Here is a 288,358-nt window from a genome sequence, read left to right on the forward strand (position 1 = left end):
CTTTTTTCAGATACTTCTGATGAAAACCTAAGAGGTTGTAGTGGCTGCCATGTTATACATACGCCCTCCTCAGGTCATGCAAGGGGATTACATTCAGAAGGGCGTGCCACAGATGTACAGTATACTGTAATAAAATAGAATTATGGTACAGAAAATAAATTCATATATGCTGTATATAGATAGCAGAGGAAGCTGGTGGGAGGAGCTATAGATAGATACTTAATTTGTATTTCTTTCACTTTATGATACATCAACCAAGCATAGAGCTTCGTTCCTGAGAGGGCAGAGCTTATGAGTAAAGAGGATGTGTTGTGTGTGTGTTGTGTGTGTGTGTGTAATAGTACTGTGGGGGTTGTGTGGCGTTGCTGTCGTCATGATATTGCCCAATGGTTCAGAAGTGTGTGGTGGGGGGTGAACAGCGTAGCCACGGCAACAGGTGGGTCTATTGTTACATGCTTTGTTAAACTGCGGTAGCTAAGGTGTACTATAGCAGACTAATCCTGCTGGGAGTATATTGAGACAGACCCACTACAACATCTTGGCTGAAAGACAGGGAGTGAGTCAGTGTCAAAATATCCCAAACCTTATGTTAGCAATGGCCTTCATGTTCAGGACTGATGAGTCTGTGTAGCTCAGTTGGTAGAGCATGGCATTTGCAACGCCAGGGTTGTGGATTCGTTTCCCACGGGGGACCAGTATAAAATATATATATATATATGCACTGGATAAGAGCGTCTGCTAAATGACTAAAATGTAAATGAGTCAAGTGTTCAAGCGCCTCATATTGTCTGCACATGTAGCTGTATATCTGTAGCTCAGGTTGTCAGTTGATGTTTTATGTTGTATCACACAAAGACAGACATGCACATGCAGATTTAGTAACAGTGTTCAGTAATAACATCAAACAGGAGACAGGCTTACGGACAGAGATAGACAGAGAGAGAGACAGACAGACAGGAGTACCATCAGGACTGGCTCCAGGCATAAGCGATATAAGCGGGCGCTTAGGGCCCCTGGTCGCTTTTTTTAGGAACTCAGTTGGGGTCTAAACTTACTGTTGAAAGTTAGAATAGTCGGTTCGAAATGTGGTTGTGCATTAGCAGTTTTTCTCTTGTTTTGTCACTGACAGTCACTTAATTAGCCATGTCAGCTAAGATTTTTTACATTGGCAAGTTAGTCTAGCTAGTCACTCTCACTCAGATATCATTAACATGACATAAGTCATGGCAAAATGTGTAGAATTATAGGAAATTTGCTTTAAAACAAAAAATGTATCTCCACCCCATGGCAAAACTGGTAGCATTGCAGGGAATTAGCTTTAAAAATGCAAAAATGTATCTCTGCCCCAAGGTAAAATTAGTAGAATTAGATCTCCACTAGTCGTCTCAGGCTATGCATTGAGTAGTTAGTGTACTTCAGCAGATGCACAATACTAAGCCAATAAGGAACCAGTATAGAGACTCTTCTACCATCAGTCCTAGTAATGGACTTTCCTACAGATCTCCCAACTAAACCCCAACCTCCACACACACTCCAGTGACCTCAGCTCCCCTACACACACTCCAGTGACCTCAGCTCCCCTACACACACTCCAGTGACCTCAGCTCCCCTACACACACTCCAGTGACCTCAGCTCCCCTACACACACTCCAGTGACCTCAGCTCCCCTACACACACTCCAGTGACCTCAGCTCCCCTACACACACTCCAGTGACCTCAGCTCCCCTACACACACTCCAGTGACCTCAGCTCCCCTACACACACTCCAGTGACCTCAGCTCCCCTACACACACTCCAGTGACCTCAGCTCCCCTACACACACCCCAGTGACCTCAGCTCCCCTACACACACCCCAGTGACCTCAGCTCCCCTACACACACTCCAGTGACCTCAGCTCCCCTACACACACTCCAGTGACCTCAGCTCCCCTACACACACTCCAGTGACCTCAGCTCCCCTACATACACTCCAGTGACCTCAGCTCCCCTACACACACCCCAGTGACCTCAGCTCCCCTACACACACCCCAGTGACCTCAGCTCCCCTACACACACTCCAGTGACCTCAGCTCCACTACACACACCCCCACAGCTCCCCAAATACATTATCAACACTAGACGTCACAACCAATAACAAGAAATGACCAAATTAGTTGTTTAAAACACCAGACAAACAGAGCGGTAATGAGAGGTAGCGTTGATGGCACATACATAATCTACAGGGGTATGGAGGGGAGATAGAGATAGATAGAGTATCTGTGCCATTATAGCGTCTATGACAGCATGGGCAGCGACATTGAGGTACTAAGGTAGTAAATGTTATTCTTCATTGGCTGATCGCTCCCAACTCATAGGAATCCCCACCCAGTTGACTACTTTAAATGGTGGAAGCCCTCAATGGCAATGTCCATGTTAAAATGGGTTATATCAATGATGAGTCATCTATCTTTCTCTATGGGCTGTCCAGAGACCTGAGTGGACTCTCAGGCCATGCTGGAAACATGCTTGTATTTACATTACATCTGTGTGCAAATATAGGAAACTCAAATAGCCCTGTGAGTGGGCCCAAACTCCCCAAGTTTCAGTTGGAGCTGATGTATATTACGCAACAGTGTGTGCGTGTGTGTGTGATGCATCCTTGTGTGTGTGCGTGCATGTATGTGTGTGACACATATACTCAGTGTGCTCTGAGAATGAAATGAGAGCCATTCTGCTTGGAGTTTAGTGTGTACAGAGTCAGACTTATTATACTAATGATTGAAATGTCCCTTAGCAACAAATCCGATGATGTTGTCAATAATAACAACAAATTCTTCATTTAAGTTTCTCTTTTTCGGCAGAGGGTGGATTCAATGAAAGAAATACTGTTGATAAACCATTCACAATAATAAAATAACTAAACAAAAATAAAAACAATACAACTAAATGACTTCATACCGGTTGTGGAGAGTGCTCTTCAAAAATCTTTGTTAGAATTATGACCAAATGAAAATACATGCTTGAATTGAATGACATTTCTTTCTTTTTTTCATACAATATTGTAACAGTCATTTTTTGCACTTATAACTAGTCTGTTTTACATATACGTACAGAGACAAACTGAAAAAAGGTAACTGACATGCAGTTTGCATGCTAAAAACAAAAAACAAAAAAACAATCACAACCATTATTAACATTTCACATTATAGCTATCTGAAATAAAACAGGAGGAAATGAATGGAATTAAACCATCAGAAATGTCAAAAGGGGCGGCGTTCTTTTGTTGGTGTCGGGGTTAGAGATTGAGGGTCACGACTGCTGGCCGCTCCATTGGCTCTCCATCGGTCGCCGCAGCAGCTCCTCAACGTGTCGCGCCACGTCCATGGTGTCATCCAAGTCAAAGTCACCGTCCGCATCTAACATGGAGTCACTCCTGCCACAACACAGGGACCAGTTAGTAACACAGGCCATCAGACCTCACACACACACACACATATGTAATCTATACTCACATAGGTGGGTATATGCCGTAGGTTTGAGGGTGACTGACAGTAGGGGAGGCTCCGTGATCCATGTAGGTGGGGTTTGCTGCTGGGTCAAGATTGGCCGTGGTGAACCTGCAGGTCCAGACAAACAGACAGACAGACACGCACACGAGTCAGAGAACATCACTCCAAACGCTAGCTTTGTGGGTTACCAGGGCAACCTTCATCATCATCCCTCACCATCACCCCCTCCTCCTGCTCCTCCTCTGCTTCATTAATTACCAGTCCCTTTGAGCAGCAGTAGCAGGTTAGGCAGGGTGCTGGGCAGCATCCCCTGGAGCCCTCCCACTGAGAGGCCCACAGCCCCTTGGTAACAATAGGGACCCTGCTAACTCATTACCCAGACTAACATTACTAAGTGTAGTGATGAGAGGGACAGAGGCACCCTCAGGCCCGCGGATACTTGGCTCTAATTGGTTCCTCCATCTGGAGTGAAGACCTAATGGTTGATCTGCATTCAGGCCCCATTGTTAGGTGATTAAATCAGCCCTGTTGCCACAGAGAGAGAGAAGGAGAGAGAGAGAGACTTACTCTGGTACCACTTGTTTGATCTGCGGTTTCACGTATCCATCCACTGCTTTGGCTGTAAGAGAGAAAGGCAAGTGAAGGAGAGACAGCGAGAATCGTTATGTTCAGACTGCAGATATGGTCCACATTCACAGGTTCCTCAGTGTGGTTGTACAGCCTCAATCGGACCAAATTGCAACAGATATAGAAGAGATAATTATATGTCATCAATTATTTTTATAGAGATTAATAGAGGTTAGGTACATACACAGGGGTGGTGTGTAGTATTTGGAAAAGACCTCATCCTTGGGTCTGTCTGGGTAGAGGAACAGGAGGTGGTTGAGGTCACTGATGCGGTCAGCCAGAGAGCGGATGGAGAAGTCTTTGGTTGTGTAGGGCATGAGGTTCCACACCATCCTCTCCCCTGGAAACATAGACACACTTATTATAGTTCCACTTGGCTATTATTACAGACCTTCTCCGTCAAATATTAATTTATTGACTAACTGACTAACTGACAAAATAATGAATTGATTGATCGATTGATTGGTTGGTTGATTGATTGTCAGTACCTGGTTTGTTGGGATTCTCAGCCACCCAGGCGATGGTGATCCCTCCGATCTCAGAGTCGCTGAAGCGGAGCAGGAAGGTCCCGTTGGGTTTGGACATCAACATGTCCTGGGCCTGCTGCTTGTTCACAAAGCCCAGTATTGCCCTGCACATAGAGAATGGAGGAAGGAAGAGAGAGCGAGAGAAGGGGAGAGACAGAGAGAGGAAAGACACAGACAGACATATGCACAGAGAATAAAAAGCCCAGGAGAAGGAGGACATAAGGAGGACATAAGGAGGACAGAAGGAGGACAGAAGGAGGACAGAAGGAGGACAGAAGGAGGACAGAATGAGGACAGAAGGAGGACAGAAGGAGGACAGAAGGAGAGAGATAGACAAAGATACATTGTTACATACATTGTCATGCCGCCCCCTTCACTTACAATCCTTTTATCCTCTTGACCCATTACAGGTATGGATACATATCTCCAGCCCCTGTGGTTGCTATGGTAAAGCCATGTCCATGGTGGGGAGGGCCTTTTGGTAGGCTCGTTGAGATTTAAAAAGCAATCAAAATGTAAGGCTGCAACGGCAGGGGGTCTTAAGAGGAAAATATACCAAGTGCACTCTATCAAGACTCACTAAAGAAAGCACATTACAGCTGACATTCAAACGACAACAAAAAGGAGCCTTTAGTTTAGTTGAGACATTTTCTCTGTCCATTTCCCTGTCTACTTGGGTAGTATGTGTACGCAGCAGGCATCTGATGTAGCACTAATACACAATCCAAGTCAAACCTCATTTCCACAGGTTATTATGGAGTAGACATTCTAGGATTATAGACATTTCAAAAAATAATTTTTACCCATCATTCCAGTGTGGTTTGAGATGTTTTTTCGTGAGTTCCATGACCCCATCAAACCACTGCCAGAACGTGAAATTCCTGCCAGGCAGACTCTCCTGTAGGGTAGAGGGATTGGGTTTGATACAGTCAATAAACAATTTGTTTTCTGTCTTTAATCGCACTAACCTCCCCTCACACATACAGAGTAGAGTAGAGCAGCAAACACAATAGACAGTCAGTCAGTGAGATATGTTCCCCAGAGTTCAGCTGACCCCCTTACATCCATCCATCCATCCATCCATCCAGTTCAGATCAGTATAACTGTTGCAGCAATGCAGAGAGTACACTGGGTTATTGTGTTTATGTGTGTGTGCTCGTGTGTGTGTGTGTGTGTGTGTGTGTGTGTGTGTGTGTGTGTGTGTGTGTGTGTGTGTGTGGGAGAGAGTTTGTAAGTATGTGTGTGTGTGTGTGTGTGTGTGTGTGTGCGTGTGTGTGTGTGTGCATGTGTGTGTGTGTGTGTGTGTGTGTGTGTGTGTGTGTGTGTGTGTGTGTGTGTGTGTGTGTGTGTGCATACGCGCGTGTGCACACACGTGTGCAAGTGTGTGTGTATCAGTGAGTGAGTTCTGAGGTGCATGTTCCTGTTCCTGTTTCTAGGCCCTCTCTCTCTCTAATGAGGCTGATGCTCTGTGGTGAATGAGGTCTGAATGTGAGTGTGCTCTCTGTCATCAGTGGCTGGTTAGAGGGAGCCAATGAGGCTTGGGGCTGAATTAGCCCTTCCTGTCTGGACAAACAGGCCCATTAACCAGACCTGAGGACCTCACGGCCAGCCGACTAGAGCTAATCAGACTAAATGGCACCATATTCCCTACATAGTGCACTACTTTTGACCAAGGCCTAGTGAACTATGTAGGGAATATGGTGCCATTTGGGACGCAGCCTCCAAGAGAAACACATAACACTAGATACTCGCTCAGCCCGAGGAGAGCAGATCTGAATGCAGATATAGAGGAATCATTACTCTGAACACGTGAAGGAACACCAAAGATGTAAACTATGTCTGCAGTGGCAAATACTCACATCTAAATAATATACACACAAACCAGGGATGGTAAAAACTCTACAATAGATTCCCTCTGAGTATCAAAGAGATGATATCACCACTCTGCAAGCACTTTTTCCTAATGCAGAGGTCAGGTTTTGTAGTCCACTGGTCACTAGTCATGGGGTGTGTCCCACATGGCACCCTATTCTCTACATAGTGCACTAATTTTGATCAGGGCCCATAAGGTTCTTGTCAAAAGATGGGCCCTGGTCAAAAGTAGTGCACTACATAGGGAATATAGTGACATTTGAGATGCAGCCATGGTCTTACCCTGTTGAACTGGGACCAGGTCATGGTCATGCCGCGGTAGTCATCAGGGTTGATGCTGGAGCTACTGAAGGCTTTCTGGGCCAGGAAGACCAGGTTCTCCTCTGAGAGTCCACGGTTACTCTGCACCTCCGCCTTGTACTTCATGTTGAGGGTCTCACACAGCTGGGGCCACAGCACCTTGTCAGGCACTATGAAGGGCACCCGACCCTGGGGAGGAGGAGAGAAGACCAGGGAAACGCCAGAATGTCCATCAAGACAAAAACAAAACAATGTAATGTATTAAAGACATCATCACACACACACACACGATGTGATGATCAAACTGAATTTACCGGTTCGGCAAAAGCGTTGTCCCATAGCACCGTTGCTGTGGCGTTATTGTCTTGGCTACCGTGGACGATCACTACCACAGGAAGTGATAACGTCTGACAGAGAGAGAGAGAGAGCGAGAGCGAGAGAAGAAAAAGGTCAGGGGTCATTACAAAGACAATGATGTGCATGTGTATCACATATCGTCTGAAGGCAACTCATGTAAAACCTATTTTCACTTTAACCTACTGTACAGCGCTTTGTGTTCCAACTAAACAATCCATATAATTCGGAGAGATACATGAACAAATGTGTTTTGGGAGTAGGGGAGCATACAGCGCATTCGGAAAGCATTCAGACCACTTGACTTCTTCCACATTTTGTTACGTTACAGCCTTATTATAAAATTGATTAAATCGTTTTTCCCCCTCATTAATCTACACACAATACCCCATAATGATAAAGCAAAAACAGGTTCTTAGAAATGTGAGCAAATTTACATAAGTATTCAGACCCTTTACTCAGTACTTTTGGCAGCGATTACAGCCTTGAGTCTTATTGGGTATGACGCTACAAGGTTGTCACACCTGTATTAGGGGAGTTTCTCCCATTCTTCTCTGCAGATCCTCTCAAGCTCTGTCAGGTTGGATGGGAAGCGTCGCTGCACAGCTATTTTCAGGTCTCTCCAGAGATGTTCAAATCGGGTTCAGGTCCGGGCTCTGTCTGGGCCACTCAAGGACATTCAGAGACTTGTCCCGAAGCCACTCCTGCATTGTCTTGGCTGTGTGCTTAGGGTCATTGTCCTGTTGGAAGGTGAACCTTAGCCCCAGTCTGAGGTCCTGAGCGCTCTGGAGCAGGTTTTCATCAAGGATCTCTCTGTACTTTGCTCCGTTCTCCCAGTCCCTGCCGCTGAAAAACATCCCCACAGCATGATGCTGCCACCACCATGCTTCACCGTAGGGATGGTGCCAGGTTTCCTCCAGACGTGACGCTTGCCATTCAGGCCAAAGAGTTCAATCTTGGTTTCATCAGACCAGAGAATCTTGTTTCTCATGGTCTGAGAATCCTTTAGTTGCCTTTTGGCAAACTCCAAGCAGGCTGTCATGTGCCTTTTACTGAGGAGTGGCTTCCGTCTGGCCACTCTACCATAAAGGCCTGATTGGTGGAGTGCTGCAGAGATGGTTGTCCTTCTGGAAGGTTCTCCCATCTCCACAGAGGAACTCTAGAGCTCTGTCAGAGTGACCATCGGGTTCTTGGTCACCTCCCTGACCAAGGCCCTTCTCCCCCGATTGCTCAGTTTGGCCGGGCGGCCAGCTCTAGGAAGAGTCTTGGTGGTTCCAAACTGCTTCCATTTAAGAATGATGGAGGCCACTGTGTTCTTGGGGACCTTCAATGCTGGATACACCTTTTGTTACCCTTCCCCAGATCTGTGCCTCGACACAATCCTGTCTCGGAGCTCTACGGACAATTCCTTTGACCTCGTGGCTTGGTTTTTGCTCTGACATGCACTGATAACTGTGGGACCTTATATAGACAGGTGTGTGCCTTTCCAAATCATGTCCAATCAATTTAATTTACCACAGGTGGACTCCAATTAAGTTGTAGATACATCAAGGATGATCAATGGAAACAGGATGCACTTGAGCTCAATTTCGAGTCTCATAGCAAAGGGTCTGAATACTTATGTAAATAAGGTATTTGTAAAAACCAGTTTTCACTTTGTCATTATGGGGTATTGTGTGTAGATTGATGAGGATTTGTATTTATTTAATCATTTTTAGAATAAATCTGTAACGTAACAAAATGTGGAAAAAGTCAAGGGGTCTGAATACTTTCCGAATGCACTGTATATGTTTCCTGTACCATTGACAATGTGTGTAGGAGTAAGGTCAAGGTCATTTTTCATGTGTGACATAGCTTTCAGAATGATTACTACTCATAATATGTTCACTGAAGGAGCAGGGTAAGGAATAGGTGTAGTGACTGGAGCCACCCTCTGCGGGTCGACGACAACTGGATGCATCTAGTTTTCTGGGGAAATGGAAAGAGAGCTTGTGACGTGACTTCCCCTTTTGGACATTAACAAGGCGACACTCCATCTTAACTCCTCCTCCACATTTACTGTATTGGTTCAACAGTACAGAAGATAACCTCCCCCGACATTTGACATTTCTCGTCAGGACCACAAAGAAAGAAAAGCCGCTGAGGCGTTAGGTTGGACTAGAGCCAACAGCTCATCTTGGGATAGTCCACCACTCTGCTCATCTCTTCTTAAGTCTTATCAATACCGCACAAACAGATCTGGGACCAGGTTATCAGTTCTTACCTTAACCTGAAAGACCAGCTCATTACCCCCGACGCTGAACTGGGACTCAAACAGAATGGTAAACTTCTCCTCTGTCACAGACTCTGCCCCTCGCCGGTCCGAGCGCTTGATCCTCTTCAAAGACTACAGGAGGAGGCGGGGTCGGAGAGGAGGATCATGAGGGTTGAGGAGAGCAGCACAGCACACAAACATATTCTAGTCTATTCACTTTGAGGAGCTGTTCTCTGATCACACACACATACATGATTCCCTTTGATTCCATGAGCAGATTTAAAGGGATACTTTGGGATTTTGGCAATGAGGCCCTTTGTCTACTTCCCCAGAGTCAGCTGAACTCATGGATACCATTTTTATGTCTCTGTGTCCAGTATGAAGGAAGTTAGAGGTAGTTTCGCAAGCCAATGCGTATTTACTAGCATTCTACCTTTAACTTTCTTCATACTGGACACAGAGACATAAAAATGGTATCCACAAGTTCATTGCCAAATCCCGAAGTATCCATTTAAGCCAGAATTTACATGTAAATGATCCATGGAGGACCCAAGGGAACTCAAAACAGCGTGTGGGCTGAGTAACATGCTATCTGTATGGGTATGAACACAGAATGAGCATGCAGAATCTCCAAAAGCTTCTTGGACTCCAGTTAAGCTGGGGTTTGTCTCTGAAGAGAATCTTCTCTAGGTGTGGTATTACAGATTGAGACTCCCTGGTCCCATCTATCCTCTGCCCTGGTCCCATCCATCCTCTGCCCTGGTCCCATCCATCCTCTGCCCTGGTCCCATCCATCCTCTGCCCTGGTCCCATCCATCCTCTGCCCTCGTCCCATCCATCCTCTAACCTGGTCCCATCCATCCTCACCATGTTCCTGAAGTTGGCGCTGAGTGTTCCTGTGGCCTGGTGGTACTCCATCACACAGTTGTTGTTAAGGATCTCTCCACTGCTGTCACTGGGAGAGGGGGAAGGGAGGAGGAGGAGGAGGAGGACGACGAGAAAGAGGGAGGAGGAGGTTAGATGCTTCAGCAGATTTATTAATCATAGAGTCATGAAACTTTCACAGAACATGAAGAGGAATTACTAATTTCAATTTATGTGAGACAAGTTTTTTTCAGGATGCCAACGCTGACAATCTTGCAATATGCCACCCAGATTTGCCCCTGGGCAAGGGATAGGCTAACACTGCTATTATTTTAGTACTAGGAAGGAAATGGTGATTGAGATAACATTTATACACTAACTACTTTAGGGTTCTATTAGGTGTGTGGAATGTGGGACGCTCGAAAGTATCATCTAAATGTGGAATCTCCACTTGCTCCATGGATTCCACTGTGGCATTGATTGAGTTCCAGCCATGTGTCTGGCCTGTACTGTAGTAAGCGCTACAGAGTTTACAGTAGGTCATGAGTGGGGTTTGTAAAGCTCTGGCTGAAGAAGTGTTCTGGAGACCCAGAGGGTGTGCACATCTTTCTTCTATCCCAGCATTAACACACCTGACCAACTAATCATCAAGCCCTTGAGCTGAATCCCATGGACTAGGTTTGAAGAAAACAGGGCTAAGTCTTGTGTTATGCTTAAGGTTGCAGTAAAGCTACAGTAGATATCGGTGATGAGGGGGCTCTACGCTGTGACTTACTTCCTGGTGTTCTCGTTCTTGAGCAGGGCCTTGGCCTGCTGTTCACTAATGATGGTGGCCTTGACCTGCGGGGGGTTCATGTGCACATTGAGCTTCCCGCCCACTAGGAGGCGCACTGTGGCGGCAAACTTGGTCTGGGTCTTCAGCACCTGGGGAGGCTGCTTCTCTATGATAAAGGTGCTAGAGAGAGAGAGAGAGAGAGAGAGAGAGAGAGAGAGAGAGAGAGAGAGAGAGAGAGAGAGAGAGAGGGGGGGGGGGGGGGCAGGACAAACAGATTAGAGTCCGATGAAAGTGTAGAGGGTTGCTTTAAAGGAATAGTGCAACATTTTAGCTTACCCAGAGTCAATGTAATGACTCCAGAAACTAACTTCAACTTCCTTCAAACTGCACGCAGAGACATAAAAATGGTATCCATGATTTCATCTGACTCTTGGTTAGTAGAAAAAAAGGGTTTAATTGAAAACATTTAGCGCTATCCCTTTAACCAACAGATCACCACAGGGAATTCTGTCCATCACACACTACTGCCTATTAAGTCTATTTGACCTGCTTTTGAAAAGTACACAGTATGCAAGCTGTCAGCTCTCGATGCTCCCACACATAAACACACACAGACAGACGAACGCTAAACACACACAGACAGCATGACACTCATTCATTCAGGCACAGAGGGCTTTTGAGTAGAGAACGCCGCTTGTGTTTTAGGATTGGCTGACAATACTAAATATTCTCAACTCTGTGAGCAGGCAGTGATGAGATACTCTCCCTCCCCCCTAGCCTCCCTCCCAGGCGCCTGCTAGAAGTTTAGGGGGAACAGTAGAGAGGATGTGGGTGTGGTTTCGCTGGAGAGCAGGAAAGAGCGAGTTTAGAGGAGAGGAAACACCAGCGCAGTAGTATGGACTTTAAAAGGAGTGTTACGCTCTCAACGCTCCCCCATCTGTGGCCTAACAGACATCATTCTGACAATGACACAGCTTCTCAGTGCATTATCGGTCTCTGTGGGGACCACAGCTGGGATAGGGAGAGAGCAGAGGGTTCTGGGAGCACTCAGAAGACTTCCTGATCCAGTCAGTGAGGCTGGCGGACTGATACGGGCTGACAGACAGTGCTCCCAGGGCTACAACACTCTTCCATGGAACTCAAGCTAACTTTCTGAGCCGGTGTGACTTTCTCCCCCTCTCCCCATCATTGTAGACTCTTCATCTCTAGTCTCAAACACTTTTTGTCACTTTAGCTCTCGTATCGACCCACTTTAATCTCCCTTTTGCCTCCATCGCTGAAACCCTTCTTTCTTTCATTTAATGTCTTTGAAACTCTGTTCTCTACTCCTCCTCCTCGTACTGTATGTTCCTCTCCTTTTTGAAACCGTTCACTCTCCCTCCTGTTTTCCTTCTCCTCTCAGATCTATAGCAGGCCTCCCTCTCTCCTCCCTCCATCTCTCCCTCCTTGTAGGGTTGAGGGTAAATGCAGGCTGACTGGGGTTGTGTTTGTGTGTTCATTGGCAGGTTCAGCAGGGGTTGGGAGCAGAGCTGGGCTGGGCTGGTGGAGGAACTATCAGCAGCTTGCTCCCCCTGCCCCGGAACAACCCAGCTTGGGCTCAGCACAGAGTCAAATACACACGCGCTTTGCTGTTCCACAGAGTCACATAACCGGGCTCCTGTGATGTGCGGTGGTGAGTCATTTCTAATGTAATTCTGGTAATAAATGTAATCTCGCGCTCGATTGACCACATAAGGAGTCAGGGGTTGTGTCAGTAGGATAGGGCTTATATAAGGGTTCATGCTGAATAACAGTTCAGTTGTTCTCCATTCAGTCAGAGAAGATGGGGGGTGTAAACATGACTACAGAGTAGCACTCACACTGAAGATAAGTGACTCCATAAGAGGTTCACATTTACACACACCCACATTCCAGCTCAAAGCCACACACTCACACTCACACACACACACACAAATGAATGCAAATGCGCTCACACCTGGTGACCAGTGCTGAGATGATGTCTGTGATGGTGCTGTTGAGGTCGTTCAGTAGCTCTTCGATGGGGCCAGGGATGGGCAGCTGTTGTCTCAGGTGTTCTGCTCTCCTGATCTGCTGCCTGTTCTGCCAGATAGTCTCTGCCAACTTCTCACACCTGAGTCACACACACACACGAGTGAGCACGCACGCACACACACGCACACACACACACACACAGAGAGAGAGACACGCACACAGAGGGAAACATACACACACACACAGAGACACATAAAACATTTTACACAATCATTGGACCGTTGCGGATTCTACAGGATTAGCATTGAAAACGTGACCAGCACTCAAGTAATAAAGTAGTTGTAGATCATTTGAAAAACGTTTAAATGAATAGAATGACAGGAAAACAGTCATGCTATGTGTTTGCTGAGTAGTTAGCTGAAATTCACTACGATTGTGTTTATTTTCCACTTTGATGGCAAACTTTCTGTACTGCTAACATTCACTTTTAGTCATTTCCGCTCACATTGCTAGTCCTATTATTTAGAACTCTTCCCCATTGTTGCAAAGAGTTATGGGATATTATAATCCCGTTGTCTTAACCTAGACTACAGCAATCTTCCCAACTACACCCCATGTAAAACCAGCAGTATCCAATAGCCAGCTTGTTAACTTGGTGGCCCCTGCCCTTTGATCAATAATAGACATATACGATCTCTGTGAGGGATAGAGGGGGTCTCACCAGGACTGCAGGATGTCCAGCCCCCCCTCCGGAGGACCCCCGTTGCCGGCCAGCTGTTGCCGTCTCTTCCAGTGGATCAGCTCGTCATCCAGGATGATGGTCTGCTGCTTCCTCAGCAGCTGTAGGCTCTTCTGGTGCTTCTCTGCCAGGTCCTAGGGACACAGGTATGTAGGCACACACACACACACACACACACACAGTCAGGCAGGTAAACACACACATACGTACGCACGCACACACACCGATAAGAATGTACCCATATATTAGCATGTTATTCATATTCTCCAATCAATATACATCCCCAGCTTTTATATCCTGAAGGCATGAGTTCCCTCCAGATATCTGAGCCTACTTTCCTCTCCTGTCTTCATAGCTTTAAATAATTACAAATATAATTCTACTGCAGTTCACTACCAATAATATAATAATAATAATAATAATAATACCAGTTTGTAATCATGTAGTGTGTGTGTGTGTGTGTGTGTGTACGTGTGTGTGTTTCAGTATGTGTGTGTATGCAGTATAAAAAGTAGTGTACCAGTCTGTATTTCTGTAGTGTGTTGGCCTCCCGGGTGAGCCAGGCCTCCACGGTGGCTCTCTTGCTCAGTAAGGTGGGCTCCCTCAGCTGTCTGTCAGCAGGGGGCAGTGTGGCCAGGCTGGTCAACTGGGCTGCATGGGGGCGAAGAGAGGGAGAGGGAGAGTGATTGGAGAAGGACAGGACAGGAGAGACGGGGATGTCAGCAAACTTCACATAAACACACCTGTCTTTTACTTTGCAGACCACACACACACACACACACACACACAGACACCCACCTACAAACCCACACGTCATTCTGCCCTATAAAGCTGAGGGCAGCTGGGGTTGATGACCCAGGGTGTTGTGGCTAGGAGGGGGACCAGGGCAAGGCTGACTCACCCTGGATGCGGAGGCTCTCCTGGTACTGGATGATGAAGTACTCCTGGTTGTGCTGGAGCTTTCTCAGGTCGTTCTCTGTGTCCTGGGTCAGCAGACGCAGCTCCTCGAACACCTGGTTGATCTGCTGGTACTTCTGGGACATGCTGTCCATTATCCCGCCCACTGGGGAGCTCGACTGCCAATCAGAGAGAGGAGAGAGAGGTGAGAGGGCTGTGCCGGTAAACAATGCAGGCTTTGATGATTTGCAGGAACTAGCTAGTATGGTGTTGAGCATTTCATCATCATTACATGGAGCAGAAAGACTCAAACTGACAGAACCTGAAATCACCCTGTGCCTCTTTAACACAAACTCAATGACCCCTGCTCGTGTTATTCAACAGTAATCTAATGACCATAACCAGCAGTGATCACCACTGACTGAACATGTGAGACCGTGGAGAGGGAAATGCATTTCCGTATCGTGGGCAGACACAGCCCATGGCTTGTTAAAGCTGGGGACGTGAGCACTGTGAAGACAGTCTGAATAAACAGGAGGGAATGCAATCATGTAGAATATGCAATCCTGTGATAGGAGAAGCCTGGCAGGACTGGAAATCAATTGAACACTGGGTTTATTGATATTCAGATGTTTTATGGACCACCGGCTTTATGGTTTTATAACCCTTGTTATAAAACATCACATTTCTTCACCTCCACACCAGGCCTACAGCATTGCTGGTTAATGAGAAATTCAAAGTTTAGGTTATCTGACTAGGTGTGTGTGTGAAGGTTTGTGCTATGTGTGTGTGTGTGTGCGTGTGCGTGTATTTGTGTGGTTGTTAACAGGTTTACGTATGTCTGAGGGAAAATTGAGAGTAAACAGCCTTTGATGTCGGCAGAGAGGCAGCAAAGTGGCCCCCAATGGCTGTGATATCCATAATGTCATGCAATTGGCCATTTTATGTTAAACATCTCTGTGTGGTGTTTACACAGTGTGGGTGTCTGCAATGTCTATAGAAGGTGTGTGGGTATTTCCATATTATTTTCTTATTATTTCTGTGTGTGTGTGTGTGTGTGTGTGTGTGTGTGTGTGTGTGTGTGTGTGCATAAGATGATTGTGATGATTGAGATTATTGTGGACTGCAGGAAAATGAAGAGGCACGCCCCCATTCTCATCGATGGGGCTGTAGTGGAGCAGGTTGAGAACTTCTATTTCCTTGATGTCCACATCACCAACAAACTAACATGGTCCAAGCACACCAAGACAATCGTGTAGAGGGCACGACAAAACCTATTCCCCCTAAGGAGGGGAATGGGTCCTCAGATCCTCAAAAGGTTCTACAACTGCACCAGAGAGCATCCTGACTGGTTGCATCACTGCCTGGTATGGCAACTGCTCGGCCTCCGACCGCAGGGCACTACAGAGGGCCAAGCTTCCTGCCATCCAGGACCTCTATACCAGGCGGTGTCAGAGGAAGGCCCTAAAAATGGTCAAAGACTCCAGCCACTCTAGTTATAGACTGTTCTCTCTGCTACCGCACGGCAAGCGGTACCAGAGCACTAAGTCTAGGTCCAAGAGGCTTCTAAACAGCTTCTACCGCCAAGCCATAACATCTAATCAAATGGCTACCCAGACTATTTGCATTGCCTCCCCCACTAACCGGTGCCCCCGCACATTGACTCGGTATTGTTATTTTTACTGCTGCTCTTTAATTATTTGTTATTTATTTCGTATTATTTTTGGGGTGATTTTTGGGGGTATTCTTTCTTATAACTGCATTGTTGGTTAATGGCTTGTAAGTAAGCATTTCACTGTAAGGTCTACAACTGTTGTATTTGGCACATGTGACTAATATAATTTGATTTGATAAGAGCAACATGTGTCTTTTATATGCATACCTGTGAAACAAGCTTCCCAGGTGTGTGGGAGTAGGAATGGATGTTGGAGAGTGTGCGATTCATACTCACATTAGAGGCCTCTCGAACTAGCCTCTGCTCCGTGTACAGGATGTGTTTGATGCATCTCACCAGCTCCAGAGGACAGCGGTCATACGTGCTCTGAAAGACAAGGACCACGTGCTGCCTTGTTAGGCCTGTTAACTGTGTTAGCCACTGACTGGCAGTACGGCCCTGCACACGACACTGACCAATTTAGCCCGCTCCCGCGCCGCGGCACGCTAACGCTCTAAAGCCCACTCCCTGAGCCTAGCTAAACCCAATTAGACTAATGAGATCCTTCTCTCAAGTGCAGACGACTTGGTCTCACATCCACTGGCTACATTTCCCTTCCTTTCTCTCTTTTCTCTCTCTCTAAACTCCGGTCCTCAAGTACTCCCAAAAGCACACATTTTGTTGTAGCCCCAGACAAAAACACCTTATTCAACTCATCGAAGGCTTGATGATTAATTGACAAGTTGAATTAGATGTGCTTGTCCAGGTCTACAACAAACATTTGTGCTGTTGGGGGTACTGGAGGACTGGAGTTGGGAAACAGTGCTCTAAATCCCTCTCTCATGCACGCATACACACACCAAGGCACCATGCGGGGTTGAAAGACTGCATTGTATGCCTACAGAGTGTTATGTTGACAAGATGCCTCCTTCTCCCACTGTGGAAGGTGATAGGAGACAGCTTGTTCCTCTGAACCCTGTCCATAAGGGTGAATACAAACACACTGAGATCCCTGAGTGAAAAGCTCAATCATAAAAGGCAACACTGCCTGTTTACCGTAGCCCAGTATTGTCCACCCTTTGTTTTTCTTCATATAGACACACTGACCAGAGCAGGCTGTTCTCACATACTGTTTTTTTTTTATTTCTAAGTACTTTGGGTTGGGGTTTATGGATATGACCCTGTTGCCAATGAGGCTGTGATAACTAACATTTAGCTGAGTTTGGTATCAGTATAATTGAAATAATAATCACCACGATTCGGTTGGTACAGTTGGCTATAAGGTTATCATAACGTTGTGAGTTTATTGGGTTTATACTGGCTTTATTAACACTGTTCAGCTAGCTAGTTAGGTGTGGAGGTTTTTGTGAGGGCACTGGCTCTGTGCTCTGCTCACATACACTGGGTATCTGTGCACAGTATCTCTCACCTTCATACCGGTACTGCCCATCTGTCTCACCTTTCTCTAGCTAGCTTTCTGTGGAGGTTCGTGAGGGCCCTTGGTCTACTGGTTCAATGTGTCTCACCTTGAGCTGGCTGGCATAGTGTCCCAGTTTAATCTTGAGCAGGAAGCCGTCCTCTCCCACCTGATGCTCAGCCTTGTTCTGCAGCTCCTGGATCAGGCTGTCCAGCAGACGCTTGGCCTTAAACTCCTCCTGGGGGTTCTCTAGATCGATCACATCCCTGGCACAGGGACATATAAAATGCTTAGCGATATCCTATATGTACATACATGCAGAACAGAGCAGCCACACCTTCACTCAAGCACATACACAGGGACAGTGACTTTACACACTTGCTACCACATTGCTCTCAGGCTACGACACCTCGATGGCCCCTGCTACTACTGTGACTGTGATTGAACCGAATGTGAGGGTTATCGGGTGAGACATGTCTTTCTGTCAGGTAGAGTGGTGTGCTTTGTGCTGCACTCACCAGAGTTGGCCCTCAAGCCACTGGGACAGGTAGTGGCGCACCTCGATGGGGAAGTGCTGTCCATAGAGAGACTGCATCTGGTGCAGCGCATCCCCCTGGAGCTGCTGGGCCTGGATCCACACTGCCATCTTGCACAACCTGGGGGAGGCAGGGTGGGGGAGGGAGAGAGAGAGAGAGAGAGAGAGAGAGAGAGAGAGAGAGAGAGAGAGAGAGAGAGAGAGAGAGAGAGAGAGAGAGAGAGAGAGAGAGAGAGAGAGAGAGAGAGAGAGAGAGAGAGAGAGAGAGAGAGAGAGAGAGAGAGAGAGAGAGAGAGAGAGAGAGAGAGAGAGAGAGAGAGAGAGAGAGAGAGAGATGAGAAGAGAAGAGAAGAGAAGGGGGATGGGTGGAGCAGATTTGAAGAGAGAGGTGAAAGAGAGAAATGAGAGAGTAGGGTGAGCAGATCTGAAGTGACATGGAAAATGTACAGAAGGTTTTCAATCAAAAGAGGAGAGCATCAGTTTGAGTTGACTAAAAGTGAAAGAAGCTTCTTTGAGACAGATGATGTATCTGACTGACACGGCCACAGAGCAGTTGGACTGGTTGTGTTTGACAGCTGTAGTTGGGCAGTTTGTTTCGCTCTGGAGGAGTTGAGAGTCCAAACATTCTGCTTTGTGTTGAGTCAACAGCTGCATGAGGGAGCGGATCTGGGTCAAATACACATGTCAAATACCTTCTTCGCTTGGAGAAAAGTCAGCAGACTTCCTTGGGTTTGCACTATGTCATTGGTTCAATTGTACAAGGCCAAGTAGCCTAAATTATGTGCAGCTCAAATATTTGAACATATTGGACATATTTATTGGACTAAGGTCTGTGAGGTCAACAATAGACAATACAGGTCCCTTAGCTCTGAGAGAGAGAGAGAGTGTCAGTAATGTCTCTGTCTCAGTATGTTTTGTATACGAGGACACAATGTGTCGGGAGAAGGGAACGAAAGCTCTTTATATAGTGTCCTTAAGCTCCTCAATAAACTTCTACATACAGGTGTAGGATCTTAATTGAATCACTCTTTTGTTGCTGAGAATTTGAGCTTCATGATTTACATAAATTCACTGAAAACCTGCACTAACACACAGTTATTTTGACAGTATTGCACTTTTCATGTAACCTAATTTTGGCCAGCTAATAGCCTAACCACTGATCAAGCAACATTGTGTACTAAACGTTCAAATCCTGTTGCTGCACCATTATTTTGCTGCAAAAATACTGATCCTACATCTGTACATAGATAGACCATGAGACAGACAGAGACACATACAACAGAAAGGGGGAGACAATAAATTCTTATTTTTAAACGGCGAGATAGAGAGAGAGATAGAGATAGAGAGAGAGAGAGAGAGAGAGAGAGAGAGAGAGAGAGAGAGGCAGATAGAGAGAGAGCACCAGGTGAACAGAACACAACTCTGTGACCTGGTGGGTGCCTCTGGGCATGACGCTAATCTAATCAGCTTACACTCACACTCCTACAAAATCCACATCCGATTGGCTGCCATGCCCTGGCATGCCCTCCTCTCAACTTCAACCTTTAACCTTTTTCACCTAGCCATCCCCCAATCCATTTACTGCTACATCACCCGCCATTCACTACAACGACAAGCCTTTTAGTTGCTTCAGTGTCTTAGTATTAAATCGGTATGTTGTGGTAAAGATGTAGGTTCTTAATTTACTCTTTTGTTATTGAGAATTTTCCTGCACCGCAGGATATGCAGATGAGCTTCGTGATTTACATAAATCCACTGAAAACCCACACTAACACACGGTTATATTAACAGTATTGCACTTTTCATGTAACCTACTTTTGGCCAGCTAATAGTCTAACAACCAATCAAGCAACTTTAAACTAAACGTTCAAATCCTGTTGCTGCAGGATTATTTTGCTGTGGCAATATAGGTCAAATTAAGATCCTACACCTGTACGGTTGCTAAACAAAGAAGAAAACGATTGTGAAAGCATGACAGATGATTTGAGTGCGTTCTGAGCTGGAGTGGCATAAGCTAGGAGGTAGATTTAAATGTAACAGAATGACCTCCGTCAGTCATCTTGCTCTGTGTGTGGCCCAGCAGGTGGCTATGAGCTGACTACTGTCAGCCGATCGGAAGAGGAACCATACAGGAAGAGCTGTGAGCCTGTTCTACAGTGCTGTACCAGCCTCTTCCTGACATGCTCTCCTGTAGCGTAGGACTGCCAGTCTGTACCACCCCGTGCCCGCAACCACACACCCCTGACACATAAACACACACAATGACACACTACTGTACACACACACACACACGATGATCAGTCATCATTACATTTACATCATTTAGCAGACGCTCTTATCCAGAGCGACTTACAAATCATCAACACACTACTATATACACACACACACGTCAATCATCATAGGAGCTGCTCTGTATCTGTATCTGGCTGCTGGGTGTTGCCAGTAAGTGAACTCTGTCTAGCGGTGGGTGACTGACAGACAGACAGACTGACAGAATTCATCGGCCTCTGTGACCTTACCAGGCACCTGGTTCCCACCATTAGCACCTTTGTTGTCAACTCCACCAGAGGGTTGAGATAGTTCCCCTCGGTTTAGTACTTACCACAACAGCCAAACATAGTGGCACATTGAGACCTGAGGAGAAGTGAAAGTTGCTCCCTTTTGCTTTTTTCTTCATCTTCAGCATTCACTCTTTATCATTGAAGTGAATCTTGAGACTCTTTTGTGAGCCACCCACTTATAACGGCATTAACTGACACACATCACTAGATCGCAGATAGAGAGCACACTGCTAGTCGACCCAATGAGAGATCTACACAGTGTAAAAACTGAAAGGAGAAGGTCACACTGCTTACCTCTTGTCTTCAGGTCTTGCTACCATGTAATAGCAGGATATTATGAAGAGGAGCACTCCAAACCTGAGGGAGAGGGAGAGAGAAAGAGAAAGAGAAATAGGAAGTGAGTATAACCTTGCGTGCTACTGAGGAAGTCGTCTTTTTTCAAAGGGACCACAACATTGACAAAATCTGATCACAAAAGCACTTGATGATGCTGTTCACTAGTGGAGAGCTCCCACAAACCTTAGCACCTCAATGGCATTTCAAAAATCATAGCATACATATTAACTTTATTTTGAATGTTTAAAGGAGGATGGGAGCTCCGTCCCCCTCATGCATTTATCCGTTTTTGAAAGGAAATGGGACACAGTGAAATAATTGATGGAGGGGATGGGATTTGATCCCTAGCCGCTCCGGGCAATGTATGTTGGGAAACCACACAGCTGCCGCTGCGCCACACTGCCACACATATTGTCTATCTTGTCAAACACGTTGAATTTATATGCCACCAACAACAGTTAGTAGGCTAATGCTTCATATCAAGCTGTTTATGATCAACATCGTATCAGGTAAACCTGGGTGGCAGGACAAGAGTGATGTGCTTTAAACTGCATGGAGGTCATGAGGGAGTCATACCTGTCCAGCCCCATGTATACCCAGAGGCTACTGAGGGGCTGAGGGGTATGGGTTAGGAGAAGCCTGCTGATGGGCAGAAGGGTATGTGTTAAGAGGAGCCTGCTGAGGAGCTGAGAGGTATGGGTTAGGAGAAGCCTGCTGAGGCGTTAGGGTTAGGAGAAGAGGAGCAGAGGGTCAGACCATGATTGATTAGAGATAACTCTTTCCTCTGGTTGAACCAGGAACAAGCAGAACATCAGGACACCACATGCTGTTGCTGTGCAGAGGCTCCAAACAAAACATTCACATATTATCTTGATTTCTGTCTGGATCTCCTTCCACCGTCTCACGCTCTCCCTTCATGTCTCCCTCAAGTCTCCCTCCTTGTTTCTGCTCTCTAACTCTTCCTCTCTCTCCCTACAAATGACAGCCTGAAGATTTCACCAGTCGTCCTCCCACTACCCCCATCTCCCCCAAACAGACACACAACAACTGAGTCCAACGACATCCCAACCTAGTCTAGAATCAGTCAAGGTCCTGTGTTTAGTGCCTGGTGGACGTGGTGTTGGAGGAAGGCTGCAAACAGACATGTGACCACCATAACCTACACTGCCCCCTAACCTATTTCAGGCTCGCTGCACTGGCTCAGCCCTACTGTGCTCTGTTGTACACGTACTGCAGCTGCACTGGGTGCAGTCAGTCAGTCCACCCCCTATCTAAGTACCTTTTCTTTTTCCTGCCTCTCAGACCACAATACTACCCTGGCAGACAGTCTCATGACCCCAATTTAACAGGAAAAAAAATGGAGAAGGAGAGAGAAAAAATGAGCGAGTGACAGAAAGGGCAATAAATCAGCCAATTGGTCAATGAGGCGTGAAACAAGCTACATCCTGGTTCTTCACCTGTGACACATGAGGTCAGAGGTGAGACAGAGATCAGAGGTGACACCAAGGGAACCTACGTCATTGGTCTGGTCAACACACACATACAGTATATACAACACCTATCATATATGAGCTCAAAACATTACATATTAAGGATGTTAAATGTACAGTGACTTTAAAATTCAACCTCCAGGCTTATGTGTACATTCTTTAGATTCAATTAACCAGTACTGGAGCCATAAGTTAATAATGCTCAAGTAAGTACAATACTGGAAGTCTTTCCATCAAGTTCAAAACCATGTCAGTGGTCTATCAAGACAGCCTGGCCTCAGAGCCATACGAAGCATACTTTATGTATTTCTGAGCACCTCCAAGAAGTATGATACCTACTAATGGTCAAGTTACTTTAGACAGAAACAAAAGTAGGGAGGTTGGTCTGGGAGTATGGGTGGGCATAATCCGCAACCGTCAAGCAATCCAAAGGTTGCGGGTTCATGTCTCGTTGGGGACAACTGTATCATTTTAGCTAATCCTTCCCCTAACCCCTATTCTAAACTTAACCCAATTCACCTAACCTGCTACATAAATTCACCTAACCTTTGTCGTATTAGTTCTCCTAACCTTTTACGTAAATGATCTTAGTCATTTTAGCAGACGCTCTTATCCAGAGCGACTTACAGTTAGTGAGTGCATACATTTTTTCATACTGGCCCACCGTGGGAAACGAATCCACAACCCTGAGATTGCAAGCGCCATGCTCTACCAACTGAGCAACCATTGTCATTAGTTTCGCTAATCGCCAACGTAAATTATCCACATAATTCTACTTTGTTGTTATGGCGCAACAAGCAACCTGGTCTCAGAGAAAGAAGTATCATACTATACGTCCTCGAAGATGCATAGTAAGTTGTGTCATCCAATTCATATGTTATTGTACGACCAGGTAAGACGTATGATATTGTACGACCGCTATTCCATTCATAACGTAACCTAACGTAACGTAACATATCATACTAAATGGTATGTTACAGACTTACATACAAAATAATACGAATTGCCCTGAAACCACGTATATTATAATTATAGTATTATTGATCAAGAGCAACTATTAGCCTTTTACTGCAGTGGGCTAAATCAGGGTCACACAGTGTTTCTTGATAGTCTTAAACAAATCTACTTTGAAATAGAAGTATACACCTCACACACATGGTTATGGGCTTTTAAAAAAAAGAAGGCACCTGTACCATGTCAGATATAGAGTTGAAATGTATTCAATTTTGAGTTTGCATTCCAATATTACACTTTATATACATCACAGAAGACTGAAATATAACAAAACCGTTTAATTATTTGTTATTTTTTTAATTATCAATTTTTTTCTTAAAACTGCTTTGTTAGTTAAGGACTTGTAAGTAAGCATTTCACTGTAAGGTCTACACCTGTTGTATTCGGCACATTTGACAAGTAACATTTGATTTGATTTGACATAGAAACACCAGATTTTCACCGTAAAAAAATAAATACGTTTGATTAATTATGAAATTATGAAACATATGAATAACATTCCACCCATGAGGCCACTAGAGGGTGATTTGGTCATTTGACTGCAGGACTACAACAATAGGAAGCACTGGTTATGGAGGTTAAAGATAGCGTGGTGATGATGCATCATAGTTCAACCCCAGTGAACTCACTAATGGCCCCGAAAAGACCTCCATCTAATCTCAAACTGTACAATACTATCCTCTGTTATTCAAGAAAGTACATTACTGTCTGATAGAATAGACACATTGAGGGATATTACTGTTATCAGGTCATGTGTCCGGTTAGCAAAGGCTGACCAACACAGTAGCAAGAATTAAAACCAGATAGATATCTGCAGCACAGACACAGGGCCACACACACTTCCACAATCCACACCCTTGCAAACATGTACAGTTGAAGTCGGATGTTTACATACACTTAGGTTGGAGTCATTAAAACTCGTTTTTCAGCCACTCCACAAATTTCTTGTTAACAAACTATAGTTTTGGCAAGTCGGTTAGGACATCTACTTTGTGCATGACACAAGTAATTTTTCCAACAATTGTTTACAGACAGATTATTTCACTTAAAAATCACTGTATCACAACTCCAGTGGGTCAGAAGTTTACATACACTAAGTTGACGGTGCCTTTAAACAGCTTGGAAAATTCCAGAAAATGATGTCATGGCTTTAGAAGCTTCTGATAGGCTAATTGACATCATTTGAGTCAATTGGAGGTGTACCTGTGGATTTCTTTCAAGGCCTACCTTCAAACTCAGTACCTCTTTGCTTGACATCATGGGAAAATCAAAATAAATCAGCCAAGACCTCAGGAAAAAATTGTAGACCTCCACAAGTCTGGTTCATCCTTGGGAGCAATTTCCAAATGCCTGAAGGTACCACGTTCATCTGTACAAACAATAGTACGCAAGTATAAACCCCATGGGACCACGCAGCCGTCATACCGCTCAGAAAGGAGACACGTTCTGTCTCCTAGAGATGAACGTACTTTGGTGCGAAAAGTGCAAATCAATCCCAGAACAACAGCAAAGGACCTTGTGAAGATGCTGGAAGAAACAGGTACAAAAGTATCTATATTCACAGTAAAACGAGTCCTATATCGACATAACCTGAAAGGCTGCTCTGCAAGGAAGAAGCCACTGCTCCCAAACCGCCATAAAAAAGCCAGACTACGGTTTGCAACTGCACTTGGGGACAAAGATCGTACTTTTTGGAGACATGTCCTATGGTCTGATGAAACAAAAATAGAACTGTTTGCCCATAATGATCTTTGTTATGTTTGCCTTGAACGCCGAAGAACACCATCCCAACCGTGAAGCACGGGGTGGCCGCATCATGCTGTGGGGGTGCTTTGCTGCAGGAGGGACTGGTGCACTTCACAAAATAGATGACATCATGAGGAAGGAAAATTATGTGGATATATTGAAGCAACATCTCAAGACATCAGTCAGGAAGTTAAAGCTTGGTCGCAAATGGGTCTTCCAAATGGACAATGACCCCAAGCATACTTCCAAAGTTGTGGCAAAATGGCTTAAGGACAACAAAGTCAAAGTATTGGAGTGGCCATCACAAAGCACTGACCTCAATCCTATAGAAAATGTGTGGGCAGAACTGAAAAAGCGTGTGCGAGCAAGGAGGTCTACAAACCTGACTCAGTTACACCAGCTCTGTCAGGAGGAATGGGCCAAAATTCACCCAACTTATTGTGGGAAGCTTGTGGAAGGCTACCCAAAACGTCTGACCCAAGTTAAACAATTTAAAGGCAATGCTACCAAATACTAATTGAGTGTATGTAAACTTCTGACCCACTGGGAATGTGATGAAAGATATAAAAGCTGAAATAAATCATTCTCTCTACTATTATTCTGACATTTCACATTCTTAAAATAAAGTGGTGATCCAAACTGACCTAAAACTGAATGTTTACTAGGATTAAATGTCAGGAATTGTGAAAAACTGAGCATAAATGTATTTCGCTAAGGTGTATGTAAACTTCCGACTTCAACTGTACGTACACAAACACACACAGTAGCAGCCCTATGCTTTAGTCAAGTACAGGCCTCAGTTGTCTCATCTTTACCTTGGCCTTCTCTTCAAAGACCACCAAACCGCAACCCTCGTGTTTCATCTTTATTACTTCTCCTAAAGATGAAAAATACTTTGGCTACTTCACCCAAATCATTCTCACGCACAGGCACTCAGCCCAGTGCCATTCTGACTGGATTTATTATACACAGAGAGCAATACCAATGGATGTGGTCTGCAAAACAACAACAAAAAACTATACAAAGACACAAATATGTACAGAGACAAGCAAAGAAGCCCAATTGCAATTGCAGCAAAACGCAATAATGCATTCTCCACCCAGCTGGATGTGGTCCTTCACAACTAAGAGTACCGCCAGCCTTGGTTGGGTTTGTGTGTTGGAATATCAGTGTCCTGTATGCTAGAGCTGAGAGAAGGCACATAGAGAGTTTACTTTCATTATTTTAATTGTGTAAAACATGTCCAGGAATCAGACATTTCTACCTGAGATATACTTTGATAGAAGCACCTAGGAGACTTGGAGGGGGAAGGAGGACCACCTATTGAAGTGCCCCCAGGTCCAGGTCTGTCTTACAGCTCTTTGGCTTCCAATTCCTATACGAGGAGATCGTGTCCTTTCTGTTTGTGATATTCCAAGCTGTTCTCCCAGTGATTGATACAGAGGAAATCAATTCACTGTGAATTAGAAAGTCAAGACAGCTGGATTAGAAAAAACTATTTCCTGTTCAGAGAATGAGAACGGAGAGAGTCAGTCAGTCAGGGAGCTGGGACATCTGCCCTTACTTTACTAAACAGATGAAGAGAGACAAGGTGTTACATTACCATAGCTATTTACTGTTAATTTGCTGAGTGACCCCCCCCACTCATACAGAGGATTGTCTTCATTCATAAATAGATATAACTCTGAGATAGTAAATTAAAAGACATGATGGTCCAGTTACTGCTCGACTAAGCATATCCTCACCCTCTTGTTTTGACTCTAAATCTACAGCAGGATGGAGACAATTTCATTTCACTGACAAACCAGCACCTGGTCATTCCTGCTGCTATTTTTAAATGCTAACAGCCAGCCAGCCAGGCAGACTGAGCTTTAAAAAAAAAGAATTGAATACAGAAAAAAAAGACAGCCAGGCTTCTCACTCAACTGCTGTGTCTCAGATGTGTCAAAGCGCCCCCGGGGAGAAGAGAGGGAAAAAAGTCTCACTGAGCACAAGTGACCATCAGGGAGTCAACAAAGGGCAGAAAACATAATCTGTATTTGACAGAAAATGGGACTACACACTTGTCCTTTTCTTTGATGGCAGACACTGTGTGTCTTGAATACTGTCAGAAAGAAAAGGAGAGAAAAACACACAGTGTGATGCATCAACCATCACTCTTCCCGAGCTCAGTCTCAGTGACTCCACTGGAACCACTATGTCCCTCTGGTTCGTTGTGTATGGCCCACCCCCACCACAGGAGATAGAACCACAGTGGGTAGGCCTATCATCCTCTACAGTCTACAGCAGTGTGTTACTGTGTCCGTCTACAACCCTGTTGTGACATGATTATTAACAGAGACAGCGTAAGTATAGGCTACAGTTAAGAGCCAGTCCTTAACCCTGAAGGGTCGCTCTACTCCACTCTTTCCACTGGACACTCTGGGTGTGTGTCTGTGTGTGTGTGTGGACGTGTTTGACTATACTTGTGGGGACCAGAAGTCCCCACAAGAATAGTAAATGGAAAAAAATGTGACCAACTGGGGACATTTTGTAAGTCCCCACAAGGTCAAATGCTATATTTCTAGGGGGTTTAGGGTTAAGGTTAGAATTAGTGTTAGGGTTAGAATTAGGTTTAGGGTCAGGAACTAGGGTTTGTTTAAGGGTTAGGGTTAGGAGCTAGGGTTAGGTTTAGGGTTAGGATTACGGTTAGGTTTTTGGGTTAGGGTTAAGGTTAAGGTACGGGTTAGGGAAAATAGGATTTTGAATGGGACTGAATTGTGTGTCCCCACAAGGTTAGTTGTACAAGATTGTGTGTATGTGTGTGTGTGCCTTTGTGCATCTCCAAATTGCAACTCCAGGATGTCTAGCAAGATCTCCAGTAAATCTATAAATATCTCAAATAACATTACACATTGTATAGAATGAAAATGAAAACAAGGGTTGGGGCTCTTTTTACAAGAAGTCTGTCACCCACTCCTTCCTCTTAGGAGAAACAGCATTTCACTTACACAAGTACTTCCTGTTAGGATCTTATATGGCAAACTGCCGCGCCACCCACCACCACCACCACCACCCATGTGAAACTCACAGCTTGTTCATTCGCGATGACACCTACTACCCACCTAAACAACACACAAAATCAACCAATGGTGGACAAGTCATTGTAAAATATGTTGACAAAGAACATTATAAATTCAAGTGATTCATGTGACTGCAAATAGAAGCACATTTACTCTACTACAGAAAGCAGAAGACACGTCAATGATTTACCTCAAATATCCAAATCAACCCTACTACAGTACAAATAAAATAATGTATCATATTTAAATGCAATCTGATTGCAGTATTACCTTTAAGTCAGATGCGTGACACTGTGATATTTAAGGTTATAACGAGACAGGGGAAATGCCTGTGAGAACTCAGCACTGTACAAAGGCCAGGTATAGAGATATAATAGGGGGAACTTCTACTGATAAATGGTATACAGATATAGGATCTTAATTTGACCAGTGTCTCACTGCAGGAAAATAATCCTGCAGCAACAGGAAATATAAATTATTGTGTGGTTTATAATTAATGGACATTTTTGTAGGTGCTGACACATTTTAGTTAGGGCAAATCAAGTCTGTAATTTTAAAGTGGAAATTACAAGTTTGCATTAAAATGTCCTGCAACAACAGGGTGATCAAATTAACATCCTACACCTGTAGGGACTTGCTGTTCTTATTGACTGACTGTCTGGACTGACTGTACACACTACACAGCCTGGCTGGCTGTTAGGCAAATCTTCATGAACATCAAACAGGCTGTAGGACTGTGACAACAGTGCCCTGCCTGCCTCTGACAGTAGCCTCTGCACTGCGGCTGGCTATGTCAACCCCTCACCTCCCCCACTCACTCTCTCTCTCTCCCTCCCCACTCAATTAAATTAAATTAAATTAAATTAAATTAAATTCAATTCAATCCAATCCAATTCAAAGGACTCTCTCTCTCTCACTTCTCCCTCTCTCACAGTGTTTCTCCCCTCGTCCACTCCCCCCCAGTCTCTGTCTCCTCCCCCCACTCAATTCAAATCAAAGGGCTTTATTGGCATGAGAAACATATGTTTACATTGCCAAAGAAAGTTAAATAGATAAATAAAAGTGAAATAAACATTAAAAAAGGAATAGAGACATTTCAAATGTCATAGTATGGCTATGTACAGTGCTGTAACGATGTGCAAATAGTTAAAGCACAAAAGGGAAAATAAATAAATGTAAATATGAGTTGCTGTGATGGCACACTTTAGTATATCACCTAATAGATATGGGAGTTTATCAAAATTGGATTTGTTTTCGAATTCTTTGTGGGTCTGTGTAATTTCTCTCTCTCCCTTACTCTCTCTCTCCCCCCTACACTCTCTCTCTCCGCAACTTTCACGGTACCATGACTGGCTCTGTGCATTATCACAATGTCCCCTGCCAAGGTTTATAAATAACTTCTGAAGTAACAGCTGAGTGTAAAATTAAGCGCTTAACCTGCATCCAGTGTGTCTAGCCCACATAGCGGCATCCGTCTCTCTCCCCCTACCCAACCCAACCCCCAGGCGGATCCACACTCAGACGGGGGAGCACTGCAGTCCAAAGGGCACGTTTTTAAAACAGGCGCAGCAGCTCGAGGCGAGCCTGTGATAGCCAGGACCCAGAAGAATGGGAGTGGGTGGGGGTAGTTTCAGGATTTTGAGGTGGGGTGTTAAGGGAGGGTCCCAGACAGATTTAGGCAACTGTGAAACCTTGGACCGTCAAGAGAGTGCAATGGTTAGAATATAACACGGTAGAAATGTTGTGTTGACCTCTACTGTAACCCCTCACATCATTACATCACAGCAGACCACTCAGTCTAGTAGAGTCCTGCCTGGCTGGCTGCAAACATTAGGCATGGACAAAGTGCAGCTTGCTTGTTAACAAGTCAACTTGCCAGTAGATAGGAAGCAAAACACAGAATGTGAAACTCCCAGTAGAGACCAGACTGCGAGGATGGATTCCAGGCAAGGCCATCCAGCGGAGTGGACAGAGAGAGTAGCCTCCATAGAGACTGTGAACAGGCTCATGTCAGGGACACTGCATTGGACTTTACGGGTTGTATTGTGGTAGCTACAGTAGACATTCCGATCATCATCTCTGATATACCCCAGAGGATAACACATGACTGGGTCTGTGAGGTGTCAAGAGGGAAAGAGGAGGGAGGCGTCAGGAGAAAGGGACTAAAAGAAGCCCTTTGTGCCTCCCAGTTCCAGCCCAGAGGGGATGACACTACAGTCGTGACAGGAATAGCATCCTTCCATCACCCCAACCCTCCTCCCACCACCATATTTACTGTATACAGTAGACTCAACATGACATGGCTCATCAGTTCACTACCAAGGTCATGTAGGCTAGGCATTATGTGGGCTCTGTTGATGGGTGTTTGTGGGCATAATGTGTTTGTAGGGGTGTGTGTGGGTGTGTGTGTGTCTGCTCGTGTGTGTGTGTGTGTGTTCACACACGCTCATCCCTGCATGTGCACATTTGCTTCCGGCTGTGGGTTGGGTCGATTTAGAACTACTTATTCATCCTGTAGCAGGACATCACATCATGGTCTGGTCTCTCTGCCCTGTGGTTTATCCATCCTCTCCCATCAGCACCACTGTTGCCTGTCTGCCAGCTCTAGTGTGTTTCTCACAGCTCCACTGCACAGCAAGACCCTCCACTAACACATCCACACAACACATCCTAAGGGAAGCAACATTACAGTTGAGTAGAGCGTGGCTACTGTGTAAGTGTCATTTCTTTCATGAAAACTATTTATTTGGGTTTGTTTGTGTGTGCGTGTGTGTCTGTGTTAGCGTGCAAGTATGTGTGTGTGGGTTTGTGTATGTCTACAGACTGGTGATAGTTGAACTAAGGCTATGTTGGCACAGTCTGTCTGTCTGCCTGCAGGGGACATTGGTCTAAATGAGCATGGCTAAAGGGTCATCGGGGTCATATGTTTGTCATTAACTTCATGACAAACGTATGACCTCCATGCAGGCCCAGGGCTGGGCTGGGCTCCTCTTAAAGAACAGAGTGGTTACGAGACACACAAACATACACACACACAAAGCTTTTATTCATACTGAACATAACAACAGCTCTTCATAGAGAGGTCGATGTAACCATCAAAGCATTTGTCACCATCTGATGGGAGCAGGGATACTGAGGGGTACTGAGTAAAGCAGGAGAGAGGGCAGTGCTCTGTAAAGAGGGACAGTCACATGTTGACACGCTAATGAATCTCATAACGAAGCGTATTCAACAGGGGAGGTTCCAAGGCCTGTCTCGGGGCCCTTTACGGCCGGGGCCTGATATAATCATTACGCTGTTAGGAGCAGGAACAATGGAGGGACACAGAGGGCTTTGATCATGGGACAGACCCAAGGGAGGGGACGGAAGGAGATCGATGGGCAGCGTGGCTCAGAGGACCCCTCGTGAGCCGCCCTAGGGAGGGACGGGTATAGAGAGGAGGAAGGATGACGGATGACAAGGTGACTGGTTTACACAACACGACTGACATCCACTTCCCCAAACTTTTTAACCTTCTGAGCTGGAAAGGGGGAACTAAAGACGAAAACCTGTTATAAAAGGCAGCGTAACTGTGGTAACTAACTCAGAAGGTGAGTGCTCTGCACATGGGTCGACTGACTCCCACTACCACTTAGCCCCATCGATCAGGTATGTCACGCACACACGTTGCTAAGGAGAAGTCGGCCAAGCGAACCTTTTGCACTCCGCTGGCGAACACACGCTGCCAGATTGAAAAGCCCAATGCTACCTACTGAGAGAAGAAAAGAGAAAATACATGAGTGATGTCATTACCATCTATCCAGCTGTAGAATACTAATACTCCTGCAGTCGATAGTAGCCTTGGAGCTGAGAACACAATTACCTGCAAGCTGTGATTATGGTGCGCAGAGAAAGGAGGAAAGACAGACATTACACACACTAACACACAACAAACACACACAGAGTAGACAGGCTCTCACTGTGAATAAGCATCATTCTGACTGACATTTTCACACAGCAGCCAGGGACTCAAAATGTGTGGTATTATTTGGATCCTGAGAACCAGGTAGGCCAGACAGCACTCCACCTCTTTCTTCACCCACACCCCCTGTTACAGCTCCCTCAGTGGGATACAGAGAGAAGAGACTGTCTTGGATGTTTGAACAAAAGGAAGAGCACACATACAAAAGAAACACCCACCATACTGTATGTCAATATTGATGACAGTAAAAAATGAGAAACTGTGAAATGCTCATGGATGTTACTTGTGTATGTCAAAATGACTGCCATCTATTGTAGGCCACAGGACTATCTGTCTATCTCGCTCTGTCAGAGTCTAGCAGTAATAATGTATGTCCTCCTGACTGGTTCTATAGGGGAAAGGAAAGGAAAGGAAAGGAAAGGAAAGGAAAGGAAAGGAAAGGAAAGGAAAGGAAAGGAAAGGAAAGGAAAGGAAAGGAAAGGAAAGGAAAGGAAAGGAAAGGAAAGGAAAGGAAAGGAAAGGAAAGGAAAGGAAAGGAAAGGAAAGGAAAGGAAAGGGGGATATCTAGTCAGTTGTACAACTGAATGCATCTTCCACATTACAATTATTATTATTATTTTTTGTCATTTAGCAGACGCTCTTATCCAGAGCGACTTACAGTTAGTGAGTGCATACATTTTCATACTGGCCCCCCGTGGGAAACGAACCCACAACCCTAGCGTTGCAAGCGCCATGCTCTACCAACTGAGCTACAGGGGACATTACTCTGAATCAGAGAGGTGAGGGGGGCTGCCTTAATCAAAGTCATCGGTGCCCGGGGAGCAGTTGCTGTTGGGGGTTAACTGCCGTGGTCAAGGGCAGAACGGCAGATTTTTCCACCTTGCCAGATCAGGTATTCAAACCAGCGACCTTTTGGTTACTGGCCCAACACTCTTAACTGCTAGGCTACCTGCCGCAAAATGTATTTGAACTCACATATCACAATCTAAAATAATAGTAGGCAACATTTTAGGTTTTACATTAGAAATGTGACATTTTTCATGGTTATATGTCCATTTTTAAGCACTGTTGAACGAAGAGCTGTTTGGGAGGCAAATTAACGTCTCTTTTAGGTGAACGGAGCCAAAAGATCAATGTAATTTTGTTAGGTAAAAAGGAAAAGGAAAAATGGGATACCTAGTCAGTTGTACAACTGAATGCATTCAACTGAAATGTGTCTTCCACATTTAACCCAACCCGGGAATACTGAGTGGTGGGAAATGCCTGGGCTTTGTGCTATCTGGGAAATTGAGCTCCTTCTTCACAAGTTGGGCATTGTGGCTAAAACCAAAGACCAACTCACACAGCGTGGAAGAGAAGAGAGACATGTAAGTCCGAGAAAAAGGTGGTTGTAGTTTTAATAGTAAACAAAAAGCATCTCAACATCAGCACACATTCTTGACAAACCAACTGTTTGTTTCTGGGTCTACATTCATTACTGTCCTAGAAAGAGAAATAAACAGCTACCCTATTCTAAACCTAGGCTACCATCCCAACCAGGAGTGAAGACAGAACCCGACATAGCTCATTGGCAGGCCTTCTATTTCAAAACCAAAGGAGCTATTTCTATACTTTAACTCTGTACCGGGCGTGACGGGAGCAGCACGCATACATGGTAATTGAAAGGGATTATCTGACTACACAGATCCATGGACAGCCTGAGACTACGCGTCTCGACGCAACACAGAGGCCCCAGCTCTCTGAAGGAATATAAGCCTTCTCCTCCCCACCTCTTATACAGCACCAGAGGCTGGAAAGCCATTACTTCCATGTCAGTGGCTGGAACATTAAGAGACTGCAGAGTGATGGAAGGGGAGGGCAGGGCAACAAGAGAAATCAATCAGAGAGGTGGGCTAGGCAGGCAGTAGGGGACAGCCAACACACAGCTCCCAGCCTGCATGGGAAAAGACTGTGTCCACATGTATGGGTGATCAAACACAGTCCGCCATTGACAACTGCTCAATGCAATCATGCTGATGTGGTTACCTACTTAGGCTGCATTTACACAGGCAGCCCAATTCAGATATTTTGCCCAATTATTAGCAAAAGAGCTGATCTGATTGGTTAAAATACCAATTAGTGGGAAAATATCAGAATTGGGCTGCCTGTGTAAACGCAGCCATAGTGGCAAGAAGAATTCAGATTTGTGGCTTGTCTGTGAGTGCCTCTAGATGCAAGAACACAACACCGCATAAGGGATAGTCATACGCAGCTGTCATAATAAAAGGTTTCTTCTGCAAGACCATGTTCTAGAAGAATATTGCACCATAAACATGTCATTACTGTGGCTCTGCAGCTATGTCCGATGAATGATGCTTTAGCTCACAGTGAACGGACCAGCTGTTTCTGCTGAGTCTTGGCTTTGCAGCACAGGAGCCATAGTCCACTGGTGATGGCATAGAGAGAACGGGCCTGGCCTTTTGCAACGCTGTGGTCAAATATTTAAAGGGAAGAGTAGAGGGAGGGAGGGGGAGGGAGGGGGAGGGAGGTCAGCTTGAAAAACACGCTGGAGAAGCATGTGACAGCGAGGATCCGCCAATGAGAGCCAAGGTAGTGTAGCCAGGCCTGGCAAAGACCAAATGTCTGTCTGTAGAGTGAAGTGTAGTTTTATAACAATATTTTAATGGAGTACACTCCCAGTCTCATTAATGAAGGACATGGGTTTTTCAATAGTTTTTATCAAGAGTTAGTTCAGGTCACGTAGTCAGGAAAGACACCTGACCTTAGCCAATACATTTTAGTCATTTAGCAGATGCTCTTATCCAGAGCGACTTACAGTTAGTGAGTGCATACATTTTCATACTGGCGCCCCGTGGGAAACGAACCCACAACCCTGGTGTTGCAAGCGCCATGCTCTACCAACTGAGCTACAGGGGACTAATATAGCAGACTTACTGGAATAGCGAGTGTTTACAATGTCTAACCGTATTACATCTTACGTCACCGTTGGTTATGTCTGTTCATTTGTCCCTCCTTGGAACCCATTAAAGGAAGTGTCCAAGTATACACTAGAGACTTCAGGTAAGTCATAGTGGCTTCCTCTTTCTCTGAAGTAGGCTAGGCCACATTCCTGTTACTCTCACTATGTTGTGGAGAAGGGCTTTGGATCAGGCAGGTTGACGTTTATTGGGATGAGTCTTGTTCTGGAAGCAGAACTGAATGATTTCCACTAGATGGACCAGCCGCAAAGTCAAAATAGGCTATATTGTAAAAATCATGAAAACAAACATCTGCTTTTTGGTTGTAGCCCTTTACACTCGTACCTGTATATGTGTTGGAAATGGCAGATTTTGGCACCGATTAGCACCTAAATTGGAACACAGTAGCTGTACAGTAACATGCTATAAATGACGTCAGAGCTCTGGTTCTGCGCTTCACAGAGCTGTATGGGTTTTGACTGACAGCCGTGCTGAACTTGAGCACCGCGCGTGACAGGAAGTTGCCCCCATCCCTCCCATTAATTGGGAAACGTTTGTAAAAAAAAAATTGTCTGAGTGAGGGAAGTGCTGTAAAGTATGAGGACTATGTATTTTTGAAAGATGAGACGTTGAGGATTATAATAAATACCACTTTGATGTCATACAAGCAAGCCAAACACCTGTGAGTCCAAATGTGCACTTCACATTTCCATATCATAAAACTCATGTCATATACCGTGTCAACGTTCATGATCACTATGTTTGATGAACAGTCACAAGATGACATGGTGTCATGCCCTTGGCTGTTCAGAACAGAATGATTGTCCATTGTGAAGACAATTCGCAACGGAACACACAGCTGAACGCACGCATGACTCCTTTCTATGCGCACCAAATTACAATCCGTTTCTCTGAATTGCTATGTGAAAGCCTAGCACTGTAAGATCATATTTTATAACATAGCTAGTCATGTTGGCAATAGAACAAGCTTTCAAATGATGCCCACCTGACCCGTTTTTGGATTACGTAAACACCAACAATAATTGTGTGATTGCGGGGATGCAGGGTTGAATCCCCTCAAGATCGTTCAAAACCACTCAAATTATGTGACCCGTGCCTTCTGAGAGGTTCCAGTGTGTCTGACAGAACACAAGTGTTCCACTGTTTCAAGGCAGGTTATCGTTTTTGGTCGGGAGGCAGCTCTGCAGAGTGGTCACTAGCTGGCAAAGCCACAAAGTCATTAAATCCTAACCTTAACACTAACCTTAACCACACTGCTAACCCTAATGCCTAACCCTGACCTTTACCCTTTACACTCGTGGGTATTGCATAAGCATGGTAGCAATGTGGTGCAACATAAGACATCCTGACCTTTACCCTTTACACTCGTGGGTATTGCATAAGCATGGTAGCAATGTGGTGCAACATAAGACATAAAAATAATAAGGGTTTGAGTGAGAGGACTAACAGGTGTCTCCAAGTGGCCACACAACTCTCCAAAGTGTGCACAATTCCTAAGTAATTTCAATGCACTTTATGACTCAAAGAAGAGTCTTCAACTATAAAGGTGCTTTTTTGAGCTCTCCTAGCTGCGCCGTTGAGGAACTAGAGCACACTTGTAGTTGTTTTGTTTGGAACTCGATTTACACTAGATATACAAAAGTATGTGGACACCCCTTCAAATGAATGGATTCGGCTATTTCAGCCACACCCATTGCTGACAAGTGTATAAAATCGTGCACACAGCCATGCAATCTCCATAGACAATAATTGGCAGCAGAATGGCCTTACTGAAGAGCTCAGTGACATTCAACGTGGCACCGTCATAGGATGCCACTTCTCCAACAAGTCAGTTTGTCAAATTTCTGCCCTGCTACAGCTGCCCCGGTCAACTGTAAGTGCTGTTATTGTGAAGTGGAAACGTCTGGGACCAATAATGGCTCAGCCGCGAAGTGGTAGGCCACACAAGCTCCCAGAATGGGACCACCGGGTGCTGAAGCGTGTAGCGCGTAATAATCGTCTGTCCTCGGTTACAACACTCACCACGAGTTCCAAACTGCCTCTGGAAGCAACGTCAGCACAATAACTGTTCGTCGGGAGCATGAAATGGGTTTCCATGGCCAAGCAGCCGCACACAAGCCTAAGATCACCATGCGCAATGCCAAGCGTTGGCTGGAGTGGTGTAAAGCTTGCCGCCTTTGGACTCTGGAGCAGTAGAAAAGAGTTCTCTGGAGTGATGAATCATGCTTCACCATCTGGCAGCGCGAAGGACGAATCTGGGTTTGGCGGATGCCAGGAGAACGCTACCTGCCCGAATGCAAAGTGCCAACTGTAAAGTTTGGTGGAGGAGGAATAATGCTCTGGGGCTGTTTTTCATGGTTCAGGCCCCTTAGTTCCAGTGAAGGGAAAATATTAACGCTACAGCATACAATTACATTCTAGACGATTTTGTGCTTCCAACTTTGTGGCAACAGTTTGGGGAAGGCCCTTTCCTGTTTCAGCATGAAAATGCCCCCGTGCACAAAACGAGGTCCATACAGAAATGGTTTGTCGAGATCGGTGTGGAAGAACTTGACTGGCCTGCACAGAGCCCTGACCTCAACCCCATCGAACACCTTTGGGATGAATTGGAATGCCGACTGCAAGCCAAGCCTAATCGCCCAACATCAGTGCCCGTCCTCACTGATGCTCTTGTGGCTGAATGGAAGCAAGTCCCCGCAGCAATGTTCCAACATCTAGTGGAAAGCCTTACCAGAAGAGTGGAGGCTGTTATAGCAGCAAAGGGGGGACCAACTCCATATTAATGCGCAAGATTTTGGAATGAGATGTTCGACGAGCAGGTGTCCACATACCTTTGGTCATGTCGTATCCGTGAAAACATAGACAATGCTACAGTATGTTGTGTGATGCACCCGGCTAGGAGTCACTGTAAAAAAAAAAATAATAAGTGAATTGTGCTAGTTAAGTCCACTAGCAGACTTGTTTCGGTGCATTGAAGGGATGTTGAGTGAGATAATGATGCGTGATACAACAGTAGCCTATAGATTAAACAGCATGGAGCACCAAAGAGATTAGATTTAGATTTCTCTGCAAACCAACAGTGTGTGAGGAGAATGTACACACACACACACGTTGCAGAGATACTGTTCTTCCTGTCATGTCAGAAGCATGTCCATCAGTCACTACTTCAGAGGGAGAGCAGGAGGGAGGGAGAGAGACAGCTGCTGATTGAGCCCAGCGTTCTGTGCGCTCTCTCTCTCTCTGACAGTGTGGGGCCTTGCTCTGACCTCATTGTGCTCACTGTAAATCTCTCTCTCTCTCCTCTCCCCACCCACAGCCCTCTGTAGCCTGCTGTCTCGCTGCTCTGTGTTGGCTCATTCTCTCCAACCATCTGGTCAGGTTACAGTCCTGAGACATAAACAGCTAAACTAAAGGGCCCTGCACCCTACGCAAACAGAGCCACGGAGCATCGTATGTGGTCCGTTCCAAAATTTTAGCCACATAAAGGTACGTAGAACTACGCAGAAAATGACGCTCCGTCGCAGCATTTGCGTAGTTTGCGTAAAGTGTGTAGTGGCCTTAAGGTGAGATATCCTGAGTGCCTGCCTGACTGGTTGACTTGTTGACTGACTGTGGGTATCAGCAACACATTGCTCTACACACTGTGTCCACAGCGTCCACTTCTAGGGAATGATTTGGATACGTTCCGTGGATGTTCGGCACTAAGAGCCTGGTTCTCATGTCATGTTAACCTAATCCCAAATCCAGGACCGAAGGGTGACACGGGTTCCAATCCAAGGGGGGCGCTCGGAGGAGACACTAGGATACATTCCTTCAGTAGTATTTGGGTTGCTGTGTGTGTGTGTGTGTGTGTGCATGCGTGCGTGTGTGTGAGCGAGAGTTTCTGATTTGTTGTTTATAGTAGAGAACCAGGTGTGACAGGATGGTCATTACAGCAGCTGGGCTCTGTGTAGCCCTGGGAGCATGGCTTCACTCAGTCAGTAATGCACCTCTCTCACATACCAAATGTAACAGTTAATTCTGATTGGACATTACATCAAATAAGAATAAGTTCAACTTGATCTGCACTTCCAGATCTGTAGAGGGGTTTGGGTTAGTTAGAGCTGCATAACTCTAGTCCTGGAGGGCCAAAATGTCAGCTGGTTTTCATTCCTGCCTTTTAATCAGTGACTGACTCAGACCTGGAAAACCAGGTTTGAGCACTGAGTGACAGCAGTGACAGTGATGAATCAATTATCTGTTAGGAAGAAGAAAAAAACTCCAGCAGAACTATGACCCTCGAGGACTGGAGTTGAGCACTGCTGGTTGAGAGGGATTGCAGTGCCAATTGGACAGAGTGGAGTGTGTGTGTGTGTGTGTGTACAGAGTATCTGTGTGTGGATCCTGATAAAGTGAGCAGACGGGGCAGGGGGAGGAGCTGCGTTGACCAGAAAATGTTACCGTACCAGACCTCATCTTCTTCCTCTTTTTTTAACCACCCTCAAGTAAACCTTAATGTTCAGACAGGGGGAAAGGAAGAGAGGAACAGAGAGATTCAAGTAGAGAGGGAGAAGATAGCAAATAAATAGTGGAAATGTGAAAGGAAGTTGAGACCTTTACATGAAAAGTGAAGTACCTATTCTATTTTGAAGGCTGTCATTACTGTACGTCATGCTTGTCTGTGTCAGCAGAAACCACAACCGGCTAAGGCTGTGGGTCTGCTTGTATGTTTACTGGTCATGTGTGTGTGTGCGCATGTTTGTCTCTGTGTGTGTGTGGGTGTGTGTGTGCATGTTTGTCACTCTGTGTGTGTGTTTGTGTGTGTGTGTGTGCATGTTTGTCTCTGTCTGTGTGTGTGTGTGTGCGCATGTTTGTCTCTGTGTGTGTGTGTATGTTTGTCTCTGTGTGTGTGTGTGTGTCTTTCTGTGTGCATGTGTGTCAGACAGTCATTATATAATCATGGGGGGATGACATAAGGCTGGGGTCAGCAGGAGGAATGCCAGCTGGCAGGAGAGATGCCAGGCCACGGCCAGGTTGGGTTGGACCAGTGCCCTGCAGCCTCCTCCATCCACAGTGGGTGGGGAGAGAGAATGAGCCAAGCAGGAGGGAAGAAGGACCAACAATCCCTTGTTTACACTAACTGATGGTAGGCAGTCTACACCATTCCTCCAATATTAACACACCTAGCACCAAAACGTTCATATCCCTTACAACACAACCACCAGTAGAAGAGCAGGTCCAAATGACATAGAATGACTGTAAACAACAAGCGCGGGCCTGTCCTATCTGAACTACAAATCCTACTGTAGGATGGCAGCATGTGTGCTATGAGGTCTGGGCTTGTTGGCAGGGAGGGGGGACAAACAATTTCTAAAATAATCACCCATCACCAAGAAGCTTAACCTACATATGGATCAAAACAAGATCACAGATGAAATGACCCACTGAAAGACTCATCACTAGCGCCTGTCACAAACACTTATTTTCACTAATCTGTCCATAAGGACATGGGCCTATGACTAAGGCATGGCTATTAAGCCCCTTCTGCTGTGGCATTTGCATGTGTGTGTGTGTGTCTACCTGGTCTATTGGCAAAGACAAGGTTCACAACACCGTTTGACAATCCTCTTCAAGGAGAGTTTGTACACAAATTCAGCGGGAGACCGTCACCAAAATCACCCCAGAGAGAGTTCTTTCGAACAGGACAGTACCTGTATGTTGGTTTCTCCGTCCTGGTCTGCCCAGGCCACAGGCGATAGATAGATAGTGTTCGATACATGAACCAGGTTCTCGGTAGGTCCAGGTCCAACAGCCAACAGGTAAGTCCTGTTGAGGGCAAATTAGATGCCCTCAATCTCACACAAATGATCAAGGAACCTACCAGGTACAACCCTGAATCCATAAACATGGGCACCCTCATAGATATCATCCTGACTAACTTACCCTCTAAATACACCTCCGCTGTCTTCAACCAGGATCTCAGCGATCACTGCCTTATTGCCTGCGTCTGTAACGGGTCCGCGATCAAACGACCACCCCTCATCACTGTCAAACACTCCCTAAAATACTTTAGCGAGCAGGCCTTCCTAATTGACCTGTCCCAGGTATCCTGGATGGATATCGATCTCATTCCGTCAGTAGAGGATGCCTGGTTGTTCTTTAAAAGTGCTTTCCTCTCAATCTTAAATAAGCATGCCCCATTCAAAAAATTCAGAACTAAGAACAGATATAGCCCCTGGTTCTCCTCAGACTTGACTGCCCTTGACCAGCACAAAAACATCCTGTGGCGTACTGCATTAGCATCGAATAGCCCCCGCGATATGCAACTTTTCAGGGAAGTTAGGAACCAATATACACAAGCAGTTAGGAAAGCAAAGGCTAGCTTTTTCAAACAGAAATGTGCATCCTATAGCACTAACTCCAAATAGTTTTGGGACACTGTAAAGTCCATGGAGAATAAGAGCACCTCCTCCCAGCTGCCCACTGCACTGAGGCTAGGAAACACTATCACCACCGATAAATCTACAATAATCGAGAATTTCAACAAGCATTTTGCTACAGCTGGCCATGCTTTCCACCTGGCTACCACTACCCCGGCCACCAGCCCTGCACCCTCCGCTGCAACTTGTCCATGCCCCCCACGCTTCTCCTTCACACAAATTCAGACAGCTGATGTTCTGAAAGAGCTGCAAAATCTGGACCCCTACAAATCATCTGGGCTAGACAATCTGGACCCTTTCTTTCTAAAATTAGCAGCCGAAATTGTCGCAACCCCTATTACTAGCATGTTCAACCTCTCTTTCATAATGTCTGAGATTCCCAGAGATTGGAAAGCTGCCGCGGTCATCCCCCTCTTCAAAAGGTGGTGACACTCTAGATCCAAACTGTTACAGACCTGTATCCATCCTGCCCTGCCTTTCGAAAGTTTTTGAAAGCCAAGTTAACAAACAGATCGCCGACAATTTCAAATCCCACCGTACCTTCTCCGCTTTGCAATCCGGTTTCCGAGCTGGTCATGGGTGCACCTCAGCCACGCTCAAGGTCCTAAACTATATTATAATCGCGATCGATAGAAGACAGTACTGTGCAGCCGTCTTCATCGACCTGGCCAAGGCTTTCGACTCTGTCAACCACCGCATTCTTATTGGCAGACTAAATAGCCTTGGTTTCTCAAATGACTGCCTCGCCTGGTTCACCAACTACTTCTCAGATAGAGTTTTGCACACCTCAGGAGGGATTTTGTCCCACTCCTCTTTGCAGATCTTCTCCAAGTCATTAAGGTTTCGAGGCTGACTTGTGTCAACTTGAACCTTCAGCTCCCGCCACAGATGTTCTATGGGATTAAGGTCTGGAGACTGGCTAGGCCACTCCAGGACCTTAATGTGCTTCTTCTTGAGCCACTCCTTTGTTGCCTTCCCTGTGTTTTGGGTCATTGTTATGCTGGAATACCCATCCATGACCCATTTTCAATGCCCTGGCTGAGGGAAGGAGGTTCTCACCCAAGATTTGACGGTACATGGCCCTGTCCATCGTCCCTTTGATGCGGTGAAGTTGTCCTGTCCCCTTAGCAGAAAAACACCCCCAAAGCATAATGTTTCCACCTCCATGTTTAACGGTGGGGATGGTGTTCTTGGGGTCATAGGCAGCATTCTTCCTCCTCCAAACACGGCGAGTTGAGTTGATGCCAAAGAGTTTCATTTTTGTCTCATCTGACCACAACACTTTCACCCAGTTCTCCTCTGAATCATTCCGATCTTCATTGGTAAACTTCAGACGGGCATGTATATGTGTTTTCTTGAGCAGGGGGACCTTGCGGGCGCTGCAGGATTTCAGTCCTTCACGGCGTAGTGTGTTACCAATTGTTTTCTTGGTGACTATGGTCCCAGCTACCTTGAGATCATTGACAAGATCCTCCCGTGTAGTTCTGGGCTGATTCCTCACCGTTCTCATGATCATTGCAACTCCACGAGGTGAGATCTTGCATGGAGCCCCAGGCCGAGGGAGATTGACAGTTCTTTTGTGTTTCTTCCATTTGCGAATAATCGCACCAACTGTTGTCACCTTCTCACCAAGCTGCTTGGCGATGGTCTTGTAGCCCATTCCAGCCTTGTGTAGGTCTACAATCTTGTCCCTGACATCCTTGGAGAGCTCTTTGGTCTTGGCCATGGTGGAGAGTTTGGAATCTGATTGATTGATCGCTTCTGTGGACAGGTGTCTTTATACAGGTAACAAGCTGAGATTAGGAGCACTCCCTTTAAGAGTGTGCTCCTAATCTCAGCTCGTTACCTGTATAAAAGACACCTGGGAGCCAGAAATCTTTCTAATTGAGAGGGGGTCAAATACTTATTTCCCTCATTAAAATGCAAATCAATTTATAACATTTTTTACATGCGTCTTTCTGGATTTTGTTGTTGTTATTATGTCTCTCACTGTTCAAATAAACCTACCATTAAAATTATAGACTGATCATTTCTTTGTCAGTGGGCAAACGTACAAAATCAGCAGGGGATCAAATTCTTTTTTCTCTCACTGTACATCATACGTCATCTTCGGGACCACGCCGACCTCATAATCCAGGTCTGTAGGCCCACTGGTGGAAGCAATGTGCCCTCAAGGTATCGGTCACTCTCAGTCGTCAGAATCGCTCCCTTTAGTTGATCATAGACCTGTGAATCTTTCAACTCCAGGTCGAAATATGCTTTTTGAGTGTCCCCTGCCAGGTATGGTGCCAGAAGCCCTGCCCATTCTTCTTTAGCCCCTTCTCTCTCTCTGCAGTCCTTTCGAAGGTGGTGAGGTATGCTTCCACATCATCCTACTTTGTCATTTTCTGAAGAAAATGATTGGCCTGCCTCTGGGTATTTGTAGCTGGTAACTGAGCTCCAATTTGGGCCGAAGCCCCTGCAGGCCTTCTCTTAACTCCCGGGTGTTTCTCTCTTGCTCCTCTCTGAGCAGCTGGTTGGTGCGGTGCTGGACCTGCAGCGTGTCCTGATGCATTCGAATCGCATCCTGATGAGCTATTTGTTGAGCTCTAGTTGCCGATATATATTGTCACTTTTCTCTTTTTCCGTGGTTCACATATCCACAGCCCCATGCTCTCTCTCTCTCTCTCTCTCTCTCTCTCTCTTCCTGGTTTGTCTTGACCCCTTATTTGTGGGTCGGCCCCACCTTGTGAACGTTCCCCTTGCTTCTGGGGATTGTAGTTTTTGGTGGTCGGTCATTTTGTGATCTGTAGTTCTTGTCGGGGTGGCCATTTTAGTGAGCGGGCAGAGCCCGTTTATTAATTCTGCCTCACATATCTGCCATTTAACACTCTGCCCCCTTCTTTGCCACAGCAGACAAAGCAAACAGAGAGTGTAGAAGACCAATGCAGACCAATAATATTTGGGTCTCATTATCCAGCTCTAATTTGGCCTAAAAGCCTTGGCCTGGGCTCATGGGGCAGAACAAACACAGCTGACCACATGGAATGGATGCATTGTTCAGCCTCAGCCCCACTTACTGGACACTGGAGCCCCTGCCTCCATAGCATTGAATTCCCTTCCCTCCAGCAGCAGAGCCCAGACCTGGGGCCCCATGGAGGAGACCTGACCACATTAGTACCTGGTCACTGCCCACACTGCCCCCACCCTCATCAGAGACTTCAGCAATCCACTGACAACAGCAGTTATTCTCTCTCTGCAGTAAGTGAAAGTGTAAGAAGGCAGCTTCTCTACTTGTCCAACAGGGCTTGTTACGTGACAACAGTTACAACACAGAGAGAGAGAGACAACCAAATGCTCTACTTTGTCCAGGTCAGTATGTGTATAAAGTCCTAATCACATCAGTGAAAAATTTAATCACAGAAAACCAAGGCTCCCTCCCAGCTCTGTATAGCTACTGTGTTACCATGAATTGGCCTTCAGTGAGACTGGTCCAGGGCCAATCCCTGCCATCTGTCCTGGAGCCAAGGTCCACCAGAGGCCTGATCCCCCCTCACAGACAGCCTGAGTGGGCCTCTGCTACTTTGGTATCTGCCTCTGTACCAGTGGAACCACCATTAGCCAGGCTCTCTGATACACTAACCAGTCAGTCATAATCTCACATAACACCAAACCAGCCTTATTCCTGTGGCGTAGCCTTATAAACACAAGAGATCTTGCTTTGTGGCGCAGACCGGCCACCTCCAGGATTAGAGGTATTTTTTGATGACACAACAGCCTTCGCCAAGTGAACAGACAAACCATGGTCTCTGTCAATAGGGTCGTGGTGGAGTGGATCAGACAGGCCAGGCGGCCCGGTGTGGTGAGGTGCTGCTGTCTCAGACGGCTGGCTGCAGTAAAGCAGCTTTAGAGGAGGGATGAAGGGAGAGAAAGAGGAGATTAAGAGGCTGAGATTGACAGCTGGAGATGGTGTAATGAGGCCCCTCAACAAAAGGCCTAGGAGGACAAATGTGAGGGGAGACCATGTTTACGCATCCCTTGGAAGGTCGCTGATGGGGCCTCAGAGAGGCCTCCCTGCTGGGAGAGGAATTTCAGGGGCCACCATCCCAGCCCCAGTCCCAGCCCTGCCCCGCCCAACCTAGCCCCAGACCAGCCCCAGTCCCAGCCCTGCCCCAGTCCCAGTCCTGTCCCAGGAGGACTGGCGGTAAGTAGAGGAAATTGCTGCTGCTCAAATCTCATGAACTCTCTCTCTCTCCCAAGGTTTGGAGGATGTGACTTGCTGTAGACATGCCCACAAGGTTAGGATCTGTCTATTCAAACAGCTTACATAAGGTGGCCACCATCGAGACATCAGTGGAGGTAGAGTTGATCCTACAAAAAAGGGTCCTAGGAGCCCCATAGTAAATGAAGTTTAAAAAAGGCCAGCACTCAATAGAAGAAAAAGAAACCAGCTCTCACTAGATGTAGCAGCAGATCCTTTGCTTTTTCATCTTTTCAGAGAGGGAACATGTCCTAATAGTCAATGTCCTCATGTACAATAGTCATGCAAGAGTCAAGCCAGATTAGGGGAGGTCCCTACTGTATAGCATTTACACTATGATGATGATGATGATTGTAAAAAACGGCTAGCCATTTATACAACTATGTTTTATTGTCACATACACCGGATAGGTGTAGTGAAATGTGGTGTTTTACAGGGTCAGCCATAGTAGTATGGTGCCCCTGGAGCAAATTATGGTTAAGTGCTTTGCTCAAGGGCACAGACACATTTTTCACCTTGTCGTCTCAGGACATGCACTACCTGCTACCCTAGTAGCCTACCAATCTACTGACACTGGACAATCATGAACATCACAGAGTGTTATCATCACCAATTTAGAGTAGAGAGAAAGGGAGAAGTCCCAGAGAACCAGCCGGGGTGTAAAGAAAGATGGAGGGCAAAAGTCAAGAGATAATAGGAGCGAACCATTTCCTGCAGGGAAACTAGCTAGCTGGGAAACTAGCTAGCTAATAGGCTTAAACCAATCACAATGTTCACACATGCACATCAATCACTCAAACCAAACCATGCACTCAAACCATGACTGGACTGCTTTGACGTTAGTGTCTGTGTGGTTGGGACTGGGATAGGTTGACGAAGGCCATTAGTGGATTTGTCAATAGGTGGTGTGAACTACAACACTTCAGCACCCACTTCCAGTTCACTACACAATGATCCATTAATAGCAGTGAGATGATTAACTACTGTAGTCTTTTTAGACATCCGGGTTGCCTCCCACAATTTTCAAATGTTCCGGCTTAACACGTCTGTACGTAATTGAACGTCAGTTTGATATAGAGCAAGTATGTAACTGCCTACGTCACTACCTTATCCGCTTGAATAAAATACAAAATACTAGGTAATAAAGATGGAGATCACAGAGGTTATTTTTAATGAGTGCATTTCACAATTGGCTAGTTTGCATTAACTACCTTCACTAAAACCACTGCAAAGGGTAGTCGGGTGTTCTACCCTGTCTGGTCTCTATGTGGCAGACTGACTTGTATGAAGCAGGGGGGGAGAAGCCTGCAGCTTGAGCCTGCACCTCATCAAACTGTGGCATTTCATTTCTCTAACAGGCCCCTTTTATCAAGGCTGTGTTTATTGAATAATGCACTTACACCTCTGCCTCCTCTGTCTGTGAGAAGTCAACCTGATTAGGAAGAAGAAGAAAGGGCATGTTGACCCCTGTTGATTTATTAGCAGAGGTGCTACTATCCTACTGTCTGATGTTAGAGGTGCTACCATCCTACTGTCTGATGTTAGAGGTGCTACCATCCTACTGTCTGATGTTAGAGGTGCTACCATCCTACTGTCTGATGTTAGAGGTGCTACCATCCTACTGTCTGATGTTAGAGGTGCTACCATCCTACTGTCTGATGTTAGAGGTGCTACCATCCTACTGTCTGATGTTAGAGGTGCTACCATCCTACTGTCTGATGTTAGAGGTGCTACCATCCTACTGTCTGATGTTAGAGGTGCTACCATCCTACTGTCTGATGTTAGAGGTGCTACCATCCTACTGTCTGATGTTAGAGGTGCTACCATCCTACTGTCTGATGTTAGAGGTGCTAAAATCCTACTGTCTGATGTTAGAGGTGCTAATATCCTACTGTCTGATGTTAGAGGTGCTAATATCCTACTGTCTGGTCTGAAGGAGAACGACGAGATGCTAAACTGTAAAAGTAATGGTTTTCTATGGCTGAAAACATTTTACATTCAGATTCAGCTTGTTTATGTACAGGGTTGCAGGTGTGATTGCAGGGTACAGTGAAAAGCTTAGGCTCCGAGCTCCAACATGCAGGACTAAGTGAAATAAAAGAATGAAAATGGGCGGGTCCTGCCAAAAACTAAAATTAATGTGTAGGCTACACTGTCCTGCAAAATCCTTCCAAAATCATCCCTCAAAATCATCCCGTTGTCCCGCATTTGGGTATTAGTAGTGGAGAGTAAATTCCCCCCTCAGGACCAACCCATCTGACCCCATTAGGTTTTTTCCATTACAGTAATATTATGACACCCAGTCAGGCTAGCTACTGATCCTGTGACTCCACTTCCTGGATATGCTCCAGTGTAGCCAATCAGATCACATCAGACCTGCAGGCTTTTGTGCAAGTTAGCTGTAACATAAACCTAATGTAGCAGGTGTAAAATAAATGCCTGAAACTAGATCCCCTACATGTTGGTTTTGACAAGAATAAGAAAAACTGTCAGGGGAGGTTCTCATATCCACTGTTCATCCAATCCAGTAAATGTGGAGGAGGAGTTAAGACTGAGTATCGCTTTGTTAACGTCCAAAAGGGGAAGTCGAGTCACAGGCTTTCTTTCCATTTCCAATGGAAAACCGGAACATCTGGTTGTTGGGGACTCGGCAGAGGCTACTATAACATCTACATTCCACTTAACTGGCATCGGCAATAACTCCTCAAAAGTGTGCTACTTGTGCACACATACACAGTAGTCCAAAAGTGGAAAGTAAGAAAAGATGCTCCAATGGGCAGGAGGTAATGGCAATAGAAGAGAAACGGAGAGTGACCTTGCAAACAGAAAAACAAATAGAAAACAAAAAGAACACACATGAAATGTATTTTGGTTGTGTGTTTGTTTTTCTATTTCTGAAGATACGGTACAGTGAATGAAAAACATGTTGGTGACGTATACACTACCAGTCAAAAGTTTGGACACACCTATTCATTCAAGGGTTTTATTTTTACATTGTAGAATAATAGTAAAGACATTAAAACTATGAAGTAACATATATGGAATCATGTAGTAACCAATTTTTTTTTAAACAAATCAAAATATATTTTATATAAAAACACAAGCAATGGACATTAGACCGGTGGAAATGTGTCCTTTGGTCTGCAGTCCAAATTTGATATTTTTGGTTCCAACAGCCGTGTCTTTGTGAGACGTGATGTGGGTGAACGGATGATCTCCGCATGTGTATTTCCCAACATAAAGCATGGAGGAAGAGGTGTTATGGTGTGGGGTGCTTTGCTGGTGACACTGTCTGTGATTTATTTGTTATGAGGCATGTCTTACCTTGCTTCAAATTAGCCAAGGCGAAATTCAACCATAGAAATATTGAGGGAAATACGCTAGGTATACCAAACATTAGGAACACCTTCCTAGGATCATCTTGTGGTAAACCCTCTGTATTTACTCTGGTGAAGTCTTCTCTTGATTGTTGACTTTGACACAGATACACCTACCTCCTAGAGAGTGTTCTTGATCTGGCCAACTGTTGTGAAGGGGTTTTTCTTCACCGGGGAAATAATTATTCTGTCATCCACCACAGTTCTTTTCCGTGGTCTTCCGGGCCTTTTGGTGTTCCTGAGTTCACCAGTGCGTTCTTTCTTTTTAAGAATGTACCAAATAGTTGATTTGGCCACACCTAATGTTTTTTCTATCTCTCTGATGGGTTTCTTTAGATTTTTCAGCCTAATGATGGCTTGCTTCACTGGCAGTGACAGCTCATTGGACTTCATATTGAGGGTTAACAGCAACAGACTCCAAATGCAAATGCACACTTGAAATCAACTCTAGACCTTTTATCTGCTTCCTTGTAAATGAACTAATGAGGGAATAACACACACCTGGCCATGGAACAGCTGAGCAGCCAATTGTCCAATTACTTTTGGTCCCTTAAAAAGGGGGGGACCACATATAGAAAGTGCTGTAATTCCTACACCGTTCACCCGATTTGGATGTAAATACTCTCAAATTAAAGCTGAAAGTCTGCACTTTCAGCTAATATTCATTATTTATTTTCAACTCCAATATGCTGTGGTAGACAGCTAAAATAATAATAACTTGGTCAATGTCCAAATATTTATGGACCTGAATGTATATACTTGGCCATTTAACAAAATCGTGCTGGAGTGCTAGTGTAATTCTAAGTATGCCACCGACCAAGGCTGCCTACAACATTTAATACCTAGAGGCTGATGAGCTGATTACCACTTCAAACAACCAATCAGAGAGTCATTACACCCACTCACTGACGACCCTGGCCTGGACTCCGGACAATATCAACACTTCACGATGCACACAGAAACACATGCACGTACACGCACGCATGTGCGCACATATGCATGCACGGAAGGACGCACACACACACACACACACACACACACACACACACAGCACTTCACGACTCATCATAGTTTTGGACAGGCTGCTGTGAAAGACATAAAGAAAGTATTGAATGTAAATACTAACAATGTGATGAGAGAGAGGGTCCTGAGCCTGAGCCTGACACCAGGTCATTGTTTCACCATCACCTAGGTGTCAGATATACACTGGTTGCTGTTGAGATGGTTTGGGATGAGACGGACCGCATGGTGAAGGAAAAGCAGGCAACAAGTGCTCAGCATTTGTGGGAACTCCTTCAAGACTATTGGAAAAGCATTCCAGGTGAAGCTGGTTGAGAGAATGCCAAGAGTGTGCAAAGCTGTCATCAAGTCAAAGGGTGGCTATTTGAAGAATCTCAAATATAAAATATATTTTGATTTGTTTAAAACTTTTTTGGTTACTACATGATTCCATAAGTGTTATTTCAAAGTTATTATTCTACAATGTAGAAAATAGTAAAAATAAAGAAAAACCCTGGAATAAGTAGGTGTATATCAAAAGATTCATCTAAGCAAGATCCTTCACTTTTACTTCTACATACCACACACACACACACACACACACACACACACACACACACACACACACACACACACACACACACACACACACACACACGCCTGAGTAAACACCTCATGCAAGAGGTAAAGGTGGGTTTGAAGGTTGAATGAGTGTTAAAGTATTGTTTGAACTTCCTCGACCTGGTCAGACTGCATTAGTATCAATGTAGCATGTGCAGTAATAACCAAACGGATGGTTGTAGCCTACAGTAAACTGCTCTTATGGGCTGTATTGTACACTCTTAGAAAAAAGGGTTCCAAAAGGGTTCTTCGGCTGTCCCCATAGGAGAACCCTTTTTGGTTTCAGGTAGAACCCTTTTGGGTTCCATGTAGAACCCTCTGTAGAAAGGGTTCTATATGGAACCCAAAAGGGTTCTATCTGCAACCAAAAAGTGTTCTTCAAATGGTTCTCCTATGGGGACAGCCGAAGAACCTTTCAAGGTTCTAGATAGCACCTTTTTTTCTAAGAGTGTACCAAGTGTTGTATTGTGACACAGAGTCTGTCTGAATGTTGTTCACATGGATGGTTCTTCTTTTGTACTTTTCCTATGCAAGGTTAGTCTTTTGTCCAGCTAAAGGGTTTGTACGATTTTTAAAAAATGAACTGTATAAAGAATACAGTTTCTGCTGGCAAAAATGCAGGTTTGTCCTCCTCATCATTGATTTATATTTGAAAGCCCACTTCTTACTGACTAAGGCATTCAAAAGACTCTCGTCCTGATCTTTCTCCACCTCCTTCACTGAAACGGTTCCCATGCATCTAATGTCACTGTATCCATCTACACTCATCTCCCATTCCCTGTACTGTACCCTCCACCGTGCTCTTCTACCTCTCTCTCTCATGTCTTTCCCCTTGGTACGTTCCTCCCTCTCTCTCTCTTGCTCCACATCAACACCCCTGTAAACACCAAGGCAGGCAGCTTTTGAGAACCCTGTCCTTTGACCTTTCCAACTTGTCATGTGTCAGAGTTCAGATAGCTGCAGTTTCTCACATGTGGCGTCTAATGTGGTCACCAGAGCCATGCCCCCCCCCCCCCCCCCCACCCCTTCTCACTACTCCTCCAGCAACCCACCCCTCTCTTTCTCCCTCATGTGCACTTCGTAAAGGCCACCCTCTACCCAATCTCACCCTGCCCTCCCCTCAAATCCCAGTGGTCTGCTTAACCTTAACCTATGCTGGGGTTTTATTGCACTGTAAAAACAGTGGCTGACACCCTACTTCCAGTCCTGGTGTGAGTCCCAAATGGCACCCTAGTGTGGTAATCTGGTCAAAGGTTGTGCACTACAAAGGGAAAAGTGTGTGAATTAAAGTTGATTAAAGTCCAGAGATTTGAGACTCAGTCCTGGTCTCGGGGCAGAGTGGACCTGGGAGCTGAGCCACCCAGGATAGAGGAGACCATGACTCAGAACCTGGCTACAGTATGAAACAACAGGAGGCTGCAGTAGTACACAGTGGTACACAGCTGGGAGCAGTCATAATGGAATTGATGTGTGCTACTGTATCATGCCAAGTGGTGCTTGCTGCTGCCTGGGACTCTCTAGCATCCAGCTGTCCTTCTTGCATTAGCTGATTCGAAGTGGAGACTATGCTACTGCTAAAATAATTCAGAAGAATAAGAAAAAACACCACTCAACTATAGCTGTGTCTATTGAAGCATAACGGAAATAACAGAAAATACTGTTGCCATGGCGTTTCCGAACGAAAGCAGTTGCTTTGACCTTGAAGACTCACTGGGTTGTGACACATTTCATAAGAGCCCCACAAATACTACAAGGGCGTGCCTCCTGCGGCTGCATGTGACGCTCTGACATTCATTCAACAAGATATCCCTGAATCAAAGGTGCCACTTTGAATTTGTGCTTTGATTGCATTTCAGTTGAATGACGTTGCCACTGTGAGTTAGCGTGGGGTTCCCCCCAAGGCTGTGGGCTTTCCGCCTCATATGACCTACTAATAGCATAATGGGCAACACACATTGTCCTTTCACTGGGAAACCTTTTAGCTGAGACCTGAGGGACTCCAAATGTCACACTGTTGCTAGGCTTGTGGCAGAGGAGCAACTCACCGGAGAGCAGAGCAGAGCATAGCAGAGCAGAGCAGAGCATAGCAGAGAGAACATCCAGCCAAAGCCAATTGGGACGAGAGAAGCAAAGCTGTGGGATCATGGATGGTACTGGGACTGAGTCTGGGTATGGCAGAGGTGCTGGGACTGAGTCTGGGTATGGCAGTGGTACTGGTACTGAGGCTGGGTATGGCAGTGGTGCTGGGACTGAGGCTGGGTATGGCAGTGGTGCTGGGACTGAGGCTGGGTATGGCAGTGGTGCTGGGACTGAGGCTTGGTATGGCAGTGGTGCTGGGACTGAGGCTGGGTATGGCAGTGGTGCTGGGACTGAGGCTGGGTATGGCAGTGGTGCTAGAGTTGGCGCTGGGTTTGCAGCTGAGCCGTGGTGGTGGAGGTCCTTTTGGATCATCAGACACCTCCATGCCCTCCCAGGCAAAACAAAGGACATGACCTGATTTTCTCTGGGACATTTCCTATTACGATACTGGAATGATTACAGTAGTCCCTCAGTTTCCCTGGGATAATCTAGATAAGATGAAAGGGCAATGAGGCATGGCAGTTATTCCCCCCGGAGAGATGCTTTCCTAAATTACACTTCAGATCACCATTACTGTGTTGGTGTTTCCCTTTGTACTGTCCACGATGTCCACACAGTCCATGCTAATACAGGGAGGTGATGTTTCAACCGACAGCATCATATGACACCCTGAAATATCTGTTCTGAATATAAATCCCTCTACTCCTCCTCCTCTTCTTCCTCCCCCTCTCTCCTTCCTCCTCTTCCTCCTCCCCCTCTACTCCTCTTCCTCTTCTTCCTCCCCCTCTACTCTGCCTCCTCTTCTTCCTCCCCCTCTACTCTTCCTCCTCTTCTTCCTCCCCCTCTACTCTTCCTCTTCTTCTTCCTTCTCCTCCCCTGCCCGGACCGCGTTGTCCCATTAGGCTCGGTAAAACTCACCCAGAGAGTAGTTCATGCAGTTTGTGCATCAGCCCTGTCCTGTCACCAGTCTATATTGACTGGATAAAAGGCTGCTATTGACTTTGCCACTACACTGACTGAACAGGCATGAGAAGAGAGAGGTCCTCAGAAACAGGCTCCATTGTGGCCAGGACACTGAACAAAACCAGTACCATATCAAACCCATCCTGCATACACAGGTAAAGTGTAACACATACAGTATACTGATCTTTAACATACTACACTTTCAATTTCTGTATTAGCCAACAATTCATTTGCAAGGCTATTCTCTCTCTCAGTATCCATTCATTCATTCAGTTACCTTAGTGGATACGTCGCCTCTCTTATCTCGTCATTTGCATTTATGAGAGAGTGCATTCATGGGTATTTTAGTTTGCATGTCCACATATTTTTCATAATGTACGCCGCACAATAACACTATGGCAATGTTTTACAATTCAAAGCAGACAGCCATACTAATGTAACTAAAACTACCATGGGAATAAAGGCCATGATGAGGATAACATATCCAATTGCTATCCTATATCCTATTCATGTACAGAGCACATCCACTCAATCCATGTTGTGCGAGGCTCAGGGGTCTGGTGATGGGATGGATGATTGGGGAATAATGTGAGGGTGGAGAATGTACCTCATGAGGACCATGAACCGTGGTAATACTGTATCTTACACAGACTATTTACTCTCTCTCTCTCTCTCTCTCTCTCTCTCTCTCTCTCTCTCTCTCTCTCTCTCTCTCTCTCTCTCTCTTCTCTCTCTCTCTCTCTCTCTCTCTCTCTCTCTCTCTCTCTCTCTCTCTCTCTCTCTCTCTCTCTCTCTCTCTCTCTCTCTCTCTCTCTCTCTCTCTCTCTCTCTCTCTCTCTCTCTCTCTCTCTCTCTCTCTCTCTCTAACCCTCTCTCTAACCCTCTCTCTAACCCTCTCTCTAACCCTCTCTCTAACCCTCTCTCGCTGCATATTTTTAATAGCACATGAGATCATTTCATATGGTTGAATGCTACCCAGAGGAAGCGTGGGACCCTGTGCAACAGAAGGGGACTACACTGTACAGTACAGCAGTACCACAAATGGGACATGTTACCAGAGTCAGACTTACTTCACTGGTGTACCTTTGAGAAAGGTGGGAACTGGGAAGAAAAAACACTGATGTTTTAAAACTGCAAGGTTGCACTTATACAGTAAGTGTGATATGAACAAGGGTTCTGTTTGTTTATCAAACGTTGCACCCTGACCCCATGCACACACACACACACTCAAGCACGCACACACACACACTGTACACACAGACTCCCCCTGCACATGGAGTCCTTGTCTTCACCGGCCTGGGTTATCAGATACTTTTCTGTGTTTAATCATTGATATGTCCCAGGCTGTGCACAGAGGCAGCCACCAGTGTGGGGTAAAACCATACTCTATTCATGTTAATGAGAGTACTCCAGTCAATATTTAATTTTGTCCTTCAACTATACTTTGGAGATGTTACATGAGGTTCCTCCAGTGCAAGCTGAGCAGCAGGGTTGGGAGAGAGAGAGAGAGAGAGAGAGAGAGAGAGAGAGAGAGAGAGAGAGAGAGAGAGAGAGAGAGAGAGAGAGAGAGAGAGAGAGAGAGAGGGGTGGGTGGGAGATGTCGTGCAGAGTGAGCAGCAGCGAGCCACACTGGAGAGGAGAAGAGCCACCGGGGGCAATGATGAAGTAATTGAACCAATAGAACCACAGATCCACACTCTGACGGTCCACATTACACTAGCTCTGCACTAGATAGAGGCAGATGGAGAGGGATGAGAAGAAGAACAGACAGGCTAGGACAGAGGGGAAGACGGGGCCCAGAAATGAGACAATACTTTCTTATCCATTAGGATATTTATTTTCAATTTAAAGGGGAACCAATAGAGAGAGAAAGAGAGAGAGAGCGAAAGAGAGAAAGAGAAAGAGAGAGAGAGAGAGAGAGAGAGAGAGAGAGAGAGAGAGAGAGAGAGAGAGAGAGAGAGAGAGAGAGAGGGAGAGAGAGAAAGAGAGAAAGAGAGAGAGACATACGTGTGATTAAGACAGCCAGAACCACAGCTCCTACTGAGATGGAAAGAGATGGAGAGGGACAGGGGGGGCCTGAGGTTTGGCACCAGACAGACAGCCCGACCGACCAACCGACATGGCTTGACCGACCAACCGACATGGCTTTAGACTTGCTCAATCAGCTCGGCAGCCTGATCCTGTCAAACAACAGATTATAAAACACAACACCACTATGAAACAGCAACATTCATTTTTACAAAAGGCCTGTTCCATTCTGGATCATCATCATAATCATCATCCTCCGCTTCATTGTCTTAATCTGCTAAAGACATTTGGCCCATTCCCCAGAGGGAGCGCAGCCATGACCTAAATGTTGTTTTTTTTTTAACACTCTAGGATTAAGCGGGTTCGGGAATAATGGCAACATGATGTGTGTGTGTGTGTGTGTGTGAGTGTGTGTGTGTGCGGCATCTGATGAGATGTTCTTATTTCCCTATTTCTGTCTCACTCCTTCCCTTCTTCTTAGTTCTCTGCCACCCACATGCTTCATCATTCAGTCAGGGTTTTATATTTTATGAGGTGAGGATCTCCTGCTGTAACTAAACCATTAATAGGCTTGAACGTGGATGTGGTGATCGACTACCGGTTAGACCTCATCCTGCTTTAAGTAACACTACATTTAACAGCCAGATTCTCAAACTCCATTCAAACAGAGGGCTTGACCACTTTACTCTCTGCCAGGATCTTTAACCAAGAATAAAGTCCTCAGAAAGCCAAAAGGATACAGTTGAGTTCTCCAGAACACATTGTACAATTATACACCACAACCAGCCAGTGTCCAAACAAAACCATCTGCTGAAAAATACAGCCAATATAAACCCTAACCAGCCAACACAATCCTCAACAAAACCAAAACCAGGAAAGACAAGGCAAAATATAAACCAAACACCAGACCAAAATGACCCAATAGGAATAGAAACAGAAATCATCAGTGGAGGACCATATAAGAGTCTAGACGACATCACCTTCACTGAAGCACATAGAATAATCTTCAGTGTAGCAGCCAGCCATTGGTCAAGTCATGGGTGAGCTTATAAGGCTTGACCTTTCAGTGAACTAATGCAAGGCTGATGCCAGGCTGATTTATGGCAATAAGGGCAGAGCAGATGATCCCTGACCTCTAGTGCATTACTGGAGCCACTAGATTAGAGTCTCTCCTCCAGGTTATCTGGGGGGATATTACTGCCTCGCCTTATCCACTGAACAACAGGAACACTGGTCACACAGATGCATACAACATACTGTAGATAGTACAGCTAGCTACAGATGTAGGATCTTAATTTGATTACCCTGTTGCAGGAGAACTTTCCTGCAATGCAGGAAATGTAAAACTTGTAGTGTATTTGAGGTTTAAAAAGACTTCTGAAGTCTGTAATTTCCACCTTGAAATTTCGGACTTGATTTTCCCTTGCGAAAAATGTATCAACCCCTACAAAAATCACCATTCATTATAATCCACATAATAATTCACATTTCCTGTTACTGCAGGATTATTTTCGTGTTGTAGCAAACTGGCTCAAATTAAGATTCTACTTCTGTATACTCATCCAGTCCATTCTGTTAAGTCTTTCTCTTCATTTACAAATCTATGTTCTGTGCCCGTCTTGACAGGAGAGTGTAGCCAGAAGGTTGAAGAGTGAAGGGTGAGGAAGTCTGTATCTTTGGCATCGTGGCACCTGAAGACTAGGTGAACATTTGAGGCTAAAAATTGTGTGGAATGATGTGGTCGGTTGGGAATTCACCCTTAGTAGGCTCTACTGGTCTCTATCTCTAACAGACAGGTAAATCATTTCAACGTCGGGGCCCAAAGTGGTTAGCATGGTAGCTAAGGCTTGCTCTGAGCTGCATGTGAGTGATATTGATATTTGCTAACATATGAACGAATTCTGCAAATTGGACCTCCTGTAGAGTTGATCAAACATTAAAGTTCAAACGTCTTCTTACATGTCCACCGGTGCCAACCCAGCATGAGGTGAGCATGCCTTACGAAGCTTTGATAGCTTTTAATTAATTACTTTTAAAATAATATGTTCGGCTGGACGAAATGCACATCAGTCATATGATAGCACAATAATGTAAATTATTAGAATATATTGTAAATTCTATGAGAATGCAAATGAGCATCCCTGTTGGTTCAGCTTCAATGTGAACATGCCTGCTCCTGTTTAGAGCCTATTGAATGTAACTCTGGTGAAGTGGTTGTAGCATAGAACAGCATTTTGCTCATGTGTGTTGTTTACTTTACAGAAAATAACTGAGAATATGGTGAAAACTATTTGCATACAATTTTCACATTGCAACAAGGATAAATAACACCAGTTATCCCCCAGCCTTACCACAAAACAATGCAAATGGACATTTAAGAAGGTATTAACCAGAAATAAAAGTTAAGTAAGGTACATCCAAAGACCATCACATTTAACAAATATATCACATTTAACCCAGTCAGCTTAACTCAGTCAGCTTAACTCACACATTTCAGAAACTCAGAATCACAGCAAAAACAAAAACAGCCACAGGCGACGTTTGAGGAAAAACGTGATGCTCACAGCCACATGCCCCTCCCTAATTTGCATGCTACCTTCCCATGGCTGGCTGAGAGCGCGCTCTTCTTCGAGAGCGCTGGCTATTTCTGGTGTGTCACAAAGATAATATCCGGAGGCCTTATCACGCGTCTCAGTGTCTGGTGCACAACACAGAGGAAGAGAGAAATCTTTAAAATATATATATTTTTACATTCTATCAGAGAAATATAGTGAAAGAGAGAGAGCAAAAGTGAAAGAGGAAGAGAGAGAGAGAGACTGATGCATTGCACTGGCACATGAAGACCAGCAGGAGGGATTCAACTCTATGGGTGTTGATGACTATACTGACCATCCAACCATTTTAAAAGGAAGGATTTTGGTTGGATGATAAACTTCTTGTTAACAATGTAGCCCATTTAGTGTTAATAGATACAAACTTCAGAGTAATGTAATGTAGCTGTCAACAGTCACCCAAGCTTCATTATGTATTTGACAGACAGATCAGTCTTGCCTAGGCAAGGCTGAGAGCTCTGGAGGTCATGTGACTATCAGATTAGTTTGAGCCCAACTGAAAGGGGTGGGGTTAGTGGGGTTAGGGGAGGTAGGGGTTAGTGTGAGCCTTGCTTTCACCACCACATGCTTTCTCATTCACCCAGGGACTCCTCCCCTACTACAGTATATATTTCCCTTTAACTGTCTTTCTCCCTTCCTCCTCTCGCTGCTTGAAAACATTTTAAACCTGTTTCACGCTCACCCTAGTGAGGTTTAATCTCTGCTTGGACTGGGCAACCCACTGTTACTCAGCTAAAGGCAGAGAGAGAGACGAGAGACAGAATTTCAAAAGAAACCAACCAACACCATGGCCATATGAAAATGGCCACGCCACACACTGATGGACTCATTGGCTGTGTTGGAGATCATTAACACTGTATCATGGGTAAATCATGAATGACTGATCTAAAAATAAGATTGAGTCATTTTTTAGATGCAAGGTGATTTGTAGATCAGTCAGTCTCGACTCACCTTTAAAGTCGGCTGCAATGTCGAACGCGCCCACAGCCTTGTAGCCTACATGACACCGCACTCTGATTGGGCAACACTGGCTAGTCACTTCCTCATGCTCAAATTGGAACCCCCGCTTAGTCCTAATCTAAGATTTGATTATCCTACCCCAATAACAGCCTTTATGATTTTCAGTGGTCAAACATGGACAATTTCAACCTCCTATCAGCAACACCTCCTCCCCTTTTCCCTTTTCTTCCTCCTTCCCTCCCTCCTCCAGTGGCGTGTATTCATGGACGCCAAGAGAAGCCAGACTTCACCCAAAAACCAAAAGGCCCAGATTAAGGGTTGAGCAGGGGGGAAACGATGATCAGATCCATGGGGTTAACAAGTCAGAAGTCAGGTCACCTCTTGCCATCCCCAGTCGTAGACTCCTTGATAAACTCCTCCGAAAAACATGTAACACCCACCTGGGTGAATCCAAGCAACCACTAAGCTTGAAGCTCACTACAGTCAAAAGGGAAAGTCCACTTTGGAATAACTTTTGTGATCCTCTGCCATCTCTTGTTGTTTCAAATAAAAACTGTCAGCTATCTAGCTAAATAGCTTCTCAGTTCAGTTAGTAAAATAACTGACTTAACAGTCTTGCACTGCCGTGGATCAATATACAGTGCATTCGTAAAGTATTCAGACCCCTTCCTTTTTCCACATTTTGTTAAGTTACAGCCTTATTCTAAAATTGATTAAATACTTTTTTCCCATCATCAATCTACACACAATACCCCATAATGACAAAGTGAAAACAGGTTTTTAGAAATGTTAGCAAATTTATTAAAATAAAAAACAGAAATACCTTATTTACATAAGTATTCAGACCCTTTCCTATGAGACTCGAAATTGAGCTCAGGTGCAATCTGTTTCCATTGATCATCCTTGAGATGTTTCTACAACTTGATTGGATTCCACCTGTGGTAAATTCAATTGATTGGACATGATTTGGAAAGGCACACACCTGTCTATATCAGGTCCCACAGTTGACAGTGCATGTCAGAGCAAAAACAAAGCCATGAGGTCGAAGGATTGTGTCGAGGCACATATCTGGGGAAGGGTACCAAAAAATGTCTGCAGCATTGAAGGTCCCCAAGAACACAGTGGCCTCCATCATTCTTAAATGGAAGAAGTTTGTAACCACCAAGACTCTTTCTAGAGCTGGCCGCCCGGCCAAACTGAGCAATCGGGGGACAAGGGCCTTGGTCAGGGAGGTGACCAAGAACCCGATGGTCACGCTGACAGAGCTCCAGAGTTCCTCTGTGGAGATGGGAGAACCTTCCAGAAGGACAACCATCTCTGCAGCACTCCACCAATCAGGCCTTTATGGTAGAGTGGCCAGACGGAAGCCACTCCTCAGTAAAAGGCACATGACAGCCCGCTTGGAGTTTGTCAAAAGGCACCTAAAGGACTCTCAGACCATGAGAAAAAAGATGATCTGGTCTGATGAAACCAAGATTGAACACTTTGGCCTGAATGCCAAGCGTCACGTCTGGAGGAAACCTGACACCATCCCTATAGTGAAGCATGGTGGTGGCAGCATCATGCTGTGGGGATGTTTTTCAGCGGCAGGGACTGGGAGACTAGTCAGGATCGAGGTAAAGATTAACGTAGCAATGTACAGAGAGATCCCTGATGAAAACCTGCTCCAGAGCACTCAGGACCTCAGACTGGGGCGAAGGTTCACCTTCCAACTGGACAACGACCCTAAGCACACAGCAAAGACAACACAGGAGTGGCTTTGGGACAAGTCTCTGAATGTCCTTGAGTGGCCCAGCCAGAGCCCGGACTTGAACCCGATCGAACATCTCTGGAGAGACCTGGAAATAGCTGTGCAGCGACGCTCCCCATCCAGCCTGACAGAGCTTGAGAGGATCTGCAGAGAAGAATGGAAGAAACTCCCCAAATACAGGTGTGCCAAGCTTGTAGATTCATACCCAAGAAGACTTGAGGCTGTTATCGCTGCCAAAGGTGCTACAACAAAGTACTGAGTAAAAGGTCTGAATACTTATGTATATGTAATATTTCATGTATTTATTTATTTTACCTTTGCAAAGATTACTAAAAAACTGTTTTAGCTTTGTCATTATGGGAATTGTGTGTAGCTTGATGAGGAAAACAAAACATGTAATCAATTTTAGAATAAGGCTGTAATGTAACAAAATGTGGAAAAAGTCAAGGGGTCTGAATACTTTCCGAATGCACTGTCCATTGCATTTTAGTTACAATGTTTATACACACCCAGTGGTGTAGTGGTGCCTGGAGAAGTGGGTGTACTCAAATTTTGCCAAAACATTTTCCAAACAGACCAAAAAAAAAATCTATGTTCTAAGTCCATAACAATAATTAAACCACATCAGGAGACCACTTTTGAGGTCTGGGAAAAATCTAAGAAATTTAGAATTTTGAGAGTAGTTACCCTTTATTTCAAGTGTGCAGGCACCTAGCACTGCTGTTTGGTTAGTGGTGTTTCTGTAGCACATGAGATGGAGTTGGCCACTGGATTGACTCAAATAATCATAATATCATTCTGACAGGTAGGCATAGGCTACTTTGTAGCTAGTTAACATTTAATAGAGAAGGTTTTTGGGAAAGCCTTTCCATTTACCAAAAGACGGTTAGGCCTTTCATTAGCGTCGCTATATTTTTCCTGTTCCTTACTTGTTTGAAACCTGGTCATTTTACTTCATATTATGAAGCATGTCTTACCTTGCATCAAAGTAGCCTATAGACAAAATCCCACCATAGAAATGTGGAGGCAATAATTTTTTATAAAGACTATTTTCTTTCAACTTTCTTTCATTGTCTAGCAGCCAAAGGCATTATCCTAATCATATTAGCAACCCATGATAGTTGTTGCATCATTAAATCCCCCCTAACTGATATTTATTTCTCTGCCCATGTGCGGTGTGCATTTTAGAAAGGTGTTTTCCCGCAAATTGCATTTTGGAACATTCACACGTAGGCCTACTGCCGTGTGTACATTTCTGCTGCAAAAATTTGAACAAATAATAGTTCATCAACATTTTAAGCTAAACATTCTGATCTGTTCCATCAGCCGTATTCATTGATACGGTGTATACCTCCACTACACTACTTTTATACGTACAGTGGGGATTAAGAAGTGAGTATACGCAATGCCCACTGAAAAATAAGTGGGTATACAGAGTATACCTGCGTATACCCTCCACTACACCACTGTACACACCGCATATTTATTTATATTCTGGATTCTTGACATAGCTAACCCTAATATAGGCCTATCTACTGATGTACAGTCGTGGTTAAAAGTTTTGAGAATGACACAAATACTAATTTTCACAAAGTCTGCTGCCTCAGTTTTGATGATGGCAATTTGCATATACTCCAGAATGTCATGAAGAGTGATCAGATGAATTGCAATTAATTGCAAAGTCCCTCTTTGCCATGAAAATGAACTTAATCCCCAAAAAACATTTCCACTGCATTTCAGCCCTGCCACAAAAGGACCAGCTGCCATCATGTCAGTGATTCTCTCATTAACACAGGTGAGAGTGTTGATGAGGAAAAGGCTGGAGATCACTCTGTCATGCTGATTGATTTAGGATAACAGACTGGAAGCTTTAAAAGGAGGGTGGTGCTTGAAATCATTGTTCTTCCTCTGTTAACCATGGTTACCTGCAAGAAAACACGTGCCATCATTGCTTTGCACAAAAAGGGCTTCACAGGCAAGGATATTGCTGCTAGTAAGATTGCACCTAAAGCAACCATTTATCGGATCATCAAGAATTTCAAGGAGAGAGGTTCAATTGTTGTGAAGAAGGCTTCAGGGCGCCCAAGAAAGTCCAGCAAATGCCAGGACCGTCTCCTAAAGTTGATTCAGCTGGGCACCGGGGCACCATCGGGGCACCACCAGTGCAGAGCTTGCTCAGGAATGGCAGCAGGCAGGTGTGAGTGCATCTGCACGCACAGTGAGGCGAAGACTTTTGGAGGATGGCCTGGTGTCAAGAAGGGCAGCAAAGAAGACACTTCTCTCCAGGAAAAACATCAGGGACAGACTGATATTCTGCAAAAGGTACAGGGATTGGACTGCTGAGGACTGGGGTAGTCATTTTCTCTGATGAATCCCCTTTCCGATTGTTTGGGGCATCCGGAAAACATCTTGTCCGGAGAAGACAAGGTGAGCGCTACCATCAATCCTGTGTCATGCCAACAGTAAAGCATCCTGAGACCATTCATGTGTGGGGTTGCTTCTCAGCCAAGGGAGTGGGCTTCAGCCATGAATAAAGAATGGTACCAACACATCCTCAGAGAGCAACTTCTCCCATCCATCCAAGAACAGTTTGGTGACGACCAATGCCTTTTCCAGCATGATGGAGCACCTTGCCATAAGGCAAAAGTGATAACTAAGTGGCTCAGGGAACAAAACATCGACATGTTGGGTCCATGGCCAGGAAACTACCCAGACCTTAATCCCATTGAGAACTTGTGGTCGATCCTCAAGAGGCGGGTGGACAAACAAACACCCACAAATTCTGACAAACTCCAAGCATTGATTATGCAAGAATGGGCTGCCATCAGTCAGGATGTTGCCCAGAAGTTAATTGACAGCATGTCAGGGCGGATTGCAGAGGTCTTGAAAAAGAAGGGTCAACACTGCAAATATTGACTCTCTGTATAAACATAATATAATTGTCAATAAAATACTTTGACACTTATGGAATGCTTGTAATTATACTTCAGTATACCATAGTAACATCTGACAAAAATATCTCATAACACTGAAGCAGCGAACTTTGTGAAGACCAATACTTGTGTCATTCTCAAAACTTTTGACCACGACTGTACATATCATTCTTAGTATATATTGTGTAAATTCATCCGGTGTAGATACATATAGATTGTATTACTGTTAGAGTGCTATTTGGGTTGTTAATTGGATTTGTTCCGCCATTTTTTCGTTTTTTTTAATGTTGATTATTTGTGTACTTGTTTGACATTTTACTGCATTGTTAAGAGCTAGAAACATAAGCATTTTTGCTGCACCCACTATAACATCTGCTGAACTGTGTACACGAGTAACACGACAAATAAACTTTGATTTGATAACAAAATTAAAAGTGGATTTAAAACGATCGTCAAAAAACACCTACAACTATTAAAATTGGTTAGGGCTGTCCCCGACTAAAAAAAAATATTGGTTGACCGAGATTCGTCCTGCTCTTTCGACCAATTGTAAGTCTTTATTGCGCTGTCCGTGCTGAAGCTGCAACATCATTTCAGCCATTTAGTTTCCTACTTGTTTCTGACTGAAATGTTCTGTTACCGAAATGCTCACTTCATGTGAAACATGTAAGCATCGCATGCATGTGCCCAATAGGGCCTATCATAATCACATAAATTAATTGGTTATAATAAACTCCGAACACAGTAATGTCGACAGCAAAATGGATGCGGAGGAAATGAAAAAAAAACTCGAAACGGTTGAATGTTTACTGGTTGCTCAGGAGGGTAGGGGAAGTCAAAAAAGAGATCAAGAAAAAGGAGGGTATAGGAGCAAGCATTGTGTGAGTATTATGTGTGCCAAACAGTTGCTGTTAGATTACAATTTTATAATTATTTTTTAAAATTTGGAACAGTGTAAATAACACTAAATAAATAAGTGTACCAGAGAGTCTGTTCTAATGGGGAAAAAATATATATACAGCCTTTATTACAGCAGACTAAAAACAGTTGCATGCATTCGTGAATTGCGCTTTATTTCTTGTTTAGGCAAATTATTCAAAGCTCCCTTTATTATTTAATTTTAAAACTAAAATGCTTGATTGCATTTCAAAGCATGAATGTCTCGTATGCTGTGTGATGGCATGAACGTATGAATGATTGATTGATCGATACAGTAGCCTATATATTGAAATATAGGCCTAAGTAAGTTACGGTATTAAGACTAAACAGGATGCGCTCTTAGGCCTACAGCTCAATGGTGGTTATACAAGGCTACTATACAAAGCCTACTAATGATAACGACATTACTTATTATAATGATGATCATAATAATGATTGTAATAATAACAATAAGAAGGATATCAAGAAAAAGGAGGGTATAGGAGCAAGAGCTGCGTGCATATTATGTGTAACAAACAGGTGCTGTTAGATTACAATATAATTGTTCTGCCTATTTGGAACAGTGTAAACAGCACTAAATAAATGTGAAGTAATAACAGTCTGTTCTAACGAAAAAGAAATGTGTAAAGCCTTTATTACAGCATAGCAAAGATGAAAAACTGCCGAATCTGTGAAATTGCTTTATCTGACATTTTGCCGTTGCATGAGGCTTGGTGCTCAATGAATCAGTAGGCTATTAAACAAACACTCAAACAGGCAACAGAAGCTAAATCTGTCTTATTTCTGTAGATATATATGGATGATTTATAAAGCCTGTCAGGGCGTGCTGTAGGTGCAATGGTGGAATCAAACGCAGGACTCAGAACGATATTCCAATTACTTGTATTACTGCCCATACATAGGCAAAAAGGACAACTTGGCCCGAAGGCGAAAATTACGCACAACGGCGAAAAGAAACAGCGCACAAACAGGTGCGACAAAATGTAACCGCGCACAAACAGGTGCGATAATACTCCAGCGCAGTGGAGAGAAGCTCAACCGAGCAATACACACAACTGACGGAAAATAATTACACACAACACTAGACAAACACAACGAGAAACTTATAGGACACTAATCACACCAAAACAGAAACAGGTGTGGAAACAAACAGACAAAAGCAAACGAACATGAAACATACATCGGTGGCAGCTAGAATTCCGGAGACGACGAACGCCGAAACCTGCCCGAACAAGGGAGAGAGGCAGCCTCGGCCGAAACCGTGACAGTACCCCCCCCTTGACGCGCGGCTCCAGACGTGCGCCGACTCCGGCCTCGGGGACGACCAGGAGGACGCGGAGCAGGGCGCGTCGGATGCCCCCGATGGAATTCCGTCAGGAGCGACGGGTCCAAAATGTTTCTCCTCGGCACCCAGCACTGCTCCTCCGGACCGTACCCCTCCCACTCCACTAGATACTGGAGACCCCCCATCCGACGTCTCGAATCCAAAATGGACCTCACGGAGTACGCCGGTACCCCCTCGATGTCCAATGGGGGCGGAGGAGTCTCCAAGATCTCATTTTCTTGGAGTGGGCCCGCTACCACCGGCCTGAGAAGGGACACATGGAACGAGGGGTTAATACACTTATACTCCACAGGTAGCTGTAATCTATAACATACCTCGTTCAACCTTCTCAGGACTTTAAACGGCCCCACAAACCGCCGACCCAGTTTCCGACAGGGCAGGCGGAGGGGCAGGTTTCTGGTAGAGAGCCAGACTCGATCACCAGGTGCGTACACCGGTCCCTCACTGCGGTGGAGATCAGCGCTCGCCTTCTGACGTCGGAGGGCCCGCTGCAGGTGGACGTGTGCAGCGTTCCACGTCTCCTCCGAGCGCCGCGCCCACTCATCCACCGCAGGAGCCTCGATCTGGCTCTGCTGCCAGGGTGCCAGAACCGGCTGGTAACCCAACACACACTGAAATGGAGTTAGGTTAGTGGAGGAATGGCGTAGGGAATTCTGGGCCATCTCGGCCCAGGGTACGTACCTTGACCACTCCTCCGGCCGGTCCTGGCAGTATGTTCTGAGAAACCTACCCACATCCTGGTTTACGCGTTCCACCTGCCCATTACTCTCCGGGTGGTAACCCGAGGTGAGACTCACCGAGACCCCCAACCACTCCATAAACGCTCTCCAGACTCTGGAGGTGAATTGGGGACCCCGATCAGCCACAATGTCCTCGGGTACCCCGTAGTGCCGGAACACATGGGTAAACAGTGCCTCGGCAGTTTGTAGGGCAGTAGGAAGACCCGGCATGGGGAGCAAACGACAGGCCTTAGAGAACCGGTCCACAACGACCAGGATGGTAGTATTCCCTTGGGAGAGGGGAAGGTCTGTTATAAAGTCCACAGAGAGGTGGGACCATGGTCGTTGTGGAACGGGCAGGGGTAGCAACTTACCCCTAGGTAGATGTCTAGGCGCCTTACACTGGGCGCACACCGAGCAGGAGGAAACATAAACCCTCACATCCCTTGCCAACGTGGGCCACCAGTACTTGGCACTAAGACAGTGCACTGTCCAGCCGATACCCGGATGTCCAGAGGAGGGTGACGTGTGAGCCCAATAGATCAATCGATCCCGAACCTCGAGCGGAACGTACTTCCGACCCTCCGGGCACTGTGGTGGACTAGGGTCGGTGCGTAACGCCCGCTCGAGTTCAGCATCGACCTCCCACACTACCGGTGCCACCAGACACGACTCAGGCAGTATGGGAGTGGGCTCCACGGACCTCTCCTCCGTGTCATACCGCCGAGACAGCGCATCTGCCTTGCCATTCTGTGACCCAGGGATGTACGTGATCTTAAAAGTAAACCTGGTCAAGAACATACTCCATCTTGCCTGGCGAGGGTTCAGCCTCCTCGCCGCCCGGATGTACTCCAGGTTACGGTGGTCCGTCAAAATGAGGAAAGGGTGTTGAGCCCCCTCAAGCCAGTGCCTCCACACCTTTAGAGCCTGTACCACGGCTAACAGCTCCCTGTCCCCTACGTCATAGTTCCGCTCCGCCGGACTGAGCTTCTTAGAATAAAAAGCACAGGGGCGGAGTTTAGGTGGCGCGCCAGACCGTTGTGAAAGCACGGCTCCTAAACCGGCCTCCGACGCGTCCACCTCTACCTGGAACGGCAAAGAGGGATCCGGATGCGCCAGCACCGGAGCCGAGGTAAACAGGTCCTTCAGCCTCCCAAACGCCCTGTCCGCCTCGGCCGACCACTGCAGACGCACCGGACCCCCCTTCAACAGAGACGTGATGGGAGCTGCCACCTGTCCAAAACCCCGGATAAACCTCCTGTAGTAATTTGCAAACCCCAAAAACTGCTGCACCTCCTTCACAGTGGTTGGTGTTTGCCAATTACGCACGGCCGACACCCGGTCTACCTCCATCTTCACCCCTGACGCAGACAACTGATAACCCAAAAAGGAGACCGACTCCTGGAAAAACAGACACTTCTCTGCCTTCACATACAGGTCGTGCTCCACCAGCCTCCGCAACACTCTACGCACCAGGGCCACATGCTCGACACGGGTAGGTGAGTACACGAGAATGTCATCAATGTACACCACCACCCCCTGCCCCTGCATGTCCCTGAAGATCTCATCCACGAATGATTGGAAAACTGACGGAGCGTTCATCAACCCGTATGGCATGACCAGATACTCGTAATGGCCCGAGGTGGTACTAAAGGCTGTTTTCCATTCATCACCCTCCCTGATGCGCACCAAGTTGTACGCGCTCCTGAGATCTAATTTCGTGAAGAAACGCGCCCCATGCAACGACTCAGTCATGGTCGCAATCAGCGGGAGTGGATAACTATACTTCACCGTAATCTGATTGAGACCACGGTAATCGATGCACGGGCGCAAACCACCATCCTTTTTCTTCACAAAAAAGAAACTCGAGGACGCAGGGGAAGTGGAAGGCCGTATGTATCCTTGTCTCAGAGATTCGTCTATGTAAATCTCCATAGCTTTCTTCTCCTCCTGAGACAGAGGATACACATGGCTCCGTGGGAGCGCAGCTCCTGCCTGGAGGTCTATCGCACAATCTCCCTGCCTATGGGGTGGCAACCGCGTCGCCCTCGCCTTACTAAACGCAATAGCCAAATCCCCATACTCAGGTGGAACGTGCAATGCGGGCACCTGGTTTGGACTCTCCACCGAGGTAGCCCCTACGGAAACGCCCAAACATCTACCCACACACTGAGCAGACCACTCCATCAGAGCCCTCTCCTGCCACGAAATAGCTGGGTTATGGGTACTCAACCAGGGCATGCCCAGCACCACCGGATACGCAGGAGAGTCAATCAGGAACAGCTGAATCATCTCCTGATGATCCCCCTGCGCACACATCCTAAGTGGCGCCGTGACCTCCCTGATTAAGCCCGTACCCAACGGACGACTATCTAGGGCGTGAACGGGAAAAGGAACATCAACAGGAATGAGGGGAATCCCTAACGCTAAACAAAACTTTTTATCAATAAAATTCCCAGCCGCGCCTGAATCTACCAGCGCCTTATGCTGGGAATGAGGTGCTACCTGTGGAAAACTTACAGGCATACAAAAATGGGCAACAGTGAGCTCTGGGTGAGTGGGGCGCCTACTCACCTGGAGGGAATCCCCAGTGCGGGACCTGTCGTCATCTCCCCTAGGAGGCCATCCCCAGCACCTAGCCGCGGTGTGTCCTCCCCGACCACAGTTGGTGCAGTGGATGGACCCCCTAGCCTGCCGACTCCTCCTCTCTCTAGCGCCAGCGCCCCCGAGCTCCATAGGACACGGCTCGGAGGCGCTGGAGGGTGAAATGGACGGACCCTCCGCAGGACGTCCGCGGGTAGCCAGTAGGTTATCCAGCCTGATGGACATGTCGACCAGCTGGTCGAAAGAGAGGCTGGTGTCCCTACAAGCCAGCTCCCGACGGACGTCCTCTCGTAGGCTACATCTGTATAGATCGATGAGGGCCCGATCATTCCACCCTGCATCTGCCGCTAGAGTACGGAATTCGAGCGCGAATTCCTGGGCACTTCTCCTCCCCTGCCGGAGGAAGACCAGACGCTCCCCCGCCGCTTTCCCCTCCGGGGGATGGTCAAACACCGCCCTGAAGCGGCGGGAGAACTCGTTGTAAGTAATCGTCGTGGCGTCGATCTTCCTCCACTCCGCGTTGGCCCACTCCAACGCTTTTCCGGCCAGGCAGGAGATCAGGGCGGACACGCTCTCATGCCCTGAAGGTGCCGGGTGCACTGTGGCCAGGTATAGCTCCACCTGGAGTAGGAATCCCTGACACCCAGCCGCGGTTCCGTCGTAGGCCCTCGGGAGAGATAGTCGGACTCCTCGAGGTTCCGGCGCTGGAATGGGCGGGCTGGCCGATGGTGCTGGCAGGGCGGGAGGCGGTGGAGGCGTACCCCAGCCTCGGAGGGTGGAAATCACCTCCTGCAGGGCGGTCCCCATCTGCAGGATCTGATCTTGTTGGTCCCGAACCTGGGCCTCCAGTCTCGTCTGGGCTGCTTCGGCTCCTGCTGATTCCATAGATGGTGTGTAATTCTGTCAGGGCGTGCTGTAGGTGCAATGGTGGAATCAAACGCAGGACTCAGAACGATATTCCAATTACTTGTATTACTGCCCATACATAGGCAAAAAGGACAACTTGGCCCGAAGGCGAAAATTACGCACAACGGCGAAAAGAAACAGCGCACAAACAGGTGCGACAAAATGTAACCGCGCACAAACAGGTGCGACAAAATGTAACCGCGCACAAACAGGTGCGATAATACTCCAGCGCAGTGGAGAGAAGCTCAACCGAGCAATACACACAACTGACTGAAAATAATTACACACAACACTAGACAAACACAACGAGAAACTTATAGGACACTAATCACACCAAAACAGAAACAGGTGTGGAAACAAACAGACAAAAGCAAACGAACATGAAACATACATCGGTGGCAGCTAGAATTCCGGAGACGACGAACGCCGAAACCTGCCCGAACAAGGGAGAGAGGCAGCCTCGGCCGAAACCGTGACAAAGCCAGGCAGATTTAACAGTTAGGCTATTGATTATAGACCTAATTAAGTTGGGATTTCCTCTCTCCTCAATTTTCTTAGACAATTAGGCTAAGGCAAGGGCTGTTTTCTTGTCTCTGCTGCTGCTGCCTCTGCCACATTGTTCTCAATCCCAATATGCTGGTTAACTTTGCTATTATGCACATAGCAACATAGGGAAAGGAACCAATTCTACGGCGCACTGAAGATTATCTTTCAGAACCGCAGACAGCGACCGTACCCAACGCGGGAGAAAGAGCATTTGTTATAAAATAATATTAGATTTATTAGTGTTGCACCATTATTTTTAACATAGTATAACCATATACAATTTCAGCATCACATGTCTTAGAGTGATGGACTGTGCCATCCCCGTAGCTTCCGCATTGGATTAGTCCACTGAGACAGGCGCGAATCAGACAGGTGTCCTGTGCACCATAAAAATAAAAAAAAGTGCTCGACTAAAGAAATCTCGCTCGACCAACAGCCTATCGACCAAACAATCCACCAGTCGACTAAATGGGGTCAGCCCTAAAATATGTAGAGAGCTCTTTTGCTAGGCGACCTCACGGCGCCATGGAAACCACAGAATGAAAATGTCCAGGAATTAATCACAGGCATGCATGGAATACTTCAACTACCCATCCCTCTTAACCAGCATCAGAGCACCCCATCCATGCACCAAAACCTCTCATATTCCTCTTTCCTCCACCACTTCCAGTAAAGACCCATCAGGTCAGTATCCCTGCCATGGCTTGCCTGGTAGCAGGGAAAGAGATAAAGTGGGGGAACCCTGTCTAAGCACACGGGCATGCTGTGACCACATGGCCTGCCCTGCCTGTTGAGAGACTGGATCCTTAAGCATAGGGTTTCCCCTGTTCCCCTGCTGTTTCTGGGGCTGTGTCTCTGTGTCTGTTTCTGCTCCCTCCCTGCCTAGGATAGGCTGTGCTCATGCGTGCCCGGCATGCCAACTGTCCACGCCTGCCAGACCCAAACCGACCTCTGAAACTTTGCCTTGGCTGTGGAAATGGCCAGTTACATAGTCCAGTTGAATTAACTGTGTGGGCTCCCCAGGCAGCGCTTCACATAATGCCAAGTGGGTCAGGGTTAAGTGGTGCAAACAATCCTTTATGGTTTATCATAACGGTTTTCATTGATGTCTGACCTAGTGCTTATTTATTTTATAGAGTGAAAACACCCAAATTGTGCAGATGAAGCTGGGCAAACTATCCATTAAGAAAATAATCAACAGGATCTAGTACAACAAATATTTTGCAGGCATCAGGACAGAAAGCCCAATACAGTAATACAGCAGAGCTTATAAGCAGCCAAATAGCAAAGGGAACAGAGACAGAAACCGTTCAAAAATATAATCGAAGTAATAAAACAGAGCCAAAGTCGACAGTATATTCAGAAGTCCTCATCTACTAAAGAGCATGCAGGCCCAGAGAGAAGCAGTAGATAGTAGTGAACATTGTATGACAGGAGCACTCGGGTCAGGAACATCCTTACTGCAAGCATCCCTCTTTCAATCTTTACTTCTAATGAGAGGAAAGAAATCAATCCAAACAGGCAAGATTACCTGATGTTGGGTACCCAACTAGTCAAACTCCTGAGTGGCGCAGTGGTCTAAGGCACTGCATCGCAGTGCTAACTGTGCCACTAGAGATCCTGGTTCGAATCCAGGCTCTGACGCAGCCGACCGGGAGACTCATGGGCGGTGCACAATTGGTCCAGGGTAGGGGAGGGAATGGCCGGCAGGGATGTAGCTCAGTTGATAGAGCATGGCGTTTGCAACGCCAGGGTTGTGGGTTCGATTCCCACGGGGGGGCAGTATAAAAAAAGATGTATTCACTAACAGTAAGTCGCTCTGGATAAGAGCGTCTGCTAAATGACTAAAATGGGTGGAAGGGTGTTGGAGGAATAAGGAGGGGTTGTGGGTGGTGGATTGTCAGGGTAGGTATTATGCTGCAGAGGAGATATGGGATCAGCTAGATCAGGGGTATTCAACCGGGGATCCTTTTTTTACGAAAAAAAGTGGATTGTTTTTATGAATATCACTAGCAACAACAGAATAAACACATTTTAAATTGCATACATACAGTGGGAAAGAGGCCAATATCTTCTTTCCAACTATGCCAACTTGATTTCTGAACTCCTAATATTGAGCAAATTACAGTAATTGGAGCTAATTACACTCACTGGAGTATCTGACATAGACTTGAAAAAGCAGGTAAGGCTGCTGGTAAGCTTCCTTGACTTGGACATTAGTTTTTGCCAACACATGGCTAACCTTTGTTTAACCAGCTAAACAGCTTCTACTAGCAAAAATGTGTTTGGAGATACCTTTCTAGCTAATAGGCTATAGTAGAGTTTACATTTTCTCTTCCAATTATATCTAGCCTGACTACCCATCCACATCACTTCGGCCAAACACCACACCTACTACCATTTCTTCTCCACAATGAATGTATGGAGCGATCCATAGAGCAGCAGAGTTAAATTCAGAATGAGTCGTCAGGCAAAACTATAACTGCAGGAGGTCAAAATAATGAAAACATCTACCAAATCTATTAATTTTCAAGGGGTGGTGGGTGGGGTCAAGGAAGTCAGGTAGTGCACCTGACTGTTACCCCTGATTAGCAAAACACTCATCAAAGCATCCTGACCTGTGCTGCTGTCAGTTGGTGTGTGTATAATGTCATCATAACATGAAAGAGGCAGGCTACACAGGGACAAGGTGGGGTGCAATCACACTGCATCGCAGGAAGTAATGACTTTCTTTATCTGAGTTTCTTTATACAAACATCAATGTCCTTACTCTGTGCGTTTGTAACACACACACGCACGCACGCGCACACACACACACACACACAAATCTTATCAGCAATCAAAGCTTGCAGTGACATTGACATTTTAGTCATCAACACATCAACAATTTAGGGGTATTTCCTTTATACAGAGACCTGTCTGTGCTTGTAAGGTAGAGCCATATGACAGTTTAGTCATACACTTTAACATCAATGTATGTGGTTACAATTGCATTCCTTGACATGTGAGTCACACAGTGTACTATTATGGGACATGTCCATGTCTTAAGTGACAACAACCAAAACCATACAGCACTGCCTTCAGTGGAATTTTAATGCAAACACATCAGTGGCTTCTGTGACATTAATTAGGGAAAGGGAAAGGGGATACCTCGTCAGTTGTACAACTGAATGCATTCCAACGTAATGTGCCTTCCGCATTGAACCCAACCCCTCTGAATCAGAGAGGTGAGGGGGGCTGCCTTAATCGACGTCCACGTCATCGATTCTGTGATGGTGCTTCTCCTAACCCCAATACCACCAAATGTGATGAAAACAAGTGAATGAGCTCCCTTTATAACACAGTGTGAATAAATTAATCTCAGGTTAGTTGAAGCCCATTGCGTACAAAATATGTTGAGCTCATTTCTCACAGGAGAGGAATAAGACAGCAAACACAATGTCAGTTTTGGTACTAAAGGGCCAACAATTCTAATAAAATAACAAGTGGAATGTGATTAGATTCACCAGCTCAGAGCGATTACTCATACAGTACACGTTTGTTATTTGTTTTCATTGTTATGACGACTGACCACATTTGACACAGCATCCTGTGTGGCCATTTTGTTATAAAACAACTAAAACACTAACTGACACATGTCAATGAGGGATTGAGAGACTATTAGGCCAACTAAATGAAGTGGCTTGTTTATTCCAGATTAAATGTTGAATCATTGACATAAAGCCTCTTAAATTAAATCCATTGTTTGTGTTCCAAACACCCATGTTTACTCAGTTGTGGTAAGGAGGCTTGGAGAACAACTGGCATAAAGCACTCAAATAAACAGGAGCAGAGAGAATGTCACACCTTGACTGCATCACCTGGCCATTAGCCAGGCTGCATTGCTCTCCAGGTGCAATAAGATACACATTGGACTACTTTACCAGCATATAAACACCAAATAGAAAGTCTGCAGCCAATATAGCCTACAGTAGCACTTATGTGTCATTATGCACAGTTGTGTATTATCACATGATTGTTAACATTTTGTCAACTGATTCCGTTAATTTAAAAACAGTATGAGCCCATTTTCACCAGCAAACTTGGATAAAATAAAAAACATCTCAGAAAAATATTCTGAGCCATCATCTGCCATCTCCACAAACACTTTAGAGTGGATAATTACTCATAGTTTCTTTGTTGCACTGAAAGTCATTCCAATAATATATAGCGTATTTGTCTAAAATAATTAAAATAAAATACTAATAAAACTGTTTGTCCAGGATAAATAATAATACAACTGCTTATTTCTACATTGACAGGCTGACACACCATATTTTTTGCATCGGCATTGATCATTTATTTATCTAGTTCTTATCTAAATTCTAAAGTTACCTAACTAACACATATGTGCAATTCAAGTTCAACTTTCACCTGTTAGGCTACTACACAACTTCTTGAGAGGAGTTACATACGCACATTCATTACACCATAACATGCGCCTCGGCGCTGGCTAACGGTTTGATAGAATAAACTCACATTCCAATTTGCGTTTGACCTAGGCTACAAGCTATTTGAATAATCCGTATAACATGTGTTATAGCCTACATGTAAATAATGTTAATAATATAGCCTTTAAGATGTTATGTTAAAAACATTGTGCAATGTTGAAGAAAATCTAGTGCAGTCGAGTTCTCGCTTGACTCCCAGGAGGGAGTTGGACTCAGCCTGTTGATTCAAATATATATAATATATATATATATATATATATATATATATATATATATATATATATATTTATATTGAATCAACAGGCTGTATATGAGAAAGGCTATATATGAGAAAGGGCCAACAAACACCAATAACAAAGTATATATTATATTAACAATACACTCCATCAATATCGTAAACTGAAAAAAATTCAATTTGTAGGTTCACATGTGACATTCTAACCACGCTTGGACAGCCTAAAAGACAGCAGAGCGCAGAGCCACACATAGTTTGTTTACAAAGCACTGTCAGAACATTATTTCGCAATAGAAACCGTCTGCACGAAATATGCTTGTCCAAAATCTTCTCGAAGCTTACATAGTTAACAAACCTACCTTGACAAGACGATCAATTGAGTTGTCTTTTTGCATAAAAGTAAGGGAAAGCTCAACAACGTCCGTACGACCCAGAATAGGAACCTCTCCGGTCTCTTTCTAACTGTTCGCTACGCAGTTTTTTTCATTCTCTCTCTCTCGTGTCTTTCGCTTGCTCTCCCCCTCTAAGCTCGGTCAGTGCTATCCGGGATCCTTGGGACGTCCATATCCTTAACCTCTACCCTTACCCTAACATTAACCATAACCATAACCCTTACCTAACCCTAACCTTAACCCTTACCTTAACTATTTTAAATGTCAACATCGGGGGTTAATATATTGGCCCTACTTCAGTAAGTGAATTTACCAGCATATTATAGCCTAACCTAACAAATGTAAGGCAATTAAATGATCAAATTATCTAATTCTGTATTGATGATCAAATAACAACAATAATAATAATAAATAGATGAAGGAGAAATGTTTTATTATTATTATTTTCCTACCTATTATCATGTTATATGCTATTGTTATAATCACCATTAGTAGTAGTCTAGTAGTAACAGAAGTAGCCTTTGTTAGAGCAATGTGATCTATTTCTAAATAGCACTACAATACATAATATGTAGTCAGTACATAGCCTATTGATGAACCACATTGAACCACATAACAGGTGTTCACAAGAATAGAGCAACATGTGCACATGTTGCCTTCAATGTGTCTCAATGGGAATAAAGTGGAGAAAACCAATGGGAAGTTGAAGAGATGGAGAAGCCCAGCTCTAGGAAGCAGCAAGGCCAAGAGTGAGATAAACTTTTCTCAGATTTGTAGGCCTTTGTACCCTCTATGTTCTGCTATGCACTCATATTGGCCACTGACAGACAGACCTTCAACACACAGCTAGGGTTCTGTCAGGTCAGATGGAAAATTGCATCTATTTTATAAGTACTTTGTTTGTGAACAAAATAGGCAGAGGATTTTGTCTCATTTGACTAAAAGCAGAGCACTTTCTAGTCAAATGCATGGTGGTGTGAATGAAAGACAAAATGAAAGTGATTCATCTTTTGCTAGGTCCTGGCAGGCAGTAGATTTAAGCACAGCATCCTTCTCCCTACACAGAGGGAGTCTAGAGCCTGATAGATGTTAGCAGAGAGAGTGTGTGTGTGTCACTGCCCAGAGGGAATCATTTTCTCTGCCCTTTCCAACTGTAAAGAAGCTAAATAGTCAAATCTGTGCTACACACTATTCACACAGGTTTACACAGATACACAAACACAAACTGCAAAACAATCCTTTATGGTAGATTACAAAATCCTTTCCATTGACTGTAAAACATCCCGTTGTTATTAGTCCTCAAAGTGATTATGTATGGATATGATCATCATGGATATTCTAACTTTAGAATGCTGTGCATTGTAATATTGACATCTCCTCTAGGTGGAGGAGCATAGTGACACCTGGTGGTAGAGGAATATTTTTATTTTTATTTTTTATTTAACCTTTATTCATTTAACTAGGCAAGTCAGTTAAGAACAAATTCTTATTTACAATGACGGCCTACCAAAAGGCAAAAGGCCTCCTGCGGGGACGGGGGCTGGGCTAAAAAAAATATATATATAAATATAGGACCAAACACACATCACAACAAGTGAGACAACACAACACTACATAAAGAGAGACCTAAGACAACAACATAGCATGGCAGCAACACACGACAACACAGCAAGGTAGCAACCCAACATGAAAACAACATGGTAGCAACACAACATGGCAGCAGCACAACATGGTAGCAGCACAAGACATGGTACAAACATTATTGGGCACATAGGGGTGAGTGAGTCCTAAGAGGGTTTTGTTAATAAGCCTCAACCAGTGGGTCTTGCGACAGGTATACAGAGATGACAAGTTTACAGAGGAGTATAGAGTGCAGTGATGTGTCCTTTAAGGAGCATTGGTGGCAAATCTGATGGCCGAATTGTAAAGAACATCTAGCCGCTCGAGAGCACCCTTACCTGCCAATCTATAAATTACGTCTCCGTAATCTAGCATGGGTAGGATGGGCATCTGAATCAGGGTTAGTTTGGCAGCTGGAGTGAAAGAGGAGTGATTACGATAGAGGAAACCAAGTCTAGATTTAACCTTAGCCTGCAGCTTTGATATGTGCTGAGAGAAGGACAGTGTACTGTCTAGCCATACTCCCAAGTACTTGTATGAGGTGACTACCTCAAACCAGAATAGACAGGGTTACAGTGGATATGTTTTGGATCTCATTTAGGATACCACATTTTCCATAACGGGTTAATAGTTGGCCTTAAAACTTCATCCTGCAATCTCTCTTTGAGCATTCAATAAGCGCTGGCAAGGACATTATCTGGCAGAACAACTAATGATGGAAAAACAGATTTAAAGAAAAAAACACTCAATGTTTGTGCGTGCACACGTGCATGTGTGCTTTTCTAATAGAGATATAGAGAGAATGAGAGAGAGAGAGAGAGAAAAAGAGGTGAAACTGAGTTAATTGGAAGAGGGCCAGCAGCAGCCGTCTACCAGCTTTACAAGCAGACTGAACAAAACCACAGAATGGTTCCCACTGAGGGAGATGAAGAGTGAGACTTACAGGGAGTAGAAGAGAGACAGAGACGTGTGTGTGTCGTACCTTAGATCCATGTATGCCTCAGGCCCTGGTAACCTTTACACACTAAAGCAGGTTTTGGTAGTTCTGTGCGTGTATGTTTGTACATAGCGAAGTATATGGCTGGAGACAAAAAACAAGCAGGAAATATGAATCTCATTGAATAACCTCCATTACAGATAGATAGGCCTACATGCACCCAATCCCAGCAGTGATGGTCCCTAGAGACTGAACAGTAAATTACATGTTAACTTGTGTGATTGATACCGCATATACACATAAACGATTCAGTGACTAATGACTAATTTATGAACCAGAATTTGGTCCACAGTCCATTTTTCCTCCTCTGTAAGTAAGTGTCATTCGGTACGCCACTAGGCATTTGAAATATGAGAGGTTTCAGACTTAACGACTGTCACTTGGCCAAACGCAGCAGCTGGAAGTCTTATGCAAAAAGCCAACATTTCTCAAGACAAATAAGGCATGGCAAAAGTATGAACACATTTTTATTATTTCTAACTTCAGTTTCACACAAAAAAACATATAAAATTGTTATGGCAACAACAGAAAACCCACATAAACACACACTCCACAAGGCCTGCAAACCCCCTCTGTGCACACAAACAACCCCAGCCATACATCAGGCCACTTCACAGCACACCGTTAAAATGGAATCGATTCTCCAAACGGATTGGCTGCTGGCCAGGCAGGCTGGAGGGTTGACATTTTGCGTTCAGAAACTGCTGAGTCAGCAGCTGCTGATGTTAAAAGAAAAAACGCTCTCTGTCTCCCTCTGCCTCTCCACGCCCCTTCATTTCACCACTCACCTTAGCTCAGCTCCTCACGCCTAGCAGGACAGGGCTAGTTCCTCTCAGAGAGAGATAAAATAGCGAAGAAATAGAGAGAGGGAGGAAGAGAGAGACATAAATAAAGTATGTGAGGAGACAAGAATGATACGAAAAATACTATATTTCACACCTGCCATTTCAGACCAGTTTACACCAAGGAGTGACTCAACGGGACAACTATAGCCAATGTAAATAAGTGAAACCACGGCGGAAGCCCCAGGCCAGACCTGTGTGCTGCTATGCAGTGAATGTGAGATGGGTTTCCTGATGGCAGTGAAGCAGCACGCACATGTTCAACGTGCTTTCATTTTATGGGATTTCCAGTTTCACCACGTACAGAAAGAAGGTCAGGGGAGACCACTCAGTGTCGTTTCGAAAGATTTAGTCAAAACTCACAGGAATTGACAAATAACATTCCAAAGCATTTACATTTTATGCAGAATTTCTATCCCATAGACAACACCCACCCGTAGTATGCGTTCCAGCAGGTATAACTCATTCAAGTGTTTTCGGATCAACTCAGGCGTTGGCATGCTTCAGTTCGGCTGATGCCTAACGCTTCGAACACACCAACTGAGCTTGCGTTTTGGTACACCAGAAGTACATTCATTTCCAATGGAACGCTTTGTTTGCCTTGCAGCATTGCGTTGCAGAGGCAGTTGCAGTGCGTTCTGTGTGGTGCATACATTGGATTTATCCAACATATGCGTAAACAGGTTGCAGAAATGGTAGCAGAAGGTGAATGTTGAACTTTTGCTGCACACATATCTAGACGATGCTGCATGCTATTTCGCGCAATAACACAGTCGGTGTGTCCCCTGTAGCTTAGTTGATAGAGTATGGCGCTTGCAACGCCAGGGTTGTGGGTTCGTTTCCCACGGGGGGCCGGTATGAAAATGTATGCACTCACTAACTGTAAGTCGCTCTGGATAAGAGCATCTGCTAAATGACAAAAATGTAATGTTCAAAGCATAACCCGAACGAGTGCATTAGCGTACTCCCTTAAAATACCTACGAGGGAAAGCGGCAATAGTACTGTTTGTCCATTTTGAGACGCCGTAGCCACTTCCTCAAAATAGTCAGAAGTAATTTAAGAAATCTGTCATTAATTTTTGACGTTTTTGCTGTCGAGATCTTAGTCGCGCAATTTTACATCTAACTAAGATGTTTTGTGCAGTATTCTTCAATTAAAAAATGTGCATGAAAACGAGTCGGCTCTTGTTGAATGACAACAGAGACTTTATTGAAGAATCCCTACTGTTAACCAATCACCGACGAAGGGGCGTAGATTCCGGCTCCGAACTTCGGTTTGCCTCCAGAAAAAAATGTTGTGTGCCCGAACATCCAAAAAACCCCTCACCGAAGTCCAAAACGTCACAGAATGTCGTCATAATAATATGAACGAACTCTACCGAACTGTTTCGGCTGGGTAGCATGCGGACGCTTTAAGAATTAGGCAAGATGTGTTGGAGCAATTAGGTAATACTCAGAGGATATGCAGACAGGAGACGAATGACGTGTAGATAAATAAATTTTCTTCTGCATATTCATGGTTTGCATGTTTCGTCACAATATTGTTTTGAATGTTCGTTTTGGACTTTGATGCCCGACTGAGCATTCTACTCAATCCATCGTCAATGAGCGCTGATGAAGATTCTGTCAAGTGCATTACAGTGGCTTGGAAATACAATGACATTCAAAAGGAGGCAAATAATTAGTAGCAAAACCTTTTGTCATCACTTTGATGTCACCAAATTGACTTTAGATGCAGTGTTAGCTAGCTAAGGTTGAGGGGAGGACACCGGATTTTAGCTAGCTAACGTTAGCATTGCTAGCTATTTTTGACAAACATTTTGTTAGTTAATGACAACACTGCCTAAAGTAAATTTGACATTTACATTTTAGTCATTTAGAAGACGCTCTTATCCAGAGCGATTTACAGTTAGTGAGTGCATACATTGTTTTCATACTGGCCCCCCGTGGGAATCGAACCCACAACCCTGGCGTTGCAAGCGCCATGCTCTACCACACACGTGTCAAACTCATTCCACAGAGGGCCGAGTGTCTGCGGGTTTTCACTCCTCCCTAGTATTTGATTGATTAATTAAGGTCAGTAATTAGTAAAGAACTCCCCTCACCTGATTGTCTAGGTCTTAATTGAAAGGAAAAACCCAAAACCTGCAGACACTAGGCCCTCCATGGAATGAGTTTGACACCCCTGCTCTACCAACTAAGCTATACAGGACCGACATGCTGGCAAAGTTGTTTCCTACTAAATATTTGACTACTTTAGCAATGTCATCTTATTTCCAGGCACTATAGTGTAATTTAGACTAAACGGTAGTTAGCCTCCGTCCAAAATGAATGGCCTCATCACCACTTTAGGGCACCACTGATGGAGGGCGGGTGGAGAATGTTCATAACAATGGCATGACTCGACTGAGTGATTGAGGCGAAACCTATGACTAGCTTGTTTGCAAACACAAATATGTAAAGACTTTAAGCTATGCAACTGGATCACAGGTAAAAATTAAAAAACACACACATCTGCTTAAAATAACACAATTAAATAGGGAAAATCAAATAAGATAGACAAACGAGTCCATATGAGGGATAATATTTTTTTTGTTTTTATGATTTTTAAACAAATATAAGATTAGTTACAGCATAATTTACAGATAGCTTTTTTCAAATAACATCTACAGAGTGAACTCAACTACAGATTCAACTGAGCACTTAAGTCATGAAGCGATGGACAAGTGTATCATATCATACCCATATACAATCAAACAGAAAAGTGAAATATCATTAGAAACTGATACTAACATTATGTAAATAACAAAAAAAACAAGGTCAAGGTCAACACATTCAAGAAGTGTTCGCTTAAAATAAATCATTAATACGATATGAGATAGGCACTACATAAACCATTACGGCACAGACTAGTGCAGTACTGTGGCAATGATAATTCTATTTTTATGGATCAATGAAAACAACAACTGCTATTCACATTATGACAAACTATAAAGGACGAAGGGGGTGTGTATGAATTAAAAACCCCAGAGAATAATGTACATTTCTATCTACAGTCGCAGGTTGGCATATGTCATGAATGTTGTCCTATAGACAGCTCTGCAGAGTGGTCACTAGCTGGCACAGCCACAAAGTCATAAAATCTGATTTTAAACCTAACCCTAATCCACATTTCTAACCCAATGCCTAACCCTAAATTAAGGAAAACTATTTTTTTACGATATCGCCAATTTTGACATTGCAGCTGGCCCAGCTAGCGGAAATTGCTCAGGGCAAGATTCATGACAAACGTCAACGTGCTCTACAATCCAGGGAAGAATCAGTATTTTCCCTTCAACTGAGACATGCTGCTGCCTGCTGAGAGCGGGGCTGATCCGAGGCTGAGACAGGAGACAGCAGAGAAGGTCAGGGAAATATCCTGTCATTATCAACGCCATTTCAGACACCAAAAAAAACGAAAACCAGCGCCATTCACATAAATGACCTTTATAAATGAATGTTCAATTAACAAATTCACTCCAGTCACCTTGGTTCTTATCTCCTTGGTTTTTAGAAACACATCATATTACTGACTCATTGTGTTACAGTGAGATTATAGATATTTTTTAAATAAAAAATAAAAAAGGAATAAGATACAACCGGAAAGAATGGACCAGGATATTTCTCAATCAAATACAAAGGAACATAAAGATACAGGTGTCCCTTTCAATAGAGAATTTCATGGGAGACAGACGGACGGACTACCAAAAAGGTTATCATAGAATAGGTAATTGAGAACTATGAAGCTAACAAAGAATAACTTATTATCTTTGAAAAGCTAGAACTTTCAAGCTAACAAAGAATAACTTCTTATCTTTGAAAAGCTAGATAGCAATCTTCCTCTTCAGACATTCTTATAAAAACAAAAGCGCTGGTTCAAAAATGAAGGTTGAGATCAAAACCATTTTAAGAAATTCAAGGAAACAAAAATATAATTTTGTATTAAAATACACAATTTAAATATAAGGTACTTTGTGAAACACCCACAGGGAGGGAGACGTGGCTTTTCAAAACATTGATACTAACGCCTCGATCACACCGATAGCGTCATTGCATTTTGGTACACCAGAAGTACATTCTTTTCCAATGGAACGCTGCATTTGCCTTTTTCTAACGTATGCATCAAACTGTATGCGTAGATGGCTTGACAGAAATGGTAGCAGAAGGTTAACGTTGAACTTTTGTTGCACACATATCCAGATGATGCTGCGTACCATTTTGCGCAATGACGCTGTTGGTGTGTTAGGTGAAAGGTAAAGAACAAAACATGTGGCTAAATGTAATGCGTCTTGTTCCCTTTCACAATATGGGACAGAAGTACCTGTGGATGATATTTATTTTTAAGAAAACGGGGAGTTAAAAGATTTAAAATTAGTCTGGTTCATTCATCTCTTCACATGGGTGACGCCGCATCAGTACTCAACTCCATGTCCAGAGTGAGGGAATCTGGGAAGACAGAAAGCAAGAGGGCTGCCATTAAAACAAGTTAAACCTTGCCTCACATGCAAGTACAGTACGAGTATGTGCATGTGTGTGTTTGTCTGCGTGTGCGTTAGTGTGTGTATTAGGACTCACCCAGTGGGCCAGGGTTGGTCTCAGCCTCGTTGTGCATCAGAGAATCCAGGGTGCGAGGGGACATGGGAAACAGGTCACTGGTGTTACCAGAGTTGGTGCTGCAACAAGACAATACAGGATAGGAGAGACACACCAAGACTAGATGTTAAACACATACAGTCACACACAGACGTCATAGCGATTACATCTCTATGTCCATTTTACCACAAGCGATAAACTAACTGTCAGTCTACTGCCAGTGCGTAAGTCATTGTCATCATCATCACTGCTGTTATGTCACCATAGATTGGGACAATACTCCACATTATTACATGTACACACAGTATTACAGGTTTAAATACATGACTAAAGTGGTTCAGTGTTGACTGGGTCGGATTAGTGAAAGGTGAGCCAATGACTCCAAGGTTAGGTCAGTTCAGCCACTATGTGTTAATGTGCTTCCCAGTGGCCAACGAATGATTGAAGTTAGACTACAGTAGCAGAAAGAAAGGGGGATAGGAGTGCAGTGGATGTGTGAATGAGAGAGAGAGAGAAATGGCTTCTCCTCTTGGGGGCAGCACTGAGCACATTGTCACATAAGGAGGCTGGGATGGTTAGTGGGAATGTTAATGACAAGTATTCTACACAATCTAGTTGGTTAGAGCAGGCCAGTGGGCAGAAACACACCAAAACCCTCTACACCCCTGACAGACATTTCATTCTAAAAGTGCATGATGTCTCACAGCAACCTACTACTATAAAGTCATATGTGGAGAACAGTGTAGGCTACTGAGGGGAGAACGGCTCATAATAATGGCTGGAACGGAGCGAATGGCATCAAACCATGCGTTTGATGTATTTGATACCATTCCACTGATTCCGCTCCAGCCATTACCACGAGCCCGTCCTCCCTAGTTAAGGTGTCACCAACCTCCTGCGGTGGAGAACTAAAGTAAGGACCAATGTTAGGGCGTTAGGAGTTAATCTCCACTGAAGGCACTTCTCCCAATGAGACATTCAGTCTACAGCCTATCAATCCACTGCCTCTTCTCCCCTCCTGCTGTTCTAGCCAGTTCATTTTTTATTTTATTTGTATTTTATTTTTCCTTTATTTAACTAGGCAAGTCAGTTAAGAACAAATTCTTATTTACAATGTCGGCCTACACCGGCCAAACCCGGATGACGCTGGGCCAATTGTGCGCCGCCCTAAGGGACTCCCAATCACGGCCGGTTGTGATACAGCCTGGAATCGAACCAGGGGGTCGGTAGTGACGCCTCAAGCACTGAGATGCAGTGCCTTAGGCCACTGCGCCACTCGGGAGCCCAATAATAATAATGACTGTGAGATGGGGACCATTTTGATACAGTTATCAAGCTGTAAACTAAACATGGCCAGTGTGGACTGATTTTAATGGAGTGGTCATGACACCAATACGTAGACATACAGGGAGTTTGAAAGGTGAATGATCTACGGAGGATGTGATTGGGAAAGGGAAGCCATCTTGAGTAGGATGAAACCAACTCAAAATGGCTGCATACAATATGACTGGAAAATGCTCTGGTGTTAGAACCAAGGAGAGTGGCAGTGAGTTGGAAACAAAATGGTGAGGGGTGGGGGGTCTAGATGAGGATGGCGAGGGACTTATTACTCCATCCCTTGTCTGAGTCTCACCCACCCTCACACACACAGACGTAGAGAAACACACACACAGCCCTACATGCCCCCCCCCCACTGCCTACCCAGGGAATATCCCGTTCCCAAGCAGCTCGCTGTCCGGAAAGTCCATGAACACGGAAGGGCACCTACGGAGACAGGTCAGGATCTCACTGAGCATTCCTCTCCAACACCCCCCTCCACCCCAACAGACACCTCCACCTATGTAGAACACACCCGTCTAGTCCTACAGAGACAGGTCAGGTTCTCACTGAGCAAACCTCTCCAATGCTGCCACCCCCACCCCGAAACACTACCTCCACCCCTTGGTTAGCCAGTATACACACCCCTCTGATCCCTCTGCTAATCTCACACACACCCTCTCCGTCCCGGAATAGAGCACTGCATGGCCTACAGAACACGACACACTGTCTGTTCCCCTATAAGTGCAAGGTAAGCTTTCTCTTTGGTTCTACTGGTGGTATTACTGTGTTGAGCGATTCGTATTAAAGTGATCTGTATGCTTTTGTCTGGGGATCCTTACTTGCTTTCTCCACTCTGCTTTGTCTAGAGAGATGTGTACACTTTCCTCCCACCTGCCTACAGTCCTGTGCTTCCTGTTCTACTGTCCCCAGGGCAGACCAATGACTGTACAAATAAGGGAAAGACCCTGATTGATAGTGAATCAGTGTGTCACAGTTTGTTGGTGATGACTTTAGAGGAACGATCTGGGAACCACTCTTCTACCAGGGTTAAAACCCCAGCCCCACCCTTACAAGAACCCAACAAGGGGATGTTCTGGAGGACACTCAAACATTTCATAGAATAAAAAAGTTTAAATGTCAATTTTGCAACATAGGCAGAAAAGAGTGTCAAGACTTTCTAGGAAGGTACATGACTGTCCCAGTTTCCATTACACAACCTAGTGTGAGGTCACTGACGAGCATTAACTAACCCCTGTGAGGGAATTTAACACTAAAAACAGCTCTCAAGGAAAGTGGATACTTACGGGGTTACACAGATGAACTTTGTCTTTAAGTATGGTTGAATGGCTGTGGGAGAAAATCAAAACACGTTTTAACTTACACACAGATCTAAATATTCCCCATGTCACAAAGCATCAACCTCCAAAACAGTAAAGAAATATTCATTATGAGGTATTTCCAGATCTTCTTTCATTATCAAACTCATCCCACAGTTTTCATGACATTATGTTCAACTTCCTGATTGACTTACTACTACATGGGTCTCCGAGTTCAGCCTCTGGAGCAGCTTCCGGTCGGCAGTACTTCCCAAAGGCGTCCTCCTTGGGAATCTCTGGGAAGAGGTAGACCAGCGGAGACACCAGGATATTGGTGGCGTCCATGATCTTGTATCCCATAATGATCTCTGCAAAGGACATGCTGTTGAGCTGCTGCTTGGTGTAAGGCTCCACCGATTGGATCTGAGTCTTCCCTACAGACACACAGAGAGAATGAGAGAGATATGAAACCATGTCACAAGAGCAATAATGAGATGAAACTAAATAATGTGCAACATAGACAAAGACCAAATGACACGCACAATAGAAAAGAAAGAGACAAAGACAGACAGACAGACAGACAGACTGTCCTCTTACCACTGATGTCCTTCTCCACCCAGGTGAAGGTGATGCCTCCCTCCTTACTGCTCTCACTGAAGCGCAGCAGGAAGGTGCCAGGAGGCTTAGGGCTCAGGATGGCCCTCTCTCTCTCCTTACTGATGAAACCCAGAATATACCTGCACAGAGAGAGAGCAGAGAGAAAAATATGAGGTTTTTATTTTCACTTTCACCAGATAGCACAGAGAAAGACTAAAAGGGAGACAATTTAACTCCATTACACTTGACACTTTACACTTGTGCATTAACCCTAAAACCTGTACTTGTCCTCAATCCAGTTTCCCACTATCTAGGGTTCAACGGCTCAGTATTACAGTTCTCTGCATTGCTCATATGAACTCAATGTCATGAACTCAACTCCCTCCAACTTGGATTTTTACCCAGCTGTTCCAGTAACAAGTCGGTAAACAAACAGAAGCGACCTCTCACCCTTCATTCCACAAAGCCAGGATGTACTTCTTAACTAGGTCAATGATGTTGTCCAGCCAAACCCAGAAAGAGAAGCCTTTACCCGCCATGTTCTCCTGAGGACAAAGGAGGAACTAATCAATTCAAACTGAAGCTGTTTACGACAGCTAGATAACCATCCCACAATATCAATAGAGAACAAGAGAGACTGATTGGGCAAGGACATACTTTGCAGAACTTGGCCCAGGTGATCTGGCATCCAGAGTAGTTCACACACGGCCCTGGACAAACAACACAAACACATTTATTAGGCATTGATGCCATACAGACAGTACCAGTCAGGTATAGGTGGACCCATCCATAGAAATATAATTACTAAAGTGGACATTCATTCGACTCTCATTCAATGTTCTGTGACAGACAGACATCATCATCATCATTCTATTGCTATGGACCCATCCAATCCAGATTAAGGTAGAGTTGCAAACAGAAAGGTTCCTCACCAAGTAGTTTCTCAGCCAGGGTGGTGAGCTGCTCGATGGTCAGGCCTCTCTTAGTGGTGGAGGAGAACTGCCAGCTCAGCACCTCCGCTACCTGATCCCACGTCCCCACCGGAGGCTTGGTGAAGAAGTTCACGTTCTATAGGACATGACAACAGGAGGAGGTGGTCAAAGTGGATTCATTTCTCACACATTTTAACCCTCTCCAAGACAGATGCCAATGCAAAGAATGTATGACACAGTAAAGATGATATCAATAAAACAGACTGTATTTGGGGGACAGAAGTTACAGGACAGTGGTCTAACACGAGGTGGCGATAGCCGTCTTACCTTGGGGTGGTTAGTCAGCATGTTGTACCACAGGATGGAGGCCCAGGCGTTGGGCATCTGGCAGATGTTGGAGATGACCACCACTGGTAGAGAATGGGTCTAAAGGTCCATAGAGAAACACATGAAGAATGGGTAACCTGGACATTGGATCAATGAAGATATACGTATGGAGCATTCACACTTTTTGCCAGGCTTTCAAAACTCATCTAGGTTGTTTGGTCATTCTATTCAAGTCTGACATGAAATGCCATTTAATAAATAAACTAAATTCTACGCTGAATGGACATTTTTATTTTTTTGATGGCTGTGACAAAGTAGTTGTCCATAAGGGAGGAAAAGCTGTCCATGTGTTTAGTCCCTCACTGTGTTTAGTCCCTCACTGAGTGTTTAGTCCCTCACTGAGAATTAAGTCTTAATCACACAGCAGCACTCCTCCTTGCCTTGCTAAATGGTGTCGTTTATAGAAGACGGGAGTGTTGTGATAAATTACTTCATAACGTGGGTGTGCCAAACCCTCTAACACACACACGCTAATTTCCCTCCATTTCTCAATGCTAATGTCTTAATTATCCTAGCTAATGCATTTTCACACTGCTGTGTTCAGGGGGGCCAGCGCCGCAGTGTTGAGCTCAACACAAAGCCCTGCAGGGCATAACCACTAGATCAGGGGTGTCAAACGTCCGGCCCGCGGGCCGGATCAGGCCCGCAAACGGGTTTAATCCGGCCCGTGAGATGATTTTGAAAAAAAAAAAAAAAAGTGCAGAGTGTTCCAAGAAAAATTGTCATCCTATTTATTCACGGAATTGAATGGGAAAGCTGTATGTTTGGTGTGTTCAGAGCATGTTGCAGTGCTGAAAGAATATAACCTTCGTCGCCACTATATGAGTCTTCATGCCGACAAATATGACAACTTTCAAGGACAGCGGAGATGAGAGAAGGTGAATGAACTGTTGGCGGGTCTGAAGAAACAGCAGTCTGTGTTTACTCACAGCCGAGACATCAGTGACGCTGCAGTGAAAGCTAGCTACCTCATTGCTAATGAAATCGCAGTGGCTTCAAAACCATTTAGTGAGGGTGAATTTGTAAAAACATGCATGATGAAGGCAGCGGAGATTGTGTGCCCTGAAAAGCGGCAGGCTTTTGCAAATATCAGCCTGACAAGAAACACAGTTGCAGACAGGATTTCCGATCTTTCAGTGGATTTGGACAGCCAGTTGAAGCAAAAAGTAAAGTCATTTATTGCGTTTTCGGTTGCAATTGATGAAAGCACGGACATTACAGATGTTGCACAACTGGCCATTTTCATCCGCGGAGTTGATGACACATTGACCGTCACCGAGGAGTTCGTGGAGTTGGTGCCGATGACAGATACAACGACAGCAGCTGATATTTTTACCGCACTCGTCGGCGCGCTGGACAGGGTCGGAGTGGACTGGTCCCGCGCTGTCAGCCTGGCTACAGATGGTGCGCCCTCAATGATCGGGAAAAAAGCAGGCGTTGTGACAAAGTTCAGAGAGAAAGTGCAATCTGCAAATGGAGGACGTGATTTTTTGACTTTTCACTGTATTTTGCACCAGGAGGCTTTGTGTTGCAAGTCATTAAAGATGGATAACGTCATGAAGGTGGTCATCCAAACTGTTAATTTCATCCGATCCAGAAGCCTGAATCACCGTCAGTTTGACAGCCTTCTCAGAGAGAAAGACCACATCTATGGCCTGCCATACCACACTGAGGTAAGATGGTTAAGCCGAGGTGCTGTGCTGAGGCGTTTCTTTGATTTACGAGAAGAAATTGAACAGTTCATGGAAGAAAAGGGCAAACCAGTGTTAGAATTTCATTCCGCAGAATGGATGCAGGACCTTGCATTTATGGTGGATGTTACAGAGCACCTGAATAACTTGAACAAACAGCTGCAAGGGCGCAACAAAGTTGTCACGCAGTATTATGACAGCATACGTTCTTTCAAGTTGAAGCTGTCATTGTGGGAGACGCAACTTGCCGGTGGTGATGCAGCTCACTTCCCCTGTCTGAAAAATGTGTGCGCGACCCAACATGTGGCAGACATGAAGCGGTTCAAAGATAAAATAACGGGACTGTTACGGGAGTTTGAGCAACGCTTTCAGATTTATGTTTATATGTTTTTATGTTGATGTGCTATTGTTTTTAATTGATTTTATTTTATTTGTATATTTAACCTATTCTTGACTCTGTGGTTCTTGCACTTGTTTGGGGAACAGGATTTCATTATTTTTATCTACATTTCTGCCTGAGAAATGACACCCTGATATAGTTCTGTGATCTGTGAAACAGTTCTGTTAATCACTGAGGCATTGTGTGTTTGTGTGTTCTTTTTCTTTAGAATTTTCAAATAAACTTGACGTGTTTTATGATTAATAGTGATGTTGTGCTTGTACTATTTTGGACACACTGTCCTCAGGCTTCAGCTTTATGTTGTATGTTGATCGTATTAAAACAAAGAAAACAATCTGAAGTTGTTGTTTTTAAGTTATATATACCATGATTTTTCCGGTCCGGCCCACTTGAGAATAGATTTTCCTCCATGTGGCCCCTGAGCTAAAATGAGTTTGACACCCCTGCACTAGATGAATGGTTCCTGTGTCCCAGCAGGGGGCTTGGGCTAGCTACGGTGCTATCAGAGGGAGGAACAATGGTGGTGTTTAGGGAGGTATAGAGTGGGTCAGAGACGGATCACCCCTGGACACGCTCCACCGGCCGGGGGTTGAGGGGAGGGATGATGGGCGCGAGGAGAAGCAACAGCAGGAAGCATGGAGATCAAGTGTGATTACTGAATCAGCTCATTGGTATTCTGTGCATGGGGAGAGCAGAGCCAGGCCCCTGATAATGATAATGATAATGACTCGTCTATTGGCTCACTGTGTGTGGCAGAGCTAACTCTTGGCCTTAAATATCTAATCTCCATGTAATTCCTGCTGATGTAGGATTAAAGTGGAGTTAGGGGATTACATGCTGAGTGTTTGGTGTGGCCGTAATGAGACTTGACAAACACCACCTGGGAGTTAGGAAGCACAATAGAAATTCCCCAAGCCGACTGTGTGTGTACACAGGTAGAGAGCTAAGCTAGGTCTCACCTCCAGGTCGATCTTCAGGCCCTGGTGGTAGACCTCTGTCTCAAAGGTGATTAGATGGAGCTCCTCTGTGACGATCAGGGAGGCCTGAGGAGGAACAGGACAGTCAGGGTTATAGGTCGATTGATGCTACTATCAATACTGATGACAATTGTACTATAAATCCCCAAAATGTTAAGTTTAATTTAACAGTATAGCTACATCAGTCACCATAAGAAAAGGAGCATTCAAGATTGAGTGTGGGACTCACATCACTGTTGGTCCTGCCACCATTGCCACACCTCTGTTCCCTCAGGGTCTGAAAGAGAAGGGCAATTATCAGTCAAGCAACATACTGTACAGTACCACACTAGGCTCACCACTATACTGACTAGCAGACAGTCACTCACCAGGTGTTTGAACTCTGCTGACAGACTGCCATTGTTGGACTCCTCCATGTTCATCACCTTGGTGTTGGTACCAAGGATGTTGAACTTTCTGGACCTAGGAGGAGCAGTGTAGAGTAGGTTATTCACAGGCTCCATGGCAAAAGGGACATTCTAAGACTGAAAGCTTTGGAGTCATCAAAGGGTTTCAACGTTACATAAGTCACTTACCCTCGAATAGCAGCCACGTCCCCAGATTCCCTGAGAAAAAAACAGAGGTAAATTCACAAAACAACTTCCCTGGGACAGAGTCGATCGTTGTGTTCTATGCAAATCAGACATGATCATGGGAGTGATGGACAATGGGCACGCAAAACTCACTTGTCAATAATAACTTTGATCTTCAGCTGGTAATTCAATTCTGGAAACTTCACCAGTAATCTGAAAAGAGAGAAAATATTTGGAAAATAACATTTGGTGAGAGCACATAATGCAAACGCCAAAGGCGTCAAATAATGCAGTTTGTATTCAACATATTCATCAACTGGTGGCACTGAGTTGTCCCACAGCTCCTCTTACCTGACTTTGTTGGTGAACTGCACACCTGTCTTGATGACCAGTGGTCGGTCTGGATGCATGGGCATACAAGGCTGCCTCTCCACCACGAACGCACTGCAATACCACGACCAGACAAGAGGCGGCGCATTAGAGCACAGTGGTGGAAGTCCGAGATGGACAAAGCTCCGAAGCCTCATCTAATGCCCATCATAATAAAAGATGTCCAAATATCTCCATATATGCCAAAGTCTATGCCATGTATCCAAAACATCTGAATATTATACAAATTCTATCCTATAATAAATATCCAAACCATCTGGACATGTGATAGGTGTTAAAGCTAAAGAGAAGCTCCCCACCTCTTCATGAGGTTCCTGAACAAGTCCACTATCTTCTCCTCCAGAGCGGGCCGGTGCTGGATGATTGGGTCTCCCTTATAGGACACCTTCTGCTGGAGCTCCTCCAGCTTCTTGATCTGCTGGCGGATCTGCAGCTGAGACTCAGCCAGGGACGTAATCCTAGAGGTCCCAAAGGTTAGTCTAGGTCAGTCATTATGGCAGTGCTACTTTGTTTATGTTAAACTAAATTTGGAACTACAATTTATCTTATGGTGTCTTGTATTGACTACAAATTCTCCTTCTTCGCCTCTCTGACGTTTACTCTACATGAGTGTTGGGGAGATAGATAGTGTACGGTCATGGGGAGGGCACATAAAAAAGGGGTTTAACATGTGGAAAGTAAAGGTTACTAATGGTAACTGACCATGTCTCCAGGCGGTCCAGGCAGATGTTGGGTGGTCCTCCGATGCAGGCAATCTGCTGCCTCCTCTTCCAGTCAGCCAGCTCGTCATCGGTCAGGTTCTTCTGGACAAAGTCCATGGCTGACAGCAGCCCCGCCATCTCTGTCACAATTTGCTACAACAGAGAGGGACAACAGCACATCCTTCTGACACTGATACAACCACAACCAGTGTTAAAGTGATATTCAGGGGGTTCTGTAAATACTTTTAAGATAAGATATATTTTATTAATCCACATGAGATGGAAATGTGTCTTCTGCTTTTTATCCAACCCCCTGATATATACACACACTTTAGGTTGGAGAGGCTGGAGCAGAGGGTTGCCACAGTGCAGTGCACAAGGGAAGATAAACGGTAGGTGGCACCTGAGATATTGATGCCAGCAACTCTCCGGTTGCTGGCCCGGTTCTCTAACCTCGAGGCTACCGCTGGATGATTATATTTTGCACATGATTCTTAGGATGATTATCATGTTGGACAACATGATTAGTGAATTTGTTTTACAATTTTGGCCTTAGGGAAATTATCATTTAAAAAACTAAATAGTCTCCACTCCCACATTCTCCAGAAGTTGACAGCTATTACCGTCCTTCTTATCTTGCTCATAAATATTTAGTGCTTGACAGCAGCATGAATATTAATTGAACTCAATTGAAAATGAATCATCGAGCGCACATTAATATCAACACACATACAGATCCCTGCATGTGTAGTGAAAGGTACTGCTGCCGAGTCCGAATGTTTAAGTCGGGCTGCAATGGATAGGGAAGCAGGCTGCCTGGGGCAGACAGTTTGAGCTTGCTGCTGATAATTACAGAATGAATAACCCAATTCTATTGCTTACAAAAAATCGTATTATTTAACAAACATGTTAGTGTGCAGGTTTATGTAATTTCTTGCACACGCGTATGTAGTTCGAGCGGAATGTCAACTAGCCTAGCCTACTTATTGCAGAAATTAGGACTATCCTGATTCAGGGTAAAAAGGACCCTCTAAAAGAAGGGTGTACGATGTAGGGTCCAATGGACACTAAGGAGGGGTGTATAAGGGCCCTACCCTCCTGAGCTGGTCCAGAGCACTCAGCATCTGTTCCAGCTGAGACATCTTCTGCCTGGTTGCTGCCGCCTGGCTGTTCCCATTCATGTCCTGGGACAACTCTGAGCAAATAGGAGAGGAGTTGGGTGGGTTATCTGTAGATTTAAGAGTCAGTGATATTTGGTAGAATTTGATGGTGGGTCAGAGTTTCAAAGCAAGAACCAGCCAAATAAATAGTAGTAGTAGATTATAATAGTAGAGCCTCAAAGACCTAAAAGATATCCTATCCACAAATTCAGATAAAATTCTAGCAAAACATTTATAGAATTTAATGTAATATAAAAATGTGAAACTTACCACCCTGACTTTTAAGGGTCTTGTAGTTGAAGTCAAAATCATCCTGGAGATTCTCAAGCATCTTCATCTTTTGTTCCATATCCTATATCAAAATAACAAGTAAAGCATATAAATCAAATGAGGTATTAAATAATCTGTCTGTGTAAAAACACCTATTGAAGAACAAGATCCTGTTCTTTGGACTAAACATGCAGTCTCACCTGCACCCTCTTCCTGATGTCCTGCAGGTTGTGCTCCAGGATCTGTTGTTTCTCCGTCACCACAGTGCCAGACGGGTGAGATGCCGTTCCGTCCTGTGCGGCAGTGGTGGCGGTCTGCAGCAGCCTCTGCTCTTCCCAGAGGCAGCGGGCTACAATGCGGGCGATCTCCATGGGTTTCTCCAGGTACTTGGACTGCAGGTGCTGCTTAATGCGACGCAGGTTGTGCTGGTAGAGCACGTTGTTCTCCTGCAGGAAGCGGCTGTACTGCTGGTCAATCTCCCCCAGCAGGTTGTGGAACACCAGCGTGGCGTGGGACTCCTTGTTCGCTGCGTACGCCCTGCATAGAGCACATACAGTGAGGGAAAAAAGTATTTGATCCCCTGCTGATTTTGTACGTTTGCCCACTGACAAAGAAATGATCAGTCTATAATTTTAATGGTATGTTTATTTGAACAGTGAGAGACATAATAACAACAACAAAATCCAGAAAGACGCATGTAAAAAATGTTAATAATTTATTTGCATTTTAATGAGGGAAATAAGTATTTGACCCCCTCTCATTCAGAAACATTTCTGGCTCCCAGGTGTCTTTTATACAGGTAACGAGCTGAGATTAGGAGCACACTCTTAAAGGGAGTGCTCCTAATCTCAGATTGTTACTTGTATAAAAGACACCTGTCCACAGAAGCAATCAATCAGATTCCAAACTCTCCACCATGGCCAAGACCAAAGAGCTCTCCAAGGCTGGAATGGGCTACAAGACCATCACCAAGCAGCTTGGTGAGAAGGTGACAACAGTTGGTGCGATTATTCGCAAATTGAAGAAACACAAAAGAACTGTCAATCTCCTTCGGCCTGGGGCTCCATGCAAGATCTCACCTCGTGGAGTTGCAATGATCATGAGAACGGTGAGGAATCAGCCCAGAACTACATGGGAGGATCTTGTCAATGATCTCAAGGCAGCTGGGACCATAGTCACCAAGAAAACAACTGGTAACACACTACGCCGTGAAGGACTGAAATCCTGCAGCGCCCGCAAGGTCCCCCTGCTCAAGAAAGCACATATACAGGGCCGTCTGAAGTTTGCCAATGAACATCTGAATGATTCAGAGGAGAACTGGGTGAAAGTGTTGTGGTCAGATGAGACCAAAATCAAGGTCTTTGGCATCAACTCAACTTGCCGTGTTTGGAGGAGGAGGAATGCTGCCTATGACCCCAAGAACACCATCCCCACCGTCAAACATGGAGGTGGAAACATTATACTTTGGGGTGTTTTTCTGCTAAGGGGACAGGACAACTTCACTGCATCAAAGGGACGATGGACGGGGCCATGTACCATCAAATCTTGGGTGAGAACCTCCTTTCCTCAGCCAGGGTATTGAAAATGGGTCGTGGATGGGTATTCCAGCATGACAATGACCCAAAACACACGGCCAAGGCAACAAAGGAGTGGCTCAAGAAGAAGCACATTAAGGTCCTGGAGTGGCCTAGCCCATAGAAAATCTGTGGAGGGAGCTGAAGGTTTGAGTTGCCAAACGTCAGCCTCGAAACCTTAATGACTTGGAGAAGATCTGCAAAGAGGAGTGGGACAAAATCCCTCCTGAGATGTGTGCAAACCTGGTGGCCAACTACAAGAAACGTCTGACCTCTGTGATTGCCAACAAGGCTTTTGCCACCAAGTACTAAGTCATGTTTTGCAGAGGGGTCAAATACTTATTTCCCTCATTAAAATGCAAATCAATTTATAACATTTTTGACATGCGTTTTTCTGGATGTTTTTGTTGTTATTCTATCTCTCACTGTTCAAATAAACCGTCCTCCCGGGTGGCGCAGTGGTCTAAGGCACTGCATCGCAGTGCTAGCTGTGCCACTAGAGATCCTGGTTCGAATCCAGGCTCTGTCGTAGCCGGCCGCGACCGGGAGACCCATGGGGCAGCGCACAATTGGCCCAGTGTCGTCCAGGGTAGGGGAGGGAATGACCGGCAGGGATGGCAATTGCAACGCCAGGGTTGTGGGTTCGATTCCAGTATGAAAAAAAAAAATTGTATGCACTCACTAACTGTAAGTCGCTCTGGATAAGAGCGTCTGCTAAAAAAATAAAATAATAATAATAAATAAATAAATAAATAAAAACTCAGTGCCTCTTTGCTTGACATCATGGGAAAATCAAAATAAATCAGTCAAGACCTCAGAAAATAATGGTAGACCTCCATAAGTTTGGTTCATCCTTGGGAGCAATTTCCAAACGCCTGAAGGTTCCAAGTTCATCTGTACAAACAATAGTATGCAAGTATAAACACCATGGGACCACGCAGCCGTCATACCGCTCAGGAAGGAGACGCGTTCTGTCTCCTAGGATGATTGTAATTTGGTGCGAAAAGTGCAAATCAATCCCAGAACAACAGCAAAGAAACTTGTGAAGATGCTGGAGGAAACAGGTACAAAAGTATCTATATCCACAGTAAAACGAGTCCTATATCGACATAACCTGAAAGGCTGCTCAGCAAGGAAGAAGCCACTGCTCCAAAACCGCCATAAAAAAGCCAGACTACGGTTTGCAACTGCACATGGGGACAAAGATCGTACTTTTTGGAGAAATGTCCTCTGGTCTGATGAAACAAAAATATAACTGTTTGGCCATAATGACCATCGTTATGTTTGGAGGAAAAAGGGAATCGCTTGCAAGCCGAAGAGCACCATCCCAACCGTGAAGCACGGGGGTGGCCGCATCATGCTGTGGGGGTATTTTGCTGCAGGAGGGACTGGTGCACTTCACAAAATAGATGGCATCATGAGGAAGGAAGATTATGTGGACATATTGAAGCAACATCTCAAGACATCAGTCAGGAAGTTAAAGCTTGGTCGCAAATAGGTCTTCCAAATGGGCAATGACCCCAAGCATACTTCCAAAGTTGTGGCAAAATGGCTTAAGGACAACAAAGTCAAGGTATTGGAGTGGCCATCACAAAGCCCTGAACTCAATCCTACAGAAAATGTGTGGGCAGAACTGAAAAGGCGTGTGCGAGCAAGGAGGCCTACAAACCTGACTCAGTTACACCAGCTCTGTCAGGAGGAATGGGCCAAAATTCACCCAACTTATTGTGGGAAGCTTGTGGAAGGCTACCCAAAACGTTCGACCCAAGTAAAACAATGTAAAGGCAATGCTACCAAATCCTAATTGAGTGTATGTAAATTCTGACCCACTGGGAATGTGATTAAATAAAAGCTTAAATAAATCATTCTCTCTACTATTATTCTGACATTTCACATTCTTAAAATAAAGTGGTGATCCTAACTGACCTAAGACAGGGCATTTTTACTAGGATTAAATGTCAGGAATTGTGAAAAACTGAGTTTAAATGTATTTGGCTAAGGTGTATGTAAACTTCCGACTTCAACTGTATGTACAGTGGGGAAAAAAAGTATTTAGTCAGCCACCAATTGTGCAAGTTCTCCCACTTAAAAAGATGAGAGAGGCCTGTAATTTTCATCATAGGTACACGTCAACTATGACAGACAAATTGAGAAAAAAAAATCCAGAATATCACATTGTAGGATTTTTAATGAATTTATTTGCAAATTATGGTGGAAAATAAGTATATGGTCACCTACAAACAAGCAAGATTTCTGGCTCTCACAGACCTGTAACTTCTTCTTTAAGAGGCTCCTCTGTCCTCCACTCGTTACCTGTATTAATGGCACCTGTTTGAACTTATCAGTATAAAAGACACCTGTCCACAACCTCAAACAGTCACACTCCAAACTCCACTATGGCCAAGACCAAAGAGCTGTCAAAGGACACCAGGAACAAAATTGTAGACCTGCACCAGGCTGGGAAGACTGAATCTGCAATAGGTAAGCAGCTTGGTTTGAAGAAATCAACTGTGGGAGCAATTATTAGGAAATGGAAGACATACAAGACCACTGATAATCTCCCTCGATCTGGGGCTCCACGCAAGATCTCACCCCGTGGGGTCAAAATGATCACAAGAACGGTGAGCAAAAATCCCAGAACCACACGGGGGGACCTAGTGAATGACCTGCAGAGAGCTGGGACCAAAGTAACAAAGCCTACCATCAGTAACACACTACGCAGCCAGGGACTAAAATCCTGCAGTGCCAGACGTGTCCCCCTGCTTAAGCCAGTACATGTCCAGGCCCATCTGAAGTTTGCTAGAGTGCATTTGGATGATCCAGAAGAGGATTGGGAGAATGTCATATGGTCAGATGAAACCAAAATAGAACCTTTTGGTAAAAACTCAACTCGTCGTGTTTGGAGGACAAAGAATGCTGAGTTGCATCCAAAGAACACCATACCTACTGTGAAGCATGGGGGTGGAAACATCATGCTTTGGGGCTGTTTTTCTGCAAAGGGACCAGGACGACTGATCCGTGTAAAGGAAAGAATGAATGGGGCCATGTATCGTGAGATTTTGAGTGAAAACCTCCTTCCATCAGCAAGGGCATTGAAGATGAAACGTGGCTGGGTCTTTCAGCATGACAATGATCTCAAACACACCGCCCGGGCAACGAAGGAGTGGCTTCGTAAGAAGCATTTCAAGGTTCTGGAGTGGCCTAGCCAGTCTCCAGATCTCAACCCCATAGAAAATCTTTGGAGGGAGTTGAAAGTCCGTGTTGCCCAGCGACAGCCCCAAAACATCACTGCTCTAGAGGAGATCTGCATGGAGGAATGGGCCAAAATACCAGCAACAGTGTGTGAAAACCTTGTGAAGACTTACAGAAAACGTTTGACCTGTGTCATTGCCAACAAAGGGTATATAACAAAGTATTGAGAAACTTTTGTTATTGACCAAATACTTATTTTCCACCATAATTTGCAAATAAATTCATTAAAAATCCTACAATGTGATTTTCTGGATTTTTTCTCCTCATTTTGTCTGTCATAGTTGACGTGTACCTATGATGAAAATTACAGGCCTCTCTCATCTTTTTAAGTGGGAGAACTTGCACAATTGGTGGCTGACTAAATACTTTTTTCCCCCACTGTATGTATGTATGTATGTATGTATGTATGTATGTATGTATGTATGTATGTATGTACAGTGGGGAGAACAAGTATTTGATACACTGCCGATTTTGCAGGTTTTCCTACTTACAAAGCATGTAGAGGTCTGTAATTTTTATCATAGGTACACTTCAACTGTGAGAGACGGAATCTAAAACAACCGATTAGGTGAAAAATCTGTCGCTGTGCCCTTGAGCAAGGCACTTAACTCTAATTGCTCCTGTAAGTCGCTCTGGATAAGAGCGTCTGCTAAATGACTAAAAATGTAAAAATCTCACAGTACGGATATTGCAATTTAGTGCCCTGGCCACATCTGCAGTCCTCATGCCTCCTTGCAGCATGCCTAAGGCACATTCACGCAGATGAGCACGGACCCTGGGCATCTTTCGTTTGGTGTTTTTCAGAGTCAGTAGAAAGGCCTCTTTAGTGTCCTACGTTTTCATAACTGTGACCTTAATTGCCTTCCGTCTGTAAGCTGTTAGTTCTTAACGACCTTTCCACAGGTGCATGTTCATTAATTGTTTATGGTTCATTGAACAAGCATGGGAAACAGTGTTTAAACCTTTTACAATGAAGATCTGTGAAGTTATTGGGATTTTTATTAATTTTCTTTGAAAGAGAGGGTCCTGAAAAAGGGACGTTTCTTTTTTTGCTGAGTTTATATAGTACTAGTCAAAAGTTTGGACACACATTCTCATTCAAGGGTTTTTCTATTTTCTACATTGTAGAATAATAGTGAAGACATCAAAACTATGAAATAACACATTTGGAATCATGTAGTAAAAAAATTTGTTAAACAAATCAAAATATATTTGAGATTTTTAAAATAGCCACCCTTTGCCTTGATGACAGATTTGCACACTCTTGGCATTCTCTCAACCAGCTTCATGAGGTAGTCACCTGGAATGCATTTCAATTAACAGGTGTGCCTTCTTAAAAGTTAATTTGTGGAATTTCTTTCCTTCTTAATGCGTTTGAGCCAATCAGTTGTGTTGTGACAAGGTAGAGGGGGTATACAGAAGATAGCCTGCTAAAGGACACCAATAATAAGAAGAGACCTGCTTGGGCCAAGAAACACGAGCAATGGACATTAGACCGGTGGAAATGTGTCCTTTGGTCTGGAGTCCAAATTTGAGATTTTTAGTTCAAACCGCCGTGTCTTTGTGAGACGCGGTGTGGGTGAACGGATGATCTTCACATGTGTATTTCCCACCGTAAATCATAGAGGTGGTGGTGTTATGGTGTGGGGGTGCTTTGCTGGTGACACTGTGTGATTTATTTAGAATTCAAGGCACACTTAACCAGCATGGCTACCACAGAATTCTACAACGATACACCATCCCATCTGGTTTGGGCTTAGTGGGACTTTACTTTGTTTTTCAACAGGACAATGACCCAACACACCTCCAGGCTGTGTAAGGGCTATTTTAACTACCAAGAAGGAGAGTGATGGAGTGCTGCATCAGATGACCTGGCCTCCACAATCCCCCGACCTCAACCCAATTGAGATGGTTTGGGATGAGTCGGACAGCAGACTGAAGGAAAAGCAGCCAACAAGTGCTCAGCATATGTGGGAACTCCTTCAAGACTGTTGGAAAAGCAATCCAAGTGAAGCTGGTTGAGAGAATGCCAAGAGTGTGTAAAGCTGTCATCAAGGAAAAGGGTGGCTATTTGAAGAATCTCAAATATATTTAGATTTTTTAAACACTTTGTTGGTTACTACATGACTGTGACCTTGTGTTATTTCATAGTTTTGATGTCTTCACTATTATTCTACAATGTTAACATTTTTTAAAAATAAAGAAAAAACCTTGAATGAGTAGGTGTGTCCAAACTTTTGACTGGTAGTATATACAGTGGGGAGAACAAGTATTTGATACACTGCCGATTTTGCAGGTTTTCCTACTTACAAAGCATGTAGAGGTCTGTCAGTTTTATCATAGGTACACTTCAACTGTAAGAGACGGAATCTAAAACAAAAATACAGAAAATCACATTGTATGATTTTTAAGTAATTAATGTGCATTTTATTGCATGACATAAGTATTTGATACATCAGAAAAGCAGAACTTAATATTTGGTACAGAAACCTTTGTTTGCAATTTCAGAGATCATACGTTTCATGTAGGTCTTGACCAGGTTTGCACACACTGCAGCAGGGATTTTGGCCCACTCCTCCATACAGACCTTCTCCATTTTCTATTGGGTTCAGGTCTGGAGACTGGCTAGGCCACTCCAGGACCTTGAGATGCTTCTTACAGAGCCACTCCTTAGTTGCCCTGGCTGTGTGTTTCGTGTCGTTGTCATGCTGGAAGACCCAGCCACGACCCATCTTCAATGCTCTTACTGAGGGAAGGAGGTTGTTGGCCAAGATCTCGCGATACATGGCCCCATCCATCCTCCCCTCAATACGGCGCAGTCGTCCTGTCCCCTTTTCAGAAAAGCATCCCCAAAGAATGATGTTTCCACCTCCATGCTTCACGGTTGGGATGGTGTTCTTGGGGTTGTACTCATCCTTCTTCTTCCTCCAAACATGGCGAGTGGAGTTTAGACCAAAAAGCTCTATTTTTGTCTCATCAGACCACATGACCTTCTCCCATTCCTCCTCTGGATCATCCAGATGGTTATTGGCAAACTTAAGACGGGCCTGGACATGCGCTGGCTTGAGCAGGGGGACCTTGCGTGCGCTGCAGGATTTTAATCCATGACGGCGTAGTGTGTTACTAATGGTTTTCTTTGAGACTGTGGTCCCAGCTCTCTTCAGGTCATTGACCAGGTCCTGCCGTGTAGTTCTGGGCTGATCCCTCACCTTACTCATGATCATTGATGCCCCACAAGGTGAGACCTTGCATGGAGCCCCAGACCGAGGTTGATTGACCGTCATCTTGAACTTCTTCCATTTTCTAATAATTGCGCCAACAGTTGTTGCCTTCTCACCAAGCTGCTTGCCTATTGTCCTGTAGCCCATCCCAGCCTTGTGCAGGTCTAAAATGTGATCCCTGATGTCCTTACACAGCTCTCTGGTCTTGGCCATTGTGGAGAGGTTGGAGTCTGTTTGATTGAGTGTGTGGACAGGTGTCTTTTATACAGGTAACGAGTTCAAACAGGTGCAGTTAATACAGGTAATGAGTGGAGAACAGGAGGGCTTCTTAAAGAAAAACTAACAGGTCTGTGAGAGCCGGAATTCTTACTGGTTGGTAGGTGATCAAATACTTATGTCATGCAATAAAATGCAAATTAATTACTTAAAAATCATACAATGTGATTTTCTAGATTTTTGTTTTAGATTCCGTCTCTCACAGTTGAAGTGTACCTATGATAAATGCTTTGTAAGTAGGAAAACCTGCAAAATTGGCAGTGTATCAAATACTTGTTCTCCCACTGTATATATTTTTAATAGGTTTCCTATGGATGATTGACAGTATAATTGAAAACATATTTCCATTAAGTCAAAATTCTCTGATGTGTGGACCTACAACCATCTTTGTGGTACCATTTGAAAGTTTCCCATTTGAGCACATTTATCAGCCAGAACATGACACCCACCCTGTATTCAAGAGCATGTTGTGTCTCAACCGATAGCGGGCACAACACAAATACCTCAGATTATGTAAAATAGATTATAAACTTCAACATATGCGAATATGAAAAAACCCTGGAGTTTACACGTTTTTAGATATTTGACATTAAAGGTAAAGAAATTATTTTTTTACTACAAAAAAACTTTTCCCCCCAGAAATTATAAAATAGTTTGACAACCCTGTTTATAAGCTTTTAAATTATATTAATCTCAACCGCTTATCTTTTCCAGTGATTAAGACATGGATGTCTCATGGTGGGGTATGCAAGATAGGTCAACTTTGAGAACCTTTACCTCTTGAAAGTTTTGGCATTAAGGTCCAAAAAGTCGTTTTCTGAGCACTTCCACAATGGGCAAATGTGTATGGAAGGTTTTGTTCGAATCAAAAGGGGTGCTGTCAAAAAGGTTTTAAATTCATATGGATTTACCCTTTTTCCTGGCAGAACTGACAACATGTCATCATGAGATGCCAATTAGGTCAATAATTTCCTGTGTGTTGTTCCCTGCTAACAGTCTAGCTGTAATGCTGATGTTGCTATTTCAAAATAAATCATAACGATTGTAGAGGAAAATCAATGCCACACTGATGACTAAAGTCAAAATAAATAAAACACTATTAACAAATACGATGAGTAAGTACAACAATGAGCCATGTAATCCTGCCGAGTCTTGCCAGCAGCAGTGGTGTTAGTGAACTGTACGTACTAGGTACCCATTCTGTAGTGATGTTGTGAACCATAGGAACTAGGAAAGTACCCACCAGTCCTGGCTCTCGATCCAGGGGGCGAGGAACTGCCGGAGCTCCATGGGGAAGCTGTCGCTGTACAGGTGGTACAGCTGCTCCAGATACCTGGTCTCCAGCTGCTGCAACTGGTTCCACTGGGCCATGATTCCTCCACAACCCTGGATAGGACACACAAGGAAACAGTTAGAGGGAGAAATGGAAAGCAAGGAAGACGCAAGGAAGCTAGATACTAATGAGGGGAACAGCTGTGGTCTCTTGACACAATGTTCGGCTCTTGAGATACTAATGAGGGGAACAGCTGTGGTCTCTTGACACAATGTTCGGCTCTTGAGAGTTACCCAATGCAGGAGAAAACCTTGAGGCTACCATACAGTATGTCTCTGCTTTGAAACATTCCAACACCTTGATCAATTTATTATAGACACACGTCATAGTCGCCCTGACAAGAAAACCCCAGAAGCCGAAGACAAAGTATATGATGGTACCTCAGGCAGCTTCCTATAAAACACAGAGACATCCTGTTCAGCTCAACACACAGCCTTCACCGAGAAATAAAGACCAAAATAAACCCTGGCCTCCCCATCGGGGAGCCCAGGTCTGAAACTAGCAGATTTATTCTGCATTACCAGAAAACTATCCAGATTGCTAATTAAACAGGAACCACAACATTGATATTCATCACCAGCTGAATATAATGTCACTGTTGTCATCATCAACAAACCATTGAATGATGTAGGCTATGTAGCCTAATGCAGATGACACTGTCTGCATGTTAGCACAAAAGGTTGCTGCTCGTCATTCCTTCCATAATAACAGTGTCACTATATTTTCAAAGTGAAAGTGATTTCCCACTAACAGCGGTCATGATTTCAGTTAGTTATTTGAGCAGCCATGCTAACCCAGGCCTGGTATTTTTCCTACATTATAGTGCACTTGCTAAAAGCATTGACAAAATCCTAATTACCACCAGTGAAAGGTAGAGAACTACAGAGCATCCCCCAGCCCTGAGCGATCATACCGTCATTAGCCAACACCTGCCACCCTTCTCATTTTACTGGACACAGGAAGGAACACAATGTTCCCCTAGTGGCTCAAATGCACAATAACTTGCAAGGCCAAGAAGGACACAAAGGGTTGTGGTTAGGCTACAACTGTCCTGATAACAAGTCCCTATACAGTAGCAAGACCATTTTGTACTGTAGGCTAGATTTAAGGAAATCCAGAAGAGAGAAACAGGAGGAGCAAACAGTAGATCTTTATCTTTATTCCATTCTTTGCGTCATCATATCTGATATGCTCCACTGACAGATTCAGATAACAGAATTTATCCAATCACAAAGACCCAATTCCTTGGATAACAGGTGAACAAACATGCTCCAACCGCATTTTGCTTTGCAGAGAATCCTAGACGTTGTGTCCTAAATGGTAAGATTTTCCTGTGCCCTGGTCAAAAGTAGTACACTAGGAATAGGTTGCCATTTGGGATAAATCCTAATTTATAAATGTCACTTCCTCTTGTCCTAAACAGGTGAATCAATGAGCTGAAATTGCCTGTGACCTTTACTGTTTGTATTGGTGTTGAAATTGGTAGATTTGATTGCAATCCTGGTTTACTTTCCCTGTCCACTTCCTGTCAGACTAGACTAAGGCCAATAAATACAATATTATAATCCCAGTCGATTCCACCAATATGATGAAGAGTCAGTCAAATAGAGGTTATGAGCCACAGGATCACACAAAAAAGCTTGTGATGATGCACACTGGAGAGTACCCGTCACATGAGACTCCGCGCCAAAAACAAATTGCAAATGTTTGCCAATGTTTGTTATGTTGCTAGCGTGAACAAGCATATTCCTTTTGCTAAAACTTTTCTAACGTGCATTACATTGTTTAAAGTTAGGCCTACATTGGCTACACAGGAAGCCTTATTCAGATCTCCCCCCCCCCCACTAATTAGGTATTTTGCCAATAAAATGGGCAAAAGCTCAGAATTGGGCTGCCTGTGTGAACACAGCAATTGTATCGCAGACCAGAGGGGTATACTATGATGCAAAATTGATCTAAAGCTAGCCAGCTTCAGTTAATTTCACATTCCAGCTCAGGCTTCATCCGTACTACGATGGTGGATATTGCTTGTCCGCCCGCGCTAATTCTAGCAGCCTTGTAACTGCGTGTGCATGTCACACGTGGCTAGTCGAAAGCCAAACTCTTCATCGAGACAATGCTGAAACATCAATCCATGGGCGAGTAAGTGCCACATTTTAATTTATGCTGAAATCAAAATCTACTTCCCCAGAGTCAGATTAACTTGTGGATACACTTTTTATGTCTCTGTGTGCAGTAAGAAGGAAGTTAAAGGTAGTTTCGTGAGCCAATGCTTGCTAGCAGATACCCATAGACTTCCAGTCATTGCGCTAACACTAGTTAGCAATTGCGCTAACACTAGTTAGCAACTTCCTTCAAACTGCACGCAGAGACATAATAATGGTATCCACAAGTTCATCTGACTCTGGGGAAGATGATAAAGGGCCTCATTGCCAAAATCCCGAAGTATCCCTTTAAGTGCGTGAAGTTTTAAATGCATTTTGTCATTACTAAATGTGATAGGCATTTTAACATTAGTATTTCTTAACACACAGAACTGCTTTAACTCAGCAACATTTGTAGGTTTTCAAGCATTTACTGCTCATTTCAAGTCCTGCCACAACATCTCAATTGAGATGAGGTCTGGACTTTGACTAGGCCATTCCAAAACTTCAAATTTGTTGCTTCTTAACCATTTTCATGTAGAATTGATTGTATGTTTCGGATCATAGTCTTGCTGCATGAGCCAGCTGCGCTTCAGCTTCAGCTCAAAGATGGTTACACTTTTCACTCATCTGTTCTGCATGGAAGAGTGGGCTCACATCAACACCATTATCCCAGAAACCCTAGACCCACTCCAATTTGTATACCGCCCCAACAGATCCACAGATGATGCAATCTCTATTGCACTCCACACTGCCCTTTACCACCTGGACAAGAGGAACACCTACGTGAGAATGTTATTCATTGACTACAGCTCAGCATTCAACACCATAGTGCCATCAAAGCTCATCACTAAGCTAAGGATCCTGGGACTAAACACCTCCCTCTGCAACTGGATCCTGGACTTCCTGACGGGCCGCCCCCAGGTGGTAAGGGTAGGTAACAACACATCTGCCACACTGATCCTCAACACGGGGGGCCCCTCAGGGGTGCGTGCTCAGTCCCCTCCTGTACTCCCTGTTCACCCATGACTGCATGGCCAGGCACGACTCCAACACCATCATTAAGTTTGCCGACGACACAACAGTGGTAGGCCTGATCACCAACAACGATGAGACAGCCTATAGGGAGGAGGTCAGAGACCTGGCCGTGTGGTGCCAGGATAACAACCTCTCCCTCAACGTGACCAAGACAAAGGAGATGATTGTGGACTACAGGAAAAAAAAGGAATGAGCACGCCCCCATTCTCATCGACGGGGCTGTAGTGGAACAGGTTGAGAGCTTCAAGTTCCTTGGTGTCCACATCACCAACCTACTATCATGGTCCAAACACACCAAGACAGTTGTGAAGAGGGCACGACAAAGCCTATTCCCCCTCAGGAGACTGAAAAGATTTGGCATGGGTCCTCAGATCCTCAAAACAATTCTACAGCTGCACCATCGAGAGCATCCTGACTGGTTGCATCACTGCCTGGTATAGCAACTGCTCAGCCTCCGACCGCAAGGCACTAGAGGGTAGTGCGTACAGCCCAGTACATCACTGGGGCCAAGCTTCCTGCCATCCAGGACCTCTATACCAGGCAGTGTCAGAGGAAGGCCCTCAAAATTGTCAAAGACTCGAGCCACCCTAGTCATAGACTGTTCTCTCTGCTACCGCATGGAAAGCGGTACCGGAGTGCCAAGTCCAGGTCCAAAAGACTTCAACAGCTTCTACCCCCAAGCCATAAGACTCCTGAACAGCTAATCATGGCTACCCGGACTATTTGCACTGCCCCCCCACCCCAACCCCATATTTTTACGCTGCTGCTACTCTGTTCATTATTTATGCATAGTCACTTTAACTCTACCCATATGTACATATTACTTCAATGACCTCAACTAGCCGGTGCCCCCGCACATTGACTCTGCACCGGTACCCCCCTGTATATATAGCCTCCCTACTGTTATTTTATTTTCTCAACACTTTTTTGTTGTTTTATTTTACTTTTTTATTAATAATAAATGCACTGTTGGTTAAGGGCTGTAAGTAAGCATTTCACTGTAATGTCTGCACCTGTTGTATTCGGCACATGTGGCCAATACAATTTGATTTGATTTTATTTGAAAATTCCTCCACAGCAACGTGAGTGACTCATCAACAACTACAGGAAGTGTTTGGTTGGAGTCATTGCAGCTAAAGGTGGCACAACCAGTTACTGATTGTAAGGGGGCAATTACTTTTTCACACAGGAGCATTGGGTGTTGCACAACTTTGTATATTAAATAAATTAAATAAGTATGTAATTGCGCAGGTCGGTCACGTCTGCATATACATTTGAAGTCGGAAGTTTACATACACTTAGGTTGGAGTCATTAAAACTTGTTTTTCAACCACTCCACACATTTCTTGTTAACAAACTATAGTTTTGGCAAGTCAGTTAGGACATCTACTTTGTGCATGACAAGTAATTTTCCAACAATTGTTTACAGACAGATTATTTCACTGTATCACAATTCCAGTAGGTCAGAAGTTTACATAAACTAAGTTGACAGCCCTTTAAACAGCTTGGAAAATTCCAGAAAATGATGTCATGGCTTTAGAAGCTTCTGATAGGCTAATTGACATCATTTGAGTCAATTGGAGGTGTACCTGTGGATGTATTTCAAGGCCTACCTTCAAACTCAGTGCCTCTTTGCTTGACATCATGGGAAAATCAAAATAAATGAGCCAAGACCTCAGAAAAAAAATTGTAGACTCCACAAGTCTGGTTCATCCTTGGGAGCAATTTCCAAACGCCTGAAGGTATCACGTTCATCTCTACAAACAATAGTATGCAAGTATAAACACCATGGAACCATGCAGCCATCATACCGCTCAGGAAGGAGACGCGTTCTGACTCCTAGAGATGAACGTACTTTGGTGCGAAAAGTGCAAATCAATCCTAAAACAACAGCAAGGGACCCTGTGAAGATGCTGGAGGGAACAGGTACAAAAGTATCTATATCCACAGTAAAACGAGTCCTATATCGACATAACCTGAAAGGCCGCTCAGCAAGGAAGAAGCCACTGCTCCAAAACCACCATAAAAAAGCCAGACTACGGTTTACAACTGCACTTTTTGGAGAAATGTCTTCTGGTCTGATGAAACAAAAATAGAACTGTTTGGCCATAATGACCATCGTTATGTTTGGAGGAAAAAGGGGCCGGTTTGCAAGCCGAAGAGCACCATCCCAACCGTGAAGCACGGGGGTGGCAGTATCATGCTGTGGGGGTGCTTTGCTGCAGGAGGGACTGGTGCACTTCACAAAATAGATGGCATCATGAGGAAGGAAAATTATGTGGATATATTGAAGCAACATCTCAAGACATCAGTCAGGAAGTTAAAGCTTGGTCGCAAATGGGTCTTCCAAATGGACAATAACCCCAAGCATACTTCCAAAATTGTGTCAAAATGGCTTAAGCAAAAAAATAATAAAGGTATTGGAGTGGCCATCACAAAGCCCTGACCTCAATCCTGTAGAACATTTGTGGGCAGAACTGAAAAAGCCTGTGCGAGCAAGGAGGCCTACAAACCTGACTCAGTTACACCAGCTCTGTCAGGAGGAATGGGCCAAAATTCACCCAACTTATTGTGGGAAGCTTGTGGAAGGCTACTCGAAACGTTTGACCCAAGTTAAACAATTTAAAGGCAATGCTACCAAATACTAATTGAGTGTATGTAAACTTCTGACCCACTGGGAATGTGATGAAAGAAATAAAAGCTGAAATAAATCATTCTCTCTGCTATTATTCTGACATTTCACATTCTTAAAATAAAGTGGCGATCCTAACTGACCTAAGACAGGTAATTTTTACTAGGATTAAATGTCAGGAATTGTGAAAAACTGAGTTTAAATGTATTTGGCTAAGGTGTATGTAAACCTCCGACTTCAACTGTATACCCAGCAGGTGTGCATGCTCAGTAATTAGTATGTTCTATGTTGAGGGGCGATTTCCTAATATCGCTATTCGTTGACTGTGTGTGATAAATATGTCCTGATGTGTTAAAATATATTATGTATTGGCCATTGATGTTTCAACTATTGAGATTTATTGATTATGGAGTAACATATTAATGTTGGTTGAATACCTGCTGCAGGGCTTGTTCAGATGCTCATTTCGAGAGAGCTTAGGCTAGAGTGACATGTCGTCCCAGCGCTGTACTAAACCCTGCTGTAAGGGTCCATTACAAGTTTATTTGAGAAAAGGAAAGATAGGAAAGTTTAAAGGGAACCCATACTCATTTCACATGTTAGACATCATCATGTCACCTCTCCTTTCCTCGCTCTTCTTTCACTACCCTGCATGGGGTGTATTCATTACGCTGATTCTGCTGCAAAACGTTTTGCAACAGAAACCGTTTAAACAGAAAATGTTTTTGCAACAAAAAATGAGTTTCTATTGAACAAATTCAGGTAGTTCCCTCCCGTTTGGGTCGGTTTGCCCCCATTTGGTTCTTAAACGGTAAATGGTTCCATTGCAAGACATTATGAATACACTCCTGGTGTGAGATTGTGCTGCGTACAAAAACTAGTATCAAACCACAACACAGAGCAGCTGAGCTGACTCATCATCATGTGTCAAAACTCAAACTGTCACCTTCCAATTCAATTACTTGTTATTTTCTTTCAACTTCCTCTTACTGGAGTTTCTCAAGTCATACAAAGTGTGTGGGCTTAAATGGATCCCATGTTAGTTAATCAACAGCTATGCTTGTAATTTACAGTACCTCAAAACAGACAACTCTTTGGCAACAGATGACAACCCAGTCAAAACCCATAAAATATAGATGACAAGATAATAGATGAAAAACTAAAAGGCAGAAACTTCCTTGTACAACCCGACCCTCCATCCATGGGTAGCTTTTGTCCATTTTGGGGGAATTTCTCATGTCTTACTCATTGGTAGGAAGAAGTTTGATCCAAATCGGATGTTGGGTACTATATTTATTGACTTTTATCTGAATCCTATAAATGTAAAAGTAGCCAATTTGGGTGCAATCAATTAGCTTAATTTCTCAGAGATCAAATTATATTTCAACAAAATTATGTTTTAGAAATGCTAATCGTACCTTTTACTAACTACAGAAATGATTTCAGAACAATCCAAGATGGTGGGTGTCGAAATCCTCTTTATTATTCACTCAGTCACACCCAGAGAATTAAAACGAACGTATGGCAACACCACTAGATTCAGCTCATATTCAAAGTGGGCATTACCAGTGCCTATAAAGATTGCTGGCTTCGCTATAGTTCTGAAAAGAGCAGGGCTTTGTCTGAGCAGCACTTGTCCCATCATTCCCATTACAGAGTGGGATGGAATGCACAGGCAGACAACAGAGAGCCACAGAGACACTGAACTCCACCAGGGTTATTAACACAGCTGTGTGAACAGTGGCACAACACCAGACAGGCCTGGGGCTCTCTACTCCTCAGGGCAGGCCTTGGCCTACAGGAGCAAATCAACATGAACTGACTTTCACTGCGCCTGTGTTGCAAGAACTGTAGGCCTCAAGAACAGGAAACAGCCCATACCGCAGCAAGTCAGCACTCATTTAATCACTAGTGTCTCTCTGCAGCCACTATGGGTAGGCTACATAATAAAAAAACATTGTTTATACATTTGTCTAAAAGAGCGTGGTGTACTGTACAGCATTTTTGTGCAGTGAACTGTTAAACCCCATGTTTCTCTAAGTCAGACAGGGAGTAGGTATCACACATTTCTACACCCCTTCAATACACATCACTACAGTATCAAAGTCTCACTCAATGCGGTAAGCAGTTGCTTCTCTTTTAGTCACCAGGGTCCAGTTTTTCCAAAACATTTAATCCAGACCAAAATGATCCTGTGTGGTGTTACATTCTGCTCCCCCTTTAGATGAAGTCCGTCCTCATTTCTGGATGTAGTTTTAAGACAAAATGGAAGCAAATCTCTATCACCACATCATATGCTACAACAAAGATCATGTTATATGATCCCATAACATGTGGTTGAAATATTGTCTTTCTGTGTCTTTCTAAACAGGGAACAAATTTGAATGGGGAAATTTGACAACACAGGATCATTTTTATCTGGATTAAATGTTTAGATAAACTGGGCCCAGGTAAAATAAAAAAATAAAAACATCAATTAAAAAAGAATTTTAAAAAATATATATAGATATTTAGATATATAATGCTCAGGAAAACCCCCAAGAGAAAAACACATGAATGTCATCCTTCATAGGCTCTCAGGTGTAATGTGTACGTGGATTGTGATCATAAAAGCACCTCAAAAGCTGAAACGAGGACATTGGACAATGGAAACATTATTTGAGGAAGAGATTCCAGGAACATGCATTACTTTATTCCGGTAAGTATTTCCTGGTGCATTTCAGTGACAACCTTGCAGTTTTACTATATCCTATTTGCCACATGGGTTATCTTACATGTGCTGCTACCAATCATCAAGCAAAAAGAGGCCAGCATCAAGCAAAAAGAGGCCTATTGACTAAATTCATTAGAGCCGAAGGAAGGGAAATTAATGTCTCCAGATGATGTTAAGGGGTGGGGGTCAAACAGAAGTCTGGTGACAGCTGAACCTAAAAGACGATTCCCCCCATTCTGTGAGCAATGACATCATGAGAACAGTGTGTGTGTTGTGTGCAGTAGCAGTGTGTGGTTAAATAACTGGGGAAGCCAAGCCAGGGACAAAAAATGCCATATTACAACCTGTGGTGATAATTGCGTTGTTTGCTCTATAACCTGTTAATTCATATGCCTTGCCACCGTGATATATAGGCCTAAAGGCTGAGACAATAAGAAGACACAGTGGCAGAATAAATGTAACCACACCTTTGTTTTTATCACAAAACCAGATAGCTACCTCTGTCCAATGAAGTCCACAAAGCATATTGCATGTACAGTAACATAACCTACAGCATGGTTAAGCAAGTTAATGTTTCCGACATTTTCTGACCACTAAACAACTATTGATTTAAAAGCACAGAGTATCCGCAAGTCGCAAAAAAACAGGAGCTTCCTCCACTATTCCAGCACCATTTCAACTTCAACATATTCAAATCACCTCGCTTAGTCTAATACAGTGACAACTAAAAGATACCAAAAACAATTTAGTCCAATCAACGTAAGCTAAATATGATGTGGCTGTCCATGGTTCTGATTTCTGTGTGTATGCCTTCGTGCAAGTAGAAAAACATATTGACTCCCCCTACTTGTAGAGAAACACCAATGCCATCCTTCACTCTTTCATGTTGACTAAACGGTCTATCACTGTCAAACTTCCATTCATGGGCAACGTTTGCTAGTTAACATTAGCCTTCTACATCTAGCTACATATTGAACTTCCATCCTCTCAGGCCAGGGGCACAACAATGTATGAATTAACGGTTGGATCAGAATCACCATTATAATCATTGGCCAGTACAGAGAATTAAGTAAAACCACAAGTCCAAATCCCTATCTCCATCCATGGCTAATTTAGGCTAGCTAGCCGCCGGAGGACAACAATCCAATGAGATGCTACAATTAAAGTGTTTCTGTCAATGACTTTTGCTCTCAATGGGATTTGATAGCAGTGATGCCAAATCCAAGCTGGCTTCCCTTGACACTTTTTTGGTGCGCCAGGACCATTCACAGTTTATTTGTATTTATTTTATTTAACTAGGCAAGTCAGTTAAGAACAAATTCTTATTTACAATGACGGCCTACACCTGCCAAACCCGGACAACGCTGGGCCAATTGTGCGCTGCCCTATGGGACTCCCAATCACGGCCAGTTGTGATACAGCCTGGAATTGAACTAGGGGGTCTGTAGTGACGCCTCAAGCACTGAGATGCAGTGCCTTAGACCGCTGCGCCACTAGGGAGCCCAGTTGAGCGCTGGCTTCCCTTTCATTAAATGCTAGGGCGGGAACTATTGTCATCCTCGTTTGGACAAGACATGATAAGATAGATAGCCTACACATAGAGAGACGTCAAAGGGGCGCTGTTTCGCTCGCTCTGATGCTTTCTTCCTGTGAGATTCAATTCGCAAGAGGCTGAATGTAGGAAAATGATGATACACAGAGAGACGAAAGATACATTATTTTATGTTTTTTTATTGGTCACTTTTTTGGGGAAGCCTGGCTTCCCTTGGCATCAATAAATACACGCCACTGGTTGTGTGTGTTTGTAATCCCTCAAACTGTAGGAAACTGTAGTCTGGTTGTTGCAAACCTGGAGGCATGCATGGTTGACGTGATGACCTTTCCAAGCACCTTTTGATGGATCAAATGGCCGTGACATGCCCACATGAAAGTGGTCATCACAACCTGCATCACTGGATGTGGATTTGACCGAAGTCAGCATCCCAACATGGTTGCACTTGCAACCTCATAAAATGTGCAAGATCATCCTTGAAGAAATGGCCAGCACATCATCACAAGAATTAAGCATAAACTGTCGGCGTATGCTATCCTTTGAAATCAAACATAGAACCAACAACAGCTGCAACGATTGGTAGGCCTAATCTACTTGCGAAACAGTGTGATTAAACTTTTAGCGATTTATGTATTAACATGGAGGACGGAGTTCCAGTTACTTTGTGTCGAGTGAGATTCACCGAATGGCAGTGTATCCTCAATCTGTTGATACATTGATGTTACTCGCCCACCACACACGCGTAACTTTGTGTTGTGTAACACATTCTTATAACATTATTCTCACTGCCCAACCACAATTTGATGTATAAATAATACAAAGCAGAGCGGTCTACGACCGCCTACTTACCCTACTGTCCTCGGGAAAGTGTGTCAGAAAAATGAGCCCGTCAAATCGTAGCCAGCCACCAGCATGAAACCACCAGAACGAAATGTCTTATTGTACAGGACAACCGAGAAAACTTTCAACCAAACTGTATTTCTAACAATCGCAAATAGAGTAACGTTAGCCTACTTCAATATTGCAGTACTGTACACACATACCTTAAGTTTTCTATTTCCACCCCCGAAAGCAGACAAACGTCAAGAAAGTGTTGATTGACATGACTAGGATGCAACAGCAGACGAGAACACAATTTCGTCCAATCTTTGTGTAGGTTATTGCACGAAGGCGGGACTAAAGCTAAAGAGGTTGTGGGTGTAGTGTTCATTGCCTCCGCACGGAGGCTGTTCCTTATATAACACACTCCCTCCGTTTTTACGGAAAATTTATTTTACAAACATGGCCTTGCAGTGGGAGAATAAATAGCCCAATGGAACAGCTAAACTGGAAGTCATCTGAATTACTGGCAGTCGCTACGTCATCACAAGTTTAATAACAAGACTTGAATATCGTTGATTTTCTGTCTTGCCCAAATCAATATTATATGCGGCATCGACAAATATTCTAATCAAGGCTTGAAAACAGTGTTATTATAGTATTTGAAATATAACATATTAATTATTACAGTGAGAAAAATTTGGCGATATGGTCTAGTCTTCTTCTTCTTCTTCTTCTTCTTCTTCTTTTCTTCTTCTTCATCATCATCTATGTAGGCTATAGCACAAACAGATCATCAATAATTAAATATTTGATCAATATGTTTACTTGGTTTCATGGGACCTAAGAATTACAGGGTTCTATGCTCCTAAACTTTCAAATTTTTCTTGTAAGGCATTGCCCATCAATTTGAGTGTGGTCATCTCTCAGGTAGCTAACCTTATGGGCCTAGGTCATTATAGTACATAGTGAGACTAGTAGCATAATTTAAGTGTCCCTTTTCAGCAGGGACATAACCAGAGTAAACACTTAACTGAGGTTATCAGAATCATAGCAGGTCAGGCCACATGCTGTGAAAACCAAATTAATATGACTGGTTTCCTGAGATTAGGACCAAGCATACACTAAAATGCATGCTCAATGGAGTTACTTTTACAGTAGCTAGAACTCTGGATCCTCTGTCACTCCCAGATTTTCCGTTGTTTGTTGTCATCTACGGAGGCAAAGAAACACGGTTGACAATGTTTACTTTCATTACAAACTCACTCACACTTTGAAGCAGCATGACACAAATCTCTATCCCCAATGACCAATAGCTCAAGTACTCTTCTCTTTACTTTATGATGTTTTGCATCATTAGTCAGTGCTTATCATGGACTAACATCAGCTTATGGAGCAAGATAATAATTTACCATGTGTAGGTTTGAATGGTTTTCAAGGAAAAGGGAACATGTCGTTTTCTTCATTAGGATGCAAATTCATTCAAAGAAAATGACTGGCCTCTGTTTACCCCGGGTGACTAATAGGAGTGTAGTAATGGTCAATAATTGTCACGACTTCCTCCGAGGCTGCCTCCTTTCCTTGTTCGGGGCAGGCTTCGGCGTTCGTCGTCACCGGCCTTCTATCAACTGCCGCTCCTCATCTCATCATTCCATTTGTTTTGTCTTGTTTATTACACACACCTGGTTCATATCCCCTCATCAGTACCTGTATAAGTGTTCCCTCTGCCCCCTTGTCTTTGTGTGTGATTGTTTATTGTGGAGAATAGTGAAGCTCGGTGGAGCGCCGTGTATTTTGTATCGTCGGGATATTTCCCCGTGTGCCTTGTATTTTCCAGTATGCCTGTTTTGAGCACTGGAGTGTTTTTTGACTCATTACTGCATAACTATGTATTTGCGGAATAAAGCTTGTTATTCTGTGATTTACCCTCCTGCGCCTGACTCCTTCAACATCACCTCATCACAAGAATACAGCTGTACAGGCTGCACTTACATAGCATTGGTTTGAACTTTGACACATTCAATAATCATAGTGGTGAAGTCTGGTGTAAATCAGATAGCTTTTATTGATATATAAGTGGTTAGACAAAAAGTCATTTAATTCAACAGAAAAATCAAGCTTAGTTATTTGATCTGACAAGAATAGGGAGATATTATCATCTCAGTTCAGTTGAAAATGGCAGTGCTACATTCTCTATTCTTGTAATCAGGATATGTACAGTATCCTGCAGGGTTGGGGTCAATTCCATTTCAATTACAGACAATTCATGAAGTACACTGAAATTCCAATTACCTTAAATGCTTTTCAATTAGGAAAATGTGGAATTGTAATTTGGTTTACTTTCTGAATTTAAATGGAATTGGCCCCAACCCTGGTATCCTGCAGTAGTTTGTCTGATAATTTTACACAGAACTGCATATGGACTGACAATGCTGTGAGACTACACTACATGCAAATAAATTAAACAGTTGAAAGATGAGCAGTCACTGTTCGTGTCTCCACTCTCTCCTGAAGAAGGCAGGAAATGCTATTAATCTCCTCGGCTAATAGGGGGAGATGACGGGTGTTTATAGATGGTGGTAAACTTAGCTTGTGTTTGACAAAAACTTGGTCAATCTTTAATGTATCTGTGTGTTCAGTATTGGCCTTGGCATTTATGTAATGAGAATACATTTCAGCCTTGTAAAAAAATAAAAAATAAATATGAACTGCACAAAGACCTGCTGATTTTTGGAGGAATATCTTTGGTTGCTTTTTGACTGCATCATCTCTCCTTCTCTCTGCACTGACCTCTCCCTACACTCCTTCACATGCCCCCACTCTCTCTCACTCTCTGTCTGTCTCTCTCTATCACACACACACACACACACACACACACACACACACACACACACACACACACACACACACACACACACACACACACACACACACACACACACACACACACACACACACACACACACACACACACACACACACACACACACACACACATACACACACACACACACACAATGTCCTCTCTCTGTGTTGTCTCTTTCAATCACTCTCCTCAGAGAAAGCACTCTCCTTAATCAGATTCCTGCCTCATTGATTATCCTAATGGTGTTCCACAGAGACCACCCCTCCTCCGGTTCCTTCATCAAGGTCGGTCAGACACAGAGGGCTATGGAGACACATAGAAAAGCCTTCTTTCTGTAGCACTGTCTTCCATCCAGGCCATGTGTGCTTTCAGTCCTTCTGTACATAGTCTCACTACTTTGTTTTCCAGAGGCATGTCTTGTAGGTAGAGAAAGAACACGAGACAACAGCTTTTAGCTTGTATTGCATTTACTGGTCTCACTTCATGTCAAACTCAAATAATCTATTCTAATCACCATCGCCTCCCTATAGCAGACCCTTGCCAGACCACACAAGCACAAACAAACGGACAAGTAATTCAAATAGACAGAGACTGAGGTCCAGGAACGGACATGTATTTTTTTAGTTCACCTTTGTAACACTGCCATGTCATTCACAATCCCTTGCAATTTGCTGCCGGCACCAACAAAATTGGATAGCGCTTACATTTCCATATGTCACTATAGACTTTCATTAAACTGTCACCTGGCACATTGACATACGCTGGAGGGGTTCCTACAAGATTCTCTCCTTTTACTCCCCACAATTACAGCACCCTTTGCAGTCCAGGGGAAGTGCTGGATATATCCTGTCAATAGCTGTGACCATGGTGATAGATTCAATAATCAAGACTCCTCTTCCAGGAGAGAAGCCCCTGGAGTAACTGTAATGTGGCAGTTTAACACAGTTATGTGTGTGCTTATTATAGCATATATGTACAGTACAGGTATGATTCTTGTAGCACTCTGAGCATGCATGCATACATTTGTAAAATGTGTGTCAGTACAATTAAAAATGTTTTTTTTTATTTTTTTGAACATTATCATGTAAGCACAAGTGAGAGAAAAAACGGTGAAAAAAGTTAACTTCTACAGAACGATGGCACTGGGAACCTTTGATTAAAAGATGGTTCAAAATGTCATTCTCCTATCATCAGTGACCAGCCCTAGTAACAGCCAGGTAGTTTGGTGGTTACACTGGTAACTAAAAACTCTCAACTCAGAAAGATAACTATTTTCCAGATATCACAATATAGTACAACTTAGAAACTTGATGAAACATTATTTTAAAAGGTAACTATGCATCTAAATTCAGATCTCATTCAAGTCATCAGTAATCCTTCATCCTTCTCGGTCTCCATTTCAAAACAACAAAACAATTTTTTTGTTGGCTACTAAAAAACTTTTCAAGGATCTGTTGCAATCCATTTATTTGTGTGAAAAACTTTCGAAATAATTAAAGAGAAGAATTTCTTTACACTTCTGGCATCCATCCACCCCATGACATTATTTAAAGGTACACTAGTTTTCTTCCTGATTGCTCAAAATCATGGCTGAAACATAACACACACACACAAAAGTAGTTATATTTATGCCAATCAGTGAGTCTGTTCCTCTTCTTTTTTAATATTGCATTTGCCGTGACCCTCCCTCTCAGTCCTCCATAATGAAAACAATCAACCATTAGGGCCACACTGTTCATCAGAAATAAAAGCTACATAGTGCTCCTTTAAGAAAAGTGAAAACAATCTTAATCTTTATCATTAACTTATCTATCTTATATCTCGTCCTTTAAAAACCTTGACATGTTGACAGAGCTTGTATGCCCACACTTACAGTAGAAAGCTGGCTGCTCAAAATGGCTGTGAGCATTTGTTTAACCGATCTGTAAACTCTTCAGTCAAGGAAAAGACGGTTCCCTGTGTCTCTCTCCATCCATGTTGAAACCATCTTTATGTGTTTACAGTATGTGCACTTACTCTTCATTTGTCAAAACGTCATTTCTCTGACATGCACATCACATGACCACCGACCATAAAATCAAAACATCTCAAAACACCACCCCCACTAGGCACACACTGGTTGAATCAACATTGTTTCCACGTCTTTTCAATGAAATGACGTTGAACCAACGTGGAATAGACGTTGAAGTGACGTCTGTGCCCAGTGGGTCCTATTTCCATATACACTGCTATGTACTGTATATCCTACGTAGAAATGATTGTACATCAAATCACAATAGCAAAGACTATTTATTACCTTAGCATTGTGGTCATTCTATTTCAAAAACAAAAAAATTAACGAAACGATATCAACAAGCAATATCCCAGACTAGACCACATAGGATATTCATTGTGGTAATTGGTAACAGAGTCAATCACCAACTAAAAGCCAAGAAAATATGTGAGTAAGAAAAAAATTCAGGGCTGGGTTTTACAACTTTTTTGTCTAGAACAGCAAATACTACATTGAAAGTCATCCCTGTTGGGTAAGAAAAAAATGAAATCAAACAAGATGTATGTAGACACGCATGATTGTATGTATGCACGCATGACTGTATGTATGCACGCATGACTGTATGTATGCACGCATGACTGTATGTATGCATGCATGATTGTATGTATGCACGCATGACTGTATGTATGCACGCATGACTGTATGTATGCACGCATGATGGAGTGTATGCACGCATGACTGTATGTATGCACGCATGACTGTAAGTCACATTGGATAAAAGTGTCTGCTAAATGGCATATTATATTATTATTATAAGATGAGTAGATTGTGAACATTGTCCAGACAGCCCTTATCGTGCATGGTGTGTCACTGTCGTAAACACTTAGTATCTCTCTCTCCTCTTCCTTACTCTCCTCCTCTCTCTTCTCCTTTGTCTCCTCATCCCTCTATCGTTTAATTTTTTCATTCCTGCTGGGCCCTGTAGACAGAGTTATTTGCTGGTTGTCTTCATGTTTGTCTTCACCACAGGGAGCTTACTCTCCAGCCTGATCAGATGCTCTGCCACCTGGTCCTCAGCCACCTCCAGGAAAGCTGCCATCTCTGGGGTGTCTACTCTCACCAGCTCCCCCTCCTCTTCATCCAACTCCAGGACAGCAGCCATCTCTGGGGTGTCTACTACTCTCACCAGCTCCTCCACCTCCACGTCTCCCTCTCCTGCCTGCAGGGCCTCATTCTCGGCCACCTCCACCATCTCTGTGCCCTCTGTGTGCACCACTTCCACCTCTCCATCCCGGAACTTCTTCACGTGGAAGGTGAAAGGAGGCACGCGGTACACGGTTGTCTTGGAACGGGCGTAGACGGTGTGGTCGGGAGTCAGAGATTTCTTCAACATCTCCTTGGAGCCCTTCAACTTCTCCTTCCGCTCCATGTTGGGGGTCATCTTGTTGCCCAGCTTGCCCATCTTCTTCTCCAGGCTATGCTTGGTCTTCTCCAGCTTGTCGTGGGTCTTCTGCCGGGTCTTCTCCAGGTTATCCTTGGTCTTCTGCTTGGTCTTTTCTAGGTTTTCCTTGGTCTTCTGCACTCTCTTCTCCCTCTGCTCTTTGGAGAAGACCTTCTTGATGTTGTCCACGCGTGCCTTGCTGGTGCGTTTGATTTTCTCCGCCCGGGACTCTTCGATGATCTCCTCAATCTCCACCTCCTCGTCTGAGTTGAGGCCAGTGTGCGCCACCTCACCCCCCTCCTCAGGGATCTGCTCCAGCCCCCCTTCCACAGAGCAGCCCTTAGCTACATTCTCTGCCGCCTTGGACGACTTTAGCGAGGCTTTAGCGGCCTTATTCTCGTCCTGTGAAGACACAAAGGAGAGAGTGGATGAGGTTAGACAACAGGAAGAGTAAACATACAAAATAAGTATGAAAGTTTATGTTTAAGGCTCCAGTTAGGGTAATAGAAACAGCAGCAGATCCTGTTTTTCAGCCAGCTGATAGATAGACTCGGACAGTATTACATCTTTTTTATTCTGTTTTATTATTTATATTTTATTCGTTTTCAAGCATAAGTTTAAAAAGACAGTATTAAATCTACCTCATTACATATCAGTACTCTGTGAGTGAGATAAGATGTTCCTATTCTAATGTGTTCATTCAATGTGTTCACAGGATGTGATTTGTCCAATATATACACACATTTTCAAATTGACTGCATGATTATAGTGGTTATATTGAAGTGTCATGTAAAAGCCTGAGGCAGAGAAAAATAATGAATATCAATTCATATGAATGTGGGCTCTGAGATGGAAATGAAATTGGACATTTATGTGTATGATAAATTATTCATCTTCATGGCTTGCCTCAGACACGTAACTTTACATTTATCAGTGGCATAAAAAAATATATAAAACATGACTGCTACTGGTGGCCAGCCCCATCTAGTGGTCTTACAATAAAAACTGACCAAGACTCCTAAATCAGCACAGACAATGAAGAACTGTGCCAAACGACTTGATACGTGTTCAGTACACAGAATAAGTAATCACAAACAGCTTGTGAAAGACTTAAAGAGTATGTCATACAGGTTTGTATGGTGTCTCATAATGAAACTAGCATACTGAGCCAACTAGACGCAAAAGCATTTCCTGCTATTGGTAAACTACTTTACTGCCCACTCCTACCTCGCTGAATCATTGTGATATATTTTCTTCTGGTGTAGCTCATGCATCTCTCTCTCTCTCTCTCTCTCTCTCTCTCTCTCTCTCTCTCTCTCTCTCTCTCTCTCTCTCTCTCTCTCTCTCAGTGAGTGTATGGATGGATACCTACAGCCTTTCACACGTCAATGTCACTGGTAGGCCTCCTTCTTTACAGCTCATCTCAGTAAGCGTATTACATAACCTAACCCTTTGATGTGGTTATCACATATGTGAGTTTCAATCTGACTAAAGCATCTCACTCTTAAATGTTACATCAGTCACAGTCTGCTGGTTCACATACAAACAGAGGTTTCAGGCAGACTTTATTTAAAGTACCATAGTCATTCATTCTAGGGTACACATGGAAAGTCTGTGCTGCAGCACCATAAGAAGACCCTGATACTAGTTTCTAGCATAACCAAAATAACTGCAAAGTTATAGCAGCCTGCACGAGTATGCTACATCAGAAATGGCATTGACTGTTCATAAAAGCAGTACTTCACACTGAGATTCACAAATACTCACACACAACCCATCTGTCCAAAACATCAATTGACACCTATGCTTCTCTGACAGCTGCCACTCACTCATCGTCCCAGTGATGATGTTTTCACAACATTAGAGAAATGTTGTTGTATTATCGGATATCTACTGAGGGAGACCAGGAATATGTAGAGAATGTTATCCTTCCTAATGCCCTATGCTAATCCTAGCATACCCCTCTGACCCTGCATCCCATAGAGATAGCTATGTCTTTGTTGTCACTGGCCCGCCCTGCCCCATCATAGCACTGCTCACATCACACATAACCCTATCTTGCACTGACTCTACGCACACTCACAAGACTATATATACACTCACGCACGCAAACACTATGCCGACACTCTCATCTATCTACCTCAATTACCTCGTTGATCTGGTACTGGTACTCCCTCTATATAGCTCCATTCTTGTGTATTTTATTTTATCCCTCATGTTACTATTCATTGTGTTACCATGTATTTGATTTGACTTTCACTCATTCTGAAAAATTATATAGTATCACTTATATCTTCAAGTGTCTCTTGCTTTTTGCTTTTTTACTCTCTCTCTCTCTCTCTCTCTCTCTCTCTCTCTCTCTCTCTCTCTCTCTCTCTCTCTCTCTCTCTCTCTCTCTCTCTCTCTGTCTCTCTCTCTCTCTCTCTGAACTCTTTCACCCTGTCTCTCTCAACAATCTATCTCTCTGTACACACTGTCCAGATTTAATGTTGGAAAACTGGCCCAGTCCTGAGTGTCTGCGCTGAGTCACCTTCCCCTCTCCCCTGCTGTGTGTGTGTGATCTCTCACTGAGAGCATGGTGGGGAATGGGGATAGGTCGGCTTGTAAGCAGGGAGTGAAACAATTACAACTGAGTCTGTGAGCTCTGTTATGACACTGAGGGTTGGTGTGCTCATCTCTGATGTGGTTTTATGAAGTGTGTGTGAGGTATGTTTGGTTTGTGTGTTTGGATAGCTTTTTCTCTGGAGAAATTCTCCCTTTCTCCTCCTCTGCCTAAAAATAAAACTCTCATCTCCACTCTTTCCCCTTTCCCTGTCTACTTTGCAATGTTTTACGTAATCACACTGCTTATCGATTCCTGAGGGAGATTATCCGTCCGTTAGATGAGTTTGGCATGTGGACAGAGTTGGGCATAATTTAAGGCATTACGATGGAACAGATCTGTATCGCCTTATTCAACCAATTCTATTAAACAGCAGAGTGATCCATCAGGAACTGCCGATGTAAAAACAATGATTTAACAAGGCCATAGCAACCCATCCCAGTAGTAAGGTTAAAGATGGAGTTTTGCATCATTGTAACACATGGGAGCAGGTTTGTAATGTTTCTTAATCTTCACATCTCATTAAAGCTGTAATCATTTTCCTCTCCTACCTCCTCTCCTCCCTGCTGTTACCTCATATGAAATAATTGTTTATCATTTGTTCCTTCCTGTGTAGGTGTACTCCCAGAGCATCTAGCCCTCCTCCTCCTCCACCTCCTCAATTAGTGCCACTTTCCTTTCTTCCCTTGTTATCATCAAGACAATAATCCCCGGACACTATCTATTTGTTTAATCATAAATCAAACAAGAGGCTCGGGATCACAACTAATGCAAAACCAAGGCCAAGGGGGGTAGTTGACTGGAGCAGTGTACACTGTTAAACAGGATAATGTGATGTTCAAGCCTGCAACATACAGTGAGGGAAAAAAAGTATTTGATCCCCTGCTGATTTTGTACGTTTGCCCACTGACAAAGGAATGATCAGTCTATAATTTTAATGGTAGGTTTATTTGAACAGTGAGAGACAGAATAACAAAACAAAAATCCAGAAAAACGCATGTCAAAAATTTTATAAATTGATTTGCATTTTAATGAGGGAAATAAGTATTTGACCCCCTCTCAATCAGAAAGATTTCTGGCTCCCAGGTGTCTTTTATACAGTTAACGAGCTGAGATTAGGAGCACACTCTTAAAGGGAGTGCTCCTAATCTCAGTTTGTTACCTGTATAAAAGACACATTTCCACAGAAGCAATCAATCAGATTACAAACTCTCCACCATGGCCAAGACCAAAGAGCTCTCCAAGGATGTCAGGGACAAGATTGTAGACCTACACAAGGCTGGAATGGGCTACAAGACCATCGCCAAGCAGCTTGGTGAGAAGGTGACAACAGTTGGTACGATTATTCGCAAATGGAAGAAACACAAAATAACTGTCAATCTCCCTCAGCCTGGGGCTCCATGCAAGATCTCACCTTGTGGAGTTGCAATGATCATGAGAACGGTGAGGAATCAGCCCAGAACTACACGGGAGGATCTTGTCAATGAGCTCAAGGCAGCTGGGACCATAGTCACCAAGAAAACAATTGGTAACACACTACGCCGTGAAGGACTGAAATCCTGCGGCGCCCGTTCAAGGTCCCGCTGCTCAAGAAAGCACATATACATGCCCATCTGAAGTTTGCCAATGAACATCTGAATGATTCAGAGGAGAACTGGGTGAAAGTGTTGTGGTCAGATGAGACCAAAATGGAGCTCTTTGGCATCAACTCAACTCGCCGTCTTTGGAGGAGGAGGAATGCTGCCTATGACCGCAAGAACACCATCCCCACCGTCAAACATGGAGGTGGAAACATTATGCTTTGGGGGGGGGGGGGGGTTTCTGCTAAGGGGACAGGACAACTTCACCGCATCAAAGGGACGATGGACGGGGCCATGTACTGTCAAATCTTGGGTGAGAACCTCCTTCCCTCAGCCAGGGCATTGAAAATGGGTCGTGGATGGGTATTCCATCATGACAATGACCCAAAACACACGGCCAAGGCAACAAAGGAGTGGCTCAAGAAGAAGCACATTAAGGTCCTGGAGTGGCCTAGCCAGTCTCCAGTCCTTAATCCCATAGAAAATCTGTGGAGGGAGCTGAAGGTTCGAGTTGCCAAACGTCAGCCTCGAAACCTTAATGACTTGGAGAAGATCTGCAAAGAGGAGTGGGACAAAATCCCTCCTGAGATGTGTGCAAACCTGGTGGCCAACTACAAGAAACGTCTGACCTCTGTGATTGCCAACAAGGGTTTTGCCACCAAGTACTAAGTCATGTTTTGCAGAGGGGTCAAATACTTATTCCCCTCATTAAAATGCAAATCAATTCATAACATTTTTGACATACGTTTTTCTGGATTTTTTTGTTGTTATTCTGTCTCTCACTGTTCAAATAAACCTACCATTAAAATTATAGTCTGATCAAGTCTTTGTCAGTGGGCAAACCAACAAAATCAGCAGGGGATCAAATACTTATTTCCTTCACTGTATGTCCTGAGCCAAATAATTTGTGATTTTGAATTTCGTACTTTGGTTTATTCTGACATACTGTACATTATACCTCATCACTGCCAGGCAGATTGGCTGTTCAGACGTTTCATATACTGTATTTTTACATCAGCATCAACAAATACCACACCCTTCCCCTTATTAATCCTTGTGCTGGTCTGACGTTCACAATGGTGCCAGTGGAACCTATCATAAAATGACCATCGCTTCCTTATCTGGTGTTGTGTCCTACTGAGCCCGCGGTGTGTGTGTTTATTTTGGGCTCGCCTTTCCCTCTCTCTGGATTCCATCCATCATTCCCTGGCTACTAGCCACTGTAACATTCTGCCCCCTCCCCTCCTAGTCTCTCCTCCCAGTCCTCAACAGGGCAACAGATAAACACAGGACCATGTCACCACGGCAACCACCACTGCAGAATATCGCCCCTGGTGGGGTGTGAAGCTTAGCCTGATAAATGACTTTGGAGGATGATGACCCCATAGCGACATCATCGGAGGAACTACTGTGCTACCACGCTACTGTACTGAGTTCTATGGAGCAGATTAGATCCAGTTGAGAAAGAAAAGGAAGAAAAGGAAAGCCGCACACTCTAGGTTGTACTCATGGATAGGACCGTTTATGTAAACGAGTGTCACAGACAACTGCTTGACAACACCTTTTACAAGAAACTCAGAAGTGACCCCACTTCCCAATTTCAGAACACTATCTTTACTGTCCTAGATGTAAGTCGCTCTGGATAGGAGCGTCTGCTAAATGATGTAAATGTAAATGTAGATGGGTATTTAAGTTCTGCTCAAATCACCAAAAAAGAACACGTTTTTTTGGCCTATTCAACACCCTAAAATTGCCACTTTCTATTCTTTGCCGAAATTACACAAGAATGTTACAAAACCTCCAGGGCGCCCTATTGTAGCGGGCATTGATGCAGTAACAGCCCCTTTATCGACCTTTGTTGACTTTTTTATTAGACCTCTCGCAGAACAGCTCCCCTCCTTTGTAAAGGACACCAGCAGTATGATCTCTATTATTGAATCTCTTGATCCTCCCTGATAATACCTTGTTAGTTACTTTTGATGTTGAGTCGTTATATACGAATATTCCACACGAGGGCGGTATTGAAGCCATGGAACATTTTCTTCTGCAACGTGACCCAAATGAACTACCTTCCAGTGCATGCATTATAACACTGGCTGAAATAGTACTCACACACAACTACTTCATGTTTCTAAATGATTTCTTTATTCAGACGAAGGGTACTGCTATGGGATCCCCTATGGCTCCTAACTATGCTAATGTGTATATGTGGGTTACATTGAGAAACAGTACATTTTCAATCCTCTCAAAAATGTTTTCTTGCCTAATATTATTATTTGGAAACGGTACATTGATGATATTTTTGTTCTATGGAGGGGTGACTTAAAACAGCTCCAGGCATTCATTTCTTAACTCTTGTTCTGAGCACCTGAGATTTACTATGCAATCTGACACACGTCAAATCAGTTTTCCTTGATCTTCTGATTTTGTGTGAGGATAATGTTCTATACACTGATGTTTACAGGAAACCTACTGATCGTAACAGTTTGTTGAGGGCTGACCCGCTTCCCTTGAAAAACAGTTTCCCGTACAGCCAATTCTGTCGAATCAAAACAATTTGTAAAAAACAATCAGATTTCGACAGAAATATGGCTGAGACGCAAAGAAAATTCAAGGAGAGGGGGTACAAAAATGGTCAGATTAATACTGCCATTGAGAAAATTCAAAACAAATCGAGACTTGACCTCTTTCAGGGACAGTCTCGCAAAAAGAAGCATTCTTGCGTTCTACCTACACGCTATTCAAAGTGCTCTGAACAAATTAAGGGAATCGTTCACAAACATTGGCACATTCTAAGGTCCGACAACAGTATTGGTAAAGTGTTTTCGGAACCTCCCTTGGTTGTATTCTCGCGGGGCAGAAACCTCAGAGATCAATTGGTAAACTCGGATTTACCACCCCTAAATATCCCTGCACAACGTCTATTTGCGCCTCTATGGGATGGAAACTACAAGTGTAACGGCTGCGCTCAATGCAATGGCACTTACAAATGTAGATCCTTTAAACACCCCCAAACAGGGAAACAGATCTCAATCAAAGGTGTTATTACGTGCTCCGTTAAGGCAGTTATTTATCTTATAATTTGTCCTTGTGGTAAACATTATGTGGGTAAAACAAAGCGCGAATTAGAAGTACGAATCTCGGAACATCAAAAACTCGACATACCCAGTCGCTGCCCACTTTTTGGAAGCGAACAACTCGATTTCGTCCCTACGTTATATCGGCATCGAACGTCACCCTCCCTAGGAGAGGGGGTGACCTCGACAACTTATTGTTAAAACGAGAGGCTGCCTGGATCTTTAATTTAAAGACCCTTGCTCCATTCGGTCTCAATTTTGATTTGAAGCAATTCTTGTGATTATTGTGATTTTGTTATTCATTGTAAATGTTTGTGGGCCTATGTAGCCAAGTTGTATCTATTATCAAATCAAATCAAATCAAATTGTATTGGCCACATGCGCCGAATACAACAGGTGTAGACATTACAGTGAAATACTTACTTACAGCCCTTAACCAACAATGCATTTATTTTTTTATAAAAAAAGTAAAATAAAACAACAACAAAAAAGTGTTGAGAAAAAAGAGCCTAAGTCAAATAAAATAACAGTAGGGAGGCTATATATTCAGGGGGGTACCAGTGCAGAGTCAATGTGCGGGGGCACCGGCTAGTTGAGGTAGTTGAGGTAATATGTACATGTGGGTAGAGTTAAAGTGACTATGCATAAATAATTAACAGAGTAGCAGCAGCGTAAAAAGATGGGGTGGGGGGGCAGTGCAAATTGTCTGGGTAGCCATGATTAGCTGTTCAGGAGTCTTATGGCTTGGGGGTAGAAGCTGTTGAGAAGCCTTTTGGACCTAGACTTGGCACTCCGGTACCGCTTGCCATGCGGTAGCAGAGAGAACAGTCTATGACTAGGGTGGCTGGAGTCTTTGACAATTTTGAGGGCTTTCCTCTGACACCACCCGGTATAGAGGTCCTGGATGGCAGGAAGCTTGGCCCCAGTGATGCACTGGGCCGTACGCACTACCCCCTGTAATGCCTTGCGGTCGGAGGCTGAGCAGTTGCCATACCAGGCGGTGATGCAACCAGTCAGGATGCTCTCGATGGTGCAGCTGTATAATTTTTTTAGGATCTGAGGACTCATGCCAAATCTTTTCAGTCTCCTGAGGGGGAATAGGCTTTGTCGTGCCCTCTTCACGACTGTCTTGGTGTGTTTGGACCATGATAGTTCGTTGGTGATGTGGACACCAAGGAACTTGAAGCTCTCAACCTGTTCCACTACAGCCCCGTCGATGAGAATGGGGGCGTGCTCAGTCCTCTTTTTTTTCCTGTAGTCCACAATCATCTCCTTTGTCTTGGTCACGTTGAGGGAGAGGTTGTTATCGTGGCACCACACGGCCAGGTCTCTGACCTCCTCCCTATAGGCTGTCTCATCGTTGTCGGTGATCAGGCCTACCACTGTTGTGTCGTCGGCAAACTTAATGATGGTGTTGGAGTCGTGCCTGGCCATGCAGTCATGGGTGAACAGGGAGTACTGGAGGGGACTGAGCACGCACCCCTGAGGGGCCCCCGTGTTGAGGATCAGTGTGGCAGATGTGCTGTTACCTACCCTTACCACCTGGGGGCGGCCTGTCAGGAAGTCCTGGATCCAGTTGCAGAGGGAGGTGTTTAGTCCCAGGATCCTTAGCTTAGTGATGAGCTTTGAGGGCACTATGGTGTTGAATGCTGAGCTGTAGTCAATGAATAGTATTCTCACGTAGGTGTTCCTCTTGTCCAGGTGGGAAAGGGCAATGTGGCATGCAATAGAGATTGCATCATCTGTGGATCTGTTGAGGCGGTATGCAAATTGCAGTGAGTCTAGGGTTTCTGGGATAATGGTGTTGATGTGAGCCATGACCAGCCTTTCAAAGCACTTCATGGCTACAGACATCAGTGCTACGGGTCGGTAGTCATTTAGGCAGGTTATCTTAGTGTCCTTGGGTACGGGGACTATGGTGGTCTGCTTGAAACATGTTGGTATTACAGACTCAGTCAGGGACATGTTCAAAATGTCAGTGAAGACACTTGCCAGTTGGTCAGCACATGTTCGGAGTACACGTCCTGGTAATCCGTCTGGCCCTGCGGCCTTGTGAATGTTGACCTGCTTAAAAGTCTTACTCACATTGGCTACGGAGAGCGTGATCACATAGTCATCCGGAACAGCAGGTGCTCTCATGCATGCTTCAGTGTTGCTTGCCTCAAAGCGATCATAGAAGTGGTTTAGCTCGTCTGGAAGTCTTGTGTCACTGGACAGCTCGCGGCTGTGATTACCTTTGTAGTCTGTAATAGTTTTCAAGCCCTGCCACATCCGACGAGCATCAGAGCCGTTGTAGTACGATTCAATCTTAGTCCTGTATTGACTCTTTGCCTGTTTGATGGTTCGTCGGAGGGCATAGCGGAATTTCTTATAAGCGTCTGGGTTAGAGTCCCGCTCCTTGAAAGCGGCAGCTCTACCCTTTAGCTCAGTGCGGATGTTGCCTGTAATCCATGGCTTCTGGTTGGGGTATGTACGTACGGTCACTGTAGGGACGACGTCCTCGATGCACTTATTGATGAAGCCAGTGACTGATGTGGTGTACTCCTCAATGCTATCTGAAGAATCCCAGAACATGTTCCAGTCTGTGCTAGCAAAACAGTCCTGTAGCTTAGCATCTGCGTCATCTGACCACTTTTTTATTAACCGAGTCACTGGTGCTTCCTGCTTTAGTTTTTGCTTATAAGCAGGAATCAGGAGGATAGAGTTATGGTCAGATTTGCCAAATGGAGGGTGAGGGAGAGATTTGTATGCGTCTCTGTGTGTGGAGTAAAGGTGGTCTAGATTTTTTTTCCCTCTCGTTGCACATTTAACATGCTGGTAGAAATTAGGTAGAACTGATTTAAGTTTCCCTGCATTAAAGTCCCCGGCCACTAGGAACGCTGCCTCTGGATGAGCGTTTTCCTGTTCACTTATGGCCTTATACAGCTCATTCAGTGCAATCTTAATGCCAGCATTGGTTTGTGGTGGTAAATAGACAGCTATGAAAAATATAGATGAAAACTCTCTTGGTAAATAGTGTGGTCTACAGCTTATCATAAGATACTCTACCTCAGGCGAACAAAACCTTGAGACTTCCTTAGTATTTGATTTTGTGCACCAGCTGTTGTTTACAAATATACACAGACCGCCACCCCTTGTCTTACCGGAGTCAGCCGTTCTATCCTGCCGATGTAGCGTATAGCCTGCTAGCTGTATGTTGTCCATGTCGTCGTTCAGCCACGACTCGGTGAAACATAATATATTACAGTTTTTAACGTCCCATTGGTAGGATAACCGTAATCTCAGGTCATCTATTTTATTCTCAAATGATTGAACATTGGCTAATAGGTTTGATGGAAGAGGCAGTTTACTCGCTCGCCGTCGGATCCTTACAAGGCACCCCGACCTACGTCCACGATATCTCCGTCTCTTTCTCATGCGAATGGGATTTGGGCCTTGTCGGATGTCTGTAGGATATCCTTCGCGTCCGACTTGTTGAAGAAAAAATCTTCGTCCAATATGAGGTGAGTAATCGCTGTCCTGATATCCAGAATCTCTTTTCGGTTATAAGAGACGATGGCAGAAACATTATGTACAGAATAAATTACAAATAACGCGGAAAAACACATAATAGGACAATTGGTTAGAGGGCTGCTATCCATGTTTTTTGTATGTTCTGTTTATCTGTGAAGTAACCAATGCTATTAGGCCACACCCGGCCATGATTACAGACACCTGCGTGTCCTTTGACACTATATAAACTAGTGACCCGCAGTGTTTGTCATTATACCCTGATGAAGACAACTTGTCTGTCGAAACGTTGGTTATTAGGTTATTACATTATTGCATCTGAGCTCCTAGAGTGTGCGGCTCTCCTTTTCTTTTACAAGTGTTTTACTCCGTTAGCTAGCACCTCGCCTAAAGAGGTGTGCGTTTCTTTCGCCTCGATCCAGAACATAACTGCCAACATCATACTAATGCTACAGCTAAACAGTACATTACATTAATATGCCATTTAGCAGACGCTTTTATCCAAAGCGACTTACAGTTGTGCGTGCATAAATTTTTGTGTATGGGTGGTCCCGGGGATCGAACCCACTACCTTGGCGTTACAAGTGCCGTGCTCTACCAGCTGAGCTACAGAGGACCACGACCCCTAAGCAGCATGTCGGCCTACCACTGATTCCATTGGGGTGATGTAATAAGATGATGGGTGCCTCGCCCACCTCGGAACAATGCCACATAGAACTGAGAGAACAGATTGAGAGGGCAGAGCTCTCTAATGCCAGCCAGCCACTGTGTCTAGACTAGGCCCCATGAAAAAGCTCTTTCCCCCGACCAGCCCTGCTGCACTTGGTTCCTCCAGAGTCTGACCCTGTTGAGATTCAGAGCCTCACTGCAGAATAACAATCAGGAGCTGTGAAGTCTGGAACAGGAAGAGGCTGCAGCCAATGGAAAAACTGCTCAGCCGGGCATTCTGGGAAAGGCTGAAGTCATTAAAAACGTAGGACGTTACATCATAGAGGGAATCGCCATCTCCTGTGTCGGGGTGGTGCCCCGACGCACCCTGATTAAAATCATGTACGAAAGGAAATGCATGTCTTCGCAGCCATCAGTAGCTTTCCCTGTGTGTGATTAATGAAGTCTTGGACAATGAGAGAGAGCGGGAACGTACGGAGGGAAAGAGTGCAGATGGAGATGGAAACTCCATTAGTGTCCCTGTGTTACCCTCCTTTCTCCTCCCATTCCAGCCATGGAAAAGTCTGGTCTACATGTATGTACGCTACTATGCTTGAAGGAGTGCCTGTGGAGAATGTGGTTGGTTGAGTGTGTGTGAGCCCTTACAGAAAGAAAGAGGGAGCTCTGTTTGTTAATGTCTGATGCTTTGCTGGAAAGGGAGAGTGGCCTGGGGGTGCCTGAGTCATAGCTCATGGAAAAGCTGGCAGATGGAGGAGATTTAGCACTGGTTACACCGTGTGTGTGTGTGTGTGTGTGTGTGTGTGTGTGTGTGTGCATGCGTGCGTGTGTGTGGCACACGCATGCTTGTGTGTATGTGGAACAAGAGTGTCTGTAAATCTCTGAATGCAAATAATAAAAAATAATAATATAATATGCCATTTAGCAGACGCTTTTATCCAAAGCGACTTACAGTCGTGCGTGCATACATTTTTGTGTATGGGTGGTCCCGGGGATCGAACCCACTACCTTGGCGTTACAAGCGCCGTGCTCTACCAGCTGAGCTACAGAGGACCACAAATCTGTGTGTGTTTGTGTACAGTGTGTGTTGGCTATGACTGTATATTCTATGCAGGGTGCTGAGTCCAGACAAGCCAACATCGGTCTAGTGCTTATGAGTCGTCTCTCTGAGGGAACCACTCCCTAGGAGGTATTCTGAAAATACACAAACCAGCCTGAGGCCCAGAGAACACAGTAAACAAGTCATACATTCTACTGACTGAGAATGAAATAACAGAGAGAGAGTGGGTATATGTGAGAGAGAGAGAGAGAGAGAGTGAATGAGAGAGAAAGTGTGTGTATGTGTTAGAGCGAGAGTGAGAGAGAGAGAGAGAGGTATGAGTAGAAAAGTAGAAGGTACAGTGGTAAACAGGCCTCTTAACATTTAAACTCTTGCAGTCCCATCGATGCTGCATGAGGCCTATCCTGTTTTGGCATCTGAATGCAGCGTTTTACTATTAAAACCTTCAAAGGCTTTCTAGTTTGGTTATTTTTCTCTGAGGGTGAGTGTTCTGCCTCTGACTCATAGGCACTGGGGACCATTCTTAACCACACACTAGTTGCCATGGATGACGACAGAACAAACAGTTGTCCAAACCACAACAGCTCTGGCTAGAAGGCCACTATCGAGTCTCTTTCTTCTCCTAGCCAGCCCAGGGCCCCTTTTCTACAACACAAAGCCACACTCTCAGACTCTCTCTCCTTAGATATCAGTCACAGTCCTATGACATCAGCATTTTATAACATCAATTAAATAAACCTAATATTAATGTCTGTCTGTCTTTCATGACCTATCAACAATGTCATGTGGATTTGATAATTGTTGTAGATAATGAATGTCACAGACCAAATTGTTTCGTAAATTCCCGTCCATGCCCTTTTGTATGGAACTGAAGGTTTTCACAACAAACTTTTGGGGAATGTAGATTAGGACATGTTTGGATGACATTAGGATTGATGCCAACCCTTTACTCTGGTACCCTCCCACATGCATCAGATATTTCACAAGAACAGGAGAAGAAGAGATGAAGCCTAGTGAGGTAAGAAGTGCTACTTAGGTTTTACTAGGCAATGGGCATCTGCTTAATTTGAGCCAGTTCGCTACAGCAGGAAAATAATCCTGCAGCTACAGTAAATGTGAATTATTATATGGATTATAATGAATTTACATTTTTTGTAGGGGTTGAAACATTTTTCGTTAGGGCAAATCAAGTCTGACATTTAAAAGTGTAAATTACAAACTTTAGAAGCCTTTTTAACCTTGAATACACTACAAGTTTGCATTTCATGCTGTGCAGGAAAAGAGTAACAAAAGAGTGATCAAATTAAGATCCTACATCTGTATAAGGTACCTCTACTCCCCATCTTAATCAGAGACAGACAGCCCCTGACCTCCCTCCACCATTCCTCCTGGGGCAGAGATGAGAGGCATGTCTGGTGAGTCACCCTGACAGCTGTCTGATCCTGTCTAGCCCCAGTCTGCAGTATGCAGCTATGCCTTCAGCTTTCACAATGACCCATCTGCCCCACTTCTGGGACAGGAGCAGGGGTGGAGGGGTCTGGCAGTTATAAACATGGGGCTAGCAGCTGATGTACAACAGGCTTCTGTACATTTCCATTGCTTAAGCCTCTTTCTGTAGGTATAGTATTTTGGGGTTCAACACATTTAACACACTACTATAATGAGAATCTTTATTTACAAGAAGCCATTACATAGTCTATGCATCCCAGCTCACTCTTTCAGTTCAATTAGACACAGCCAAGGCACAGAGATCGTGTTCTCTTTCCATCTACCTCGGGCATCCTGGGGAATCCTCATGACCACCATCATGACGCAGCAGAGGAGTACAAAGGGAATTCTGTGTAAAGACCAACGGGACTTTCTGCTCCTCTCTGATCTCACCATCCCACTATGGCACAGAATGTAACATAGCCCAACTGTGATGGCTTCACATGAAATGAAGCAGTGGAAATACGCACTACACCTCTCCCTTTACAAACTGAATTCCAGACAGGCAGGTTGAGAGAGTTCCCTGTATTCTATTTTGACACAATGGTGGTGTAATGGTACATTCTGTTTGACACAGGAAGGGAGTTCCTTGGGGTTTCTGTCAAAGCAATGTGTGACCTCACCACACAGGAGTCTGGCGGGGATATCCCTTTCCAGGGCTCAGCCAATCCCCTCCACCTCTCTCCATGACTAAACCACTGGAATCGCTTGGTTACCACCACTCAACTGTCTACATGGCATCACCAGCCATCATGGAACCTTTGCTTTTCTACATGTTTTTCTGTATAACTGGCACATCTAACTCTAAAACGTAGTGATTCTGTAATGTTTGTACTAAGATCTGATCCGAACTTCTAACATTAATAACAGGTTGACAGTTTAGATATAAAGTCTGTATCAGATTGCATCTGGCTGTAGTAATGATTAATGAGCCATCATTCCTGCCTAATAACATAAGACACACATCAAGCCATCAATCCTATGTCATGTCAGTCTGGCTTTGGTTCTAACTGTATCCATTGTGTAACTGATTCTGCTTTATCTAAAGGGCACATCCTTGTGGGAGGGAGGGGAATGTTTTCATGGAAAAGGTTTGACATTAGAGGAAGAGTTTTTGTTCTCGGTCTTTGTCTGCTCGTCATGTGTGCAGCAGCCTCTGTTTTGGTTGACGCAAGACGCTCTATCAGACTATCCCTGGAGTTTATTAGGACCAACACAATCCAACATGTCCTCCTTCCCCTCATCCTCTTCTGGTGGAAGTTTTTGCCACCTGAGATAACTGATTAATATCCTATTATGAGATATGCCTGAGTTGTCAGAATCTCTACATCTGAAGTTAATATCTTATTGTTGACATCAGCATACCTGGGTGGGAGGCACTAGTTCTATTACCTGCACTTAAATGTCTTCCTGTCACATCCTGGCCTTAGTTATCTTTGTTTCATTTATATTTTAGTTAGGTCAGGGTGTGACATGGTGAAGTATGTGTTTTGGTTTGTCTAGGGGTTTGTAAGTTTATGGGGTAATGTCTTGTCTAGGTGTTTGTATGTTGATGGCTGCCTAGATTGGTTCTCAATTGGAGACAGCTGTGGTTTATTGTCTCTAATTGGGAGCCATATTTAAGGCAGCCATGGGCATCATGTGTTTGTGGGTAATTGTCTATGTTGAACGTTTGTTGCTTGTCTGTGCACTTACGTTATTTAGCTTCACGGTCGTTTGTTATTTTGTAAGTTTTGGATAGTGTTCGGTTTCGTGTTTTTCTCTCTTCAAAAATAAAGAGATGTATTTTGCACACGCTGCGCCTTGGTCCGCTTCCTTAGACGATCGTGACAGAATTACCCACCAAAGGACCAAGCAGCGGGTTCAGGAATCGGCAGCCTGGATGTGGGAGCAGCGTCGGAGGGATGAGAGGCACCCCCAATAATTTTTTAGGGGGGGGCACAGGGCATGGACGACGGGGCTGACGGAGGCAGAGAAGGGGCGAATTCAAAAGGCCACCAGGTTACGGGGGCTACTGGTCAAAGTAGGGAAAGGAGGTTTGGAGGCACGGCGAGAGGTACTGGGGTGTGTTGCCAGTCCGGTCCGGCCCGTTCCAGTTCCCGGGGTAGAGCCAGTGGTGTGTGTCCCCAGTACGGTCCGGCCTGGTACGGCCCCTCGCACCAAATGGACGGTGCGCGTCTCCAGCCCGGTCCGACCTGTTCCTGCCTCTCGCACAAGGCCTACGGTGTGCTTCGCCAGCCCAGCCCGGCCTGTTCCTGCTCCCCGCACTAGCCCTGAGATGCGTGTCCTCAGCCCGGGACCACCAGTTCCGGCACCACGCACTAGGCCTTATGTGCGTCCCCAGGGTCCAGCATGCCCTGTTCCTTCTCCCCGCACTAGACCTGAGATGCGTGTCCTCAGCCCGGTACCTCCAGTTCCGGCACCACGCACTAGGCCTTATGTGCGTCTCGGCCGGCCAGAGTCTGCCGTCTGCCTAACGGCGCCTGCACTGCCCGTCTGTACTGAGCCTGCTAAGCCGCCCGTCTGCCATGAGCCTTTAGAGCCGTCCGCCAGACAGGAGCCGCTAGAGCCGTCCGCCAGACAGGATCAGCCAGAGCCTTCCGCCAGACAGGATCAGCCAGAGCCTTCCGCCAGTCAGGATCAGCCAGAGCCTTCCGCCAGACAGGATCAGCCAGAGCCTTCCGCCAGACAGGATCAGCCAGAGCCTTCCGCCAGACAGGATCAGCCAGAGCCTTCCGCCAGACAGGATCAGCCAGAGCCTTCCGCCAGCCATGAGCAGCCAGATCCGTCAGCCAGCCATGAGCAGCCAGATCCGTCAGCCAGCCATGAGCAGCCAGATCCTTCAGCCAGCCATGAGCAGCCAGATCCGTCGGCCAGCCATGAGCAGCCAGATCCGTCAGCCAGCCATGAGCAGCCAGATCCGTCAGCCAGCCATGAGCCGTCCAGCCAGGATCCGCCAGAGCCGTCCAGCCAGGATCCGCCAGAGCCGTCCAGCCAGGATCCGCCATTGAGTCCGGTGCTGCCCCTTAGTCCGGTGCTGCCCCTTAGTCCGGTGCTGCCCCTTAGTCCGGTGCTGCCCCTTATCCCGGTGCTGCCCTTTATCCTGGTGCTGCCCCTTAGTCCGGTGCTGCCCCTTAGTCCGGTGCTGCCTCTTAGTCCGGTGCTGCCCCTTAATCCAGGTGGGTTAAGTTGGAGGGTGGTCATTTGGAGGAGGCTACGTAAGCGGGTAGTGACTATGGTGGGGTGGGGACCACGACCAGTGCCAGAGCCGCCACCGTGGACAGACGCCCACCCAGACCCTCCCCTAGACTTTATGCTGGTGCGCCCGGAGTTCGCACCTTAAGGGGGGGGTTATGTCACATCCTGGCCTTAGTTATCTTTGTTTCATTTATATTTTAGTTAGGTCAGGGTGTGACATGGTGAAGCATGTGTTTTGGTTTGTCTAGGGGTTTGTAAGTTTATGGGGTAATGTCTTGTCTAGGTGTTTGTATGTTGATGGCTGCCTAGATTGGTTCTCAATTGGAGACAGCTGTGGTTTATTGTCTCTAATTGGGAGCCATATTTAAGGCAGCCATGGGCATCATGTGTTTGTGGGTAATTGTCTATGTTGAACGTTTGTTGCTTGTCTGTGCACTTACGTTATTTAGCTTCACGGTCGTTTGTTATTTTGTAAGTTTTGGATAGTGTTCGGTTTCGTGTTTTTCTCTCTTCAAAAATAAAGAGATGTATTTTGCACACGCTGCGCCTTGGTCCGCTTCCTTAGACGATCGTGACACTTCCCTCTCAAAGAGAGCGGTGTTAAGTAGTTCTAAGCAGTGATGTGTCTTAAAAAAGGGTGAAATGTGGGAAGAGTAATAGCAACTAAAGCCAGGGTCTAACCCTTCACCCACTCCTTGATAAGAAACCATTTTAACAGCTTGATCAGTCTAACGCCTCCGTACGCAGTCTGTTAGGTTAATAATCTGGGTTATGAGTGGCCATAACCCACCCAGTGCCCTGCCTAGATCTCAGTGACAGGTTATAACTCACAGGCCAGTGCCAGGAACACACAGTCCGAGCAGCAGGCATCAGTATGGGGACATGTCACCAGCTAATACAGCTGCATCTGGAACTGCAGGACACACTCTCTGAATACAAAAATATGGATAGATATTCTTATGTTATACACTGTGTTTAGACGTTGACATCTAAACAGCCACACACAGAAACACACACTGACACAATCATTCTGTGCTGCTGCCAGTGGCTAAATCCAGTCTCACTCTATGAAACAGGACCCGCCGCCATTCCATTCCACATCGCTCCAGGAGTATTTATAATCAAAGCACCAGCGCAGATTTTATTTTACACGGTTTCTGACAAATTTGGCTGAGTTATTACTATCTTGGCAGTGGCCTTCTGAAGTAAGGGTTAGAGCGTAGGCTACACCTTACAGTAAGCAACATGTTTTCAGTGGTTGCTCCAGCTCCCACAATTCTGTGGACTGGAATTGGAACAAAATATCTGTTAACCAACCAAGAACGTTGAGTGGCGGATGGACAGGTGCCCTGATCTTTAGCTTGCCTGGCAAATCATGTCTTCTGTTGTGGCAGTGAGGTCTGTAAGCCAAGAGGGCAGTGGGTGGTTGAGCCCAGTGCAGACGTCTGTGTCATACGAGTAGTTAATGTTTGTATATCTTAATAAGTGCAGCTCACAGTGACTTCATTTGGTCCCCTTAATTCGGTCCTCGTGCAAGAGTAAAGGCTTTGACCCACACAAACGCACAAAAGTACACACGCATGCACTCATTGGCAGGATGAGAGCTGAATTAGCTAATGGGTAGCAGGAAACAACAGTCTTGTGGGTCAGTGACTCAGACGACACAACAACAAGTGATGCTGTTTCCCAGCAGGACCTCACCTCTCCCCCCAACAGCATCAAAATGAGCCCAGCGTGAACCATGCACATTGTTAATAATGCTGCAGGTGCTCCAGCTGCAAAATCTACTGGTGATATATAAACAGACATGGACAAAGAGACACACACTACAGTGGTTTCAGGCAGTGACAGAAAAGCACCTACGCAAGAGTAACAGTATCTATCAGCCATTCTCTTATCAAGCCTTCACACAGCCATGATACCCAGATACGAGCTATGAGACAGATCTATCAACCTTCATGAACCCATTGATCTTTGTAAAGAAATTATTAGAAGGAGAATAGCATTTCATTACCCTTTAGTATTTGTTGGGGGTGACTGGGACTGGGTGTGATAGGGTAGAGCAGGGGTCTTCAACAGGCGGCCCATCTGTTTGGGCTTCATTCTGTCAATTTGCATGGTACAAATTATTATTATAATATTCTGTCCCCCCGACCATCCACTCAGAAAAAAATCAGCTTGAGGTTGAATCTAGTTGGGGACTTTTACGGTTGAGGGAGGTGTAAAGAAAGACAGAAGAGAGGTGGATAGAACCTCTGCCGCTGGGGGGCATATGTAGTCTGGTTTAAGCGGCACGCGGCGCTACCACCAGACCAGACCACGGCACAGCCCTCCTAGATCTGACAGAACTATGTAAGAAATATGGCTGAAACTCCACCAAGCTCTCTGAGTTATTAGGTGGAGCTAAATTATTAAACCAATCCAGTCATGTATGGTATATCTGTTTCTATATCCGTGTCTTGTGTTAGGGGCCAGGGGTTGATTTGAAATTAGGCATACATTGCATTCTTTAGGACATAAACTCTATGAATACTGTGACAATAGAATAGAACAATCCCATCTGCTTAACCTGAAAATAACTGTTCTGTGATGTTGAAACATAAAGCTACAGGACAAAGCACGAAGAACAATAACAGGGGAAGGCCTACACCCCTGTTGTCAAGAGTGGAACCACATTGTTAAAATTATACACAATCCTTTTACACAAGTTAGATCAAAGTCAGAGAGAATCCTTTCAAGCCAGGGCATGATACTGTGATGTGAAACCTATCCAAGCGCACCTATCACAGCACTCTTTCTTTCCCAATAATAAAAAGGAAAGAAAAACAAAATTAATGACGGCTCAGTGCTTTTGGCTGAACTCCTCCTGAAGCCAGAACAGAGAAGCAGGAGATAATCTGTACAGGACCACAGACTGCTACACTGTGCCAATAGATAGCTGGCTCCAGGCTGTTCCAGTCTGTTCCTGGGCCATGATAGAGAGAGCCTGTGGTTTGGAGTGGACTCAGGATGTTCAAGGAAAACCCACACCGGAGGACTGAAGAGGAACATTTTATTTGACGCAAACCTACAAGATTGTAGGATCATCTTGTCAAAGCAAGGCGAGGGCTTCCCCTTCTTCCTGGCTTGTTCTGGCTGTGGTCTTCCTCCCGTTCTGTCCATACAACTTTTAGGATCCTCTGAATTCTCAGGCGGACATCTTAGAACGAGAATAACAATAAAGTAATTGGAATTAAGGTGAAAGGTCATGAAGGGATACACTTCAAATAAACTGTACATGAACGGCTTACCAAAACTGATATAATGCAACTTCTAAATTTGCACTCAACATAGAACATAATACCATGTCAGTGTCGCATTCAGAAATTTGAACTGTGAGGGAGAGGGGCAGTGAACTGACGTTTCACACACACAAACACACATGCACCCTAGTATTGAATCTCTCAGCCAGTGTTCTACAGAAGAGCTGACACGCAACAGTGAAATGTAGAGCCTGCCAGACATCTCTCCACAAGCTGTAGGAACCGGAGGGTGGGGAGGGAGAGGAGAATGAGAGCGGGGAAGAGAGGGAGGGGGGAGCGTAGGGGTATGGATGACAGGAGAGGTTGACCCAGAGGGGAGTGAGAGACGGAGAGTGAGTGAGAGAAGGTGGGAGATTCCAAGGGGATGAATCAGAGTGCTAACTTGGGGCTGCTGTCTACCTTTCCATTCCTCTCTCATTCTCCACCCTACTGTACGCTATCATCACACCCCTCCCCGGTTCCCCCACAGTGATCACAGTGAGTCTGGGAGGACAGGTTAGTCCCCAACTAGACCATAGTGGGGTCACAAGCTTGAGGTAATTGGTTCTGAAGTGCTGCCAGGTTTAACTGGGATTGGGGACAGAGGCTGGCGGAGACAAGCTGTAACTGAGAAGTCGGATGTCCCATGTGATAGAGTCGGAGACAGTACTGTCACTGTCCCCTGACTCCATGCCAGAGCAGAGAGGCTGACTGGGGACACTCATGACACATGTACAGGGATGCTGAAGAGACTTGTCCATTATAGACACACAGATCCTCACAGAAATACTCAGATCTTGAGTCTCCAATAACAGATGAATGAGTGGACCGACAGCCCATGTCACACCCTCACTGCAATGATCAGATGGGCGGGAGGCCTTGGTCCACAGACACCTCTGAAGCATCCCTGGAGGAGGGGAGGAGTGAGGGAGGAGGAGAGAGGGGGGGAGAGGAGGATAGAAGAAGGGTCGGTCAAGGGACATTTGTAGTTGAGAGAGGGCCGATGAGATGTAGCTTTGCCCTAGGCTGCCACAACACTGTCAGCTGCTGCTGGAACTCTGCTGAGCAGCAGGGTTGGGAGGGAGGGAGGGAGAGAGAGAGAGAGAGAGAGAGAGAGAGAGAGAGAGAGAGAGAGAGAGAGAGAGAGAGAGAGAGACATCTCAGTATCAGGATCAACCAAAAGTGTAATCTGAGCCAACACTTATTTACTTATTCACATATTCAGAATCTTCCTCCCCCACACTCTCCTACTCACACGCTCCTCCTCACACGCTCCTCCTCACACTCTTCTTCTCACTCCCCTCCTCACACGCTCCTCCTCACACTCTCCTCCTCACACTCTCCTCCTCACACTCTCCTCCTCACACTCTCCCTCCTCACACTCTCCTCCTCACACTTCTCTCTCCTCCTCACACTCTCCTCCTCACACTCTCACACTCTTCCTCCTCACACTCTCCCTCCTCACAAGCTCCTCCTCACACTCTCCTCCTCACACTTCTCTCTCCTCCTCACACTCTCCTCCTCACTCTCCTCCTCAAACTCTCTTACAAGGACAGAGTGTTTGAGTGGCATATGTTTTTCTCCATTGGGAAAACCTAAATAGGTTATAGCATAGGTTAGGCACTACATGGGAGAGGCCATTTATGTGATTGATTATGATTTCCTGTTCTATAACAAATGTGAGATATGTCAATCGTATGGTCACACCCTGCTGTTGCTAGGGGATTGTGTGTTTTCCCGTCGATCCAGGTTTAATTATAAAGCATCACTGTCAAAGAGTTTCCCTGATGCTAGCAATATGAAAAGATGTGGCTATTCTCAGAGTGCACTTACATGAGAGAAAAACAGCTGTGGTTGACGCCAGCACAAACTCACACACACAAACACAGAACATGCACAAACGGAACATGGAACATGGAACATGGAACATGGAACATGCACAAACGGATCATGGAACACGGAACATGCACAAATGGAAAACACACTCACAGTAGATCACGAGTGCACACACCTATGCAAACATACACAACTAATCCTCTGATAACTTTTCACTTACAGTAACTAACTCGAACTGTAACCCCCACTTGACTTGACACTTGACACTATCAGCAGTTGAAAACGTAAGGTTACTTGCGTAACCCCGGTTCTCTGATGATGGAAGTGAGATGCATCACGTGGGGTTCGCTAGGACCGCCTACTCTCTCGGAAGTACCTATCAAAAGCATCTGTTGGAGACAAGTATTTGAAAGAGAACCAACATACGTGTCACGCCCTGACTCTGAGGACTTGTATTTGTTGAGTCAGGGTGTGTATTTTCTGTGTCGTGTTGTGCTATGTTGATTGTCTATGGTTGATCTAGAATGTGTAGATCTATGTTGGCCGGGGTGGTTCCCAATCAGAGGCAGCTGTAGCTCGTTGTCTCTGATTGGGGGCAATACTTAGGCAGCCTTTTGGCACCTGTTAGTTGTGGGATCTTGTTCCGTGTAAGGGATGTTGTGTGTATGCTACCTTGGACTTCACGTTTCGTTTGTTGTTTTGTCGTGGTGTTTATTCGTTAAATAAACATGTATGCTTATCACGCTGCGCCTTGGTCCTTCTCGTTCGTAAACGATCGTGACAGAAGATCCCACCAAAATAGGACCAAGCAGCGTGTTCAGGAGCAAACGCCGGGAATTAAACAGGAGGTTACTTTAGTAGATGTCCTCCTCGGTTGGGGGAGAATCACGGAGGAGGAGGCCGTCCGCTACCGGAAGGCGATGAAGGAGGATGCCCAGGTAGGAGAGGAGAAACAGCGCCAACAGTGCCGACGACGGAGACCCGAGAGGCAACCCCAATAATTTTTTTTGGGGGGGGCACACGGTGTGGACGACGAGGCAGCAGGAGGCAGCGACAGGGCGGATCTGCAGGTTAGGAGAGGAGGCCACCAGGTTACGGGGGCTATTGGTCCAGAGGGAGCAGGAGTTATTTGGTCAGAGGGAGGAGCTACAGGAGGCTATAAGGGAGAAGGAGAGTGTAGAGGCACGGCGAGAGGAGCTGGTTAGGCAGCAGAAGGAGCGGGGGTTTATAAGGGAACCCAGTCCCGCTCCTCGCACCAAGGAAGTGGTGCGTGTCGCCAGTCCGGTCCGGCCCGTTCCTGATCCCCGCACTAAGCCAGTGGTGCGTGTTCCCAGTATGGCCCGACCCATTCCTGCTTCCCGCACAAGGCCAGTGGTGTGTGTTCCCAGTATGGTCCGGCCCGTTCCTGATCCCCGCACTAAGCCAGTGGTGCGTGTTCCCAGTACGGCCCGACCCATTCCTGCTCCCCGCACTAAGCCAGTGGTGTGTGTTCCCAGTACGGTCCGGCCCGTTCCTGCTCCCCGCACTAAGCCAGTGGTGCGTGTTCCCAGTACGGCCCGACCCGTACCTGCTCCCCGCACTAAGCCAGTGGTGCGCGTCGCCAGCCCGGTCCGGCCTGTTCCTGTCCCTCGCACTAAGCGAGTGGTGCGCGTCGCCAGCCCGGTCCGGCCTGTTCCTGTCCCTCGCACCAAGCCAGTGGTGCGCGTCGCCAGCCCGGTCCGGCCTGTTCCTGTCCCTCGCACCAAGACAGTGGTGCGCGTCGCCAGCCCGGTCCGGCCAGTTCCTGTCCCTCGCACCAAGGCTGTGGTGCGCGTCGCCAGCCCGGCCCGGCCTGTTCCTGCCCCTCGCACCAAACCAGTGGTGCGCGTCGCCAGCCCTGCCCGGCCTGTTCCTGCCCCTCGCACCAAGCCTGTGGTGCGCGTCGCCAGCCCGGTCCGGCCTGTTCCTGTCCCTCGCACCAAACCAGTGGTGCGCGTCGCCAGCCCGGTCCGGCCTGTTCCTGCCCCTCGCACCAAATCGGTGGTGCGCGTCGCCAGCCCGTTCCGGCCTGTTCCTGCTCCCCGCACCAAGCCAGTGGTGCGCGTCGCCAGCCCGGTCCGGCCTGTTCCTGCCCCTCGCACCAAACCGGTGGTGCGCGTCACCAGCCCGGTCCGGCCTGTTCCTGTCCCTCGCACCAAGCCGGTGGTGCGCGTCGCCAGCCCGGCCCGGCCTGTTCCTGCCCCTCGCACCAAGCCAGTGGTGCGCGTCGCCAGCCCGGTCCGGCCTGTTCCTGTTCCTCGCACCAAGCCAGTGGTGCGCGTCGCCAGCCCGGTCCGGCCTGTTCCTGTACCTCGCACCAAGCAGTGGTGCGCGTCGCCATTCCGGTCCGGCCTGTTCCTGTCCCTCGCACCAAACCAGTGGTGCGCGTCGCCAGCCCGGTCCGGCCTGTTCCTGTCCCTCGCACCAAGTCAGTGGTGCACGTCGCCAGCCCGGTCCGGCCTGTTCCTGTCCCTCGCACCAAGCCAGTGGTGCGTGTGTCCAGTCCGGCACGGCCCGTGCCTGTTCCACCGGTGCCTGGTCCGGCACCGGTCAGCTGCTCCACTCCGGAGCCAGAGCAATCCGCTCCACCGGGGTCCAGTCCAGCTCCGGTCAGCGGCTCCACTCCGGAGCCAGAGCAATCCGCTCCACCGGAGTCCGGTCCAACTCCGGTCAGCGGATCCACTCCGGAGCCAGAGCAATCCGCTCCACCGGGGTCCAGTCCAGCTCCGGTCAGCCGCTTAACTCCGGAGCCAGAGCAGTTCGATCCACCGTCGTCGGGTCCAGCTCCAGTCAGCGGTTCCAGTCCAGACCCAGACTTCAGCTCCTCTCCAGGTTCGGAGTCTCCCACACCAGGATCCAGACAGGGCTTGGTACGTCGTGGGAGGAAGGAGAGGGGAAGCAGCGTGCCGAGGTCCAGACCAGACCAGGGGCGCAACAGGGAGGTGGAGAGTAAGTGGTGGTCACGCCTCCGAGGCGGAATGCCCACCTGGCCCCTACCCTGTTATGTTTATGTGGCGCGGTCGGAGTCCGCACCTTTGGGGGGGGGGGTACTGTCACGCCCTGACTCTGAGGACTTGTATTTGTTGAGTCAGGGTGTGTATTTTCTGTGTCGTGTTGTGCTATGTTGATTGTCTATGGTTGATCTAGAATGTGTAGATCTATGTTGGCCGGGGTGGTTCCCAATCAGAGGCAGCTGTAGCTCGTTGTCTCTGATTGGGGACAATACTTAGGCAGCCTTTTGGCACCTGTTAGTTGTGGGATCTTGTTCCGTGTAAGGTATGTTGTGTGTATGCTACCTTGGACTTCACGTTTCGTTTGTTGTTTTGTCGTGGTGTTTATTCGTTAAATAAACATGTATGCTTATCACGCTGCGCCTTGGTCCTTCTCGTTCGTAAATGATCGTGACAATACGCCTTCCCTTCCCCTTATAGACACACATACTCCAGTTCACACATAAACCATTAGCTAGCCCATGTACACCAGATCATAGAAATATAATCCATGGATTCTATTTCTATGCACCAGACCCCTTCAGACCCTTCAGACACACATTTCCTGCTTGACCTATGTCCATACACACACACACACACACACACACACACACACACACACACACACACACACACACACACACACACACACACACACACACACACACACACACACACACACACACACACACACACACACAGAGACACACACACACACACAGACACACAGACACACAGACACACAGACACAAACAAGTGTTTGCCACAGAGACAGTGGAAAGGGGTGAAACCTGACTCAGAGCCAGTGTTGATTCACCATGCTGTCACTCTCTGGCCATGCTCCTCCAATGTCGTTTAACCAGACACCATGCAGTCGCTGGCAATAAATAGAGCTGGGACTGAACCATGTAGGACTACGGCAACATGGAAGTCACAGTTCATACGACTGACTACTGGTGGAGTCACAGTTCAGACAGTTACAGTGGTGTGGAGTGGAGTCACAGTTGACAGTTCAGACAGTAACAGTAGTCGCATTCAGTCAGTCACCATTCTGAAAGTCATAACTCAGAAAGTACATTCAGTAACATAGGGATCAAAGTTCATAGAGTAATATGGGAGTCAAAGTTAACACAGTCACAGTTCAACAGTAAGTATTAGTTAGTTGTTTTGAATGGCAAAGCTGGTGATGGAGAGGATGAGGAACTAAATGTGACAGGAATCTTCAGCTCCGTTCATGGCTTTGTTGGAACTTGATTAAGCATGAATTTTGGGAAATGACAAGGCATCAGTAAACAGCGAAAGCAAAAAGTGTTGTAATACTTTCACTTCACATTAGGTTGCACGCACGCACACAGTAAAATAAGTCAGAATGCCTCAGACAGAATCCAGGACAGGGCGATAGGAGCAGTGTGTCAAACAGCAGGGGGCCCCTGCTTTACTGAGGTAATTTATTAAGACCGGCCGTCTCTGATTAGGTTCCTGCTAAATGCCAATAGTGTAACCTAGTGCCACAGTGGACATTCCGGGAGGGGGATCTGAAAATAAGACTGCAAGCCAATGCAGACACTCTAGAATAAACTGACCAAGATGGCCTCCAACAGCCAGCTACCAGATACTGACACACCTTTAACTCTCTTAATAATAATAATAATAATAATATGCCATTTAGCAGACGCTTTTATCCAAAGCGACTTACAGTCATGCGTGCATACATTTTTGTGTATGGGTGGTCCCGGGGATCGAACCCACTACCTTGGCGTTACAAGCGCCGTGCTCTACCAGCTGAGCTACAGAGGACCACTCTAGTAAACTGTTAATTCTGTTCAGAAAAAACTGACAGTGTGAAAATATGTAAATGTTCTATAATGCATTACACTGACCTCCTCTATAGGCATTTCTAAAGATTAAAATACAAAATATATAAATGAGGCATTAGGCAAAAATAGATTTTCCAAATAGGTCCTTCCTCTGCTTTCTTCTCCTCTGGTTGATATACTGTACTGTAATCATGCTAGCTAATAGGAGCAGAACTGGGTTCAAATACTATTTCAAATATCTCAATTACTTTCACATACTGTGCAATTGAAGTAAGTATTCAGATATATTTTATTTGAAAAGACAAGTAGTTGAATATTTTTATGCATTTGGAAATATAATTGGAAAGTATTTGAAATACTCAAAAACACTTACTCAAATACACTCCCATGCATTTAACACAGGTATTTTAAAATAGTATTTGAAATAAGTATTTGAAAATGCTGTCAAATACAATTTGGCAGACTATTTGGTTTTTACAAATAACCATTAAAATACTCAAATAAAAGTACTTGTTTTTGGCTGTGTATTTGAAAATACTCAAATACACAGAAAAAGTATTTTAAATACCAGATACTCAGAAGCACATGTATTTGAACCCAGGTCTGAATAGGAGACAAGACTTCACAGAACTTGCCCCCAGCCAGGTTGCAAACTACCCAAAGTCTCGCCCTGCCATGAGGCTGCCAGCTGGAAGCCATTACAGACATTGCAGCCCATGGAGTAGCAGGCTGCCACAGAGAGAGGGGCTGTTCAGACTCAACTCTCTGCCACTCATTCACACTCTCGCCCTTCCCTTTCCATCACTCATCATAACAGAATCCTTCTGCTTGACTAGGACTTTATGTATGTACACTGGAGTGGTGTGACTGGGAGGTATACAGCCTGGTACTCTGTAATTAGGATACTCTGTATTGACACACAAGGGAAAAGTACCCCTGCTTGTTGCTATGGAGAGGGCAATACACAAAGAGACAGCCATTCATGTGAGGGAGGCATGTTGGCATACATACCAGGGCATACTATATTTGAGCATGAAAAAATGTATGTACTGTATCTTCACTCACACTATACGCTCAGGTAAAGAGAAGATAAATACCCCCAAGTACATACTGTAAACAAATCAATAATAACCCTGGAAATAGATGGTAATGCAGAAAGTGAGTACAAAATTACACTGAATTAAAATAAATGCTTTGAAAGCAGCTTTGCTAGTCTTGCAAGGAGCATATGGTTGTAGGCTACAACTACTTATATACTTATAGTAGCGTAGAGTTGACTCTTTCTGTGATATATCAGTGTAGCATTGCATCAGCGGTTTTATATTCACACAGACTTATTGTGGGTTTTCCAGCCAGAAAGGCCATGATGATGAATAGGCAGCATGGCACCGCTTCAGGACTAAAATTACGTCTTCATCTTACACTGTGTTGAGGCTTTCAACTATCTGTCACAACCAGTCGTCATAGGTAGGGCGTTGGTTTAATCACATGTGGACTGCCGGTACTACTGTGTTTATGGTCGCAAAAAATGCTAAAAATGAAGCTGGGAAAGTGGCTACTGAGATCAGTGACAATCATAACCTAATAGAGAACTTTGAGGATAATAAGGGACCCCGAAGGCGTTTCAACTCTCTGCAGAATACAAAAGAAAGCAGCCAAACATCAATGCTGGGCTTCCTTCAAACAATCTGAATCAACAAACACCCAAGAGGCCCAGAGTACCAAGCTCCTCATCAGTCTGGGGTTAGGTCCCCTACAGAAACAAAGGCTGATATAGAGGATGTCATTCTGGGAGAAGTGGAGGAAAGGCCCCCTAATTAGCCATCCAGACCGAAATCATTGATGAATGATTGAAATAATCTATATTTGTGTAGCCTATATTATCTTAGAGAAGGACATTCTGTGTATGTGAGCATAACCTCTGTCACTAACTGTCACGCCCTGATCGAGAGAACTCTCGTTGGTTGGGTCAGGGTGTGAGTTTTCTGTTGAGATCTGTTAGTGTATTTCTATGTGGTAGATCTAGGTTGTATTTCTATGTTTGGCCGGGTGTGATTCCCAATCAGAGACAGCTGTCGCTGGTTGTCTCTGATTGGGGATCATACTTAGGTAGCCTGGTTGCCTACCTTAGTTGTGGGATCTTGTTCTGTTTAGGCTTGTATGTGTATAGCCGGAGGACTTCACGTTACGTCGTTTCTTGTTTTGTTGTATGTTTATTTAGTTAATAAACATGTACGCTTTTCACGCTGCACCTTGGTCTGACCCGTCTCTCAACGATCGTGACACTAACATGGCTTTTCAAGAGAATGAGCAATCTAATTTCAAGGCAAACTCTTGATACATGTCCCAAACTAAACCCGCCTTCGAGACAGAAACTCACTTCCCTTAACCCAGCTATTAGAAAATATTGTACGATCAAACTTTTCAAACCGTTAATCAGGCTAAAATGCTCTGGGACCCTCGTTTCAAGCCTAGAGGAATATTAGGAGTTCATCTGAATATTCAAAGCATTATTTCTAAGAGTGAACAGGTAGAACATTTATTGAATGACTCTAATCTTGATTTCTTATGTTTCTGAAGAAATATTCTCCTATTTCTGCCTTTAATGTCCCTGGATATTCCATATTCAGGAGGGACAGGGGAGAGGGCAGAGGGGGTGGATTGCTTATGTATATGAAAGATAACTTTAAATGCAATCGTATCATATGGAAACATGCCAATGACCTTGAATGTCTGGGGCTGAATGTCTTCCTCTCCCCTCATATGTCTCTCACTATTATTGGATAATATTGACCACCAACATCTGATATCTCGTTTTATCACCATCTAAATGCTATGCTTAAAGAATGTGGTCATAAGAAGGAGATCATCTTCATGGGCGATTCAATATAAACTGGGAAAACAAAACTTGCAGGAAAAAACTCAAAGAGATCGCAGACCATTTCAACTTGACTCAACTACATTGGGGGAAAAAAGTATTTAGTCAGCCACCAATTGTGCAAGTTCTCCCACTTAAAAAGATGAGAGAGGCCTGTAATATTCATCATAGGTACACGTCAACTATGACAGACAAAATGAGGAAAAAACATCCAGAAAATCACATTGTAGGATTTTTAATAAATTTATTTGCAAATTATGGTGGAAAATAAGTATTTGGTCAATAACAAAAGTTTCTCAATACTTTGTTATATACCCTTTGTTGGCAATGACACAGGTCAAACGTTTTTGACTTTCAACTCCCTCCAAAGATTTTTTATGGTGTTGAGATCTGGAGACTAGCTAGGCCACTCCAGGACCTTGAAATGCTTCTTACGAAGCCACTCCTTCGTTGCCCGGGCGGTGTGTTTGGGATCATTGTCATGCTGAAAGACCCAGCCACGTTTCATCTTCAATGCCCTTGCTGATGGAAGGAGGTTTTCACTCAAAATTCACGATACATGGCCCTATTCATTCTTTCCTTTACACAGATCAGTCGTCCTGGTCCCTTTGCAGAAAAACTGCCCCAAAGCATGATGTTTCCACCCCCATGCTTCACAGTAGGTATGGTGTTCTTTGGATGCAACTCAGCATTCTTTGTCCTCCAAACACGACGAGTTGAGTTTTTACCAAAAAGTTATATTTTGGTTTCATCTGACCATATGACATTCTCCCAATACTCTTCTGGATCATCCAAATGCACTCTAGCAAACTTCAGACGGGCCTGGACATGTACTGGCTTAAGCAGGGGGACACGTCTGGCACTGCAGGATTTGAGTCCCTGGCGGCGTAGTGTGTTACTGATGGTAGGCTTTGTTACTTTGGTCCCAGCTCTCTGCAGGTCATTCACTAGGTCCCCCCGTGTGGTTCTGGGATTTTTGCTCACCATTCTTGTGATCATTTTGACCCCACGGGGTGAGATCTTGCGTGGAGCCCCAGATCGAGGGAGATTATCAGTGGTCTTGTATGTCTTCCATTTCCTAATAATTGCTCCCACAGTTGATTTCTTCAAACCAAGCTGCTTACCTATTGCAGATTCAGTCTTCCCAGCCTGGTGCAGGTCTACAATTTTGTTTCTGGTGTCCTTTGACAGCTCTTTGGTCTTGGCCATAGTGGAGTTTGGAGTGTGACTGTTTGAGGTTGTGGACAGGTGTCTTTTATACTGATAACTAGTTCAAACAGGTGCCATTAATACAGGTAACGAGTGGAGGACAGAGGAGCCTCTTAAAGAAGAAGTTACAGGTCTGTGAGAGCCAGAAATCTTGCTTGTTTGTAGGTGACCAAATACTTATTTTCCACCATAATTTGCAAATAAATTCATTAAAAATCCTACAATGTGATTTTCTGGAAAAAAACATTCTCAATTTTAAGTGGAAAGAACTTGCACAATTGGTGGCTGACTAAATACTTTTTTTCCCCACTGTAATACAAGGACCAACCAGAGTAACACAGACATCCCAGACTCAAATTGATCTGGTGTTTACTAACAGTCCTGATCAAATAACAAAGTCCATTAACTTACTAACTGGCATATCTGACCACAATTGTCACGGTTTCGGCCGAGGCTGCTCCTCTTCCTTGTTCGGGCAGGCTTCGGCGGTCGTCGTCTCCGGAGTACTAGCTGCCACCGTTCTATGTTTCATGTTCGTTTGGTTTTGTCTGTTCATAACACCTGTCCCTTATTTGTGTCTTAATTGTTTCCCTATTTAGTTTCGTGTGTTTGGGTCAGGTGTTATGCGTGATTGTTTTGTTGTCAGCTTGTACTCTAGTATTTTGAGTCTCTCGTATGTGGTATTCGAGAGTTCGCACTGCGTGCGCCTTTTCTTGTTTTCTCCGCACAGTGTTTGGTGCGTAATTTGTTTGCGCCACCCGGTTGGGTTGACGTCTTTTGTCGTGTCGGACTTTACTAAAGTTCAGTTAAAGTCCTCCTGGTTTCCTGCGCTTGATTCCTTACTCATCCACCCACACCACTCTGACAGAATCACGCATCCTCTCCATGGAATCAGCAGGAGCGACCGCGCCAACAGCCGAGATGGCTGAACGTCTTCGTGGTCAGGAGGACCGCATCAACCAGGTCTGTCATGCCCTGGAGGGGGTGATGAATACTCTGCACCGATGGGAGACCAGCGGGGTTCCCACACCCCCACGAACCGAACCAGCCCCATCGGTCAGCCCTCCTGTCTCATCTCCGGAACCCAGTGGGATTCGGCTCTCGCTCCCGAGGGCGTACGACGGCTCCACTGCCGGGTGTCAAGGGTTCCTGCTGCAGGTGGAGCTCTACCTCGCCACCGTACACCCGGCGCCCTCGGGACACGAGAGCGTCTCAGCCCTCATCTCCTGTCTCACCGGCAAGGCATTGGAGTGGGCCAACGCTGAGTGGAGGAGAATGGACGCCGCTACCACGAACTATGCGGAGTTCTCCCGCCGCTTCCGTGCTGTGTTCGACCATCCACCAGAGGGGAAGGCGGCGGGGGAGCGTCTATTCTACCTCCGACAGGGGATGAGGAGCGCCCAGGACTTTGCCTTGGAGTTTCGGACCCTAGCGGCCGATGCAGGGTGGAATGAGCGGGCCCATATCGACCATTTCCGCTGCAGCCTCCGGGAGGACGTCCAGCGAGAGTTGGCGTGCAGGGACACCTCGTTGACTTTCGACCAGCTTGTCGACATGGCCATCCGGCTGGATACCCTGCTCGCCACCCGGGGACGTCCCGGGAGGGGGGGTTCGCCCATTCCACTCTCCAGCACCTCCGAGCCGAGCCCTATGGAGCTCGGAGGTGCTGGCGCTAGGGAACGGAGGAGGAGGAGCCCGAGGGGACCCGGCCCTTGCACTAACTGTGGTCGTGGAGGGCACACCGCGGCTAGGTGTTGGGGCGGGTCCTCCGGTGAGGGAGAAGGCAGGTCACGCATTGGGGGGTCCCCCCAGGTGAGTAGGCGCCCTGCTTACCCAGAGCTTTCTGTCGTGCACCTAACCTTGCCTGTTTGTTTCCCACAGGTTGCACCTCGTTCCCAGCATAAGGCGCTGGTAGATTCAGGCGCAGCTGGGAATTTTGTAGATCGCCAGTTCTGTATAGAGTTAGGGATTCCCCTCCTTCCAGTGGATAAGCCTTTCCCCGTCCATGCCCTAGATAGCCGTCCGTTAGGGTCTGGGTTGATTAGGGAGGTCACAGCACCCCTTCAGATGATGGCGCAGGAGGGTCATGAGGAGATAATTCAGCTCTATCTGATTGACTCTCCTGCGTATCCGGTAGTGCTGGGTCTTCCCTGGTTGATGACTCATGACCCTACTATTAGGTGGCGAGAGAAAGCTCTTAAAGGGTGGTCTGCTCAATGTGAGGGGCGGTGTCTGGGTGTTTCCATAGGGGCGACCTCGGTGGAGAGTCCGAATCTAATGCCAGCACTGCAGATTCCCCCCGAGTATGAGGATTTGGCACTGGCGTTCAGTAAGACTAGGGCGGCGCAGCTGCCGCCTCATAGACGGGGGGATTGTGCGATAGATCTCCAGTCAGGAGCAGCTCTCCCGCGGAGCCATGTGTGTCCCTTGTCTCAAGAGGAGAGAAAGGCTATGGAGACGTACATCTCTGAGTCTCTTAGACAGGGATACATACGGGCCTCCATTTCACCCGCTTCCTCAAGTTTCTTTTTTGTGAAGAAAAAGGATGGAGGTCTGCACCCGTGTATTGATTACCGCGGTCTCAATCAGATCACAGTGAAGTACAGCTATCCACTTCCTCTGATTGCGACTATGACGGAGTCACTGCACGGTGCGCAGTTCTTTACAAAATTGGATCTGAGGAGCGCATATAACTTGGTGCGCATTAGAGAGGGCGATGAATGGAAGACAGCGTTTAGCACGACTTCCGGACACTACGAGTATCTAGTCATGCCATATGGGTTGATGAATGCTCCCTCAGTCTTCCAATCCTTCGTCGATGAGATTTTCCGGGACATGCAGGGACAGGGAGTAGTTGTGTACATCGACGACATTCTGGTGTATAGTCCTACCCGTGCTGAGCATGTAGCCCTGGTGCGCCGAGTATTGAGGCGGCTGTTGGAGCATGACCTATATGTCAAGGCAGAGAAATGTCTGTTTTTTCAGAAGTCGGTCTCCTTTCTGGGTTACCAGTTATCTGCGTCAGGGGTGAAGATGGAGGTAGACCGGGTGTCAGCTGTGCGTAATTGGCAGACCCCAACCACTGTGAAGGAGGTGCAACGGTTCTTGGGGTTTGCAAATTATTACCGGAGGTTTATCCGGGGTTTTGGACAGGTGGCAGCTCCCATAACGTCTCTGTTAAAGGGGGGTCCGGTGCGCTTGCGGTGGTCAGCTGAGGCGGACAGGGCATTTGGGAGACTGAAGGACCTGTTTACCTCGGCGCCGGTGTTGGCGCATCCGGATCCCTCTTTACCGTTCCAAGTAGAGGTGGACGCATCAGAGGCCGGGATAGGGGCCGTTCTTTCCCAGCGTTCTGGCACTCCACCTAAACTCCGTCCCTGTGCGTTTTACTCAAAGAAGCTCAGTCCGGCGGAGCGGAATTATGACGTAGGAGACAGGGAGTTGTTAGCCGTGGTACAGGCCCTAAAGGTGTGGCGGCATTGGCTCGAGGGGGCTCAACACCCTTTCCTCATTCTAACTGACCATCGTAACCTGGAGTACATCCGGGCAGCTAGGAGACTGAATCCTCGCCAGGCTCGCTGGACTATGTTTCTAGCCCGGTTTGTGTTTAAAATCACATACATCCCTGGGTCCCAGAACGGGAAGGCAGATGCTCTGTCTCGGCGGTATGACGCAGAGGAGAGGTCAGTTGAGTCCACGCCCATACTACCGGAGTCTTGTCTGGTTGCTCCGGTGGTGTGGGAGGTTGATGGTGAGATCGAGCGGGCGTTACGCACCGACCCGAGTCCTCCACAGTGTCCTGTGGGTCGGACGTACATTCCGCTCGAGGTACGCGATCGCCTCATTTGTTGGGCTCATACGTCCCCCTCCTCTGGCCATCCGGGTATCGGCCGGACAGTGCACTGCCTTAGCACGAAGTACTGGTGGCCAACGTTAGCTAGGGATGTGAGGATTTATGTCTCCTCCTGTTCGGTGTGTGCCCAGTGTAAGGCGCCCAGACATTTGCCCAGGGGTAAGTTACAACCCCTGCCTATTCCACAACGACCCTGGTCCCACCTCTCGGTGGATTTTGTTACCGACCTTCCCCCCTCACAGGGGAATACTACCATCCTGGTCGTTGTGGATCGGTTCTCTAAGGCCTGTCGTCTCCTTCCCATGCCGGGTCTACCCACTGCCCTACAGACCGCAGAGGCTCTGTTCACCCATGTCTTCCGGCATTACGGGGTACCCGAGGATATAGTGTCTGACCGAGGCCCCCAGTTCACCTCTAGAGTGTGGAGAGCATTTATGGAACGGTTGGGGGTTTCGGTAAGCCTTACCTCGGGTTACCACCCGGAGAGTAATGGGCAGGTTGAACGTGTCAACCAGGATGTGGGTAGGTTTCTGAGGTCATACTGTCAGGGCCGGCCGGAGGAGTGGGCGAGATATGTGCCCTGGGCCGAGATGGCACAGAACTCTCTTCGCCACTCCTCCACCCAACTAACCCCTTTTCAGTGCGTATTAGGGTACCAGCCGGTTCTGGCACCATGGCATGAGAGCCAGATCGAGGCCCCCGCTGTGGATGAGTGGGTGCGGCGCTCGGAGGAGACGTGGGACGCTGCACACGTCCATCTGCAGCGTGCCATACGTCGACAGAAGACGAGCGCCGACCTACACCACAGTGAGGGGCCAGTGTACGCACCTGGAGATCGAGTCTGGCTCTCAACCAGAAACCTGCCCCTCCGCCTGCCCTGCCGGAAGCTGGGTCGGCGGTTTGTGGGGCCCTTTAAAGTCCTGAGGAGATTGAACGAGGTGAGTTATAGGTTAGAACTACCTATTGATTACAAAAATATTAACCCCTCGTTCCATGTGTCTCTCCTCAGGCCGGTGGTAGCTGGTCCACTCCAGGACTTTGAGATTGAGGAGACTCCTCCGCCCCCGTTGGACATCGAGGGGGCTCCGGCGTACACCGTGAGGTCCATCCTGGATTCTAGACGCCGGATGGGGGGTCTTCAATATCTCGTGGAGTGGGAGGGGTACGGTCCGGAGGAGCGGTGCTGGGTGCCAAGGAGGGACGTATTGGACCAGTCCCTACTGACCGAGTTCAATCGGGGTCATCCTGCGCACCCTGCTCCGCGTCGTCCGGGTCGTCCCCGAGCTCCGGGTCGGCGCACGGCTGGAGCCGCGCGTCAAGGGGGGGGTACTGTCACGGTTTCGGCCGAGGCTGCTCCTCTTCCTTGTTCGGGCAGGCTTCGGCGGTCGTCGTCTCCGGAGTACTAGCTGCCACCGTTCTATGTTTCATGTTCGTTTGGTTTTGTCTGTTCATAACACCTGTCCCTTATTTGTGTCTTAATTGTTTCCCTATTTAGTTTTGTGTGTTTGGGTCAGGTGTTATGCGTGATTGTTTTGTTGTCAGCTTGTACTCTAGTATTTTGAGTCTCTCGTATGTGGTATTCGAGAGTTCGCACTGCGTGCGCCTTTTCTTGTTTTCTCCGCACAGTGTTTGGTGCGTAATTTGTTTGCGCCACCCGGTTGGGTTGACGTCTTTTGTCGTGTCGGACTTTACTAAAGTTCAGTTAAAGTCCTCCTGGTTTCCTGCGCTTGATTCCTTACTCATCCACCCACACCACTCTGACAACAATGTTACATTAGTGGTTAGAAATCTCACTAAACAGAGATTTAAGAACCATATTAATGTGCAACAGTACGATAAAAAAATCCCTAAAACTGAACAGAGTAACTACAATGCAGCTATAAGTCAAATTGACTGGTCTGATCTGTTAAGCAATGAAGATCCAGAGTTTGGATACAGAATGTTTCTGTCAGCTATTGACAAAGTGGATACCTTTTTTTACCAGGAAATTTCAACGTAAGCCAAGACAAAATAAAACTCTCTACCATAGCAACGAGGACCTCTGGAGACAGATGAGAGAGAAAAGCACTAAAGTCTGGTCAGAATGATGACAGACAAATATTTACATCACTGTGAAATAAGGTGGTAAGGAATATAAAAAAAGCAAAAGCAGAGTTCTTCCTCAGAGTGATCAATGAAGCAAAAGGAAATGGCAAAGTGATTTGGGAAACTCTCAACAAACTAACAGGGAGAGGAGCTGAAAAGTCCAAAAAACATCCTGAGTTAAAGGTTAATGGGATTCTAATTGAAGACTCCAATTTTATATCCACCACCTTTAACAATTTCTTTGTTGACTCTGTCAGGGAATTGGCTCAAAGACGTTCGACCAAGACCACAGTTCTCACTCCCATGGATAATAATAAACCAATTTTCCTGAAATCTCAGCGTCAGCAGTGGACAGTATTATTAACTTCTTCAGGAGCTCTAGAACAAAATATGTGTTTGGTCTAGACACTGTATTCCTGAAGAGACACAAATATTCTCTGATTGCCCCTATTGTACATCTAGTTAATCTGTCATCAACTATGGGATTTTCCCCAATGCTTAGAAGTCTGCTGCAGTGATACCGGTTTTAAAATCTGGTGACCCAACACTGGTGGAAAATTACCGACATATAAGCATTCTTCCAGTCTTATCAAAAGTAGCTGATAGATGGGTGGCTGATCATCTGACTGATCACCTCAATCAGGGCAACTCCATACATCAAATGCAATTTGGATTCAGAACAAACCATTCTACCGAAACAGCCAATTGCTATTTTCTGGAGTGCATTAAATCTAAACTGGATATAGGTGGTGAAGTCGGCGCAGTCTTTTTGGATCTTAAAAAGGCCTTTGATACTGTGAATCATGTCCTCCTATCCAAACTATCCTCCCTTAATGTGTCCACTGAAGCCATTAGTTGGATGTATTCCTATCTGACAAACAGAAGTCAAAGGGTTTGTCTGGGGGACACTCAGTCAGACTCTCTTTACTGTAACATTGGGGTCCCACAAGGGTCAATATTAGGCCCCCTTCTGTTTACCATCTATATAAATGATCTCCCACTTGCTTGCCCATAAGTTAACATGCAGATGTATGCAGACGATACAGTCCTGTATGTACACTCAAAAAACAGACAACAAGTTGTTAACTAGTTGTTAACAAGTTAACTGAAGCTATGGTACACATTTCTAAATGGATGACTGATTCTTGTTTGCATTTAAGTATCGACAAGACTGTTTGTATGTACTTCTCTAAAAAATCAATTGATTCTTCACAACGAGCTGTTGCCCCTCCACCCTTATGCCGGTATATCATGCTCAAGGAAAGCACCTGCAGGATAACAAGGGCAGTAACTAGAGGGGATTGCATTGTCCCTTTTTGACACAGCAAATTCGGTCAATCGGCCTTCTCTGTTAGAGCTACAATATACTGGAATGTAATGCCCGTGGACTTCAAAAGCTGCACTGATTATTGTACTTTAAATTGAAAACATGGCTCAAATCTATCCAAACCTGTGCACATTAGTTATCTGTGGTTGCTCATATGTAAGACGACAGTGTTTTTATTACGAATAAGTTGTTGTTGTTGTTAGAATGATATATTATTGGATGTAATGTATTAGTATTTTGTATTGTTTTAGTGTGTATTTGTATTGTGGCTGTGTAATTGCCTTTCCCTGCCCTGGTACTACGGGTGCAAATGAGCTTTTGGCTAACCCCGGCACATTTACATGGATGTTGCATTATTGTAATATTGTGTTGATTGATGTGCATTGTCCCCTATTAATAAATAAAAAATAAAATCTTATGATTTCGTCCCACAGGTCTGGCGGCTTTATATAGCATTAGCCACATTGGTCAACCATGAGACACTGTGTTCTGGGAAAGGTCAATGAACTCACTCCTCACCCTATGTATCATTCTTCTATCAAACTACCGCACTGGGCACAGATGTCAATTCAACGTCTATTCCACATTGGTTCAACGTAATTTTGATGTGGAAACAACGTTGATTCAACCAGTATGTGCTCAGTGGGACTATAATCTTCCAGGACAACTAACTAATACACTTAACATGGATAGCCAATCTGTGCAATACAACTTCCTGTTGGTAGACAGTGTGTGTAGTTTTTCAGAAAGGTCTGAATCCTAAGTTGAGATACATGCATGTAACTCCAATGTTGAAATCTTTGACATGATGTTTTAGAAGAAAGTATAAGTTAAACACGCATCTCAAATTATAAATTACACAATCGCATCAGCATTCGGCTCTCAAGCAAGAGTGTTTCCCAACTCCAGTCCTTGAGTACCCCCTTACACATTTTTATTGTTGCCCCGGACAACCACACCTGATTCAACTTGTCAACTAATCATCAAGCCCTCGAATGAGTTGAAACAGGTATTTTTGGCTGGGGCTACAGCAGAAATGTGTACAGTTGGGGGTCCTCGAGGTCCGGAGCTGAGAAACACTGGTCTAAATAACTCACTGGTCTAAATAACTCATCGGTCACGGAAAGCCTGAGGCCTAATAGCATTGGCCAAGTATACCAGCTAGAGCATACCCGTTTAGGGTCAACTCAGCCCTGAGTGAGGAGCTACTCACTTTGGTGAGAGAATGTTAAAACAGTCACTATAACGTTATAATAAAGTTCAGAGTGTATTTCGCACCAGCTCATGATTTTCCCATGCATCACGGAGAATGCACCCAGCCCTGTGGTGGAATCTGGTGGTCCTCTACAAGGTTTTCCCACCTCACATCTGAAGCAGCTACTGCAACCCACTGTTACACTCTACCATACACATGTGGCTGTGTATCCATCCTTTGATACACTCAAACACTGATACACTGCTAACACTTTCTAATACATTTCAGGGACAAGCATTACTAAACTACATATATGCTACCTTTAATCTGAACACTCTGTTGCCGCAGAGAATTTTCCTGTGCAGCAGAAAATGAAAATTGTATTGTATTCAAGGTTTAAAAAGGTTTCTATGGTTTGTAATTTACCCTAAAAATGTCAGACTTGATTTATCCTACCTAAAAATGTATCAACCCCTACAAAAATGTCCATTAATTAAAATCCACATAATAATTCACATTTCCTGTTGCTGCAGGATTATTCCTGCTGTAGCAAACTGGTCAAATAAAGATAGCACACATATTAAGCCTGGCCTCAGAGCCTGTTGATAAACATGTATGAACACACACCTCTCAGTTTCCCACTCTCACCTGGTAGATGAGGACTTTGAAGTGCCGTCTCTTGAGCAACTCGTTCTCATTGCTCTCCAGCTTCTTGATCTGGCCCGCCTGCTTCTCCAGGTTGGTGCGGACCGTCTTCACGTTGACGCTGACCTTGCGCACCTTGTCCAGCATCTTGTTGACGGTGTTGGCCGTGCCAGTGTGGCTCTTGGACAGCTTGGCCAGCTCTCCCTGAATGCAAGATACAGACTTCTCCATGTCCTGCTGTCTGGCCTCCAGCCCGTTCTGGGTCTGCTGGATCTGGTCCACCACCCCGATGATCTTGTCTAGCAGGGTCAGCACCATGACCCCGTTTACCTGCGCCTCACTCTTGGTGCCCGAGCCTGTGGCCAGCACCAGGTCCACTTCTTCTGAAATGTCATCTTCATCGCTGTCGGTGGCGGGCTGGACCGCTGCGGCCACCAGGGACACCTCCTCGTCGTCGTCAGACACCTCGGTCAGAGCCACTCGCTCCTGCTGCAAGCCTGCTGGATCCGCCATGGCTGTCAAGTCCAAACACACACCGCTCAGCTCTAACGATCACTCAGGATATAAATACACTACTGGGAAAACAAACCTTAAGGGGCCACCCTGACCAAAAGTCAAATCCAAATACTTTTCTTTCTATGAAGGGACACTTACTCTTCCACTTCTTTGCCGCTTTTCCTCTTCCCACTTTCTAGTCTACTTGTCTACTTGCTGTCTTTCTTTTCCTCCTCTCTCTCTTACTCTTAGTCCTCTCAGTCTTTCTCTTTCTCGCTCTCTCTCTCTCTCTCTCTTTCTCTCTCTCTCTCTCTCTCTCTCTCTCTCTCTCTCTCTCTCTCTCTCTCTCTCTCTCTCTCTCTCTCTCTCTCTCTCGCTCTCTCTCTCTCTCTCTCTCTCTCTCTCTGTGCGTCTGCCCTGGGATGCTGGCCAGCCAACGGGAGTGGAGCCTCTTACTGCTGAGGCATGTGTGCCCTGACTCAAATGATGGGACTCCCTGTGATACAACCCAGTAAACTTTTCCTTTCCTACAGCCGGCCCCCACCCCACCTCACCCCCTGCTCCCCCTGCTCCTGGGGCTCCACCCCCTGCCCCTGCCCAGCCTGAGGGTATAAAAACCCCAAGCCCGTCTCCACCACTAGGGGCTAGACAGAGCCTGGCAGACCCCACCCCCAGAGGGGAGGCAAGGGAAGGAGCCAAATATGCACACAATGGCACAAACTGGCACAGATTAAGTGCAAAGTCAAGTTTAAAGCTCCAGTCACTTGCGTAATTCATTTAATCAAATCTGTAAATTCAAATATAATACCACATGGTTTAGTCAGAATAGAGTTTTGGCTAGACATGTTCTACAACTGGGAATAGAGCCCCAAAGTGGAGGTGTGAGAATACCCATAAAACCTAGCGGTCAAACAGGGAAATGGTTCCAATCGTTTTTCCACCATTCATTTTTCCCATAAGGAATATTAGAAACACTTAAAATAAGGGCTGTGTTTCGTGTAGGCTTAACCTGGCATGACGTTTTGATAACCATGTAAATCTCTCTCGGACAAGGTGACGTTTATCAATTTATCTATTTATTCACAGATTTGAAAATGCTAAGTAGACATCATGCAACACTACAAATCTCTGCAAGCTCCTGCACGCCATCTCTAGCTGACACCTTTGCTAACAGGTATCATGTCTATTTAAAACTTGCACAAGACAGTTCACAGAATTGTCAATAAAAAAAAAAAAAAAATAGCCAATTTATTCATTGCTAACATTAGATTAGATCCAGAGATTCTTACCTTTGCCTTGATTCGGCAGTCTCGTCCAGATCATCACAGCATTTGTAGTTCTTTATGATAGCCACATTAGCAGCTAAATAAAAAAATAAGGATGTTTTATTTACACACACACTAATGAGACTTTTATCTGCTGTATTTGTCAAAGTGTTATTTATGTTTCTGCTGTAGGCGGTGGTAGACACACCAAACCGACCACACCTTAATATCATCTCCTTATAGAAATCTATTGCTAAGCAATGTGGACTCTCTTTTTTGGGATCCTACATGTTTTGCATAAAGAGGAGGCAAAGGATGGTAATTTACGCTGTTGTTTAAATCTCCAGCAGAGGGCATATTTTCCTCATGGGCGCTCCACATTGTGTAGTTGTACAATGTCATTTTTCAGCAACCAATGCCAATGACAGTAAGCTAACACATTCTTGCCAGGTCAATACTAGTCAGTAACTCAACTTTACATTTATGACCATTCCTGTTTATGGCCATTCCAAATATACATTTTCTTAATTACAGGGTCTGTGGTAAATTTTTGGACCAGTCACATTTAGGCAGGCCAGCAATCTCACATGTATGGGCACACCGGAGACCACCTTACTCACACAGGACAGGCCCATCTACACACTCTAGTAACAAGCTGTTGAGGGAGAAAAGGACATCTATGAGTATCTAGTCTTCTAAGTGCACATATTCAATTGAGGGCCACATCACAATCAAACACACTATTAGGAGTTGGTATAGTTGCCCCCAGAGCTATATATTTAGAATAAATACATGGCTCTGTTTGCCCCTAACCTCTGGTTCATGGTCAGATACAGTGCCTTCAGAAAGTATTCACACCACCAAATGTTGTTGTGTTACAGCCTGAATTTAAAATGGATTAAATTGAGATTTTTTTGTCACTGGCCTACACACAATACCCATAATGTCAAAGTAGGATTATGTTTTTCGACATTTTTACAAATTAATAAAAAATGAAAAGCTGAAATGTCTTGAGTCAATAAGTATTCAACCACTTTGTTATAGCAAGCCTAAATAAGTTCAGGAGTAAAAATGTGCTTAACAAGTCACATAATAAGTTGCATGGACTCACTCTGTGTGCAATAATAGTGTTTAACATGATTTTTGAATGACTACCTCAACATCTCTGAACCCCACACATACAATTATATGTAAGGTCCCTCAGTCGAGCAGTGAATTTCAAATATAGATTAAACCACAAAGACCAGGGAAGTTTTCCGATGCTTTGCAAAGAAGGGCACCTATTGGTAGTTTGGTAAAAATAAAAAAAATAAAGCTGACATTGAATATCCCTTTGAGCATGGTGAAGTTAATAATTACACTTTGGATGGTGTATCAATACACCCAGTCACTACAAAGATACAGGCGTCTCTCCTAACTCAGGGATTTCACCATGAGGCCAATGGTGACTTTCAAACAGTTACAGTGTTGAATGGCTGTGATAGGAGAAAACTGAGGATGGATCAACAACATTGTAGTTACTCCACAACACTAACCTAATTGACAGAGTGAAAAGAAGGAAGCCTGTAAAGAATCAAAATATTCACAGAATTGAAATCCTGTTTGCAACAAGGCACTAAAGTAATACTGCAAAACATATTTCCAAAACAATACACTTTTTGTCCTGAATACAAAGTGTTATGTTTGGGCAAATCCAATATAACACATTACTGAGTACCACTCTCCACATTTTCAAGCATAGTGGTGGCTGCATCATGTTATGGGTATGCTTGTGATCGTTAAGGACTGGGGAGTTTTTCAGGATAAAAAATAAATGGAATGGAACTAAGCACAAGCAAAATCCTAGAGGAAAACCTGGTTCAGTCTGCTTTCCACCAGACACTGGGAGATGAATTTACCTTTCAGCAGGACAATAACCTAAAACACAAGGCCAAATCTACACTGGAGTTGCTTACCAAGAAGACAGTGAATATGGCTGAGTTACAGTTTTGACTTAAATCTACTTGAAAATCTATGGCAAGACCTGAAAATGGTTGTCTAGCAATGATCAACAACCAATTTGACAGACTTTAATAATTGTTTTATAGAAACATTTGCAAATGTTGCACAATCCAGTTGTGGAAAGCTCTCAGATACTTACCTACAAAGACTCAGAGCTGTAATCGTTGCCCAAGGTGCTTCTACAAAGTATTGACTCAGGGGTGTGAATACTTATGTAAATGAGATATTTCTGTATTCCATTTTCAATAAATTAGCAAAAATGTCTAAAAACATGTTTTCACTTTGTCATTATGGGGTATTGTGTGTGTTGATGGGTGAGAAAAAAACAGTGAGAAAATAAGTGAAGGGGTTTGAGTACTTTCTGAAGGCACTGTACAGTATGTTTTATCCTTAGAATTTGGAGTTGGGGACTCTGCTCCCAGATCTGTGGATTGGGCAATTTTAATTGGCAGGTAGCCTAGCAGTTAACAGCGTTGGGCCAGTAACCAAAGGTCGCTAGTTTGAATCCTCTAGCCGACTAGGTGAAAAATCTGTCATTGTGCCCTTGAGCAAGGCACTTAACCCTAATTGCTCCTGTATGTTGCTCTGGATAAGAGTGTCTGCTAAATAACACATTTGTTTAATGCGAATGCCAATAATTAGATGTTATCTTCATACACTACCAGTCAAAAGTTTTGACACACCTACTCATTCAAGGGTTTTTCTTTATTTTCACTATTTTCTACATTGCAATTTCTGAGGCTGGTAACTCTAATGAACTTATCCTCTGCAGCAGAGGTAAATCTGGGTCTTCCATTCCTGTGACGGTCCTCATGAGAGCCCATTTCATCATAGCGCTTGATGGTTTTTGCGACTGCACTTGAAGAAACTTTCAAAGTTCTTGAAATGTTCCGTATTGACTGACCTTCATGTCTTAAAGTAATGATGGACTGTCATTTCTCTTTGCTTATTTGAGCTGTTTTTGCCATAATATGGACTTGGTCTTTTACCAAATAGGGCTATCTTCTGTATACCCCCCTACCTTGTCACAATACAACTGATTGGCTCAAACGCATTAAAGAAGGAAAGAAATTCCACAAATGATCTTTTAGAAGGCACACCTGTTCATTGAAATGCATGAGGGACAGAGAAAGGATGGTAGAGAGTAGACCGGAATAAGGAATGACGTCGGGCGATTGGGGACTATGTGGCAGACCAATTTTTTCCCGATGGAAGACGCAGGCCAAGATGTCGACACAAGTCCAGAGGATAGAATAGACGCCGGAGGGAGCAATGAAGAGGTCATTGCGGACTGAGGCCGAGGATAGAATAGACGCCGGAAGGGAAAGGAGGGGGAAAATTGAGTCCTTTGAGAAGGCAAGAAATAGATATTGGTCAGGAGAAATGCTGTATTATCATAAGTATACTTGGATGAATGAGGAGGAATGGAGGGAAAAAGAGAGGCAGAGAAGTTCTAAGAGAGAGAGGGAGGAAGACTGTGAGTTTGAGTCGGTAAAAAATGGCGGGAAAAAGGGAGAAGGTTTGTTAAAGAAGAGTGGTAGGAAATGTAAGCAAAGTGAGCTGAAGACAGGAAGAGAAATGGAAGAGGGTGAAGTATCGGAGGTGGTAGGTGTGGTGAAGTGCTCGGAGCCAGAGGCTTGCACAGAGGGTCAGGATAAAGATGAGTCTGTGACAGTAGGAGTGAAATTTGTGGAAAAATTGGATCCTTACCTCTTGGCTGATCCATTTGTGGTTTCAAGATGGGTGAAAAAAGCGTTGGGTATAGTGGAATCGGTGAGGGTAACCAGAAGTGGTCTAGTGATAATTGTTTGTGTTTCTGTTGGGCAGAGGGAGAAGGTGCTCAGAGTTAAACAAATGGGGAAAATAATTGTGAATTGTTTCGCTCTTAAGAAAAGGGTGCCATTGAGAGGAGTGATTACTGGGGTAGCAGTAAATGTAAAAGTGGATCAACTGAAGGAGAAGATTCCCAGTGTGTGTGATGCTTGTCGTTTGGTGCGACGTAAACAGGGTGGTGAGAGTGGGGAAACAGAAGAGTCATTGTTTGTTCTTTTGAGTTTTGAAGTTGAGTCTTTGCCGGATAAAGTGAAGTTAGGATATATAAGTTATCCAGTGCGAGCTTATGTGCCGAGTACATTACGATGTTACAGGTGTCAAACTTATGGGCATGTGGCAGCAGTATGTAGGAGGGAGATTCCAAGGTGTGAGAAGTGTGCAGAAGGGCATGAGACGAAGGAGTGTGAAGCAGTGGGGAAAGTGGTGGTATGTGCTAATTGTAGGGGTGGCCATGGGGCTGGGGATCAGACATGTCCAGTGCAAGAGAAGCAGGTTGAGGTTTCCAGGGTAAGAGTAGAGAAGAAGTTGTCATATGCGGAGGAAGTGAAGAAAGTAGAGGAAGAGGGGCCTGGGGGGGGGGGGGGAGTGGTGAGAGTAGGAGCTATATACCAGTACAGTGGGATAAGCAAGCAAGTGATATATGTTTCAGTAAGATTGGGTTTTTAGCGTTTATAGCAATGGTTATTAATTGTACTGCAGGAATGGAACGCAAATTGTGGTTGTGGTGGCAGCTGCAGAGAGACATTTGGGTGTGCGAGACTTGACAGCAGAAGAGTTACAGGGAGTGTTAAGTGGTGATGTCCAATCATTTCAGGCTGAGGGCATGAAGTAGTAATGAGTATATTTAAATAGTGGAGAAGGGTGGGGTTAATCATTAGTAGTAATTTTGAAGTGTAGTGTAGTGTTAGATGGTAGGATATTTCTTTGCTTTGTTTTATTTTATTTTCAAGAAAATATAAGGGAGTTGATCTCCAGTCTAGTAGGTGGCGGTAATGCAACAAATTGGATGCCAACCGCCGTTAAACTTAATTGAAGAAGATGAAGAATTGAAATGCATTCCAGGTGACTACCTCATGAAGCTGGTTGAGAGAATGCCAAGAGTGTGCAAAGCTGTCATCAAGGCAAAGGGTGGCTATTTGAAATATAAAATATTTGTTGATTTGTTGAACACTTTTTTGGTGTGTTATTTCATAGTTTTGATGTCTTCACTATTATTCTACAATGTAGAGAATAGTAAAAAAATAAAGAAAAACCCTTGAATGAGTAGGTGTGTCCAAACTTTTGACTGGTACTGTATGAGTTGAGATGTGCATCATCATGATCATCACCATTCTGCATTCTCAGTCACGTGAGGAGCTAGCCTCTGATTATGAAGGCTGGTCAGCTGATATTTCGTTGAGCGCTGTGTGTGGAACAGGGATGGGAACAGCGTTGAAAACTAGGGAACCAGGAGCAGAACACTAGTAGCTAGCTACAACAATAGTAAGAAATTGATGGTTTGGTGACAGTATTCGCTGTTCAATACCAGCATTGTTTCCTGTAGCTAGTTAGCTAGTAAAGCAAACGTTATGGATGATTCAGTGACATCCACCTCACTCAGTCTTAGCGAGCTACTGTAGCTTGCTAGGTAGCTTTAACTTGCTATGATGTAAGATGATCTAGCTTTCTGTCTAGAGACGTCACATAGCTAAATAACCTGCGTGTCAGTCGAATAAGAACATTAGCTAGTCATGTTGTACTGTAATATAACATTGTTGTTTTTGCTGAACAACGTTAGCCAGCGTACTTTACCAGAAAGTTTGCCCCGGTCCAACAAGTGCTTCGCCTGTGCCATGGCTAACTAGTTAGCTAGCTTGCTAGTAATGTTAGTTAGCCAGCGGTACAATTAATTGTCAGCGCATATCGGCTTTGCGTCGTCGATATACGCTGACAATTAATTGTACGGTTGGCTAGCGAATTTTAGAGGGAACTGCTTTGTTATTATGTAGCTAGTTAACGATTAGTGTTTTGACAGCTGATTAGACTCACTGCCTGGCTCGAGCTGTCAAAAGATGTTCATGCAGATATGCTAAATAAGCAGTGATCCTACTCTAGAGCTCCTCTTGCATGGACTTTAACGATATAGTTTGCTAAATGTATCCCCACTAGTTGATCAACCGTTGTAGTTATAGTGTTTAATATTGAAGATTTAGTCCTGCTTGACTGGTACAGCAGGTCACATGATGCGGCTTAATCCATAACTAGGTAACTAAACCTGTTATGGCACTCGAGGCATTTTCACTTCAAGAACATCTGAATATGTATGTTTAAATTATTTATAATTAATATAGTGTGAGCCTGTTGTCTGTCCTGAGTCAGTTTACACCCTAGACTGAGAAACTCAAACCCTTGGCTTGGCTAGAAAATCTGTCATTGATTGTACAAGATGAGATAGGGGGCCTATTGTGAGATGAAACTAAATATTTTACATTTACATTTTAGTCATTTAGCAGACGCTCTTATCCAGATTTACTTACAGTTAGTGAATGCATACATTTTTCATACTGGTCCCCCGTGGGGCCAATTCAACGTCTATTTCACGTCGGTTCAACGTAATTTAATTGAAATGACGTGGAAACAATGTTGATTCAACCAGTGGGTAGGGTCTAGGGTGGAAACGGACTAAGATAGCGAAGACAATCAGGGGTTAACAGCTGTAAGGGAGAATGTAGCCTTGCTAGCCATCAGACCATTTGGGTTAACAGGGAGACGGAGGGAGTGAGGATCTACTGTCACATATGATGGTACTTTTACAAGTATTATAGTTCTTGAAGAGTGGCTACCCAGTTTCATGACAAAATAGTGACTAATGAGCCAATCTGAATTCCTGCAACGATTATGGGGGCTAGATGTCAGATATTTTTGGTCACGTGCCTGCTCCTTGCTCAAGTGTAAACTATCACACCATTAATACAGACTGTTCATCACTGCTGTACAATTAGTGTCATCCTTACAACACACAGATTAGAAGAGGGTGCAGGTCTATGCCAATCTTTTTCTCTGAAATTACACTTCAAGTCAAAAAGCTAAGGCTATTGTAGTGTTAAAGGAAACAACACAAGGGAACTCCGTTGGCAATGTAGGCCCATGTTTACTCAGTTGGCTGTCTTTTTGAAAACATCGGAGGCTCATCCCTTCTGGTAGAACTCAGCTTCTCCTGTTTACTGTGCAGGTGATGTTTTCAATCTCTTTGTCCCTAGCTAGATATCCAGGAGGATCGCTGTGCTGAGCAGGTGCACCCCACTACGCCACCATGGGGGAACTATTCAGAAGTGAGGAGATGACCCTGGCCCAGCTCTACCTCCAATCAGAGTCTGCCTACTGCTGCGTCAGCGAATTGGGAGAGATCGGAATGGTGCAATTCCGTGATGTGAGTTGTCCAGGCTTCTTCTTCCCTTCCTCATTGTGATGCTCTCTGGATCTAGACTCAATGATTATTAACACTTATTTTCTTATTTTGAGGGCTATTCTGTCTGTCAATGGGTGGCATCTCATTCCTTCCATCTTCAGGCTATATAGGTCTAGAACAGTGTAATGTATGGCTGTTAACAAAGGACATACTCAGGAAGGAGGTAGATGAATATGGTAGTCTGTTGTAGGAACATCGAATCAGTCAGATGGTTGTGAAAGCACATACCTTTGCGTCTGCAACATTTTTATCATGTGCACATAGTTGACCCTTCAGGCTGAGCATGGGAAAGCTCACACATGACATCCCTCCAGGGATCATATGGGGTGGGGGAAAACAAAGGCAGTGTTTCCCATATATTCATTTAGCAGCTGCGGGCTGCCGCTGCTAAATCGTAGCCGCCACTCAAAAAAGGTATTATTATAATACATTTTGGGGATTCAGTTTAAACATAAATGACTAAAACCAGAAAAAGTATGTAGAAAATATAATGGACCTATACATATTTTTATAAGATCATATTTGAGAACTAACAGTCACCAAAATAAAAAATAGACAGGGAGAATTTCCAAGAAATAAAAACAAATGTCATGGCGTGGCGTGGGGCCCCCATGAATTTGGTTATATTTGAATCACTCAGATAGCATAAGAACGCTGCATAAACCATGGAAAGATGTGTAGAATTGCAGGAAAATTAACTTTAAAACAGTGACGTTTTGTCTCTGTAGCCAAGAGGGCCTCAAAACATTTATGTTGGCGATTGCATCATTGGCCACGTCCACTACCACGCCCACCACCTGTTGTTCCAGAAAAAACCCTGGAGTGACAAGATAAAATGTGCACAGTGTACAAAACATTAGGAACACCTTCCTAATATTGAGTTGCACCCCCTTTTGCCCTCTGAACAGCCTCAATTCGTCGGTGCATGGACTCTACAAGTACAAGTTGTCAAAAGCGTTCCACATGGATGCTGGGCAATGTTGACTCCAATGCTTCCCACAGTTGTGTGAAGTTGGCTGGATGTCCTTTGGGTGGTGGACCATTCTTGATAGACACGGGAAATTGTTGAGCGTGAAACTCTGCAGCATTGCAGTTCTTGACACTCAAACTGGTGTGGCTGGACCCTACTACCATACCCCGTTCAAAGGCTCTTACATATTTTGACTTGCTCATTCACCCTCTGAATTGCACACATACAGTCCATACTCAATTGTCTCAAGTCTTAAAAATCCTTCTTTAACCTGTCTCCACATGTCAACATAATTTAACTTTCATGCATTTTGGAGTAGAATGTCCTTTGAAAAAGTCACCAGAAGTGACCTTCTCACAGTCGTTCTCCCAAAAAAACTCACGGGGGTGCATGCCCCCACATTGCCCCAGCATAAGGACATCCTCCCTACCCCCCACACTAACTTTGCCACACCTTCTGAAAAAAATCCTAGGGGAAACACTGAAAGGGACTAGCAGTTGTACCCAGTATGTGTTATTATACCCTTTATTTGGTTGTACTACCTCTCCTCATTCATAAGACCATATGATAGCTAACTGGTGTCAGCATTGTTTTCAGAAGATATGCTGTTTTTGCACTGAGGTTTCCTGGATGATTTATTGCATTTTCAGAAAAAAATGATTTTTATAGAAGTAGCCTAAGCTACAATTTCTTTGAATGCATCTTAGTGTTACAATGCAATGTTTGACTCTAATTGACAGATAATGGCAAATGGATTGAAGTAATTTTTATCCCTGCGATGGCAAAGGTTTTGAATAGTTGATATGTTTGCATTACAGTTGAACCCAGACGTGAATGTGTTCCAGCGCAAGTTTGTCAATGAAGTGCGTCGATGTGAGGAGATGGACCGCAAGCTGCGTGAGTGAGCTCAAGTGTTTAACCCATTGCTTCACGCATTATACTCTCCCATATTTATATATTTTAGTCATTTAGCAGACGCTCTTATCCAGAGCGATTTACAGTTAGTGAGTGCATAAATTATTGAACCCCCAACCCTGGCGTTGCAAATGCCATGCTCTACCAACTGAGCTACACGGGACTACAGTATCACTGCCATTAGTTACCCCTAATCAGACCCAGTCATCTCGCTCTCTCACAGGGTTTGTGGAGAAGGAGATCAAGAAAGCCAACATTCCAATGGTGGACACAGGAGAGAACCCAGAGGTCCCCCTCCCTAGGGACATGATTGACCTGGAGGTAACTTCTCCCCGTTCTCTCACTCGTGTCTAAGAATCCACTCCGGTGACAAAGTGCTCAACTCACCATGTCCCCAGCTCACTTAACTCCTCCATCACCCTCTGTCTCTATAGGCCACTTTTGAGAAGCTGGAGAATGAGCTGAAGGAGATCAACACCAACCAAGAGGCACTGAAGAAGAACTTCCTGGAGTTGACAGAGCTCAAGCACATCCTGCGCCGCACCCAGCAGTTCTTCGATGAGGTCAACTCCACTGTACACAAACCGATTCACTACTTACTCACAGCGTTTCTGTGGCTGCCTTATTGACTAGCCCCCTTGCAACTAAATAGTGTATCATAAGATTGTTAACTTAGTATGGATCAGATGTCTCCTAACATTTGCTTTTTGAAACCGGTGTATTTATAACGGTTAGGTTATTACATTTACATCATTTAGCAGACGCTCTAATCCAGAGTGACTTACAAATTGGTGCATTCAACTTATGATAGCCAGTGGGACAACCACTTTTTTTGTATTTTTATGGGGGGTGGGGGAAGAAGGATTACTTCATAGTATTCCTTAAAGAGGTAGGGTTTCAAGTGTCTCCGGAAGGTGGTCAGTGACTCCGCTGTCCTGGCGTCGTGGGGGAGCTTGTTCCACCATTGGGGTGCCAGAGCAGCGAATAGCTTTGACTGGGCTGAGTGGGAACTGTGCTTCCGTAGAGGTAGGGCAGCTAGCAGGCCAGAGGTGGATGAACGTAGTGCCCTCGTTTGGGTGGAGGGTCTGATCAGAGCCTGAAGGTAAGGAGGTGCCGTTCCCCTCACAGCTCCGTAGGCAAGCACCATGGTCTTGTAGTAGATGCGAGCCTCAACTGGAAGCCAGTGGAGTGTGCGGAGGAGCGGGGTGACATGAGAGAACTTGGGAAGGTTGAACACCAGACGGGCTGCAGCATTCTGGATAAGTTGTAGGGGTTTAATGACACAGGCAGGGAGCCCAGCCAACAGCGAGTTGCAGTAATCTAGACGGGAGATGACAAGTGCCTGGATTAGGACCTGTGCCGCTTTCTGTGTAAGGTAGGGTCATACTCTGCGAATGTTGTAGAGCATGAACCTGCAGGATCGGGTCACCGCTTTGATGTTAGCGGAGAACGACAGGGTGTTGTCCAGGGTCACGCCAAGGTTCTTTGCACTCTGGGAGGAGGACACAATGGAGTTGTCAACCGTGATAGCGAGATCATGGAGCGGGCAGTCCTTCCCCGGGAGGAAGAGCAGCTCCGTCTTACCGAGGTTCAGTTTGAGGTGGTGATCCGACATCCACACTGATATGTCTGCCAGACATGCAGAGATGCGATTCGCCACCTGGTTGTCAGAAGGGGGAAAGGAGAAAATTAATTGTGTGTTGTCTGCGTAGCAATGATAGGAAAGACCATGTGAGGATATGACAGAGCCAAGTGACTTGGTGTATAGAGAGAATAGGAGAGGTTCTAGAACTGAGCCCTGGGGGACACCAGTGGTGAGAGCATGTGGTGCGGAGACAGATTCTCGCCACGCCACCTGGTAGGAGCGACCTGTCAGGTTGGACGCAATCCAAGAGTGAGCAGCGCCGGAGATGCCCAACTCGGAAAGGGTGGAGAGGAGGATCTGATGGTTCACAGTATCAAAGGCAGCGGATAGGTCTAGAAGGATAAGAGCAGAGGAGAGAGAGAGAGATAGCTTTAGCAGTGCGGAGAGCCTCCGTGACACAGAGAAGAGCAGTCTCAGTTGAATGACCAGTCTTGAAACCTGACTGGTTTGGATCAAGAAGGTCATTCTGAGAGAGATAGCAGGAGAGTTGGCCAGAGACGGCACGCTCAAGAGTTTTGGAGAGAAAAGCTGGTCTATAGTTGTTGATATCGGAGGGATCGAGTGTAGGTTTTTTGAGGAGGGGTGCAACTCTCGCTCTCTTGAAGACGGAAGGGACATAGCCAGCGGTCAAGGATGAGTTGATGAGCGAGGTGAGGTAAGGGAGAAGGTCTCCGGAAATGGTCTGGAGAAGAGAGGAGGGGATAGGGTCAAGCGGGCAGGTTGTTGGGCGGCCGGCCGTCGCAAGATTTCATCTGGAGAGAGAGGGGAGACAGAAGTCAAAGCCTAGGGTAGGGCAGTATGAGCAGGACCAGCGGTGTCATTTGACTTAATAAATGAGGATCGGATGTCGTCAACCTTCTTTTCAAAATGGTTGACGAAGTCATCCACAGAGAGGGAGGAGGAGGAGGATTCAGCAGGGAGGAGAAGGTGGCAAAGAGCTTCCTAGGGTTAGAGGCAGAGGCTTGAAATTTGGAGTGGTAGAAAGTGGCTTTAGCAGCGGAAACAGAGGAAGAGAATGTAGAGAGGAGGGAGTGAAAAGATGACAGGTCCGCAGGGAGTCTAGTTTTCCTCTATTTCCGCTCGGCTGCCCGGAGCCCTCTTCTGTGAGCTCGCAATGAGTCGTCAAGCCACGGAGCAGGAGGGGAGGACCGAGCCGGCCGGGAGGATAGAGGACATAGTCAAAAGATGCAGAAAGGGAGGAGAGGAGGGTTGAGGAGGCAGAATCAGGAGATCGTAGGGAGAATGATTTAGCAGAGGGAAGAGATGATAGGATGGAAGAGGAGAGAGTAGCGAGAGAGAGAGGGCGAAGGTTGCGACGGCACATTACCATCTGAGTAGGGGCAGAGTGAGTAGTGTTGGAGGAGAGCGAGAGAGAAAAGGATACAAAGTAGTGGTCGGAGACTGCAGTGAGATTAGTAGAAGAACAGCATCTAGTAAAGATGAGGTCAAGCGTATTGCCTGCCTTGTGAGTAGGGGGGGACGGTGAGAGGGTGAGGTCAAAAGAGGGTGAGGTCAAAAGAGGAAAGGAGTGGAAGGAAGGAGGCAGAGAGAAATGAGTCAAAGGCAGACGTAGGGAGGTTAAAGTCACCCAGAACTGTGAGGGGTGAGCCATCCTCAGGAAAGGAACTTGTCAAGCTCATTGATGAACTGGGAACCTGAAAGGTGATAAATGACAAGGATGGGCTAGTGACTGTGACAGCATGGAATTCAAATGAGGAGATAGACTGATGGGTCAGGGGGAAAAAGAGAGAATGTCCACTTGGGAGAGATGAGGATCCCTGTGCCACCGCCGCGTTGACCAGATGCTCTCAGGGTATGCGAGAACACATGGTCAGACGAGGAAAGAGCAGTAGGAGTAGCAGTGTTTTCTGTGGTAATCCATGTTTTCTTCAGTGCCAAGAAGTCGATAGGCTGAGATGAACTCTGCCTTGTTGGCCGCAGAACGGCAGTTCCAGAGGCTGCCTGAGACCTGGAACTCCACGTGGGTTGTGCACGCAGGGACCACCAGATTAGACTGGCAGCAGCCACGCGGTGTGAAGCGTTTGTATGGCCTGTGCAGAGAGGAGAGAACAGGGATAGACAGACACATAGTTGACAGGCTACAGAAAAAGGCTACAATAATGCAAAGGAGATCGGAATGAAATAAACTAAACATCTGGGAAAGCGAGAGAGCGGGGCCTCCCTCACTTACATTTCACTGAAATACTCAAAAATAACTTTCCCAACTTCCACTTTAGAAATTATAATTGTTGTAAACTACAGCGGTTCAGTGTTTTATAGGAATAGACTCTAACTTAGTTTATTCAGCTAACTTGGTAGAGTATTCTTCTGTGAAAACCGTCCAGGGCACCGAATCCTATGACGCCATAGCCAACTAGCATGCCAGCCTCCAATAACACGGTTTAGCACCAATACTCGGTTACAACAAACCCCCAGTGTTTTAACACGCCAAACAGATAATTTGTGTCCGTGTCAAACGTTGTGTAAAGTTTTGGGTTAGTTTTGATAGTTTGAGTGAGTACTTCGTCAACTTATTCAGCCAGTTAGTTAGCTAGACTAGTTAGCATACTAGCTAGCCATTGCTCTCTGCCAACTAACCAACCCCTCCTCCCACGGCACGAAACACAGAGAGAGCGCCAAGCTAACGTTAACTAGTCACCCATGTCCCGAATTCCCTTGAACGACTCTGGTTACCAGTATGTAAAAACAAAACAAAAATAAATGTAGGTTATAACTTACCCTTAGTAACTACTGTTAGCCAGTTAAGTGCAAAGCTAGCCACTGAATCAATTCTGCCAGTTCGCGTCTGTCCCAGAGAGAAAGCGTCTCCAAATATTACAGCTAGGTCGTTCCAGCTATTGTTTAGTTAGCTATCCAGGTAGCAACAAGCTAGCTACATTTCGAGTACAGTAGCTACTAACTACCTAACGTTAACGCTTCAGATAATGAGTTTGAAAAACAGCTGAATGGTAGGTAGCTAGCTGGCATAATTACAGGTACTCTTAAGCGTGAAATAACATTGGAAACAACTACCCACAGTTGCTAATAGTTACCAGTAGCTATTATTACTTGCCCAACCCCAGACCAGTTATTCAAGTTTTAATGATGCAACTAGGTTACATAGCAGAGTAATACGCCATACACAGATAGTCATTCTCATATGACGGAGACGAGACTACCTACTGTTTGTACCTTTTGACCTGCTTCAAATCCACTCGACTGAGTTTGCAAGCAAAGGTACTTGAACTTAGAATGTTATCACCTCTTTTACAAGTGCTTATGAGGTCGCATAGGGGTAAATCATTCAGCCAAATGTGTAGCCTTTTTTGCCAATAATTTACTATTCATATAAACACCAGCTAGCTGTTTACTATGTTTTATGAAGACCATCTCACTAGCCTGGTCTGTTTTGTTCAATATATCATCCTGCCCAGAGCTCAAGCCACTGAACCGTCAAACCTTCCCAGGGTGTAAATAGTTCAAATCAAATTTTATTTGCCACATGCGCCGAAAACAACCGGTGTAGACATTACCGTGAAATGCTTACTTACAGCCCTTAACCAACAATGCATTTATTTTTTAATAAAAAAGTAAAATAAAACAACAACAACAAAAAAGTGTTGAGAAAAAAACAGCAGAAGTAAAATAACAGTAGGGAGGCAATATACAGTGGGTACCAGTGCAGAGTCAGTGTGCGGGGGCACCGGCTAGTTGAGTTAATATGTACATGTGGGTAGAGTTAAAGTGACTATGCATAAATAATTAACAGAGTAGCAGCAGTGTAAAAAGATGGGGTGGGGGTGGGGGGGCAGTGCAAATAGTCCGGGTAGCCATGATTAGCTGTTCAGGAGTCTTATGGCTTGGGGGTAGAAGCTGTTGAGAAGCCTTTTGGACCTAGACTTGGCGCTCCGGTACCGCTTGCCGTACGGTAGCAGAGAGAACAGTCTATGACTAGGGTGGCTGGAGTCTTTGACAATTTTGAGGGCCTTCCTCTGACACCGCCTGGTATAGAGGTCCTGGATGGCAGAATAGTTCCCCCAACAACAAAGCTAGGCAGTTGTTCCTGAAAACAGGGATTCATTTCTAAATGTGTTATCACACGTCTAAATGCCTGAAAATATCTTGGTCTAAATGTAATGGTTGTCATTCTCTCCACCCCGCTGCAGATGGAGGACCCCAACCTGCTGGAGGAGTCATCTACCCTGGTGGATCCTGCTGAAGCAGGGACCCGTGCTTCTCTCAGACTGGGGTGAGTCTGAGTCCTTGGTCCACTCTATTAAGGATGGATTAGCCATCTCCTCCAGATGTAAAGGTCAATAAAAGGACCGCCATTACATTAAACCATCTGTTCCTTCCTGGAGGTGGAGTCAGTGTAACACCTAACCAATGGTTTCGCCCACACAAGCTCAGGCTGTCAGATTAGTCGGCCAACTAAGGTCACTTGACGGAGTGTGTGTGGCGGTGCTGTGTGTCTTTGTGTGTACTTTGTCCCTAAGCTGACAGCCCACATGCTCTGTCAGTATCGGTGGCCTAATTAATTCATGTTTCCTAATTACTTTTAATGGTTGGTAAGAAGCCAGTACTGCTACTACAGGTGCTACCACTCTAGCCTGTTGCTTGACAGTAAAATGTAGCTCTCTGTTTATCAGGGTTCTGTGGACAGAGAGTGTGAGCAGATGGACAGAAATGATGATGATAAGCAGTTTACAGTTGTTTACAGAGCATGCAAACACCAGCAACACAAAATGGACACAAATACATTCTAGAAGGGGGACTTCAAAGGTTGTAATCTATTTGCAGACAGAGATAAAGAAAAGAGATGTGATTTAAATGTCATTATAAAGAAGTAAGCAAGTTGGGGACAATTTCAACAGAAAATGGGATGAAAAATTCAAAATATCAGAAAACCTTGACCAATGTGGTTGAGTGGCAAAGCTTAGTGCTCATTTGATAATGGATTGTTAGGTACAGATGCAGTGCCCCAGGGACCTAGGACTTCCCATCTGAAGTCTGTCTATGTTTGATGCTCCTCCATGGCCCCCATGCCCTCAGCTCCCATTCCTATGTCCACCACTATCCAGAGAGGATGTTTTCATAAGCAGTGCTCCCATCACCAGTGTGAACAAACAAAATCAATGTGCCAGGGGTACATTCTGTCAGGCCGTTGCCATACACACTGATCTTGGATCAGCTCCAACTTGAGCTGCCATTTAGGGACCGAACTCATTGCAAATATCAAACACCTTATTTTGAAATAAGGTTGTGTTGAGGGATATACATTTCGTAGCTAATCTACTGTAAATGCTGATCCATTACTTATCGTCCTCCTGTAGGTTTGTTGCCGGGGTGATCGGCAGGGAGCGCATCCCTACGTTTGAGAGGATGCTGTGGAGGGTTTGCCGTGGTAATGTGTTCCTGAGGCAGGCAGACATTGAAGACTCACTGGAGGACCCTGCCACGGTCAGTAACTATTCACTGATACTAGTATAATAAACTGGAGGGCTTAGGGGAACAAAAACTATGCAGGATTTTGTGACCTATTCTGTGGTGTACTGTTGTACCATGACTGCTTGGTGTCATTGCGTGATTGTCATATGAGTGGCATTGATGTCCTTATTCATGCTTCCTCATCCATACCCTTTATGATAGAGCAGAAGTATCACTATCATGTTTTGTCTCCTCTTCACTTAACTCATGTTGATGTTTCCTCTACAGGGTGACCAGGTCTATAAGTCTGTGTTCATCATATTCTTCCAAGGAGATCAGCTGAAGACCCGGGTCAGGAAGATATGTGAAGGGTAAGGGGCAGTGTTTGGTTGACAAATTCAAGGAACACTAACCAATCTAGACAGAGGAATGTTGGAATTGGTTTTGTTAAGACATTCTCCGTAATTGATCAACCCCTCTCTCCTTCACCCCTCAGGTTCCGAGCGTCACTGTACCCCTGTCCAGAGACCCCCCAGGAGAGGAAGGAGATGGCTGCAGGGGTGGCCACCCGTATCGATGACCTGCAGATGGTATGACCTGCCTGGCCTGTTGTAACACAGGGAGTCCACCCACAGAGTCAGCCAGACAAAACTAACAGATATTTACATTCTATAATGGCTTGTTACATTCATTAATTCTAACAGATCCTTACAGTTTTCCTGAGAAATCACCCCGTTTTCATATGGGTTAGTCTTTCAATATCTCTTTCAAATCTGTTTTCATTGTGAACTTGATCTGGGCTCTATCATGGCTTCTGATCACTGTTCCGTTTTCTTTGTAACTGTATACTCAGCTGCCGGAGGCTGTGGTGGTGGGGAGGGGAGTGGTATGTGACCGCATGGGGCTAATTCAAAGGTGGTTTTAGTCTGCCTTTCTGAAGGTAGAACAGTGACCTTTTTTCTATTGTTGAACATGAGATTAATCTCACATTTTGACCTGCTTTTTGGATGGATCTTTATTTACCTTTTTTCTGCTAACGTTAGACTATTGCATAGTCAGGTTTCTTGCTCTGCGTCTTGCTGATGCAATCTCCACGGAAGTTTCAGTTCCTCTTTCTACCACTGCTATTTCCTCAGTACTAAGCCCTCAACCATATTATGATGAAGTGGACGGAAAGACTGACACTAGATTAGTTCACCCAGCAGTGTTGCCATAATAGATAGTTTATCTATTACACAAGACCACAGAGGAGATGTTTGTTGATCACATTAGGGAGGCCTTCAAATTGAGTTAACTTCTGTTTGTGTCTGCAGTGCTCATATTATCTCAAACAATTCTGGCTTCAGAGTGTCTGTCTCACTTAATCTCTTTGGCGGTAGTGGGCGTCAGCATCAATGGGCTGGGTGGAGCTGGGTGTGAAAAAGCTACAGGGAGCGGTCAGAAACGGTTGTCATCCGTGCCGTGCCAGGCCCATGAGGTGGCTGAAATGGATCTGCCCCTGCCAGTTTGTGCCAGGCACTGGTGATGGATGCACCGGTGTGATGTTAGTGGATAAACTCTCCCGCCACACACTGGCCTGGCTTTGGGAGAGCACCTCTAAACCTGGCACAGTGACTCACCGCTCTAAAACGGTGGCATAAACAGGCACGGGACTGGGAATGAAGGCCAATCCCAAAACAAACACACACACACACAGAGCACCTCTTTGGTATTCTAATCCAGTGTGTAACACCCTGTCTCCTTGTGCCAACCGTGTCTGGTGACCCAGGAACAATGCCTGTCTCAGTGTTTTGCAGCTGTTGAGCAACATGTGAGCTGTGATCTTTAGAAGTCCAGTCCTCACAGACAGAACTGTAGTTTAGCCTAACATGGAACAGCAGCAGTGTATAGAGCAACACCATCCCTATACTCCCTCTGGGAATACCCACTTCTGTTATTGTGTTGTACTGTTCTGCTCCAAAGCCCTACGTAGTCTGGTGGTGTAGACTGTTTACACTTGGATGGATAAGAGGCATCCTTTCCTTGTTTGGTTCGGAGGAACCCTCACTCACTCGCCTCACATATAGGAAACCAGCTGATCATCAGGGTGGTTTACACAGAGTTCAGCTGATTAGCCACCCACCCACTCCACCCACACTCACATAGTGACCACATTTACTGCTCACATTCTCGGGAATGGGCTTAGCTTTAAGTTTTTTTTAAATGAGTCACTCAACGTGCCACTTCTCTATGGTAGACAGACAGTCAGTGGTGTGTGTGTTTAGGATCTCTGTGGCTCAGGATCAGTTAGAGCCCCAAGTCTGGACAGAGACCATAGGAGAGAGCGAGAGACTCTGCATTATGTTTGGCAGTCCTCCTGTCTGCCAGAAATGTTAACATCCTCTCATTGCCAGTAAGTGCCTGGGAATGCTTGCCTCGCTGTTTGAGGGGCCACTGTTATGCCTGTCGCTACGGGGGCGGGATAGTCGTCGACGAGAGAATGGCGAGGGGGAATGCCCGGCCAGCTAGTTTGGGAGTGAACAGAGTGTGTGTGTGGGCGTGAGAGGGTCTCGACAACGTGGGCGAGAGTGTGTGTGGGTGTAGGGTAGCGGCATGTTAGCAATCCGCTGATCATAAGACCACTTGATATGAGTCAGTGCTGCATACCTGAGAACGCCTCCACCGGCTCTTACGGGAAACCCTACTATCCTGGGTCAGATATAACCACTTATCAAACTTGATCACACAGTGCACACTGCCCAGCAAAGCCTTCTATTAATATGAACCATCTCCACAAATAAGAGGGAAAACTTGATTCATTGCAACAGCATTTGCTGTTCTGGGCATATAGGGCAGGCACACTATGTAGACAGTTCAATGCCACTCCCCACACAGTTATAGTGTTGAGTGGAAACTACCAGAGGATTGTCCTGATGCCACAGTTTCCGGTCCTGGCTTGTATGTGTTAGTTTTCCAATTGAGGTCGGTTTAGTTAGACATCACTTTAAATGCTCAGAGTGCAAATGTGTTAATTGAGAACTGCCTGCAAACTTTGTTAGAAAGTCACATGAACAGTCGGTAGACTGTCTAGGACAGAGCACCTTGCACCTTAGCTAGTAACACAGTGGGATATATTCTGTACCCAGCCACACAAGGTTTCAACTACAGTAGCATCCTAGTCATATCTCGTCTTCATCGATTACCTCAGCTCGAACCCTAATCTCCCTCCCATCTCCAGGTGCTGAACCAGACGGAGGACCACAGACAGCGGGTGCTGCAGGCTGCAGCCAAGACCGTCAGGGTGTGGTTCATCAAGGTGAGGAAGATGAAGGCCATCTACCACACCCTGAACCTGTGCAACATCGATGTCACCCAGAAGTGTCTGATCGCCGAGGTGTGGTGCCCCGTATCAGACATGGACTCAATCCAGTTCGCCCTGCGCAGAGGCACGGTGAGTTGAGTGGACACCCGTCTAGACTAGAGGCATGGGGAGGTACATGATATCCTACATTAAGTTTTTAATTGCATCCCAAATGGTGCCCTATTACCTTTTAGAGTCCGTAGGGCTCTGGTCGAAAATAGTGTGAATGGGTGTAATTTGGGATGCATCCTTAGGGATTATACATGCCATATCTATTTAATGGGAACATTTCTATAATACTCTTTAGGTCAAGTTCATTGATCTCCTGAGAGGTCTCCAGAGTGGCACAGTAGGTCTCCTGAGTGGCGCAGTGGTCTAAGGCACTGCATCGCAGTGCTAACTGTGCCACTAGAGATCCTGGTTCGAATCCAGGCTCTGTCGCAGCCGGCCGCGACCCGGAGACTCATGGGCGGCGCACAATTGGCCCAGCGTCGTCCAGGGTAGGGGAGGGAATGGCCGGCAGGGATGTAGCTCAGTTGATAGAGCATGGCGTTTGCAACGCCAGGGTTGTGGGTTCAATTCCCACGGGGGGCCAGTATAAAAAAAATATGTATTCACTAACTGTAAGTCGCTCTGGATAAGAGCGTCTGCTAAATGACTAAAATGTAATGTAAATGTAAGAACCAGTGAGCCTCGTAGTCACCTCTTAACCCAGCTGTGAGGTCATTATGCCTAGACTCTGCTAGGGCGTTAAGACGTAACAGATCCAGACTGAGACACAGTGCTAACAGGGGGAGGTAAGGCACTGCGTGAGTGCTGGATATGTGCGGTTTTTACAGCTATCAGGAGGCCAGATTCCAGCGGTATCAGGACGTCATGCTTTGGTACACCAGGGAGGTCGGGCGTTAGAGGGGTGGTTGGAATGGAGCGGATTCAAACAATTATGAGGGGCTTGGAAGGAATTAATGTCTTCTTTTTTTTTTTACCTTGGTCTGTTCCTCTCTCTCTCTGTCTCTCTGTCTCTCTCTCTCTCGCGCTGTCTCTCTGTCTCTCTCTGTCTCTCTCTCTGTCTCTGTCTCTCGCGCTCTCTCTCTCTGTCTCTCTCTCTCTGTCTCTCTCTCAATTCAATTCAATTTCAATTTAAGGGCTTTATTGGCATGGGAAACGTGTGTTAACATTGCCAAAGCAAGGGAAGTAGATAGTAAACAAAAGTGAAATAAACAATAAATATTAACAGTAAACATTACACTCAGAAGTTTCAAAAGAATAAAGACATTTCAAATGTCATATTATGTATATATACAGTGTTGTAACACTGTATATATAGTTAAAGTACAAATGGGAAAATAAATAAACATAAATATGGGTTGTATTTACAATGGTGTTTGTTCTTCACTGGTTGCCCTTTTCTTGTGGCAACAGGTCACAAATCTTGCAGCTGTGATGGCACACTGTGGTTTTTCACCCAGTAGATAAGGGAGATTATCAAAATCTCTCTCTCTCTCTCTCTCTCTCTCTCTCTCTCTCTCTCTGCCCATAATAATATGCCATTTAGCAGTCTCTTTTATCCAAAGTTACTTACAGTCATGCGTGCATGGGTGGTCCCGGGGATCGAGGACCACTGGCGTTACAAGCGCCATGCTCTACCAATTGAGCTACAGAGGACCACACAACGATTCTGCTTCTATCTCAGCCATCAAAACATCCCTTGGACAAGCTGTTGTCCTTCACTCACAGCAGGTGTGGGAGATCAGAAGATACCTGTAGTGTGATAGATTAATCTCCAAACCAGCTGTGGAAATGAATCAGTCATATTAATCTGATTTATTGAAGATGTTGCAGATCTGTGTGAGTGATGGAGGGATGGAAGGTCCAAGTGCCCAGTCTACAGACTAATGGGGAAAGCAGGAGGATTCCTCTCATTCCTGAGTGCTGAGGAGATCCCAGGCCATCTGACAGTCAGACTCCAGCTGGAACAACGCAACATCCCTTTATTGAGCTAGGGACATTGAGCTAGCAGGGCAACTCCTGCTGTTCTCAATGCCTTGTAGGGCTGAATATCCTCGACTCCTTGTAGAAGATAACTGAGTGGTGTTGTTGTGGTCCTCCTGACCGCATTTCTCTGACCGTTTTTCTGTCTTGGTCTCCAGGAGAAGAGTGGTTCCACCGTCCCCTCCATCCTCAACAGGATGCAGACCAAGCAGACCCCACCCACCTTCAACAAGACCAACAAGTTCACCTCGGGCTTCCAGAACATCGTAGATGCCTACGGTATCGGCAACTACCGCGAGATGAACCCAGGTAACCACGTCTGACACAATCAATCTCCTGTCTCTCTCCATCCTTCATTCCCCTTTTATAATTTAACTGCCTATTGTTCAGATAATGGGTATTGTTTCATGTACCTCACTAGGCAGCAGACTTTATTTTCTAGGGATCTCATAACTCACATAATGTCTATGTATCCAGCTGGCTAGATCACTGCGCCAAAGCAGATGATAAATGTTCACCCCCGGTGCCGAGTCTATTTCCCCCATTATCACCCCATCACTGTTGATCATGCTGTATTGTGTATCACTGGTACGTGTGTCAGTGTGAGCTTGGGTTGGTTCAGTCTCCCATTCCTCCATGTGTATGCTCATGAGTCCCTCCCTCCCTGTCCCCAGCCCCATACACAATCATCACCTTCCCCTTCCTATTTGCTGTCATGTTTGGGGACCTGGGCCATGGGGTGCTCATGACCTGCGCTGCCCTCTACCTGGTCCTGAGAGAGAGCCGCCTGGTCGCCCAGAAGAACGACAACGAGGTATGGCCGTCACTACCCCTGCCATCAGCCCACCAGCTCCATCTCTCACCCCCTATCCAGCCTCTAGCACCATTACTTGGGACTAAATGGGGCTTGGTTACCTCTGCTTTAGACAGATTACAGTGGCTTGCGAAAGTATTCACCCCCTTTGGCATTTTTCCTATTTTGTTGCCTTACAACCTGGAATTAAAATGGATTTTAGGGGTGTTTATCATTTGATTTACATAACATGCCTCACTTTTTATTTTTTATTGTGAAACAAACAAGAAATAAGACAAAAAAACAGAACTTGAGTGTGCATAACTATTCACCCCACCAAAGTCAATATTTTGTAGAGCAACCTTTTGCATCAATTACAGCTGCAAGTGTCTTGGGGTATGTCTCTATAAGCTTGGCACATCTAGCCACTGGGATTTTTGCCCATTCTTCAAGGCAAAACTGCTCCAGCTCCTTCAAGTTGGATGGGTTCTGCTGGTGTACAGCAATCTAAGTCATACCAGTGGCGCAGCGGTCTAAGGCACTGCATCTCAGTGCTTGAGGCGTCACTACAGACCCTCTGGTTCGATACCAACCAGCTGTGATTGGGAGTCCCATAGTCGGCGCACAATTGGCCCAGCGTCGTCCGGGTTTCACCGGTGTAGGCCGTCATTGTAAATAAGAATTTGTTCTTAACTGACTTGCCTAGTTAAATAAAAAAATAAAATAAATACCACAGATTCTCAATTGGATTGAGGTCTGGGCTTTGACTAGGCCATTCCAAGACATTTAAATGTTTCCCCTTAAACCACTTGAGTGTTGCTTTAGCAGTATGCTTAGGGCCATTGTCCTGCTGGAAGATGAACCTCTGCCCCAGTCTCAAATCTCTGGAAGACTGAAACAGGTTTCCCTCAAGGATTTCCCTGTATTTAGTGCCACCAATCATTCCTTCAATTCTGACCAGTTTCCCAGTCCCTGCTGATGAAAAACATCCCCACAGCATGATGCTGCCACCACCATGCTTCACTGTGGGGATGGTGTTCTCGGGGTGATGAGAGGTGTTGGGTTTGCGCCAGACATAGCGTTTTCCTTGATGGCCAAAAAGCTCAGTTTTAGTCTCATCTGACCAGAGTACCTTCTTCCATATATTTGGGGAGTCTCCCACATGCCTTTTGGCGAACACCAAACGTGTTTGCTAATTTTTTTCTTTAAGCAATGGCTTTTTTCTGGCCACTCTTCCGTAAAGCCCAGCTCTGTGGAGTGTATGGCTTAAAGTGGTCCTATGGACAGATACTCCAATCTCCGCTGTGGAGCTTTGCAGCTCCTTCAGTGTTATCTTTGGTCTCTTTGTTGCCTCTCTGATTAATGCCCTCCTTGCCTGGTCCATGAGTTTGGGTAGGTGGCCCTCCCTTGGCAGGTTTGTTGTGGTGCCATATTCTTTACATTTTTTAATAATGGATTTAATGGTGCTCCGTGGGATGTTCAAAGTTTTGGATATTTTTTTTATAACCCAACCCTGATCTGTACGTCTCCACAACTTTGTCCCTGACCTGTTTGGAGAGCTCCTTGGTCTTCATGGTGCTGGTTAGTGGTGTTGCAGACTCTGGTGCCTTTCAGAACAGGTGTGTGTGTATATATACTGAGATCATGTGACACTTAGATTGCACACAGGTGGACTTTATTTAACTAATTATTTGACTTCTGAAGGTAATTGGTTGCACCAGATCTGATTTAGGGGCTTCATAGAAAGGGGTTGAATACATATGCACGCACCACTTTTCCGTTATTTATTTTTTAGAATTTTTTGAAACAAGTAATTTTTTTAATTTCACTTTTCCAATTTTGACTATTTTGTGTATGTCCATTAAATGAAATCCAAATAAAAATCAATTTAAATTACAGGTTGTAATGCAACAAAATAGGAAAAACACCAAGGGGGATGAATCCTTTTGCAACGCACTGTATCTCTACTATGGCCCCAACACTGTAGTGGCATCATGATGGGCAGTTTCAGTTTCAAGTTGATGCTTTTGAAGTGTGAATAAATAACCAAATCCTCTTTATGGCTAAAACAAAATGTAACTGAGACCAGAAACGTGTGTCTTTTTGTCCTGAGATTCTAACAGTGTAACGTATCACTTCTGGTCTGTATGTGGATGTTCAACATGAGTGGAACATACAGATAGAAATATGCTATGTAGAACAAACATGCCTCTGACATGTAGAATAAGGAATCACGTTGGCTCTATTTGTGGATTTTCTGTCTGCAACGTTCTACAATGTTCGTGTCACTTCCTGTCTGCGGGTGTAGATATTCAACATGGTGTTAGAATCAAACATTGTAATGTGTCACTTCCTGTCTGTGTGTAGATGTTCAGCATGGTGTTTGCTGGGCGCTACATCATCCTACTGATGGGCATCTTCTCGATCTACACCGGCATCATCTACAATGACTGCTTCTCCAAGTCCCTCAACCTGTTTGGCTCTGGCTGGAGCGTCAGGCCCATGTTCGACCCCCGCGCTAACAACCTCACCTGGTCGTAAGTATCCCTCTCTGCCTGGCTCATACTGTCTGTGGATTGGATTAGTTTACCTACTGTACCTTGTTGGCAGTGGCCTCTGTAAAGTGATGATTCATGCCATGTTTGACGTTCTCAGGTTTCAGACACTTGATGAAAACAAGGTTTTACAGTTGGACCCCGCAGTAAGAGGAGTCTTCAATGGACCTTACCCCATTGGCATTGATCCAGTGAGTACTCAGTCCCTGTGAAAACAATAAAGATGGATAGTGAGCTAAAAAAAGTGTTATTTTGATCAATGTAATAGGTTACATTTATATCATTATTCTGATTTCATTGTTTTAACTATGTTTGACTGTGTTCTTCAGATATGGAACATCGCCACCAACAAGCTGACCTTCCTCAACTCCTTCAAGATGAAGATGTCAGTGATCCTGGGTGTCATCCACATGCTGTTTGGAGTGTCTCTCAGTCTCTTCAACCACCTGTGAGTCACACTTAACCTACGTTGTTTCACCTCAGTTAAGTTAAAGCTACAGTCCTTGCATATAGAGCATTTGAAAGGGTTTACATTTCCTCAGCCGTATCCCTCTGCTGTCTACCAAAACAAGTGGTAGGGCTCTTTTCTTCTTCTTTTTAATCCCAGACTGTAACTTTAAGGAACCCTGACAGTTTATTTCCTGTCTGTATGTGACTCTTTTATCCAATGGTAAACATGTCTTGTTCTTTTCTGAAGGTATTTCAAGAAACCCCTGAACATCTACCTGGGCTTCATCCCTGAGATTGTGTTCATGGCCAGTCTGTTTGGATACCTGGTCATCCTGGTCTTCTATAAGTGGGTGGCCTACGACGCTCGCACCTCCAGAAATGCTCCCAGTCTTCTCATTGCCTTCATCAACATGTTCCTGTTCAACTATAGCGACCCCACCAACCAACCCCTCTACAGAGGACAGGTGATCATTACATCCATCCATTCTTTCATCTGTCCATTTATTGAGCAAGCCATTTTATGGTGGGATTATGTGTGAAGCCCCATACCCATCTAACATCCCTCTTTCTCGTGTCTTTCCCCTCCATAGATGGTTATTCAGACGTTGCTGGTGTTGATAGCCCTGGCGTGTGTTCCCTGTATGTTGATAGTGAAAACCCTGGTTATGCGGCGACAGCACCTCTGGCAGAAGAACTTGGTACTGTAATAACATCTGCCCTCCCACACACATGTTGTTCCATTGGGATCTAGAGTGTAGAGTTTGTGACCCCCAACAATAACCCTTGTCCTCCTCTTGTCTGTTCCTCCAGGGCACCCAGAACTTTGGGGGGATTCGGGTGGGGAACGGCCCCACGGAGGACGAGGCTGAGATCATCCAGCATGACCAGCTCTCCCAGCACTCAGAGAATGACGAGCATGAGGTGAGAAACCAGGATACCCCCACCCTCCACTCTGTTGGCCTAGCAAATACGTGACCAGAGTAGTCTATTATAATGTTGGCCCAAGACTTAATATCGGAATCCATTGGATACTGCTGTAGGCAATATGATCCAGACCTAGCCCAGATGGAATAACCTTGAATAATGAAGTAGTCAGCCACATATAGAAACCCAACCCATGGACTTTACGTTACCAGAGCTCTCATATTCCCTGCTTCACTAACAGCAGCATAGAATACGTATTCATTATAGAAGTGGGATCTGGTAGGAGCAAATAAAACTGACCACAAAGCTAATCCAGCAGCTCTTATTACTCAACATGTGCATTATTGTAATGCCTGAAAAGCAACTTTTTTTTAAATGTAGTTGAGTTTTCAGAGTAGTTTTAGAGTTGATTCAGTGTGACTGTTTATTGTCTGTGGGATTGTTCGGTGTTCTCTCCCTCACCGTTTCAGTAGTTTCTGATAAGCATGTGAAACAGTACAACAGGCTCCTGTGAACCTCAAACCAGACAAGCCGTCAGTTTGTTGTGGTTTCTGTAGCTCTCATAACAAACCAACAGGAAGCAGTGATGGAGGTTTACAGACGGAACTTGCTCTTTTATGGTTCCGGACACCCAGGACCTTTTGTTGATTTTATAGAGCAGCTTTCAAAGCGCTTTACACAGATTCCTCTCCTATAATTCTTGACCTTTTGAAGTGGAGAGGAATTTGATTTGATTGGAGGTTACTTTATTTAGCAATGTTAGACTCCACAGTCCATGTCACTATAAACTCTATGGCCTTGGACTAGAAGAGATCTCTACATAATTCAGTGGACAGGGCTGTGCTGAAACAAATCTTTTAATTCTAGTATGTTGTATTAATTTCCAAGATGCTTTAGAGCCGTGTGATATCGCATGTTGATAATGCGAGCTCTGGCTCATTTACAAAAGGCATTCAATGAATGGATTGGAGTGGTTGCATGTATCACCATGCAATCTGCTTCAAGCAATTTATTAATTGCATAGTGTGTTTCCAGTTCACTGACCAAACTGCGTGTATGTTATGTGTGTTTGGAGTTGTGCAGCTCCTTCCTCTGATCAGCAGGTGTTCAGGCAGGCAGGGTGCTAAGTAACTAACACAGTAAATATAGCATTTCTGTTTTAACATGGGGCAACTCATTTTAGCAGGCCACCTTTACAGAATTCCTGCGTAGAAACTGCTCCACTCAACTGGTGAAATATCCAAATTATGCTTACCATGTTAATCCTCAACGATAACTTCATTAATTAATTTGTGTTAAATGGGGAAATACCATCTTCTTTGGTCTTAGATATGGTAAATAGCTATACTACCGTTAACTAGGTTTAAGCTTTAGTTAGCTTTGCCCTAACCAGCCCCCCTGAATGGCTGAGCAGGGTATAACCCAAACAGGCCAGTCCCACCTGCTGTCACTGTCAGAAGTGGGTCACCAACCCCATTGGTCACTACATTCCCCATCACTGTCTCCCCTACCAACCACCGACACAAACACAACAACAATATGCCAAAGACCAAAGGCCTGTAGGAGATATATCTGGAAATGTCACAGTAGAATGTTGTCACAAAATACTAAGCATGCACAAATGCATGATTTTGGAGGAATGGCTATGCATCACCTAGATACCAGTGCCATAATGTTTTTATGCTGCCCCTTAAGAAACTTTGTCAGTAGTTTCGATCCAGTGCCTGTGACGACTGCAACACCTAACCTTCTGTATATCATACACGTCCATTTCCTGTGTTCAATGTTGTTTTTTCCTGTTTCTCTCATCACTGTGTTTTGTTGTGTGTCCTGTCACTAATTAAAACCTAACCTGTTGTCAATTCTTTTCAAGGCCCCCGAGGAGGAAGTGGTAAGCCAGCACTCATCCCCCCTCCCCTCACCCCAAGTGCATGTCTTGCTAGTCTGTCTCTGTCTCTGAGGCTCTGCTTGTGTGTGTGTTCTGTCCCCTGAGGCTGTTGACTCTGGTGTCTGTGTGTTTTTGCTGTCTCTGGGTGTTCAAGGGATTCTTCTATCACACAGCAGGAAACTGGGCCACACTCTTAGACTAGTAGTGCTCACTGTCTACCCCGATCCTAATTTGTCTGGTTCATGGGGCGTAATGAAGGAGCTTCTTGGGAAACTTCTGCTACAGAGATCTGACTAGTGGGTCAGGCTGGTGTTTCTGGAGCTGTTTTAATCTAGTGAATGTCTTCCTCAATGTGGTACCGTTTAGCCATGAACTTAACTGTAGATGGAGGACCTCATTTGGACCGGAGTCTCCCGGTCCCTGTACTGTTGTGTCCCTGTCACCTAGGGGTTCATACTGGTGTGTGTTCTCTCTCCGTCCTCCAGTTTAACTTTGGGGACGTTGCTGTGCACCAGGCCATCCACACCATCGAGTATTGTCTGGGCTGCATCTCCAACACAGCTTCCTACCTACGCCTATGGGCTCTCAGCCTGGCACACGCACGTGAGTCACACACACACGCAGTACATAGCAAGTACATAAACCTCTCTCTCACGCTCTCCTCTCTCTCTTGCTCGCTCTCTCTGAGACATACTGTCGTCACCCTTTTTGGTTTCTCTTTGAAATGTTCCAATAAAACATCTGTTTTCTTCCTCTGTGTGATCCCACAGAGCTGTCAGAGGTGCTGTGGACCATGGTGATGCACATTGGCCTGTCCTCCAGGAGCTTTGGGGGTTTCGTTGCCCTGTCCATCATCTTCGGGGCCTTCGCCGTCCTCACTGTCTGCATCCTGCTCATCATGGAGGGCCTGTCTGCCTTCCTGCACGCACTGCGTCTGCATTGGTGAGAGACACACACTGCTCTCTCTTGCACATAGGCAACATAACATGTTTGTTCAGTCTGTACTGTGAGTCACTCATATATGCTCCCATGTTATCAGTTAACACTGATGAGTATGTATGAATAGAATCCTTGCTGCATTGCTCCGTGTCTGTATTAAGGATGTGTTGAAATCCTCGACGACCTGTTGGCTCCGACTCAAACTAAGGTTTCTAGAACCTTCTCTGCACTTAACAGCCACTGTAAGCTGTGGAGGGCTCCATCTTCTGCTAGTCTGGATTCCTCATTGACTTGGGTAAAGGAAGGAGCATGTCTTCAAGAGTTTCCTCTGTCAGGGGGCATGGTGGAGTGACACAACCCTGTAGCGCCCCCTGCTGGTATCTATGGTAACAGCTGTTTTAGCTCTGTAGTTCCTTGGGGCCTCGTCTGAGTGTGTGTGTGTGTGTGTGTATGGAGAACAGAGCGTGTGTCTCCATCCCACTGGTATTAAACAGACTGGTGCTAATGGGAGCTGTGGTTTTCCAGCTCCCACCACCAGCTCTCTTTCCTGGCCATGAACCTGGAATCTCTCTGCATCCCATAGAGCAATGGAGCATTGACTACTGTGTGTGAGATGCTGGCTGGCCATCATGGAGGAACTTCTGTTGTCCCATCATTAGGGGACAGGCTCCCTATCTGGCGTCTCAGAACAGCCCGGTTGAACTGGAACTGATCATCCACTGGCACCCTCACAAAGCACAGCACTGAGTCAGTGACATAGACTAATCACTGTATTTACCCAGCACATAGGAATTCTAATGCTCCACTCTCACCTAAAGGCCCTTAGGGAAGGACAAATAGGAAATGAGGCCTTCTGAATCTGAGCTTTTTTTTTAGTGTTTAATGTATTTTTCTTAGCGGTTGCTAACTAACACAGTTGTAAATGTGATTGTGAACTGCCAAAGTAATGTCAGACATCTGTCAAATTTATAGCAATAGTAACTGTTGATCTAGCTGAGGCTGTGGCCAACATGCATACATACTCACTCCTATTCCGAAACCATCATTTGATCCAGCCAGAGAGATTCCTCCAGTAGCTGAGAGAGGAGTCACCCCTTAAATACTTCTTGGTCTATTTTAGATGCTGTACTCCAGCACTTTGGATTTGAAATGATACAATGACTGAGGTTAAAGTGCAATATGTCAGCTTTAATTTAAGGGTATTTTCATCCATTTCGGGTGAACCGTTTGAGAAATTACAGCACTTTTTGTACATAGTCCCCCCATTTTAGGGGACAAATTCACTTGTGTATTAAAGTAGCCAAAAGTTTATTTGGTCCCATATTCCTAGCATGCAATGATTACATCAAGCTTGTGACTCTACAAATGTGTTGGATGCATTTGCAGTTCGTTTTGGTTGTTTCAGATTATTTTGTGCCCAATAGATATGAATAGTAAATAATGTATTGTGTCATTTTGGAGTCACTTTTATTGTAATTAAGAATATAATATGTTTCTAAACACTACATTAATGTGGACGCTACCATGATTATGGATAATCCTGAATGAATCGTGAATAATGATGATCGAGAAAGTTAGACTCACAAATATCATACCCCCAAGACATGCTAACCTCTCACTATTACAATAACAGGAGAGGTTAGCATTTTTTGGGCGGTATGATATTTGTGCATATCATTTCAAATCCAAAGTGCTGGAGTACAGAGCCAAAACATCAAAACATTTGTCACTGTCCCAATACTATTGGAGCTCACTGTAAATCAGTTTTCAGTCCAGGGAGCAATTACGATCTCAGATTCATAGAAACACAAAGCCTATCACTTTTTCTTTGTTGCCATAAATGTTCAAAAGGAAAGTAGTGCTAGTTGACTAAGTTTGACCTTTTCCTCTAAGCGTATTCTAGTGAAATATTATAGAGCCCCAGCCTACCCAGATGAAAATCTACCTCCTCCAGACGTAGGGAGGCATGACAAGCATGTCTGCTTCCTCAGTTGAAAGGTCATCCAGCCTTTAGTTTGCAGGGAGATTTTATAAATAGGGAGATGGGAAGAGGGTTAGGTTTCGCTTCTGAGGACCAGGCCTAGATCCTACCGTGGGTGTGTTACAAAGTGGGTTACACAGGGAGGTTGTGGAATGGAGAGCAGAGGTCATCTCAGCTCGCTATCCAGCTTTGGCTTGATACAATCATTAAGGGTTACCTATACTGCAGCCTCTGGCCTAACATGGACACACCTCAAAGAAACTCCAGTTTAAAGGAACTCCTCAGACTAACTTTCAAAATATTTTTGTATAACCGTTGATGGTGCTAGACTAGTATGTCTGTGTAGCATTGATCTTTGCATTGATTTACTTATTGTAATATGCCTGACGTTAACTGTTGCCTCTCTCTTCTTCTCTTCAGGGTGGAATTCCAGAATAAGTTCTATGTAGGCCAGGGCTTCAAGTTCCTCCCGTTCACCTTTGAAAGCATTCTGGAGGGAAGGTTTGAAGACTGAACACTGCACTGACCACTGAGTCCTGCTCCTATAACCTCATTCTGTTCCGCTTGACAGCCAATGTGGTATTGAGTAGTGATGTTGGTGTGAGTTAGACCCCACCCATCCTGGGCATTGCTACAGGAACCCATGTGATTGTCACTGAGCTCACTGGTCAGGATCTTGGGTAAAATAGCTATTTCTGAAAATCTGTATTTCCGCGATTGTTTTGTTTGTTTATTCGATCAATTATTTAATGTGTTTTTTCGTTGTGAAACCTGTCCAATTGTGTGTTTAAACCTCATTGTGAGAATTGCACGTCTGATCATTGTAAACAAGGACTAGCTTTCTGGTAGTCTAAATTGAGTCATTCTGCAGATTGTCATTGATACAGTAGATGTCCATTGAAAATGAGAGAAAATGGCACCAGGCTCAGATCCAGTAAAGGAGACTACTCAAGGTCTTTTAAGTGTGTTTGTTTGTTTTTAGTTGTCCCTTGTCCTTACCAATATCTCCCTCTCACATCGCTGCTCGTATTAATACACATTTACACATTGAAAACATTTTCACACACTCATTCTCTGAAGCACATAAAATCAGACCTCTACTGTTAAAAGGTCTAAAGGGAATGAATTCTACCATACAACGACTCATCATGATAGCAGTTTCTTCTCTATGCGATGCAGTGAATTGAATCTTATGTACGAGTTGATCTTGACACACGTCCTGCTGTTTTGACCTGCGTTATATACTGACTGCTTTGTTTTCGACTACGTATCTGTGATATGCAGTGAACTATGGGCAACCTGTCTGTCACATGTCATCATATTAGTGTGGAGTATTTAAATGGTGCGGAAAGTAGTTGGATTTTCTGTGATAATCCATGACTGTAAGATTATCGGTCATTGTGTGTTGATTGGTCTTTGTTCCACACCTGTTAGTTAATTTTCTGTAAATGTTTACACCGTGACTGTGTAGGCCCGTATGAGGTGAGAGGGAAGGTCAGACCACACAACAGGATTATGTGAAGGGGATCAGTCTATTGTCATAATTGTGAGACATCAACTAAATCTGTAGTTGCATTGAGAATCTGTCTGTATGTGTTTGTCATTAAAGAGGAAAGAGCTGGTTAAACAAACACGTATTACAATTCTTCTGGCTGGGATTGGTGGAGGGTCATAGGTTTCAAGTGAGCAGCTAACCAATCAAGTACATTAGTTTTGGGTGTTTGAAGGGGTAAGATGCCAATAAGTGGATAATAATTAATTGAATGCTAGCACCACATTTTTTACAATTAATTTTTTTACATTCACTTCCAATACTTGTTTTGGTGTAGTATGGCAAACAGTTATTGCATTATGCATGCTTTCAATTTACGTTCACAAACATCAAGTTCTAAGCATGTGCTAAAACTAAAACTTGTCTATATGAATACCGGGATGACTAAAACCAAGCCAAGGGCACTCTCTGGTGGTTACTGAGTGTAGTGCAGGTATGGTTTTTATCATCAGTATCTGTAGTTTCTCAGGAGTCCACATGAGGGCGCTATTGGACTGGAGTGACCACTGGTCAAGCAGCCAAACATTCTCACTGCAAAAGCTTATTATTCTAATCATTCTAGTAAGGTAAATGTGATTTATTACACAGTGCTCTGTTCTTCAAAACTAGCTGTCAAAGGAAGGAAACTTTATTTGTCCGACCAGAATCCGGTATGTGTAAAAAGGTCTTAATAACATCAGCTAAAACGTCAAATCAAATCAAATCAAATTTTATTGGTCACATGCGCCGAATACAACAGGTGCAAACATTACAGTGAAATGCTTACTTACAGCCCTTAACCAACAGTGCATTTATTTTAAACAAAAAAGTAAGAATAAAACAACAACAAAAAAGTGTTGAGAAAAAAAGAGCAGAAGTAAAAATAAAGTGACAGTAGGGAGGCTATATATACAATAGAATAAAGTGACAGTAGGGAGGCTATATATACAGGGGGGTACCGTTGCATAGTCAATGTGCGGGGGCACCGGCTAGTTGAGGTAGTTGAGGTAATATGTACATGTGGGTAGAGTTAAAGTGACTATGCATAAATACTTAACAGAGTAGCAGCAGCGTAAAAAGTATGGGGTGGGGGGGCAGTGCAAATAGTCCGGGTAGCCATGATTAGCTGTTCAGGAGTCTTATGGCTTGGGGGTAGAAGCTGTTGAGAAGTCTTTTGGACCTAGACTTGGCACTCCGGTACCGCTTGCCGTGCGGTAGCAGAGAGAACAGTCTATGACTAGGGTGACTGGAGTCTTTGACAATTTTGAGGGCCTTCCTCTGACACCGCCTGGTATAGAGGTCCTGGATGGCAGGGAGCTTTGCCCCTGTGATGTACTGGGCCGTACGCACTACCCTCTGTAGTGCCTTGCGGTCAGAGGCCAAGCAGTTGCCATACCAGGCGGTGATGCAACCAGTCAGGATGCTCTCGATGGTGCAGCTGTAGAATTTTTTGAGGATCTGAGGACCCATGCCAAATCTTTTTAGTCTCCTGAGGGGGAATAGGCTTTGTCGTGCCCTCTTCACGACTGTCTTGGTGTGTTTGGACCATGATAGTTCGTTGGTGATGTGGACACCAAGGAACTTGAAGCTCTCAACCTGTTCCACTACAGCCCCGTCGATGAGAATGGGGGCGTGCTCAGTCCTCTTTTTTTTCCTGTAGTCCACAATCATCTCCTTTGTCTTGGTCACGTTGAGGGAGAGGTTGTTGTCCTGGCACCACACGGCCAGATCTCTGACCTCCTCCCTATAGGCTGTCTCATCGTTGTCGGTGATCAGGCCTACCACTGTTGTGTCGTCGGCAAACTTAATGATGGTGTTGGAGTCGTGCCTGGCCATGCAGTCATGGGTGAACAGAGAGTACAGGAGGGGACTGAGCACGCACCCCTGAGGGGCCCCCGTGTTGAGGATCAGTGTGGCAGATGTGTTGTTACCTACCCTTACCACCTGGGGGCGGCCCGTCAGGAAGTCCAGGATCCAGTTGCAGAGGGAGGTGTTTAGTCCCAGGATCCTTAGCTTAGTGATGAGCTTTGAGGGCACTATGGTGTTGAATGCTGAGCTGTAGTCAATGAATAGCATTCTCACGTAGGTGTTCCTCTTGTCCAGGTGGGAAAGGGCAGTGTGGAGTGCGATAGAGATTGCATCATCTGTGGATCTGTTGGGGCGGTATGCAAATTGGAGTGGGTCTAGGGTTTCTGGGATTATGCTGTTGATGTGAGCCATGACCAGTCTTTCAAAGCACTTCATGGCTACAGACGTCAGTGCCACGGGTCGGTAGTCATTTAGGCAGGTTATCTTAGAGTTCTTGGGCACGGGGACTATGGTGGTCTGCTTGAAACATGTTGGTATTACAGACTCAGTCAGGGACATGTTGAAAATGTCAGTGAAGACACTTGCCAGTTGGTCAGCACATGCTCGGAGTACACGTCCTGGTAATCCGTCTGGCCCTGCGGCCTTGTGAATGTTGACCTGCTTAAAAGTCTTACTCACATCGGCTACGGAGAGCGTGATCACATAGTCGTCCGGAACAGCTGGTGCTCTCATGCATGCTTCAGTGTTGCTTGCCTCGAAGCGAGCATCTGTGTGACAGATCAATTATCTTAATGACCTGCTCTACATGTGAACTATGGGGATGGAATGTGATATCTTAAAGCTCCGTGCTAACCAAAATGAAATTAGTCCAGAAACGTCTAAGCACTTACTGTAGCACATCAACGTACACTCATCCACTCTCACATAATGGGTATTTTCTTATAGTAAAGCCACTTTTCATTGCATAATGGATTGACATGATTAAGACTTATGGCAGGGGATTGTGTTATTATATTATTACTCCAAACATCTTCAGTGCACACTAGATATTTCTCCTGCTGCACAGCTAGCTCAGAGTCACGTTGGCCCTCTAAGCCTGTGGACGACACCTTGAAAATAAGATCCCCCCCCCATCCCATAATTAAACCTGACCTGGTTTATCTCAAGGAATAACAAGGACAACATACAGGGGAAGGCATGTAGAGTTGCTCCTCAATTGAACTATGTCTATGGGGTCTCTGTCTACATGGTGTGGCCCTGAGGCTAGTGTGGTTCTGACCCATGTGGTACTGTAGTGTCCTTTTAAAGAGTAGTCCTCAGACACTGGGAGAAAGAGGGAACACCGTGTTCTTCTCCTGACAATGTTTTTTTTCTTCTAGGGCCTTCAACACTAGACCCCCATCCGCCATAACAGCACAAAGTAATAATAGTTATTTATTTATCGTACTTCTTTTTTTACAACTTTATTTCCCAGCGTGTCATGGCTAAGCAGCAGTAAGAGCTGGCTTGCGTAAGAGGCCTAGAATCCCCACTGTGTTTACATTACCAGGGTCTTTTTCCCCCCGTTGGTCATGTTTCAAAGCAGAAAGTAAGAAGGAGTTTATTATTTTGCTCCTTTACCTAATTTAAATATACAGTGTTCTTTAACTGACCAGAAATAATCTCCTTTGGAATGTTCTTTTCCTAGTATGGTTATAAGAGATTTCTCCTTGGTCAAAATATGTTTTTACAGCTGTTGTAATTGTACTGGCTCTGATTCTCTTCACATCCACTGATCCAGGTACAGTAAGAGATATGGACTTACAGGCTCAAGATGTGATAATCAATTAGGTACAAATATGTGCACAGTCACAGCTCTGTGGTAGTTAAAGGGATGAGGAATTTCACAAATCACCCCCCCCCGTTTCAAAGCCCAATCGTTATCTGTTGACAGTATTTTCATAGTGTGTATTTTTATACACGTGTGTATACTGTACACTGTGTGGCCTGTGTGTACAGTACACATGTCTATAGGGACGGCAGTGTACTCTAGCATGGAAATGGAACATTGTGTGCCTTGCTTAACTCATTAGCCTGATTCTAACAGCCCTTCAACATCCTCTTGACAGGCTCACGGAAGCTTTTTTTTTTGTTTACCACAAACTGTGACTCGGAATTCGACTGATCCTATGTTTTTTTTTTTAGGTCAGCATATTCTTTCCCTCCCCAAATGAGGGCCAATGAACATTGGATATGACAACCCCAGTGCTCAGCCAACCACAAGGTTCTTAGAGGTGACAAACTGGCTGCACACATTGTATCCAATAGAATTCTAGCCCCAGTTGTTTAGTCATGGCAATGTTCATCTGCTTCTACTGTCTGAGTTGTAGGCACATTGACATTATGGAGAAATGAAAGGCACCACTATAAACCACAGCCATTACCCAGTAATGGGAGTAAAATGGTCTGAATTACAGAATAAAAATGTATCACCCTGACTGTGGGAACATGGCCTAACCATAACATATGACCCATTTTGACCAGGATGACTGACCCAGTCTTAGAAGATGCATTTTTCAAGTAAAATATCTGACTGAAAAACAGAAATGAACTTTGATTCAAGAAATCAAAAGTCTCTCCTGTTTGTTTGCCATTAAATAACAGAGGAGAAAGGACAAGACATTTTGTCCTGGGAGTTATAGGACTTGTTAACTCTTGACATTCCTCTGAAGGCCCCTTTCTTTCCCCACAGCAGTAGCTACCTCTTAAACTTAAATCATGTACCGTCTGTCAGTTTAGCCTGAGACAGTTTAAAGACAAAACTCCTGAAACTTGAATTGGCACAACTGACGGATAGTGAAAGAAGGTAGAGTCGGAGAGACAGATTAGATGAAAAAGAAGAGCGTTAGAAATTTGAGTGACAGGTACATTAGGTATATTAAATGCCCAGGTGAGGCCGGGACAGAGAAACCCTCTATTCTGAGGGCAAGGGCTTTTCCTCACGATAGTGTTATTACTGCTAAGCGCTCTGATAACATTGTTAGTGAAACCCTTTTCCACGACCTGTCTGACCTCGCCATTGTTTTCAGCTGGTTTTTGGCTGATTACATCAGGCCGATTACATCAGGAAGTTTCACACAATATGAAAATCGGACACTAATGACGTCGTTACACACGCATACACAAACACACCTCTGTGGGAGTGAGTTACATAACGCAGAGGAGGAGTGGAGGAAGAAGAAGCTGCAGACACATAAATGAAACGATGGCGGCCTTTATTCTCATTGAAGTGTCCCGTGCACCGGGCAACATTGAAAGTCTTCTCAAAGGGTTCCAACAGGTTCTTCCCTGGCATCCTGATAAATCAGCTGGTCCTAAACGGAAAGAACTTAGGTTTATTGGTTCCCCTACCACCTTCTCACTCACTCTCACTCACTCTCTCTCTCACACACACACAAAAATGACAGTTATGTCACCAAACCAGAACCCAAAACAACTAATGCCAGCCACCAGCTGAAACATCATGGCAAATAGTTTTTGATCCTCAACCCAGTGGTAGTTATGTAATGTCACTGAAGAATCACAACTCATAACTTCTAATTAAATCCAGGAAGAGTTGTATTGTTCCCTTCCTCTTTGACAACTAAAAGCAGAGTAGAAGAAGTCACAGGGTAGAGAGGTACTGAGAAAGATAGTTGGAGCATGAGATAGGCCGGGGGAGGAGGGAAAGACCCTAGAGAGCGGGTTGTGTACTTCACCATTCCCCAACCCCAGAACCCCAAAGCTGAAGTGAACAGGGCTGCAGTGTTCATGTTGTGATTGGGATGGAAATGACTAAGAGCTCTGAATGATCCAGACCACCAGAATCAGTTCTGTACCCCCACACTCTGAAACACTGGACTCCCTTACGAGCTAGTAGAGTCACAACGAGCCCACAGAGTTCACTGTGTGTGCCTGCGTGTGTGTATCTGCATGTATTCGTGTCAGTGTTCATGTGTGTGTACAGTACTCCAGTCCAAACAACTGTATTTGGCTGTATTTTTATTGTTCTCAGTGAGCTTACCCACCACACAGAAAATGAACCCTATAAGGACTGGCTAAGCTGTGCCTCTTGTTTTGATTGGGGCCTTTTCAAGGGTATTGAGTTGAAGTTGAGAAGTTCACCCTGAGTTGAGTATCACCAAGTTCAATAATATCATTTCTGCCAGCGCTGCCTGCCTCTTCCATGTTGTGGCAGGATACAGTTGCCACAGACGGAGAAAAAACAGACATCATCAGCCATCTGACCTGGCAACGTTTTGTTTAGAATGCTTTTGCTGTGCTTAAGCTTTTTCCAGGGAAATAATACATAGCTGTGCTTAACCAAAGGCATTCAATGTCTCGGCTAAGAATGACTCGCCATGAGAAACATATTAACTTGGTTAGGATAGGCTTTGTGCTCTCTGAGAATTGTTTATTTTTTCTCTCTTCAAAGCGGGACTAACTTGTGAAAGCAATTTTCTCTTTATTTTGTCTTAGTTGATATCTATAGAGGACACAAGCAGAACGTCACTACTTATTTGAGGAGCAGTACGGTATGTGCATGGTTGGTCTTGTTATCAATAGGAAACACTACTGTCCATGAAACACAAAAGACATGAACCTCTGGGTCTTGTCTCAGTGAGTCTTCTCTCAGTCTCCTATGATGGCGTCTTGTCTTCTACATGACCAGGTTGCTTGTCCCTGGCCTTTGGATAATATACTTATATTTAATCATAGATAGACATACCTTTTGCGTATATTTTCTAGTTACTGAATGTGAAGGTCTGGACACCTAGAACTGCACTTGATGGCATGAGGTACTTGAGGTCAATGCTGGAATGTAACACAACAAGTCAACTAATTGGAGAGGGCCAGACAAACAGGCACATACCAGATTCATTGGTCTGTCAATGTTGTAGGCTACACTTGCACTACTAGAGGGCAACTAGTCATTTGCTGGAACACTGATGGATCATTTGTCTGGGCGTGGGGAATGGAATGCCATGTGATGTGATTAGGAGTTGATAACTTGACAGGCATGCCTATTGAACAACATGGCACAGAAAGTTCACTGGAATGTAATTGCTGTACCATTAACAATGCCTTGATAATTGTTCACATACAAAGCTTGTCAAATGGATACAAGTTCTGATACTTAAAAGGTGAGCAGGTCCTGAGAGAGAAGAGAGTAAAGGGGGTGGGGTGTAGAGGGGGAGTATCCCAAGGCAGCCGAGCCTCCAAGCAGGGATTGTTTTGTGATCCCCCTCTTGACTGCTCTGACATCAACTTGGTCACACCATAATGAGACTTTAATCAGGAACATAAGCAGGAATTTCCCCATTATGTAAGGTGTGAGGGAGCAGCTTCTAGGAAAGCTGAAAGACTGACAGAGATCTAGAGATTGGAGAGGACGGGGCAAATGAAAGAGCGCCAGAGAAACGTGACGATAAAGACAAATACAAATAAGGAAGTAGACGGGTATAAAAGAAGAGTTTGGGCCATTTTATTCCCATGGTGTCAGTTGCTAAATGGCCTTAAGTAATTAAATAGGGAATGGTAAGGCCACGTGTTGGCTTGGTCTTTCATACAAACAGCCTTCACACTAATCTCATACGGAAGATCTCTCACGACGTCATATGATCTGATCTCTTCCCTGCGTTTGAATAGTGTGTTCAGAACACATACTGGATTTATAAAAGCATGTCTTATGGAAATAAAATTCACCACCATTTGCATAGTATTTGCCCTGTGCTCAAACAATTCAAATGAATACAGGCCCAGTGGTCCATATCACAAATTCAAACCTGTTGTCAAATATGGTCAACCTTGGTTTTGTAACTGGTGATGTTGAGTTCAGTCAATGGTGTCTATATGGGAAGACAAAAGATTCCTCCTCTTCCCCACATGTTCTGCGTTTCGGATTCCCTGTTCCATATTTTCAACTCGGGGATCAAGGTTGGGAGGGGATCCAGGTGGTGACAACTGTTTTAGGATGCTTGTTACCAGGGAAGAAAAAGCTTGCTGGCTGCTTTTAGCAAGAACGATTTAGAATCCAGATGTCTCTTACATTTTCCAAACAGAACAGGCACATTTTGTGTTGTACATCATTTACATTTGAGTCATTTAGCAGACGCTCTTATCCAGAGCGACTTACAGTTAGTGAGTGCATACATTATTTTTTTCATACTCAGCAACACAGTTCACACAGAGTACTACCAACATAATCTTCGCTGGACATGTGAGGGTGAAGGTTCATAGAGATGAGTTAGATGCTGTAACAGATCATTGAATCAATTTGTTATGTCCTGCTTTGGTAGAAAGAGATGGCCAGGAATGATAAATGATAGGAAAACCACTCCTCTGAAGCCTTTGCACCTGCTTCTCCCCCAGAGAGCAGGTTATCTTGGCGTCTATGGAAGCTCTGCTTTATTATTTTCATTTGTATTGGTCCACTGGCTTTCAGCTGCAGTTCTTCCGCAAAGGCTTTGCTCTTAATATAACTATACCTGAATTAGTTTAAAATCCTCTCACAATGGCTGTCTTCCAGATAAATATGAGGACAAAATGATCCTGCAACTGTGTGAAACCCAGACAGAATTTGCAACATAGGCTATGACTATTATCTGTCATGGCTTGCATAATGTGTGTGTGCGAGGGTGTGAATGTGTGTTTGGGGTTGGTAGGGGTGTAAATATAGCAACGGAGTAAAACAGAGCCACTCCTGCCGAGAAAACAAAGGTTATATTAACAAGGGTGACTAAAGAAAGAGGGAGGGAGAAGGAAAGTGTTACTCACATTTCTTGCATTCCACAGGTCTGAGGAGCAGTTTATTCAGGGAGGTGGTCACTCCAGGCAGGGCCTGTCTGTCCATCCATCCAGAGCTCAACCCGGCCTGAGTGGAGCTAGCTGGACTGGGCCCAGTGCCGACCCTCAGAGGAAGAGCACATTAAAGCAGGACTCCAGAACATTGGCATACAGGGACATTGTTCAACCTGCTGCAAGTAAACAAGGAAGGGAGTGTGTGTAAGAGTTGTGGTTGGGAGTGTGTGTGTGTGTGTGTGTGTGTGTGTGTGTGTGTGTGTGTGTGTGTGTGTGTGTGTGTGTGTGTGTACCAGTGAAGAAACCATCGCATCATGTCCATTTTCAAGTGACACTGGTATTTCCTGTGAAGAGTGGCTAGATATTTCTGGAAACCCATCAGTTCTTCTTGCTACATTTAACTGGTCCCCCCCCCCCCCCCCCCCCCCCCAAAAAAAAAAAACAGGAAAGACAGAAACTTGGGAAATGGTCTTAAGTGTAAACTAAAGATACTGTAGTCTGAGGAATGTCTTTCCAGTGAAGAGACCATAATGTTCTGCACACAAGAGGCGAATAAGGTTAAAAAGGGTCACAATGGTTCCCTGGTCCTTTGTACAAGGAACTACATTCTGACTAGACTAGAGCTTTGTGGTTGAGGGCACAGCAAGACGAAGTGGTGAGTGTATAGATGGGGAAAATAACACTTGGTCGTTCCATGTCTAACAGACCACAAATGAAGTAAATTCATCAAGATGAATAGTTTAATACAAAATGTACATTTGTTCTTCGATACATTTTTGCGAGGCATGCCATCAACATTTATTCATTTCAATGTAACGTCCGCCTGGACACAAGTGCAAACCTGCCTGAAATTCATGAGCAGAAACCAGGAATGAAAGTCATAAGTACAGTCAAGAAAAAGAAAAAAAGAGGCATACAATAATTATTAAAATGTTCATACATTATGGATCTTAAAATATTTTTTGCAGATTATTCTTACACTATCAAACAATATACACTTCAGTACTTTGAGAAGTCCTCAAGAGTAATTTCTCTTCACTCTCAAACACCACATATCCCAAGGAGCTTTCTACAAAGCCTTTCAATTGGTTGCAAATCATTGAACTGTCATTAACGCCACAATTTGAAATTATTGTGATGTCATTGTATCCTAGGCACTTCCTCTTCAAAACAAACATCTGTTCACAAAGCCTGAAGAAAAGGAAATATATTGTGACATATCCAACATGGCAAACTGATGATATTTCAAACATGAGTACAAGGAAATTGTGCAACAATAGCAAATATGTTCTTACATGTATAAACAGAAAAATCAACACAACAGGTGAATTATATGGCACTTGGTGGAAACTATGCAAAAATAGATGGTGGGAAGTGGCTATGTACATTTGTGTCTTAATTAATCATTCAACTAAACTGTGCTTTTTGAGCCATTTCATTAAGACTTTGGTTATTACTTTGACCATTTGTGAAGTTCATTTTTAAAATAAAAAGTGCTTTAAATTGACATCAAGATTGTCCTTAAACTAAACAAAGGATGTGATTTAATTAAATGTGGCGATTGAGATTGCTTTCTATGTTTGGCGGCATGAAGTGGTCATATGAACACAAACAAAATCAGATAAGACCATTTAACCCTTCTGACTGGTTTCTGTGAGGGTACTCCCCTAACAGTCAGTCAGTTAGTTCTCCTTTGCTGCATAGGCAGAATCTCAACTAGGGGCATCTGTCTAACCACATAGGCATCCTTCATAATCAACATCATCATGAAAGGCATTTAAGGCGCAGACCTAAACAAAAGCAAAGTGGTTCCAACTTCCTGTTGGCTGACGCCAATTCCTCTCAGGGTGAACAGTCACGTCCTCACAAAGGAGAGGAGAAGTCCTGGTTCAAAGGTCGGTTAGGGAGTGGAACGTGAAGGAGAGCCAAGGTGAGAGCGAGGTTGAGGGCCAACATGGGATCAACCCAGCCTGGGACAAAGCAGGACTTCCTTTACTGAGAGTGCAGACCAGACCAAGTAATGGATGGATGAAGTCAGTCCCACTGTTCTAGTCTTCATAGCAGAGCACAAAGACCTGGCCACTCCTTCCATTCACACCACTCATACAGTTACAGTACCCTCACTACACATGCATTAAAGTGTGTCAGTGTGTCTCGTCACCAGATGCCACACATCAGCACACTATGAGCACAGGGTAACATGCATCAAACACGCATGGATTTACTGCACATGGTCAGCTGAGCTCATAGACCTATCACATATCCATCACAGCAGTAGCACACAGAGTCAAACAGAGCTGGATGCCCTGCATCGGGCCAGACCAGGCCTCACTGGCTCCCAGACAGCGTCCATTCTGTGACAGCAGTCCAGTCAGTCACTACACAGTGTCTAGCGGAGCCCTCCCTCAGCAGATGAGCTCCTTATGGATCTCTGGCCGTGTGGGGAAGGGCTCAGAAGTGAAGGAGAAGGCATTGCGGCCTGTCTTCAGGTCCACCTGACCGGGGCACGTCAGGTACGAAACCATGCTCTCCAGCTCTGGGGAGGGCGCCGGGCTCTCAGGCTCAGACTCTGATTGGCTGGTCTCAGGCTCGTCCAATGAGGGTAGAGAGCTGGCGTGGAGCTGTGTGTAGGGGTCAGCTGGCCCATTCAGCCAGGGGTGGTTAAGGCACTCCTCTGCAGTGGTTCTCTTCCTGTGGACACACAGACATAGAGAGAATGAGTGTCAGATCTCAAATCAATCATCAATGTCTAGGCAGCAAGGACTTTAAAGCTTCTGTTAATATGTTTTGAAAGTAAAACTGAAATAGCTCATGTGAATATATGTAAAGGAAAGCCAATGGTAAAAAAAGGTGACAAATATGCAGTTATACAACTTCTTCCCCTTCCCCCAGACACTTTTTCCCCCCGACAGTCTGTTTGAAAAACCACCATTGGCCACTTTTTCATCCCAGCCTTTTCCCCTCTTTGGGATTACTCAGACACGCAGGAATCTTTTCCACTTTTTTTATACCGCCGATCATTTGCAGCAATTAAATTATATAGAGTGAAGATTATGGGCCTGGATCACAGCGATAGACTGCTGCTGTTTTTCATTGAGACATGATGGTGACATACAGTATCTAGCCCTTCTGTGCTGGAACACTTGATCAGATAGTGACAGTGATGACACAGAATGTGTTAATAGATTAAATGTAACAAGGACCAGTATCCTTATATTAAATGATGTATTTACATTACCACGCATTGGGAGACCTTTAATGAGGATGTGCCACAAGCAGCAGTATGAATGACATCATTCATGTGTTAATTAGCCTTGAACTCACTATGGGTCATGTTGGAGGACATCCATCTGTCAGGCTGTGGAACTGAACTAATTGAGTGCCGACTCTTGACCCTATGCTGTTCCTCACCTGGGGTTTTTGAGCAGCAAGGTCTTGATGAAGTCAATGGCGAGAGAGGAGACGCCCTCGAAGGCATCTTGGGAGTAGTCCACGTTGACCTGGGAGATGTTCAGGAAGGTCTCCTGCTTGTTGTCCCCCAGGAACGGAGACTCGCCCGTCAGCATGACGTAGGTCAGGACCCCTATGGACCTGAGAGAGGAGGAGGAAGAGGGAAAGGTGTCAGACTACAAGACATAGGAAAGAAGCAGATTTTAAAGTATTTTTCTCAGATTTCCACTGTGGAGCTGGCTTTATAAACACTAGATTGTTTGACGCTGCATTACTTCAGTTAATCTGTAGAAATCATTAGCACGTCTTTCAGCGGGTGATATCAATATTTTATGGCTTCTGGAAAAACCGAGATTATTGAGGACACTAGCTGATATCAGCTTGGCGGACATTGTCCCTTTAGCTCTTACTCACCACATGTCTGTCGCTGTGCTGATGGGTTCATAGTTCAGGATCTCTGGAGCTGGGATAACAATAGACAACACCAATTAGTCCTGATAAACATTTTACAGTAATGAAGTTAAGAAGAATTGGTTATCCATCTTCCTTATTGATATAGACCGATTGCAGAAGCCAGAACTCACCCACATACTCCGGAGTGCCCAGAATCTCTCTGAGCTCTGTCACACTGTCCATGCGTCTGGACAGGCCAAAGTCCACGATGCGGATATCACCCAGTGGGATGGCACTGGTCAGCAGGATGTTCTGGGGCTGAGGGGAGAGGCCAAGACAGATGAGACCAAATCTAAAGAGTGCATGGTATGTGAATTGACAGACAAAGGTCACATTCCATGCTTGATAGATAGTTAATCAGTTGTTGAGTAGTCATTGAGACTCAAGGCCTTCCACTAGAGTCTAATCTACCTCTACATGTATAAGCGAAACCCATAGTGTACAGCCCCAGAGGGATTCAATTTGGTTACATCAATATCACTAAACCAGGTTCATCCCCTCAGGCTATTAGATGATTCCTAGGAAAGGTGGAATGTCTTGGAGGGCCTATCAGATTAGATGCTTTAACCCATGTCATACTGACTAGATTACTGGCCTGGGGCCTTTGGCCAGGACATCTGGGATAAATTAAGGAGCAAGACAGAGACAGACCAGAGTCTGAGACAGCCAGCCTATGACATTTCACCAGGAATAGATTTAATACTGTCTATCACTGGGGGAGGAGAGAAGGAAGATGGCGAGCCAATAAAATCTAGTCTGGGGACAGTGTCGGTTCAGTCCCCCTCATCCAAAAACCCTGCTCATAAACACCCTGGATCAGAGGAGGGTTTCTTCATATTCCGCCATAACCCGCCTGCCAAGTTCTAACATTTTTACATTGACATTTTAGTCATTTAGCAGACGCTCTTATCCAGAGCAACTTACAGTTGGTGAGCGCATACATTTTTTTTCTCCTCCATTTTTTTTGTTCATACTGGTCCCCCGTGGGAATCGAACCCACAACCCTGGCGTTGCAAGCGCCATGCTCTACCAACTGAGCTATACGGGACTAACACGCTCCAAAACAATGTTTTTATTCATCATTATCAACAACAAATGTTTTTGTTGTCGCTGGGCAAACAAAACAAACCTATAAGACCTACAGCTTTTGTTCTGTGTCTTTTTTGTTACACAACCCTGCAGTATTTTACTGAAAAATTCCATAAGTTCTACAGAGAGAAACCCTGTTTTTATACTAGTCTCTCGCTTTGACAGCCGTAACTAGTAGCTGATTTGGTTCTGGGTGCCGAGACTAGCTTTCTACTGACCTTCAGGTCCAAGTGGACCACGTTGTTGCGGTGCAGACAGGCCACGCCGGTGAGGATCTGTCTGGCCAACCTGATCACATCCTTCTCCGTGAAGGCCTCGTCGTTGTCCGCAACACACTGGTTGAAGATCTCTCCACCGGCAGCACTGGAAAACACAGAGGCAATGGAGGATCAAAATAGAGCCCATAGTGATGAGATGAACAACAATGTACATGTTTGTTATGTCTGTAGTTTTTGCTTGGGCTGCTGTGATTGATTGCTGATTATGCATTGTAAAGCATTCACACATGAATAGTGTACATCCTTACACTGTAAATCACTGCATTTGTACCACTATCAACTCAAACATGACAATGCCAATCCCACACCTATCCCGTTATCACATTCACAGTGAACAGTGTGTCAAGCCCTAGCCAGTGATTTTATTTTTTTAAGTTACGCAACTCAAATCAATTTTTATTTGCCACATGCGTCAAATACAACAGGTGTAGACCTTACAGTGAAATGCTTACTTACGAGCCCTTAACCAACAATGCAGTTTTAAATAAAAATAAGTGTTAAGTAAAAAATAATAAAAGTGCAGCAGTAAAATAAAATAACAGTAACTATATACAGGGAGTGGTTATTGTACTATATACTGGCCCTGTGGTTATTGTACTTTGGGCTTGGGAACAGGGTCTGTGCTCCACATCCACGGCATGTGACTCCTGTCTGTGGCGCTCCAACGGTCCCACCCGTAAATCAGAAGAAAAATTGTGCCTCCCTGACCTCAGCTTTGACTCGAGCTACGAGGACCCATATCAGTCAGTGCCAGCCCCTGATAAGGCTCCAGACACACACAGATAAGTCAAACACAAAACGAAGGGGAACTAATTTCAAATCTATCAAACTAGAGAGCCCTGTTGTATAATAAAGAGTTTAAGACTTGAGACAGTGACAGCACACTGAAACGATCCCATAGTTTCATAGTAACGCGTAGAACACTAAATTGCAGGGATAATCCCCACACCAATGTGTCGCTCCCCAAAAATTGGGAGTTCATCCAATCTGGGCATCTACTCCTAACTGCTCAGGATGAGTGGGGTTATCCTATTTTCCGGATCTACTTTGAAAATAGAAAGGCTAATTACAAAATTAGATGGTGTAGAGGCAAATTCCTGGTTTGTCAATCATTGTCATGCTTTTGTAACAATGGTAAGCAATGCCGTCCGGGACATGGCAGATTTATGTTGGATGCTTCTCCAAAGCAGATGAAAAGCCTGGAGAGATGACGTTGCCAAATAGCACAGCCATGTGTGGGGGATTTGGTCAGCACACATGCTTTTTATCTTGAGAGGAAATCTGCGACCATGGCCCGGGCATGACTGTTACATAACCACACCACCCAATCCCTGGTTAGCCTCGCACTCTTGCCCCCTTTACTGTCCTCAGCTGTGAAAATATGAGGTTCTGTTTTCTGGATTTCTCTGGATATCAATCATTGGGCCATATAAATCCTCTTTCGCTTGGGGCACCACACATTTAATGCTGGCCGTCTCTTGACCTTTCCCCAACCCCACCTGCTGAAAACACCCCAAATCCAACTAAACACTCCCCCCAAAAAATAGTTGGTGGAAGACTACTGAAGGAAGCAAGAGGACCATTCAAACCAAAGTCCCTACAGTACACATGTATACCAAATGCGCATAGCAGGCCTAGTAATACCGGTTTTGGGGGGTAGAGGAGAAATTAGAGACATCAGTGTGTCGTTGGAAGCATGGCTTTGATTTATGCTTGTTGACAACTGCATGATTTTTAAAAAGCTGACTGATCGTGCCACCCATTATTCATCTGTTCCATGTGCTGGGTCTCAATTTAATACAATTGATTAAAATAAAATAAAAATAAAATCAGTCAAATAGGTCTAATTATCCCACCCCCTCCTTTCCCCGTTTGAACTAACTACCAATAGGCGGAAACGAAGATCCCCTCCAAAATACTTTCATAAACTCTCATCTGGAAGGAGGTGACAAGGCTTTTAGTACTAACAAGAGCCATCCTGTAGAAATTAAATGGACTGAGGACATACTCTCCAAGCACTTTGATACGTCTCCTGCCGTCATGTTTGTATGGTCTCATTTCTCCCTCTATGCCTCAGTGGATCAGTCTCCCCACTGTCAGTCAGCAGACATATGACATGGAATGGTTTCCCATCCATTTAAGACATTAGAGAAGAACTGTGCAGATTCACATCAAAAGAGACTCACAGTAGCCGTCACCCACATAACATTAGGGTTGGGCGGAGGGCAGGCAAAGAGCTAAAGACAGATGAGCCATGAGCTCTCAATGAGAGGACATGTGGGACAGTGTGTTTACGTGTGTCCTTCACGATATTGGCTGTACTCAGTACAGTACATAGACTCTGGTTTCAGAGTTGTCATCATTTAGATGGGATTATGCTGTGACAACACTCATCCCCCATTACAGGAGACTTGATGTATCAAACCCTACTAGAACGAAGAGAACTCGGTACAAACAGTTTTTCAAGGAAATTCAAAAATTGGAATACAAATTATTAGCCAGCCCTCATCCTCAAAAACACTTTTACTAGTTCTTAAAAATATTTTCTGAAGACTATTGCAGTTTTAAATGGAGGTCAGCCCATGCCAAACAGTGGAGATGTGTGTCAAAGATTCTTATATAATACATTTACTTATCTGCGGACAGCATACATTTGAAGTGACAAAGGTAAATGGCTGACATGGACTGGAGGTGAGGGTTTAAATGTACGTTACGTAAGATGTCTCAATACCCACGTAAAAACACCAGATACCGTTACACAGAGGAGGAGAAGAAAAAAACATATCCCTCTTTCCAATTACAGAGGGGCTGAAAAACTGTTCTAGAAAAAATTACCTCAGGAATGATTCCATCAGCACTGAAAGATCAAGCAAGAGTGAGTCAAAGTGATACATTTTCATAAACATACCCTGTAAAGCTTTAAAGCTGCTCTAGGGTTATGATTGGCCGGGCAATCTGTGGGCCTGTATGCCATTCCCAGGACGATCCGATTGCCTGTAATTGGTTAGGATTTTGGGTATCTCTTATCTGAAGTTACCTCAGAGTTTACAGCAGGGTCATGAGTTCAAAGCCTCTTTGAGGTGAAAAGGCTAAGTACAGTATTCACAACATTTGTATCTTGTATTGTCTGCCAAATGATAAACAAATATGTAGTGACTGAGGGTTGGACCAAACCTTAGCCTTGCGTACTCTGTGACCTTGAAAAGCTTTAAAGTCAGGTTCATCTAGAAATGTATCTGCACAATCCTGTATTTGTCAATATGACAAAACTTAAGATGTTTTGTCTCATCCTAGAGGGTTGTTTGGATCTCTGGTAACACCATGTTTTTTTTGACAAGACATGTGGAGAGTTGGGAACACACAGATGACAATATGTTTGTTGGAGAACCATTTAAGAAAATGTATTTCTTGCAACTATTCACCTCCATGAGAAGCAGGCCATGGGACTGTGACCAGAGTATGGAAAACCATTTATGATTCAACCATCAGAATGCGTTCTAAGCAGAGATGATGCAGGTTTATTTCTCATTAAAGTTGCATTTGCATTTAGACTAGTCATTATGTGTGGGGGTTGTGGTACTCGCGCAGACTGGGTTTAAATTTACAGATTATGGAAATTTAGCTTCTCGCTTCCATTTCTCATACGTTGCGAGGGGATGTGGTTGTGGCTATGTGAAGACCAATGTATGAGTATGAGTGTATGCGCATGCTACTTTGTGTGTGCTACTTTTGGGAGGTTACTAACTGCTTATATGTAAACCCACAGGAAATGGAAAATTATTCTCTAGTTTGCAGCAAATCTAGCCCACGCTGAGGTCAGAGAGCCCTTTAACAGCCAAAGAGCTCACAGTCATACAGGCTGCAACAACATATCTCAATGGCTGCATATTACCAAATTAGTAGGGGATTTCACTAGGAACCATAACCTATACTGGGATCTGGTGAACATAGGCCTATAAGAATCTCTAAAACCTTCAGACAGACAAAGGAAGATTGCACAAGGAAAACAAAGTCAAGGCACTAAATTATGCACATTGGCCCAGTGCAAAGTTATCTGGCAGCTAGTGTAGGGCTATGGACCAGTGCCTGCCCCTGCAGAGCTGACCCCCTGACCCCCCTGCAGGCATGAACTAGTGGCTCCGCTTCCTCTTTCACACTGGGGTCCAAGGCCAAACACCCCCAAACCCACCCCCCTATAGGGAACCTTTTGTTCTGCAGGAGCATTCCATGTCTAGGATGGGAATGGGTGGAGAAGAGGGGGGTGTGTGTGGGTGGTTTATGACCAGACCAGGGTCAGGAGGGGACAGTCTTTTGGTCTTCTAGATTAACTGGTTGGTGTGGTCTATCTGTAATGGGGCTAGGGGATAATTAGGATGCTCATTACTCTCTCTGGCTCCTAATTAGAATGAGACCAGAGTGGTCATGGAGGACAGTCATAACACAGATGCTAGATAGTGGTCATATGACAACAGACCAGACAGATCCTTTCCTTCCTCCCTGACTTCATTGATCAGATGGATGCAGCTCAGATGCTGACTGGTGCACCTGTGTTTGGACGGAATAGGTGCTTTGAAGCATGATGAAACCATTTTACTGAGGCTAGCTTTCCTTAAAATGTGACAAATAATTATTCAAAAAAAAATCTTATAGATTTAGTCATTTGGTCCATCTACATCAGTCTGTACACAGGAACACTGACACAATCAACAGTCAGACAAGGTAACAAGAATCTGAGATGTGGCTATGAACACAGCTTCCAACCACAGAGTTATAATTTCCTTATAAGGTTACAAGGTTCAAGCAGGCATGCGTGTGCTTGGTGTGCGTGTTCACACAGCTGTTTTTAAGGCCAGAAACTCTTGAGTGACAGGCAGCTACATTCTCAGCATAAAGTGTGCAACACAGGAAGTTGACGTGTTAGGGTTAGACCGGAGAGATGTAATCTACCATTTCTGAAGAAACCCAACGCACTGACGTGTCACTCAACATCCTGTCTACGCAAGATCTCACATGCGGTTTTGAAATAAAGATCACATAAAAAAAATCCCATGCTTTATATCAGCAGAATATATTTTGACTCAGGCGACCGCATCAAAATCCCTCGAAACTACGCAGAAAGAGAAAAACCTGCAGAGATGGAAAGTTTTTTTGGTAAATGGCGCATAATGGTTTCTCATTTCCCCCCTCATTAGGAACCTTATCGTTTCATCCCGTTTTTTCCTGGCAGTGCTGCGTTGTGGTGGAGCATCAACATGCAAGGAGTATTTAAAAGGTCTTCTAGATTACCATCACCAGCATTTTCTTCCATCACTGGCGACATGAGCTAAGGGTGGTGCAGAGATCCAAACACTCACATACTGTACACTGACACACCACGTTTTCCATGGACTTTCTGTTTTGATACGTATGAGTTCACTCACCACTCGAGGATGAGGATGATCTCAGAGTTGGTCTCGTAGACCTCGTGCAGCGCCACCACATAGGGGTTAGCCTTGGCTGACTCCAGAACAGCGATCTCGTTGATGATGTCCATGCGGCAGTCCTCGCCCTTCCGACGCTTCCTCAAGAACTTGGCAGCGTGCTCCTTCCCTGTCGCCTTTTCAATGCACTTCTTCACCACAGCAAACTTTCCCCTGGGAAGAGAAAAATAGTGGGGGAGAGGGATATGTTGAATAATCAGAAACACAACTAACGGTTTCATTTACAGTAGGCTCACACGTTTTATCTGGTTGTCTTCCAAGGTCTTTTCAGTAATCTGATTGATTGACTCTGGCCATGACCCTGCAAGGAGTAATCATGGGAGAGACAAACAGCAACTACGGCACTGAGTTCCAAACAATTATGACGCAACAAATAAAGCAAAAAATGTGCAGTGCAGTGAAACAGATTACAATAGGTGGGATGCACAGGCCACTGAAAGACCACAAAGGCCCACTAGTCGAAAGAGTGAACCATCTCAAAAGGAAAATGAAGAGGTGGACTGAGTGGTATTACAAAACAGAGGGATACACATCGAGTTATCTACCATTGTTATGCAATATAGGACTGATGATAAATACACCAAGTGATAGGCTCCCTCACCAGTGTAGTAAGACATCCTTCTCTCCACTTCCTCCTCAACAGTGGAGGGCCTGACAGGCAGGAGATGGGAGTGACGGTTGGGCCTGAGTGGCTCTATGGACAGGCAGGTGGGTGATAAGACTAATAGCGCTCTCTGAAAGTCAACATAAAGAGAAGAGTGCAACAGCTGGGCTTGTTGTCTGTCCACAAGCCCCACCCCCAGGCACAGAGAAAAGAAAAGAACGTACAACCACAATTCTAGAATACCATCTGAGCATTCCAGTTGCTGCTGCATACATTGATGGATTCAGCAGAGGTGTTGTGGGTCAGGCTGCGGGTGTGGGCAGGAAATCCGATTTGTAGAATCACCCCACTGTGTCCAGCCTTCCACAAACACCATCCTGTCCATCCCAGGGCGATAAAGGAGTCTTGTACACTTCCCATTCTTACAGCTGACAGCAGCGGGGGACAAATGGAATTCCCAAACGCCTCCACCCAGACCTTTGGCAGGATCCTGCATCTCCTCAGACAGCCACACAAAGGCCTGTACAGGCTGACCAGCAAACATGGCAGCCCCTGTACTAGTACCAGGACCACCCACTTCACTGGGGCTGGACTAGGGGAGAAGGGAAGGGGGTCCAGGAGGCCACAGCGGAGTCCTCCCAACCCCTGAAAAAAACTGGAGGCCGCAACCTCACTTACCAAACCCTTTGACATCCCTGTTAGTGAATTTCGGCCTTCCCTCACTTCCCTGATTCAACTGACAACTGTTTCTGCCATGTTACTTGACATATGACACAGATACTGCTTTGGAGTCAGATGTCTCGGCCAGACAGAGCCTGGCAGTGAAAGGCAACCATTCAGGGAAACTGCATAGGTAGACATAATGGCATCCCTACGGTTCTGCTATTAAAAGCAGTGTCTGTATGGAGAGGGAGTGTCAGCTTGGTGCCGGTCATTTTCTTATATCTTTTCTCCAGGCTGGCTGTGCTGTAAACCAAAGCCTGCTACTCCTCCTGGATAGGTTAGCTGGCACAAGCCCATTCCCTGTGGGCTGTTCCTCCTTCCCCTTTCTTCACTCTCACTGGTTCCCAGCCCTAGTAAGGATTGCTAGGGCACATTGTTCCAAATCAAAAGACAAAGTCATAGCCTTTCTTCTTTAATTAGCCAATTCCCCAAGTTCAGAGCAGCTACCTCTATGCTGGGAACTGCAGATGAAATTAAAAGAAACCCCAGGCGATGCTGAGGAGCAACAGGAGGCCTTTTAAAGATGGTGACAACAGGTCAAAGGTTGCTAAACGAGGCCATCATTACCCTGTTGTTTTCACACCCTGTCTGTAGTAACACACCAGAGACCAGAGCACAGGGGTTACTGAGGTGGATACAGACATCAAATTCAACATGCTTCAATTCAAATGTCTGGACCATGAGAGAAGACATTACTTTCAGCCTTCTCCTTGAGTAGGAAGCTGCTTCTAAAAGACACTCAGACAGAAGCCACTTGAAGGTTGTCTTTAACATTCTGTGTAAATCCCAAATCCCACAGAAAAGGCAATTATGCAGACACACCAACACCAGATTTGCAGATCTTCATGTATGTGGTATGTCAATTTTCAAATCAACAGGGGACCATAAAAGGAAGTTTTCATTCAGTATGCATAGACACCAACCCAGGAACTTATTGTGGTGGTGATGGCACTAATCTAACTGAGAAACTGGTTTTCCTGTGGGGTCTGTGTTTCTCAAAGGGGAGTGACTCATGTCTGAAGAGCACAGACAGCTGATAGCCTTCAGCTGCCTCTCTCACACAGTATGGGCTGGGTTCCTCTTCATAAACTCCCCTCAGACGACACAAAAACCCACACATTTTTGTTAATGACAACCCCTTTGCTGTCCTTCTAAATCATAGTGAAGATAGTGAAAATCTAGGCCAAGTAAATATCAGAGGACACCCATGTGACCTAGTAACAGGGACCCAATCCAACCAATTCAAGGGGGGGGGGGGGGGGGGGGTCATTGAAGGGAAGCAGTCAGGGGCAGATTTGAGAAGCCATCAAAGGTGTCATTGCGGAAATCCTCTCCAGCAGGTTTACCAGGGGCCACAAGGTCTCACACACAGTGGAGAAGAGAGAGAGAGGGGGGAGAGATCCATTCCTCTTCTACTAGCCATCTAATCATGACAAGCTACTCTCCTGGCATCCAACACAGCTCACATTCCTGCACTTAATGGGATTTATGAGGCCAGATCTCAGGATGTTGTGGGGGCGAGGAGGTAATGGGAGGAGGATGAGGAGGAGAGAGAGATGGGGTGGAAGGGGTGCTGAGAGGACGCTGGGCTCGCTCAGAGCTCCAACAGCACCCCCAGGACACTGGGCTCGCTCAGAGCTCCAACAGCCCCCCCAGGTCCTGGCTGCTGGCCCAGGATGTCTGACAGGGAAATCTGGCTTCTACCAACTGCCAAAGTGAATTAGTCTTTATTTAACCGCCCTGACTGCATACTATCCAGGAAAGAGAGAAAAAATGAAATACCTCCCTGTCTCCCACTCCCTATGAAGTTATAAGGACAGGTGCATGGGGTATTGGTATAACATCACCTGAGACAGAAACGATGTGATGACCAAAGTCTAGATTATTTAATAATCCTAGTCAACGGGTTCTAACTAAAACATTTTCCATGTGTATTGGACCTGGGGAAGAAGTAGCCTGGCTACTGGCTTTTTAAAATGGGAGTTTAACAGCTCTGAGACCCCCCCATTCAACCCGCTTGGAATGCACACACTTTAGTGTCTGGGTTAAAATGCATTGTAGGTCACACTCACTGATCTGTGGAGAACAACAGGAGGCCAGAGCAGGGCGGAGGGAGACTGATGGTAATTGCATGTTATCCCCCACCCTGACCCCCAGGACAAAACAGGGCTGATTGGCAGGGAAATAGCCCACTGTAACAAACCCAAACAAACAGCCATGGATGAGGCTGTAGGCATGGTCTGGATCTTGGAAAACACAGAATAATAGCAAACATCTCTTCCTGTGTTAATAACTTGTGTGTGCCAGAGATTCCTTGGATGGTGGAGATAGAGATAGGGAGCTACTGAGTCCAGTGATTTGCGGTGATGGTGCATGTAGGTTAGAGCATATTTCATGCTAATAATACTGGGGCTGGTCAAATGCATTGCATATTCGCCCTTCTACCAATGCAAAGGGGCCACCGAGGGCCCCAACAGCAGTAGCAGTTAAAGAGGGGAGAGATGGGGATTTAGGGTAAAATAGTTTGCATTCAGGGGACGTTGTGTTGTGCCATCTCCTCTGACATCTCAATTCAGCTGACAACAATTGAAGGAGAATCAGATAAGTTTCACATGCCACTGCTTGAGGCTGGGATGAATTCCAAAGGGAGGCAATTTTTTTTGGTTCTAGTGTTGATACTGTATGTGTATCAAGAGCATAAAAATTGTCCCATTTTAGAAGGAAGTAACATTCAACATACCATCTGCCCCAAAATAAAACACCACATAGAAAAACAAGGTTGATTTAGCATTTATAAACTCAAGTCCTTACTCATGTAAAATCAGCCATGATAAAAAGTAGCCTACATACCAAAACAAAACCAATTCTCAGAGTATAAGAGAGACATAATTATGATGCTCTTTATTGTGACTGAAAATATGCGCCTGCGCAGTTGTCAGGTGGACCCCCAAGAACACCTACAAGATCATAAACAGAGACGGAAGAGTGAGTGAGACACACCACTTGCTGTTTTTTCTGATTCAATGAAAGTCAATGAACTACTGTATGTAGACCAGACCCAGCTGCTATTACATTGGTGTCTATGGGAGACACACCCAATTAAGTAGACTGAACAGACAATTTCTGTCAATGGTAAACAGCTGACTGAATTGTCTTAATTTATCCACCATCTTTGTCATGAACACCTTTCAGAATGATCTACCCATGCAATTGTGCATTAGAGGCTGTTATCCTAATTCAACATACATCGTTATACCAATTTCGTATTATTCTGTACGTAAATACGAACACTCCATTTAGTATGATAATTACGTTTCGTATGGAATGTATTCATTTGTGGCTGTCCATCATCCATTTTGTATGATATGTTACGAATTGCAATTCGTACAATATGTCACGAATTTGCAAAAAGTTTGGTATGTTACAAATTCCAATTTGTTGTTGCTAACGTTAGCTAGCTGCTAACGTTCGCTAGGCTATGAGTTAAGGTTAGGAGTCAGTGGTGGGAAAAGTACTCAATTGTCATACTCAAGTAAAAGTCACCCTGTAAAATACTACTTGAGTAAAAGTCTAGAAGTATTTGGTTTTAAATATACTTAATTATTAAAAGTAAATGTAATAGCTAATATATACTTAAGTATCAAAAGTATAAATAATTTCAAATTCCTTATATTAAGCAAACCAGATGGCACAATTCTATATTTTATTTGTGGATAGCCAGGGCACACTCCAGCACTCAGACATGATTTACAAATGAAGCATGTGTTTAGTGAGTCCACCAGATCAGAAGCAGTAGGGATGACCTCTTGATAAGTGCGTGAATTGAAAATTGTTCCAGTCCTGCCAAGCATTCAAATGTAATGAGTACTTTTGTGTGTCAGGTAAAATGTATGGAGTAAAAAATAAATTATCTTCTTTAGGAATGTAGTGAAGTAAAAGGAGTCAAAAATATACATAGTAAAGTACAGATACCCCCCAAAAAACGACTTATGTAGTACTTAAGTACTTACTTTACACCACCGTTAGGAGTTAGGTTAAAGGGTTAAGGTCAGGGAAAGGGTTAAGGTTAGGGGAAGGGTTGGCTGACATGCTAGGTAGTTGCAAAGTAGCTAAAAAGTAGTTGCAAAGTTGCCAATTAGCTAAAATGCTAAAGTTGTCCGTGATGAGAATCCAACACGCATGCTAGACGTTCGCGTTATACGCCTGGCCAACCAACCTCTAATTTTTGCCTTAAGTAACCTTCTGTCTTATGTAACCATACCAAAAGTAACATATCATAGTAGTTTAAGTGTCCCAGATTTACGTTTACTATGTTACGTCTAGTCTATGAGACCAGGCTGGTTATACTTACATCAAATTCTAGAAATCTCAGAACGCGCACAAAGAATAATAAATCCCACAGATTTTCCTTACAAAAAAAATGCCAACCACACAAAACAATTTCATGGGCGCAGATCGAGAGTCTCCATGGCAGTGCCGGCGCCACTCATCCGGATTGGGCCGACACGGTGAAATGTTCACTAATTCCCGTTTGCACGTGCAGAGAGAAAAATACAAACATTTCCAATTTGTAATTTTAAAGAATTAACAGTGTGTTACCCCTGCCTCCCCGTGTTTATTTCGCACTGCAGCACGCATAGACATCTATTCTAGCTCATAATTTCATGATCTGAACAGGGTAACGTAACCTATGAAACATTTCATCCGACTTACCTGCCCAATTCTCTGCCAAGCAACTCATAATTGCTCGTGAAAGGATCGGTCCTAATTCTCGTGTGAATTTTTGTCACCATCCCGTTCTTGTTCATCATTGTTGTTGCAGTCCGTTTGGAGGGAGATGATAAAAGGTATTTCCTTGACAGAAATTATATTTGCTGTTCTATACGTTCAAGTTAATTTCATGACAAAAAATACAGAGGAAGCTAAATAGAAAAATAAGTTGTAATAAAACTGTAGAACAGCAAACTTCTCAGCACAAAAAAAAATCCGCTGGTGAATTCTGTGACCCTCAGAAATAGACGTTGACTGACAAGAAATAGAAAGATGAATCGTTCAAATATGAAGGAACTGCTAATACACGGCAGTTGTAATCAAGCCAAGCGCTGTATGTTGGTTTGCGTGTGGATAGACAGTCCTAAAAATTAGCTCTATCGCAGGGCCAGCCTTTCTCAGTGACGATGTGCCATAAAAGCCCATGGTAATTTGGCTTTGTTAAGGGGGCGGGCTAAAGTCAGTGCGTATACTACTCCACGGCTGATAGATAGGCGCTAGCCTACTTGGAGTGGCATTCAACAGGTAGCCTACTCCTACTGCCTGAGCCCCCTTTTTTTTTTTTTTTTTTTTTTACATAACTACACCTCTAATGCAAGTAGTAAGTAATCAAACTTTACCACCTACTGTTTAGATTTTGCAACACACACACGCACACGCACATGCACAGGCACACACACCTAAAAACAATAAGTGTTTGACCTAACAGAAACATTCTTTAGGTAAGTGAGCAATCAAATGTGTCAATCATTACTTTGGGCAAGGTTTTACCAGGTGAGCCGTGCATCTCTCCCACGCATACTGCAATCATGGCAGTCATTCAGACTGCCCAGGAGGCATGATAGGAACTGCTCTTCTCTCATTCTGAACATGTATCCTTCACCTCACCTCTGGGAGTGGCACATTTTATGTCAGTGCTCCTGCCCTGCTGCCTGTCATTGGGCAAGAATGCACAACATGTCCCCATCCGTTGGCAGCTTATTCATGGAAAACAGATCCAGACAAAGAACACACAAAGTAGAAACTACCATGGCCAGGAATATCATGGCCCGTAACAATGTTAAAGTCCAAAATAACTTTAAAAGTAGGGCAGTCGTCAAGGATCACAGCTTTCCCTTTATCTTATAATGACATAATTTCACCAGGAACCAAAATAAGAAGAAAGCATCCCTCCCTGGGCAGCCACAGTGGAGACCCAAAAATACAGTAAATTGGGCAGCATGCATGGCAGGAATTCAGGCATCCTCATTAAGTAATTGGTGTTTACGACCGGCAGTAGAGCAGAGCAGAGTGAGTTGGCCCATGATGCAGCAGCAGAACCAGGCCTGGGCTGGGCTCCCTCCCCTGGGAAATGTGTCACCTAGGCACCAGAGGCTTGCTGACGTCGCGGCTGGCCTGGGCCGAGGATGTTCGATGTTATAAGGCTGAAGGCCCCTGTGTTGGGGTGGATTGCCCCCCCGGACAAACAGAGCTGGTCATTCTGTATGGGGGATAGTTCTCCTCACTTTACAAATGGTGTAGAGTGGAGAGACCACATGTGGCAAGGTGCCATGTTGATCTTTATCAAGCCATTCGTTCAAAGGACCAGTCAGCTTACAGGGCCCTGCTGTAGCAGAATGCAAAGGCACTGCCGCTGCTGACATTGAATATCAATCGATGGTGTCATAATGGTAGGAAACATCATTATCTTGAAATTGGGTGAGGCTTTGTTCTTGTACATGATAGCCCAATCCTCATTCCCTGTGTTTTTACTGAAGGAGAGAGATATGTGAACAGCTAAGCAGGAAAGAACAGGAAATCATAAATAATGCAACCACAAAAGAAAAAAGGAAAGAACCCAATCTAAAATTCAGGCGTCTATTTCTGGTTGTCAGGTGGCCATTGAAAACTACTAATTCTTTTTAGAAAATCGCCACTGGTCTGGTGCACATGTCCCACCCGCATGCCTTTTATTTAAGTAAAAAACTAAATGCGTATAGCATTTACTTTTACTTTTTACTTTTACTCAAGGATGACAATTTAGTACTTTTTCCACCACTGTACTTAAGTACATTTTAAACCAGATACTTTTAGACTTTTACTCAATTAGTATTTTACTGGGTGACTTTCACTTTTACTTGAGTCATTTTCTATTAAGTTTATCTTTACTTTACTCAAGTATGACAGTTTAGTACTTTTACCACCACAGCACAGCACAGGACAGGACAGCACAGACAAAGGATTTGTTTAAGGTTACCATATCAAAGCTAATTTGTGTTGCCACAAACAGAGCGGTGAAAAGAGAGACTTATTGAGAAGTGGACATTCCAGAGGGCCTGTGAAGTCATTAAGGACTGGCGACTATGGGTTACATAACCCTGTAATGTTGCTGCCTATCTCCTCAAATTGTTACCTTAAGTCTGGGCTGGGTGCGTTCCAAAGCCTTGACCCCCATCGTTATTACCCTGCATAAAACCGGGGTCAGAGTCCAGACAGGCCAAGTTAGCGAGGGGGCTCTACTCGGCCCCTGAGACCTAATGAAAACACATACCATTGAATTAGCCTGCCAGCCTGAAGTTCAACTCACATAAATACGAGAGGTTCAGCCGTGACCTGGGGACCGTGAGCACTTTCAGAGGGACTGGAACCAATCGGTCTGGGCTGCTGTCAGTAAGAAAAACAGCTTTTTGTTGAACAAAAACCCAACTTGTGTGTACGTTTTGGATCGGTGCCGATAGATAAAGTGTCAAAGTTATTTGCCTGATGTTCTTCAGTGGGCATTCGAATGGTTCTGTATATCAGGGGAAATTCTGAACTCTTAGCTATGTACGTAGGCTAAATGGTTCCATTCAGAAAAAGAGTCGCATAAAATTGTGTGCAAGTCTTACATGACCATATAGTCAGGACACGTGAAAATGAAACAAAGCACAAAGGTGTGGCTGGGCACGTTGTCTCAGTCACAACATTGCAAATCCAATAACATCCAATAACACTGAGAGACCAGCTAGAGTCACAGACAGACATGTCAAGGCAAAGGGCCCTCTAAGTGAATCCTTCCTCACAAGACTGATCATGTAACATCCAATCCTTCCTCACACGAGGGTCTGTTAATGGGGATATTTGTTATATAAGTGTTTTTCTCCCTAGGCCTAGACCCTGTCACATGCTGGTAGATAGGCATCTGCTGCTATTCCTTTATGAGGCTCCTCAGAAACCCTTGTGGAGTAGTTAAGTGGAGATCATCTGCTTTGATAAACTACTGTGACTTTTCCTTTCTGTCTGAGGGAAGGAACACCATGACCTTTTTTCTCTGTTTTGCTTGTTTTTCTACAGAGGGGGAATTAGCGTGGCTGAGGCAGCATGTCATGGACAAGCACCAGCAGGCAGGCAGGCAGGCGGTCTGATGAGGGTGTGCCGTCCCCACACATGCCAAGTGTGGTATCAACGATGAGAGGCATTGCATTTCAAAGGCCTATCTGACACACACTGAACACGTCTTAGAAAAAAAGGGTTCCAAAAGAGTTCTTCAGCTGTCCCCATAGGAGAACCCTTTTTGGTTCCAATTAGAGCCCTTTTTGCTTCCAGGTAGAACCCGTTTGGGTTCCAGGTAGAACCATCTGTGGAAAGGGTTCTACGTCGATCTCAAAAGGGTTCTACCTGGAACCAAAAGGGTTCTACCTGGAACAAAAAAATGGTTATTCAAAGGGTTCTCCTGGGACAGCTGAAAAACCCTTGTAGGTTCCTGATAGCATATTTTTTTCTAAGAGTGTAGAACTGACAGAGTGACGATGGAGTTTCTGGCACACCTATGTCTTTAGACATATGTCTTTAGTTTTAAAATCATTTTTTCAATGGTTACAGACAGAAGACAGTGAGCTAGTGATAACTTGAGGCAACCAACCATAGGGCTGTTGGTTTAAATGAACATGGGGGGCTTTCTTGACTAGTTATAGAGTCCTTGATTTACCCCTATGAAGAGATGTGCCATGTTAAAAGGGGTGAAAGATTTCAGTTGCAGACCATGTTCAATCCCCATGGAGGATGATTGCTGGTTGTCTACCTGCTGTGTTTATGGTTCTTAGATATAAACTGTTGCTTGCACACTGTGGAATCTTCAGTAATGAACGGGTGATGCCCTGAAAGGTTACTTTAGTTAATCTCTGCCTAAATCCGTCTTGGATGAATGAGATGCATTGCCTGCCGTTGCTTGTTTACAGTATAATACCGTACCTGCACATACAGTACCTTCAGAAAGTATTCACAACCCCTGACTTGTTCCACATTTTGTTGTGTTACAAAGTGTGATTAAAATGGATTTAATTGTCATCTACACAAAATACTCTGTAATGTGAAAGTGGAAAATTAAACACTAATATATCATGATTCACCCCCCTGAGTCAATACATGTTAGAATCACCGTTGGCAGCGATTACAGCTGTGAGTCTTTCTGGGTAAGTCTCTAAGAGCTTTGCACATTTGGATTGTACAATATTTTCCCATTATTATTTTTTAAATTCTTCAAGCTCTGTCAAGTTGTTGTTGATTATTGCTAGACAGCCATTTTCAAGTCTTGCCATAGATTTTCAAGATGATTTAAGTCAGAATTGTAACTAGGCCACTCTGGAACATTCAATGTCATCTTGGTAAGCAACTCCAGTGTATATTTGGCCTTGTGTTTTAGGTAATTGTCTTGCTGAAAGGTGAATTTGTCTCCCATTGTCTGTTGGAAAGAAGACTGAACCGAGTTTTCCTCTAGGAATTTGCCTGTGCTTAGCTCTATTCCGTTTATTTTTATCCTACAAACTCCCTAATCCTTGTCAGTGACAAGCATACCCATAACATGATGCAGCCACCACAATGGTTGAAAATATGAAGAGTGGTACTCAATGATGTGTTGTGTTAGATTTGTCCCAAGCATAACGCTTTGTATTCAGGACAAAAAGTTAATTTCTTTGCCAGATGTTTTGCAATATTATTTTAGTGCCTTATTACAAACAGGATACATGTTTTGGAATGTTTCTATTCTGTACAGGCTTCCTTCTTTTCACTCTGTCATTTATGTTAGTATTGTAGAGTAACTACACTGTTGTTGATCCATCCTCAGTTATCTCCTATCACAGCCATTAAACTCTGTAATGGTTTTAAAATCACAATTGGCCTCATGGTGAAATCCCTGAGCGGTTTCCTTCCTCTCCGGCAAATGAGTTAGGAAGGACGCCTGTATCTTTGTAGTGACTGGGTGTATTGATACACCATCCAAAGTCTAATTAATAACTGCACCATGCTCAAAGGGAAATATAAAAAAAAATGTTTAACCCATCTACCAATAGGTTCCCTTCTTTGCGAACCATTGGAAAACCTCTCTAGTCTTTGTGGTTGAATCTGTGCTTGAAATTCACTGCTTGACTGAGGGACCTTACAGATAATTATACAGTGGGGAAAAAAAGTATTTAGTCAGCCACCAATTGTGCAAGTTCTCCCACTTAAAAAGATGAGAGAGGCCTGTAATTTTCATCATAGGTACACGTCAACTATGACAGACAAATTGAGATTTTTTATTTATTTGCAAATTATGGTGGAAAATAAGTATTTGGTCACCTACAAACAAGCAAGATTTCTGGCTCTCACAGACCTGTAACTTCTTCTTTAAGAGGCTCCTCTGTCCTCCACTCGTTACCTGTATTAATGGCACCTGTTTGAACTTGTTATCAGTATAAAAGACACCTGTCCACAACCTCAAACAGTCACACTCCAAACTCCACTATGGCCAAGACCAAAGAGCTGTCAAAGGACACCAGAAACAAAATTGTAGACCTGCACCAGGCTGGGAAGACTGAATCTGCAATAGGTAAGCAGCTTGGTTTGAAGAAATCAACTGTGGGAGCAATTATTAGGAAATGGAAGACATACAAGACCACTGATAATCTCCCTCGATCTGGGGCTCCACGCAAGATCTCACCCCGTGGGGTCAAAATGATCACAAGAACGGTGAGCAAAAATCCCAGAGCCACACGGGGGGACCTAGTGAATGACCTGCAGAGAGCTGGGACCAAAGTAACAAAGCCTACCATCAGTAACACACTACGCCGCCAGGGACTCAAATCCTGCAGTGCCAGACGTGTCCCCCTGCTTAAGCCAGTACATGTCCAGGCCCATCTGAAGTTTGATAGAGTGCATTTGGATGATCCAGAAGAGGATTGGGAGAATGTCATATGGTCAGATGAAACCAAAATAGAACTTTTTGGTAAAAACTCAACTCGTCGTGTTTGGAGGACAAAGAATGCTGAGTTGCATCTAAAGAACACCATACCTACTGTGAAGCAAAGGGGTGGAAACATCATGCTTTGGGGCTGTTTTTCTGCAAAGGGACCAGGACGACTGATCCGTGTAAAGGAAAGAATGAATGGGGCCATGTATCGTGAGATTTTGAGTGAAAACCTCCTTCCATCAGCAAGGGCATTAAAGATGAAACGTGGCTGGGTCTTTCAGCATGACAATGATCCCAAACACACCGCCCAGGCAACAAAGGAGTGGCTTCGTAAGAAGCATTTCAAGGTCCTGGAGTGGCCTAGCCAGTCTCCAGATCTCAACCCCATAGAAAATCTTTGGAGGGAGTTGAAAGTCTGTGTTGCCCAGCGACAGCCCCAAAACATCACTGCTCTAGAGGAGATCTGCATGGAGGAATGGGCCAAAATACCAGCAACAGTGTGTGAAAACCTTGTGAAGTCTTACAGAAAACGTTTGACTTGTGTCATTGCCAACAAAGGGTATATAACAAAGTATTGAGAAACTTTTGTTATTGACCAAATACTTATTTTCCACCATAATTTGCAAATAAATTCATAAAAAATCCTACAATGTGATTTTCTGGATTTTTTTTCCTCATTTTGTCTGTCATAATTGACGTATACCTATGATGAAAATTACAGGCCTCTCTCATCTTTTTAAGTGGGAGAACTTGCACAATTGGTGGCTGACTAAATACTTTTTTCCCCCACTGTATGTGTGGGTTACAGAGCTGAGCTATTGATTTAAAAATCATGTTAAACACTATTATTGCACACAGAGTGAGTGTAGATTGAGTGTTGAGTGTAGTGTGTAGATCAGTGACACAAAATCTCAATTTAATCAATTTTAAATTCAGGCTCTAACACAACAAAATGTGGAAAAAGTCAAGGGGTGTGAATACTTTCTGAAGGCACTCTATGTACTTCTGGCCTCTTGGGATTTGGGAACCAAAGCCATCTATCGTCCAGGGGTGTTTGAAACCCTTGGCAGATGGGACTAGAAACAATCTCTCAATGTTGTTAGCCTTGTAAGGTTTGTAGGTTTGGTACCTAAAGTCCTGTAAAAGTGCAGAATGATTGGGCCAGTTGACAGTAGGCCATCTTGGATGATATCATTGCAGAGTCACTATGGTGACACTTCTGTGACACTGGAGCGATGAGGTAATGAGGGTGGGCCCAGGTCACATACTATTGCTATCCCCTCTGTGTTTGCTCTGACCTCAGTGTAAAGATGCCTTGAAGGAGCAGGAAGGTCTCACACCACATAAAACCACATAGGGCTAATAGCTTGGGTTGATTTAGATGCTTACCACACACACCACTCAAGTCTTACCCCCCAGACCCTCTTTCTCCAACTGGTGGTATTTGTGACACATCTATTGTGGCTAACAAAAGGAACAAATGTCCCCTCCATCGGGCTGACGATGAGCCGTTGCACTGTCCTGATCACTCGCCGGCCACACAATGGCACTGTGCGTCACTCGCCACAACAGAGCTTGCTGACGTACAGTGGTGACGTTCAAGTGATAGAAAAGGCACAAAAAGACTGACTCCAAATACCGTTGGCAGCTGAGGGTAGAAAAGAAAACAACAAAGGGAAGGAGAAAATGAAAGAAGAGAATGGTGAAGTGATATCATTCACTCATTGGTAATCAGAGGAACAAAGAGCAGTCAGGCCCAAAAGTAATGGGGTTTCATCAATGTGTATTTATACCAGTAGAGGCTGGTAAGAGGAGCTATAGGAGGATGGGCTCAATGTAATGGCTGGAATGGAATAAATGGAACGGGGTCAAACGTGGTTTCTATATGTTTGATACCGTTTCATTAAATCCATTCCAGCCATTACAATGAGCCTGTCCTCCTCTAGCTCCTCCCACCAGCCTCCACTGGTATGAAAATGTATGCACTCACTAACTGTAAGTCGCTCTGGATAAGAGCGTCTGCTAAATGACTAAACTGTAAATGTAAATGTATTTACTCATGTCAGAGTGGCTTTGAAGTCACTTCTTCATGGAGACCAACATACAGTATAAGCTATAGGAACTTAGAATTTGTGATGAGAAAGGGTAGGGTAGCTAAACTGAGATTTAGATAAAGCTGTCAAGGTGAAACCCCTGATAGGAATATTTACCACTATCTGAGCAGCTGACTGATACTGGGAAATATTGACCAGCCTGTTTAACACCAAATGACTCTTGACATGCAGACCATCAACTTTATCGTAAAACTGCTTTCATGCCCAATCATCTTGTTTTGGATGATAACAGTCACTGATCATTGTTGATGTGTACTGCATGTGTTAGCTGTTTGTTGCATTTTGATCAGTGAGGCTGAATAACAAAGGGGTCAATCACCTATAGTGCAATCTTATTCTTCTTCTTTTACTGCTGCAGCTTTTCCAACTCTAAGGAAAAGCCAGGGATGACACTGTTCCTGATGAACTATGTGACTTTGGTCAATCATACAGGAAGAGGGGGGTCACCCAGGTGCCTGGTTTGAAGTAGTTATCAGACACATGTCGTTTTTAATCAGTGTGAAAAATGCACTTCCCATAACATTACATTTTTCACATGCTTCGTAAACAACAGGTGTAGACTAACAGTGAAATGCTTACTTACGGGTCCTTTTTCAACAATGCAGAGTTAAAGATAAAGATTTTTAAATAGTGAAACAAGGAATAAATACACAATGAATAACAAATAACAATAACAAGTAAAAATCACATGGCTACATACAGCTACATACAGGGAGTACCACTACTGAGTCGATGTGCAGGGGTACGAGGTAATTGAAGTAGCTATGTAAAGTGAGAGAAAAAAGTATTTGATCCTCTGCTGATTTTGTACGTTTGCCCACTGACAAATACATGATCAGTCTATAATTTTAATGGTAGGTTTATTTGAACAGTGAGAGACAGAATAACAACAAAAAAATCCAGAAAAACGCATGTAAAAAATGTTATAAATTGATTAGCATTTTAATGAGGGAAATAAGTATTTGACCCCTCTGCAAAACATGACTTAGTACTTGGTGGCAAAACCCTTGTTGGCAATCACAGAGGTCAAACGTTTCTTGTAGTTGGCCACCAGGTTTGCACACATCTCAGGAGGTTTTTTGTCCCACTCCTCTTTGCAGATCTTCTCCAAGTCATTAAGGTTTCGAGGCTGACGTTTGGCAACTCGAACCTTCAGTTCCCTCTCAGATTTTCAATGGGATTAAGGTCTGGAGACTGGCTAGGCCACTCCAGAACCTTAATGTGCTTCTTCTTGAGCCACTCCTTTGTTGCCTTGGCCGTGTGTTTTGGGTCATTGTCATGCTGGAATACCCATCCACGACCCATTTGCAATCACCTGGCTGAAGGAAGGAGGTTCTCACCCAAGATTTGACGGTTCATGGCCCCGTCCATCGTCCCTTTGATGCGGTGAAGTTGTCCTGTCCAATTAGCAGAAAAACACCCCCAAAGCATAATGTTTCCACCTCCATGTTTGATGGTGGGGATGGTGTTCTTGGGGTCATAGGCAGCATTCCTCCTCCTCCAAACACGGCGAGTTGAGTTGATGCCAAAGAGCTCAATTTTGGTCTCATCTGACCACAACACTTTCACCCAGTTCTCCTCTGAATCATTCAGATGTTCATTGGCAAACTTCAGACGGGCCTGTATATGTGCTTTCTTGAGCAGGGGGACCTTGCGGGCGCTGCAGGATTTCAGTCCTTCACGGCGTAGTGTGTAATAGTTTTCTTGGTGACTATGGTCCCAGCTGCCTTGAGATCATTGATCCTCCTGTGTAGTTCTGGGCTGATTCCTCACCGTTCTCATGATCATTGCAACTCGACGAGGTGAGATCTTGCATGGAGCCCCAGGCCGAGGGGGATTGACAGTTCTTTTGTGTTTCTTCCATTTGCGAATAATCGCACCAACTGTTGTCACCTTCTCACCAAGCTGCTTGGCAATGGTTTTGTAGCCCATTTTAGCCTTGTGTAGGTCTACAATCTTGTCCCTGACATCCTTGGAGAGCTCTTTGGTCTTGGCCATGGTGGAGAGTTTGGAATCTGATTGATTGATTGCTTCTGTGGACAGGTGTCTTTTATACAGGTAACAAGCTGAGATTAGGAGCACTCCCTTTAAGAGTGTGCTCCTAATCTCAGCTCGTTACCTGTATAAAAGACACCTGGGAGCCAGAAATCTTTTTGATTGAGAGGGGGTCAAATACTTATTTCCCTCATTAAAATGCAAATCAATTTATAACATTCTTGATTTTTTTGTTCTTATTCTGTCTCTCACTGTTCAAATAAACCTACCATTAAAATTATAGACTGATCATTTCTTTGTCAGTGGGCAAACGTACAAAATCAGCAGGAGATCAAATACTTTTTTCCCTCACTGTACATATAGTAGGGGTAAAGTGACTAGGCAACAGGATAGATAATAGACAGTAACAGCAGCGTATGTGGTGTGTGTGTGTGAGTGGCGTCAGTATGCATGTGTGCGCGTGTTATGTGTGTGTGGGCGTATGTAGTGTGTGTGTGTGTATGTGTGTAGTGTGTGTGTGTGTATGTGTGTTTTGGGGTGTTAGTGTAAGTATGTGTGAGTGTGTGGGCAGTGTCCAGTGTGTGTGCATAGAATCAGTGCAAGAGAGTTAGTGCAAAAATTGTTAAATGCAGGTAATCCAGGTAGCCATTTGATTGGCTATTTAGCAGTCTTGTTTAGCAGTCTTATGGCTTGTGGGTAGAAGCTGTTCAGGGTCCTGTTGGTTCCAGACTTGGTGCACTGGTACCGCTTGCTGTGTGGTAGCAGAGAGAACAGTCTATGGCTTGGGTGGCTGGAGTCTTTGCCAATTCTTTGGGCCTTCCCCTGACACCGCCTGTTGTACAGTTGTTGGATGGCAGGGAGCTCACCCCCCTCTGTAGCGCCTTGCGGTCTGGTGCCTTGCAGTTGTCGTACCAAGCAGTGATGCAGCCAGTCAAGATGCTCTCAATGGTGCAGCTGTAGAACCTTTTGAGGATCTAAGGGCCCATGCCAAATCTTTTCAGCCTCCTGAGGGGGAAGAGGCGCTGTCGTGCCCTCTTCACAACTGTGTGGGTGTGTGTGGACCATGTTAATTCATTAGTGATGTGGACACATCGAGGAACTTGAAGCTCTTGACCCACCCAACTACAGATCCATTAATGTGGATGGGGGTGTGCTATCCCTTCCGTTTCCTGTTTTCCACGATCAGCTCCTTTGTCTTGCTGACGTTGAGGGAGAGGTTGTAATCAGGCACCACGCTGCCAGGTCTCTGACCTCCTCCCTATAGGCTGCCTCATTGTTGTCGGTGGTCAGTCCTTCCACCATTGTATCATCAGCAAACTTGATGATGATGTTGTAGTCGTGAGCATCCACGCAGTCGTGGGTGAACAGGGAGTAGAGGAGGGGACTAAGCACACGACTCTGAGGGTCCCCCTTGTTGATGGTCAGCGTCGTGGATGTGATGTTGCCTACCCTCACCGCCTGAAGATGGCCCGTCAAGAAGTCCAGGATTGGGACTTTGCATCATCTGTGGATCTATTGGGGCAGTATGCGAATTGGAGTGGGTCCAGGGTGTCTGAGATGATGGTGTTGATGTGAGCCATGATCAACCAACCTTACAAAGCATTTCATTGCTATAGATGTGAGCGCTACAGGGCAATAGTTATTTAGGCAGGTTACCTTGGCGTTCTTGGGCATGGGGACTACGGTAGTCTGCTTAAAACAAGTTGGTATTACAGACTGGGTCAGGGATAGGTTGAAAATGTCAGTGAAGACCAGGGATTGGAACCGGTTCAGGGAACAGAACCGAAAATCAGAAAATAACCACATTTTTCAAGGAACAGAAATGCAACCGGGAACGAAAGTGATCCATACTGTTCTGGAACAGAACGTTTATTTTAAAAGCATGGAAAATAGCTGTCGGGTGAGGTCGTCGGGTGAGGTTGTGTCTCTCTCTGGCGGGAGGTAAGCTTGGCTTATATGGTTTATATACATAGTTTGGGCTTTGTCGAGTAAAGCTTAAACTATGTATTTAGATTGTAGTTAGGTATTGTAGGTAGTTATCGTGGGTTGTTGTATGTAATTATTGTAGGTTAGTATTGTATTCGGCTGAGCCCGGTGAAGCACAAAGCTAGCTAGCTAACCCACTACCTGGACTAGCTAGCGGGTGGCTACTGGTAAATATTAGCAACGGTGGATAGTGCCTGTAATTACGCCAGCTAGCTGCCTACAATATTTACATACAATAATGCCTACCATTCAGCTGTTTTTCTAACCTCATTGTCTGAAGCGTTAACGTTAGGTAGTAAGTGGCTACTGTGCTTGAAATTTAGCTAGCTTGTTGCTACCTGGATAGCTACTAAACAATGGCTGGAACGACCTAGCTAACAGACGCGAACTGGCTGAGTCAATTCAGTGGCTAGCTTTTGCACTTGGCTAGCTAACAGTAGCTGCTAGGGGTAAGTTATAACCTACATTTGTGTTTTGTTTTTACATACTGGTAGCCAGAGTCGTTCAAGGGAATTCGGGACATGGGTGACTAGTTAACGTTAGCTTGGCTCTCTCTGTGTGTTCGTGGCGTGGGAGGAGGGGTTGCTTCGTTGTCTGAAAGCAATGGCTAGCTAGTATGCTAACTATTCTAGCTAACTAACTGGCTGAATAAGTTGACGACGGACTCACTCAAGCTGTCGGGACTAACCCACAACGTTAGACACGGACACGAATGATCTGCTTGGCGTGTTGACACACTGGTGGTTTGTTGTGGCCGAGTATTGGTGTTAAACCATGTTGTTGAAGTCCGGCATACTAGTTGGCTGTGGCGTCATATGAATAGGTGCCCTGGACGATTTTCACGGAAGAATACTGTACCAAGTTAGCTATCTGAATAAACTAAGTTAGTCTATTCCTAGAAAACATTGAACCGCTGTAGTTTACAACAAGTATAGTTTCTGAGGTGGAATTTGGGAGAGTTTTATATTTGGGTGTTTCAGTGAAACGTAAGTGAGGGAGGCCCCACTCTCTCCTTTCCCAGATGTTTAGTTCATTTCATTCCGATCTCATTTGCATTATTGTAGCCATTTTCTGTAGCCTGTCAACTATGCCTCTGTCTATCCCTGTTCTCTCCTCTCCGCACAGGCTATACAAACACCTCACACCGCGTGGCTGCTGCCTCTCTAACCTGGTGGTCCCTGCACGCACCACCCACGTGGAGTTCCAGGTCTCAGGCAGCCTCTGGAACTGCCGTTCTGCTGCCAACAAGGCAGAGTTCATCTCAGCCTATGCTATCCTCCAGTCCCTCAACTTCTTGGCGCTGACGGAAACATGGATTACCACTGAAAACAGTGATACTCCTACTGCTCTCTCCTCGTCTGACCATGTGTTCTTGCATACCCCGAGAGCATCTGGTCAGCGGGGTGGTGGCACAGGAATCCTCATCTCTCCCAAGTGGACATTCTCTCTTTTTCTCCTGACCCATCTGTCTATCTCCTCATTTGAATTCCATGCTGTCACTAGCACATTCAAGCTTAACATCCTTGTCATTTATCGCCCTCCAGGTTCCCTTGGAGAGTTCATCAATGAGCTTGACGCCTTGATAAGTTCCTTTCCTGAGGATGGCTCACCCCTCACAGTTCTGGGTGACTTCAACCTCCCTACCTCCTTCTTTCCACTCTTCTCCTCTTTTGACCTCACCCTCTCACCGTCCTCCCCTACTCACAAGGCAGGCAATACGCTTGACCTCATCTTTACTAGATGCTGTTCTTCTACTAATCTCACTGCAACTCCCCTCCATGTCTCCGACCACTACTTTGTATCCTTTTCTCTCTCGCGCTTCTCCAACACTACTCACTCTGCCCCTACTCAGATGGTAATGCGCCGTCGCAACCGTCGCTCTCTCTCTCCCGCTACTCTCTCCTCTTCCATCCTATCATCTCTTCCCTCTGCTCAACCCTTCTCCCTCCAATCTCCTGATTCTGCCTCCTCAACCCTCCTCTCCTCCCTTTCTGCATTCTTTGACTCTCTATGTCCCCTATCCTCCCAGCCGGCTCGGTCCTCCCCTCCTGCTCCGTGGCTTGATGACTCATTGCGAGCTCACAGAACAGGGCTCCGGGCAGCCGAGCGGAAATGGAGGAAAACTAGACTCCCTGCGGACCTGGCATCTTTTCACTCCCTCCTCTCTACATTTTCTTCTGTTTCTGCTGCTAAAGCCACTTTCTACCACTCTAAATTCCAAGCATCTGCCTCTAACCCTAGGAAGCTCTTTGCCACGTTCTCCTCCCTGCTGAATCCTCCTCTCCCTCCCCACCTCCTCCCTCTCTGTGGATGACTTTGTCAACCATTTTGAAAAGAAGGTTGACGACATCTGATCCTCGTTTGTTAAGTCAAATGACACTGCTGGTCCTGCTCACACTGCCCTACCCTATGCTTTTGACTTCTTTCTCCCCTCTCTCTCCAGATAAAATCTTGCGACTTGTGACGGCCGGCCGCCCAACAACCAGCCCGCTTGACCCTATCCCCTCCTCTCTTCTCCAGACCATCTCCAGTGACCTTCTCCCTTACCTCACCTCGCTCATCAACTCATCCTTGACCGCTGGCTATGTCCCTTCCGTCTTCAAGAGAGCGAGAGTTGCACCCCTTCTCAAAAAACCAACACTCGATCCCTCTGATGTCAACAACTACAGACCAGTATCCCTTCTTTCTTTTCTCTCCAAAACTCTTGAGCGCGCCGTCGTTAGCCAACTCTCTTGCTATCTCTCTCAGAATGACCTTCTTGATCCAAACCAGTCAGGTTTCAAGACTGGTCATTCAACTGAGACTGCTCTTCTCTGTGTCACGGAGGCTCTCCGCACTGCTAAAGCTAACTCTCTCTCCTCTGCTCTTGTCCTTCTAGACCTGTCTGCTGCCTTTGATACTGTGAACCATCAGATCCTCCTCTCCACCCTTTCCGAGCTGGGCATCTCCGGCGCGGCTCACTCTTGGATTGCGTCCTACCTGACCGGTCACTCCTACCAAGTGGCGTGGCGAGAATCTGTCTCCGCACCACGTGCTCTCACCACTGGTGTCCCCCAGGGCTCAGTTCTAGGCCCTCTCCTATTCTCGATATACACCAAGTCACTTGGCTCTGTCATATCCTCACATGGCCTCTCCTATCAGTGCTACGCAGACAACACACAACTAATCTTCTCCTTTCCCCCTTCTGATAACCAGGTGGCGAATCGCATCTCTGCATGTCTGGCAGACATATCAGTGTGGATGACGGATAATCACCTCAAGGTGAACCTCGGCAAGACGGAGCTGCTCTTCCTCCCGGGGAAGGACTGCCCGTTCCATGATCTCGCCATCACGGTTGACAACTCCGTTGTGTCCTCCTCCCAGAATGCGAAGAGCCTTGGTGTGACCCTGGACAACACCCTGTCGTTCTCCGCTAACATCAAGGCGGTGACCCGATCCTGTAGGTTCATGCTCTACAACATTCGGAGAGTACGACCTTGCCTTACACAGGAAGCGGCACGGGTCCTAATCCAGGCACTTGTCATCTCCCGTCTGGATTACTGCAACTCGCTGTTGGCTGGGCACCCTGCCTGTGCCAATAAACCCCTACAACTCATCCAGAATGCCGCAGCCCGTCTGGTGTTCAACCTTCCCAAGTTCTCTCACGTCACCCCGCTCCTCCGCACACTCCACTGGCTTCCAGTTGAAGCTCACATCTGCTACAAGACCATGGTGCTTGCCTACGGAGCTGTGAGGGGAACGGCACCTCCTTACCTTCAGGCTCTGATCAGTCCCTACACCCAAACGAGGGCATTGCGTTCATCCACCTCTGGCCTGCTGGCCCCCCTACCTCTGCGGAAGCACAGTTCCCGCTCAGCCCAGTCAAAACTGTTCGCTGCTCTGGCACCCCAATGGTGGAACAAGCTCCCTCACGACGCCAGGACAGCGGAGTCACTCACCACCTTCCGGAGACACTTGAAACCCCACCTCTTTAAGGAATACCTGGGATAGGATAAAGTAATCCTTCTACCTCCCCTTACCCCACCCCCCCAAAAAAACAAAAAAAAAAGATTTAAAAAAATTATAAGAAAAATAATGTTGTAAAGTAGTTATCCCACTGGCTATAAGGTGAATGTACCAATTTGTAAGTCGCTCTGGATAAGAGCGTCTGCTAAATGACGTAAATGTTAATGTTAATAACGTTATTTTACATTCCAGTAATTTTTTCTAGTCCCAAATTTTTTTTTTACAAAGTGCCTATGTCACTTTGTCACTTATTCCAACTTCTGCCTGCAAGCTGGAAATCTTTGCCAGTGTGTGTGCAGGCTACCTGCCCCTCCCCCCTCCGAAGCATAGGCTACTATATTGACGTTAGAAGCGTGTGAAGATAGGGAGATAGATTTTGAATTAGCTATATAAGACTGGATTAACTTTTTCAATGCTACTTAAGGATACTATAGGCCTAGTTATGACATTTTACGTTGGATTAATTAACTACAAAAAGGTAAGATATGTTTTTAATTCTGGTGCCGCACTGCACACATAAGCTTGTTAGCTTGCTAGCCCAAGCTTGTTAGCTAGCTAGCTCAAACGGCATTCAAAGTTCCTTCATAGAAGCCGCTCCTCCTAGGTATAATTCTGTGGACCTAATTCATATAATGCATGTCATAAAAAGATGCCTAGTGCGTCAAGCCTGCTCCTCAACATTTCTACCTGTCCTGTAAAAAGACCTGGCTCATCAGGAGGTATGAGTACGCTGGTGGGCATTACGGAGAATGTCCAGTCTCCCCCTACTCGTACCCTTCTCCATGCCATCCTGCTGTGGGGTGACCGGTCCAAATCTCTCCGGGTACTCATTGACTCTGGGGCCGACGAGAGTTTTATGGACTCTACCCTGGTGTCAGAGCTGGGAATCCCCACTCAAACCCTCTCCATTCCCATGGACGTCAGAGCGCTGGATGGGCGTTCTATTGGCAGAGTCACCCACCACACGGTTCCATTCAACCTGCGAGTGTCAGGCAACCACAGCGAGTCGATCCAGTTTCTACTTATCGAATCTCCTCAGGTACCCGTTGTGTTATGGTTTTCATGGCTCCAGAGACACAATCCCCTTGTGGACTGGACTGTGGGTTCGATCAAGGGTTGGAGCCCGTTCTGCCATGCTCATTGCCTGAAGTCGGTGCAGCCTGCCCCTGGACGTCTTCCTGCGGGCTTGGGTAAAGCCTCGGACCTCTCTGCCATTCCCGTGGAATACCAGGATCTCCAGGAGGTTCAAGAACATGGCCGACAAGTCCTCCGTCTTCTGGAGAACCAGCTGTTCGTCAAAGCGGAGAAATGTGAATTCCATCAATCCACCATCTCCTTCCTTGGATACATCATCGCTGCAGGCAACATACAGATGGATCCTGGAAAGGTAAGAGCGGTGGTGGATTGGCCTCAACCCACCTCCAGAGTGTAGCTGCAACGCTTCTTGGGGTTCGCCAAATTTCTACCGCCGTTTCATCCGGGGTTACAGCACCCTGGCTTCCCCCCTTTCAGCACTCACCTCTCCCAAGGTCCCGTTCACGTGGTCTCCAGCTGCAGACCGGGCATTCCTGGACCTCAAGCACTGATTCCTGACCACCCCCATCCTAATCCATCCAGATCCGTCCCGGCAGTTCGTGGTGGAGGTCGATGCCTCGGACATCGGAGTGGGGTCTGTTGTATCCCAGTGTTCGGCCCAAGACCAAAAATGGCATCCCTGCGCTTTCCTCTCCCATCGCCTCAACACCACTGAAAGGAATTACGACGTGGGTAACCGAGTACTAGTTGCGGTGAAGATGGCGTTGGAGGAGTGGAGGCACTGGTTAGAGGGGGCGGAACACCCTTTCATAGTGTGGACGGATTACAAGAACCTGGAATATCTCCGCACCACCAAGCGCCTCAACTCCAGGCAAGCTTGATGGGCCCTGCTATTCACTCGGTTCAACTTCACCATCTGCTACTGCCCAGGGTCCAAGAATGTGAAGCCGGATGCGCCTTCATGCCTCTATAGCCCCGCTGCTACACCATCAGACCCCGAGACCATCCTCCCTACCTCTTGTCTTGCGGCTGCACTTATCTGGGGTATAGAGAACCAGGTCCGTGAGGCGCAGCGTTCCCAGCCGGACCCCGGGGGGGCCTGGTTAACCAGCTGTTTGTCCCGGACACTGCCCGTTCCCCAGTTCTGGAATGGGCTCATTTCTCCCGACTGTTCTGCCATCCTGGCTCCCGTCGGACCCAGGCCTTTGTATGACAATGTTTTTGGTGGCCCACCTTGGTTCCTGATGTCTCCATGTTCGGCGCCGCCTGCACCGTGTGTGCTCAGAACAAAACTCAGCGGCAAGCTCCGGCTGGACTCCTTCAACCTCTTCCCATTCCACACCGCCCCTGGTCCCATATATCCCTGGACTTTGTCACAGGTCTCCCTGCATCAGATGACAACACCACTATCCTCACGGTGGTGGATAGGTTTTCCAAAGCCGCCCATTTCATTTCCCTTCCCAAGTTACCCTCAGCCAAGGAAATGGCCCAGCTCATGGTGCAGCACGTCTTCCAGATCCATGGACTTCCGGTGGACATGGTCTCCGATCGTGGTCCTCAGTTCTCGTCCCGGTTCTGGAAGGCGTTCTGCACCCTCATTGGGGCATCGGCCAGCCTGTCCTCTGGTTTTCACCCCCAATCTAACGGACAGTCGGAGCGAGCCAATCAGGACCTGGAGATGACTCTTCGTTGCCTCGTCTACGCCAACCCCACCACCTGGAGCCAGCAACTCGTGTGGGTGGAATACGCCCACATCACCCTTCCCTGCTCGGCCACTGGTCTCTCGCCATTCAAGTGTTCCATGGTTTATCAGCCCCTGCTCTTCCCTGAGCAAGAGGAAGAGGTCAGCATAACTTCTGCCCAGATTTTCGGCCGTTGCTGTCACCGTACCTGGAAGAGAGCCCGGGCCGCTCTTCTCAAGACCACCTCCAGGTATCGACGACAGGCGGACTGCCACCGGACCCCTGCTCCCTGCTACCATCTTGGGCAGAGGGTATGGCTGTCCACTCGGGATATGTCCCTCCGGGTGGAGTCCCGCAAACTTTCCCCCCGTTTTATCGGCCTTTTCCCCATCTCTAAGATTCTTAGCCCCTCTGCTGTTCGTCTCCTGTTGCCCCACACCCTCCGTATTCATCCCACGTTCCATGTGTCTAGAATTAAACCCCTGTCTCACAGCACTTTGTCTCCTGTTTCCAGGCCCACTCCTCTCCCCCGTCTCATCGACGGCCATCCGGCATACACGGTGAGGCACCTCCTGAGTGTTCGACCTCGGTGCAGGGGTTTCCAGTACCTGGTTGACTGGGAGGGTTATGGCCCGGAGGAGAGGTGCTGGGTCCCCGCTAGGAACATCCTGGACCCAGCCCTCATTGCTGAGTTCCGGTAACCCGGTCAACCAGGTATTTGCCCGGGTAGGACACTAGGTGGCATCCCTAGAGGGGTCGGGGTACTGTCACACCCTGATCGGTTTCACCTCTCTTGTACTCATCTCCACCCCCCACCAGGTGTCTCCCATTTGTCCCCATTATCCCCTGTGTATTTATACCAATGTTTTCTGTTTGTCTGTTGCCAGTTCGTCTCGTCAAGTCCTACCAGCGTGTTCCCGTGTTTCTTGTGCTCTAGTTTTTGTTTTTCCTAGTCTTTCCAGTTCAGACCTTTCTGCCTGTCTTGACCCTGATCCTGACTGCCGTTCTGTACCTGCCTGACTCTGATTTGGATTGCAACTCTTTGCCTGCCTTGACCTACCGATTGCCTGCCCCTTGTACTATAATAAACTCAGAGACTCGTACTATCCGCCTCCTGTGTCTGCATCTGTGTCTTAGCCTGAGTCCTGATATAACCTGTTTAAACGTCTTACTCACATTGGCTTCAGAGAGCATTCATGGTTCAGTGTTGTTTGCCTGGAAGCGAGTATAGAAGTAATTTAGCTCGTCTGGTAGGCTCGCATCGCTGGGCAGCTTGCGACTGGGTTTCCCTTTGTAATCCGTGATCGTTTGCAAGCCCTGCCATATTCGCCGAGCATCAGAGCCGGCGTAGTAGGATTCGATCTTAGTCCTGTATTGCCGCTTTGCCTGTTTGATGGCTCGTCTGAGGTCATAGCGGGATTTCTTATAAGCGTCCAAATTAGTGTCCGACTCCTTGAAAGCGGCAGCTCTAGCCTTTAGCTCAGTGTGGATATTGCCTGTAATCCATGGCTTCTGGTTGGGGTATGTACTTACAGCCACTGTGGGGACGACGTCGTCAATGCACTTATTAATGAAGACGGTGACTGATGTGGTAAACTCCTCTATCGGATGAATCCCGGAACATATTCCAGTCTGTGCTAGCAAAACAGTCCTGTAGCTTAGCATCCGCTTCATCGGACCACTTCCATATTGAGCGTGTCACTGGTACTTTTTGCTTGTAAGCAGGAGGATAGAGTTATGGTCTGATTTGCCAAAGGGAGGGTGAGGGAGAGCCTTGTATGCATTTCGGTGTGTTCCCATTTCGATTCTAATGCTAGGTGAGAGCTGACACATTCACAATGCAATCTGATGGAGGTGACATATTTACACCTTTCCAGTTGACCTGGTGTCACGACTTCCGCCGAGGCTGCCTCCCCTCCTTGTTCGGGCAGGTTTCGGCGTTCGTCGTCACCGGCTTACTAGCTACTGCCGCTCCCATTCTCATCACTCCACTTGTCTTGTCTTGTCAATCACACACACCTGGTGCTCATCCCCTAATTAGTCTGTGTATAAGTGTTCCCTCTGCCCCCTTGTCTTTGTGAGTGATTGTTCTATGTGGGAGGAGAGTAGCTCGGTTGTTTTGCCAGTGTTGATTTTCCCTCGGTTCCCCTGTGTCAGTACATTTATTCTATTTTCTGAGACTGTGTTTGGTCAGGGAGGATTTTTTCCCCTGTACCTGTTTCGATTGCCGTTGTAGGCGCATTGTATGTCTGGAAGGAATACATCTGCATCTGGTTATTTTACTCCTGCGCCTGACTCCGTCCATCATTCACCACACCTGGGTTTAATTTCTGTTAGCGTGATTTATATTTTGTATGACTTCAGTTTTTTGAAAACACCAGCTGATGATGTAATGTTTTCATCAGAGTTTCCATGTAAAAACTCAGGTTTGACATGCATTCCAACTCCCTCACATACTTACAAATACACATAGGTACTTTATATTATTTATGCACTGAGCTTACACATAGACACCAACTTGATTGTTCCCCTGTTTTGCTTCAAGGTAAAATATGATTATTTAATTACTTTTTTCATTAACTGCTAAAAGTACTCTATTTTTTCCAGTCTAGTTAACTTTTCCATGTTGACCAAATGGGGGAACTCCTTCTGCTATCAAGGTAGACTACTGTTTGGGCTGAATTAGTGCAAACCCCACACCCCCCTGTCTAAATGGGAAAATATTTATTTTCTTCCGGCAGACCCAAATAGCCCTCATCTATCAAGCCTCTCTGTCAGGGCGTGTGTAGGTGTAGTGTAGGAAATCAGATGCAGGACGCAGACGGTAGGTTCCAAATGCTGTATTCCGGCCCAAACACAGGCAACAGGGCAACTAAGCCCAACAGCTAAACTACGCACAAGGCGTATAGGCAAAATGCGCACAAACAGGTGCGACAAAATGAAGTAGTGCACGAAACAAGTGCAATCGAGCTCCAGCGCAGTGGAGAGAATATGCTCAACCGAGCAAACACAACACTGACGAAAAACAATCATACACAACACATGACAAACACAACGAGAAACTTATAGGACACTAATCACGTAAAACAGAAACAGGTGTGACACAAACAGACAAAAGCAAACGAACATGAAACATCTATCGGTGGCAGCTAGAATTCCGGAGACGACGAGCGCCGAAGCCTGCCCGAACAAGGAGGAGAGGCAGCCTCGGCCGAAACCGTGACAGTACCCCCCCCTTGACGCGCGGCTCCAGACGCGCGCCGACTCCGGCCTCGGGGACGGCCAGGGGGACGCGGCGCAGGGCGCGTCGGATGCCTCTGATGGAACTCCGTCAGAAGCGATGGGTCCAACACGTCTCTCCTCGGCACCCAGCACCGCTCCTCCGGACCGTACCCCTCCCACTCCACTAGATACTGGAGACCCCCCATCCGACGTCTCGAATCCAAGATGGATCTCACGGAGTACGCCGGTGCCCCCTCGATGTCCAACGGGGGCGGAGGAGTCTCCAAGATCTCATCGTCTTGGAGTGGGCCCGCTACCACCGGCCTGAGAAGGGACACATGGAACGAGGGGTTAACACATTTATACTCCACAGGTAGCTGTAATCTATAACAAACCTTGTTCAACCTCCTCAGGACTTTAAATGGCCCTACAAACCGCCGACCCAGTTTCCGACAGGGCAGGCGGAGGGGCAGGTTTCTGGTAGAGAGCCAGACTCGATCACCAGGTGCGTACACCGGTGCCTCACTGCGGTGGAGATCAGCGCTCGCCTTCTGACGTCGGAGGGCCCGCTGCAGGTGGACGTGTGCAGCGTTCCAAGTCTCCTCCGAGCGCCGCGCCCACTCATCCACCGCAGGAGCCTCGATCTGGCTCTGCTGCCAGGGTGCCAGAACCGGCTGGTAACCTAACACACATTGAAATGGGGTTAGGTTCGTGGAGGAATGGCGTAGGGAATTCTGGGCCATCTCGGCCCAGGGAACGTACCTTGACCACTCCTCCGGCCGGTCCTGGCAGTATGTTCTGAGAAACCTACCCACATCCTGGTTTACGCGTTCCACCTGCCCATTGCTCTCCGGGTGGTAGCCCGAGGTGAGACTCACCGAGACCCCCAACCGCTCCATAAACGCTCTCCAGACCCTGGAGGTGAATTGGGGACCCCGATCAGCCACAATGTCCTCGGGCACCCCGTAGTGCCGGAACACATGGGTAAACAGTGCCTCGGCGGTTTGCAGGGCCGTAGGAAGACCCGGCATGGGGAGCAAACGACAGGCCTTAGAGAACCGGTCCACAACGACCAGGATGGTGGTATTCCCTTGGGAGAGGGGAAGATCTGTTATAAAGTCCACTGAGAGGTGGGACCATGGCCGTTGTGGAACGGGCAGGGGTAGCAATTTACCCCTAGGTAAATGTCTAGGCGCCTTACACTGGGCGCACACCGAGCAAGAGGAAACATAAACCCTCACATCCCTAGCCAACGTGGGCCACCAGTACTTGGCACTAAGACAGTGCACTGTCCGGCCGATACCCGGATGTCCAGAGGAGGGTGACGTGTGAGCCCAATAAATCAATCGATCCCGAACCTCGAGCGGAACGTACTTCCGACCCTCCGGGCACTGTGATGGACTAGGGTCGGTGCGTAACGCCCGCTCGAGTTCAGCATCGATCTCCCACACTACCGGCGCCACCAGACACGACGCAGGCAGTATGGGAGTGGGCTCCACGGACCTCTCCTCCGCGTCATACCGCCGAGACAGCGCATCTGCCTTGCCATTCTGTGACCCAGGGATGTACGTGATCTTAAACGTAAACCTGGTCAAGAACATACTCCATCTTGCCTGGCGAGGGTTCAGCCTCCTCGCCGCTCGGATGTACTCCAAGTTACGGTGGTCCGTCAAAATGAGGAAAGGGTGTTGAGCCCCCTCAAGCCAGTGCCTCCACACCTTTAGAGCCTGTACCACGGCTAACAGCTCCCTGTCCCCTACGTCATAGTTCCGCTCCGCCGGACTGAGCTTCTTAGAGTAAAAAGCACAGGGGCGGAGTTTAGGTGGCGCGCCAGATCGTTGTGAAAGCACGGCTCCTAACCCGGCCTCCGACGCGTCCACCTCTACTTGGAACGGCAAAGAGGGATCCGGGTGCGCCAGCACTGGGGCCGAGGTAAACAGGTCCTTCAGCCTCCCAAACGCCCTGTCCGCCTCGGCCGACCACTGCAGACGCACCGGACCCCCCTTCAACAGAGACGTGATGGGAGCTGCCACCTGTCCAAACCCCCGGATAAACCTCTTGTAGTAATTTGCAAACCCCAAGAACTGCTGCACCTCCTTCACAGTGGTTGGTGTTTGCCAATTACGCACGGCCGACACTCGATCTACCTCCATCCTCACCCCTGACGCAGACAACTGATAACCCAAAAAGGAGACCGACTCCTGGAAAAACAGACACTTCTCTGCCTTCACATACAGGTCGTGCTCCACCAGCCTCCGCAACACCTTGCGCACCAGGGCTACATGCTCGACCCGGGTAGGTGAGTACACGAGAATGTCATCAATGTACACCACCACCCCCTGCCCCTGCATGTCCCTGAAGATCTCATCCACAAATTATTGGAAAACTGATGGAGCGTTCATCAACCCGTATGGCATGACCAGATACTCGTAATGGCCCGAGGTGGTACTAAAGGCTGTTTTCCATTCATCGTTCTCCCTGATGCGCACCAAGTTGTACGCGCTCCTGAGATCTAGTTTCGTGAAGAAACGCGCCCCATGCAACGACTCAGTCATGGTCGCAATCAGCGGGAGTGGATAACTATACTTCACCGTAATCTGATTGAGACCACGGTAATCGATGCATGGGCGCAAACCACCATCCTTTTTCTTCACGAAAAAGAAACTCGAGGACGCGGGGGAAGTGGACGGCCGTATGTATCCTTGTCTCAGTGATTCATCTATGTAAATCTCCATAGCTTTCTTCTCCTCCTGAGACAGAGGATACACATGGCTCCGTGGGAGCGCAGCTCCTGCCTGGAGGTTTATCGCACAATCCCCCTGCCTATGGGGTGGCAACTGCGTCGCCCTCGCCTTACTAAACGCAATAGCCAAATCCCCATACTCAGGTGGAATGTGCAATGCGGGCACCTGGTTTGGACTCTCCACCGAGGTAGCCCCTACGGAAACGCCCAAACATCTACCCACACACTGAGCAGACCACTCCATCAGAGCCCTCTCCTGCCACGAAATCACTGGGTTATGGGTACTCAACCAGGGCATTCCCAGCACCACCGGATACGCAGGAGAGTCAATCAGGAACAGCTGAATCATCTCCTGATGACCCCCCTGCGCACACATCCTAAGTGGCGCCGTGACCTCCCTGATCAAGCCCGTACCCAACGGACGACTATCTAGGGCGTGAACGGGAAAAGGAACATCAACAGGAATGAGGGGAATCCCTAACGCTAAACAAAACTTTTTATCAATAAAATTCCCAGCTGCGCCTGAATCTACCAGCGCCTTATGCTGGGCATGAGGTGCTACCTGTGGAAAACATACAGGCATACAAAAATGGGCAACAGAGAGCTCTGGGTGAGTGGGGCGCCTACTCACCTGGAGGGAATCCCCAGTGCGGGGCCTGTCGTCATCTCCCCTAGGAGGCCATCCCCAGCACCTAGCCGCGGTGTGTCCTCCCCGGCCACAGTTGGTGCAGTGGATGGACCCCCTAGCCTGCCGACTCCTCCTCTCTCTAGCGCCAGCGCCCCCGAGCTCCATGGGACAAGGCTCGGAGGCGCTGGAGGGTGGAATGGACGGACCCTCCGCAAGACGTCCGCGGGTAGCCAGCAGGGTATCCAGCCTGATGGACATATCCACCAGCTGGTCGAAGGTGAGACTGGCGTCCCTGCAAGCCAGCTCCCGACGGACGTCCTCTCGTAGGCTGCATCGATATAGATCGATGAGGGCCCGATCATTCCACCCTGCATCTGCCGCCAGAGTACGGAATTCGAGTGCGAATTCCTGGGCACTTCTCCTCCCCTGTCGGAGGAAGACCAGACGCTCCCCCGCCGCTTTCCCCTCCGGGGGATGGTCAAACACCGCCCTGAAGCGGCGGGAGAACTCAGTGTACGTAATGGTCGTGGCGTCTATCTTCCTCTACTCCGCGTTGGCCCACTCCAACGCTTTTCCGGCCAGGCAGGAGATCAGAGCGGACACGCTCTCGTGCCCTGAAGGTGCCGGGTGCACGGTGGCCAGGTATAGCTCGACCTGGAGCAGGAATCCCTGACACCCAGCCGCTGTCCCGTCGTAAGCCCTCGGGAGAGATAGTCGGACTCCTCGAGGTTCCGGTGCTGGAACTGGCGGGCTGGCCGATGGTGCTGGCAGGGCGGGCGGTGGTGGAGGCGAACCCCAGCCTCGGAGTGTGGTAATCACCTCCTGCAGGGCGTTCCCCATCTGCAGGAGTTGCTCCTGCTGATCCCGAACCTGGGCTTCCAGTCTTGTCTGGGCTGCTTCGGCTCCTGCTGATTCCATGGTAGGTGTATGATTCTGTCAGGGCGTGTGTAGGTGTAGTGTAGGAAATCAGATGCAGGACGCAGACGGTAGGTTCCAAATGCTGTATTCCGGCCCAAACACAGGCAACAGGGCAACTAAGCCCAACAGCTAAACTACGCACAAGGCGTATAGGCAAAATGCGCACAAACAGGTGCGACAAAATGAAGTAGTGCACGAAACAAGTGCAATCGAGCTCCAGCGCAGTGGAGAGAATATGCTCAACCGAGCAAACACAACACTGACGAAAAACAATCATACACAACACATGACAAACACAACGAGAAACTTATAGGACACTAATCACGTAAAACAGAAACAGGTGTGACACAAACAGACAAAAGCAAACGAACATGAAACATCTATCGGTGGCAGCTAGAATTCCGGAGACGACGAGCGCCGAAGCCTGCCCGAACAAGGAGGAGAGGCAGCCTCGGCCGAAACCGTGACACTCTCCCCCAGGCGTATATACACTTCTAATTGCTTGCATCTCTCAGAGGTGAACCCCAGCCAAAGCTAACACCCCCTGTTTGCCAGCCTGGGAGCCGCATCCATAAGCATGAATAATGTTAGTCATTTCTTCACGCCTTCACTAGTATATCTACAGGAGAGACAGGCTGACTCGATGGATTGTGACTGTTAATCAAACTAGAACGGCTGGTCCCAGTTCAGCTCTCCTGTCCTGAACACTGTCTAATAGGGAAGGAATGATGGGACGGACCCAGATAGAGAGCGAGAGAGAAAGAGAGAGAGAGCATGAGGGTGAGTCAATGATGAGAGACAGATTGAGGCACGCTAGGAGCGTGAAGCTCAGTGGCCTGTTTCTCCCACACACACTGCTTCGTTAACAGTACATTACTGTGTTCTGGCAGCAGCATGTGTTTATCACTGAAACAGGTCTGCGTCACTTGGGAAAACAGAGATAGAACCATCGCTCGCCAGAATGTACACACAGTAGGCTACAGTAGCTCTGTAGATGCACGGCAGGATGCCCAGTGCTGATGTTTCAATCATCTTTTCTACAGACTTTCATTTTTCCTGACAACAGGATGTTTTCTCTCTCTGAGCTCAAGCTGCATGGGTTGTTGCAAAGCAGACACAGGAAGAGAGAGAAAGAAAGAGTGAGAGAGAGTAAAAAAGAGAAGATGAAAGCTATTCTCAGGTGAAGGCAGCAAAGATGTTCAGCCACATCCTGCCATGCTCCATCGCTCTGTGTGACCTCTCTGACTTCTGACTGGAGGAAGACATAACAATAACTCTACTGCACTGCACATGGTTATCAGACACACGCTTCATGTGTCTTCATGTGCTGAGGTGTGTCTATAGCATTCAGATAGGTCGAAATAGGCAATATATACATGTATGTACTGATATATTTGGAAAATGTGACTAGGGTAAAAAATCTGATTAGGGTAGAGATACAGTGGGATCAACCTTGATTCCATGCTATTGAAATATATTGGCTGGGCTACACTGAGATTCAGGGAACGTCTCTTCAAAAACGAGAAGCCAAACCCATGAGTTACTGAAAACCATATACAGTAAGCACTGCTAGCTAAACCAGACAAACATACAGTAGTTTCAGCTTTGTCAAGCTAACGTCACAAATGGCCACATGAGCAGAGGCTTTCAAAAGCATGTTACAGTTTGCCCAGATCAGTTTCAGTGGTCACATACTACATGCAGCTAGTACACCATCATAAAGACATTTAGGGTGTGCATGGCTCTAGCAGATGCAGCCTTGGCCCAGACAGACAGGAAGACAGACAGACAGGCACAGACGGACAGACAAAAAGACAGACAGACAAAAAGACAGACAGACAGAGCTTTCTCAGCTGTTCCTGTAGGCAGCCTAGTGTCTCCAGACTCCATCCCCCTCACAGCTGGCACATTGTCTCCCTAATCCAATACAGGCAACACGAGACCTAGAAATGACATGGGCCAGATGTACTGTACATACAGTTGGCTATACCTCATCATGAAGTTTAGATATCAGATGTGATCAAAGAAGATGAAATAGGATTGCTGAAACTGTAGGTGTTGCAGGCCCAGACGAGAGGATTGTGTTGGGCAACCGCCATGTTGCACCCGTGGCTATCCATCAAGAGCATGCCTGTGTCAGGGTTTAGTTGTAACCAAAACAAGCTAATATTGTCTCTTTCTGGCTGTCTGATGATGTGGAAAAAATAGAACGAATAATTGCAGAGAGGAAGAGAGAGAAACAGATGAGCTCCCAAAATAAACAACCAAGTCCTGGTATGTGTCTCCACCACCTCTAGCTGGTCAGCATAACATCCTGCTAAACCGTGGGAGAGGAGCCTTTCTCAATGGGAAGTGTTCAGTTGCAGAGCCTCACGTATGGCTATGCTTCCTATGTATGGGCTTCTGTATGACTGGTGGATAAATGAGGGGAAAGTAATAGGAGACTGCTATAGCACAAGGCCTGACCTAGACAGTCAAGACCAAATCAAAGACAGAAGGAAAGATTATAGAGGAAGAAAGGAAGTGAAGAAAGAGGAAAGAAGCTGCATGAGGACGAATATAAAAAATATAAGGACGGAGGATGTGGAAGAGTTGGTGGAAGAAGGGAGGAAGATGGAGAGGGGAAAGGAGGAGGTGAAGAAAGAGGAGTCAAGTTAGAACACCTGACTCAGAGAGAGAGAGAGAGAGAGAGAGAGAGAGAGAGAGAGAGAGAGAGAGAGAGAGAGAGAGAGAGAGAGAGAGAGAGAGAGAGAGAGAGAGAGAGAGAGAGACACAGAGAGAGAGAGAGAGAAAAAGAGAGAGAAAAAGAGAGAGAACACTAGTCTGGCAGGCGGAAATACCATGGTCTGACTGAGAGAGACACAGAGAGAGAGAGAGAGAAAAAGAGAGAGAAAAAGAGAGAGAACACTAGTCTGGCAGGCGGAAATACCATGGTCTGACTGAGAAAGACAAGGAGCAGCTGGAGTCTCTACACAACACTCACTCCCATCGTTTAAAAAAAACAACTTGTAAAACACAAAAACTCCAAAACAGAGCATTGTAAACTTATACCATAACACTGCACACACACAGTCACAGACCATCGTCTGAGAAGAACAGATATGATAAATTAATTTGCCTTTATCTTAGAGGCTTTTAGTTGTGGCTTCTCCCCATTAAGAAAATAATTGTAATATTTAATGAGGGAGCACTCCCTGTCCGTAGCTATTTGAGATGTTTGATAAAGAAAACAAGTGATGTCGCCTTGTGCAGTCAGGCGTAACAAACACACTTACAGGAAACAAAAACAAAAGGTCCTAGAATAATATGGCTCTACTACTAAATGGAAAACAGAGGGCTGGTGCTGCAGAGGGCTCTACTAGCGACCCCACCTAACCTCAAACAACATGCCCTCCCTCCCTCCCTCCTCCCCCCTGCAGCACCCACTAACGGCTTCAGTATGCTTCAGTTCGGCTGGCACCTAGCAACGGCTAGGCGAACAGAACGAGTGTTTTCGCATACTTCCTTAAAAGACCTTCCTTGAAAGTGGCAATAGTACTGTTTGTCCATTTTGAGACGCCGTAGCCAGTACACACTTCCTCAAAATAGTCAGAATGAATCTAAGATAACTCAAGAAACCTGTCATTAATTTTGACATTTTTGCACAATTTTACATCTTACTAAGATGTTTGGTGCAGTATTTCTCAGTGAAATAAATTGCATGAAAACGAGTTGTCTCTCGTTGAATGACAACAAAGACTTTATTGAAGAATCCTTACTGATGAAGGGGCGTAGACTTTGGCTACCGACTTCAGCTTGCCTCAATAATTTATTGTGTGTGCCCAAACAGCCGAAAAAACCCTTACTGAAGTCCAAAACAAACAAAAATGTCACAAATGTAACCCCTTATTTTTGTTGGCACAGAACTGCCTCCATACTTCCATTCATTTGTATGGGTTACCTTCAGACAAGTCCGGTGACACTTGTGAGTCTCATCTTTCCATAGAGGGGTCATATTAGTTTGTAGGCCAAACCGTTTGGACGCTACAGACGTTTTTGTGAGAAGACCGATTTTTCGGGATGTCTCATGGTCTGACAAACACCGCTGTAGCTCGGCCATCTTCCACCGCAGATGCGGAAGGCCCACATTGGTGGGCCGCAGCCCATGCAATAAACTGATGGATTTTGATGGAGATTTTTTATTATGTTACTTAGATTGTAGCACGGGTGCGTCAATAGACTCTTAAGGATTAAGACCTCTCTATACTAACCCTGTGTCCACAATTTGTTGGATGAAACATGGGTTATAGTCAGCTCTAACACTCTGACACAGGAAACTGGTAAACAACATTTACAATTTAACATGTTCAGACAATGCAGTGTGCACCACTTTACTGCACACTACTACAAAATTACAAACAACGGCTATATCAGGGGATACACAAATCAACAGCCTTCTTGGTTACAGAATCTAATGAGGAATTGAAAAAGCTCCAGCACTGTTTTTCCCCAGAGAATAAATGAGTGTGGGAGGAAGAAGTTGCTTTAAACACCAGCCAACAAGATCTTTAAGAGGTTGCCATGGCCCTTGCATCCATCTCACCACAGAGACCAGACTGTCAGGGAGAGTTTTGTGGTTTAGGTCAGGGGGAATGTCTCAACTTCAAATTCATTGAAAGTAGAGTCAAAATCATAATATACCTCATAAAATATACAACAGTTAAAATCTGTGAGGCGTAGTCCACATACCGTGGGTCTCACAGGTAACTCAGAGCACAGGCAGGATTGATACCCAAGTTCTGAATGTCATACTGTATATACCTTTTACTCAGCATTATGTTCTACATCAGCGGTCGGCAACAGGCGGGCCGTGGGCCAAATTCGTCTGCGAGTGATTTTCTTTGGTCAAAAAAGACTAAAGTCACCAGGAATTCAGCTAAAAATGGGTTTCATTTAGGAAATCTGTTGACCAAGTATTCTCACAAATAAAATAAAAATACATATGTGATCGTGTCTCAATGTAATAACATATGAAATTATAGTTATTTTCAAATACAATCTCTTTTTGGGCTTGGTTGTGGTCAATTTGCAGTTTATACATTTGTATAATTATGTTCCGTAACCCGACCATGACATGAGGTAGGGGTCAAAGGTCAGGGGAGGTGGATAATCTTCCTCTTTCTCTCTGCAACTGTCTCCTCTTCCTTTCTTCCATACATTGGACAGATGGTACAATTCCCAATACTCTCAACTCTTACGTTTTAGGGTATTGTTATTGTAAGTAGTAAGCATTCTTACTTCTAAAAACAATCAATATCCTGTGCTTAATTCTCTGCTTGGTGCTGACTTGTATTTTTGAGTAGGGGAGAGTGGGGTACATTCAGCATCACTACAACAAGGTTTTATTTTTACCAAATATATCTACATATATTTCAGGATCTTGTGTATCCCTGGAAATAATCAGAATTAATGTAAACATAAGGGTTTTGAAAACATACAGTACCAGTCAAAAGTTTGGACACACCTACTCATTCCAGGGTTTTTCTTTATTTTTACTATTTTCTACATTGTAGAATAATAGTGAAGACATCAAAACTATGAAATAACACATATGGAATCATGTAGTAACCAAAGAAGTGTTCATATATTTGAGATTTGAGATTCTTCAAAGTAGCCACCCTTTGCCTTGATGACAGCTTTGCACACTCTTGGCATTCTCTCAACCAGCTTCACCTGGAATGCTTTTCCAACAGTCTTGAAGGAGTTCCCACATATGCTGAGCACTTGTTGGCTGCTTTTCCTTCATTCTGCGGTCCAACTCATCCCAAACCATCTCAATTGGGTTGAGGTCGGGTGATTGTGGAGGCCAGGTCATCTGATGCAGCACTCCACTTCAATATGAGTAATCCAGACGTTATACAGTCGTGGTCAAAAGTTTTGAGAATGACACAAGTATTGGTCTTCACAAAGTTTGCTGCTTCAGTGTTTTTAGATATTTTTGTCAGATGTTACTATGGTATACTGAAGTATAATTACAAGCATTCCATAAGTGTTAAAGGCTTTTTTTGACAATTACATTAAGTTTATGCAAAGAGTCAATATTTGCAGTGTTGACCCTTCTTTTTCAAGACCTCTGCAATCCGCCCTGGCATGCTGTCAATTAACTTCTGGGCCACATCCTGACTTTACTTTACTGTTGGCATGACACAGGACTGATGGTAGCGCTCACCTTGTCTTCTCCGGACAAGCTTTTTTCCGGATGCCCCAAACAATCGGAAAGGGGATTCATCAGAGAAAATGACTTTACCCCAGTCCTCAGCAGTCCAATCCCTGTACCTTTCGCAGAATATCAGTCTGTCCCTGATGTTTTTCCTGGAGAGAAGTGGATTCCTCGCTGCCCTTCTTGACACCAGGCCATCCTCCAAAAGTCTTCGCCTCACTGTGCGTGCAGATGCACTCACACCTACCTGATGCCATTCCTGAGCAAGCTCTGCACTGGTGGTGCCACGATCCCGCAGCTGAATCAACTTTAGGAGATGGTCCTGGCACTTGCTGGACTTTCTTGGGCGCCCTGAAGCCTTTTTCACAACAATTGAACCTCTCTCCTTGAAGTTCTTGATGATCCGATAAATGATCGATTTAGGTGCAATCTTACTAGCAGCAATATCCTTGCCTGTGAAGCCCTTTTTGTGCAAAGCAATGATGACGGCACGTGTTTCCTTGCAGGTAACCATGGTTAACAGAGGAAGACCAATGATTTCAAGCACCACCTTCCTTTTAAAGCTTCCAGTCTGTTATTCTAACTCAATCAGCATGACAGAGTGATCTCCAGCCTTGTCCTCGTCAACACTCTCACCTGTGTTAACGAGAGAATCACTGACATGATGGCAGCTGGTCCTTTTGTGGCAGGGCTGAAATGCAGTGGAAATGTTTCTTGGGGATTAAGTTCATTTTCATGACAAAGAGGGACTTTGCAATTAATTGCAATTCATCTGATCACTCTTCATAACATTCTGGAGTATATGCAAATTGCCATCATAAAAACTGAGGCAGCAGATTTTGTGTCATTCTCAAAACTTTTGACCACGACTGTACATAATGTCTACAGCTACAATATTGATAGCTCACTCATACTCTGGCATTACAGCAAAAGTATGTCCATTGGCGTCTGGAGTCCAAACTATCTCTGCATGGGGAAATATTTTAATCTTAATATTGGCCCTTGGAATGTAGTCTACCTCATATTCAACAGCAGCCAGAATAATCACACAAGCACCACAACAGAACCATGAGCAACGTCTTCATCACCACTGAGTGTACATGATCCTTACGCTACAGTCGCTACAGTTCCACAGACACTAGATGACAGCGAGCTTTTCCTAACCTGAACCTCCCCCTGTGGAACACTGGACTGGACCACAGTTCTGTTCGGAATTTCCTGGATTTCCTGCGGTATCTCGAAGCGGCTGGATGAAAGGGGGGTGTTGGACCAGATCCAGCTCACAGCTGGCTGCTCAGTGAGGGGTCTCAGGATGTAAGAAGAGAGGAGGTCAGGAGGGCAGAGCTGATGGGTCCTTGATAACTCTGAGGGGGGCAACACATGCAGCCCATCACAGAATCTGACGGAAGAAGGGGGAGCTGGGAGGTACTTCTCTCTCCACGCTCTAGTTCTTTGATTCTGTCTGTGTGAGCTGATCATGCACAGTCCTGCTCGTCTGTCTGGTGAAGTCATTCAGATTCACCCCATTATATGGTGAGTAGCAGTACTGGCGCTTGCCCAGTAGCCTGCTTGTGCTTCCTGTGTTTTGTTCACTTCCACACAAACAGATCGCCTCCTGTAAATCCTAAAACCCAAGTAGGAGATTTTTTAGGAACTCTAAATGAGGGTGTAGCTTTCTCGTCTCCCATAACCCCACTCTTTGGGTTCTTTTAGTAGTCCTTCACCCCTTGGCCTATCAGACATTCCAGGGCGACCTCACGTCTTGAGAGTGTCTGTGTTTCCTCCAGCTTGAGGACCCAACATATATGAGTTATAGCACATGTCAGCAGCCAGTTATTCATGGGTCCCTCATGACCCCAGTGATAAAACGACCTACCGTACAACTCCTCCATTCCCCCTCCGCTTTTCAACACATCTCTCCATTAATCGGACCATCGACGCATAGCACAAATTCCCTCACACACTGCCTTCTAAGTTTCAGACGACATGATTTTCCACCTGAAATATTTACAAAGCCAGCCTTCAACAGAAGTTCACATTTTACAGTACTTCAGAGGAATATATATAAATGTACACATGCTGATGTGTAAGATGATGAAAGATGAAAGTTTGGTGAAATATCGTCTCGGCCAAATATACTATAAGGAACTCAGATGGTGTCAGATTTTTACAGGTTTGGTGTGTTGCCTCTTTCTCAGGCCTCTCTGTGTTGTAAATGGGGCGATACAACACACTGGTAGTGATTCAGCCACCCTGTCCCCTGCTCTATCTACTGACAGACAGATGGAGTGGCCTATCTAGAATGGATGTCCCACCACCGTTGCACCCTAGACGGATACACTTCTGGTGGTGGGAGGGGGCAAGGGGGGACACTCCTCCTCAAAATAGCCCATTGAGGGAGGGGTGAATGGGTGCAGCACACCATCTGTTAGCCTAAACAGCCTCTTCATTATCAATATCAGTGCGGTGTTACGATCTGAGTTTACTACATGGTGTTGGTGGTGGTGGTGGTGGTGGTGGTGGAGCTTGTGGTTGGAGATTTTTTTTTCTCCCATCCCGATGATTGAAGTTGGATAACTTAGGCTGACCACACTTCCTAGAGCAGAATTTAGCATTTTGATAGGCTCTTGTGTTGAGAGATGTTGAATTGCACCATTGTCTCATCTCCTCGCCTGAGCAGGGGCTGTTAGGGGATTGAGGGGTGCTGATGAAGAGGGAGCGCTCGTCACTGTGGGCTGAGGTTATTTGGGTGTGGGCCACTTTTCGCCTCCCGGACCATAACTTTGACCTCAGTGTGCATGTTTCTCACACCCCTGCCTCTCCTCAGCTGCAGCACAGGCCCTGCTTGTGTCTCTGTGTGCAGCGGGGCCACTGAGCTGGCGCGTGAGTGTGGGGATGGCAACGCGTGGGGACCGGGAGGAATGCAGCTCACAGACAAAGAGCCCAGAGGAATCCCCCTGCTGACACAAGGCCAGGCCAACAAGAATCTGCTGCCACTCCAGTGTTAAACTCAGAGACAGGCCTGAGACTGTCTGTTGACCAACGCTGAGAGAAAATCAACACTAGGGCAGTCAGACAGCATCACACACATCACCAACCCTACTGTCACATGGCATGAATCACTCCCTCTACTCTCAATAGACAATGACATGATCAAAATACTTATACCACATGCCGCGGATGACATATTTTACGACATTACTGTCATTGTGTCCGAAAATCTTTCTCACGCTTTGCACATTATCGAAGTTCTCGTGAATAGACGTAATTCAAGTCAGATCTGGCTTATTTTGTCAGTTCAGTTTTTATTCGCCAGTTCCTTTGAAGCTATCTCTTTCTTGTAGTCAGAGTGACCTTGCTGACGACCACAATATATGTCCACTGTGGTGTACGATACCAGGCACTGATCAAAGAGACAGACACATAACAACAGTCACATGATCTCACTCAGTCAGGCATGAGAGCGTGACGGACCTGGGTTGGAAATATACAACCAACCGCTCAGCAGAGGACTCAAGTGTCCTCTATGATTACATGTTCAACACTGTGTTCTAGGTAAGCCTTAGAATACTGGTCAGGGTGCTGTTTACTGTGGATGAGGAAAAACTGAGAGGGATGGGTGATGACACATCATCATTAGATGATGCCTATAAAGGAGCATGGAAGGTACCCTTCTGAATGATTAGAACTCATAAAGGAGAGTAAATTGAAATTGAAATTGAATTGGAAGCTCTGCTATGTCTTTAATCCGGGTGGAGTTGGCATTCCTCTCAAATAGAATACTCTAAAGGAGATACTCCCAGAGCTAAACTTGAATTGCCACAGGACAGGTTTGACATGATTTTACAGTCCCATGACCAGGCTGCTTATGAACACTATTCAGACTTTGTGTGCCTGAGAAATGAACACACAGCATTATTATTCTACTGTTCTCACTCAGTCCTTACATAATCAACGTTACTTACTGTCAAAACGAATAAATAATGTTTATTAAAACACATAACTATATATATAATCACTGTAAGTATGACAGATTTCTGGCAAACAGAGAACAGAACAAATCAGGGTCAAGTGTAGTTGAGGAATCAGTTGTTGGTGGAGGAATTTGAAGAGACTTCCCGGGAGACGTGCAGCACGTCATGTTCCCGAGAGATGGTTGTCGACCTTGGCCGAATCACCCCATAACCACTCCAGACAGGAAGTAGACCTGGTCACTTTACTGGGTCAGACAAAATGGCATAGACCCATTAATTTGTCGAGATATCACTTAACAATGCAAGTTGCAATGTATCATTATTGCCAATGAATTGATAGACGCGGAGAACAGGTCAAGTGAGGCCTGGGTCCTGGGACAAGGTAAACAAACAGGCACTGGTGATGTCTGATAGGCACGTACAGCCTTTTAAAAACACTCACACAATTCAGAACTTGGCTCCATTTCTCCATGGTCTCCCTGGTTTTTATGAGAAGGAAGTGATGCTGTGAAACGATAAGAGACAGATGGTCCTGTGGAATGTTTCTAAGTACACTGGATGTGCATCCACAGCCTCCCAAACAGTAGGGGGGACTGGGGGGAGTCTATATAGAACAAATAAATTCACTTAATTCATGGGATGTCTGGAAATTGGCCATGATATAATGAATCATTCCAACTCGCTGCTATCCTTTCCTAATGTTGAGAGGGCCAACAATGTGTCTCGAGAATGAATTTGAGAAGTATATTTGCCTCATTGTTATTTAAGTGTTGTTTTAAATGTATATTTTATTGGCCCTGGTTCATGAAATGAATCATGGGATCTCAGAGTTAAATGCCCTTAAAATACCAACGTATTTGACTCAGTCTGACCTGGATGTCTTTACCATTCTCTCACTCTTACTTCTATTTTCCCAAGCTTGGGAGAGACTTAGGGGATCAGTGTCTTTCAATTGAGCTATTCCCCCATGTCAAAGTGAAACACCAGAATAATATGCAGACTTGCAATGCATTCTGTGTAGACAGGCTATCTGAGTATGGTGGTGACACATTAATCCCCCCAGTGGAAACGAAAACACCACAAGAATGATTTCACCCAGTAAGATTTCATAGGGTTAGTTTAGCCACATTAAACGGCCGTAGTGTCTCTCTATTGAAGACAGGCACATATCACCACTAGAGGGATCACATAGATTAATCTGAAATCTATAAGAACAATCTGAAAGAACAGAACAGTGAGAAGGAAGGGAAAATAAACATCTCATGTGCGGTGGCGATGTACACATGTCTTTCCACTGAGGCCTATATACAGTGGGGAGAACAAGTATTTGATACACTGCCGATTTTGCAGGTTTGCCTACTTACAAAGCATGTAGAGGTCTGTAATTTTTATCATAGGTACACTTCAACTGTGAGAGGCGGAATCTAAAACAAAAATCCAAAAAATCACATTGTATGATTTTTAAGTAAATAATTTGCATTTTATTGCATGACATAAGTATTTGATCACCTACCAACCAGTAAGAATTCCAGCTCTCACAGACCTGTTAGTTTTTCTTTAAGAAGCCCTCCTGTTCTCCACTCATTACCTGTATTAACTGCACCTGTTTGAACTCGTTACCTGTATAAAAGACACCTGTCCACACACTCAATCAAACAGACTCCAACCTCTCCACAATGGCCAAGACCAGAGAGCTGTGTAAGGACATCAGGTATAAAATTGCAAGGTCCCCCTGCTCAAGCCAGCGCATGTCCAGGCCCGTCTGAAGTTTGCCAATGACCATCTGGATGATCCAGAGGAGGAATGGGAGAAGGTCATGTGGTCTGATGAGACAAAAATATAGCTTTTTGGTCTAAATTACACTTGCCGTGTTTGGAGGAAGAAGAAGGATGAGTACAACCCCAAGAACACCATCCTAACCGTGAAGCATGGAGGTGGAAACATAATTATTTGGGGATGCTTTTCTGCAAAGGGGACAGGACGACTGCACCGTATTGAGGGGAGGATAGATGGGGCCATGTATCGCGAGATCTTGGCCAACAACCTCCTTCCCTCAGTAAGAGCATTGAAGATGGGTCGTGGCTGGGTCTTCCAGCATGACAACGACCCGAAACACACAGCCAGGGCAACTAAGGAGTGGCTCCGTAAGAAGCATCTCAAGGTCCTGGAGTGGCCTAGCCAGTCTCCAGACCTAAACCCAATAGAAAATCTTTGGAAGGGAGCTGAAAGTCCGTATTGCCCAGCGACAGCCCCGAAACCTGAAGGATCTGGAGAAGGTCTGTATGGAGGAGTGGGCCAAAATCCCCGCTGCAGTGTGTGCAATCCTGGTCAAGACCTACAGGAAACGTATGATCTCTGTAATTGCAAACAAAGGTTTCTGTACCAAATATTAAGTTCTGCTTTTCTGATGTATCAAATACTTATGTCATGCAATAAAATGCAAAATAATTACTTAAAAATCATACAATATGATTTTCTGGATTTTTGTTTTAGATTCCGTCTCTCACAGTTGAAGTGTACCTATGATAAAAATTACAGACCTCTACATGCTTTGTAAGTAGGAAAACCTGCAAAATCGGCAGTGTATCAAATACTTGTTCTCCCCACTGTATAGTCATCTCACCTAAAAAATATCTGATGTGATATATGGTATGGCAGATCTAGGCCATACAAACATGGTTCTGGTAAACCGCACCCATCCAGATACTACACATCTAGAAACTGCTGAACAATGAAGAAACAATCAATGAGAATCAACAGTAGTCCCCTGTAGCTCAGTTGGTAGAGCATGGTGATTGCAACGCCAGGGTTGTGGGTTCGTTTCGCACGGGGGGCCAGTATGAAAATGTATGCACTCACTAACTGTAGGTCGCTCTGGATAAGAGCGTCTGCTAAATTACAAAAATGTAAATGTAAGGTCTCAGAAGGATGACTCACTATGACAGGAATGCTAAAAATGAAGACTGGTGACATTTCTTTCTGTTGAGGTCAAAGCCCTATTCAGGGAGGAGGAACAGTTAATACAATTGAGAGGATTAGTTCTTAACTGTGAAAACAAGGTAGGTAGGCTGGGCTACTGGGCCAGTACAGGGAGTAGGTAGCTAGCTATGTGAGAACACATTCTTAGCAGGAAATATAATCATCTAATAGCATCAATTAGAGAGGGGAAGAAAAACATTTCAGGTGATCTCCCTAGGGTTGTTTGCATACCTGGGTTGTGAAACTGCCATGGCATTAGGACATTGTGTTCCCTTGGCCCTATGTTCCCTCAGCACTATGTTCCCTGGGCCCTATGTTCCCTGGGCCCTATGTTCCCTCAGCCCTATGTTCCCTCAGCACTATGTTCCCTCAGCCCTATGTTCCCTCAGCACTATGTTCCCTCAGCCCTATGTTCCCTCAGCCCTATGTTCCCTGGGCCCTATGTTCCCTCAGCCCTATGTTCCCTCAGCCCTATGTTCCCTCAGCTCTATATTCCCTCAGCCCTATGTTCCCTGGGCCCTATGTTCCCTCAGCCCTATGTTCCCTCAGCCCTATGTTCCCTTGGCCCTATGTTCCCTGGGCCCTATGTTCCCTGGGCCCTATGTTCCCTCAGCCCTATGTTCCCTCAGCCCTATGTTCCCTGGGCCCTATGTTCCCTCAGCCCTATGTTCCCTCAGCCCTATGTTCCCTTGGCCCTATGTTCCCTGGGCCCTATGTTCCCTTCAATATGTCACCTTACATAACGGGTTCATATGTGTGTTATTGTAGTTAGGTTTCTCAGGTAACAATATACTGATAGTGTGGCTGGCAGCCTATCAGTGCAAAGCTTCCCTTCAATAACAAGCTCTGGGTGGAGCACCCTCTCTAGAAAAATACCTGAAATGCCAGTTTATGGCAATGTCAGAGTCTGGACCATCAGGTCAGAGATTGACATAATTTAAAATGTTGGAAATGCGCTGGCCTGGGCCACAAAGCAAAAGACTGTACTGAAAAAGACATGTGCAGCCTGTGTGGAGGTGAAGGTCACACCTTCTTCCAATGTCCAGTGTCCTACGCGGGCATGGTAAGAAGAGTTGCAGCCTCTAATCCAAGGCCTGACAAGGAGGGAGAGAGAGAAAGTGAGCCCGCAGCATCTGACCCAGCACCCCAGACAGTCAGCAAGACTACCTCTTGCGCTGTGGCAGTGTTTGCCATCACAGCTGCTGGTCCAGAGAGTGAGCCCAGAAGAGAGAGAGCCAAGATGGCAAATGGAACCAGTAAAGTCCCTATCCCTGCCCCTCTTCCCATCCCTCCCTGGTTCCCTCCCCTCTTCCCCTCCATCCCTACCTCCCAATGATGGCCCCACCACCAGCACTCCCATCATCACAGAAGGTCTGAAAAGACAGCAGGTCTCCCCGGAGGAGGAGGGAAGAGAAAATAAGAAAATAATCAAAAACAAGTCAGGTAAGCTAACTTATTTATTACAAACTATGGACAATGTACCTACTCAAAGGAGAGAGATTTAATTAAAATATTATTTAAATATCTCCATATAGGCCTATCTATTATTTTGTGGTTTATCTAAATATTGGCACTTGATTTTTAAAATTCATTTCATTCTAGACTTCATCATTTCCCACAGGTCAATTTTCTGTTTTTGTTAATATTTTCAGTTCACATATTTTCTGTATTTCAAATTTCAATTCATTTATCATATATTTGTTTTCCAGACATTTCATATTAAGTTTCCAAAATCTATTTTAGCATTTTTTAACCATAGTAATTACTGACTTAACAAAAAGCATAAAAAATGTATAGTCTCTTACAACTAGCGAAATATAACCAACCCCCCAAAAAAACATATATAATGCATTCGGAAAGTATTCAGACCCACATTTTGTTACTACAGCCTTATTCTAAAATTGATTAAATGTTTTTTTCCCCCTCATCAATCTACACACAAAAAACAGGATACTTTATTTATTTTTATTTTTTATAAGTATTCAGACCCTTTTTTACTCAGTACTTTGTTGAAGCACCTTTGGCAGCGATTACAGCCTCAAGTCTTCTTGGGTATGACGCTACAAGCTTGGCACACCTGTATTTTGGGAGTTCTCCCATTCTTCTCTGCAGATCCTCAGAGTCATGACTGAACAAGGACATGGATAATGTACATCTAGCTGGTTTTTCTATGCATCGGCAGGACAGAACGGCAGTGTCCGGTAAGATCGGGGGGAGGTGTGTGTCTCTTTGTCAACAACAGCTGGTGCGCAATCTCTAATATTAAGGAAGTCTTGAGTTTCTGTTCACCTGAGTTAATACCTCATGATAAGCTGTAGACCGTACTATTTACCAAGAGAGTTTTCATCTGTATTTTTCGTAGCTGTCTATTTACCACCTCAAACCGATGCTGACACTAAGACCGCACTCAACGAGCTGTTGTCACGCCCTGGCTCTGGGGACACTTGTATGTTGAGCCAGGGTGTGCATTTCATTTGTTTATCCAGTATGTGTATTTCTATGTTGGCCTGAGTGGCTCCCAATCAGAGGCAACGAGTGTCAGCTGTCGTTGGTTGTCTCTGATTGGGAGCCATATTTAAACTGTCTGTTTCCCATTTGTGTTTGTGGGATCTTGTTTCTAGTCTGTTTATGTTAGACCGTGAACTGTCACGTATCGTGTGTTGTTTTTCATCGTGTCTCTAATTAAAGAGTATGTTTGCCTGCAACGCTGCGCCTTGGTCCTCTGTTCCCGACGATCGTGACAGAAGATCCCACCTCGACTGGATCAAGCAGCGTGACGAGGAGAGAGGATGGACTTGGGAGGAGATGAGTGCGAGTCTGGCAAGAGGGATGGAGGCCTTGGCCACGGGTAGGAGTGAAGCCCATACATTTTTTAGGGGGGGGGCTAACGCCGTGGACGACGGGGCAGCAGGAGGCCGCCAGGTTATGGGAGTCACTGGTCACCAGGGGGAAGGAGGATGTAGAGGCACGGCGAGAGGTACTGGCGTGTGTTGCCAGTCCGGTCCGGCCTTTTCCTGATCCCCACGTAGGGCCAGTGGTGTGTGTTCCCAGCCCGGTCCGGCCCGCTCCTGCTCCCCGCACCAAGTCAGTGGTGCGTTTCGTCAGCCCAGCGCGGCCCGTTCCTGCTCCCCGCACCAAGTCAGTGGTGCGCGTCGTCAGCCCGGTCCGGCCCATTCCTGCTCCCCGCACCAAGTCAGTGGTGCGTTTCGTCAGCCCAGCTCGGCCCGTTCCTGCTCCCCGCACCAAGTCAGTGGTGCGCTTCGTCAGCCCGGCACGGCCCGTTCCTGCTCCCCGCACCAAGTCAGTGGTGCGCTTCGTCAGCCCGGTCCGGCCCGCTCCTGCTCCCCGCACCAAGTCAGTGGTGCGTTTCGTCAGCCCGGCGCGGCCCGTTCCTGCTCCCCGCACCAAGTCAGTGGTGCGCGTCGTCAGCCCGGTCCGGCCCATTCCTGCTCCCCGCACCAAGTCAGTGGTGCGTTTCGTCAGCCCAGCTCGGCCCGTTCCTGCTCCCCGCACCAAGCCAGTGGTGTGCGTCGTCAGTCCGGCACGGCCCGTGCCTTTTCCACCGGTGGCTGGTCCAGCACCGGTCAGATGCTTCACGCCGGAGCTAGAGCAATCCGCTCCACCAGTGTGCAGTCCAGCTCCGGCCAGCGGGGCCAGACCGGACCAGGGGTACTTTGGGGGGTTGGAGAGGGAGCGGGGATCAGGCCCGGAGCCGGATCCGCCGCCTAAGCGGAGTGCCCACCCGGTCCCTCCCCTGTGGTGTTTGGTAGGAGTCCGCGCCTTTAGGGGGGGGGTACTGTCACGCCCTGGCTCTGGGGACACTTGTATGTTGAGCCAGGGTGTGCATTTCATTTGTTTATCCAGTATGTGTATTTCTATGTTGGCCTGAGTGGCTCCCAATCAGAGGCAACGAGTGTCAGCTGTCGTTGGTTGTCTCTGATTGGGAGCCATATTTAAACTATCTGTTTCCCATTTGTGTTTGTGGGATCTTGTTTCTAGTCTGTTTATGTTAGACCGTGAACTGTCACGTATCGTGTGTTGTTTTTCATTGTGTCTCTAATTAAAGAGTATGTTTGCCTGCAACGCTGCGCCTTGGTCCTCTGTTCCCGACGATCGTGACAGCTGTATAGGGCCATAAGCAAACAAGAAAATGTTCATCCAGAGGCTGCGCTCCTAGTGGCCGGTGATTTTAATGCAGGAAAACTGAAATGTGTTTAATCTAATTTCTACCAGCATGTAAACTGTGCAACTAGAGGGGAAAAAACTCTTGATCACCTTTACTCCACACACAGAGACGCGTACAAAGCTCTCCCTCGTCTTCCATTTGGCAAAACTGACCATAACACTATCCTCCTGATTCCTGTTTACAAGCAAAAACTTAAACAGGAAGTACCAGTGACACGCTCAATACGGAAGTGGTCTGATGAAGCGTATGCTAAACTACAGGATTATTTTGCTAGCACAAACTTGAATACGTTCCGAGATTCATCCGATGGCATTGAGGAGTTTACCACATCAGTCAACAGCTTCAATAATAAATGCATCAACGACAACGTCCCAACAGTGACCATACGTACATATCCCAACCAGAAGCCATGGATTACAGGCAACATCCGCCTGTAGGCTAAAGCTGCCGCTTTCAAGGAGCAGGACACTAAGCCGGACGCTTATTAGAAACCCTGCTACGCCCTCCGATGAACCATCAAACAGGCAAAGTGTCAATACAGGACTAAGATCTAATCCTACTACACCGGCTTTGATGCTCGTCAGATGTGGCAGGGCTTGCAAACTATCACAGATTATAAAGGGAAACCCGGCCGAGAGCTGCCCTGTGACGTGAGCCTACCAGACGAGCTAAATGCCTTCTAAGCTCGCTTTGAGTCAAGCAACACTAAACCATGCATGAGAGCACCAGCTGTTCCGGACGACTGTATAATCACGCTCTCCGTAGCCGATGTGAGTAAGACCTTTAAACAGATTAACATTCACAAGGCCGCAGGGCCAGACAGATTGTGCCCAAGAACGCCAAGGTAACCCGTCTAAATGACTACCGCCCTATAGCAATCACATCTGTAGCCATGAAATGCTTTGAAAGGCTGGTCATGGCTCACATCAACCCCATCATCCCAGAAACACTGGACCCACTCTAATTCGCATACCGCCCCAACAGATCCAGAGATGATGCAATCTCCATTGCACTCCACACTGCCCTTTCCCACCTGGACAAAAGGAACACCTATGTGAGAATGCTATTCATTGACTATAGCTCAACGTTCAACACCATAGTGCCTTCCAAGCTCATCACTAAGCTAAGGACCCTGGGACTGAACACCTCCTTCTGCAACTGGATCCTGGACTTCCTGAGTGCCTCCAGGTGGTGAGAGTGGGCAACAACACATCCGCCACACTGACCCTCAACACGGGAGCCCCTCAGGGATGCGTGCTCATTTCCCTCCTGTACTTCCTGTTCACCCACGACTGTGCGGCCGTGCACGACTCCAACACCATCATTACGTTTTCTGACGACACAATGGTATTAGGCCTGATCACAGACGACGATGAGACAGCCTATAGGGAGGAGCTCAGAGACCTGGCAGTGAGGTGCCAGGACAACAACCTCTCCCTCAACGTGGGCAAGACAAAGGCACTTATCGTGGACTACAGGAAACGGAGGGCTGAACATGCCCCCATTCACATCAACGGGGCTGTAGTGGAGTGGGTCGAGAGCTTCAAGTTCCTCGATGTCCACATCACTAACGACCTATCATGGTCCAAACACACAACATAGTCTTGAAGAGGGTACGACAACGCCCCTTCCCCCTCAGATCCTCAAAAAGTTATACAGCTGCACCATTGAGAGCATCTAGACTGGCTGCATCACCGCTTGGTATGACAACTGCTTGGCATCCAACCGCAAGGCGCTACAGAGGGTAGTGCGTACAGCCCAGTACATTACTGGGGCCGAACTCCCTGCCATCCAGGACCTCTATACCAGACGGTGTCAGAGGAAGGCCCAAAAAATAGTCAAAGACTCCAGCCACCCAAGTCATAGACTGTTCTTTATGCTACCGCACGGCAAGCGGTACCAGAGAGCCAAGTCTGAGACCAAAAGGCACCTGAACAGCTTCTACCCCCAAGCCATAAGACTGCTGAACAGGTAATCAAATGGCTACCCAGACTATTTACATTGACCCCCTTCACTATCAATTCTTTATCGTACTTTTTTTGCACTGACTCTCTTGCACTGGCTCTATGCACACTCAATTGACTCTACCCACACAGTCACATAATCTACACTGACACTCCAACACACACACACCAAAACACAACATAATGATATATTTTCAATTTAGTCGTTTTAACTACCAGTTAATCCAATAGCAAGCAATGCAAGATACAGTATGTGTTTCAAATCACCCTTAGAAGTACTGCTGCTGAATGTAGTATGCTACAGTACTGTAAATTACAGTAGATTACACCGTTTTCACATTAGGCAATACACTTACATTATCCAGCAAAATTGACAGAACATCTATCCAATGTGTAATCAAAGGTGTGATCAATGAAGACATCCTCTACAATCATTCATGCAAAATATATGTTTTAATTTACAAATACATATAATTGCAACATAGGTGTACTGTCTGTAATAAAATGTAAGAAATGTAATAAAACAAACTAAATGAATGAAAATAAAACATAACGTTTAGCACAAATGAATCAAGCCTGTCTCATCCACATCACAGTGAATGTCTTCATTGTTCATGCACCGCAGTAAGAACCTTTTGGCATGGCGAATCCAAGCTTGACATTGGTCTGTATTGATGTCGTCGAATGTCTCATCCATGGCCAGAAGGAGAGTGGCACGTTCATGGGGATGGCGATCGTACACCTTCCACCTCCATGCTGAAAAAAATCAATAGGGTTGAGGAAAGGAGAGTATGGGGGCAGGTATAGGGTCACGAATCGAGGATGGGCCTGAAACCATGCCTGAACCACCTCTGCATGGTGGAACCTGACATTGTCCCACACGATGACATATGTGACCCCTTCACCTTGACAGGCCTGCTCAATTTCATTCAGAAACACAATGAGGTGTGCAGCGTTGTAGGATCCAAGTAACAGCCTATGTCCTGCCACACCATCTTCAGAGATAGCTGCACACATGGAGATGTTTCCCCCACATTGTCCAGGTACTTGGACAGTCGCCCGTTGGCCGATGAGGTTCCGCCCACGGCACAGAGTTTTGGCCAGGTTGAAGCTTGCTTCATCAACAAGTACTGTATATACTTGTGATGGTTCACAGCAGCATCAAGCACTATCACCCTCTACAAATATATTTTGGTTAGTTATTTTTACAGTATAGATCCAATATGATATTGTGAAGTAGCATGTGCATCAAATAGTAACAGTAATACAGTATATAGTGAGGTACCTGAACATACTCGGCCCACAGTTGTTTCACCCAGTCGTTGTTTCTCTCAAAAGGCACCAGGTAAATGTGTTTCATAGATACCTGGTTCCTCTTCAAAAGGCGGGCGATTGTTGGTGGGCTGATGAATGCCACATTGGCAAAGGTGTCATCGTTCTCTTCAATGGTCTGCTTTATTTCAGACAGCCGTATGTCATTCCTGGCCCTCACCATTTCCACCACTGCCCACTCCTTCTGGTCAGTCAGCACACGGCCACGGCCACCACCGTGGGGTCTTCTGTCAATTCTGAGGGTAATACAGAATACACTGTCAATAGATCATACTGTAAGAATACTGTAACATGTTTTTCATTACAATATGTAATTTACTGTAAATGTAATGGTAAAGCATAGTGCACATCCTGTAGACTTACTGGTTTTGTTGGCAAAATGCTCTCATGATCGAATTGACAGTAGATTTTTTCAGATTGGGGCTAACTAATCTGGCAGCCTATGCCATGGTAAGGCCTTTGTTAACCACATGGTCATCGACGATGGCCCGGACTTCATTGGACACAACAGTTCCCTGCCGTCTGCCTCCCTCTCTCTGATAGGGCCCTTGCTCACATGTAATTTAGATGTTTATACTTTACAAACACACATTTTATTTCTGTAAATATATATATATATAAAGTAGACAAACCAGTTTAAAATCTATAGGTTTACCAAACGGTTAAGTGATTAACCATTAAGGACAGTTGAATTAAGTTATGGTCAAATGTATTTAAACAAATGAGAAGAGAATCATATGAAAAGTATTGTGAGCGTTGCATTGGGAAAGGCAATGACTTTAAATGAAAGGTATTTCTAGATGAAACACTGATTAGGTTTGGTGAAAAAGTTACTGTGCGATTTTGTGTGTTGTACTTAGTCAATTGAAAATGTGCTTAAAGTTTTGAAAAAACTGCCTTTTTGTTGATCTGTTTTGAGTTTTGTACTAAGAGTTGTGAAATTATACCACATACTTGCGAAAATAGTACCAAAGCGATAAAACCCCCCCAGTATTTAGCTAATATTTTTCTTACTTTTTAACTCTGCATTGTTGGGAACAGGCTCGTAAGTAAGTATTTCACTGTAAAGTCTACACCTGTTGTATTCGGCGCACTTGACCAATAAAATCTGATTTGATTTTGAAATGTGGAATAAAGATAATATTATTTTTTACAAAAAGAAATAAATAAGCAACAAAACAAGAGATGATGCAAAGAAATGTCAGTAACTCATGAAACAGAAAAGGAACAGAGAGATATAAAAAAATAGCAATGGTGGGCAAACCTGACAAATTGTAGCATTGTAGTATTGTACAGAGCCAAAGCCTAATCACAAGCATATTTCACTGTTGAATGATGTGGTGTTTGTTTTCTGTTCTGTGTCCTGTGTTAGAGTGCCCGAGGAAGTGGGTCTTAGCAACCAGCACACAAAGTGTTGCAACTCACCGAGTGAGAACACAGGAAAGAGCCTCAGACAAGAGAAGGCAGAGACAAGTGTGGCTTTAAAAAACGTGCAAAAGTAGTGTGTTTGTGTGTGTCAGGGCCCATGTTACCTCTACCTCTACAGGCACTCTGTTGTCCTTCAGACAGTCGCAACCACCTCCACAACCCACTTCACCGTGCCCACACACTGAGTCAGCTGAAAACAGAGAGGGACAGAGGGTGGTGAGAGAGCACTCCACTGCCCTCGGGCCCACACAGCCCATCAGCTCTTTCTATAGATGAGAGAGCACAGACAATCAGGCCAGGCAGCAGGCAGCTATACTGAAACAATGAGGGGGCGGACCGCGAGACGGACTGTGTCAGAGTCAGAGATGGAGAGATCGATAGTGAGTGTGTGGGAGCGAGAGAGGGAACGGATACTTCCAGAAGGACATATACAGTACTATAGGAAGAGAAAGAAGAAAAGGAAGAGAGAGAACGAGAATAGAGACAGGAAGCGGCTGTAGCAGGTTGAGAAAGCACTGGTTGAGTGAGTATAGCGTGTGAACCTCTCTGAGTGCTGTGCAGTGGGGTGGAAATGTGTCTGGTTAAAATGCAGGGACAATCAGGTACATACCTGTATGGTTGACTCACTTGCTGTGCATGCGTTCCCCCTGTCACTATAGCTTCCCACATCACAGGTGAGCCAGCAGAGCGCTCCCCGGCAGTCTCACCCAGCAGCACCTGGGGCTAGGTACACTGTGCCAGAGAGGAAGAGACAAAGCTCTTTGGAATTAAATTTACTGGCACACTAACTATAATTTGTTATGCTGTACAACAACATTTTCCATTACCTTCTGAGTATGGAGCCAGGGTCCTCTTATTGCTAACTCGTTTGCACGGTTGACGTACATGTCTCATTCACTCAAACAACAATGTTTTCAATTATGTCATACTTGTAAACTTATGTTAAATGTATGGGGTTTACTTGATCTGACCTGTGATTTAATGATGTAATGAGTCTATGCAGAAAGTAAAATTGCTTATCGTTCCCATGTATAACATTTAGCATTACATATCTCACTGTAATGAATGAACAGGGAAGATACATAGTAGCCCTGTTTATTCTGACATTTATTTTTTATGCCTGTCAAGCTGACAGACTCATTCATCAGAAAAGCCACCATGATGCTTCAGCTGCATAGCCAGGTCATGTATCCCCACTAGCTCTGTCCTCCACTGACCCAGACCATGACTTTGTCAACAGCCAAGACCTCAGGGCTGAAAACAGGCCTGCCCTGGGCCCAGAGAAAACTCAAGAACTGCCGGGCTAAAAGAGAAACCGGGAACAGGATGTCCCCGACATAACTGAAAATAAAGAATGGCTGGCCGTCTATTCAAGTAGATGGGGAAATTTCCCACGACACAATCCCCGGCATTTCCTGGAATGCTGGGACTCTATACAGAAACTGGACTAGTGTAATGCCAAACTGCCGTGTCCTGTGGTGGCCCTGAGGGTTAAAACTGACGCACTGAGACTCTGGTCCCGTAGAGGACACCTTCCATACCCACCATTGCCCCATACATCACTCTGCCGACCTGCACCAAGGCTCCCTGGGAAAATATACATTCATAATATATGACCCTCTGCCCCATGGCTGTGACAGGATCTGAGCGACTTTTAACTTTATCCTGTGGCATATGATTGGCCTGCGGCTTCCCTGGGGACTATTGCTGGAGCCATTGAATGTTGAATATGTTTTTCCTGGAAATGCTGTTGCAGTGAGCTGTACAACTTATCATTTATTTGTCCAGTTCTCAGATGATTGATATTAGCGGTGCCACGGCACAGCTTCAAATACCAATAAGATTATCAATGTTCTGAAAACGTATTTCATTACGACGTATTTATTATCATGCGTTATCACTTCAGTATGGTATGCTCCCTCAACCTTTTTTATTATTTTGTCAAGTGAGTAATTTAGAAAATATGTCAACTAAACTAATTTAATCTAATGTGAAAAGTGCACAGTATAAAAGTGCTGATTGTGCTTCAAAGTGAGTCTGTTAGCTCAGAGCAATCCATTCTTTCCACACTTCCTCTTGTGTTTGGGCCTTGATGACTTTACCAGAGAGGAGTGAAAGCTGCTCCCTCCGTGTCAGCTTGTGAAGAATGTGCTGTGCATTTCTCAGGCTCTCTCTTCTCTCTCTGCCTCTGTAAACCTGCCATCTTCTCCATGGTAGCCAGAATGGAACTATTCCTGCTCTCCACGTCTCCCATCTGTTTGTGGTTTATAAGCACTAAGCAGGCATATAAAGTTATAGCTCCTTGGTTTTTACCATTTTGGATTAAATTCTCTCAAAGGGGGGAATTCTTTCAATCTCCCACCACTGTCCCTGCAGACCTGATGGGTTTCACAGAATGGAGAAATACCTTACATTTTTACCCCATATATCCCACCAAGATCTACAATATGTGACCGACCGCCTCGATTCGGTCTTATGTAGCAAAATTTGAAATTGTGTTTTTTACATTGGATAACAGTAGAGACTCAGAGCTAGAAACTGGTGTATTATACACTGCAGTTGGGGAACAACAGGAAAGTAATTCTGCTTTGAAAGTTGATAAACTTGTAACCCCACTTTTGAGAAAATTGCCCTTGAATGTTTTGGTACACCTACTGGAGAGCTCTTCTTTGTCTACACCCATTCAGCATCATTCACACCCTCTTAAGCCTTAGCCCCACCCATCTCTTTAAGGATTCACATGTGAGGCAATGTGGTAAACACACACCATATCAAATAACATTTATTTATTTGTCACATGCACAGGATACAGAAGGTGTAAACAGTACTGTGAAGTGGTTAGATAAAAATATTTTATCAATATTTTATCATTATTAGATGACGCTTACCCGACACACTTGTCTAAATTGATGGGTCATGTGAAGGAAATGCTATAACCACCCCCCAGCCACATCTAGCTAAGTGGATGGGTCACTATTGTCTAGACATGTACACATGTTCATGAAATACATAGATTGCCGTAATCAGCCCCAGACACATCTGGCTAATTTGATGGGTCATGTAATAATCTGGCCGTAGTGGAGTCTTTTGTTTAGACATGTAGCTAGCTAGGTAGCTAGCTAGCTAAACAATTAACTGGCATAATCCCAACTCATACTATTACCAATACAAACATTGTCATAGCTGTAGTATGAATCTGCAGGTAGCTAAAGCTAACAAACTTGGTTCAATGTTAGCTAGCTAACATTAGGCTATAACTAGCAATGCAAATGGACTTCTGATTTGAATAATAGTACTACACAGATCATATACGTAACGTTAGCTAGCGAGTCAGCAAGCTAACTTCTGCTAGCTAACTAAAAGTATGCATTAACTTGCAATAAAAACAACTTTCTGACAAAATTAGAAACGTATATCTGAAAATGTAGCTAGAGTCTTACCCGTATACATGGATGAACGCTTCACGGCAGACTGGAACCATTTAACTCTGTTTTGTTTGTAGCTACATCTTGTTTGGCCAGCGTTGTGTCAAGTCACTCCGGTTCACACTGACCGTGGCGTGTGCTAAAAGTAGCCCATCACTTTTCCAACTGAACTGTCAATAGCGCCTGCTAAATTCAGGGCATCAATGTTGTTAGAAACGTAGCAAATCTTTTATGGTTCTCGATGGCTAACGTTATATCTTTCAAAAACGGCACGGTAGAAAGGACTGTCAACACATACTGAACAGCTCACGTTATAGACAGAAGCAAGCTACATGGCAGACCAATCCAAACTCATCTCCTGGCATGTCCAGCCTATCCATTATCTCAGCCAATCATGGCTAGTGGGAAGGTTCCTGTCTTTTTCCATGGCTAAACCAACTAGGCTCATAATTTAACAATTGTATTCGTATTTTTATGGATGGAATACAAGTTTGTTATTAAGGCACATGAAAGTTCACATGTTCCAGAAGGCATTTCTGCCAAAAAACGCATTTTGCAAAAAAATTAATGTTTATGTTCAAATGCCGCTCCTGTGAAGTAGTGATGTGCAACATATGCCTAGTTTCCTGAGTCACATATCTTATCTCTCATCAGCTCTCTATCAACTCTCTATCATCCACATTTTACATTTTAAATTTTAGTCATTTAGCAGACGCTCTTATCCAGAGCGACTTGCAGTCAGTGAGTGCATACATTTTTCATACTGGCCCCCCGTGGGAATCGAACCCACAACCCTGACATTGCAAGCGCCATTCTCTACCAACTGAGCATGGCAAGGCCACTAGTCTCATTCACAAACTGTAAGGGAAAAACCTACCAGTAATCATCATCATTGTCATCAGGGTTATCATTATTCTATAATAATAAACACTTTTATTTCTATGATGTGGTTACATTCCCTGTGGAAAAAAAACAGCATAGACCAGCATAGATTTCAAGATGGTCCATGCTGGTCTATGCTGGTCCATGCTGGTCTATGCTGGTCAGTGCTGGTTGGATACAGGTCAAGCTGGTCTGACCAGCATGTTCTAGCTGGTCAAGCTGGCCTGACTAGCATTGTCTAGCTGTCAAACTGGTCTGACCAGCATGGTCTAGCTGGTTATGCTGGCAGACCAGCCTTAGTTGTGTTTTCACTGGTGACCAGTCTTCGTTGTGTTTTCACTGATGAACAGCCTTCGTTGTGTTTTTCGCTGGTGACCAGCCTTCGCTGTGTTTTGGACACTGGTGACCAGCATAAGCTAAAGCAAAACCAGCATCAAGTCACATTATGATGGCTAAGCAAAGTGCTGTTTAATTTCTGTTGGAATCCAGCCAGAGTGGATTCCCACAATCTGCATACAGAATGACTGCCAGGGTTAGAAAGATGAAGAAATGAGACGGGAATGGATTAGTTTAGGAAAAAGTATGTTATTGTCAAGTCTACCCCTGCTCCTCCCCTCTGGCGTGCGACGTCGCCGGAATACTAACCACCAGTCCTGGGATTTATCATTACGCACACCTGGCATCCATCATTACGCGCACCTGCAGATCATTATCATTCAAACCTCGACTCCTTTACCTTTCGCATTATCTCCCCTTTATCTATCCCTCCCTTACGTTCATTCCTCAGTCGGTATTGTTCATGCTTTATCGCCACTGTTACGCTGTCTTGTTTGTTGTTTTATTAAACGTTTCACCTGCACCTGCTTCTCGACTAACAGCGTCATTGTTACAGTTATTTATATTTGTGTAGCATAAGATCAATTAATTGATTGATTCATTAATCAATGTACATGCAAAAACACAGACATTAGAAAAAACATTCATAAAAATCAAACAGCAATTGAGCATGCTGGGAAATATGATCATAATGGGCGTGGTTTTGCAAACCAGCAAAATTCAGATTATTTGGGGGTCAACCTCACTTGGGATTTGAACTCACAACCTCTCGGGTGCCAGCAACCTTAATTTCCTGCTACACCACTGGATATGTGGGTGTGATAAAGAGTGTTAAAAGATTACAACCAATAGACGTCTTGTCATTTGTCCCTATGGGGGAACCCTTTTGGGTGCCACGTAGAACCCTTTGATTTGTCCCTGTAGGTAGGGAAAGCCTTTTGAGTTCCATTTTAGAACCCTCTCATGAAGAACCCTCTGGTTCCAAGTAAAAATGAATTACAGGTTCACAGTTATACTTATAAGATACGTCAGATGTGCTTATGGCACACACTGTAAAAAATTACCTATAATTTTACATTAAGTTACTGGCTGCTGGGTAGCAGTAAAAATACAGTATTTTTACAGTTGATTCAATGTGTTATTGTTATCAAATGACTCCTTCTGTGAAAAAAACACACATTTAATATTGTTTTTTTATTCTGATTTTCAGGGGGTGTTGCAGAACCCTCAGCACCCCTACTTCCCATTGCTTTGCCTATGAGTGGTTTAGGTTAATTTCCCATCCTTTGTGGGCGCTGCCTGTCAAGCAGCAGAAGGGCGCATTTGCTGATGTACTGTTAGCTAATAATGTTTACTTTGCAAGCTACCGGTAAAGACTTTGTTCAGTTGGCTACACATAGTGGTAAGTAGACCTAATGTACTTTTTTCTCCAACCAATGTAGGCCTACCTAGCGAAGTTAGTTAACATTATCCCCTTTTTAACATTGTTTTAAGAGTGTTTAATCACAATTGCTGCTGACAGACATGATAGGCTACATTGATTGATATACCACATCAAATTGGCTAGCTAGCTAATAACAGATCACGCCAATATGGCTAGTTAACAAGCTAACTTTCAGGTGATAAACTAGATGGCTATATTAAAATATTGTTTGATTTGCTTGCCATCTACAGTGAGGGAAACAAGTATTTGATCCCCTGCTGATTTTGTACGTTTGCCTACTGACAAAGAAATGATCAGTCTATAATTTTAATGGTAGGTTTATTTGAACAGTGAGAGACAGAATAACAACAAAAAAATCCAGAAAAACGCATGTCAAAAATGTTGTAAATTGATTTGCATTTTAATGAGGGAAATAAGTATTTGACCCCCTCTCAATCAGAAAGATTTCTGGCTCCCAGGTGTCTTTTATACAGGTAACGAGCTGAGATTAGGAGCACACTCTTAAAGAGAGTGCTCCTAATCTCAGCTTGTTACCTGTATAAAAGACACCTGTCCACAGAAGCAATCAATCAATCAGATTCCAAACTCTCCACCATGGCCAAGACCAAAGAGCTCTCCAAGGCTGTCAGGGACAAGATTGTAGACCTACACAAGGCTGGAATGGGGTACAAGACAGTCGCCAAGCAGCTTGGTGAGAAGGTGACAACAGTCTGGGGCTCCAGACACAGAAGACATTTGAAACCCCACCTCTTTAAGGAATACCTGGGATAGGCTAAAGTATTCCTTCTAACCCCCCCCCCCCCCCCCCCCCCCCCCCCCCCCCCCCCCCCCAAATTGTAAAGTGGTTATCCCACTGGCTATAGGGTGAACGCACCAATTTGTGAGTCGCTCTGGCTAAGAGCGTCTGCTAAATGACGTTAATGTGCCCTTGAGCAAGGCACTTAACCCTAATTGCTCCTGTAAGTCGCTCTGGTTAAGAGCGTCTGCTAAATGACTAAAATGTAAATGTAAATGTAAGATCTCATCTCGTGGAGTTGCAATGATCATGAGAACGGTGAGGAATCAGCCCAGAACTACACGGGAGGATCTTGTCAATGATCTCAAGGCAGCTGGGACCATAGTCACCAAGAAAACAATTGGTAACACACTACGCCGTGAAGGACTGAAATCCTGCAGCACCCGCAAGGTCCCCCTGCTCAAGAAAGCACATATACAGGGCCGTCTGAAGTTTGCCAATGAACATCTGAATGATTCAGAGGAGAACTGGGTGAAAGTGTTGTGGTCAGATGAGACCAAAATGGAGCTCTTTGGCATCAACTCAACTCGCCGTGTTTGGAGGAGGAGGAATGCTGCCTATGACCCCAAGAACACCATCCCCACCGTCAAACATGGAGGTGGAAACATTATGCTTTGGGGGTGTTTTTCTGCTAAGGGGACAGGACAACTTCACCGCATCAACGGGACGATGGACGGGGCCATGTACCGTCAAATCTTGGGTGAGAACCTCCTTCCCTCAGCCAGGGCATTGAAAATGGGTCGTGGATGGGTATTCCAGCATGACAATGACCCAAAACACACGGCCAAGGCAACAAAGGAGTGGCTCAAGAAGAAGCACATTAAGGTCCTGGAGTGGCCTAGCCAGTCTCCAGACCTCAATCCCATAGAACATCTGTGGAGGGAGCTGAAGTTTGAGTTGCCAAATGTCACCCTCGAAATCTTAATGACTTGGAGAAGATCTACAAAGAAGAGTGGAACAAAATCCCTCCTGAGATATGTGCAAACCTGGTGGCCAACTACAACTACAACGTCTGAGATTGCCAACAAGGGTTTTGCCACCAAGTACTAAGTCATGTTTTGCAGAGGGGTCAAATACTTATTTCCCTAATTAAAATGCAAATCAATTTATATCATTTTTGACATGCGTTTTTCTGGATTTTGTTGTTAATATTCTGTCTCTCTCTGTTCAAATAAACCTACCATTAAAATTATAGACTGATCATGTCTTTGTCAGTCGGCAAACGTACAAAATTAGCAGGGGATCAAATACTTTTTTCCCTCAGAAGTCCGACTGACAACTTTACCAGGACGAGGACTTGCCGATGTCAAGCTCTTTCCAAAAGCCTAATCTCTGTTGAAGCAAGCCAGTTAAATATAGCTAAATGACACATTGTTTGTGTAGCTAGTGTTTCTAATTCACAACATAGTTCTTGTGTGTCTTTTATTTGTATTATATTTTGTATTATATTTTGTATTATTATCTATGTTATTATTATTATTATCACTGCATTGTTGGGAAAACGCTCTCAAGGTAAGAATTTCACAGTACTGTTTTACACCTGTATCCTATGCACGTGGCGAATAAAGTTTGAAACTTGAAACTTCCACCCAAAAGCTTTCAAGTTCAAATCCCCAAAGCATTTATGCACACTTTACATCAAGTGTCCCTGAGCACGTTTATTATTATTATTTTTTTACATTAGCGTTATCAGATAATTTTGGACTTGATTCTGGGGAACTTTGTGCAGAACTGTAATCTTGCCATTAAATCTGTGTACAATCTCTGTCATGCCCACAGACCTGGTGGCATAGCAGGAAATTCAGGTCACTAGGAACCAAGCGGTTCTGAGTTACATTTACATTTACATTTACGTCATTTAGCAGACGCTCTTATCCAGAGCGACTTACAAATTGGTGCATTCACCCTATAGCCAGTGGGATAACCACTTTACCAATTTTTTATTTATTTATTGTTTTTATTGTTTTTATTTTTTTTATTTTTTTGGGGGGGGGGGGGGTAAAATGATTAGTTTATCCTATCCCAGGTATTCCTTAAAGAGGTGGGGTTTCAGATGTCTCCGGAAGGTGGTGAGTGACTCCGCTGTCCTGGCGTCGTGAGGGAGCTTGTTCCACCATTGGGGTGCCAGAGCAGCGAACAGTTTTGACTGGGCTGAGCGGGAACTATGCTTCCGCAGAGGAAGGGGAGCCAGCAGGCCAGAGGTGGATGAACGCAATGCCCTCGTTTGGGTGTAGGGACTGATCAGAGCCTGAAGGTACGGAGGTGCCGTTCCCCTCACAGCTCCATAGGCAAGCACCATGGACTTGTAACAGATGCGAGCTTCAACTGGAAGCCAGTGGAGTGTGCGGAGGAGCGGGGTGACGTGAGAGAACTTGGGAAGGTTGAACACCAGACGGGCTGCGGCATTCTGGATGAGTTGTAGGGGTTTAATGGCACAGGCAGGGAGCCCAGCCAACAGCGAGTTGCAGTAATCCAGACGGGAGATGACAAGTGCCTGGATTAGGACCTGTGCCGCTTCCTGTGTAAGGCAGGGTCGTACTCTCCGAATGTTGTAGAGCATGAACCTGCAGGATCGGGTCACCGCCTTGATGTTAGCTGACAACGACAGGGTGTTGTCCAGGGTCACGCCAAGGCTCTTCGCACTCTGGGAGGAGGACACAACGGAGTTGTCAACCGTGATGGCGAGATCATGGAACGGGCAGTCCTTCCCCGGGAGGAAGAGCAGCTCCGTCTTGCCAAGGTTCAGTTTGAGGTGGTGATCCGTCATCCATACTGATATGTCTGCCAGACATGCAGAGATGCGATTCGCCACCTGGTTATCAGAAGGGGGAAAGGAGAAGATTAGTTGTGTGTCGTCAGCGTAGCAGTGATAGGAGAGGCCATGTGAGGATATGACAGAGCCAAGTGACTTGGTGTATAGCGAGAACAGGAGAGGGCCTAGAACTGAGCCCTGGGGGACACCAGTGGTGAGAGCACGTGGAGCGGAGACAGCTTCTCGCCACGCCACTTGGTAGGAGCGACCGGTCAGGTAGGACGCAATCCAAGAGTGAGCCGCGCCGGAGATGCCCAGCTCGGAGACGGTGGAGAGGAGGATCTGATGGTTCACAGTATCAAAGGCAGCAGACAGGTCTAGAAGGACAAGAGCAGAGGAGAGAGAGTTAGCTTTAGCAGTGCGGAGAGCCTCCGTGACACAGAGAAGAGCAGTCTCAGTTGAATGACCAGTCCTGAAACCTGACTGGTTTGGATCAAGAAGGTCATTCTGAGAGAGATAGCAAGAGAGTTGGCTAAAGACGGCACGCTCAATAGTTTTGGAAAGAAAAGAAAGAAGGGATACTGGTCTGTAGTTGTTAACATCAGAGGGATCAAGTGTTGGTTTTTTGAGAAGGGGTGCAACCCCTCGCTCTCTTGAAGACGGAAGGGACATAGCCAGCGGTCAAGGATGAGTTGATCAGCGAGGTGAGGTAGGGGAGAAGGTCACCGGAGATGGTCTGGAGAAGAGAGGAGGGGATGGGGTCAAGTGGGCAGGTTGTTGGGCGGCCTGTAGTCACAAGTCGCAAGATTTTGTCTGGAGAGAGAGGGGAGAAAGAAGTCAAAGCATAGGGTAGGGCAGTGTGAGCAGGACCAGCAGTGTCATTAGACTTAACAAACGAGGATCGGATGTCGTCAACCTTCTTTTCAAAGTGGTTGACGAAGTCATCCACAGAGAGGGAGGAGGGGGGGGGGGGGGGAGGAGGATTCAGTAGGGAGGAGAATGTGGCAAAGAGCTTCCTAGGTTTAGAGGCAGATGCTTGGAATTTAGAGTGGTAGAAAGTGGCCTTAGCAGCAGAAACAGATGAAGAAAATGTAGAGAGGAGGGAGTGAAAAGATGCCAGGTCCACAGGGAGTCTAGTTTTCTTCCATTTCCGCTCAGCTGCCCGGAGCTCTGTTCTGTGAGCTCGCAATGAGTCATCAAGCCATGGAGCTGGAGGGGAGGACCGAGCCGGCCGGGAGGATAGGGGACACAGAGAGTCAAAGGATGCAGAAAGGGAGGAGAGGAGGGTTGAGGAGGCAGAATCAGGAGATTGGAGGGAGAAGGATTGAGCAGAGGGAAGAGATGATAGGATGGAAGAAGAGAGAGTAGTGGGAGAGAGAGAGCGAAGGTTGCGGCGGCGCATTACCATCTGTGTAGGGGCAGAGTGAGTAGTGTTGGAGGAGAGCGAGAGAGAAAAGGATACAAAGTAGTGGTCGGAGACATGGAGGGGAGTTGCAGTGAGATTAGTAGAAGAGCAGCATCTAGTAAAGATGAGGTCAAGCGTATTGCCTGCCTTGTGAGTAGGGGGGGACGGTGAGAGGGTGAGGTCAAAAGAGGAGAGGAGTGGAAAGAAGGAGGCAGAGAGAAATGAGTCAAATCTAGACGTAGGGAGGTTGAAATCCCCCAAAACTGTGAGGGGTGAGCCATCCTCAGGAAAGGAGCTTATCAAGGCGTCAAGCTCATTGATGAACTCTCCAAGGGAACCTGGAGGGCGATAGATGACAAGGATATTAAGCTTAAATGGGCTAGTGACTGTGACAGCATGGAATTTAAAATGAGGAGATAGACAGATGGGTTAGTGGAAAAATTGAGAATGTCCACTTGGGAGAGATGAGGATTCCTGTGCCACCACCCCTCTGACCAGATGCTCTCGGGGTATGCGAGAACACATGGTCAGACGAGGAGAGAGCAGTAGGAGTAGCAGTGTTTTCAGTGGTAATCCATGTTTCCGTCAGCGCCAGGAAGTCGAGGGACTGGAGGGTAGCATAGGCTGGGATGAAGTCAGCCTTGTTGGCAGCAGAACGGCAGTTCCAGAGGCTGCCTGAGACCTGGAACTCCAGGTGTGTGGTGCGTGCAGGGACCACCAGGTTAGAGAGACAGCAGCCACGCGGTGTGAGGCGTTTGTGTAGCCTGTGCGGAGAGGAGAGAACAGGGATAGGCAGAGGCATAGTTGACAGGCTGTAGCAAATGGCTACAATAATGCAGAGGAGATCGGAATGAAATGAACTAAACATCTGGGAAAGGAGAGAGCGGGGCCTCCCTTACCACAACTCCCAAATATAACTCTCCCAACTTCCACCTCAGAAACTATAATTGTTTCACTGAAACACCCGAATAAAACTCTCTCAACTTCCACTTTAGAAATTAGAATTGTTGTAAGCTACAGCGGTTCAATGTTTCAAGGAATAGACTCAACTTACTTTATTCAGCTAGCTAACTATGACGCCATAGCTAACTAGCATGCTAGCATCCAATAACACATGGTTTAGCACCAATACTTGGTTACAACAAACTACCAATAGTGTGTTAACACGCTAAACAGATAATTTGTGTCCGTGTCTAGTTCCTTTCATAACGCAGCAATAATTAAACGTTGGCTAGCTAGCACAAAGATAATGTATTTAGCTGCTATAGTACTGCTAGCGTTGGCTAGCTAGCAATGGCTGCTGTGTTGACTTTGTTTGAGAAACGGCGTCGCTGCGAACAAATGTAGCTGGCTAAAATTATATTGTATTTAGTTGCTATAGTACTGCCAGCTGGTAGCGTTGGCTAGCTAGCAATGGCTGCGGTGATGACTTTGTTTGAAAAACGGCGTCGCTGCGAACGAATGTAGCTGGCTAAAAGGATATTGTATTTAGTTGCTACAGTGCTGGTAGTGTTGGCTAGCTAGCAATGGCTGCGGTGTTGACTTTGTTTGAAAAATGGCGTCGCTGCGAACGAATATAGCTGGCTAGCTAACCTCGATAGTTACTCTATACTACACCTTTATCTTTGATACAAATACAACTATGTAGCTAGCCAACATTACACTAATCAAATCGTTCCATTGTAATGTAATGTGTCATATTGAGTTCAAACCCAAAGTGAGGTATAGTCTCAAGTAACCAGCATTCAGCAGCATACTGTCCTTTTACAGCAATAACACCTTCATTCAGCTGTAAAAATTCTGTAACTTGTTGTTTACCTTACTTTCACTGCAACCAGTTGCCTGTAGTGTACTGTACAATTACAGTACATTTTTAACAGTGTAGCATTTCATGGCATAAAAGGAAAACATGGTAGAGAGGGAAAGAACAGGATGGTTCTTCACAACCATCACAGCAGTAAATAACCTTTTTTATGTGTGTATGCTGGTCCAGCATGGTCAGAACTTTATTTACGATACCAGAGACAAAAGGTAACCTGCATGCCCTCCTCTGTCTGCCAGTTTCAGTAAATATCACTAGAGGATAGCATCTCAACCGGATGAGATAAATCTGAGGTCATTTTCTTATTGCAAAAATGTACAACAGTTAAAGGAAAATTCCACCCCAAAGCAATTTTTTTTAGTCCATTATTGCTTGTCAGCAATGAAGTTTTCAAGATATGTAACTTTCAAAATACAGAAATCTTCCCCATATGATGCAAAACGCAGCATCATATGATGCAAAATGCATCTGTGATGAGGTGTTGTTGCAGGCGCAGGAGGGTAAATCACAGAATAACAGGCTTTAATCCGCAAAATACAGGTTTACGCAGAAATGCGTCAAACCCACTCCAGGGCACAAAACAGGCGCACTGGAAAATACAAGGCACACGGGAAAATTCTCCCGTCGATACAAAATACACAAGCTCCACCCAGCTTCACTAACGTCCACAATAAACAATCACCCACACAGACAAGGAAGCAGAGGGAACACTTATGCAATGACTAATGAGGGATAAGGACCAGGTGTGTGTGATTGAAGACAAGAAAAATGGAGTGAAGATAAATGGATCAGCAGTAGTTAGTAAGCCGATGACGCCGAACGCAGAAATCTGCCCGAACAAGGAGGGGAGGCAGCCTCGGCGGAAGTCGTGACAGTACCCCCCCCCTTGACGCGTGGCTCCAGCAGCGCGCCAACCCCGGCCTCGGGGACGGCCAGGAGGACGCGGAGCAGGGCGAGCAGGGCGAGCCGGATGGCGACGGTGGAAATCCCGTAACATGGAGGGATCGAGGATATCCCTCACCGGGACCCAGCACTGTTCCTCCGGACCGTACCCCTCCCACTCCACGTGGTACTGAAGGACCCCCACCCGACGCCTCGAATCCAGGATGGAACTGACAGAGTACGCCGGGGCCCCCTCGATGTCCAGAGGAGGTGGAGGGACCTCCCGCACCTCAGACTCCTGGAGCAGACCAGCTACCACCGGCCTGAGGAGAAACACATGAAACGAGGGGTTAATACGGTAATCAGGGGGAAGTAATAACCTATTAGTGACCTCGTTGACTCTCCTCAGGACTTTGAATGGCCCCATAATTTGGTGAAGAAGTGCGCCCCATGCATTGATTCAATCACTGAAGGAATGAGGGGGAAAGGATAACTAAATCTTATCGTCTCCCTGTTCAGTGGTCGATAATCAATGCACAGGCGCAGACCTCCGTCCTTCTTCTTCACATAGAAGAAATTTGAGGAGGCGGGTGAAGTGGAGGGACGTATATACCCCTGGCGCAGAGACTCTGTGACATATGTCTCCATAGCCACCGTTTCAGCCTGTGACAGGGGGTATATATGACTCCTGGGAGGTACAGCGTCTACCCGGAGGTTTATCGCGCAATCCCCCGCCCGATGAGGTGGTAACTTAGTCGCCTGCGTTTTAGAGAACACTTGCGCCAGATCGAGGTATTCAGGGGGAATGCGCACGGTGGAGGTACTGTCTGGACTTTCCACCGTAGTTGCACCAACGGAAACACCTGGACACCTACCCTGACACTCTCATGACCAACCCGTGAGAACCCTCTGCTGCCATGAGAAGGTGGGGTTGTGGAGTGCTAGCCAAGGGATACCTAATACCACAGGGAAAGCAGGAGACTCAATAATGGAAAAAGTAACCTGCTCACAATGAGTCTCCTGGGTAATCATAGTGACTGGTGCAGTAACTTCCTTAACTAACCCGGACCCTAATGGTCGACTATCAAGTGCTCTGATGGGGTGTGGAATGGATAGGGGGATCAATGGAATGCCTATACGGTGTGCGAATGCCCTGTCCATAAAGTTCCCAGCTGCGCCTGAATCGACTAGCGCCTTACACTGGGGAACTACCATGTGCTCAGGAAAGGAGATATGTATTTTACAGTGCGCAGCAGAGGGCTCTGAATGAGTGTGGGTGTTCGATACCTGGGGTGATGCGAGAGTGCCCTGCCTGCCGCCTCCAAACCCAGAAGAGCATTGACGAAAACGTGTGGTGAAATGTCCCTTCGCGCCACCAGAGTGGCACTGGCGCTGTCGTCCTCCGCTCTCTCGGCTAGTGGTTCCACCCATCTCTATCGGTTCTGGATCCGAGTTGGCCGGGATGGAAACGGGCAGACCTCCTCCAGGACGTCCTCTGGTTGCCAGCAGGTTGTCCAAACGAATGGCCATGTCCACCAGTTGCGAGAAGGACAACATGGTGTCACGGCAGGCTAGCTCCCGTGGGACGTCCTCTCGTAGATGGCACCGGAAATGGTCGATCAGGGCCCGTTCGTTCTACCCGGACCCAGCTGCCAGAGTTCGAAACTCCAATACGAAGTCCTGCGCAGTCCTCATCCCCTGCCTCAGGTGGACCAGCCGCTCGCCCGCCTCTCGACCCTCGGGCGGGTGATCGAAGACCGCCCGGAAGAGGCGAGCGAACTCCCCGTAGTTCGCCAACGCGGCTCCTCCTTCGTTCCACACCGTGTTGGCCCATTCCAGGGCTTTCCCCGAGAGGCAGGAGACGAGGGCGGACACCCTCTCTCGCTCCGATGGGACTGGCCGGATGCTGGAGAAGTAGAGCCCCAGTTGGAGAAGGAATCCTTGTCACAGCGCCGCTGTCCCGTCGAACTCCCGTGGTCGGGATATCTGGATCCCTCTGGGTGCTGGGGTGTAGGTGGCAGGATCCGGTTGGACAGCTGGTCTCAACGGATCGGGCTCTCTCCTCTCCAGGCGTTGGACGACCTGAAGAACCCGATCCATCGCTTCACCCAAGCTGGCTAGCATAGTTGAATGCTCCTGGACCCGTTCCACGACTCCAGGCATTCGCGTCTCTCCCGCTGACTCCATAGCGGGTGGGTGATTCTGTGATGAGGTGGTGTTGAAGGAGTCAGGAGCAGGAGGGTAAATCACAGAATAACAGGCTTTAAGCCGCAAAATACAGGTTTACGCAGAAATGCGTCAAACCCACTCCAGGGCACAAAACAGGCGCACTGGAAAATACAAGGCACACGGGAAAATTCTCCCGTCGATACAAAATACACAAGCTCCACCGAGCTTCACTAACCTCCACAATAAACAATCACCCACACAGACAAGGAAGCAGAGGAAACACTTATACAATGACTAATGAGGGATAAGGACCAGGTGTGTGTGATTGAAGACAAGACAAATGGAGTGATGATAAATGGATCGGCAGTAGCTAGTAAGCCGGTGACGCCGAACGCCGAAACCTGCCCGAACAAGGAGGGGAGGCAGCCTCGGCGGAAGTCGTGACAGCATCATACGAGGACAAATTCTTAATTCTAAAATCTTCATATTGATATAGATTGTATATGTTTATGTAAACTCAAACACTAATGTCTGGACCTTGCATTCAATGTCTGTGCTGTGCCATACAGTACCTATTACCTTGTCATAATCAGAGGAAAATCAAGGTCATATTTCTACAATTTTTACAGATCGAATGACTAGCCTAGCGGTTAGAATGCTGGGCCAGTAACCGAAAGGTCACTGGTTTGAATACCCGATGCGACAAGGTGAAAAATCTGTCGATATACCCTTGAGTGAGGCACTTAACCCTAATTTGGCTGACCCTGTAAAACAACACATTTAATAATATAATAATAATAATAATAATAACATTTCACTGCACCTATCCAGTGCATGTGGCAATAAATCATATTTTTCATTATTTTTTACTATCACACAGTTAGCTTCTGTTCAGTACCACTTTTTTGATTGTTATTGTTCTTGAACTTATGGTCAGTGGTGCCACCAGCATCTTCATTGTTTAGGAAATATATCACCCTATCACGTGATCACACTGGAATCCAACAGAGGCATTATCTCAAAGTGAAACCTTTACTAAACAAGCCCCTATCTCCTTCCTCTCACACTGCCCAGGTGACACACAGCCACCTGCACAGCCCCTATCAGCCAATCACAGATAAACGGCCACAATGTCACCCTCATCTGAGCTGAGAAATGTGGAACATGCGCTTCTGACTCCAATTGGAAATGTAGGGCAAACTCAAATGTCAGGTGACCTGGCGCAGGCGCAAAGTAAATTAAAATAATAGGCCTAAGATTATTGTGAATAGTCAGAATGATTAAAGAACAACTGCCCTAATTTATGAGAAATATTATTTTCTAAGCCACTGCTGTTAGCTCTAAAATATGGTGAATCAGTTGTTTGGAATCGGAAAGATAGATTTTCTACCTGGCCCCTACTTTGTTATATTCTGATTGGTCAGATTTG

The 288,358-nt window shown here is 45.3% G+C and overlaps 6 protein-coding genes across 16 annotated transcripts; 1 reads left to right on the top strand and 5 right to left on the bottom strand.

Moving 5' to 3' along the window:
* Positions 1-2,925: 2,925 nt before the first annotated feature.
* LOC311102390 (signal transducer and activator of transcription 5B-like) lies at positions 2,926-76,723 on the bottom strand. The gene is made up of 20 exons (XM_084143718.1): positions 76,567-76,723; positions 21,150-21,212; positions 18,278-18,415; positions 17,869-18,025; positions 16,640-16,729; positions 14,693-14,867; positions 14,312-14,442; positions 13,774-13,925; positions 13,036-13,191; positions 11,061-11,240; positions 10,289-10,376; positions 9,431-9,553; positions 7,128-7,220; positions 6,796-7,002; positions 5,445-5,539; positions 4,603-4,745; positions 4,299-4,454; positions 4,055-4,106; positions 3,491-3,595; positions 2,926-3,411 (listed from the first exon to the last, which is right to left on the bottom strand). Exons 2-20 carry the CDS (start codon positions 21,173-21,175, stop codon positions 3,288-3,290), a joined length of 2,391 nt encoding a protein of 796 aa, XP_083999844.1. The 5' UTR covers positions 21,176-21,212; positions 76,567-76,723; the 3' UTR covers positions 2,926-3,287.
* Positions 76,724-82,632: 5,909 nt separating this feature from the next.
* Positions 82,633-116,271, bottom strand: LOC311145827 (signal transducer and activator of transcription 3-like). 8 transcript variants are annotated; one of them, XM_084182145.1, is made up of 23 exons: positions 116,182-116,271; positions 104,970-105,112; positions 95,604-95,940; positions 95,404-95,485; positions 95,068-95,201; positions 93,975-94,126; positions 93,572-93,730; positions 93,234-93,326; positions 93,036-93,095; positions 92,886-92,915; positions 92,679-92,772; positions 92,540-92,587; positions 92,293-92,376; positions 89,183-89,281; positions 88,856-88,991; positions 88,581-88,633; positions 88,374-88,468; positions 87,924-88,063; positions 87,542-87,760; positions 87,315-87,357; positions 86,392-86,454; positions 84,673-84,770; positions 82,633-84,567 (listed from the first exon to the last, which is right to left on the bottom strand). In XM_084182145.1, exons 2-23 carry the CDS (start codon positions 105,095-105,097, stop codon positions 84,491-84,493), a joined length of 2,424 nt encoding a protein of 807 aa, XP_084038271.1. In that variant the 5' UTR covers positions 105,098-105,112; positions 116,182-116,271; the 3' UTR covers positions 82,633-84,490. The 8 variants fall into 8 exon arrangements, with proteins under 8 accessions (XP_084038271.1, XP_084038274.1, XP_084038273.1 ...); XM_084182148.1 differs by lacking the exon at positions 116,182-116,271 and adding an exon at positions 115,988-116,172 and having other exon boundaries at positions 82,633-84,543; positions 95,068-95,168; XM_084182147.1 differs by lacking the exon at positions 116,182-116,271 and adding an exon at positions 115,988-116,172 and having other exon boundaries at positions 95,068-95,168.
* Positions 116,272-119,895: 3,624 nt separating this feature from the next.
* Positions 119,896-163,444, bottom strand: LOC311147727 (caveolae-associated protein 1-like). The gene is made up of 2 exons (XM_084184490.1): positions 162,576-163,444; positions 119,896-122,659 (listed from the first exon to the last, which is right to left on the bottom strand). Exons 1-2 carry the CDS (start codon positions 163,083-163,085, stop codon positions 121,808-121,810), a joined length of 1,362 nt encoding a protein of 453 aa, XP_084040616.1. The 5' UTR covers positions 163,086-163,444; the 3' UTR covers positions 119,896-121,807.
* Positions 163,445-169,534: 6,090 nt separating this feature from the next.
* On the top strand, positions 169,535-196,389 carry LOC311105112 (V-type proton ATPase 116 kDa subunit a 1-like). Of its 4 annotated transcripts, none has more exons than XM_084147132.1 (22): positions 169,535-169,648; positions 171,406-171,575; positions 173,403-173,481; positions 173,723-173,820; positions 173,934-174,062; positions 179,311-179,393; positions 180,478-180,604; positions 180,860-180,942; positions 181,068-181,161; positions 183,789-184,001; positions 186,062-186,212; positions 186,578-186,717; positions 189,064-189,233; positions 189,352-189,442; positions 189,581-189,699; positions 189,949-190,165; positions 190,292-190,399; positions 190,512-190,622; positions 192,499-192,516; positions 192,999-193,116; positions 193,284-193,455; positions 195,854-196,389. In XM_084147132.1, the coding sequence occupies exons 2-22, from the start codon at positions 171,459-171,461 to the stop codon at positions 195,945-195,947; spliced, it is 2,532 nt and encodes an 843-aa protein (XP_084003258.1). In that variant the 5' UTR covers positions 169,535-169,648; positions 171,406-171,458; the 3' UTR covers positions 195,948-196,389. The 4 variants fall into 4 exon arrangements, with proteins under 4 accessions (XP_084003258.1, XP_084003257.1, XP_084003259.1 ...); XM_084147131.1 differs by having other exon boundaries at positions 169,564-169,648; positions 173,934-174,074; XM_084147133.1 differs by lacking the exon at positions 192,499-192,516 and having other exon boundaries at positions 169,564-169,648; positions 173,934-174,074.
* Positions 196,390-206,318: 9,929 nt separating this feature from the next.
* LOC311138220 (serine/threonine-protein kinase 17A-like) lies at positions 206,319-222,992 on the bottom strand. The gene is made up of 7 exons (XM_084172896.1): positions 222,383-222,992; positions 216,283-216,495; positions 210,803-210,947; positions 209,627-209,753; positions 209,457-209,505; positions 209,004-209,183; positions 206,319-208,283 (listed from the first exon to the last, which is right to left on the bottom strand). The coding sequence occupies exons 1-7, from the start codon at positions 222,478-222,480 to the stop codon at positions 207,998-208,000; spliced, it is 1,098 nt and encodes a 365-aa protein (XP_084029022.1). The 5' UTR covers positions 222,481-222,992; the 3' UTR covers positions 206,319-207,997.
* A 21,277-nt stretch (positions 222,993-244,269) lies between these two features.
* Positions 244,270-249,168, bottom strand: LOC311137686 (uncharacterized protein). Its single transcript, XM_084172225.1, has 2 exons — positions 248,040-249,168; positions 244,270-244,989 (listed from the first exon to the last, which is right to left on the bottom strand). The coding sequence occupies exons 1-2, from the start codon at positions 248,408-248,410 to the stop codon at positions 244,593-244,595; spliced, it is 768 nt and encodes a 255-aa protein (XP_084028351.1). The 5' UTR covers positions 248,411-249,168; the 3' UTR covers positions 244,270-244,592.
* Positions 249,169-288,358: the final 39,190 nt, after the last annotated feature.

The sequence above is a fragment of the Coregonus lavaretus genome (genome assembly GCF_964263955.1).
Source record: "Coregonus lavaretus genome assembly, chromosome: 2".
Lineage (NCBI taxonomy): Eukaryota > Metazoa > Chordata > Actinopteri > Salmoniformes > Salmonidae > Coregonus > Coregonus lavaretus.

Excerpts from the sequence above, each read along its gene's own strand:
- LOC311102390 (XM_084143718.1), bottom strand. The coding sequence starts at position 21,175 with ATGGTAGCAAGACCTGAAGACAAGAG. Across the intron at positions 13,926-14,311 it reads CACTACAGAAATACAGACTG|GACCTGGCAGAGAAGCACCA; the intron begins GTACACTACTTT and ends CTGTGTCCCTAG. Across the intron at positions 11,241-13,035 it reads ATCTCAGCACTGGTCACCAG|CACCTTTATCATAGAGAAGC; the intron begins GTGTGAGCGCAT and ends CTCTCTCTCTAG.
- LOC311145827 (XM_084182145.1), bottom strand. The coding sequence starts at position 105,097 with ATGGCCCAGTGGAACCAGTTGCAGCAGCTGGAGACCAGGTATCTGGAG. Across the intron at positions 95,486-95,603 it reads ACATCAGGAAGAGGGTGCAG|GATATGGAACAAAAGATGAA; the intron begins GTGAGACTGCAT and ends ATTTTGATATAG. Across the intron at positions 92,773-92,885 it reads GACGTGGCTGCTATTCGAGG|GTCCAGAAAGTTCAACATCC; the intron begins GTAAGTGACTTA and ends TGCTCCTCCTAG.
- LOC311147727 (XM_084184490.1), bottom strand. The coding sequence starts at position 163,085 with ATGGCGGATCCAGCAGGCTTGCAGCAGGAGCGAGTGGCTCTGACCGAG. Across the intron at positions 122,660-162,575 it reads TCAAAGTCCTCATCTACCAG|GACGAGAATAAGGCCGCTAA; the intron begins GTGAGAGTGGGA and ends GTGTCTTCACAG.
- LOC311105112 (XM_084147131.1), top strand. The coding sequence starts at position 171,459 with ATGGGGGAACTATTCAGAAGTGAGGAGATGACCCTGGCCCAGCTCTAC. Across the intron at positions 180,943-181,067 it reads GTCAGGAAGATATGTGAAGG|GTTCCGAGCGTCACTGTACC; the intron begins GTAAGGGGCAGT and ends TTCACCCCTCAG. Across the intron at positions 189,234-189,351 it reads GCTAACAACCTCACCTGGTC|GTTTCAGACACTTGATGAAA; the intron begins GTAAGTATCCCT and ends TGACGTTCTCAG.
- LOC311138220 (XM_084172896.1), bottom strand. The coding sequence starts at position 222,480 with ATGATGAACAAGAACGGGATGGTGACAAAAATTCACACGAGAATTAGG. Across the intron at positions 209,754-210,802 it reads TGGTCCACTTGGACCTGAAG|CCCCAGAACATCCTGCTGAC; the intron begins GTCAGTAGAAAG and ends CTCTCCCCTCAG. Across the intron at positions 208,284-209,003 it reads TTGCTGCTCAAAAACCCCAG|GAAGAGAACCACTGCAGAGG; the intron begins GTGAGGAACAGC and ends GTGTGTCCACAG.
- LOC311137686 (XM_084172225.1), bottom strand. The coding sequence starts at position 248,410 with ATGCAGGGTGGAATGATCGGGCCCTCATCGATCTATATCGATGCAGCC. Across the intron at positions 244,990-248,039 it reads GCACTGGGGATTCCCTCCAG|GCCGGTGGTAGCGGGCCCAC; the intron begins GTGAGTAGGCGC and ends GTCCCTTCTCAG.